At 43.0% G+C, this 213,010-nt stretch overlaps 1 protein-coding gene across 1 annotated transcript; it reads right to left on the reverse strand.

Moving 5' to 3' along the window:
- Positions 1-9,866: 9,866 nt before the first annotated feature.
- DNAH10 (dynein axonemal heavy chain 10) lies at positions 9,867-202,543 on the reverse strand. The gene is made up of 79 exons (XM_073676172.1): positions 202,269-202,543; positions 198,250-198,375; positions 197,467-197,615; positions 183,363-183,471; positions 183,046-183,161; positions 180,873-181,101; positions 180,609-180,766; positions 178,587-178,817; positions 178,304-178,494; positions 177,974-178,172; positions 175,580-175,774; positions 175,001-175,171; positions 159,114-159,290; positions 158,364-158,540; positions 153,338-153,507; positions 151,289-151,440; positions 149,200-149,361; positions 148,650-148,857; positions 146,001-146,157; positions 142,646-143,122; positions 139,268-139,426; positions 138,780-138,896; positions 137,579-137,681; positions 125,309-125,487; positions 121,821-122,032; positions 120,644-120,800; positions 115,599-115,832; positions 115,390-115,512; positions 115,030-115,263; positions 111,021-111,244; positions 110,160-110,429; positions 109,893-110,076; positions 109,448-109,582; positions 108,581-108,733; positions 106,336-106,524; positions 103,525-103,671; positions 102,853-103,044; positions 102,570-102,688; positions 100,555-100,713; positions 97,547-97,682; positions 97,337-97,459; positions 97,093-97,227; positions 93,751-93,967; positions 93,545-93,664; positions 88,273-88,418; positions 87,966-88,118; positions 87,563-87,823; positions 86,953-87,125; positions 86,739-86,832; positions 86,242-86,409; positions 85,961-86,149; positions 85,710-85,881; positions 84,577-84,780; positions 83,749-83,829; positions 83,414-83,611; positions 72,293-72,454; positions 70,563-70,737; positions 52,810-52,991; positions 52,395-52,531; positions 49,034-49,251; positions 48,494-48,715; positions 45,990-46,137; positions 44,065-44,344; positions 43,644-43,873; positions 41,903-42,176; positions 39,506-39,610; positions 39,219-39,373; positions 36,076-36,230; positions 34,998-35,181; positions 34,540-34,740; positions 32,424-32,633; positions 30,578-30,673; positions 22,490-22,661; positions 22,015-22,146; positions 20,738-20,949; positions 20,282-20,449; positions 20,005-20,185; positions 14,277-14,422; positions 9,867-10,124 (listed from the first exon to the last, which is right to left on the reverse strand). The coding sequence occupies exons 1-79, from the start codon at positions 202,489-202,491 to the stop codon at positions 9,978-9,980; spliced, it is 13,929 nt and encodes a 4,642-aa protein (XP_073532273.1). The 5' UTR covers positions 202,492-202,543; the 3' UTR covers positions 9,867-9,977.
- Between the last annotated feature and the right edge of the window lie 10,467 nt (positions 202,544-213,010).

Consider the following 213,010-nt stretch of genomic DNA (forward strand, 5'->3'; position numbering starts at 1 on the left):
GCACCCTCAAACCATTCCAGCAAAATCTAAACACCAATATGGCACTCCATTACTTCTGAGCTTTGCACTGTGCCTCAAAAGTAGTTTGGGGGTATTGGCGTACTCAGGAGAAATTGCGTAACAAATTGTATAGTTCATTTTCTACTATTATCCCTTTTGAAAATTGAAAATTTGGGGCCAAAGCAACATTTTAGTGGAAAAAATGGCAATTTTCCTTTGACTCAGCCCAATGTTATAGAATTCTGTGAATTGCCTGAGGGTTAAAAATGCTCACTACACCCCTAGATGAATTCCTTAAGAGCTGCAGTTTCCAAAATGAGGTCACTTGTAGGGATTTCTACTGTTTTGGCATGTCAGGATCTCTTCAAATGCTGCATGGCATCCGCAATCTATTCCAGCAAAAATTGTGCTTCAGAATTCATTTGGTGTTCCTTCCCTTCTGAGCTCTGCCGTGCACTCAAACAGTAGTTTTCCCCCACATATGGGGTATCAGCGTACTCAAAGAAATTGCACAACAAATTGTATGGTCCATTTACTCTTGTTACCCTTCTCAAAATTAAAAATCTGGGGCTAAAGTAATGTTTTTGTGAGAAAAATATATTTGTTCATTTTAGCGGCTCAACTTTATAAAATTCTGTGAAGCACCTGGGAGTGCAAGGTGCTCACCACACATCTAGATACATTACGTGAGAGTATAGTTTCCAAAATGGAGTCAATTGTGAGCGGTTTCCACTGTTTAGGCACATCAGGGGCGCTGCAAATGCAACATGGCGCCCGCTATCTATTCCAGCCAATTTTGCGCTCCAAAATTCCAATGGTGCTCCTTCCCTTCCGAGCCCTGCTGTGTGCCAAAACAGTAGTTTTCCAGCACATATGGGATACCAGCGTACAACAAATTGTATGGTCCATTTTTTCCTGTTACCCTTGTGAAAATTAAAAATTTGGGGCTAAAGGAACATTTTTGTGGTAAAACTTAAAATGTTAATTTTTTCCGTCCACATTGCTTTAATTCATCTGAAGCACCTGAAGGGTTAATAAACTTCTTGAATGTGGTTTTGAGCACATTGAGGGGTGCAGATTTTAAAATGGCATCACTTTTGGGTATTTTCTATCACATAGGCCCCTCAAAGTCACTTCAAACGTGATGTGGTCCTTATAAAAAAATTATTTTGTAAATTTTCATAGACAAATCAGAAATTACTGATAAACTTTAACCCTTCTAACTTCCTAAGAAAAAAATATGTTTAAAAAATTGTGCTGATGTAAAGTACACATGTGGGAAATGCCATTTATTAACTATTTTGTGTGACATAACTATCTGGTTTAAGGGCATAAAAATTAAAAGTCTGAAAATGTTCACCAAAATTCAGATACTTTCACAAATAAATACAAAAAATATCGACCTAAATTTACCAATATCATGAAGTAGAATATGTCACATAAAAAAAAGTCTCCGAACCACTGTGATCCATTGAAGCGTTCCAGAGATATTACATCATAAAGTGAGAATGGCCAGAATTGAAAAAATTGGTCGTATGAGGAAGGTAAAAACAGGCTTTGAGGTGAAGGGGTTAAAGACCAATTATATTAATAAATAAAATTAGCTTTGTCTCTACTACTACATTTGCGGTTACAGGTTGTGTAGTGTTAAAGGGGTTGTGCAGGATAGAAATACTGTAAAATAAAAATAAAAAAGTTTCTGTTTATGACATGCTTTCTTCCCACGTGGCCAACAGAGTCCAGTGATTGGCTGCAGAGGTCTTGTGGGTAGACAGCACATAATCAACTGCATCAAAATAATCAGGGACTATCAGAATGAAGAGAGGGATTACAGGAGTGAGAAATATTTGCTTGTTTTTTCTATTTTTTTTTTAATTTTAAAAATTTTTTGCTTGCAAATAAAAAAAAAAATAGGTTTATATAGTGGAGTTACCTATACTCTTAAATGCAGGGAAGGACTTCACACTAGCCTCATTGGGCATAATAAAATGGCAATCGCTGACAGCTCCATTTTTTTGTTCTTTAGTTATACTCGCTAATGCTCCAAAAACTGGAATATAGTGATTTGGCAAAGTGCAGCTCAATTTTGGTGATGAAAAAATGGTCTTTCCTATAAAGATAACATATGAGATTAATTAATTTTAGTAGATTCTAACCACTGCAGAGAAGACACTATGAAATGGCATTTCCTGGATAATGTAAGATATTCATGGTGGATTGCTGACAGAGGGCAGTTTATTAACTACAGTTGAGCTGAGCCAGCTTCCAGCCCAGGCGCCCAGCTGTCGCTCCTGTGCACTGCGGGGAATTCACCTTCACTGTGTGCCGGAGATCACTGGGACCGGAAGTTACAATGACTCTCCAGCACCTGCGCACATCAAAATTGAAGACAGTGTCCACAGAAGGGCGGAACAGGGCAGAGGAGCGACGGCAGGCAGATTGCGGAGGAGCGGGATTTCCAGCCACGCACATGACGTCTGAAGAGAAGGGGAGGAGAAATCTTGTATAATGAAGACTGGAGGCAGTCTTATCTTCCAGCAGCCTACGCCCCATAACCTGGAAGATCGAAGCTATAAAAAATGATTTTTACTAAACAAGGCCACATCCAGGAGGCATACAGGTAGGACTAATTCCAGCTGTATACAACCTGAATGCCCATGTTAATAACTCAAAAAGCTCAAAAGGGGGACAGATTCCCTTTAAGTTTAGGGCTCATGCAGACGTCTGTGGATCTCGGTCCGATCACGGACCTGAAAGCACGTACTGGCCATGGGTCTTCCGAGCCAAGCATGACAGCTTCATGTCATTTCTATGATGCAGTCACGCTCTGATCAGGGGACCCATGGCCAGTCCATGCATTGCAGTCTGTGACCTGACTGAGATCCATGAACGTCTGAATGAGCCCATAGTAGAAGACAACGAAGTACAATTTTCAAGAATACTGCCAAGCAGTGTGCCATTACAAAGTGTAATGTGATATATCACTTGAGTGGCATACTTTTCCCCAATGACCCAATTCATCAAGAGCTCTGGTTGCACCAAAATTTTGTGACTTATCAAAGTGTTTTATGCCAGTTTTTGGGTGAAAACACTTTGATGAATTGGGGGCCAATGTGTCTAACATGGAGGCAGCATGTGATCCTTTTGGAACAAATTATTAATGTGTCGAAAATAAAATTGGTGTAACTAAAACCAGAATTCTGGAGCAACATTGATAGATATTCTGGGCAATTTGTGCTGAAAACTTCATATTGTACTTTTTTTTTTGGAGGACTGAAGTTGGGGAAGATTAAGATGTCTGGGTGTCTTCCTCATTGGTAAAGTCTGATATCCCATAAGAGCTGTAGTAATTATGGATGACAAACTATACAGTACAGTGGCGTACCGCCAATGGCGGCAGACCACATGACTGCTATTGGGCCCGTGAGCCGGGGGGGCCCCATAGCAGTCCAGGGGTGGACATACCGCCACCGGTGCAGCAGCGCCGGGTCCCCACCATGCAGCTGCACCAAGGGGCCCGCAAGGTGCAGCTGCTCCCTGCACGCGGCAGTCAGGGAACGATCCCTGCAGCTCCGCTGCTGTCAGGAGGAGAATAGCAGAGGAGCTGGAGGGTTCGTCCTCTGCTTCCTCCCTGACCCAGGCACGCGCAGCTTGATGACGTCATCATGCAGGGCGCGCCTGGGTCAGGAAGAAAGCTGCCGGCAACCAGGAGGATGCAGCTGCAGGGGAGCGAGCTGAGGTAAGTTGTTGTTTTTTTTTTTTGTTTTTTTTTTACTGAAATGCTGGGGAGGTGGGGGGAGAGCAATGGTGGGACTGGGGAGAGGAATGATGGGGCTGGGAAGAGCAATAATGAGGCTGATGGGACTGGAGAGAGAAATATTGGGGCTGGGGAGAGGGCTGATGGGGCTGGGGAGAGGAATAATGGGGTTGATGGGGCTGGGGAGAGCAATAATGGGGTTGATAGGGCTGGGGAGAGCAATAATGGGGCTGATAGGGCTGGGGAGAGGGCTGATGGGGCTGGGGAGAGGAATAATGGGGTTGATGGGGCTGGGGAGAGCAGTAATGGGGCTGATAGGGCTGGGGAGAGGAGTGATGGGGCTTAGGATAGGAATAATGGGACTAATGGGGCTGGGAAGAGCAATAATGGGGCTGGGGAGAGGAATAATGGGGTTGATGGGGCTAGGGAGAGGAATAATGGGATGGTGGGGCTAGGGAGAGCAATGATGGGGCTGGGGAGAGGAATGATGGGGCTGGGGAGAGCAATGATGGGGATGGTGGGGCTGGGGAGCGCAATTATGGGATGGTGGGGCTGGGGTGAGCAATAATGGGGCTGATGGGGCTGGGGAGAGGAATAATGGACTTGATGGGGCTGGGGAGAGGAATGATGGGATGATGGGGCTGGGGAGAGCAATAATGGGGCTGATGGGGCTGGGAAGAGCAATAATGGGGCTGATAGGGCTGGGGAGAGCTATGATGGGGATGGTGGGGAAGGGGAGAGCAATGACGTGTTGCTGGGAGAGAGCAATGATGGGGGTGCTGGGAGCGAGCAATGATGGGGGTGCTGGGACAAAGCAATGGTGGGGGGCTGGGAGAGAGCAATTATGTGGGGCTGGGAGAGAGCAATGATGGAGGTGCTGGGACAGAGTAATGATGGGGGTGCTGAGAGGAAATGATGGGGGTGCTGGGAGAGAGCAATGATGGGGGTGCTGGGAGAGAGCAATGATGGGAGTGCTGGGAGAGAGCAATGATGGAGGTGCTGGGACAGAGCAATGATGGGGGTGCTGGGGTAGAGCAATGATGGGGGCTGGGAGAGAGCAATGATGGGGGTGGTGGGACAGAGCAATGATGCGGGTGCTGAGAGAGAGCAATGATGGGGGTGTTGGGAGAGAGCAATGATGGGGATGCTGGGAGAGAGTAATGATGGGGGTGCTGAGAGAGCAATGACGGGGGTGCTGGGAGAGAGCAATGATGAGGGTGCTGGGAGAGAGCAATGATGGGAGTGCTGGGAGAGAGCAATTATGGGGGTTTCACTTTGCTTGTACTGTGAAGCCTTGTATGTTTTCCGTGTGCACATAGCCTTACAGTTAATTGGGGACAGTCACAGAGGCTGAATAATTTATATTATTGGCCGGTGCAGATTATAGTTAATGGGGGGCACAGTGCTGCTTACCACTTTATATTTTGATTACTAAGTGGCTAATAGTACACTGCTCAAAAAAATAAAGGGAACACTCAAATAACACATCCTAGATCTGAATGAATGAAATATTCTCATTGAATACTTTGTTCTGTACAAAGTTGAATGTGCTGACAACAAAATCACACAAAAATCATCAATGGAATTCAAATTTATTAACCAATGGAGGCCTGGATTTGGAGTCACCCCCAAAATTAAAGTGTAAAAACACACTACAGGCTGATCCAACTTTGATGTAATGTCCTTAAAACAAATCAAAATGAGGCTCAGTATTGTGTGTGGCCTCCACGTGCCTGTATGACCTCCCTACAACACCTGGGCATGGTCCTGATGAGGTTGCGGATGGTCTCCTGTGGGATCTCCTCCCAGACCTGGACTAAAGCATCCGCCAACTCCTGGACAGTCTGTGGTGCAACGTGACGTTGGTGGATGGAGCGAGACATGATGTCCCAGATGTGCTCAATTGGATTCTGGTCTGGGGAACGGGCGGGCCAGTCCATAGCTTCAATGCCTTCATCTTGCAGGAACTGCTGACACACTCCAGCCACATGAGGTCTGGCATTGTCCTGCATTAGAAGGAACCCAGGGCCAACCGCACACACCAGCATATGGTCTCACAAGGGGTCTGAGGATCTCATATCGGTACCTAATGACAGTCAGGCTACCTCTGGTGAGCATCATGGTGGGCTGTGCGGCCCTCCAAAGAAATGCCACCCGATACCATTACTGACCCACTGCCAAACCGGTCATGCTAAAGGATGTTGCAGGCAGTAGATCACTCTCCATGGTGTCTCCAGACTCTGTCTTGTCTGTCATGTGCTCAGTGTGAACCTGCTTTCATCTGTGAAGAGCACAGGGCGCCAGTGGCGACTTTGACAATCCTGGTGTTCTGTGGAAAATGCAAAGCGTCCTGCATGGTGTTGGGCTGTGAGCACAACCCCCATCTGTGGACATCAAGCCCTCATACCACCCTCATGGAGTCGGTTTCTAACCGTTTGTGCACACACATGCACATTTGTGGCCTGCTGGAGGTCATTTGGCAGGGCTCTGGCAGTGCTCCTCCTGTTCCTCCTTGCACAAAGGAGGAGGTAACGGTCCTGCTGCTGGTTTGTTGCTCTCCTATGGCTCCCTCCACATCTCCTGGTATCTGCTCCATGCTCTGGACACTGTGCTGACAGACACAGCTACCCTTCTTGCCACAGCTCGCATTGATGTGCCACCCTAGATGAACTGCGCTACCTGAGCAACTTCTGTGGGTTGTACTGTAGATACCACCTCATTCTACTGTACCTCTAGGGGTGAGAGCAATGGCAAAATGAAAAAGTGACCAAAACAACAGCCAAAAAGGATGAGAACAGAGAAATGGTCTGTGGTCACCACCTGCAGAACCACTCCTTTATAGGGGGTATCTTGCTAATTGCCTATCATTTCTACCAGTTGTCTGTTCCATTTGCACAACAGCAGGAGAAATTGATTCACAATCAGTGTTGCTTCATAACTGGACAGGTAGATTTCACAGAAGTGTTATTGACTTGGAGTTACATTGTGTTGTTTAAGTGTTCCCTTTATTTTTTAGAGCAGTGTATATTAATGGGGGGGGTTACATATCTGTATTCGAGGACGCAGAGCGGGGGAGACACATGTATGCATACAATATGTGACCTTGTTATTTTCTAGGCTGGAGATCATCGTGACAAGACGAGTCGTGGCTGGGAGATGTCGACATGAAGGTCTGACCAGATGGAGAAGAAGCAGCAGAAACCGACTCTGATCAGATGAGACATCAGCGGTAAGTGCCTGGATGTAAATATTATTCTGTATCAGCACTGTGTGACTTGGAGTGATAATGGTATCTGTAAAATCCCTTAGGCCACATTCTCACATTTGTGTGAAATGGCCGTGTGCTGCCAGATCTTTTTATCGGATGGTCCACGGACTCGTACAGTTTTATAGATCCATTCACACATCCATGAAAATCACGTATCTGAGAATGAGATCTAAGAGGGTCAGAGAATGTCCTGTTCTGATCCGATTTTGAGGATTAGAATAGGACATGCTCAATGCGTCAGTAAAACAGGGCAGCACACCGACACTGCACACAGATGCAGGAATGTAGCCTTATTATGTATAGCACAGTCCCTTAGCACATAGTGTACTCACTTATTATGTATAGTGACGCGCCCCCTGGGCCATATTCTTTAGGGGGAATATCCGGAGCCGGATCAGATGGGAGTTGTAGTCTTCCGAGTGGCTGTGACCCGGTCCGTGCCCAGGGTGTCAAACTCAGTTGTATGTGGCAGTCCTACAGATGTTATTAAGTTCTTTATTGTCGACTACGCCACCCGTTGTATTGCGGTCACTATGGCCGCCGCTGCAGCAGGGTCCGCTGAGGCTGATGGTGTTGGTGCAGCTTTTGGTGGTATAACCCCCAACGGGTGGGGTATAGCCTCAGGGGGTCAGGTGCAGAGGATGGGGGTTGTGGTGGTGCAGCATAGGTGTTAAATGAAGACAGAGTCGGGTTGTGCAGTTTAGGGTATTTACTCACTGCTGATGTTCCGGTCACTCCAGCTTCAAGTGACCTCCCGAGCCGTGCTGCATCCACCAGGTCCTGGATCCAGCCAACCCCCAAGCGAGTCCGGAGCGTGACCCTGAGCTCTCCTTCTGTCCTTTCTCTGGCCGTCCCCACTAGTGATCCACCCAGGTCCAGCTCCCTCGGGCCTTCTGTTGGGAGACCCTTGGCCTTGGGTTCCCTGACCCTCCACGTGGTATGCCTTCGGGGTGGATGTGGTGGGTGGCCGTGGCAGACGCTGCCCACGGCCTCCGGTCTCTGGCTAGGGTGTGCTTTTGCCCCCACCAGCTTGGGTTCCGGTACCCTGATGCCGACTCTTCACCCGGTGATTGAATTTGGGTTCTCAGAGTCCTCTCTTCTGTTTCCCCCTCTGGGTCTTTCTGGCTTTCTCCTCTCTCTCTCTCTGGGGCTGCTCTGCTCCTCTTCCTCTGACTTCTCTCAGACTGACTGACTCCTCACAGACTGACCCTGTTCTTTGATGGTGCCCACCTTATATACACCCTCTATGTGTGAGCTCAGGTGACCAGCACCCAATGAGCTCCTATCTTTACCCAGGCTGCTCCCCCTATCTGCCCCTACACTACTTGGGATGTACCACCCCCCTCCCACTCCAGCCAGGAACAGACTCGGTCGTACCTGCACATTTCTAAGTGGGAGTACCGTCGGTCTGCTCCTCGGAAATGGGATGTGTGTAGTGCGTGCAGCCTACCGAGCTCAGGTCCACACTCCATCCTTACCCGGGAGTGGAATATCACACCTCTGGGTTGAGGTGCAATACCCCTGTAGCAGCCGAATCCTCAGGGTGCTACATATAGCGCCATCCTTAGTTATATAGTTTCCTCTTTTATTATGTATAACACCCTCCCTTATTATGTACCATCCTCTCTAGCGGCTCACAGTTGGGGGATCATACTGTGTTGGGGTCAGCATACTTTACCCTGGGAGTTGAGGTGGGGTACAGTAGGGTCATTATACTGTGCATGTGGAGGAATTCACCATGGGGGTTTCATACTGTGTTTGGGGGGCCCTTTTATTGGCATCACACTTTATGGGGCAATGAAAGAGAGATCTAGGACGTGAGCAGGAGGAAAATTACTATGTAAAGGATGGAAAGTTGTGAGATCTGATCTTTGGTGACCCCGACAATTATTTATTTATTTTTATTTTTTTTGGGGGGGGGGGGGGGGGGGGGGGGGCAATTAGAGCTTCTGCTATGGGGCCCCATGATTCCTATGTGCGCCCCTGATACAGTACATCGCACTATTGCGGATTTTACTGTGATCCTTTGAATTATGAATGGGATAATACTAGTCAAGATGTTCTTATTCTCATAAATATTCTTTTACAAGTGGAATGCATACTAATTCATACCTCAGGATATCCTTTCTTAGACTCAGGTTACATTCACATGACCATGTTTCATGATGCATGTGCGAGCCGTGATTTCCGGAAACCGGCTTCAAGTCTCTTGACCTGAACTCAACAACCAAATTTGCCTATAGGGCTGTTGAGTTCGGGTGAGGAAACTCCAGAAAAAGCTCCAGAAGTCATGGACATGTGAATGCAACCTGAAAGTGGTTATCTGGGACTTTTGTTGTTTTTCCCTATGGGGCTCAGAGCTTACTTGCAGGTAGTTGCTAACTACCTGCCTGTTCAGCCATACAACAATCTCTTCCAGCTCACAGCGATCATAGACCACTCCTGCCGCCGAGTCTTCCAGTAATGTCACTTTGACAGAACAGGTCTTTTTCTTCCACTTTGCTCTGTCGACAGGGCATCACTGTCGACGTTATGCTAATTGATAGCCAACTCCCTGCTGACTAACTGCGGGGATCCGGTTGTCAGTCTACATGAGATCGGCAGTGACACCCTGTCAACAGAGCAAAGTGGAAGAGAAAGAGCTGCTCAGTCAACGTGAGATCAAAAGGATGTCAGGGAATCACTGCCTGAGTTGGGAGAGATGTCACAGGGCAGAACAGGTAGGTTGTTAGCACCTAACTGCCAGTAAGTTCTTAGCCCCATTGCAAAAAAAAACACAAAAAAACCCAAAGTCCTGGATAACCCCTTTAATGGGAACATCTACTACAGTAAAAAATACACTTACAGTCTACCATTTATTATAAAGAGTTTAGATTTGCATGTACTTAAATGTATATACATTTAAAAGGAAAAAATATATTATCTTTTTAATGTTTTTTTCCAAAATATAATCTAATCAGAGTTAAGTGTAAGGCAGACGCCTTGCAGCACCCAGTGCGAGATGTGTTTGGTAGTGAAGAGGTCTCCCTCGAACACCAGACCAACTCCCATAGCATTCCTCCTCATTGACGTAGTGTAAACCGGGGTCTTGAATGTATTCTGAAAAACATAAAACAATCATGATGGGTACAAGTAGCAATATGGTACACTGTAGAATAAATCATTTCTAGCAATACAATAGTGTCTGAAAATCTTTAGTTAAAAAAATACACCAGAGCCAGAGCAAGCACATATGTTCACATTTCCTTATATACTTTTTTTCATATTGCCACCATAGGGCCAGTGGTAAGAAGTCCTGAATCTATCCAACCTGGCATTTCTAGGAATATTTAGCCAGGGCAGAACACTTTATTTACTAGCCACTCATAAGGCCATACATTGATGCTTGGCACTTGCAAAAATAAATATTCATTCATTTTAATCCCATACTGTAGTGCTGACGTACAGGTGGCCCAATGAGAAGGTATAAATGTCCACATTGCAATGGGAGTATATGAGGAATAAATCACGGCACTCCTGGTTGGTGCTCAAGTAGGGTCCAAAGCCAAGTAAATATATGAAAAAACTTGGCACTCAAAATTAATAGAAAAATAATAGAAATTTCGGTATCAAAACGACCTTCCTCAGTGTACCGACTTCCTTCTCTACTTGTGTAGTCGGTACACTGAGGAAGATCATTTTGAGACCGAAACGTCTATTATTTTTGTACTTGTTATATGGATTGCTATTAAAATCAAGAAATATTCTCATTTTGAGTGCCAAGTTTTTTCATATATCATATTGAAATGGAAGACTGGCAACAAAAAATCTGCCTGAAATCCCATAATAGAGAGCATCTGAGAATGCAAAAACCTCCCTTGGTATAGACTAATTTTGTTTTTTAAGTCTCTATACACATTTGATAAAAGTTAGCTGGTGGTTGAAGAAATGTTCTTTCCAGAATAACTGTTTCACCAATGCAGCCATGCAGATTTTTCTGGATTTTAGCCGTTATTGTTGTTCAACGTATATCAGATGCAAATATCAAACTGCGACTTCATTACAGACGATGATTGGCAGCGATGACGGTTAGATTCCACCAGTGGAACATTCCCTATGATTGACATTGTCCATTTTTCCCAACTTTAGTCTGATGAGTATCAGACTGACAACTAGAACAAACTCTGGATTAGCATCCCAACAGTAAAGGCTCATTCAGACATTCGTGAAACTCGGGCTGAGACCAAACTGCAATCCACAGACTGACTGCGGGTCTGCTAACCCAAACTCAGCAGTCTCATATACCCATGTGAAGCCGCTGAGTTTTGGTCAGGAGACCTATGGCTAGTCCATGGACTCCGATTTCGGCTCGAGCCTTACGCTTCATTCCGATGTCCGATTTTTTCACGTTTCAGCAAATTGGATGAATTATTTTGATCAGATTCCGATCAGAGTTTGATCGGAGTGTGGTTGGAGTGTCATCCGATTTTCTTGTACGTGGAGAAAAAAAACAATTTCTCCACCTTCTCTATTCTGACAGTCCATGAAAATCGTACCGCACTCGTATGTAATTCTAGTGCAGTCAGATTTTTTTTCATGGACTCATTGACTTGCAATGCCAATTTTGATCCGCCCTTCAGATCAAAATGGAACATGTCTCTGATATTTTCCGCAGGCCACTTGGTCAGAGGAAAAAGTCAGACATGTGAATGGCCCCATAGGCTATCATAGGTAGGAGTGTTATCCGTGAGAAACACAGACAGCACTCATATGCAAAAATCAGATGTCTAAATGAGGCCTAAACCCTCATTTTGTTTCTTTAAAGGCCTTCTCCTGCACCACTCACTTCCACATCAAGAGGAAAGGTATTAATCTTGCATTGGCAGATGCATACACCATGGGCAAGTATCGTTCACTGGTCCTGTAGTACTCAAAAGAAATATATCTAACCATTTTTTATCTTCCCAAACTATCAGTCATAACTAAATCCTGTAAAACCAGGAGCTTATTGTTCATGTTTATATCTATATGAACGTTTGACTTTTTATGTCCTTGAATTTGTGGGCAACGGTGTATTCTTATTTATTGCTTCTGATTATGTGTTGGGCCATTATATCGTGGCAGCAAAGGTATAATTCTACATTTTAACCTCTATATTCAAAACACGAAGACTGATAGTATAAACTGAGCTACAGTATGACTATGTACTTTGTGCAAACATGGACGTGGCTCCCCTTTTTTTACGGTTGTTAATTTCTGTTTATATACAGTTATATGAAAAAGTTTGGGCACCCCTATTAATCTTAAGCTTAATGTTTTATAAAAATTGGTGTTTTTGCAACAGCTATTTCAGTTTGATATATGTAATAACTGTTGGACACCGTAATGTTTCTGCCTTGAAATGAGGTTTATTGTACTAACAGAAAATGTGCAATCTGCATTCAAACAAAATTTGACCGATGCATAAGTATGGGCACCTCATCAGAAAAGTGACATTAATATTTAGTAGATCCTCCTTTTGCAAAAATAACAGCCTCTAGTCGCTTCCTGTAGCTTTTAATGATTTCCTGGATCCTGGATGAAGGCATTTTTGACCATTCCTCTTTACAAAACAATTCCAGTTCGGTTAAGTTTGATGGTCGCCGAGCATGGACAGCCCTCTTCAAATGATCCCACAGATGTTCAATGATATTCAGGTCTGGGGACTAGGATGGCCATTCCAGAACATTGTAATTGTTCCTCTGCATGAATGCCTGAGTAGATTTGGAGCGGTGTTTTGGATCATTGTCTTGCTGAAAGATCCATCCCTTGCGTAACTTCAACTTTGTCACTGATTCTTGAACATTATTGTCAAGAATCTGCTAATACTGAGTGGAATCCATGCGTCCCTCAACTTTAACAAGATTCCCGGTGCCGGCATTGGCCACACAGCCCCAAAGCATGATGGAACCTCCACCAAATTTTACTGCGGGTAGCAAGTGTTTTTCTTGGAACGCTGTGTTTTTTTGCCGCCATGCATAACGCCTTTTTGTATGACCAAACAACTCAATCTTGGTTTCATCAGTCCACAGGACCTTCTTCCAAAAAGAAATTGGCTTCTCCAAATGTGCTTTTGCATACCTCAGCCGACTGTTTGTGGCGTGCTTGCAGAAACGGCTTCTTTCGCATCACTCTCCCATACAGCTTCTCCTTGTGCAAAGTGCGTTGTATAGTTGACCGATGCACAGTGACACCATCTGCAGCAAGTTGATGCTGCAGCTCTCTGGAGGTGGTCTGAGGATTGTCCTCGACTGATCTCACCATTCTTCTTCTCTGCCTTTCTGATGTCTTTCTTGGCCTGCCACTTCTGGCCTTAACAAGAACTGTCCCTGTGTTCTTCCATTTCCTTACTATGTTCCTCACAGTGGAAACTGACAGGTTAAATCTCTGAGACAGCTTTTTGTATCCTTCCCCTGAACAACTATGTTGAATAATCTTTGTTTTCAGATCATTTGACAGTTGTTTTGAGGAGCCCATGATGCCACTCTTCAGAGGAGATTCAAACAGGAGAACAATTTGCAAGTGGCCACTTTAAGTAGCTTTTCTCATGATTGCATACACCTGGCTATGAAGTTCAAAGCTCAATGAGGTTACAAAACCAAAAAAAGGGCTTTAGTAAGTCAGTAAAAAGTAGGTAGGAGTATTTAAAACAAGAAAATGATAAGGGTGCCCATACTTATGCCCCTGTCAAATTTTGTTTGAATGCAGATTGCACATTTTCTGTTAGTACAATAAACCTCATTTCAAGGCAGAAACATTACTGTGTCCAACAGTTATTATATATATCAAACTGAAATAGCTGTTGCAAAAACACCAATTTTTATAAAACACTAAGCTTAAGATTAATAGGGGTGCCCAAACTTTTTCATATAACTGTAGCTTTCCATGGGAAATGTCTGAACAGTGGGGACCCAGGTCCTGCTCTACTCTTATTTTTTTTACGTCTGCTGAAGTGAACTACAAGAGCTGGGTACCGTCCAGATTGGGGTACACCTTGTCATGGTGGGATGGTTTTTACATTGTTTTGATCCAAAAAATGGTAACTAAGCACCCCTATGTTATTTCCATGTACTATTACTATTCATTTACTTATTACAGGGTATTTGCTCAATTTGATTTTATCTTTGGTTCTGCTTGTTAAATGGCCACAGTGTGAATGCAGACCTACGCATTGCACTTATACCAACATATTCTTTGGCTCAATAAAAAACTATTTTGATTATGGCTATGTACCTGTAACTTAAGACGATGAGCTTCTATAGGGATAACCTTCAGTACAGGCAACTCCACAACAAGGACTTTGGGTTTACTTTTCATTAAACAGGATTTCTCAATGTCCCAGTCAGCTCCTTCCAGGTATAATCCAGAAATAAAGCATCCTGCCGAAAGTACAAAAACACAAGACTGTCATGTAAAATATCTGATTACACATATACAGAAATCTTATCCTACTTATTCTTAGAATAACCCGCAGGCTGGATTTTAGAACGCAGCTATAACATATGCAAGCAAAACAGTAAGCAACAGGTCTCATGGTGAGTAGTGAGTAGTGTGGCTTCATCGACACATGATCAGGTAATTGCAAAAATAACAATTGTTCAAATAGTCCTAATTCTTCCAAGAGCCATAACTTTTTTATTTTTCTGTCCACGTTGACATGTGAGGACTTGTTTTTTGCAGTTGTAGTTTTGAATGACGACATTCACTTTAAGGGTTCTCTCACACTTGGGTAAAAAAAAATTAGTCCCATTCTCATCCAGGAGAGGGGGATGATTTTTTCTCACTTGTCATCTGTATGCAATCTGTTTTTTTTTTACTCAAGAGCTATTAATCTTTTACAGGACCACTTACAGTTTCCTATGCTATAGAATTGTAATGTATCTGTAAAAATCGGATGACACGCTGATGGTCCATAAGGCATGTGATTTTTTTTTCGCGCTGTACCGATATCTGACTGAAATCGCAGATCTGCACTGCCTCATTGAATAACATTGGTCCCAGTGCAATCCGATTTTTTATCAGATTGCACATTTCCGATTTATACGCTAGTGTGAATGAGCCCTAACTTTCAATCTACTGGAAAACAATATAGAAATTCCAAGTGCGGTGAAATTGTGGAAATAAAAATGCAATTCAGCCATGGGTTTGATTTAATAAATTCATTCAGTGGTAAAAAATTACTGTGAACTATGATTCTCCAGGTGAGTACATTTATGGTGATACCAAACCTTTATAAAAAAAATTCATTTCAGTGGAAAATAAAAATTCAGAAATTTGTTAAAAAAAAAAGGTTTGGTTCATTACCATTTTATGAGAACAATATAATTTTTATTTTCCCAACGATTGAGCGGTGTGTGGGCTTGTTTTTTGCATTACGAGTTGACTGCTTTATTGATACCATTTTGAATAAATCTAGATGTGGGAACAGAGCGCACAATGGGGTGATACCCACTCTCCCTCCATAGGGTAAGTGCTGGTTACGCTCACTTGGTGGAGTTGTGACAGGTTCTCCTATTTAGGTATGAAAAAAAACAGCTGCTGCTGCCCCGTGGCTGGTGGATAAATCCTCCAGGAAATATTGGATCTGGTTAGATAAAATACGTAAGGTGGGCTGTGCTGCAGGAGTAAATTGATTCTTCAACAATGGTGATAATAAGGTTTTTATTCACAGCGCGTTACAATCCCGTACTGGCGTCTTTATCAGTTAAAATAAATATCATTTGTTTTTTTCCCACTTATTAAAAACGCCAGTACGGCGTTGAAACGCGTTGTGAATAAAAAAAACGTATCATCACCATTGTTGAAGAATCAATTTACTCCTGCAGCACAGCCTGCCTAACGTGTTTCACCCAACTGGATCCATTGATACCATTTTGGGGTATATATGACGTTTTGATCTGTTTTTATTGCACTTTTTGGTGAGGAGTGATGACCGAAAAACTGCAATTGTGGTGTTTGATTTTTTTTCTTCTTACATCATTTACCAATCGGATTAATTTAATATTTTGGTAGATTGGGCCTTTATGAACACAGAGATACCAGATATATCTATTTTTTTAATTTCTTTATTAATCGGGGAAAAGGGGGGTGATTTGACATTTTTATATTTTTGTAACATTTTTAAAAACTTTTTCTACTTTTTTTTTTTATGTCTCTTTAGGGAATTTGAATCTGCAATCATATGATCACTTATACTATATACTGCAATATTGCAGTATATAATGAAAATCCCAGTTTAGCATATAGCTTAGCTTTAAAGGTGGACCAAGATGGCAGTAACGGAGCCCCCAGCTATGAAGGTAACCCATCAGCACCCCTAGATTGCGTCATACATACATTTATGTGGTATTGCATTAAAGGGTTAATAATACAAGAGGGGATAACTATGAATTCAAATACACTGTGTTCCAAATTATTATGCAAATAATATTTTCTCAGATTTTCCCAAATTACCTATATGAATTGCAGTCATAGTAATTTTCCAGTCAAATAGCTATTAGAGTACAATTGAAAGGTTTTTGTACAAACTGCCTATGATAACAGTATATTTTTTAAAAAAATAAAAACACTCAAACTGCACTCAAAATGCATGTTCCAAATTATTATGCACTGCAGAGTTTTCAACCTTTTCATTTTAATAAAGAACAAAAAAATGGTCATTTTTGAAATTATAAGCATTAGCAGGTTATTACAAACTGAAATCAAACAGTTTTCAACTCAAAACTTTATTCTAGGTGATGTTACATTTGCACATAGGACCCCTTGTTCGAAAGGAGCTTCTGAACTCTCTCGTCCATTGAATTTGTCAGGTTTTGGATGGTTTCTGCTTTAATTCTTTTGCATGAGGACAGAATACCCTCCCAGAGCTGTTGCTTAGATGTGAACTGCCTCCCGCCATCATAGACACTCCTTTTAATGATGCTCCAGAGGTTCTCAATGGGGTTGAGGTCAGGGGAGCATGGGTGCCACACCATAAGTTTGTCCGCTTTTATGCCCATAGCAGCCAGAGATGCAGATGTGTTATGTGCAGCATGAGACGGGGCATTATCATGCATGAAATGATCTCGATGGTCCAGATGGATGGAGTGGAGGATGGCTGGTTGATGGACACCCCATGCAAACACGGCTACGGCGCTAACAAGGAGGAGGTGGAGTAATGTTTTGGGCTGGAATCATGGGGAGAGAGATTGTCGGCCCTTTTAGGATCCCTGAAGGGGTAAAGATGAACTCCATAATGTATGTTGAGTTTCTCAAACAGCACTTCCTGCCATGGTTCAAGAAGAAGAACCGTGCATTCCGCAGCAAGATCATTTTCATGCATGATAATGCCCCGTCTCATGCTGCACATAACACATCTGCATCTCTGGCTGCTATGGGCATAAAAGGGGACAAACTTATGGTTTGGCACCCATGCTCCCCTGACCTCAACCCCATTGAGAACCTATGGAGCATCATCAAAAGGAGTGTCTATGATGGCGGGAGGCAGTTCACATCTAAGCAACAGCTCTGGGAGGGTATTCTGTCCTCATGCAAAACAATTGAAGCAGAAACCATCCAAAACCTGACAAATTCAATGGACGAGAGAGTTCAGAAGCTCCTTTCGAACAAGCGGTCCTATGTGCAAATGTAACATCACCTAGAATAAAGTTTTGAGTTGAAAACTGTTTGATTTCAGTTTGTAATAACCTGCTAATGCTTATAATTTCAAAAATGACCATTTTTTTGTTCTTTATTAAAATGAAAAGGTTGAAAACTCTGCTGTGCATAATAATTTGGAGTGCAGTTTGAGTTTTTTTTTTTTTTTTTTTTAAATATACTGTTATCATAGGCAGTTTGTACAAAAACCTTTCAATTGTACTCTAATAGTTATTTGACTGGAAAATTACAATGACTGCAATTCATATAGGTAATTTGGGAAAATCTGAGAAAATATTATTTGCACAATAATTTGGAACACAGTGTAATGACAACAATTGTGAATTTTCCAGTCGGTAACTTGTGCCACATCTGAAGGTGTCATCAGTAAATTATGCAACACTTTAACTATAAAACCAAAAAGACTTTTAGAAGAAAATAACAAATACTTATGTAAATACAGTACAGACCAAAAGTTTGGACACACCTTTTCATTTATAGATTTTTCTGTATTTTCATGACTTTGAAAATTGTACATTCACACTGAAGGCATCAAAACTATGAATTAACACATGTGGAATTATATACTTAACAAAAAAGTGTGAAACAGCTGAAAATATGTCTTATATTCTAGGTTCTTCAAAGTAGCCACCTTTTGCTTTGATGACTGCTTTGCACACTCTTGGCATTCTCTTGATGAGCTTCAAGAGGTAGTCACAGGAAATGGTCTTCCAACAATCTTGAAGGAGTTCCCAGAGATGTTTAGCACTTGTTGGCCCTTTTGCCTTCACTCTGCGGTCCAGCTCACCCCAAACCATCTCAATTGGGTTCAGGTCTGGTGACTGTGGCGGCCAGGTCATCTGGCGTAGCACCCCATCACTCTCCTTCTTGGTCAAATAGCCCTTACACAGCCTGGAGGTGTGTTTGGGATCATTGTCCTGTTGAAAAATAAATGATGGTCCAACTAAACGCAAACCGGATGGAATAGCATGCCGCTGCAAGATGCTGTGGTAGCCATGCTAGTTCAGTATGCCTTCAATTTTGAATAAATCCCCAACAGTGTCACCAGCAAAGCACCCCCACACCATCACACCTCCTCCTCCATGCTTCACGGTAGGAACCAGGCATGTAGAGTCCATCCATTCACCTTTTCTGCGTCACACAAAGACACGGTGGTTGGAACCAAAGATCTCAAATTTGGACTCATCAGACCAAAGCACAGATTTCCACTGGTCTGATGTCCATTCCTTGTGTTCTTTAGCCCAAACAAGTCTCTTCTGCTTGTTGCCTGTCCTTAGCAGTGGTTTCCTAGCACCTATTTTACCATGAAGGCCTGCTGCACAAAGTCTCCTCTTAACAGTTGTTGTAGAGATGTGTCTGCTGCTAGAACTCTGTGGCATTGACCTGGTCTCTAATCTGAGCTGCTGTTAACCTGCGATTTCTGAGGCTGGTGACTCAGATAAACTTATCCTCAGAAGCAGAGATGACTCTTGTTCTTCCTTTCCTCGGGCGGTCCTCATGTGAGCAATTTTCTTTGTAGCGCTTCATGGTTTTTGCAACTGCACTTGGGGACACTTTCAAAGTTTTCCCAATTTTTCGAACTGACTGATCTTCATTTCTTAAAGTAATGATGGCCACTCGTTTTTCTTTACTTAGCTGCTTTTTTCTTGCCATAATACAAATTCTAACAGTCTATTCAGTAGGACTATCAGCTGTGTATCCACCTGACTTCTGCACAACACAACTGATGGTCCCAACCCCATTTATAAGGCAAGAAATCCCACTTATTAAACCTGACAGGGCACACCTGTGAAGTGAAAACCATTTCCGGTGACAACCTCTTGAAGCTCATCAAGAGAATGCCAAGAGTGTGCAAAGCAGTCATCAAAGCAAAAGGTGGCTACTTTGAAGAACCTAAAATATAAGACATATTTTCAGTTGTTTCACACTTTTTTGTTAAGTATATAATTCCACATGTGTTAATTCATAGTTTTGATGCCTTCAGTGTGAATGTATAATTTTCAAAGTCATGAAAATACAGAAAAATCTTTAAATGAGAAGGTGTGTCCAAACTTTTGGTCTGTACTGTATATAAAATTCTTCTTTCAAAGGTTGATTAGGTCGATCAATACTTGGATCAGGAGCCATGGACTGGATCATGCATTATGAATGTACCTTGACCCTTTCCCATTTCTTAGTTGGACTTGGTGGACATGTGTCTTCTTTCAATCGTATTAACTATGTAACTTCAGATTGAGTCAGATTTAAAAACAATCTTGAATATGTATAAAATGCTCCTGGAAATGGTCTCTTTGGTAATCCTTACCTTGTCCAGGTCTCTCAGTGACTTCTTCAGCTGTACGGTACTTTGTAACCTGAGTGTACAATGTAGAGCGGTCAAGTGGCCATCCATTCTTTCTGCAAGTGGCTTGAACAAGAGCAGTCAGGTAGGACTCTGGGATATGCAACCCGGACAGCCACATGACATTTGGCTCACCCTCGTTCACCTGCAAGAATATAGGTAATATCAGTTATTGTGCTATCTGTATGTACCAAGCAGACACTAAGCATATATCTAGATAGTAAGGAACGCTATATCATACCCATGACGTGTACTGATTATAACGTGTCCTGAAATGAATCATCCAGTTTCCCAAAGATTTTAGGGTATCAGGTGCCAGTTTTCTCCATATGCTTGGAATCTGCCCATTAAATAGTGCTCGGGCCACCTCATCTAATTCATTGCTCATTCCAACTTCACCAGCCAATGCCTTTTGGAATTAAAGAATAAAGGTAATGTACTGGAGATCAACTTCTCATGACGCACAAGTTATGTTCCTTTTTGTTATACACAGAAAGAAATTATGGATGAAATATTTGTTTGGGATCCCCAACATTCATGATCCATTATTCCTACTTGTAGTAATAATTACCGTATTAAGAGTTTATCTGAGACTGGGAATGAAGTGTTAAAGTTTGATATAAAAGTTTTGGCAATATAAAAGGGTAAAAAGACTGATGGGTTGGGAAAGATGGCACCATGTTATCATTGTACTCACCCTCTGAAGTTCAGCTAGAGACCTGGACATGCGTACGATCAGCTTGTTAAACCTTTCCAGCTCCTGCAGTAACACCACTGTTGTTGGTGATATTTCTAGCCCAAAATTTTTCCTAATTTGATCCAGATCAAATACTTGCGGAAGCTTGTTCTCAATATCCTTTGCCACCTGCCCAATGTACTCATCCCGGCTTATACCTTTGCCCGATTCACCTGTAGAAATAGTAAAACTAAGTTTTACATCTGGCAAAGATAAGGTTGGTGAGATGAGCTCCACCCGTGAAGTTTTGTACATATTGGGCTAATGTCATACAAACTGTGGGAATGTTAAAGCACCACTCCCAGCGTTATATTGGGTTTTTTTTACTGTTGGTATGGTGCCAGTAATCTAAGTTCTCTCCCCTAATCTCATACTTACCAGCTGCCCCCTTCATCTGTTATCAGCGCCGCTCCAGTCGGTCTTCTGCAGGTTGTGATCTGCCAGATCGCTCCAGAATTTGCTGGGTGATCCGGAAGTCACAACACAATGTAAGTCTATGAGAGCCAGAACAAGTCTCTCATAGACTTCCATTGACATCTTGTGACTGTTACCTCTGACTTGCAATCCGTCAGAAGTTTCAGTCACAAGATGGCGGATTGGGACCAAAGTGGCGCCGAGAACAGCTGAAAATGTCGGATGGTAAATATAATACTAGGGTCAGGGAACTTACATCAGTGGCACCACTCCAGCGTTGAAATAAAAAAAAACCGCTGGAGTAGTGCTTTAAAGAGGACCTGCCACTGAGTTAATCAGTGGTATCGTGAAATACATTCTTTTTTATTTTTAAACAGTCTTTATTCAGACTCTAATTGTGACTAAAAATGTAAGTCCATGGCTGGATTTACCCTTAAATTTCTGTATTGAAAATGACATTCCAATATGCCTAAACAATACCCAATATACAGTATTAAAGGAGTTGTCCAGTCACAGCATAATGAAGCCCTATTCAGAGGATAGGTCATCAACATGAGTTAAGTGGGGATCTCACATGTTATTTCCTTTGGCAGGTGCCAGATGTAACCACTATGTATACAGTGGCAAATCACAGCTCCATTCAGCATGTAGCGGCCGCTGCCAGGTACTGCAGAATGGCACTTATAAATATGAATAGGATCACTACAGATCTGATATTGATGATATACTGTACACAAAGGATAGGTCATCAATATGCTGTAACCAGACATCCTCTTTAAACTGCAGAAAACACAATTATAACTTGGTGACGCCAATTCTCGTACCTGTCTGTGGCTGCAGTTCCAGGAGGTGAGACCACATATCCCTAGCAGCCTGTGTGTAGTATCCAATTTCAGCATTTGGATGCAGACCAAACACTTCAGGGGTATTTGCAAGGGGAAGCGATTCTATTTCCTCTGTTAACCAAAATGAATACATGAAACAGATTCAAATTTAAAAAAAAAGAATGGTTTGATAACAAAATATTTTCAAATTTTTCAATTTCTAAGTAAGTAATGTCACTCAGTATTCTTTTTTTTTTAATAGTTTGAATGTGTGGCACAGGATATTTTGACAGCAACTCACCTGCTGATTGTTTCCACTGAAAAGAGCAAGCAAGAAATTGGATTCATAAGAAACAAAGTCTACAATAAAGTCATGAGCCCCTAACAGGCTGATATCATATAATAAGAGATTAAGGTCAGTCTCTTGCCCAGATATTTACGACAAATACTTTATTAATCCTAGCCCTGATCTTACCGACAAAGTCATCTTTTTTGTCTCCATTTGGAATTTTGTAATCAACGTCGTCATTTTTGTAGAAATGGAACAGTTGGAAAGTGTCAAATATAAAGTCGCCTAAATATTCATCCATGTAGGTGGTGAGAATCCGACGGTCAAAGCTGTCAATGGCCCTTCCTCCATACATGACCTACAGAGATACACAGTAACTAATGATATAATAATGTGAATAGTTTACAATACAAAAGCTGAACCAGGTAAGTGGTCTCACTACAATTACATGTGGTAAATGGGATGGACATCCCCTGCCCCTTTAATTAAAAAAAAATGTCATAATTAAGAACAAGGCACTAGTTTGCCACCAGATCTCCTAGACCAGTTATGGCGAACCTATGGCTCGCGTGCCAGAGGTGGCACTCAGAGCCTTCTCTGCTGGTACACGAGCAGTCGCCCCAGCACTGACCTTTTGTGGGAGTCAGCCGTTCTCTGAGCCGGCTGTCAATCTGACAACCGACACAGACACGAGTACAATTTAAGCTCTGAACAAAGGCACTTCCGGGTCAGGGAGACATCAGCAACGTGATCAGGTCATGTAATCACACTGCTGATTTCACTCGCCGGCGCCACAGAGACGGAAACATTGTTGGTGGTAAGTGCTCCAATGGAGCTGTAGACACCGAAGATTTGTTGTCATTGGAGGACAGTATTGGGAGCACTAATGAGAACACAGAATGGGAAGCTAAGGGGTTGAGAAATTTGAGTATACAGTTTGAGGAGCGAGGAACGGTTGGGTGCAGACACAATATGTGGAGCTGGGTTGGGAGGCATGTATGGGAAACAAGTATGAGAGGGGGGAAGGATGCGTACACAGTATGGGGAACAAGGGGGAGGGAGAAAATTGAGGACACAGTATGGAGAGGGAGGGGATGGGTGTAGACACAGTATGGAGAGCAAGAAATTTGAGGACACAGTATGTGAAATGAAGTAGGGGATTGGTGCAGAAACAGTATGGGGAGTGAAAGGGGGTGGGTGCTGACACAGTATGAGGAGTGAAAGGGGGTGGGTGCTGACGCAATATGAAGAGCGAGGGAGGGGATGGGTGCTGACACAGTACGAGGAGCGAAGGGGAATGTATGAAGACAAAGTACAAGGGGTGGAATGTATGTGGACACAGTATGAGGAGGAGGAATGTATGCGGACACAGTAAGGGGAGGAGGGTGTGGATACAGTATGGGAAGCGGGTGATGTATGACGAAACAGGAAGGGGGAAATGTGTGAGGAGACTATTGAGGGGAATAGTGTGAGGAGACAGTACATAAGAGGGACAGTGTGTGGGTTATATTTTATGCAGGGAATATAGTGAGGGGCAATTATTTATTCAAGGACTCATCATAGGGCACATTTTTTTTTATTAAGGAGCATTATAATCACTCTGCTATTTTTAAGGGCATCATGTTAGGATGTGCTGCAGAAAACCAGAGAAGAGGGAAGTCTACAGAGATGAGCTGTGGTTGAGAAAAGTCATCATGAAGTATGGACAAGATGAAGAAAAGAAAGAGAATGACTTTACTAAGAGACAACGTCATCTAAAAGGTACCTGGATGTAAATGCTTATGTGTGATACTGACTAATTCTCATCAGTACTGTGGTTCCGGTATGGTTCAAAGTCTGATAATGACAGATAATAACAACTCCCAGCATCTTCTTACCATTGTTAATGACATACTGGGAGTTGTAGATTAATGTGATACAAATGTATATGGGGCTTACCGGACATTACATTTGATGTACCATGTACTGTTGGTGGTCCTGGTGATGTATTTCTGGACTGATGAGGGTTGTGATGCTGAGTTTCTGTACTAATGGGGGGGGTCTAATGATGTATTTCTGTACTGTTAGTGGTTCTGTTGATGTATTTCTGTACTCCTGGTGGTTCTGGTGATGTATTTCTCTGCTAGTGGTTCTGGTGATGCATTTCTGTTCTGCTGGTGGTTCTGGTGATGTATTTCTGTTCTGCTGGTGGTTCTGGTGATTTTTTTCTATTCTGCTGGCGGTTCTGCTGATGTATTTCTGGTCTTCTGGTGGTTCTGGTGATTTATTTCTGTTCTGCTGTTAGTTCTTGTGATGTATTTTTGTTCTGCTGGCAGTTCTGGTGATGTATATCTGTTCTGCTAGTGATTCTGGTGGTGTATTTCTGTTCTGCTGGAGGTTCTGGTGATGTATTTCTGTTCTGCTGGTGGTTCTGGTGATGTACTTCTGTTCTGCTGCTGGTTCTGGTGATGTATTTATATTCTGCTGGTGGCTCTGGTGATGTATTTTTTTTCTACTGGTGGTTCTGGTGATGCATTTCTGTACTGATATGGGTTCAACTGATGATGTATTTCTATACTGCTGGTGGTTCTGGTGATGTTTCTGTACTGTCAGAGGTTCTAGTTGATAATTTAGTATGGCTGCTAAAGTTATAAATGTCCAAATAGCCTTTGGCAAAAAGAAGGTTCCCCACTCCTGGTCTTCCACAAGCTGCTTTAGTGGTCTTTATCAGGACAGGAAGTAATGACATCCATTCTTTGGTCACCTGACCATTAAGACCTCAGATGACTGGAAAAAAACATCATCAAATGTACTTCTGCTGATGCCCTGTGAGGCTATGTGCCCACGATGCAGAAATGAAGCAGAAAATTTCAGCAGCGTTTCTGCATGGTCTTTGCAGTCAAAAACGCTTGCGGATTTTACACGCGGTTTTGACGCGTTTTTGACGCGTTTTTACATGCAGATTTGACTTGCGTTTTTCAAGTTCATTGGGACCTCAAATCCGCATGCAGAAACGCACAAATAATGGACATGCTGTGGATTTTTCTGCAAGGAAAATCCGATGCGGAAAAATCCGCAGCATGGGCACAGAACATGCAGATTTTTATTGGGGATCATGGGGCATGGATTACCAAGCGTTTTTAAAAGCGTTTCTGCTGCGGAAATTCTGCATCAAAAAACGCATAGTGGGCACACAGCCTAAGAGGCCTCAGTAGCCAAAGAATGAGATATTATTGCTCCCTGTCTAGCTGGAGAACACCAGAGTGACTTGTGCTGGAGCCAAGGAGTTAATATACAGTGCCTTCGGAAGAGTACCCATAACACAGTGCCTTCCTCAGAGCACCTATAAAACAGTGTTTTCTGAAGAGTACCCATAACACAGTGCCTTCCTGAGGAGCATCCTTAACACAGAGCTTTCGGAAGAGTACCTTTCATAGAAGCATTCCCAATGCAAACTTTTACCTTTCAAGAAAAAGTTGTTTGCATCATTAAAAGTTCTGTTATTTTGTTTTTATTTTAAGACAAAAAAAAAATGTTAATGTATGAGTTGTTTTTTTTCTAAACTTAAACCTCAGTATTCAGGTTAAATTGCCATGTTGGCACATTGAGATAAATAAGTGGATTTTGGGTTGCAGTTTGGGCACTCGGTCTCTAAAAGGTTTGCCATCACTGTCCTAGACTATTCGGTTGTGTTACTACACACAGGGCACCAATTAGCTCCAACAATGGAGTAGTAGTATTACAACTTCAAATTAAGTACCTTTAAAGGGAATTTGTCACCAGCTTTTTTCTACCCCATTTGACAGCAGCATAGTGTGGGGGCAGAGACCCTGATTCCAGTGATTTGTCACTTACTGGGCTGTCAATCAGTGGTGGGAGCAGGGTTATACATAGCTAATGAATATGGAGGACTACATGGCAGCGAGTTTAGTAGTCCTCTAGTGATAATCTCATGCTGATAAAACAGTGATGTTATCAAAACTAGAGCACGCAGCCCAGTAAGTGACACATCGCTGGAATCAGAATCTCTGTCTCTACATTATGCTGCTCTCAGATTAGGTGGCAAAAATCTCATGGCAAATTATTTTTAAAGTGACTACTATTAGTGATGAGTGAGCGTGTTCTGTTAACTCTTTCGCCGAGTATTTGCGGCGTGCTCGATATAATACATGTGAAGAATGCCTGTTTGTTAGGCATTCCTCACATGTATTAAAGCTGTCAAACAGTCGCAAATCATGCACACACAGTGACTCAAACATAAAATTCGAGCACGCCGAAGATACTCGGAAAACACCCGAGCATGCTCGTAAATCTCGAGTAACGAGCATGCTCGCTCATCAATAACTACTATGATAAGAGCCACATTTGCACTACCCTCTTAACACCCCATAATGGACACAGTGGATGAAATAAGTATTGAACACATCACCAGGGTCAGATAATTAGTTTGATGAAAACATCTTATAGCCTTCCACTGCTGGCAGTGGCTGTGACGATCTGACATACAGTTGGTCTCTACTGAAATTGTAATGGCTCTCCCTGATACATTTTCAGTAGAGAAAAACAAGTTTAGGGTGTTCAGGGACAACTGTAGGCTATTTTTTACCCTGTGACCTCGGTCTTCAGGGGATGAGTTCCAGCGGGTGGGCATAATCATGTCTCTATTGCAAGGAAGCCCTCAGAGCTGGGCATGTTCTTTGTCCCCACAAGCCCCAGAATGGTCTTCTGCTTTTTGGACGCCTTAGGTTTGATCCATGACGAACTCGACAGGATATTTAGATTTTTTTCGCCTGATTTGGATTCTCACCAGGAACATGTCCATGTAGTATTACAAAGGTTGAGTGAGAACTTTTTGTTTGCTAAAATTGACAAATGTATTTTTACTGTTCAGGAGATTTCATTCCTGGGGTTCATGTTATCAGCTGATGGGTTTAAGATGGATCCTAGAAATGTGCAAGTCATAACAGATTGGGTTCTAGTGACCTGAAAGTGTTGCAAAGTTTTTTAGGATTCACCAACTATCATAGGATATTTATTAGGGATTTTTCTCTGATTGCTAAATTTCTTACTGACCTCACACGTAAGGGGGTGGATCTCAAGGTTTGGCCACCAGATGCCATTAGGACTTTTGAAAAATTGAAAGAATGTTTTATGTCTGCTCCTGTTCTAATCCAACCCAATCTCCAAGAATCATTCATTGTGGAGGTCAAGGTAGGGACCATTTTATCTCAGGGTTCCAAAATATTGACCAAATTGAGGCCATGTATTTTTTTTCTCAAGAAAATTTTTGTCTGCTGAAAGAAATTATGATGTTGGGAATCTTGAGTTACTCGCTGTTAAATTAGCCTTTGAGGAATGGAGACATTTTTTTTGACGGGACAGCTCATCAAGTCACTGTGATCACTGACCATAAGAATTTAGCGTATATTGAATCAGCTAAACTGCTAACTCCTAAACAGGCCAGGTGGTCCTTATTTTTCTCTACATTCAATTTCTCAATTTCTCTATCATGTTCAGGCTGGGGTTCAAGAACATGAAGGTTGACGCATTATCACGCAGTCTTAGTTCACTAGCTCCTCCAGAACCTCCATTCTCCATTCTCCCTAAGGGCATTGTGGTTTCTGTGGTATCTTTGGAGGTGGAAGCTAAAATCCATAAAGTCCAGTCATTGACTCCTTCCGCCATTCCAGGGTCCAAATTATTTGTACTTGTGTACCTAAGATAGCATCTATTGCAGGAGTTTAATGATTCCATATTGAGTGGTCATCCTGCGGTCACAGCTATGAAGAAAGCCATTGCTAGACTCTTTTGGTGGCCGTCTATGAATAATCATATTAAAGATTTTGCATTCGCTTGTGAAGTTTGTGCACGCGCTAAAGTCTGTCATAACCAGCCTACCAGTGAATTGGCTCCAGAAAGACCGTAGACTCATCTGTACATGTATTTCGTCACAGATTTTCCTCTGTCTGGTGGGAAAACTGTTATTTGGGTGTTGGTTGACTGACTCAGTAAATGGGTTCATTTTGTTCCTTTATCAGTATTACCAAATGCTGAGACACTCTCCGGGTTGTATATTTGCCATGTTGTAAGATTGCATGGAATTCCTCTTAACATTGTGTTTGATAGGGGAGTGAACTTTGTCTCCAAATTCTGAAGAGCTTTTTGTAAGAAACTGGGGATTGACATGTCATTTTCCTCTGCCTACCTCCCTGAAACCAACGATCAGACAGAAAGGACAAATTTGGAACAAATGTTAAGGTGTTTTTTTGCGACTCAGCAGGAGGACTGGTCTTCATTCTTACCTCTTGCTGAATTCACCTTTAACAGTCGGGTCAATCAGTCCATTTTTTCCGTTGTTTTTTGTAATTATGGTTTTCATACCTATTTTGGTGAATTTTTTAAGATTTTTTTAAGTTCTCAATATCCTGGTGTGGAGGTTGCCATACGAAAACTTGGGGATGTGTGAAGGGAGGTTCAAAAGTATATGGGGGCCACTCAAATTCACCAAAAAAGAGACACTGATAGAAAACGTTCGGTGGTCGTGTTTAAAATAGGTGATAAGGTTTGGTTGTCATCCAAAAATATTAAACTTCAAGTACCTAGGTGAAAGTTGGGTCTGAAGTACATTGGTCCCTATGAAATTCTGGAAGTGATCAATCCAGTGGCTTTTAGGTTGCAGCTTCCTCCATTCCCTCACATCCCTAATGTCTTCCATAAATCCCTGTTAAAGGAGTTTGTCCCTTTGATTTTGTCTCCCTCAACAAAAAAATTGTGGATTCTCGGAAGGTCCGTAATTCCCTTCAGTACCTCTGTCGGCGCATGTTAAAAGCCGCTGTCAGCGGTATGTAAGAGATTAACAGCCGTGGGTGGAGATCAAATCAGCAGTCATGTGTAGGGAAAGATGCAGGTTTGGCTTGTGAGCCCACATCAAAGGCAGGGACACGACATATGATGTAAGTTTACGTCATATGCCGTGAAGGGGTTAATTATTTAAATGCCGCCGTCAATCTCTGATGGTTACCATGGTGGGCCTTCTTCACTGCCATCTTAGTACTCCTTTGAAACTCAGCCATGGGCTGAGCTTCAAAGGAGAACAAGATTCGTACTATATATTGCAATACGTTTGTACAGCAGGATAAAGTATAAGCAATCAGATGATCACAGGTTCAAGTCCCATCAGGGAGCTAAAAATAAGAGTAAGAAATTGAAAAAAAAAAAAAAAAAATTTTAAAAGATGTAAAAATAATTCATACAAATTAAAATCATTCCCATTTTCCCCCATTAAAAATACAAGAATGTAAAAAATAAAAATCCAAACATATCTGGTATCACTGTGTCTGTAAAAGTCTGGTCTTACAAAGTGTAAAATTAAGTAACCCATGCACAAAACACTGTAAAGAGAAAAAATATCAAAGCACCAGAAATTAGTTTTTTCAGTTACCACACTTCCCTAAAAAAATGCATAAAGAAGCGATCAAAACATTGTATCTACTCCAAAGTAGTATCAATAAAACAATCAACTCACCATCACAAAAAAAACAAAATGAAAAAAATTATACATTTCAGGTCTCGAAAAATGACAATAGAAACCCAATTTTTTTCTTACAAGCTTTTTTTTTCAGTATTTAAATAAAAAAAGAAAACAATTCTATGGAAGCTTGGTATCATTGTAAGCATACTGACCTATAGAATCATGTTTACAGGTCATTTTTTATCCTGTGATTAAAACCCCAAAAACTGGCAGAATTGCATTTTTTTCACCATTTCGTCCGGCTTGAATTTTTTTCCTATTTTTAAGTGCAATGTATGGTAAAATGAACAGTGTGATTCAAAACTGTAAATCGTTCCGCAAAAAACAAGACTTCATATGGCTATATCGACAGAAAAATTATATAGCCAAGCCTCTTGGAGGGAGGGAAGGAAATACATTAAAGCATAAAAATGAAAAATTGCCCTGGCATTAAGGGTTAAGAAACCGTAAAATATATCTGTCACTTAAACTACTAAATTCACAGGTATATAGGTGTATTAAGCTGTATGCATTACCGAGTGGATAATCACTTTTACACTACACTTATCTGATGCTTATTTCAATATGTCTCCAGAATATCTGCCGTTTAAACCTTTTCTATACCAACACAATTATCGATTTGGAGGATGCTGCTGACAACAGAGCGAGGAATACAGCCAGCATGTCTAATTCCAGGGGATTTCCAGGAAGATGTATGAATATGTCTTCAGACAGTGAAGAGATCAATGAGAGTAAGAAAATAGCTGCAGTGCAGACAAACCGACCTCTCCAATAAGATACTTCAGGCTGCTCCAGGGTATCCTGGGATCATGCTGTGTGAACGCTTTAGTCAGGTACGTGTTCAGTATTTCCATGCACACCTGAAAAAAAACAACACAGGGTGCGCTGTTATAATCTACCACTAAGCAAGAAGTCAAAACTTCACATTCACAGAACTACAAGATTTTGAAGACGTACAGGATAACGCTGGCCTCAAAAATGTAGAAGCCAGAAAAATACTTTATGAATTTTTTTTTTTTTCAAATTAGCGCGATCCATTGATGACTGATAAATGTTCATATAAATATTGTGATAGTGGAGTCTACAAACACTCAAGGAATGGGTCACTTTGAGGCTGGGGTCACACGACCATATTTTCTCTCATCCGAGAAATTCAGTCCGTTCATGTTAATCACACTGATCAGAGCGTGATCCAATTTTTTTAGAATGTGGAGAAGTTGGAAAAAACTGTCTCCATTCTGTCAGTCTGTGAAAATCGGACCGCATTCGAATGTCATCCGACTGTGGTCTGATTTTTTTTTACAGACCTATTGACTGGAATGGCCAAGTGCAATCCAAATATCAGATCAAACTCGGATATGCAGCGATTTTTTTTGTCCTCAGACAGACTGAGCCCCATAGAACAATATGGGTCTGAGTGCGATCCGATGTTTTGTCAGATCGCACTTGGACCGAAAATACGGTCGTCGGCGTGAGTCCTCATAGAGTCCGTTGCTAGAAACCATGTCAAGAAGATACACTCCTCAACATTCGAATTGCAAAAAATCATGGAATTATGGAAATCATGGGATTGTAGACATGTGAATGATATAAAAAAGCTGAAAAAAATGGAAAAAGAAAATTCAAAACATCTCAATTTATTCAGCAACGAGTATCAGCATCATGATCAGAAATACCCACACTTACATAAATTGGCTGTCATCAATGAGGTTATTAATGGTTGTATGAGGAATGTTCTGCCACAGTCAATGCACTTCAGCATGCAAATCATCAAGATCCGCTGCTGACAGCTCCTTTTGTGTTATTGGATTTTTATTTATCTAATTGATATCACTGGACACCTGGCAGCATGGCTGCTGGGATAATTAAATGAACAAGTAGTCAGCCAGTCTACAGGGAGACCAAATGCTTTCTGTGTGTTTTCTCCTTTGCAAAGAGTTGATAAATATGCAGGGAAGATAATTGTCACTACGGTAGACTGTACATCTCCAGTCCATACCAGGGACATCACATGGAAATACAATATTTTCATGCCATATCTCTAATAATCTGCTGTTACCACAATTCACAGATATATTTTTGATCAGGGGACATGATCACATCTATGGTTCCAAGCTCCAGGATTTTTGGCCTTGGGAAACCACAGAAATGTAATATCAATCCGAATTATAGATATATCATTGTCATGTTTGGTGTTTCATGTTAAACTTATAACACTCCCATTGAACCATATTGAACAGATTCGGCAAACTGTTACAATAAGAGATGAGTGAAAGGGTCTGTCTAGTTTGCTATACAATGGGCTGATAGATTTTACATTTAATCTTTGTTTCTAGAAACTGAAGAGAATATTTGGAGGATTGATATGTACTCTATAGTTTTTGTGCTGGTAAATTCACTCATCTCTAATCCGATTATCACATCTTCTATAACCATGAGTTACTGGTATTAGCTGTAAAACAGGATGGAATTAGTTAATGAATAAGGTGTAATTGTCATAAAATGCAATTCTGGAAGTCTTAGTTGTTACCAGTCACTTTAAGTTCTTCTCTTACAGCTTCTAAGTGCTGCAAGTTGGACATGACGACTGTAGAATTCGTAAGATCATACCTGGAAATCAGATTCATTGAAGTCATAAGGAACATTCCAGCCAATCTTTCCAAATTTCCTCCTCTCCTGCACCACAGCATGGAAGAACGCCAGCACATAGACCAGGGATTTAAAGGCTGGATGCTGGCAGGCGTCAAGAGCTTCATGAGAGATCTTAAAGTACGTAGCCCTCATATTTAGCTTCAGCCCATTAGGAGGTTCCGTAACAACCTGTAAGGAAATGGACAGAATATTTTAATGTAAGGTCCTTTGTTAAGTTAAAATAATTATAATTAAAGAGCAGTTATTTTTTTTTTATTTTACTCACTTATATAGCACCATTAATTCCACAGCACTTTACAGACATTATGGGCACTGTCCCCATTGAGTCTCACAATCTACATTCCCTATCAGTATGTCTTTGGAGTGTGGGAGGAAACCGGAGAACCAGAGGGAAACCCACACAAACACGGGGAGAACATACAAACTCCTTGCAGATGTTGTCTTTGATCGGATTTGAACCCAGGACCCCAGCGAGGCAAGGCTGCAGTGCTAACCACTGAGCCACCAGTTATTATTTTTGTTTCTTTTAACTGACTAAATGTCACTATTTTATTATATTGGAACTTGTTCTCCCCTTTATTTATTTTTTTTAGTTCTATATTTTATGGTTGATTTTATAAATATTTAGCTGAGTAAAGTAGCTATAGTGCACTTGCTATACTTAGCGAGAAAACTAATAGCACAACATTGGTTGGATACTGAGAGCCAAACAAGGAATATATTAACAAAATAAATATGGAAAAAGTGGTATATGAGAAAAGAGGGGCCATCAATAAATATGAACAAATTTGGGCTCCGTGGATTGACGAGTCGGGGCTAGAGTCTAGGGAATTAATGAGACAAAGACTGGGTTTGATTTAATAAGGAGGATTCCTAGGTATTGCACCTATATATATTCCAGGTATAATAGAAATGCACATATTGGAATGACACCCAAAGAGAGATGCTCCTTCTTTATGCTTTATCAGTAAGTTGACAACTGCTTGCACTGTTCTTTATTGTTTGTTCTTTCTTTCCTTCCCTGTCCTCTTACCTCTTCCCTTTCCGCCCCTCTCCCTCCTATGTAGTGTTTGTTATTCAATACAGTTTTGATTATGTATTACGTTTATTTAAAAAACTCCTTGTTGGAAATTTTCAATAAAAATACTTTATTAAGATTATATACGGTAACTATTTGATGTATTTTAGAAAATAGATTTCTCCTCTGCATAAAACTTAGAGCCCATTTAGAGAGGTTGACAGCGGCAGTTAAACAGTCATCGGCAATAGTGTTTAACTGCCTTTTTAGACTGCACTTCCATGCACACAATATAATATAATCATTTGCGTGCTTAAAACATCATGTAATTGGCAATGCATCACTTGTTCTCATAGAACGATGTGATGCCGAGAACAATGAATTTTAAGGCTGCTTTAAAATCATCTCACCCGACGAATGAGTGTATTGCTTGTTCGTTGAGTAATTGGTGGCCTGTTTAGTCAGGCCAATAATGGGGATACGAGACTGTGTTTAGAAGAGGGGCTGATAATCTGGATATGAGATTGATTTTAGAAGTAGAGGCCGATAAATGGGATGGAAGATCGTGTTTAGATGTGAGTGCATATAATCATGATGTGAGATTGAGATTATTAGTAAGAGTTGATAATCAGAATACGAGATTTCATTTAGAAGTAAGGGCTGATGATTGGGATATAAACATTCTTAGGAACGCTTGTATCCCTTAGTTCTAAACACAATTTAATTGTCTATTATTTATTTATTATGCTTACATATATAGCGCAATCATATTCCACAGCACTTTACAGACATTATCGTCACTCTCCCCATTGGGGCTCACAATGTAAATTCTCTATCAGCATGCTTTGGAGTGTGGGAGGAAACCGGAGAACCCGGAGGAAACCCACACAAACACGGGGAGAGCATACAAACTCCTTGCAGATGTTGTCCTTGGTGGGATTTGAACCCAGAACCCCAGAGCTGCAAAGCAACAGTGCTAACCACTGAGCCACCATGCTGCTGATTTTATTAATCAAATTATTCATTTTTTTTACTTTCTATATCAATAATTCAAACCTTGAGGGATTTCTGAAGTATTCCAATGGGAAAGTCTTTGGTGGGATCTGTGGTGAGCCATAGGCGAAAGTCTGGGTGTGGTTTCCTTATCATCTCCAGTGCTTTCTCCAAATCTTTTAGCCACTTTACCAACAAGTGACAGTTTTGTAACATAAGCCATTGGCCACGAGACACTGCCGTTTCCAAGAGCTGAAGTGCCACCTACCATGACAAAAGCAACACATATAGATAATAACACAAACTAAAATGTATGAACCATCTGCCCCAGTGTCTCATGCAATCAACACTGAAACAAGAATCTCCGCACTTGTATCTGAAGAAACTAAGTACTGTACAACCACTGATGTTCATGTACAAGGTCATCAGAAGTGTACTAAACAGATACAAGACAAAATCTACAGGTCATAGCAAAAATGAACATAGTACAAAGCCATCAGACAGCTAAACAAGAAACTTACCTTTTCCTGCGCCTGACCCATGGCAAGGAACTTAAGGCGATTTCCTCCAAATCCCGACCTCTCTGCCAATTTTGTGAGGTCACTGGCGGGATCAGACCCAGGACTTAGGATAAAAACTATAGGTGATGTAGGAACACTCTGTTCAAATATAGCTTCAAAGCTTATGACTGGAGGCTGCACATATCTAAGGGGTGTAACAGTTTGTATTATTAAATAATAAATATATTTACTTTATTAAGAATAGATGAAAGCAGCATTCTGGAACAGCACATCAGCCGATAGGCGCTAATCTGCTGTACACGGCGGTGAGCACTAAGCAGTGAGATAGTGCTGTGCCGCTCCCCTCATACACGGTTTATTTTGGGCTGCTGGTGAAGCCGGTAACAGCCGATTAGTGGGGCTGCCGGGTATCAGACCCCCATGAATCTGATACTGATTAGCTATCTTTATGATAGGTCATCAGTATCGTAGTAGTGGACAAACCCTTTAATGAGGATCTCTGTTGAGTTCTACAAAGCAGCTCTGACTGCACATTACATAGATGTATCTAAGCACAGAATGTAAGAAATAAACATTTATAATTGTCAAATAATAATTCAAATAATCAAATAACCGATAATAATTGATGTTGATTCCTCGGAGGCTACTGAGAGGACAGGTAATGAAGTAGATGTGATGCCGAGATGCTCTCCGGCAGCGACATAGTTATAACAGGCAATCTATAACCGGTAATCTGTCTGTACCGCGGCTGCTCCCAGTGGTGCTTTATCCTGGCCGTCTGGTCAGACTGGCTCCAGGTCTCTGTTCCTGCAAATATGCTATAACACAGGCAGCACAATTTCAGGATTTCATATCAAAAACACATAATTATTATAGTATTATTATTATTAATATTACAACCGCATGACAGCCTGGGCATGCTGGGAGTTGTTGTTTCATGACAGCTGAAAAGTTACAAATAGGAGATCTTTGAATCATGAATATAGTAAATGAGTAAAGGGAATACCTAACAAAAAAATATTTAATGTATTCTAACTTATTTTGGGGAAAATCGCTTTTAGCCAGTTAATGTACTTACTTCTCTCCCATGGTCACAGTCACATACTCAGTCACAGCTCTATAGACACGGTCTACTCGGAAGCATCGAAGAAGAAGCAGTTTTTGAAAGGTGGATAGTTTGTCTTTGTAGCTTAAAGGGTAGGGGTATTGTTCCGGAGTATCCAGGTCATACCACTGAATAAGAAAAAGTGATCACTGAGTAACACTGAGCATGATGACATTGTATTTGGATATCTAAATAAATATCTTAAATGATTATATTGATCGTCTTGTTCAAGCTTATTAGAGCTCTGATTGCTTTCAGTGAATAGACATGGATACTTTCAAAACTGAAAATAATCCCTCGCCACGTCCTGTGCACACAATTCCTGTATCTGTTATGATGTATAGGAGCTCTCAGATATGTACAGAGGCATTTGTGCTGCTCTATTTAGGCCTGCAGAGGCCATAAACTATAAATGGGAAGAAGCCCAGAACTGTAATAGTCACTATATAGAAAGATCTTCTATAACCGTGGACCCTCCTTAATAAGAAGCATAGAGACTATCACACAGTTCTGTACTTCCTTTATACAATGTAGGCTATATAACCTTTTTAAAGGGATTTTCTCAAAATAATGGCATGTCACTAGGATATAGCAATCATGCCCAATGATAGGTGTGAAGCAATGTTAGAGAAGCCCTGCTGATCATTGGTAGCATATCCCATTAATGTTTACCCTAAGACAACCCCTTGAAAAAATTGTTATTGCTTGGTCTTAGGCTATGTGCACACGAAATGTTTTTACTGCGCTTCTGCGGCAGTTTTTCCGCCGAGGAAACGCTGCGAAAACGCTTGTTAATAGGTCTGCCAGCTATAGCAATGGTAATCCTTATGTGCTATGCACATGATGCGGAAATTTCCGCTCAGGATTACCATTGCGGTAAAAACGCAGCATGACCATTGTGCGGGTGTTTCCTCCGCAAATTTGCACCCATTGACTTGAATTGAACCGCAGCAAATCTGCAGGTATAATATTTATACCTGCGGATTTGCTGCGTTTCAATTAAAGCCAATAGCCGCGAATTCGTGGCGGAAACGCGGTGCGGGTGGTACCCAGGTCGGGAGAGGAGGACTACTACTCCTCTCATCTGACCGCCGCTCCCGCTGATAACAGCGAGAGTGGCGCGCCTGGTGGTAGCAGTAGTCTGCTCTGCCAAGCTGGCGTGCCTGCGGTAAAAAAAAGAAAAAAAAAGTAAAAATTAAAGAAAAAAACACTATACTCACTTGTCCTGCGCCCCCCGGTGTCCTCCTGGTCCTCGGTCCCCGGGGATGCTCTCAGCCCGGCGGTACACTGCGGGGAGCGCGCTCACTCCCAGCAGTGTACTGCACTACAGGGAACTGCGGTCACTTGAGCGATCAGCTGATCGCTCACGTGACCTCACCGTTCTGAAGAATGTTCCCATGGTGGTGAGCTCACTGGGGCTGATCAGCTGATCTTCAGCTGATGAACCCCAGTGACCTCCTGCAGCAGGATGTATGCTGACAGGAGTGATTTTACACCCTTGTCAGTGTACATTGTTGTCTTCTACAGCAGTGACATCAGTGATGGCTGATGTCACAGCTGTAGAAGTGACCTGGATTGCCAAGGGACAATCGTGACGGAATCGTGGACTGCGTTGTTGACGATGGACAGGTGACGGATATGGTTGTTTGTTTTTTTACTTTATTTTCAGAAGATCAAAGGCTTCGGGGACTGACAGTGCAATAAAAAAAAAATTTAAACCGTGTGTTTTCTATTTCATTAAAATACTTTATTCTGCCCATGTCTTTTATCGAAAAGGCGGCGATAACATTACTACACAGTTAGTAATGGGGGCGTCTTATAGACGCCCTCAATTACTAACCTGGGCTTCACATCAGCCGCCAATACAATGCTGACGTGAACCACAACCTCATTACCCCACTCGCCACCACTACAGGGCAGTGGGAACAGCGGAGGCTAAGCGTCAGATTTGGGTCATCTTATGGATGCGCCATTTCTGGGACTGCTGAGGGGTGATATTAATAGCCGCGGAGGGGGCTAGTATTCATGGCCCCTTCCCTGGCTATTAATATTAGCCCGCAGCTGTCTGTTTAGCCTTTTCTGGTTAGATTTTATAGGGGGACCCCCACATCAATATTTTTCTTGGGTCTCCCTGTAATCTAGCCAGTAAAGACTAAACAAACATTGTTGGCTAATGGCCCCTTCCTCAGCTAATAATATCAGCCCCCAGCGGTCGGCTTTCCCTCTGCTGGTTATAAAAATGACGTGGGAGCCCACGCCATTTTTTTTTTTTTTAAATTTAGGCTCTGTGCCCACAATCCGAACGTAGCAGCGCTTTGGACGCATATTTTTTGCTGCGTCCAAAATTGTTGCATTCTATTGAACGCAGGTAAATCCACATGTGTTCACTGAACCATGCATATTTACAGCATTCAATACTTTCTAGTGGTCAAATTTATGTTGCGGAGACTAGCGACTCCGCAAGAGGATTTAACATGCTGCGCACATAGCCTTAAAGGAAAAGGCAAAAGATGTATTATTACTTATAATCCTCCATATAATACCCACCATAGATTGCAATCTTTCTTAGATTATGTATTACTCATGAATCTCCTTGGCACTTGAATGCTACACATACATTGTATCATAATATGAGGTATGATATAAGTAACCGTTAATGGGGACATGTCAGTCGATTCATGCTGCCCAAACCACAGGCAGCATAAATCGGAGCCTGGCTGGATGGTTGTAGCCAGGTATGTTTTTTTCTGAAACGCTCCAGTGCTTCAGAGAAAACACAGTTAATAATCCCACCCTAGGGACAGACCTGGTTAGTCCAGCACTGACTCCTCACACTGCTCTAGTTAATTGGCATGGTTCTCCCATGTGTGTATACTAAGAGAGACCTATCAATCAAATAGATCGGTGCAGAGACAAGCAGCCAGGGGCTGTGCCAGACTAATCTCATCTCTCCCAATAGTCTTCAGCTAGATCTTTTCAGAAAAAAATATGCCTAGTGCAATCGTGCAACCAGGCTCTGATACAAGCTGCCATGGTTTGGGCAGCATGAATCAACTAACAGGTTCCCTATTCTACAGTTTATGTGGTATAACATAGACCCTGGATTTGCCACTTACAGCTTTCCATTCGGACTCATGTCTCTCTACGTCATCAGGAAGCGACCCAAACAATGATGGGAATTGTTCAGACAAGCGCATGATGTCCTGCCATCCTTGGTCAGGGAGCCAAGAGCATGGCTTCTTCCTCTTGCTTTTCTCCAGGGAGATATTTCCTAGAAGAGAAGGAAAGGTCAGAACCAGGATAATGTAAATCAAACCCTGAATTTTAATCACAAGAAGAAATATAACTTCTATAACTATAACTGAGGTGCACCGAAAAGTGAACAATTCTGTAGTTTTATTACCTTTTAAGAAAAAGTCCAGTTCTTCCTGTGGCACCCTGGCATCGGCTTGTTCAATTTTAATGGTCATATTGAAAGAAAACAGCAACTTATGTCTTTCAAATAAGCCTGAAAGAAAAAGTTCCTATTAGTTTCCCTAAGTATGAACCCACCGAGTTGTGCCTGATAGTGATTTATTGGGAATCTGCTCAATAGCCCTTCATTATACCAAGTAACAGGATATATCAATGGAATCCATGTTGCCCTCTACGTAGAAACTGTGTCCAGTATTTACCCCCTTCTTGAACAGGCCATGTTTCTTTGTTTTTTCCCTACCCTTCATCCGAGTGTCATAACTTTTTTTTATTTTTTAGTAAATATAACCATATGAGAGATTGTCTTTATGGGGGATGAGTTGATGTTTTGAATGACAACATTCGTTTCACCATACAATGTTCTGAAAAAGGGGAAAAAAAATTGTAAGTGGGGTGAAATGTTGAAAAAAAAAACCATGCATTTCTGCCATTGATTTTCATTTATTATTTATTTTTATGGTGTCCATTGTGCTGTAAAAATGGCCTAACGACATGATTCTTAATGTTCGTACGATTACGGTGATACCAAAGTTGTGTCATTTTTTTTTTATACTTTAGAGGCTAAAAATAATTTAGAACTTTGTAACAAAAAATGTTTAGTTGGTTGCACCATTTTCTGAGAGCCGTATCTTTTCTGTTTTTAGTATAAGAGCTTGTTTTTTAGTATGGGAAGCTGAAGTTCTTACTGATACCATACTGGGAGGGGGCGTGTGTGGTGTTTTGATCGATAACTCTAATTTTTTATTTTACATTTTCATGAAATGGACATGGCTATACCAAGTCTGTTTACATTTTTTTATGTTTTTATTTATGAAAAGGGTGATTCAAACATTTATATTTTTTTTAACATTTTTTTCTCTATTTCTAAAAACTTTTATTCTTACTTTATTTTGTAGTCCCCCTAGGGATCCAGAACATGCAATCGTTTGATTGCTTGCTTTATATACTGCAATAGTTTTACGATCAGGGGGAGGATTTAGGGGAACCGGAAAGATTGCGCTTCACAATCACGCCATTTAAATGCCACTATTGGATATTGACAGCAGTTCTTAAATGGTTAAACAGCAGCAATTGTGATTGGAGCTATATCTGGTGCTATAACATAGCCGGCCCCCACTGTGGATGTTGCAGGCTTAGCTCCTGGGCGCGCTCCATACCCCTGCACCCGATGTGTGATGTACATGTATGCCACACATCGGGAAGATGTTACAGCAGGCACCCTTGCTGTATGGCATCTAATAGAATACATAGCGTAGGTACACCAATATTCCTATACTAAATGCAAGAGCTAAGGTACTTATGGTTTATATGGATTTCGACAGTTTCCACACATCGGTCCCAATTAATTCCAGCTGTATCATTTTAGAAATGCACAATCCTCAGATCAAATATATACTACTAAAAGCAAGTATAATTTAGGTCTGATATACAGTATACGAGGGTGAGTCAAAAATGTACCGCACCATGGCGGTAGAATTTATTTTGATCAACAATCAGAAGAGACAAATGCATCATTTTTTACATACCGTAATCTCCCGTCTTTTCAATTCACTTTGTCGATCTGACAACAAGCTTTCGCATTCACTCATTAAAAAATATATTAGGGTGAGCTGCAAACCACAAATGTACCACTGTCGTTAACCTCTTCATCAGACGTGAATCTTTGCACACGATTTGCCACATAATCCACTGTCACTCCTCTAACCAACAGAATCAGTTCTCGTTCCCACTCAATGTTATCATCAGTCATGGACGGGCATCCTGCGCCCTCTTAGCTGACACTTGTGTGACCTTCCTTGAACTTCTCTATCCATTCATACACAATTCTTCACAACAAAACACTTTCACCATACTGTGCACAAAATCTTCGATAAATATTGGCACCGGACACACTCTCAGACCACAAAAAACGAATTACCGTTGCTCTTCTTTCATGCCAATCACAAGTCTGGCAGCCATTGTTTCTTGCACCACAGTCAAAAATAAACTACCATAACATGTTCAAGCCTGCACAACAATGACTGGGAAGACAGCGACCTCGTACAGAAACAGCTGATAAGACAGTGCGGCCCACAGATGATTTAATATTACTGGAGTGTGGATAGTTTTTGACTCACCCTCATACATTAGATTTCTCAATAATAAACACATATTTGGTCCATATAGATTAGTAAACCTGATATTTTACCACGTTTCTTCTGTAAGTCATGTTATGTGTCTATATAATTACTCCAACAAGAAGGAAACATTCATGCTCTCACATCACAGGTCTATAAGCTGGACAAACAGATAAAGTGCAATTTCAATATATTTCTAAAGAGCTGACCTGTACATCCGTAGTTATAAACGTTGAATGTCAAGGTATCCATAATGTTTTTCAATCTTTTGGCCAAAATACCATCGGGAAGAGACTTCCGAAGAGATAAATCGAAGACAGCCAAGAATGAAGACAAAGAGTACTGATACATTGAGTTGACTAAGGCCATTTCAGAGAGGACAAAGAACAGTATGGCTCCACGCTTAGAAGCTGGTCTATACCCATCTCGTAATTTATCAATGTCCAGGGCAGTCCTCTCAGCTAATTTCAGTTTTTCAGACACCTAAAGGTATAAAATTGCCATTGGTAAATCTAAACTACAATCATCATTAACAATAGCACATAGTATAACTAAAATATATAGCAAGAAAGAACTATTAATAATACACATTCCATCAAAGGTAAAATGATCCGGTAATCATTGGCTTTTAGGGTCGTAAAAATAGTCCTTAGTTATTCACAGCAACCATTAGGGGTTTATATTTTATTTTTCAAGTGGTATCTGAATTCTAATTGTCCTCGTGTCCCGAGCAGCCAATGTACAGTTCTGTTGGGGATCACATTAGTTTTGCCTCTTCCTTTTCACTTGACGATCTAATGCTTTATGATACTTTTAGTAGAAAAATGCCAATTGTTAAAAGGAAGATACAGGTCGTAAAATATTTGTAGCAATGGGAACAATTTCAATGTAAAAAAGTGTTCATGATGTTGCAAATCATGTTCATGTGGGTTTCTGTGCATGATTTCCTGTTCTGCAATACAGGGACATAGGTAAGACTTCGACATTGCTGTGTGAGAAAGTGGCTAGCTGCTCATTTCAACAGTTAAGATGGCACCTTCGCTGTTTATGAATTGCCCACAAGGAGAATGGGTCTGACTTAGTCATTGAAATAAACAGCCAACGAGTCCCCTTCACACAGAGGTTTGGTCATGTGCCAACACCAGAAACACTTTACAGCACAAGGTTGAAAGTAGAACCATGACCGATGATGTATAGGGAGGCATCTTTAAAGCTCAGCTAAACTGAAATATGTTGTCGGGACATGTCAGATGTTTGGACTGATAAGGGTCAGATGTTGAGACCTCAACCAATTATTGAAAAGAAAGGACAGGAGTGCTCAGTTGAGTGCTGTTCACCTCTGACTGAGATCAGCTCTGCATAGAAAGTCTGAATCTGTACAACGGTAAACCTGTCACTTTGAGAAGAGCTTAAACAGTCCTGCTCCTTAATTTTAGTAACAGATGGAAGTCCAGATCCCCATCAACCAAAAGTTCTGACAATGTCACTGTGACCGGTACACTTTAAGTACTACATTAAAAGTCTTGGACAACCCCGTCTCAATCAGCATGTTTGCCCCCAGTAAAATAACAACACTTATAGTCACCTCCGGTTCCAGCAGTGTCGGCACTAACTCTCCTGGGGATCACGCGACATTGCTATGTCTCATGATCCCTGCGGTCAATCAGCACTGGCTTCACGTGTGAGCTGCGGCTATCCGGTAACTTCATCTTGATGTCTGATTCGTCTGAAGGCGGAGAGAGTGAAGCCAGTGCTGATTGATCACAGGGACTGTGTTACATTGTTATGTCACACGATCCTCAGGAGAGCCAGTAGCAACATCACTGGAATGGCATCAGCACCAGAGGTGAGTATAAGTATTATTATTTTACTGGGAGGAAACATAGGGATTGAGAAGGCATTTTCGGAGTGGTGGACAACCCCTTCAAGACTGGAATATTAGACAGTTACCTCTGTAGCTTTGGATTTTGTCTCTTCTAGCGTTTGAACTAGTTCCACATTATCCAACATGTTACCAGTGGAAGTGGCAAGTTCTCTAAGCAAAGAGTCCTCCAAATCTTTCAACAACTTTTTATTTTCACTGGTCTCTTGAATTAGATGTTCTCTTTGCTCTTCCAATTCTCTTCTTTCAAAGCCAACAATGACGCTGAGCAACTGATCTTCAAGACCCTTCAGAGTAACTGAGAAAAACATTGACAAGAGAAGCATGGACAGCATTAAATGTAATGAGGTACAGCTAAGCGTAATCCTGATGTAAATCGTGCACAATAAAGGACAACCACTGGTGGAATTCCGCTTTGATTTCTAAAATATCAATGAATATTGAATGAGAGAAAGTTGTGCATTTTATTTCATTAAGGCATGTACTCACCTGTATAATTCATGACCATGGCTTTACCAAACACTGACGGAGAATACTTAGGATTTGCCAGTTTCGTATTCAGGTACAGTTTGAAGTTGGGATCATAATCAACCTCTTTATCTCCTAGGATGATAAACTGACGACCTTGGGCACCTTTGATATTTTTCTCTAAAACATTGTCAATTACAGGGTCAATATATTCATCGACGTCTTGAAAGAGGAAGGGAAAGCCATACTTAATAGCCATTTCTAATTGTTTTAAGAAATCAGGGTCATTAAAAGAGGAAATCTGAAAAGAAAAAAATATCAATAATTAATTTTTTGTTGCAGTCACTATGCATCGTCGTACTCTGTAGTATAATCCATTAAGAAAGACAGGATGGATGAGAATATCAAATACAAACAAGCAGTCATCAAAGCAAAAGGTGGCTACTTTGAAGAACCTAGAATATAAGACATATTTTCAGTTGTTTCACACTTTTTTGTTAAGTATATAATTCCACATGTGTTAATTCGTAGTTTTGATTCCTTCAGTGTGAATGTACAATTTTCATAGTCAGGAAAATACAGAAAAATCTTTAAATGAGAAGGTGTGTCCAAACTTTTGGTCTGTACTGTATATGTTAAAATTGTAAAGTGCTGCGGAATATGTTGGCGCTTTAAAAATAAAAAAATATTATTATTATGTTCCTCGTTCTGCCACTGTTCTTTAATGTATAGAAGAAAATAAACTATTATACTCACCAGGAGTATACATAGAAGGCATGGCGCTCCAGAGAACAAGAAGAAGTATAATGCCCCCCCATAGTCATCCATATAGTATAATGCATCCCATAGTCTTACATATAATATACTGCACAGCTCCGTCATCCATGTAGTATAATGCACAGCCCATAATCCTCCATAAAGTATAATGCACAGCCCATAGACATCCACAAAGTATAATGCACCCCCACAGTCATTCATAGCAGTATAATGCACCCCCACAGTCATTCATAGTAGTATAATGCACCCCCGTCATATATAGTAGTATAATGCACCCCACTCATCCTATAAAGTATAATGTACCCCATAGTCATCCATAGTAGTATAATGCATCCCATAGTCATCCTATTAATTATAATGTACCCCATAGTCATCCATAGTAGTATAATGCACCACATAGTCATCCATAAAGTATAATGCATCCCTATAGTCATCCATAAAGTATAATGCACCCCAATGGTCACCAATAAAGTATAATGCACCCCATAGTCATCCATAAAGTATAATACACCCCCATAGTCATATATAGTAGTATAATGCACCCGTCATCCTATAAAGTATAATGCACCCCCATAGTCATCCATAGGAGTATAATGCACCGCATAGTCATCCTATTAATTATAATGCATCCCGACAGTCATCCATAGTAGTATAATGCACCCCCATTGTCATCCTATAAAGTATAATGCACACCCATAATCATTCGTAGTAGTATAATGGCAGAGTGAAGGGGAAACAGATGAGTCAGGAATTAAAGAGGGGGATGAGTCATGCAGGGATAAGAGACTTCCCGTTTCTTCACAGAACAGAGAAAAGAGAAGAATTAGCTGGGTAATTCCCCTCTTCAACTCTTGAGCCAGTTGCTCACCCTCCCCCCTGCTAGGGACTTTTACAGTGATTTATGACTCATACAGAGAAATTGACCTCCTGTTTCTACATAGAGCTTAGAAGGATTCAGCTAGTCAGTTTCTAATCACATGATGTCATAGACCTAATGGAAAACAGAATAATTCGCTGGGTGGAAAGGCAAAATGAGCAATTGTAAGTGCACAGTGCTATACAATATGATGACTGCATTAAGAGGATAAAAGTTTTGAGGGTGCTTCTTTAAGTGTAAACTATCTTACTGCCAGTTACCTGTCATGTCAAAATAAGGAAGCTAAGCTCACCTTAAGGTTATGCTGTTCTTCTTTTCTTTTGATCCAGTTCAGAGCTTGCTGTTGAGGATCGATGCAAAGTGGGAAGCGACTGGCCCTGGTGGTCAGGATACCATTTTGTATAGAGAGTTCATCTGGAGGTAATCCTTCTGAGCCCCATCTGCATAAAATTTACAGAATGAGCATAGTATTTATTACGTCTTGTCATCTACTTTGGTGATGCAAATTGAATCTGTGTTCTCATACTAAATCTGGCTTTATTACATTCCCTGGTCTGTAGAAGACAACTACACAATCAACTACTAGATCTGACTGAAACCATACAATAAAATCAAGCATCTCAATGGTTGGTGCTAGAAGAGCAGTAAATAATCCCTGCAAAATAGTGCAACATCAATGAGACCTATACAACAGCTAAACAATTACAGCAAATTAAGAAATTCAACACAAAAGTATCAAGTCAAGAATCATGCACATATAAAGTACAGACCAAAAGTTTGGACACACCTTCTCATTTAAAGATTTTTCTGTATTTTCATGACTTTGAAAATTGTACATTCACACTGAAGGCATCAAAACTATGAATTAACACATGTGGAATTATATACTTAACAAAAAAGTGTGAAACAACTGAAAATATGTCTTATATTCTAGGTTCTTCAAAGTAGCCACCTTTTGCTTTGATGACTGCTTTGCACACTCTTGGCATTCTCTTGATGAGCTTCAAGAGGTAGTCACCGGAAATGGTTTTCACTTCACAGGTGTGCCCTGTCAGGTTTAATAAGTGGGATTTCTTGCCTTATAAATGGGGTTGGGACCATCAGTTGTGTTGTGCAGAAGTCTGGTGGATACACAGCTGATAGTCCTACTGAATAGACTGTTAGAATTTGTATTATGGAAAGAAAAAAGCAGCTAAGTAAAGAAAAACGAGTGGCCATCATTACTTTAAGAAATGAAGGTCAGTCAGGCCGAAAAATTGGGCAAACTTTGAATGTGTCCCCAAGTGCAGTTGCAAAAACCATCAAGCGCTACAAAGAAAATGGCTCACATGAGGACCGCCCCAGGAAAGGAAGACCAAGAGTCACCTCTGCTTCTGAGGATAAGTTTATCCGAGTCACCAGCCTCAGAAATCGCAGGTTAACAGCAGCTCAGATTAGAGACCAGGTCAATGCCACACAGAGTTCTAGCAGCAAAAGCATCTCTACAACAACTGTTAAGAGGAGACTTTGTGCAGCAGGCCTTCATGGTAAAATAGCTGCTAGGAAATCACTGCTAAGGACAGGCAACAAGCAGAAGAGACTTGTTTGGGCTAAAGAACACAAGGAATGGACATTAGACCAGTGGAAATCTGTGCTTTGGTCTGATGAGTCCAAATTTGAGATCTTTGGTTCCAACCACCGTGTCTTTGTGAGATGCAGAAAAGGTGAATGGATGGACTCTACATGCCTGGTTCCTACCGTGAAGCATAGAGGAGGAGGTGTGATGGTGTGGGGGTGCTTTGCTGGTGACACTGTTGGGGATTTATTCTAAATTGAAGGCATACTGAACCAGCATGGCTACCACAGTATCTTACAGAGGCATGCTATTCCATCCGGTTTGCGTTTAGTCGGACCATCATTTATTTTTCAACAGGACAATGACCCCAAACACACCTCCAGGCTGTGTAAGGGCTATTTGACCAAAAGGGAGAGTGATGGGGTGCTACGCCAGATGACCTGGCCTCCACAGTCACCAGACCTGAACCCAATCGAGATGGTTTGTGGTGAGCTGGACCGCAGAGTGAAGGCAAAAGGGCCAACAAGTGCTAAGCATCTCTGGGAACTCCTTCAAGATTGTTGGAAGACCATTTCCGGTGACTACCTCTTGAAGCTCATCAAGAGAATGCCAAGAGTGTGCAAAGCAGTCATCAAAGCAAAAGGTGGCTACTTTGAAGAACCTAGACTATAAGACATATTTTCAGTTGTTTCACACTTTTTTGTTAAGTATATAATTCCACATGTGTTAATTCATAGTTTTGATGCCTTCAGTGTGAATGTACAATTTTCAAAGACATGAAAATACAGAAAAATCTTTAAATGGAAGGTGTGTCTAAACTTTTGGTCTGTGCTGTACCCAATCAGGGTTGCCAACCATCCAAAAATTCCAGAGCAGTCTGTAAAAATAGGGCAATTTTCTGTAAAAAAAATTTGTTAGGTATGTGTTCTTTTTTTCAGATTATTGTGATTGTAATGATAATTTTACAGTTTACAGTAGATGTGGTGAATGTCTTTATGTCTGCAATGTACCTGTAGACACATCACCTAAAATAATAATAATTCATTGTTTTTTTAACGTGTCGGCAAAAAATCTTGTCTGTTAATGATTTTTTTGACAAGTTGTGCAGAAAAAAAGTTAAAAATCAAGTTGGAAACCTTATGCATAGTTTACACAGACAGAAAGATTTTACCCTTCAATTCCCTCATTTATTTTTTTCAGCCTTCAATTGCAGACTGTATGTTGAAAGAGAGGTGGACTACCTGCTAATCTCCACATCATCGGTGAGCAGAGTCTCCACCCTAAATGGATGACTAAGAGGGATTTCACGGCCCACTATGTCCTGCTGCCATTCTGTGTATACCATCTCTTTCCGAAATTCCCAGTTGAAGGCACCTTCATAGCTGAGAAATGCTGAACAGAGCAGACAATCTCCAAGCAACTTCACTCTTCTCTCCTTCAACTCTTCCAAATCTTTAGTCCACCTTAAAAAAAAATATTGTACTAGTATTTTCATTTTATAATATGTATTATAGTTAAAATCTATTTTATTCCTTTATTTAAGCTGTTTTTTATATGTCGTGATCTCTGAAATATTCTGACTCAGTATAATTGATAAATTACACTGAGCTAGTATAAAAAAGTAGAATTAAAATAAATACGTACAAAGACACATGCAACTATACAGAATATCTGTACAACATCTTGGCAATAATATCTAAGACCCCAAATTATTGCCTAAGAAACAGAACAATGAATGATGAAGACCGTGTTTCGTTTATAAGACATCTCTATAAACTTACCTTATATTCTCTGATCCCAACCCAGAGATGAGTTTATCAGCTGCGATCAGTCTCCGCTCCATAATTTCTGCTTCTTCTTGAAGTTTCTGCTTCTCTGTTATGGCAGCTTCATACCGTTCACCGAGGGTTTTCAATTCGCTTTGTATGGCTGCTAATTCAGCCTGGATCCTTTCCAGCTCACGTTTACTCATGTGATAGTTGCGTTCCAGTTTTGCTACCTGCATTACAAAAGTAATTTCTTCACAATAATTTTCTGATTATAGAAAATACTGAGCGGACTTAATGAAAACCATCCTTCTTTCCTCTTCTACCTAAACTTAGGACAGTATCTAAAAGCCCCACCAACAATATATTGGTAGAATCCATATACAGTCATAGCCAAAGTGTTGGCACCATCGAAATTGTTCCAGAAAATGAAGTATTTCTCCCAGAAAATTAATGCAATTACATGTTTTGTTAGACACATGTTTATTTCCTTTGTGTGCATTGGAACAACACAAAAAAGAACTAAGAAATAAAATCAAATTGGACATAATTTCACACAAAACACCAAAAATAAGCCGGACAAAATTGTTGGCACCCTCAACTTAATATTTGGTTGCACAGCATTTGGAATAAATAACTGCAGTCAATCGCTTCCTATAACCATCAACAAGCTTCTTACACCTCTCAACTGGAATTTTGGACCACTCTTCTTTTGCAAATTGCTCCAAGTCTTCTCACAATAGCAATTTTAAGATCTTTCCACGGGTGTTCAATGTGATTTAGACCCAGACTCATTGGTGGCCACTTCAGAACTCTCCAGTGCTTTGTTCCATCCATTTATGAGTGATTTTTGAAGTATGTTTGGGGTCATCGTCCTGCTGGAAGACCCATGACCTAGGACGCAAACCAAGCTTTCTGATACTGGGCACTAAATTGCGACCCAAAATCCTTTGGGGATCTTCACATTTTATGATGCCTTGTACACAGTCAAGGCACCCAGTATCAGAGGCAGCAAAACGACCTCAAAACATCTTTAAAACCTCCACCATAATTGACTGTAGGTACTGTGTTCTTTTCTTTGTAGACCTCATTCCGTTTTTGGTAAACAGAATTATGTGCTTTACCAAAAAGCTCTAATTTGGTCTCATCTTTTCACAAGACTCTTTCTCAGAATGATTTTGGCTTACTCATGTACATTTTGTCAAATGTCTCTGTGTCAGCAGTGAGGCCCTCCTGGGTCTCCTGCAATAGCGTTTCATTTCATTCAAAGGTCGACGGATAGTTTGTGCTGACACTGATGCACCTTGAATTTCTTTGGAACTTGATTGAGGCTGCTTATTCACCATCCAAACTATCCTGCGTTGCAACCTTTCAGCAATTTTTCTCTACTGTCCACATCCGCAGAGATTAGCTACAGTGCCATGGGTTACAACTTCTTAATTATGTTGTGTACCATGGACAAAGACAAAGGAACATCAAGATCTCTGGAGATGGACTTGTAATCTTGAGATTATTGATATTTTTCAACAATTTTGGTTCTCAAATCCTCAGACAGTTCTCTTCTCCTCTTTCTGTTCTCCATGCTTAGTGTGGCACACACAGACACAAAATGCAAAGATTGAGTCAACTTCTCCCCTTTTTATCTGGTTTCAGGTGTGATTTTCATATTGCCCACACCTGTTACTTGCCACAGGTGAGTCTGAACGAGCATTATATCCTTGAAACCAAGTTGTTTACCCACATTTGTGGACAGATGCTGAGAATTTTGTTAGGCCCATTTTTGGGGTTTAGTGTGAATTTATGTCCAATTTGCCTTTTTTTAGACAGTTTTTTTGTGTTGTTCCAATACACACACAGGAAATAAACATATGTATAACAGAATATGTGTAATTGCAATAATTTTCTGGGAGAAATACTTTCTAGAACAATTTCAACGGTGCCAACACTTTCGGCCATGACTGTATTTTACTGGAATTTCAGAAAAAGGCAAACTGAAAAACCTGTTGGTCATTTTTAGTTTTGAAAAATCTTGCGATAAAGTCCTTACAAAAGTCCCCACAAACTGAATCTTGCAAGACCGTAGAAATATTTGTTTATTTAATAGCCAGTACTGCGCATCATTGGTTAGCACTGTATCCTTGTAATATCTTAGAGCTATATAATAGATAAAAATTAAAGGGAATTTGTCACCAAGTTTTTGATACCCCATCTGAGAGCAGCATGATGTAGGGGCAGAGATCCTGATTCTAGTGATGTATCACTTACTGAGCTGCATTCTGCAAATTTTGTTAAATTTACTGTTTTAGCTACTAATTCTCTGAATGTTGAGCTCTGTATAGCTCCACCGACAACACTGATTGGCAGCTTTCTGTGTACACTGTGTATAGGCAGAAAGCTGTCAAACATGGGTGGGGTTATATACAGCTCATACATATAAAGGACTACCTGGCAGCAGGTTTACTAGTTCTCTAGTGATAATTTCATGTTAGTAAAACAGTTATTTTATCAAAATTACAGCAAACAGCCTAGTAAATGACACATCGCTGGAAACAGGATTTCTCTACATTATTCTGCATAGGTCTACAACCAAAAAATTTTTTCAGGTGACAAGGTTTTTTGAATGGATTTAGGGTATTTTGAGGGTGCTGAATTCAAAAATCCCATTATTTTTGCTGAATTGGTTACATTTTTTTATATAATTCATCCATGAGAATAATGCATACCCCAATGTGACTTGTGTGATAACAAATGCCTTTGGTCTTTTGGTCTGTCTTTTGACTCTTTAACAGTGTCTTAGGTAATGAAATATCCCATGTAATTATTTCGAATTTATTTTTGTAGGCTTACAGTGTTATAAAAGCGACTTTTTGAATGCAGAATTCTACTGTAATTAGTTAACTATTAAATACCTCAAAAACTAGAACCAATCTGGCAAAACCAAAGTTGTATTTTTAATCAGCAACATAAACTTAATATAAAACCATTCAGATATCGTTGCCACCAAAATCACTGGGTTATTCTCAAGTTAAAAAAAATAGGACATGAATGGTTGATAGTAAAAAATTAAGCAAGTTTGCAATTTACTTGTTACTTCCCTCTGTCTCCATTCTCTTCCGATCCCTACTTTTTTCTTTTTTTGTTTACAGCTCATTGGCATGGGGACTGCTGCGGTCCAGGTGTGAACACCAAACATGGACAGTGCTTACAAGCTCTTTTCTACTGAGCTTGTAAGCACTGGCCTGAGACTAGCCTGAAAGATGCTGCTGGCTATGACTCTAGTTGGGAGGCTGGGAAGAGGTGCATTCATAAACAGATAATATGAGACAAATCTTTTAAGAGGCTTTTCTTAAAAAATTTACAAAAACATATTTTGTACCTTTTCTCGTTTCGGTTTAATCTCCTTGGCCACATCACAATAACCCATCACAGCATCCACAAACTTCAGCATTCCCAGGCCCGCTTTACTAATGGCTTCCATCTCTTCAAATGTGGCATTTAGATTTCTTAAGAATCCTATAAAAAGCACACAACATGACAGTGAGCATCTTCAGCAATGTAAAAGTTAGTTAAAATCTGTGATTGTATCCTGAGGAAGAAGTTGGATTACTCCGAAACGCAGAGAAAATTATAAACGCTCAATAAAATACACACTTTATTAATCTCCATCTGTCGAGTCCATTTGTGGTATTCTACCAGCAGCACAGAAAAAAATGCCTGATATACACAAAACTTAGTTAATGTAATATATAAAGGACATTACAATTCCAACACACAATATATAAGCACATTACCTCTGACTGTCCTCACTTGATTCTGAGTGATTGCATCAAAATCGATATCCATGAGTGTTTTCAGGAAGTTTGGCTCTGACATCATTCCTTTTGCACTTTTCCAGCTGATTTCCCTGTAGCCCCTCATCACCAAGATGCATTCACAGACGACCTGCACTGCCCTTGGAGGTTTGGCAAAAGTCCTTAAATGTAAAAATAGTAAAAATAATAATAATAATAATAATAATAATAATAATAATAATAAAAAAAAAGGAACATGAATTTCATTTTTATACAAAGTGTTTGATATTACAGTAGACCACTGCAAACTACTCAGTCTCAAACAAACTATGGAGCTAATATATGATCCAATGTACAGAGCATGACAAGTAATAGCGCAAATGTACAGACTGGACAGCACACTACACAGATAATAATCTCATAAATATGATAGATATAGAATGGGGACGGTTGTTACCATACAAATAAGACCACACATTAATTCATGGTCACTTTTACATTTAGACTCATTTAGACTATCATTAGACTATCATATATTTCATACGTTCTCATTTTAGTAATCTCGCATTTTCTTCTACTTTTCTATGAATTCATCATTTAAAGAAGCACTCACATCAAAGATTTTATCCTCTTAATACACTGCTCAAAAAAATAAAGGGAACACTTAAACAACAGAATATAACTCCAAGTGAATCAAACTTCTGTGAAATCAAACTGTCCAGGAAGCAGCACTGATTGACAATCAATTTCACATGCTGTTGTGCAAATGGAATAGACAATAGATGGAAATTATTGGCAATCATCAAGACACACTCAATAAAGGAGTGGTTCTGCAGGTGGGGACCACAGACCACATCTCAGTACCAATACTTTCTGGATGATGTTTTGGTCACTTTTGAATGTTGGTTGTGCTTTCACACTCGTGGTAGCATGAGACGGACTCTACAACCCACAAAAGTTGCTCAGGTAGTGCAGCTCATCCATGATGGCACATCAATGCAAGCTGTGGCAAGAAGGCTGGAGGTGCTACCAGGAGACAGGCCAGTACACCAGGAGACGTGGAGGGGGCCGTAGGAGGGCAACAACCCGGCAGCAGGACCGCTACCTCCGCCTTTGTGCAAGGAGGAACAGGAGGACCACTGCCAGAGCCCTGCAAAATGACCTCCAGCAGGCCACAAATGTGCATGTGTCTGCACAAACAGTTAGAAACCGACTCCATGAGGGTGGTATGAGGGCCTGACATCCACAGATGGGGGTTGTGCTCACAGCCCAACACCGTGCAGGTTGCTTGGCATTTGCCACAGAACACCAGGATTGGCAAAGTCGCCACTGGCGCCCTGTGCTCTTCACAGATGAAAGCAGGTTCACACTGAGCACATGTGACAGACGTGACAGAGTCTGGAGACGCCGTGGAGAGCGATCTGCTGCCTGCAACATCCTTTAGCATGACCAGTTTGGCAGTGGGTCAGTAATGGTGTGGGGTGGCATTTCTTTGGAGGGCCGCACAGCCCTCTATGTGCTCGCCAGAGGTAGCCTGACTGCCATTAGGTACCGAGATGAGATCCTCAGACCCCTTGTGAGACCATATGCTGGTGCAGTTGGCCCTGGGTTCCTCCTAATGCAGGACAATGCCAGACCTCATGTGGCTGGAGTGTGTTACCAGTTCCTGCAAGATGAAAGCATTGAAGCTATGGACTGGCCCGCCCTCCCCAGACCTGTATCCGATTGAGCACATCTGGGACATCATGTCTTGCTTCATCCACCACAGACTGTCCAGGAGTTGGCAGATGCTTTAGTCCAGGTCTGGGAGGAGATCCCACAGTAGACCATCTGCAACCTCATCAGGAGCATGCCCAGGCGTTGTAGGGAGGTCATACAGGCACGTGGAGGCCACACACAATACTGAGCCTCATTTTGACTTGTTTAAAGGACATTAAATCAAAGTTGGATCAGCCTGTAGTGTGTTTTTCCACTTTAATTTTGGGGGTGACTCCAATTCCAGGCCTCCATTGGTTAATAAATTTGATTTCCATTGATGATTTTTGTGTAATTTTGTTGTCAGCACATTCAACTTTGTACAGAACAAAGTATTCAATGAGAATATTTAATTCATTCAGACCTAGGATGTGTTATTTGAGTGTTCCCTTTATTTTTTTGAGCAGTGTATATTACAATCATCATATTATATAGCACTTTGTACTTTTGCTCATTTTACCTTTCTACCCAGCTAATTTTTCTCTTTTCTCTGCTCTATGTAGAAACAGGAAGTATCTCATCCCTGCAGAAATCATTCCTCTCTTCAACTCCTGAACAAGCTGCTCCATCCCTCCACCTGTCATTGACTTTTGCAGTGATTATGACTCACACAGTGAAAATTGACCTCCTGTTTCTACATAGAGCTTCGAAGAATTTAGCTAGTCAGTTTTTAAACATGTGATGTCATAGGCCTAATGGAAAACAAAAGAATTATGTAGGTAGAAGGACAAAAGGAGCAATCGTACATACACTGTGTTATATAATATGATCACTGCAAAATATTAAGAGGATAAAAATGTCAATGAGTGTGCTTCTTTAAACCAGAATAAACATTCTAAAAAAACTAATACACAATAGTCAAAAAGGCATAGTAGGAAGAATTATTGTAACTTCTCTAATTGCCACCGTGGCTTTCATTCTGATTTCTACACTGATGGGGGCATTCATGACTTACAGACATGGCTACCCCAATACCGACACTTCACAGTACAGTCACTCACATTAAAAACTCACAGCACCCCAAATCAGAAAGGTCCTCACATGTACTTACATCTTCCTTTGATGAGCAGAAAGTAAGAGAAAAGCCTTATTCCATGTCATGGATACTCAAGAGAATATCTATTAATACTTGCAATTGACAAAATAGTACGACTTTATAGGAGCACAAGATATGATTTTCTCTTTTCTTTCTCATTTATGATATGCACTTTTTCCTAACATTACAGGCTGTGCATGCTGCAGAAAAAAATGCTGTCTGTCTCCGTTTTATGGACCATTCCTCTAACTTTTTTATTTTGTCATAAAATACGATGTTTATGGTTCATAAACATCACATCTATGACTGTGAAGCAGTACATGACAGGAGGTCATTGGATGTTAGATGTTCTCGTAGCAGATTTCATTTATAGGGACACTAGGTTGAGCAATAAAACATCCATCCTTGCTCCATCAGGAGTCTTGTAGTGATTACTAGTTAGATACATTCATAAGTATAAAGACATCCAACACATGGCTTTTGGACAGGTCACATTTAACCACAGGACTCTTCAGTATGGCAAGCCTCTTGTCATGAAAGCCTACATGTGCCTGACATAGAAGCTGAAGGACTTGACAGGTTCATCATTTCCATTCTGAATAAACTCATTGCATACAGTGTCTTGAAAAAGTATTCATACCCCATGAACTTTTTCACATTACACCCACAAACCTAAATGTATTTTATTGGGATTTTATGTGATATACCAACACAAAGTAGCAAGTATTTGTGAAGTGTAAACCAAATGATACATGGTTTTGTAATTATTTTAAAAACATAAATCTGAATATCGTGATGTGCATTTGTATTCAGCCCCCCTGAAAATCCTGAGTGACCAATTGCCTCCAGAAGTCACATAATAAGAAAATTGAGTCCATCTGTGTGTAATTTATTCTCAGTACAACTACAGCTGTTCTATGAAGCCCTCAGAGGTTTGTTTGAGAACACTAGGGATCAAACAGCATCATGAAAACCAAGGAACATACCAGACAGGTCAGGGATAAAGTTGTGGAAGAGAGTAAAGCATGGTTAGATTATTAAAAAAAAATAGCCCAAGCTCCGAACACCTCACGGAGCACTGTTCAATCCATCGTTAAAAAATGGAAGGCGTATGGCACAACTGCAAACCTACAAGACATGGCCATCCACCGAAACTGACATCCTAAGCAAGTAGAGCACTGTGATGAAAGCCGGCCGGTGGGTGCAGCTCTCTGGCGCCCCCTTACCTCTCAGGTCAGTCAAGGTACTGCACCTAGAGAAAGTAGTGCCAGGTAGCTGCAACCAGCGCAGGGAACACGGTAGTGTGTTATCCCTTCAACGTCACTACACAGCACAACTCGCTAGCGCCCTCTTAGCCTCAGGTCAGTCAAGGAACTGCACCTAGGATAAGCGGTCGCCAGGGAGACTGTCCTGTAACCTACTGGGTATCGGGGCCCTCTGTAGTGAGGGCGGTATATATATCTTCCTTGGCCGCGCCAGGAATATATATATCTGAACCTCCGACCGTCACTACCAGCCTTCCCCAATCCCCAGTTGGTATGCTGCCACCAGTCCCTATTTTAGATATACGCCCAGTCCGTGAATGGGCCTATATCGGGTCAGGAACCAACCCTGGGTAGCGTTTTTGGCTTGAGCCGAGCTCACACGGACGTGCGTTCGTTATGCAGAATAAAAGGCAGGCCCACAATTACTTGAGGTAATTGATTATAATAATACACTAGATACACGATATACAACTAAATATACACAGGTATAAGGTCAGGCTAAACTATACAACAATGGAATACAACACACAGAATCACCACAGCATATCAGTTACCGGTTTCTTGATTTTCTTGTGACGCAGGGAGAGGATTCTGCGGTCGCAGGCACGGTTCTTTGTTACAGGCTGAGGCCTACCACCGCATGGTCAAACTGCTCCTCCCCTTGGTGGCCTCAGCTGGTGCTCAGATGTTCAGCACACCACTCTTGGGTCAAGACTGACTTGTCTCTTGTCTGTCCTGCTATCTTACCTGCCCCGTCCCGCCCACTGCTGGTGAGGTCAGCTGGCTCAGTCTCCACCCTCAGGTCTAACTTCGATCAGAAGCCCAAATTCTAAGGAACCCAATAACTTCTTCTGGGATGGTCTCAGGATACCCCCAGGGGTTCCCATGGATTCGGGCCGCCGTAACCGACCTTTTGATATCAATTATGATACCATACGGTCCTCAGGAATGGCTCAGCGCTATATCTTGGCTTCCAGAGCACGTACAAACGTCTACCGCGGAGGCTTGTGTGCGCAATGGCTCCGGGACGCCGTGATATTTTTTTATTGGCCCATCCCATGCAACATGCGTGTACTTTTCATGTTTCTATATCTTATGCCTCCATGCTTGTGACAGACAAAGAAACTAGTCCTATGGGACAAATGGTCAGGTACAGATAGACGAAGCACCCCCCCCTGCTGGCTGTGTTTCCTCTCGAAGTCTTTGAAGCTCCTAGCATTCAAGTGTTAAGTAGGCTTCTTATCTTACAGGAGCCTGGATGGGGGGGAAACTATCTAGTTGACGTTTTAACAGAAGGTCCCAAGGGTGGGGGCTGCTGAAGTGTGGCCATCCCTGGATATGATTTATCATTACCAAGATGGCGGCTACAGGTTCATCACACCTCCCCCTATACGAGGGCGCGAGGGGGTAGCACATTCCTGTGTTCCCCCGTGCGTCCTTCTGCACCCTCCCCTTGCCGGGATAACCCGTCAGCGTTACCGTGGTCACGGCCTCTTCTGTGGCGAATGGAGAAGTGGTACTGCTGGAGAGCGAGGCTCCAGCGTAGCAACCTGCCATTCGACCCAGAGACCGTGTGTAACCAGCTGAGGGGGTTGTGGTCCGTCTCCACGGTGAAATGGCTCCCGTACAAGTAGGGCTGCAGACGCTGCAGGGCCCATACAATTGCCAGGCATTCTTTTCCCACCGTGGAGTAAGCCACCTCCCGGGGCAGTAGCTTCCTGCTCAGGTACAAGACAGGATGTTCCTGGCCTGTCGTGTTGACCTGACTTAGCACAGCACCGAGGCCAAAGTCACTGGCGTCGGTCTGTACCACAAACGGCCGGTCGAAGTCGGCAGCTTGCAGTACAGGGGAGCTACTTAGGGCGGCCTTGAGTGCCCCGAAAGCTGTCTCGCAGGCGACTGTCCAGTCGACTGCGACGGGCAGCTTCTTCTTGGTGAGGTCCGTCAGGGGCTTGGCCAGGGTGCTATAGTGTGGGACGAACCTCCTATAGTACCCGGCGGTCCCCAAGAAGGACATCACCTGCTTTTTGGTCCTAGGAGTGGGCCAGGATGCGATGGCATCCACTTTCCCAGGTTCTGGCTTCAGAACCCCCCCGCCTACCCGGTGACCCAGGTAGAGGACCTCACTCATGCCCAGCTGGCACTTTTCCGGCTTGATGGTCAAGCCTGCCCGGTGGATCCGACCGAGCACCTGCCGCAGGTGCTCTAGGTGATCCTCCCAAGTGGGACTGAAGACTGCAATATCGTCCAAGTACGCAGCCGCGTACCCTTCAAGTCCCTCAAGCAGCGTATTGACCATCCGCTGAAAAGTGGCAGGGGCATTCTTCATGCCGAATGGCATCACTGTGGACTCGTACAGTTCAAAAGGGGTGATAAAGGCAGAGCGTTCCCTTGCCGCGGGGGTCAGAGGAATCTGCCAGTACCCCCGGCTCAGATCCATGATGGTCAGGTACTTAGCCCCGGCCATCCGATCGAGCAGGTCATCGATGCGTGGTATGGGGAACGCATCGGTGGCCGTTACAGCGTTGAGCCCCCGGTAGTCCACGCAGAACCGTGTAGTTCGGTCCTTCTTTGGTACGAGGACTACAGGCGAGGCCCACGCGCTGCTGGATGCCTGGATCACCCCCAGCTTCAGCATCTCGTCTATCTCTTGGCGCATGTTTCCCTGCACCTCGAAAGAGACCCGATATGCTGAACGCCGGATCGGCGGGTGATCGCCAGTGTCCACGTCGTGGACAGCCATCTCAGTCCTTCCGGGCAGGCTGCTGAACAGCCCCCGGAAGGGGTGCAGGGTGGTCCCCAGCTGGGACCGTTGGTCCTCCGTGAGCTGGTGGCCAACCCCCACATCCTCGATGGACCCACCCGCCTTGGCTTGGGTGAGCAGATCCAGGAGGGTTTCTACCTCTCCTTCCTCGGGAAGGTTGCACACTGGGTGGGCAGTCGCTTCCCGCTCATGATGAGCCTTCATCATGTTCACGTGGAAGGCCTTCCTCCTTCCACGGGCGTGATCCAGGGTGACCAGATAGGTGACGGCATTGAGTTTCTGGTGCACGAAGTAGGGACCTTCCCAGGCTGCCTGAAGCTTGTTCTGTGGTACGGGGACCAGTACCCACACCTTTTGACCCACCTGGTAGGTCCTCTCACAAGCATTCTGGTCGTACCACCGCTTCTGGTCGGCCTGGGCCTGGGCCATATTGTCCTGCACCAGCTTTGCCAAGGCCATCATCCTGTCCCGGTGGCGCACGACATACTCGATGACCGACACCTCGGGGGTGGCCAAATCCCCTTCCCATGCTTCCTTCACCAGAGCCAGGGGGCCCCGTACCCGTCGCCCGTACAGGAGCTCAAAGGGGGAGAACCCCGTTGAGGCCTGCGGAACCTCCCGGTAAGCAAATAGGAGGTGTGGGAGGTAACGCTCCCAGTCTCTCCCGTGGGAGTCGACCAACATCTTAAGCATCTGCTTTAAGGTGCCATTGAACCGCTCACACAGGCCATTAGTCTGTGGGTGATACGGGCTGGCCACCAGATGTTGCACCTGCATTTGCTTACAGAGGGACTCCATCAGCCGCGACATGAACTGGGTCCCTCGGTCGGTGAGCATTTCTTGGGGGAAACCCACTCTGGAGAAGATCTCCAGTAAGGCGGTAGCCACCTTGTCGGCCCGAATGGACGACAAAGCTACCGCTTCCGGGTACCGGGTGGCATAGTCCACTACCGTGAGTATGAAGCATTTCCCGGAGTGGCTGGGAGTGGACAGAGGTCCAATAAGATCCACAGCGACCCTCGAGAAAGGCTCTTCGATGATTGGCAGAGTTACCAGTGGGGCTTTGGGGCGCGGCCCCGCCTTCCCCACCCTCTGACAGGTGTCACACGAACGGCAGTAGGCACCCACCGCGGCTCCCATCCCAGGCCAGTAGAAATGCTGAGCTATCCTGGCCTTGGTTTTAGCGATCCCTAGGTGTCCGGCCATCGGAATCTCGTGTGCGATCCGCAACAATTCCGCCCTGAACGGATAGGGTACCACTAACTGTCGGTCCCTGGGCCACGCCTCCGGTGAACCCTGCTGGACCGTTACCCGGTACAGCCGTCCCTGGTCCCAGACCACCCGCTCGCAGTCTGACTCCATGGGAGGCTGTGCCGCCTGTTCCTTGAGAGCTTTCAGGCTGTCGTCTGCTTCCAACGCAGCCTGAAATTCCTGACTTGATGTGGCCAGAATCGACGAAACTGCCACATCCTCCGTCAGCCCCTCCGGGCATGTCACCTGGCCGCTGTCTGACCCGGCAGACACTTGGTCAGAAGTGGGGAAGCCGTCGGACCTCTGCAAGGCTCCTTGGGCTCCGGCGCTCCCACTCCTGGTGACAGCGGCTATGACCGCTGTGACCGTGGGTAGTGCCTGCTTCCCCTCTGTTTCTGACCAAGCCGCCCGATCAGGCAGGCTTCCTAGGCCTTTGGACATCTCGGATGTGGGGAACTCCTGCCCTGGGGTCTTACCTGGCGGCTCCTCTCTTGGGACACCCCCACCTCCCATGGCCTGTTCCTCCCCCTGCAGTGGGCCTATACTCAGCAGCCTGGATACCCCTGGGAGCCCTACACTGCCGGTAGCTGCCCCCCTCTCCATCCCTGAGCTTCCCTCTACAGAATCCTGCCCGCCCCCTCCCTCACCGGAGGACAAGAGGTCACGGCACGCCGGCTGAGCACCTCTGCGGGCATCCCCACACTCCCCACCTGCTTTCACTAACCCTGTTTGTGTTGTGTCTGTGCAGGTGTTACCCTCAGGTTTCACTCCCTCCTCCTCAGCAGGACGCACACTACATACAACATGGTTGGCATTAGCAGCAGACAAATCAATACACTCTTGGGGGGCCGAACTTGGGGGTTCAGAGGGTACATACTGCGATACTAGACGCCCCAAGTCGGTCCCTAATAAAACATTTGCGGGAATATTTGGCGTTACTCCCACCTCCCGCATCCCCCTTCCGGCACCCCAGTCCAAATACACCATGGCAACGGGAAGTGCCGGCTCCACGCCTCCAACCCCGGAGACGGAAAGAGTCTTTCCTGGTACCAAGTCCTGGGGGGACACCACCTCAGGCCGTACCAGTGTTCGTTCAGCGCCCGTGTCCCGCAGTCCCATGACCGCAGAACGGCCTATGGTGACGGGTTGGATGTTGTCCAGGGACCTACCACCACCCCCTCCCACACACAAAACATTGGGCGCTCTCTGGGACTGGGATGGGGTCTTTTGGCGCTGGGGACACTCAGCCCTAAAGTGTCCTGGTTTGTTGCATAGATGACAACGTTTTACGTCTGGTCCTTGCCTGGAGAGGGCAACAGGGGGATACACCCCTTGTGTTCTAGGGGCCGGGGAAACAGGGGCATGACTGGGCTTACCCCCTCTCCAGGTGCTGCTGGCAGACTTCTTCAGCTCAGGCGCCCTGTTATTGGCATACTCGTCTGCCAGGGCGGCTGTAGCAGAAGCCCCTGTTGGTTTTCGGTCACGGAGGAACTGTCGGAGGTCCTCTGGGCAGTTCCACAAGAACTGCTCCGTGACGAACAGTTCCTGGACCTCCTGGCGGGTAGTAAGCGCTAGACCCGAGGTCCAGTGCTCTGCGGCTCTCAACAGCGCCCGCATATGATCGGTCCAGGTGTCCTTGGGGCCACGCAGCAGGCTCCGGAACTTCTGGCGATACGACTCGGGAGTGAGGTTGTACTGCCGGATCAGGGCCCGCTTGATGCAGTCGTAGTTCTGTACCTCCCCGGCAGGTAAGTCCCCCAAGGCATCCAGGGACTTACCCCTCAAACGGGGGGTCAGGTATCTGGCCCACTGATCCCGGGCCAGATGGTGCTGAAGACAGGTCCGTTCAAATGCCACCAGAAAGGAGTCCAGGTCCCCATCCTTCTCCAGTAGAGGGAAGTCCTCAGCTCGGACTTTGGACGACTTGGTCTCCTGATGGGTTGGTTGCTCTAGCGGAAGCCCCCGCTGGGCCAGGTCCAGTTGGTGCTGGCGCTCCGCAGCTCGCTCTGCACGCTCCGCAGCCTCCCGGCGCTCTGCAGCTTCACGCTCCGCAGCCTCCCGGCGCTCTGCAGCTTCACGCTCCGCAGCCCGCTCCGCAGCCCGCTCCGCAGCCCGCTCTGCACGCTCCTCCTCCGCTGCCTTCTCTGATGCTGCCAGGAGGGTTTTGTAGACGGCATCGCCATGAGACTGGAGACTTGCCATAGCCGCTTGTAAAAGGGCTTGTGATCTGGACAGGCTGGGCTGGGTAGGTGGTGGGCAGCCCACTGCGGGACCGTATACTGGGGACTGGCTCCCTGAGGTGCCCGGGCTGGACTCCTCCTCGCCATGAGTAACAATGTCCTCCCCTCCTGCCACACGGACCGTAGCATTAGCCTCTTGCAGGGTCTTGCTCCTGGTGCCGTCTGCCATCTTGGTAACCGACACCGCTGCAACCCTGAGTTTGCACACACCTTGTTATACTTTTAGCCTGACCGTCTAACGTTGGGCTGACCTTAAGACTCCAGCAGTGGAAGTTACCACTGGCAGTCTTTAGTGCCTGGGAGTAGGGGTCCCACAACACTATTATTCTGCAATCCCACCGCTCTGCCACCAATGTGATGAAAGCCGGCCGGTGGGTGCAGCTCTCTGGCGCCCCCTTACCTCTCAGGTCAGTCAAGGTACTGCACCTAGAGAAAGTAGTGCCAGGTAGCTGCAACCAGCGCAGGGAACACGGTAGTGTGTTATCCCTTCAACGTCACTACACAGCACAACTCGCTAGCGCCCTCTTAGCCTCAGGTCAGTCAAGGAACTGCACCTAGGATAAGCGGTCGCCAGGGAGACTGTCCTGTAACCTACTGGGTATCGGGGCCCTCTGTAGTGAGGGCGGTATATATATCTTCCTTGGCCGCGCCAGGAATATATATATCTGAACCTCCGACCGTCACTACCAGCCTTCCCCAATCCCCAGTTGGTATGCTGCCACCAGTCCCTATTTTAGATATACGCCCAGTCCGTGAATGGGCCTATATCGGGTCAGGAACCAACCCTGGGTAGCGTTTTTGGCTTGAGCCGAGCTCACACGGACGTGCGTTCGTTATGCAGAATAAAAGGCAGGCCCACAATTACTTGAGGTAATTGATTATAATAATACACTAGATACACGATATACAACTAAATATACACAGGTATAAGGTCAGGCTAAACTATACAACAATGGAATACAACACACAGAATCACCACAGCATATCAGTTACCGGTTTCTTGATTTTCTTGTGACGCAGGGAGAGGATTCTGCGGTCGCAGGCACGGTTCTTTGTTACAGGCTGAGGCCTACCACCGCATGGTCAAACTGCTCCTCCCCTTGGTGGCCTCAGCTGGTGCTCAGATGTTCAGCACACCACTCTTGGGTCAAGACTGACTTGTCTCTTGTCTGTCCTGCTATCTTACCTGCCCCGTCCCGCCCACTGCTGGTGAGGTCAGCTGGCTCAGTCTCCACCCTCAGGTCTAACTTCGATCAGAAGCCCAAATTCTAAGGAACCCAATAACTTCTTCTGGGATGGTCTCAGGATACCCCCAGGGGTTCCCATGGATTCGGGCCGCCGTAACCGACCTTTTGATATCAATTATGATACCATACGGTCCTCAGGAATGGCTCAGCGCTATATCTTGGCTTCCAGAGCACGTACAAACGTCTACCGCGGAGGCTTGTGTGCGCAATGGCTCCGGGACGCCGTGATATTTTTTTATTGGCCCATCCCATGCAACATGCGTGTACTTTTCATGTTTCTATATCTTATGCCTCCATGCTTGTGACAGACAAAGAAACTAGTCCTATGGGACAAATGGTCAGGTACAGATAGACGAAGCACCCCCCCCTGCTGGCTGTGTTTCCTCTCGAAGTCTTTGAAGCTCCTAGCATTCAAGTGTTAAGTAGGCTTCTTATCTTACAGGAGCCTGGATGGGGGGGAAACTATCTAGTTGACGTTTTAACAGAAGGTCCCAAGGGTGGGGGCTGCTGAAGTGTGGCCATCCCTGGATATGATTTATCATTACCAAGATGGCGGCTACAGGTTCATCACAAGCACTAATTAGAGAAGCAGCCAAGAGGCCCATGGGCACTATGAAGGAGCTGCAGAAATCCACAGCTAAGGTGGGAGAATAAGTCCACAAGACAACTATTAGTCATATAGTCCACAAATCTGACCTTTATGGAAGGGTGGCAAGAAAAAAGCCCTTTTTGAAAGCAAGACATAAGAAGTTCCATTTGCAGTTTTCAAAAAGCAATATGGGGACACAGGTAGCATGTGGAAGAAGGTGCTCTGGTTAGATGAGACCAAAATAGAACTTTTGCTAAATGCAAAACTCTATGTGTCGGGGAAAACTAACATCACCCTGAAAACACCATCACCACCGTCAAACATGCCGGTGGCAGCATCATGCTGTGGGGATGCTTTTTTTCAGCAGGGACAGGGAAACTGGTCAGAGTTGATGGGAAGATGGATGGATCTAAATACAGGGCAATCCTGGAGGAAACCTGTTAGAGGTTACAAAAGACTTGAAACTGGGGCATAGGTTCTGAGTATGTTCACCTTCCAGCAGGACAACAACTGCCAGATCTACAACAGAATAGTTTACATCAAAGCATATTCATGTGTTTGAATGGCCCAGTCACAATCCAGTCCTAAATCCCATTGAGAATCTGTGGCAAGACTTGAAAATTGCTGTTCAGACACTCACCATCCAATTTCACTGAGCTAGAGCTATTTTTTTTATATAACTGAATTTTTATTACATTTTTCCAAAAATAAAATTACAGAATGACATCATAAAATTCAAAATATTAGCAAACAATATTGCATAGTTTGACCAAATAATCAGTAAAAATGAGTAAACTCAACACTGAAGAGTTCACATCTTACAATCACAATTAAACATGGACAATAACCGAAAAGGACAGGACAAACAGTGACAAGACAGTGACACAGAAGGAAGGAAGGGGGAGAAAAGTTGAAGACCAATTCTAGTTCAACACCTACTACATAACCTACTTTTCGTAACCATGTTCAGTCTCTTTGTACCCAGTATGTGTCCCAGGGGGCCCAGACCACCTCATAGCGCTTGGTTATGTTATTTAATAGGGCTGTGGGATATTCCATGCTTCGCACATCCTGTATACGTGTGTCTAACTCGGTATTTGATGGAGGTAGAGTCCTTCTCCACTTACACGCTATCAGACATCTAGCAGAAGTGGTCATGTGAAGTAAAAGTTGTCGGGTTTTACGGCTGATTTGAAACGGAGGGATATTAAGTAAATAAGATTTAGGATCAGGGTACCTGAAGACCAATGGATTTAAGATCTTTAACAGATTTCCAAAAGCCTAGAATACCCGTACAAGACCAGAATAAGTGAGGTAAATTGCCTCAGAGTTGCCATATCTTCAGCAGCAGTTGCGAATACTAGGATTAAGTTTATGGAATAGGGAAGGAGTGTGATACTAAAACATAAGTAGCTTATATTGATTTTCCTTACAGGTGAATACCCCATAAGATTTACAGCAGTAATTGCAGCAAAAGGTGGTCTTACAAAGTATTCAGGGGGGCTGAGTACAAATGGACTTCACAATATTCAGATTCATATTTTTCAAATAATTAGAAAACAATGTATCATTTACTTTACAGTTCACAAATACATCCTACTTTGTGTTGGTATATCACATAAAATCCCAATAAAATACATTTAAGTTTGTGGGTGTAACGTGAAAAAATGTGAAAAAGTTCATGGGGTGTGAATACTTTTTCAAGGCATTGTAGCTGTAAAAATATCTATATATACCGCACACATATACTTTCCAGAATAATAGGACATAAATACAAAACCTTACAAATATTACATATCGAATCTGCTATTAAATACATATTTTAAATTAAAAATGGGATTATTATAAAGAATATGTCTACTTTTACTTCTACATTTATTCTTTATAAAATATTGCTTTAAATACATTTAGTATATATGCACATGTTAAGTATTTGTTGCAGAAATTTCTGCTTCACGTGTCTCTTGGCAGGAAAAATGCTGCATAAATGAGTGTTTACGTCGCATGTTTGCGTGCAGTTTTTAAGCGTTTTTTTCCCTGTCATTAAAATAGGTGGAAAACCCTGCAAAAAAGCTGAAAGAATTAACATGCTACAGACATGAAACTGCTTGAAATCTGCAAGGAAAAAATAAGTAACATGTTCATGAGATTTCAGAAATCTCATACACTTTGCTGGGACAAATATGCAAAAACACGACGAAAAGACGATGTGTACACAAGCCATAACGGTGAATCTCAGATCTTCTGATTGACCACACTGGTCAGTTATAGGACAATAAGCTGTATCTGCATATAAAGGATATCGTTCGGATTTTAAAGAGGAACCGTTTGCTCTCCTGATAAGTCTTTTAGAAAATAATTTTAATTCCCATATTGTAACATGTATGAGGCAGTGACCGGGATCGTATACGAGGGACGTTATATATCCCCCAGAATGTGTACAGAGACCTATTAAACCTGTTGGAGTGCATTGCAGTCACAGACACAGCTGCGGCTGCAATGCAGGAATGAAGGTGAGCATTGGTCTGGTCAGACTACCTGGCTAAGGCAGATTAAGTAAAACCCGGCAGGGCCTTCATTTCTTGGAGGAGGCTACAGGAAGGCAGTGGGGCGGCCTCCTCCTTCCAACCCGGGTTTTCCAGTAGCTCTTGCCACAGGTCCTTTAAAAACCCTGCACTAAGGGTTAGTGTTGTTCTATGTTGGGACCTGCTAGGAGCATAGCAGGAAAGCTCAGTGGACCTGTGAGTAGCTGAACCCACGCCTGGGAAGGCTCTGCACCCGTCAGGCTCTGAGCGGCCGTTGCCCCTGGCAACCGTTGTTATGGACTTGTGTTAACTCGGCTGCGAACCGGAGGACTTTTCTGTTTACCCGTGAGTGCTGAATAAAAGCTGCTTATGTTGGACTTGCTTGGGTCACTGCCTCAGTTACTGCACGGTGTGAACACTGCCGCCTTACACATGTTTGGAGCATTTTTTCCTATAGCACTGAGTTATACTGTTCCTCTGTTATACCAGTTAGAAATGTATCATTAATTTGACATTTGGATGTCATTAATTGGGAAGGGGGGGTCCCTACACACTCTTAGGCCTCTTTCAGACGTCAGTGTGTCCGGTACGAGTGGTGACAGTTTTCACACGTACTAGAGACACTGACACAAGCAGACCCATTCAAATGAACCGTGTGTCCGTGGGCAAAACAAGCTGACATGTCCATTTTTTACCCGCAGCATAGACCGCAAAACGTCCCGCACATGTGCGCACTGATGACACACAGATGATATCCGTGTGACACATACCAGCGTCTGGGAATCAGCGTACAGTTAGCGCAGTTCCCAAGCACCGGGTGCTGAACCCTGCCCTCACCACTGTCCCCTGTTTGCACTGCGATCAGCGCTAGCAAGGGACAATGATGAGCGTAGTATTCTGCTCCCACTGTGTCCTGGTGTAAAAATAAGAATAAAATAAAAAAATCCTTATAATAACCTGTCCGAAGATGTCCCAAGCTGTAATCCATCTGACCGCTCATGCCGAGGAGCTGGGGAGAATGACTCGCTGCAGTGAGCGGGCATCGGAGCTCCGGGGCCCGCTTGCTGCAGCAAGTCATTCTCCCCGGCATGAGCGGTCAGATGGATTACAGCAGGGGACATCTTCGGACAGGTGAGCATAACAATTTTTTAATTTTCTTCTTATTTTTACACCAGGACACAGTGGGAGCAGAATACTACTCTCATCATTGTCCCTTGCTAGCGCTGATCACAGTGCCGACAGGGGACAATGATGAGGGCAGCATTCAGCACCCCGGCACTTGGGAATAGTGCTAACTGTATCACTGATTCCTAAGAGCCGGTAAGTGTGATCCTGATGCGGCACACGGTTGCCACACGTGTGCCACGAGTATCACACGGACACGGCTATCTCCGATACTGGTTTTTCCAGTACCGGAAATATCCGGACGTGTGAAACAGGCCTTAGGCCGGGGGTATACGACCATTGATTCTCCCATGAGAGAGAATAGGGACGATTATTCTAATGACACTTGGCTCAAACGCTGTCAGAGTGTGATCCAAGTATCATCTGAGTGTGATCCAATTCTCTTGCATAAGAGTCTCCCAGCACAGGAGAAGATGAAGAACTTAATTTCTCCACCTTCTCCATTCTGTGTTCATGGATGTTGGACTGCACTCAGATGAGATCCGAGTGCAGTCTGATGTTTCACACGCACCCATTGATTTGTGTGGATGCGTGTAATCTGATCATCGGATGCACCTGTAGCATGCGGTGATTGTTTTCTCATGCTGAATCAACATGAGAAAACAATTGCTGATCTGCACTGCCCCATAGTATAACACTGAGCCGAGTGCTATCCAATAAAAGATCACAAAGCCCTCGGTCGTGTTAAACACTAGTGTGAACAAGCCCTTATACTGTACAATCACTATTGACAGTGTCAAACTATGTAGGGACACACCCCTATGACAATGAGAATGGTAACACCCATTTGTCAAATTATTCATAAGTTTAAGGAAGAATAACAGAGGAACAGCACAAAGCAAATTTCTAAGAAGAAATGCTTAAAAATTGTCATTGCCTTCGGAATACAAATATTTCCTGTAACATATGTGTCAGAAGAATAGACAGGTCCTTTTTAAAAGGTCTGTTATAGTGATAAATGCTCTTTAAATCATTTTCTCTCCTATAAGTTTTACTAAGTAAAATCAGGTGCTGAAAAACGTTTCCTTTCTATACTGTTTTTATTTTCTGATCTTTACTTTAGATTTTATACCATTTTCTGTATATGATTGTAGGGACAGCCATTTTGCCTGCTGTTAAGTGCATTCAGTGATAAAATATATTTTATAGCACCTAGACAAACTATAAGAACCTGCAGTCTAAAACTGACTTTTATTGAAGAGTCTTCTAGACATTCTCTGTGATCTGTGCAGAGGTGGTGCTGCAGGGAGGGGGAGGAGGTGAGCTGAGACGGCGCCTATTCTGAAGTGTGTGCTCCTCTGTTATCTACATATAGGTGATATCTTTCAGGGCAATCCTGACTGTGATGATAATGATATGACCGCTGAATAGTGATCTCTACAGACTTAATTTGAAGAATAGGTCATATTACAATGGCACATGCCCTTTAAAACCTTTTTTTACCACAGTTAAAAAAAAAAATACAAATAAAAAACATAATTTGCAACTATGCACAATAGCATCCTTAGCACTGATGTTTTTAAATATCTGCAAATTTAGAACACAGCTATTTTTGGCTTCAAAGAGTTTTCAGCTCTTTATTACCGCGGTCCTAGAACCTTAGCTGCCTATTTTTTTCTATTGCTATTGTCACATGAAAACTGTTTTTTTTCAGGACAAGTTGTATTTTTTATGGTACCATTGTGGGGTATATATAATGTCTTTTTTTATTATTAGCAACAGCACATACATATATTTACAGTATCTAGCTATCTATCTATGAGTGAGAATTAAATATGTATAAGTCACAGTGTTCAAGTTAAAATTGTTCATTCATCTTCTATTTAGGTTTAAATATAAAAGACACTGCAGAAGATAAAATCTGGTAATGAGTGATATATGATCAGTGTGACCTACCTAATCTCAGTTACATCTGACTTGTCCAACTTCTGCAGTTCCAGCTTTGCAGCTTCCAGTATAGGCAAGGCTTCGGCCAGAGCGCTCTCAGCCTCCTGCTTTTCTACAGCAATAACTTTATTTTGCTCCTCTATTTCTGCAGCTTTCTCCTCCGCAAGCTTCCTTTTCTCCTCCGCTGTAATTAGAAATAAACATTCTGTTGTTTTTTTTTTTTGTTTTTGCGGTCTTTTCTCTTTTAAACATGACTTAGTGTCCACACCTTGGCATGCAATCATTGAGGTTATTAATAGTTGCCTGAAGAAGGTTCTGCCATGCTTAATTCACCGGGGCAATGGAATTCATCAAGATCAGCTGCTGGCAGCTTCCCAGATGTGCTCGATGGGAAACAAATCTGGAGATGCTGCATGCCATGGTAGAATGTGTAGGCCATGTAGGCTGCTAAAAGTACCATGAGCAACATGCAGCTAAGCATTGTCATGTTGAAAAACAGCTTGACAAATGGCCATACCACTGGTTCCATGATTGATCCATACTGTACTGGAAGTGAAATTGGATCTCACCTACCAAGACTAGGCATCAAACAGTGTCTACACAAACCATCAGAAGGCGTTTGCACAACACTGAGTCAGACGTCCAGCTATAGGTTTTTGAGTGACCTCAACCCACCACTCTCAAAGACTATCAAGGTGCAGAGCAAAATGGCAATTAAGGCTAGAATAGAAGAATATCTTCAGCGAAGAGTATTGCTTTTGTCTTAGATGCAATAATAGCAGGAGATTGGTCTAGAGACTACTTGAGCAATGGCATGAAGAGATCTTCACAATAGAACGTCTCAGCCGTCCAATTCACTGGATTATGTTGTAGGGTGACATAATTTACAAAAGCTAGATCCTTCTAGTCTTCATTACAGGTACACTAAAAGCTCTTCATTACATTGATTTGGTCATTGTACCAGTAGTACGGTCATTTCTCCAAAGTGTCCCATGAGATATTTTATAACAAGGCAACACCAAGCTGCATGTTAGTAGTGCTATTGTGAGCAGCCTGCATGGCCTAAAATGTGCAAACAAGGACTGCAGCATCTCCAGCCCTGACTCCTATTGAACACACCTGGGATGTCATTGTGTCATTAGTTGGAAGTTGCAAAGGGAGCTGCCAGCAGCGGATTTTGATGATTTGCGTGCATTCAGGGTGGCATTATATTTTTCAGACAACCATCAATAACCTCAATGATAGCAGCCAAGGCAGGTAAATGCATGCATTTCTGAAAGCGTTCTTACTTGATAATGAATAATTTAAGATGTTGGAAAAAGCATTTTTCCATTTTTTTTTATCATTTCCGCATCACTAACATGTCTATCAGTCCTGTGATTTCCATAATTCCACAACTTTTCCGTGTTGAAATTTCAGTGTTCACGAGTGTGTATATGGATCATCAACTGCAGTTGAATAGCTTGTCATGCCATCCAAAATCAACTGGGAAGCCATATATAACTAATACACAATGCGATGTAAAACCATGTGCGGCTTCACTGTTTTCCTATTGGATAGAACGTTGCAAGTGACCTTTCAAATGCACAGAAAAAAATCTCAGACTATATTTTGTGATGGTTGTAAGGTTCATATTCCTTAATCCTCCATGACATACATTTCTTGATTTTTGGAGAGACTCATTCATAGACACATGCCATTAATATAAATGAACACATTAATTACAGTGATTTGCTCACCTACTGCAGTGTTCACAGATATCTCATCCAGTAATGCTTCGCATGCAGCCGATTTCTCTGCTAATACCACCTTCTGCTCAGCCAGCTTTACATTCAGTTCTGCCAGTTGGACCGCAGCTTCCTTCAGCTTGTCTAGTCCTCCTTCCAATCGCTTACATTGTGCTGCAGTAGGACAAAACAAAATAAATATTTTCCACACATTTTTCTGTTCAGCTACCCCAACCAGTTTTGCAAAAGTGAGAATGGACAGCCATATTATTTGTCCCTTTGAATTTGCAGCTCATATGCACATGTAGCAAATGATAAAAACACCAGCCATCTATGTACTGAAAAACAGAGCAGGCTAGAAACATAAAGGCCCCGACTGATCAAAGTGCTTTCTGCGGATTTCTGACAAGACACTAATTTTTTGGGCAACTGAGAGTTGCACAAAAATGTTGTGACTTTTGCAGTTTTCACGCCAGTTCCAGACAGATCCGCCAAAGTAAGCAGAGCTGACACCGGATATGGATGCGACAATACAGCTCATCTAAAGGCCCCGTCACACTTAGCGACGCTGCAGCGATCCCGACAACGATGCGACCTGTCAGGGATAATTGCTGCGTCGCTATGTGGTCGCTGGTGAGCTGTCAAACAGGCAGGCTCACCAACGATCAGGGGAGCAGCGACATCGTGGAAAGAATCTTTCCACGATGTCCTGCTCCTGGTTACCAGCCTGCTGAAGCAGGAGCAGGCTGGTAACCATGATAAACAGCGGGTTACTAGGGGCACACGCGCACCTAGTAACCCGCTGTTTATCATGGTTACCGATCTGCTATGGTGAGCGGGAGGTTACCGCTCACCGTAGCAGAGTGGTAACCATGATAAACAGCGGGTTACTAAGTGCGCGTGCGCCCCTAGTAACCCGCTGTTTATCATGGTTACCAGCCTGATCGCTGCTCCCGCTGGTCACACACAGCGATGTGTGCTGACCAGAGGGAGGGCAATGACCAAAAAAAGGTCCAGGACATTCTGCAGCGATCAGCGACCTCACAGCAGGGGCCTGATCGCTGCAAAGTGTCACACATAGCGACATCGCTGGTGAGGTCGCTGTTGCGTCACCAAAACCTTGACTCAGCAGCGATCTCGCTAGCGATCTCGCTTAATTCATGACAAGGTGTGGTGTACCTTACTCCAAAATCTTATTAAGTCTCTGACTGGAACAAAATCCATAAAATTGAGCCACAGCATATACTGGTATTAGTGCAATGCATAGGTGTGCATTCACATTGTGGTCATTTAACAGACAAAGCTTAAGATAAAAACAAAATAAGCAAATACCCTGTAGTAAGAAAATAAATAGTAATAGTACATGAATATAACATTATTATTATTTATTATTAAAGTGCCATTTATTCCATGGCGCTTTACATGTGAAAAAGGGGTATACATACATGAATTATTACAAAGATCTTTAACAAAACGTGACGACGACTGGTACAGGAGGAGTGAGGACCCTGCCCGCGAGGGCTCACAGTCTACAAGGGATAGGTGAGGATACAGTAGGTGAGGGTAGACCCGGTCGTGCAGCAGTATGGTGGAGCAATGGTTACTGCAGGTTGTAGGCTTGTCGGAAGAGGGGAGTCTTCAGGTTCCTTTTGAAGGTTTCCACGGTAGGCGAGAGTCTGATATGTTGGGGTAGAGAATTCCAGAGTAGGGGGGATGCACGGGAGAAATCTTGTATGCGATTGTGGGAAGAGGAGATAAGAGGGGAGTAGAGAAGGAGATCTTGTGAGGATCGGAGGTTGCGTGCAGGTATGTACCGGGAGACTAGGTCAGAGATATAAGGAGGAGACAGGTTGTGGATGGCTGTGTATGCCAGGGTTAGGGTTTTGAACTGGATTCTCTGGGCAATGGGGAGCCAGTGAAGGGATTGACAGAGGGGAGAGGCCGGGGAATAGCGTGGGGACAGGTGGATTAGTCGGGCAGCAGAGTTTAGGATAGATTGGAGGGGTGCGAGAGTGTTGGAGGGAAGGCCACAGAGCAGGAGGTTGCAATAGTCGAGGCAGGAGATGATGAGGGCGTGCGTGCACTATTGTTTTTGCAGATTCGTGGTTGAGGAATGTGTGGATCCGGGAGATATTTTGAGTTGGAGTCGGCAGGAAGTAGAAAGGGCTTGGATATGTGGTTTGAAGGAGAGATCAGAGTCCAGAGTTACCCGAAGGCAGCGAGCTTGAGGGACTGGGGAGAGTGGACAGCCATTGACGTTGATAGATAGGTCAGGTGGGGGGGATGAATGAGATGGTGGAAAGACAATGAATTCTGTTTTATCCATGTTAAGTTTTAGAAATCTGTCAGAGAAGAAAGATGAGATAGCGGACAGACATTGTGGGATTTTGGTTAGTAGGGAGGAGATATCGGATCCAGAGAGGTAGATCTGTGTGGTGTCAGCATAGAGGTAGTACTGAAAGCCATGAGACTCTATGAGTTGTCCCAGGCCAAAGGTGTAGATGGAAAAGAGCAGGGGTCCTAGGACTGAACCTTGGGGGACACCGACAGATAGGGGGTGAGATGAGGAGGTGATGTGTGAGTGGGAGACACTGAATGTCCTGTCTGTTAAGTATGAGGAGATCCAAGATAGGGCCAAGTCTTTGATGCCATGAGATGAGAGAATCTGTAGTAAGAGGAAATGGTCCACTGTGTCGAAGGCAGATGACAGGTCTAGGAGGAGGAGGGCAGAGTAGTGTCGCTTGGATTTGGCCATTAGTAGGTTGTTGGTGACTTTAGTCAGGGCAGTCTCAGTAGAATGGTGTGGTCGGAAGCCAGATTGGAGGCAGTCAAAGAGAGAGCAGGAGGAGAGGTGGGAAGACAGTTCAGAATGGATGTGTTGTTCCAGTAGTTTTGAGGCGTAAGGGAGAAGTGATATGGGGCGATAGCTAGTCAGAGAGGATGGGTCAAGGGAGGGCTTTTTGAAGATGGGTGTGATCGAGACATGTTTGAAGCATGAGGGAAGACACCAGTTGTTAGTGACAGGTTGAAAAGGTGGGTAAGGGTTGGGATGAAGACTGTGGTAAGGTTGGGGATGAGATGGGACGGGATTGGGTCAAGTTCACAGGTGGTGAGGTGTGATTTGGAGAGTAAAGAGGAAAATTGGTCTTCCGTAGTGGTGGAGAAGCTGGTTTTGGAGGAGGAGGATTGAGTAGGTGTGAGGAGGGGCTGGGGGGACTTTAGGCAAAAGCTTTGTCTGATGGTGTCAATCTTCTGCTTGAAGAATGAGGCAAAGTCTTCGGCTGAGATGAGAGGAGAGGGGGGAGACGCTGGAGGACGTAGGAGAGAATTGAAGGTGTTGAATAATTGTTTACGGTTGTGAGACAGGGACGATATGAGAGGTGAGAAGTATGTTTGTTTTGCAGCAGTGAGTGTGGATTTGAAGGTAATGAGGGACTATTTGAATGCGATGAAGTGCTCGTTGGAGTGGGACCTTTTCCATCTACGCTCAGCAACCCTGGAGGAGATTAGCAGCTCTTTGGTTAGGCTGGTATGCCAGGGTTGCCTGTTCATTGTGCGAGCTTTGGTATGTGTGAGGGGGCAACCGAACTTAGAGCTGCAGCTGTTGTGGCATTATATAGAGCGGCAGCAACATCCGCGTCATGTAAGGAACTGATGTCTGCAAGAGGGAGGAGGGATTCAAAGAGTGAGTGTAGGTCAAGGTGTTTAAGATTTCTGCCAGGGTATGCAAGTTTGTGGAGTGGGGATTGTTGCCCTGGAGAGGAGAGGGTAGAGAATGTAAGTAGGTTGTGGTCATATAGCAGGAGAGGTGAATTAGACAGGTTAGATAGGGAACAGAAGCGGGTGAAGATGAGGTCCAGTGTGTGGCCATCTTTGTGAGTGGGGGCAGAAGATCATTGAGCAAAGCCGAAGGAGGAAGTGAGAGATAGAAGCCTAGAGGCAGCTGAGAAGAGAAGTGTCAATGGGGATGTTGAAGTCACCCATGATGATGGTGGGGATGTCAGCGGAAAGGAAGTGAAGTAGCCAGGTGGTGAAATGGTCTAAGAAGGTGGTGGCAGGTTCAGGGGGACGGTAGATGATGGCCAGTTGGAGGTTGGAGGGGGAGTAGATGCACACACAGTGAACTTCCAAAAGAGAGGAGAGTAACGGAGGGTGGCAGTGTAATTTGGGTGAAGGAGCAGTTGTCTGACAGGAGAAAGCCTACTCCTCCACCATGCTTGCCTTTGGGGCGGAGGGTCTGGGAAAGGTGGAATCCACTGTATAAAAGTGCAGCTGGATAGACTGTGTCAGAGGGGGTGAGCCAGGTTTCAGTGATGCCAAGGAAGGAAAGTTTGTCATTGGCGAAAAGATCATGGATGTAGGAAAGTTTGTTACAAACGGAGTGAGCATTCCATAGAGCTCCTGTTAGTGGGGCTGGGGAAGGGGGGCTGGGTGGATGTGTATGAGGTTAGAAGGGTTGTGAGAGTTTGTGATGGATCGTGGATAGGAAGTGGAAGTGACTGTGGGGATGTGGTGAGGAGGGCCAGGATTAGGGGAGATGTCGCCAGCAGCGAGGAGGAGAAGAGAAAGTGTTAGTAGGTGGGAGCAGGAGAGAGCATGAGGTGGCTGTCTGTGCTTAGAGACACAGGATTGAATGTTGAGGAATAGTTCTGAGGAGGAGGTGAGATGAATGGGGAGGATGGAGGAAGATATGAAGAGTTTGTTGCTGGGTGTAAGGATTAGGGGTGGTTGTAAAAAGTGAAGGATTATAGAAGAGAGAGTGAAAACAAAGACAAACATTGTTTACAGTGTCCAAGTATCCAGTTACCTTCAGTTCCCTTCAGGTTCAATTCAGGGATAATTCAAATCTCACACTTAAGGCAATGCACTGCAGACACGTCTATAGCAGACTCCTTGCTCACAGTATATGGGCTACAGAATGCATTCAGGTGTGAACCAGAGGGGAGTGGTCTGTGCTCATCTTGATCAGCTGATTAAGGTACTTAATTTTCACTGTTTTGATCAAAAAAGCGTTAAAGCCATCCCACTGCGACAAGGTGTAGCCTATCGGGATGGTCCCTAACTCTTGCTGTTCGCATCACTATGTGTCAGCAGACATAAAAACAGATAAGGGCAGAGCAGGACCAGGTCAGACACATGCCTGTGTAAAGCTATATAAACAAAATGACCAGCCAAAAAGGTCGAGCCACGCCCCTGTTTGTACTCAGTACAAAAAACTAAAACAAAACCCAAAAAATTGAGCCGGAGCATCTGTGGCCATTTAACAGACAAATCCTAAGATAAAAATAAATTAAGCAAATACCCTGTAGTAAGTAAATAAATAGTAATAGTACACGGAAATAAAACAGGGGACTTAGTTAACACTGTTTTGATCAAAAAAGCATAAAAGTCATCCTACCATGACAAGGTGGACCCAATCAGAATGGTCCCTAACTCTTGTAGTTTACCTCACTATTTGTCAGCAGACATAAAAATAGAAAAAGGCGGAGCAGGACCAGGTCCCTATGTTTTTTCCATATACTATTACTATTTATTTACTTACTACGGGGTATTTGCTTATTTGGTTTTTATCTTAGGTTTAGTCTCTGACTGTTGTAAGATTTGTGGTGCAGCACACAGAGGAGCACACCACTTGTCAGACGCTTTTGATTTATTAAGAGGCGAGCACTTCTTACTGAATCAGGAGCGTCTGACTCCAACATGTCCCTTCATCAAGACTGGCATGAAAATTACAGGTCTTGATGAATCGGGACCATTGGGTAAAAACAAGGAATCACAAGTGTCACCTTTATGATATGTCACTTTACAATTTGCAGACCCTGAAAGTAAAGAGAAAAAAGGCCAAATATGTGTCAGTAGACTAAGGTAATTAAAATCTCCTTCTCTTATAACAGGTCATAATGTTAAGGCCCTCTTCACATTGTGTTTTCCGCTTTCATCTAACACAGGGATGTCAAACTCAAACACACATAGGGTCAAAATTAAAATCTTGGACAAAGTCACAGGCTAACCAGTATACAGTGTAATGGGCCCTACAAAGTCCTCCATACAGAATAATGGGTCCCACATAGTGCTCCATACAGAATAATGGGCCCCACATAGACCTCCATACAGAATAATGGGCCTCACATAGTGCTCCATACAGAATAATGGGCCCCACATAGTCCTCCATACAGAATAATGGGTCCCACATAGTCCTCCATACTGAAAAATGGGCTTTACATAGTCCTCCATACAGAATAATGGGCCCCACATAGTCCTCCAAACAGTATAATGGCCCCATATATTCCTCCATAAAGAATAATGAGTCCCACATAGTCCTCCATAGAGAATAATGGCCTCACATAGTCCTCCATACTGAATAATGGGCCCCACATAGTCCTCCATACAGAATAATGGGTCCCACATAGTCCTCCATACAGAATAATGGGCCCGACATAGTCCTCCATACAGAATAATGGCCCCATATAGTCCTCCATACAGAATAATGGGCCCCACATAGTCCTCCATACAGAATAATGGCCCCATATAGTCCTCCATACAGAATAATGAGCCCCACATAGTCCTCCAAACAGAATAATGGGCCCCATATAGTCCTCCATACAGTATAATGCCACCATATAGTTCTCCATTCAGAATAATTATTATTATTATTATTATTTATTATTATAGCGCCATTTATTCCAAGGCGCTTTACATGTGAAAAAGGGGTATAATACAAGAAAAATTACAATAATTTTGAACACAATGTGACAGCGACTGGTACAGGAGGAGCGAGGACCCTGCCCGCGAGGGCTCACAATCTACAAGGGATGGGTGAGGATACAGTAGGTGAGGGTAGAGTTGGTCGTGCAGAGGGATGGTGGAGCGGTGGTTACTGCAGGTTGTAGGCTTGTCGGAAGAGGTGGGTCTTCAGGTTCCTTTTGAAGGTTTCCATGGTAGGCGAGAGTCTGATACGTTGGGGTAGAGAGTTCCAGAGTAGGGGGGAAGCACCGGAGAAATCTTGTATGCGATTGTGGGAGGAGGAGATAAGAGGGGAGTAGAGAAGGAGTTCTTGTGAGGATCGGAGGTTACGTGCGGGTATGTAACGGGAGACTAGGTCAGAGATATATGGAGGAGACAGGTTGTGAATGGCTTTGTATGTCATGGTTAGGGTTTTGAACTGGAGTCTCTGAGCAATGGGGAGCCAGTGAAGAGATTGACAGAGAGGAGAGGCCGGAGAATAGCGGGGGGACAGGTTGATTAGTTGAGCAGCAGAGTTTAGGATAGATTGGAGGGGTGTGAGAGTGTTAAAGGGGAGGCCACAGAGCAGGAGGTTGCAGTAGTCAAGGCAGGAGATGAGGGCGTGCACTAGTGTTTTTGCAGATTCATGGTTGAGGAATGTGCGGATCCTGGAGATATTTTTGAGTTGGAGTCGGCAGGAAGTGGAAAGGGCTTGGATATGTGGTTTGAAGGAGAGTTCAGAGTCCAGGGTTACCCCAAGGCAGCGAGCTTGAGGGACTGGGGAGAGTGGGCAGCCATTGATGTTGATAGATAGGTCAGTTGGGGGGATTGAATGAGATGGCGGAAAGATGATGAATTCTGTTTTGTCCATGTCAAGTTTTAGAAATCTGGTAGAGAAGAAGGATGAAATAGCAGACAGACATTGTGGGATTTTGGTTAGTAAGGAGGTGATATCGGGTCCAGAGAGGTAGATCTGTGTGTCATCAGCATAGAGGCGATAATGAAAGCCATGAGACTCTATGAGCTGTCCCAGGCTGAAGGTGTAGATGGAGAAGAGCAGCGGTCCTAGAACTGAACCTTGGGGGACACCGACAGATAGGGGGCGAGATGAGGAGGTGGTGTGTGAGTGGGAGACACTGAATGTCCGGTCTGTTAGGTATGAGGAGATCCAGGATCGAGCCAAGTCTGTGATGCAGATAGATGAGAGTCTATAGTAAGAGGGAATGGTCCACTGTGTCAAAGGCAGATGACAGGTCTAGGAGGAGGAGGACAGAGTAGTGTCGCTTAGATTTGGCGGTTAGTAGGTCGTTGGTGACTTTAGTCAGTGCAGTTTCAGTAGAATGGTGCGGTCGGAAACCAGATTGTAGGCGGTCAAAGAGGGAGCAGGAGGAGAGGTGAGAGGACAGTTCAGAATGGACATGTTGTTCCAGTAGTTTTGAGGCATAGGGGAGAAGTGATATGGGGCGATAGCTAGACACAGAGGATGGGTCAAGGGAGGGCTTTTTGAAGCCCCACATAGTCCTCCATACAGAATAATGGGATTCACATAGTCCTCCATACAGAATAATGGGCCCCACATAGTCCTCCATACAGTATAATGGCTCCATACAGAATAGTGAGCCCCACATAGTCCTCCATACAGAATAATGGGCCTCACATAGTCCTCCATATAGAATAATGGGCCCCACATAGTCCTCCATACAGTATAATGGCCCCATATAGTCCTCCATACAGAATAGTGAGCCCCACATAGTCCTCCATACAGAATAATGGGCCTCACATAGTCCTCCATATAGAATAATGGGCCCCACATAGTCCTCCATACAGTATAATGGCCCCATATAGTCCTTCATACAGAATAATGAGCCCCACATAGTCCTCCATACAGAATAATGGGCCCCACATAGTTCTCCAAACAGTATAATGGGCCCACATACGGGTGGTGGTTCTGGTGTTGCGGGCCAAATAAAACTACCCTGAGGGCCAGATTTGGTCCACGGGCCAGAGTTTGACATGTATGATTTAACATGCAGGCTCAGAAAAGCTCCCTTTGTATATGTTAAACGCTGGCTTATTAGAGATGCCAAAATGTAGCATCTATCACCCACAGGTTATAATAACATCTATTCATACGGTAATTCATTGACTTTTCATAATATACTGTTTCTGGTAAACGGATGCCATTTTAGACTATAGGGTTTTCCAGAAAAATTTTCAGCAAGCACTGTAGCAAGCCAAACCCTAACGGTGTGGTAAATTCGACTCTGCTTGCCGGTTTGAGGGGTCATTACATGACCCCGAGAATGCGATCTGCATACTTGCGGACATGTGCCAACTAGCTTCTCTCAAGGTTATTAATATTCATTGAGAGGAACAGGAAAGACGATAATCTGCATATAAGGACAAGTATATAAATCACAAAATTGGGGTCTTGTAATGACTGCTCGACCAAAGCCAAGTCCCAAAAGTGGGTATATTGCACACTATCAGCATTATACAGTGATTGGCAAAAATGTGTCCTTGCCTGGAAAACCACTCTAACATACAGTACAGACCAAAAGTTTGGACACACCTTCTCATTTAAAGATTTTTCTGTATTTTCATGACTATGAAAATTGTACATTCACACTGAAGGCATCAAAACTATGAATTAACACATGTGGAATTATATACTTAACAAAAAAGTGTGAAACAACTGAAAATATGTCTTATTTTCTAGGTTCTTCAAAGTAGCCACCTTTTGCTTTGATGACTGCTTTGCACACTCTTGGCATTCTCTTGATGAGCTTCAAGAGGTAGTCACCGGAAATGGTCTTCCAACAATCTTGAAGGAGTTCCCAGAGATGTTTAGCACTTGTTGGCCCTTTTGCCTTCACTCTGCGGTCCAGCTCACCCCAAACCATCTCGATTGGGTTCAGGTCTGGTGACTGTGGAGGCCAGGTCATCTGGCGTAGCACCCCATCACTCTCCTTTTTGGTCAAATAGCCCTTACACAGCCTGGAGGTGTGTTTGGGGTCATTGTCCTGTTGAAAAATAAATGATGGTCCAACTAGACGCAAACAGGATGGAATAGCATGCCGCTGCAAGATGCTGTGGTAGCCATGCTGGTTCAGTATGCCTTCAATTTTGAATAAATCCCCAACAGTGTCACCAGCAAAGCACCCCCACACCATCACACCTCCTCCTCCATGCTTCACGGTGGGAACCAGGCATGTAGAGTCCATCCGTTCACCTTTTCTGTGTCGCACAAAGACACGGTGGTTGGAACCCAAGACCTCAAATTTGGACTCATCAGACCAAAGCACAGATTTCCACTGGTCTAATGTCCATTCCTTGTGTTCTTTAGCCCAAACAAGTCTCTTCTGCTTGTTGCCTATCCTTAGCAGTGGTTTCCTAGCAGCTATTTTACCATGAAGGCCTGCTGCACAAAGTCTCCTCTTAACAGTTGTTGTAGAGATGTGTCTGCTGCTAGAACTCTGCGTGGCATTGACCTGGTCTCTAATCTGAGCTGCTGGTGACTCGGATAAACTTATCCTCAGAAGCAGAGGTGACTCTTGGTCTTCCTTTCCTGGGGCGGTCCTCATGTGAGCCAGTTTCTTTGTAGCGCTTGATGGTTTTTGCAACTGCACTTAGGGACACTTTCAAAGTTTGCCCAATTTTTCCGACTGACTGACCTTCATTTCTTAAAGTAATGATGGCCACTCGTTTTTCTTTACTTAGCTGCTTTTTTCTTGCCATAATACAAATTCTAACAGTCTATTCAGTAGGACTATCAGCTGTGTATCCACCAGACTTCTGCACAACACAACTGATGGTCCCAACCCCATTTATAAGGCAAGAAATCCCACTTATTAAACCTGACAGGGCACACCTGTGAAGTGAAAACCATTTCCGGTGACTACCTCTTGAAGCTCATCAAGAGAATGCCAAGAGTGTGCAAAGCAGTCAGCAAAGCAAAAGGTGGCTACTTTGAAGAACCTAGAATATAATACATATTTTCAGTTGTTTCACACTTTTTTGTTAAGTATATAATTCCACATGTGTTAATTCATAGTTTTGATGCCTTCAGTGTGAATGTACAATTTTCATAGTCATAAAAATACAGAAATTTCTTTAAATGAGAAGGTGTGTCCAAACTTTTGGTCTGCACTGAATATATAACCCATAGGCTGTGGTGGCATCCATTATACAGATGCCCTATAGTAGCATCTTTGACCCATACACTGTTCTGGTATGGCGATATATTCTTTTATCCATGTATGAGGATAGTGTACTCGACTTCGTTCCTATTTCATTTTTAGCAGTATACTTAGCTATTACAACCAAAGACAAAAAGGTAATAATGGATGTGTTTAGCATGTATGTCAAGCAATGTAGATATATTCACATAATCCCACATTCATATTTTACCCAGATTGAACTTGTTCTTTTCATCCAGTAAGTTTGAATAGGTGTTGATGAAGTCCAGATAATTCTTCGGGGTGACATAGTTACTTCTTCTTAGTTTCTGCTGGAATTTTTTACTAAATTGTCCAACTGAATCATGAACCATAACAACGTGACCAATGACAAGCTCCAAGTGCTGAGAAGGGATCATCTGGTTCTCTCCTACAGAATATAATAGGAACAGTTTATCTCTTAAAAGCTTTGTGGGATAAGTAAGAAATACAATATGGTCTGCAGAAAAAGTTGGAGCTTCAGCGATGATTAGAATTAGAAATGACTGAGAAATGGAAAACACTCACCTAAAAATGATTTAGCAACAGCATACAAAGCTTGAGGTGGCCAAGGCAAAAACCAGTCGATACCCGTGTTATTTACTAAGCCTAGACATGAAAGATGCAGGTTTTATTATTCATAGGCTGAAGTCTGCAATGTATATTTTTCTATATATAATATACAGTATAGTATGAAAGGAATATCTTCTTTGTCTTTGTTGATAAGTAAAAGACAAAAAAAGTCAGTCTATATTCCATTAAAGGGTTAGTACACTTTTTTAAACCTTTTTTGTCCATGTAATTTTATTAGATAGATCTACAAACAAAAATCTGGAAGTCCTGTTACCAGTGTCGGATTGGGATCCCAAGAACCCACCAGTAACTCCAGGGCCCCACTTTTCAGCTACATGCAAATATTCACAATATTCACATTCACAAATTTCTATAGTAATTAACTGGGTTGATTGTTAAATAAATAAGATGCTGCCTTTGTCTGTACATAGTGTATCATATTGTGTCAAGTACTGCTCATATAAGAGGGTGGTGGCCCACAGGGGCCCACCGGGGGATTCTCCTGTTCTCCCGTGGACCAGTCTGAACCTGCCTGCTACTATGGAAGAACTCAGAAGGAATTGGCCAATCCTCCTGTGGTGCCCCCACATGAGGCATTACATTGTGAATAGTCAAATCAGTGGGTGTCTCATGTAAATGCATCAACTAGTTGGTGCGGAAAAAGGGAGACCACTGTAGCTAATTGATGAAGGTCTCAAACTAGGGACACTCCTCTATTAACTTAGAATGGCCATAGATATGAGTGAATTCAACTGTACTATAAAAAAAAAAGTGTCTCTTTACCTGGGAAATTTCGGCATCTTGTCCTCAAAGTATCACCCACAGGAGACATTCCAAGAACTATATGGAGATTGTTTGCGCTTTTGTTAACAAAAAATTGCCAAATGCTCTCTTTGGCAGGTCCCATCCCATGTTTTCCAGCTTCATCTCTGATCTGGTTTAGAATGGATTCCTTCTCATCGTCTGGGAAAAGTGCTGGGACCATTCCTAAGAAATAATCAAATAATATATCATCAGTACCCTTCCCACATTGATGGGTAGCAATAATGGCTTCTCTAACATCATTGCTGATGATCACTGAACATCATGAAAATTGAATGTCATTTCCTGAATACCCTACACCAGCAAACTGACAAAACTTCTGCTTTTATAGGGGTGATGAACAGCTAATCAAAGACATTTCATCAGTAACACTTGGCTGCTATTTAATTTAATAAAGGGAATGTGTAATCGGGTTTTGCTATGCAATCTGAAAGCAGCATGAGGTAGGGACAGAGACAATGATTCCAGCTATGTATAACTTAGCTTACTGGGTGCAGCAGTTTTGATAGAATCATAGTTTTCTCTACTGTAGTTCAAGCAGAGCTCAGTTGTTATGTGTATAACCCCACCCACACCACAGCTTCCTATGTACATTGTACATAGTGTACATAGTGAGAGAAAGTGGCTAATCAGTTGTGGGTGGACTAGGAGGCACGTGGCCAGTTGTCCTGTAGTGATAATCTCCTACTGATTAGAAACTGGTTGTATTTAAACAGCAAAACACAGACCAGTAAGTGACACATCGCTGTAATCAGGGTCTTTGTTCCTATATTATGCTGCTCTCAGATTTCATAGCAACAAGCTGGTGACAGATTCCCTTCAATTCCTATGGAAGTAGTAAGTGTGCTTACATTTTCATGTAATACTTCTGCGTTTGGCCTAGTTTTTGCTAAATAAATAATGGCACAGTGTAATTTGTACTGTGTTGTTCAGCTGAGGTTGTATTTACCTCATTTTAAGGCCTTCTAAGGATCAGATGTTTTATTATGTCCTGATAGGTAAAATCATGGAATTCAAAGAGGGTGTACTTAGTTTTCCTCATGACTGCATATGTTGCCAAGTATACTTTTCCATAAATGTTGGCAACTGCTTACCAGACGTTAGCATGTTATTAATAAGTTCCAGAAACCCTTCTTCTGCCACGTGCGCATCTGTAAACAAGAAAATCATCTTCTTGTTCTCCAAGCCAAGCTTTATATAGAGATTCTTCAAGTCTTCCCTGAAGCTGTTCTCTCCGTATCCACGGCTTAGGACAATTTCAAAAACCTAATGGCAAGATAAGAATTCTTTATAATCTGATGCCGCTGAAAATAAACCATATATCTCTATAGAAATACTGTCAGACCTCAAATCCAGCAGCAAATGCTGCAAGCCTAGCAAGGGATTGCTTTCCTGACCCTCCGACACCAACCAGCAGAGCGTGACCACGATCCATTCTTATAATGCGGTGTATTCGGGTTAAATGCTCAAGCGCATCATCAAAAAGAACTAAATTCATTTTGGTCTTGCTTTCATTATATTCCTCCAGGATTTCCTAGTGGGGGGAAAAAGACAGAAACATAAAGTGTATAAGAGATGTGGGATCACATGCATCAAGTGTTTGACAAAAGCTGGAGCATCTTCTACCTGAAAAAGAGCTTTAGCTGCACCATAATCTTGGATGTCTTCATATACTCGCGGCTCCCCTTCATTCATTGCTGTTCGGTAGTCCCCAAAAAGAATGGGGTCTCGCATTGCATTATCTAGGTCAGCTTTGAAGTGTTCTTCAATCAGACTCCGAATATGACCTTGGACCTGGAAAATGAATGACAAACTTAAAGTAATAAATGGGTAAAATTTATAGGCATAAGTGATAGTAAAAACAAGCAACTTTGCAATTTACCCTTTATTAAAAATCTTCTTAAGAACAGAGGTCCCGCAAAAAGCAAGCCCTCATATGGTGGTGGGGATAGAAAGATGAAAAAGATGAAAAAGTTATGGCTTTTGGAATAAGAGGAGGAGAAAACGAAAGCGCAAAAAAAAGAAAATCACAAGGTCATGAAGGGTTAATAGGTCACATATTTTTGCAGAGGAGGAACAACTCCATATTGCACAATGTATTTGATAATAAAGGTGTTACTTACCACGGTCTTATCGTTTTCATTGATCAGTCTATCATGGAAAACTCTCAAGGCCTCATTCCTCCAGACTCTCACCATTTGTTCCATTGTCTGGAATCTTAAATGTAATAAAACACAAGAAAGTCAGAAAGAAATATCTTTTTTTATGTACATTTTTAAAGGAATCTTCTTCAACATTTTTCACAATAAGTAAATAGAATAAGGAAACAAAACCTACCTCTCTGGAGTTGTCAAAACCAATCCATTAAATACTCGGGAAAGATCTCGAAGGTTAAATATATAATGGAACTTTGAAGGAGTTGGAGGAAGGTCCCGAACAATCATTTTATAGAGCTCCAGGGTACAGAAAGTCAACTTATCACAAATGGTCTGGACGTCTTCATTAAATAGCTGTAAAAGTGATAGAGATCAACAAGTCAAACAACACAAGATGGAAAACACAACATGAAACGACACATGATGGAAACCAGTCATAAGTTTTTAGGCCCTACATGTCCACCAAGCTGCTATTTTGAATGCAATAGTAGTGTAAAGATGCCCCTGTATAATCTGCCTGATAATGTAAAGTAATGTAAAATCTCAACATACAAATAAATTACCAGTGAAGAGTCATGTGGGTGGAGCATAATGCTAAAGAGTCATGTAATCTGGTCCCTAAAACAAACCCAGTTCGCTATGTTATAAGATTCATTATGCAGCTCTGAGCATTCGTAGAATACTTTTACTGTTCAGTATAACAGCATGGTGGTGGTTTAGAGGCCTTAAAACTTGTAAAAGTTTCCCTTTAAATAAAGCCATGGTGAACTAGAAAGCATTATTGAAATTACCACTGTATGTCCATGTAGGATAGAAAAGTAAATAAGATGTAAGGACTCTTCTGAAGGGAAAAGCACATTAAATACAGTAAAAAGGGATATAAATCGTGTGTCCACTTCATTTCGGCCACCACCAGCCTTTCCCATTGCAGCTATAAATCCAAGATCTCTTAAGAACTTGCAATTTAGTTCCTTGCCACGGTCGTACATGCCACCCTTTTCCAGCAGCAACTTTAACAGAGCAATTGGCTGCTGGGTCCCATATTCATCCACCTAGATTCAAAATAGAAAGCAGAATTAGTCTGTAGGCAATCATTTTTAGCAATTTTGTTATTTTGACGTAAAGTATAACAGTTAAAAGAATATATTATTTTTCTTAATTTTTGGTACGAATGTGATTAAAAAAAACACAAACCTTTGGCATATTCATATCATCCATGAACACCAATAAGCGTTTGCCCATAGGTGGGCCATAGTTGTCTTTAGTACGTTTCTCTACATTGGCTTCTAGATTTCTTTGGATATCCATAGAAGTAGTACGTGATGAAAAGTTGATGCTCAGCAGCATCTGTCCAGGAAGAAATGCATAAGATTGTATGGAAATGATTGTTTTTAAAGCATGAATTGTATGTATACAGAATATGAAAAAAAGAACAAGGAATGAAAAGAGAAAAGAAGAAGCAGGGTAGGTGACTGGGGTAATTGGGCTACTATACTAGTACCGTATTATCACTATTCAAGTTCCTTAAGAGGTTCATTGTAGTAGCGGTCTTAGATGTACCAGATTCACCAACAAGTACTACTGGTCTTTTAATTTTCACCATTTGCTCCAACAACCATGTGGTACGTGTAGTGTCCACCGTAGGAACTAAAGACAACATAGAATGATTTTTATTAATAGTGTGCATTACAAGCACTTAAAGGATAATATGAAGATCATGACAAGTTGACCTGCAGACAAATGACATCTTGCTCAAAAGCAAGTTAGCATGAGACTGTCAAAATTATTTTGTCAGATTACCCGGGGCCAGGGGCTCCTTCCCTGTCCCTAATGTCTCCTAGCTATCCCTCCTCCCCAGATTATTTCTGATGGTGAAGATGCTTGGGCCACGTACCTTGCTGAACTCCTGAATCAGTCCTTATCTGTCCCCCTCCACCACCCAGAGAAGTGTGGAGGAATAATGTATGTACAGTTAGGTCCATATATATTTGGACAGAGACAACATTTTTCTAATTTTGGTTCTAGACATTACCACAATGAATTTTAAACAAAACAATTCAGATGCAGTTGAAGTTCAGACTTTCAGCTTTCATTTGAGGGTATCCACATTAAAATTGGATGAAGGGTTTAGGAGTTTCAGCTCCTTAACATGTGCCACCCTGTTTTTAAAGGGACCAAAAGTAATGGGACAGATTAAATAATTGTAAATAAAATGTTCATTTCTAGTACTTGGTTGAAAACCCTTTGTTGGCAATGACTGCCTGAAGTCTTGAACTCATGGACATCACCAGACGCTGTGTTTCCTCCTTTTTGATGCTCTGCCAGGCCTTCACTGCGGTGGTTTTCAGTTGCTGTTTGTTTGTGGGCCTTTCTGTCTGAAGTTTAGTCTTTAACAAGTGAAATGCTTGCTCAATTGGGTTGAGATCAAGTGACTGACTTGGCCATTCAAGAATATTTCACTTCTTTGCTTTAATAAACTCCTAGGTTGCTTTGGCTTTATGTTTTGGGTCATTGTCCATCTGTAGTATGAAACGACGACCAATCAGTTTGGCTGCATTTGGCTGGATCTGAGCACACAGTATGGCTCTGAATACATCAGAATTCATTCGGCTGCTTCTGTCCTGTGTCACATCATCAATAAACACTAGTGGCCCAGTGCCACTGGCAGGCATGCATGCCCAAGCCATCACACTGCCTCCGCCGTGTTTTACAGATGATGTGGTATGCTTTGGATCATGAGCTGTACCATGCCTTCACCATACTTTTCTCTTTCCATCATTCTGGTAGAGGTTGATCTTGGTTTCATCTGTCCAAAGAATGTTCTTCCAGAACTGTGCTGGCTTTTTTAGATGTTTTTTAGCAAAGTCCAGTCTAGCCTTTTTATTCTTAATGCTTATGAGTGGCTTGCACCGTGCAGTGAACCCTTTATACTTACTTTCATGTAGTCTTCTCTTTATGGTAGATTTGGATATTGATACGCCTACCTCCTGGAGAGTGTTGTTCACTTGGTTGGCTGTTGTGAAGGGGTTTCTCTTCACCATGGAGATTATTCTGCGATCATCCACCACTGTTGTCTTCCGTGGGCGCCCAGGTCTTTTTGCATTGATGAGTTCACCAGTGCGTTCTTTCTTTCTCAGGATGTACCAAACTGTAGATTTTGCCACTCCTAATATTGTAGCAATTTCTCGGATGGGTTTTTTCTGTTCTTGCAGCTTAAGGATGGCTTGTTTCACCTGCATGGAGAGCTCCTTTGACCGCATGTTTACTTCACACCAAAACCTTCCAAATGCAAGCACCACACCTCAAATCAACTCCAGGCCTTTTATCTGCTTAATTGAGAATGACATAATGAAGGGATTGCCCACACCTGTCCATGAAATAGCCTTGGAGTCAATTGTCCAATTCCTTTTGGTCCCTTTAAAAACAGGGTGGCACATGTTAAGGAGCTGAAACTCCTAAACCCTTCATCCAATTTTAATGTGGATACCCTCAAATGAAAGCTGAAAGTCTGAACTTCAACTGCATCTGAATTGTTTTGTTTAAAATTCATTGTGGTAATGTCTAGAACCAAAATTAGAAAAATATTGTCTCTGTCCAAATATATATGGACCTAACTGTATATACGCAAACTAGACCAACAAGGAAGGATTTACAGGGATAAATGAAAATACTAATCATACAAATATGCACTCACAGACAACAGAGAGGCACACCGGGGAGAAAAGGAAGGGAAACTAAATAGGAGACAATGAGGATTTGCACACAGCCGAAACACTTAGCAACAGTCACAGATCAACACTCCAAACGCCTCTACCAACAACCGACTCCTTCACTCCTCACCAAGCAGTACAAGACTTAACACTGGAGAGGGGAGTGGCCAATACTAAACAGCTGAGATCATCCAAGCTGGGAAGCTTCAGAGATTCCAAGCTGAACAGATTAACCCCTGCACTGCCAACAGAAAGCTGCACCGTTTAATATTAAGGAGAAGTGCTTCTGATCAGTGCAGGCATACGTGAAATCAGATGCTGCAGTCTTCTGGCTTCTCTCTGTCATGGTAAATCCGTGACAGAGACTGTATCTTAAAGTATTTTTCCACTGAGCAAAATCTGTCGAACCCATTAGATTTGGTGGGACTGGCCAACCATTTCAAGTAAATGGGGCCTACAGAATTTCTCCAAAAAGATGATGAGAAAGAAGACTCAGGCATTTCAACCTAAGGGTCAAGCAGTGATATAGTCCTCTCTCCCCATTAAAAACATGTGCACGTATCTGAACCAAGTGTGCATGTATTTTGGGGATTCAGCAGGAATAGCTGGCGGTCATCAGAGTATGGACACATTAAGAAACATTTTTTTAATTAAAAATGAACAGATCATGAAAAATTAAGCCACTTACTAACACACTGGCCCTGAATCATCAAGACTAGTATTTTGCACCCCTGTCTTGATGAATAGTGCGCTACAGTAAGATGCTCCAAATTCAATAAGAGGCAGGTGGTGCACCACCGCAAGTAATGACTCGAATACATTTTAGCTTTAATATAAGCAACTTTTGTGGTGTAAATTATGATAAATTTGCCAGCTGAGCTCTCCTACTTTTCAAAAATGGGCAAAGCTAGTCAAGACTGGCGTTAAAGCGCTAAAAGTTTGCGATATTTCAAATACTTTTCAACAGAATTTGGGTGAAAACTGATGAATCGGGTAAAACGGATTGGCCCAATGTAAATGATACAGCAGTAGTTGAAGAGTGCCCACAGAACAGGACATCTGTATTGTCACTAGCTACATTAACATGCATTACTGTATATTTATTTTTTAACCCCTTCACACATATGAATGTACATGTGTAAATATGAAAGTGGGTAAAAATATAAGCGGAAGTTCAGCAGAAAAGATGTCAGTAACTTGGATTTCCTCATTGATTGGATCACACTAAAGGAGTTGTCCCAACACATTAGGTTATTAACTATGGATATGTAAAAATTTGCTGGGTTAAAGGAGATAACACTTTAAAAACACCATTAAGAATTTTGACCATATATCTTAGAAAATTGAATGTCTGAATAATTCAAAACATACAGTGGGTACGGAAAGTATTCAGACCCCTTTAAATTTTTCACGATTTGTTTCATTGCAGCCATTTGGTAAATTCTAAAAAGTTCATTTTTTTCTCATTAAAGTACACTCTGCACCCCATCTTGACTGAAAAAAACAGAAATGTAGAAATTTTTGTAAATTTATTAAAAAAGAAAAACTGAAATATCACATGGTCATAAGTATTCAGACCCTTTGCTCAGACACTCATGTTTAAGTCACATGCTGTCCATTTCCTTGTGATCCTCCTTCAGATGGTTCTACTCCTTCATTGGAGTCCAGCTATGTTTAATTAAACTGATGGGTCTTGATGTGGAAAGGCACACACCTGTCTATATAAGACCTCACAGCTCACAGCGCATGTCAGACCAACTGAGAATCATGAGCTCAAAGGAACTGCCCAAGGAGCTCAGAGACAGAATTGTGGCAAGGCACAGATATGGCCAAAGTTAAAAAAGAATTTCTGCATTACTCAAGGTTCCTAAAAGCACAGTGGCCTCCATAATCCTTAAATGGAAGAAGTTTGGGACCACCAGAAGTCTTCCTAGACCTGGCCGTCCAGCCAAACTGAGCAATCGTGGGAGAAGAGCCTTGGTGAGAGAGGTAAAGAAGAAACCCAAGATCACTGTGGCTGAGCTCCAGAGATGCAGTAGGGAGATGGGAGAAAGTTCCACAAAGTCAACTATCACTGCAGCCCTCCACCAATCGGGCCTTATGGCAGAGTGGCCCGACGGAAGCCTCTCCTCAGTGCAAGACATATGAAAGCCTGCATAGAGTTTGCTCAAAAACACATGAAGGACCTCCAGACTATGACAAATAAGATTCTCTGGTCTGATGAGACGAAGATAGAACTTTTTGGTGATAATTCTAAGCGGTATGTGTGGAGAAAACCAGGCACTGCTCATCACCTGCCCAATACAATCCCAAAAGTGAAAAATGGTGGTGGCAGCATCATGCTATGGGGGTGTTTTTCAGCTGCAGGGACAGGACGACTGGTTGCAATTGAAGGAAACATGAATGCGGCCAAGTACAGAGATATCCTGGATGAAAACCTCTTCCAGAGTGCTCTGGACCTCAGACTTGGCCGAAGGTCCACCTTCCAACAAGACAATGACCCTAAGCACACAGCTAAAATAACAAAGGAGTGGCCTGAGAACAACTCTGTGACCATTCTTGACTGGCCAACCAGAGCCCTGACCTAAACCCAATTGAGCATCACTGGAGAGACCTGAAAATGGCGGTCCACCAACATTCACCATCCAACCTGACAGAACTGGAGAGGATCTGCAAGGAAGAATGGCAGAGGATCCCCAAATCCAAGTGTGAAAAACGTGTTGCATCATTTCCAAGAAGACTCATAGCTGTACTAGATCAAAAGGGTGCTTCTACTCAATACTGAGCAAAGGGTCTGAATACTTATGAACATGTGATATTTCAGTTGTTTGTTTTTTTAATAAAGTGGCAAAAAATGTCTACATTTCTGTTTTTTTTCAGTCAAGATGGGGTTCAGAGGGTATTTTAACGAGAAAAAAATGAACATTTTAGAATTTACCAAATGGCTGCAATGAAACAGAGAGTAAAAAATTTAAAGGGGTCTGAATACTTTCCGTACCCACTGTAAGCATAGGTTATATAAAAGCTTTGATATCAAGAACATTAGTACATCCTCAAACTTACCTAGAATATCAATAAATTTCTCCTCTGGTTTATGAATATATTTTGAGACCAAGTTGCTCCAAGGTATCCATTTCTTTTTCTCACCATCAAAATGAAAGTCATAAATAGTAGTTAGCTGACCTGAAAAAACCCACAAATGTAAGTAATTCTCTTTAATTAAATTCACCAGATTAGAAATGTAATCTTCTTTGTGGAATGGCACTTACCGGGAAGTTCTCCAGGTCCAGTTAGAATCTGCTCATCATAACTAGTTGACATTGAGGCTAAACGTTTCATGTACTCATCAAATTTATTTCTTCCATTTTCAAGCAATGTTGCTCCCAAAGAGCAGTATAAAGCCTCTATGAAGTAGCATTCCAGGATGTCTACATCTTCAACCTCTTTTTCAATTAAAGCATCAAGCATCATGGACAGTTGTGTCACCTATGGAGTTCATGAGAATAGTACATTGCATTTCTAATATTAAAAGGAAATCTTAAAATGTATATGTAGAATTGATCAATGGCTATGGGTCCCAGGGAATTGACTAAGGGTTCCCTTTGACGGTTTTACTGGCAGCAATCTATTATCCATAAATGGTTCAGATAAAGCTTCATACACAGCTGGTCTCCTTAATTAAAGGGAGTCTCTCACCTCCAAAATGCCTTTTAGACTAACTATTCAGTAATATAGGGGGCTTCAACCCAATAAAAGTAATACTAGCACCTGTTACTGGTACAATGCTTGTGAAAATAACTTTTAATCCACATGGAAATTAGGAGGATTATGTGCACTCATAACGTGGCAGTGAGCTAGGTGCACATTTAACCCTCTCAATTTGCATCTTAGGGAATGCCCTAGCTTGTGAAGAACAGTGCTTACTCCTAGAGCAAACATTGCCCTGTGTGTGCGCACTGATACTGGCACACATAGTAGTTAGGTGTGTTGTCCTACCTCGCTCTCTGCGGACTCCACTCACTAAGCTCCTGAAGTACCAAGCAACATCAGCAGAGAGGAACAAGGAAGGAGAACACGTTCAGCTACCGTGTGCGCGTGCAGCCAGCACAGCCAAGATCAGCGCGCATGCACACATACGCTGGGCAGTATTCACTCTAGGAGTGAGCATCGTCCCCAAGACGCAAACTGAGGGGGCGTAATGGTGCACCAAGCGCATGGCCACACCATGGGTGCACCGAAGGCCCCTCATTTGCATATAGATTAAACGTTATTTTCACAAGCACTGTACCAAAAACAGGTACAGTTATAGTATGATTTTTATAAGGGTGATGTCCTCCATATCACTGTATAGTTAGTCTAAAAGTTATTTTGGGGGTGACAGGCTTCTTTAAGAATAACCTGTCAACCTTTTTCCTAAAAGCTTTGTAAAGGGTGTTCCATTCAGCCAGTCAGACCCTGCTCTCTACTGGTGAGGGGCAACAAAACAGCTGTCGATGGATTTCATATTCCCATAGAGACAATAACACTTCATACATACAGTGGCATGTAAAAGTTTGGGCACCCCTGGTCAAAGTTAGTGTTATTGTGAACAGTTAAGCAAGTTGAAGATGAAATGATCTCTAAAAGGCCTGAAGTTAAAGATAACAGATTTCCTTTGTATTTTAGGCAAAAAATATATATTTTTTAATCTTTTACATTTTAAAAATGACGAAAAAGGAAAATGGACCAATGCAAAAGTTTGGGCATCCTGCATGGTTAGTACCTAGTAGCACCCCCTTTTGAAAGTATCACAGCTTGTAAAAGCTTTTTGTAGCAAGACAAGAGTTTTTCAATTCTTGTTTGAGGGATTTTTATCCATTCTTCCTTGGAAAATCCTTCCAGTTCTGTGAGATTTCTTGGTCATCTTGCATGCACTGCTATTTTGAGATCTAGCCACAGATTTTCATTGATGTTCAGAAAAGGGGATTGTGAGGGCCATTGTAAAACCTTCAGCTTGCACCTTTTGAGGTAGCCTATTGTGGATTTTGATGTTTGTTTAGGATCATTAACCATTTGTAGAAGCCATCCTCTTTTCAACTTCAGCTTTTTTACAGATGGTGTTATGTTTGCATCAAGAATTTTTTGAAATTTCATTGAATACATTGTTCCCTCTGCCCGTGAAATGTCCCCTGTACTATCGGCTGTACACAACCCCAAAGCATGACTGATCCACCCCCATGCTTAATAGTTGGCGAGATGTTATTTTCCTGAAATTTGGTGGCCTTTTTTCTCCACACATACCTTTGATCATTGTGGTCAAAGACTTCTATTTTAACCTTTTCGGTCGTCAGAACTTGTTTCCAAAATGTATCAGGCTTGTTTAGATGTTCTTTTGCATACTTCTGATGCTGAATTTTATGGTGAGGCTGCAGGAGAGGTTTTCTTCTGATGACTCTTCCATGAAGATCATATTTGTGCAGGTGTCTCTGAACAGTTGAACAATGAACCACAAAGCTAGAGTCTGCTAAATCTTTCTGTAGGTCTTTTGAGGTCAAGCGGGGGTTCTGATTTGCCTCTCTAGCAATCGTACGAGCAGCTCACTGAAACTTGGCTTGGTCTTCCAGACCTTATCTTGACCTTCACTATTCCTGTTAACTGCCATTTCTTAATTACATTTCAAACTGAGGAAAGGGCAACTTGAAAATGCTTTGCTATCTCTTATAGCCTTCTCCTGCTTTATGGGCTTCCACCATTTTCATTTTCAGAGTGCTAGGCAGCTGCTTAGAAGAACCCATGGTTGCTGTTTTTTTGGCATAAAGTTCGAGGAGGCTTGGTTTTTATAAAGCTGGGAAATTTTCATTACCTGCCATTTCCTAACGATGGTAGTGAACAAGCCATAACCCTAACAGGCTAATTAAGGTCAGAAACCTTGGTCAAAATTATCAAAGCACACATCCCATTTCCCTTATTGTAATTTTTTAAAATGAAAAAAAAGACAATATATATATTTATTTGCCTAAAATACAACTGAAATATGTCATCTTTAACCATATGCCTTTTAGAAATAATTTCATCTTCAGCTTGCTTAACTGTTCACAATAACAGTGATTTTGACCAGGGGTGCCCAAACTTTTACATGCCACTGTAGCTGGTGCAGTAAAAAAGAGCCAATACAGCCCAAACTGTCCCAAAAAAAAGCTGTACTAAGATTATCTCATACAGCCAAAAAAACTCTGCTCTGTACCAATGAGGGGCAAGTACCTGAAACAGCAGTCTGTACTGTAGATGGATGGAGTTCATATTCCATACATGCAATAAAGCTTCATACATAGCTGGTCTCTAAAAAAAGAGCCAATACAGCCCCATTTGTCCCCAAAAAAACTGCAGCAAGGTTATTTCATACAGTCAACAAAACTCTGCTCTGTACCAATGGGGGGCAAGTACCTGAAACAGCAGTCTGTAGATGGGTTGTCTTGGCTAATAGTCATGTTGCAAGGCTCATAAAACAATTGGACATTGACATACAAGTAAGCTACTCCCTTAGGTGGCACTAGCAAGCTAGTTTCCTTTATTCTGGCAAAGAGTTAATTTACCATTCTCACATAATGTAAAACCAAATCATTGATATTTACCATGTTTAGATCTGTTTGAGGAACAATAGTTTTTAACTTTTCTCCTTGTTTCCCGTCCAGAATTCCTTCAATAATCATTTCAATGCAAGGAGGCACGTATTTCTCAAATAAGCGGTTTAATTCAACTTGCTCTTGCTGAAACAAATTAGGCAATTTAGCCAAAATTTCAAATCATCAGAATTGATAAATTGAAAGTTAAGAAAGTTTCTATAAGTCAAACTTTTCTTTTTCTTTACGCCTTTACCTTGTTTTGCCTATTGCCGACCCACTTCTGCCAGTAAGGCCTGTATTTAAGGTTCTTAGGGTCTACAAAAACCATCCCACAACGGGACACAGTAGCCGGTGACGCGTATTGTAAATCTCCAACCTAAAGAAATAAGACACAGGTTTATACAGCAGCATAAGAGAGACTGCAGATGAAGCAAATCAATAATAAGATGAAAATAGCCCGGACCTCAAACAATAATGCACAGTGCGGCTGAAGTCTAATTCTCTCTCCATTTGCCAAGGTCAATAACTTGTTGTCATCCATCACTGAATTCATGTTTTCCACCCAGAGAGCATCAACATCCCCATCAAACAATATATACCTGTAGAAAATAAATATATTGCTTTATGGCCGAAATAATAAGCAACCTCGACATCAAATAATATATTTCCAGTATAATTACACATCAGAATATTAAGAAAAATGTTAGCCATAACATAGTATGCAAATTGCCTCTTCCGAGAGGAAGAGAACTTGAACTCTATTGCGCCACCTGTTGGAAGCAGCAATCCTACAAGTCACTTTCGACCTTTTAATGAGGCTTGCAATCTGACTTAGACACAGTGTTTCGGTGTATAGCCCCTAGTCAGTGCAAAGTATGAGAACTGATTTGACTAGGTGAGAGGCTCTGGACTGAGGTCTAAGGGTTTCTCCTTGTGGAGAGTGACATACTGACTTTGGCATGAAAAGGTAAGGAGGCTTATTCGCCATGCAATGCCACTCTGGGAAATTTAATATGCAAATTGCCTCTTCAGAGCCATAGCATAAGATATTAGTAAGATCAGATTAGAAAACAATAAGAGTGGAGGAAAGTTACAAAAAAATGAATGTAGGCGTTGAATTGCAAAGTATAAAGTACACATATCAGTTTCCTAATACTCATACATGTACTGTATGTTATAAGTTAGGCCATGTTCACATGTAGAGTAAATACAGCATTTTTTTCCGCTCCGTTTTTGCGGTGCAGAAAATCCACTGTGTTCAACAGCTCAAGCAAAATGGATGTGATCTCATGAAAACTCATACATAGCAGTTCAAAGACGATGATGAAATGTGAAATTTTTTTGGTGCATTTTTACTTCTCTATAGGTTTCTATGGGGAGTTTATAAAAATGCAAGTAAAAAACGCAGTTGTTCTTTTAAGTGCAGAATCAAAGCTTTTCAATACTGAAAGAAGCATTTAAAACACTGCTTCAAATCTGCATCAAAAACGCAAAGGGGAAAATACAGAGAAAAACACGTCAAAAATGCAATAATCAGAGAAGATTGTTATTACGTATTTTGGTGCGGACACTTGCAGAAAATATAAATAAGTAAAGAAAATAAAAAGCAGCAGAAAAAAGCGCAACATTTCTGCTATAAAAAAAATATGGTGGGCACATGACGGTAAAGATAAGTTTCGTGCTTTGTGGTAGAAAAAAAGGCTATATTATATAAATACCATGGCACAGAAATATTTGCAAGTGAAAAAAACGTAATTTAATGATGCAGCCAAAATTATCTGTACATGAAACAGGCCGACGTTTCGGTCAGGATGACCATTATCAGGGCCAAATGTGAGACAGATGAGGAATTCATGCAGCAATTCTTCATCTGTCTCATATTTGGCCCTGATAATGGTCATCCTGACCGAAACGTCGGCCTGTTTCATGTACAGATAATTTTGGCTGCATCATTAAATTACGTTTTTTTCACTTGCAAATATTTCTGTGCCATGGTATCTATATAATATAACATTTCCGCTATGTGAACATGGCCTCAAAGTTCTTTCTGAGAACATCAGTGTACAGGCAGTGCCCAGCACGGCTGGAAAATTATAGATTGACGATTACAAAGTAATTTAACTTCAGCAAAAATTGTAAAGCCCTGCTGAATGGCTGTAATTTGGCAAACCCCTTTATATTTGCTTCAGATATAAAATCATTCTTTAATCTTTTTAATCAGATACTATTTTATGGAACAATTTTAAGCTGTACTAACATACAGTATATAAGAACAATTACATTCAAAAAGAAACACGAGGATTACAGTCATTAAGATAGGAGCCATTGAATCTATCCTGCACACCCTAGACTAGCTCCAAGCCCTATTTCTCTCATCTCCCCAATCCTCATAAATCACAAACATAACCCACATCATCAAGTTTTGCATCCAGTGGTCTACTAGAGACTGTTTCTTCATAGATTATGTGAAATACGTGGTCACCATGCGGCAGACTATAAATTACATCTACTATGATTTAGGAGCTGCTACCATTGCCTAAGGCTAAGCCTGGTATCTAATAAGGCCTGTGTAGGAAGACCAGGTGTGTCTAGCCATCTTCCCCAAAAAGCTTTGAATTTAGCAATACAATTCCACGTACTCTCCATGTTCTAGCTAATAATTTCATTTTTTTGGAAACTCAATTCTCTAGCCGAGACGAGGACAAGTTGGATCCAACGTGATGCGAATATTTTCCAGGCTAGGTATAGCATTCTCAGTATATCCAATACCTGAATGGTCTTAAATTAACACACTCCAAAAACACATTCATCAAATACCTAGATAGGTTTCAAAGTATTTCTTTAAAGCTAGCTTGGCACTATTTTTCAGCTTTACACAATGTCCCAGTAAAGTTAGTAGAAAATTTCTCATAGAAGTGAATGAGGCTAATGGTTTGTCTTCCTCTAAAGGAGTCTAATGGCTTGAGTTCTAGTGTTACTCAACACTTTACATGAAGTCCCTTTCATATCACTAGTTAGTATATTGGCGACTTCCACATGATACAATTATACTTATTTATTTAGTAACAGATCAGGTTACTCTTACATCTTAAGGCTCATTCAGACATCTGAGCAAATCGATCCAAGATTGGACCACAATGCAAGGGCTGGCCACAGCTCTCTGGATCCAAGACTGACAGCCTCATAAAAATACCTGAAGCTGTCACGCTCGGGGCAGGAGAGCCGCGGAAAGTCTGAGCATTAGCGGTCTGTGCTTGGACTGATTGGCACGGATGTCTGAATGAGCCCTTAGTTAGGCGCCTCAAAGATTCTGTCATATTTGATCAAAACATAGTGTTGCATGCAGGAATATTCTCTGTCCAAAGACAACATACCCCTCAGTGGAAACCCCATATAAGTTATTGGGGTCCATTGAGAACTGGTGGTGCCCAACATGTGATCGGAACAAAACTTCATTCTTTACTCTCTTACCGTCTCTCTTTTTTATCGGTTGGCTTGTTGATTTCCCTGAAGATGTTTGAAAGGACGCCATCAGTCCAGTCCCTGGTTGTTGGGTCCAGGATACCGTACAATTCAATCACACTCATGGCCTTGGGATTCAGTGTATACAACTTAGTTGTGAGACCAAGTCTGGTAAAGATAATATTATTTTTTAGCATTAGCAATAATATTCAACACTCAACTGGATAATAATTACGGTAATTAATTTCTGCCACTAATATAGCGCCAATATACAGTGTGTGTGTGTGTGTATATATATATATATATATATATATATATATATATATATATATATATATATATATATATATATATATATATATATATATATATATATATATTTTTTTTTAAATGCAAGAAAAAAACTGCAAACCCAAAGGCAATTCATACAAATATGGGGAGAACAGATGTAGATGTATCTTTTGTTCAATTTGAACCCACTACCCTAGTTTTGTAAAGCAATAGTGCCAACAACCCATTTTACTTAATGAGAATAACTTATTACAGTAGTAAAAGTAGCAGTACAGTAAAAAAAAAAAACATTTAGGCAGCTACAAAGACGTATACCCAAAATGAAATAGATTAAAATAGGCAAAATACGGCAGATGCTACTGCAAAACATAAAAAAAAATGACAGAACAAATAAACATGTTACTAAAAATTGCTGAAACAGCACACAATCACTGAGCATAATCTGTTTTGGGCTTTAAAGGGGTGGTCCAAAAAACAAATTGATTTTATCCTAATTGCCTATCTATTTAATGCCATAATCTATTCTATTTTCTAATACACTTTAATTAAAAATTCCCTATCCTTCCCTAACTACCCTATCAAACATTTTTTTTTTTTTTTGACAACTTCCTTTTTGATGATGCTTCGTGTGAGAATACCAGTGGATGCTGGGATAATCAAAAGAAGCGTCATCAGGGTCAGAGGCTGTGGTCACTGCCGCAGCCCCTGCCCCCTCCCAGAAACAAAGCGTCATCAGTGACCTTCGTATCAGGGGCTGGGCTAGTCCCTGCTTTGTCACTGTGGGATGTGCACAATGAACGTTCGCTGTCTTGCCAGCTCAGATAACGATCTAGCTACAGAGAACACTGTCAGTGTACGTTATAAGAGAAAGACGAATACACAGCTTGCAAAGACCAGCACAGTCCCCACAAGTGACATCACTTGCGGGGGGCGGCGCTGGTCTCTGCAAGCCGGCTATTCGTCTTACAATGCACTCTGACAGTACGCTCTGTTGCCGGATCGTTACTACTGATCTGAGACAGCCAGAGAGTGAACTGTCATTGTGCACATCCCACAGTGACAGAGCAGGGACTAGCCCAGCCCCTAAAACAAAGGTCACCGAAGACGCTTCGTGACTGCAGCCTCTGTACCCTGATCAGGCTTTGTTTGAGTATCCCAGCATGCACTAGGATTCTCACATTCTCACATGAAACATCAAAAAGGAAGTTGTAAAAAAAACAAAAAACCTGTTAGTGTAGTTAAGGAAGTATAGATCATTTTTAATTAAAATCTATTGGAAAATAGTTAGATTATGGCATTAAATAGATAGGCATTTAGGACGAAAATTAATTTGTATTTCAGACCCCCCTTTTAACATAAAGGCTAGAGTTACACGGTGACAGGAAAATCTCTGTCACATTAGAACATCGCATGTAATGACTTCCTATGGTGTCGCATTGCACCCGACTGCAACTGCAACACACACTCACAAATGTTTCCAAATGTGTTGGATTCTCTGTTGCAAAACTCATGCGAGTTATTTGCTGTAGACTTCAGTGAAAGTCACATACAACTGCGACTCATGCGAGACTTACAAGTATCTGTGATTTGGCCATTTTTTACAGCAAAATCATAGACAAGTCGCACAGATGTTTTTGGTCTAGTCTGAGAATTGCTGTCGCATAACACATGTTGCTGTATAGCTCCAGCCTACATATTGCCTATAAGGAAAGGATGTACTGTAGGATACTTACTTAGTCTGTGCTAAACACAAAGTATTAATTACAACAGATTTCCCCCCTCCTGTGGGTCCAACCACCATGGTGGTGTGACGTGTCAGCATAGTCTCATACATCTGAACAACTTTGTCTACCTATAAAAAGAATAAATAAAAATGAATAAAAGCGATAGATGAATACAACACAACTCATAATTTCTCTTCTCTGTGTACCCTCTTTATACCAAGTCTTTAAATTTAGGGCCATTGATTTCAGTAGGAAAAGTCAGCGTTGCAAAATTTCTTTGTCATACACTTACCTGAACAGGCAGCAGGACATAGTTGTTGTCTATGAGAGCCTCTTCTACCGCATCATTAAAGTTAGGGTAGCGAACTCGAGGACAGTCAAGTCCCGGGAACAAGTCCGAAATTAAGCCAAGAAACAAGGGGACATCCTCAAACACAAACTTGGGTAGGTTCATGTCTCTCAGTGCCCTCATCAAAACAACATCCTAAAAGGAATGGCACATATTAAAGCCAAATATTTGCACTGAGAGGTGTAACATAGGCCAAAGCATTTACAAAGACTAGTGCACCCCATTGCTTTTCCAATCTTTTCCAAGTGGTAGCCTCACAGTAGAAATAAATTCATGATGTCTCCCTCCCTGGTCATCAAACTCGACCTTCTAAATGGTTTGAGGAGACATTAATTACCTACAGTATGTTCCTCTTTTTCAGATATAGTGAATAACATGATTTGTCCTCAAACGTGTAACCTCACATAGCGCCCTATTTTAATGAACTGCAGTCTAATGCATTAACAGGCCTGCAAAAACAGGAGACGCTTTTACCATTTCTCATTTCTGGTTCAAAAAGCGCAATCCTAAGTGGAAACCCCAACCCCTATTCAATGGATGTCCATATGTCCTAAAAGAATATGAACGGGGGTTATTTTTATGAAACAATCCCTTTAAAAATTCCAATTTACTTACTTCACTTAAGTCTGGTGAACCTCTCTTCAACTCTCCAGCCATTACCAACACAGATTTTAAGGCTCGTAAACCAAAATCATAATGATGCTGTTTGGACAGTTGTTCTTTGGCGAGTTTATATAACACGGTCATTTTTTTAGCCAAGTTCTAAAATGACATAAAATATTTTTTTGATTTTCAATAATTTTTATTGTGTTTATTTTTTAAACAAAGTGTACATGGGGTAGGAAAAGGGTAAGATAAGGTAAAGGGGGAAGGGACTCTTTATTACGGAGGTGAGTCTAGGTGAGGATAAGGGGAAAAAAGGGGAGGAATGAACGGGAGAACCAAGATTATGCAGCCTGATAAACCAAGAGATCGACAAATAAAAATATGATAATAACATCGAGATAATATTAATCAATCTTTCATGGTAATTAAACGGAAATATACTATAAACATTAATAGCGAGCCAAACTGAACCAAAATAACCATGATGATGGTATACCAAGGCAAACAAACAAGTTTACTAAATTACAGTGAGAACCTAGGGAAGAATTGGGACCAAACTTACCACTTTCTTTTTGTAATTTTTGTACATGTTATTTGCTATGGCCATTTATATTCAAAAAATATGTGGGATGAAATGGTTCTAATAATGTTTGGGAATTTAGGAGAGTATGTTTTTTTTTTTCCACAAAGGCAGCTATCGAGTTCTTAACTACTAGAAATATATAGATCAGTAATGGTCTCATAGTAGGATGAATTTGTTCTAGAGAAAGGAGAGCCATTTGAGGAGTTATGTGAACTTTACTATTAGTTAGATTGTGAACAAAAGTTGACACCAGATTCCAAAGAAGTTTAATTTTAAGAGAATTCCAATAAATATGGATCAGATCGCTATTGTAACCACAATTTCTCCAACATTTGGGAGACTGATTGGAAAAAGCCTTAGCCAATCTAACAGTGTATAGTACCATCTGATAAAAATTTTGTAGTAAGATTTGTGTTTATTTTTAAGTACATTTTCTTCAATGTTATAAGGGGTTGTCCGGCTTTAGCCTACAAGTCTACAGTCACTCTATGTGACTGCAGACTTCTGAATCCTCACATCATGCGCACTGCATATTGTGGGGATTCTCCTGTGCCAGTGGCAAGAATGGGGCAGTCATGTGGCCGCAAGTATGCGATTTGCATACTTTCAGCCACATTCCAACTAGAATGTGTCCTGCCTTGCTGAATATACTTGCATTGATGCATATAGTATACTTGAAGTCATGCACCTGACGCTCCCAGCACCAGCACTGGATAATCCTGACAGCGCGCAGTGCGCATGATGTGAGGATTCACAAGTCTGCAGTCACATAGACTCACTGCAGAATTGTAGAATAAGGCCCTTTAAACTAATCTGCATTAATAACAGGCTTTGAGCAGGTTTTCCTTTATAGTTTGTAGATATATTGGATATTGTTGCAACTTAGGACATACCTTATTAATAACAATAATACTAGTTCATAAATCATAAAATTACCGTATTTTTCGGACTATAAGACTCACCGGGCAATAAGACGCAACTAGATTTTAGAGGAGGAAAATAGAAAAAAAATTGAAGCAAAAAATGTGGTCATGATGCATTGTTAAGGGGGAAAGGGTCGGCTGCTGACACTGTTATAGGGGTAATGTCCCCCAATTCTGTTAATATCCCCCATCCTTGTATATATGGCCCCCTCCTTTCTGTTATACGTGGACCCCATCCCCATCCTGGTATGCATGGCATCCCTCATCCCTATCCTGGTATGCATGGCACCCCTCATCCCTATCCTGGTATGCATGGCACCCCAATCCCCCATCCTGGTATGCATGACATCCCTCATCCCCATCCTGGTATGCATGGCACCCCTCATCCCCATCCTAGTATGCATGGCACACTTTCATCCTGGTATGCATGGCACCCCAATCTCCCATCCTGGTATGCATGGCACCCCAATCTCCCATCCTGGTATGCATGGCACCCCAATCTCCCATCCTGGTATGCATGGCACCCCAATCTCCCATCCTGGTATGCAAGGCACCCCTCATCCACATACTGGTATGCATGGCACCCCTCATCTCCATCCTGATATGCATGCCACCCCCTGATCCCCATCTTGGTATGCATGGCATCCTTCAGCCCCATCCTGGTATGCATGGTACACCTTCATTCTGGTATGCATGGCACCCCCTGATCCCTCATCCTGGTATGCATGGCACCCCTCATCTTGGTATGCTTGGCACCCCTCATCCTGGTATGCATGGCACCCCTCATCCTGGTATGCATGGCACCCCTCATCCTGGTATGCATGACACCCCTCATCCTGGTATGCATGGCACCCCTCAATCCTGGTATGCATTGCGCCCCTCATCCCTCTTCCTGGTATGCATGTCCCCCCTCAATCCTGGTATGCATGGCACCCCTCATTCCTCATCCTGGTATGCATGGCACCCCTCATCCCTCTTCCTGGTATGCATGGTCCCCCTCATCCCTCTTCCTGGTATGCTTGGCACCCCCCCCCATCCTAGTATGCATGGCATCCCCATCCCCATTATGCTGGACACAAAAAAATAAACAATTATACTCACCTTTCTTCCCTCTGCTCCAGCGCAGCATCCTGCTCTGCTGCCAGCACTCATCTTACAGTGTAAGCTGTGCATGACGTCACTGCCATGCGTCCTCACACTGTGGGATGGTCTGCCGGAATAGTCACTGCTCCCCACGCTGGGACTACAAACCACTTTCTCCAAAATTTTGGAGGTAAAAAGTGCGTCTATAATATGGTAATTTATATAACTTACCTTTGCCAAAAGAAACCCTTCTGAAAATAGCATAATTTCACAGATTTGTTGGAGATCTGGTACAATTACAACCACAGGCCTGAAAAGAGCCTTCACTGATTCAGGTAATTCTGTTCGACCAGCATAACCAGGGTTCATAGTAATAAAAATCCCCATACGAGCATCCATAGTAATCTCCTGACCTTCAAACTGCAAATCAATGCATTGAAAGGGAAATCAAATGACAAGTTCTAGAATCCAGATCCAGGTATTAAAATTGAGAAAAATACAGTGTTGGAGTAATGGAATAAGAGATCATTACGGCATATCCCGTATCAAACCTGCCTACTAGAGGTTCTAGACATATGTTTATGGGTCAAAATCTAGAGCTTAAAGGAGTTGTCTGGTCTTCTGATAAAAGTCTGCAGTTAATGTATGTGACTGCAGACTTCTAAATCCTGACAGCATATGCTATGCTATGTTGTCAGGAATCACCAGTGACAGCAGGCGGTCATGTGACCGCAAGTATATGATTTGCATACATGTGATCACATGCCGACTAGACATGCTCAGCTTATATTAATTAACTTGCATTGAGAGAAGCCAGTCAAGTCTAGTCGGAATGTGAGAGGTATGGAAATCGTGACCGCCTGCTCTCACTAACAATTCTTGTGAATCCTGATAGCATGAGCGCACATAAAATGACTGCAGACTTTTATTAGAAGACCAGACAACCCCTTGAAGCAAATTCCTTTAAATGGAATAGAAAAACATAAGTAAACACAACATTTTCTAGAAAAGTTCTAGAGAAATAGTAATTGTGAACAAAAGTGAAAAGCAATAAAAAATAAACACTTAAAGTATATGCACACGGCAGATTTGGTGCAAGTTTTCTGTGTGAATTTGCTTGTAGAAAATCAACAGCCTAATACACTACTAGCTGAATTTATGAGAGGTTAAAAATGTCATCTACACACTGCGGAAATTTCCTGCATGGAAATTGACCCGCGGAGCGGATTTTAAAACTTGCACCATGTTAGCTCTTTGAGTGGATTTTATTGTGGACCTTACCCTTTGTGATATATTAGGTGAAATTCTGAGGGCTCATGCAGATGTCTGTGCAAATCGGTCCGATCTTGGACCACAATGCAAGGACTGGCCGTGGCTCTCCCGACCAGAGCGTCACAGCTCATGGCCAGTCTGTGCATTAGCAGTTTGTGCATGGACCGATTTGCACAGTTGTCTGCATGAGCCCTTAGGGTACGTGCACACGTTAAGTATTTTGTGCAGACATTTCTGTACCATTTCTGCATTTCTTGGCAGAATGCGTTTTTGATGAGTTTTTTACATGTGTTTTTGTTGCAGACTCTCCACCACTCATTAGTATGAATGAAACCTGTAGAAAAAAACACTGAAATAATTGATATACTGCAGAATTAAATCTGTCACAAATAAGCAACGTGTGCATGAGACTTCAGGATTCTCATTCACTTTGCTGGCGTCAGGAAATCCTTCAGGTTTCTGAGAAATCTGTGCAGAAAAAAATGTGACAAAAAAGCAAGAAATCTGCAACATGTGCACAGGCCCTTAGGGTTAATTCCCATGCTACACATTTTGTTGGAGGAATGTTCGCAACTTAAATCTGTTCAATTTATTTTAATGGGATTATTTTATATGAATGGGACAGTTGCAAACCATTAACAAAATCAGTTTGTAATGCATGCGGATTTTGATGTGAAAATGCAGCAGAAATGTTGCAGGAAATCAACATCAAATCCGCATGTGTGCAGGTTACATTAGGCTACGTCTGGAGACAATGGACAGTAAAATGCAGTGGATTTCCCCCCATTAAAATATTGATGTTTTGGTGCGCTTTTGATGCCATTTCTATGCATTTCTATTACATATTTGTTGCTCTTTCTCCTTGATCTCAATGAGGAAAAAATGCAACAAGAATGCTGAAAAAATGTAAATACAGTGCTTCAACAAATGCAGTCGAAATTGTTAGAAAAAATGAACACATCATGTGAATGAGATTTTAGAAATCTTATTCATTCTGTTGCAAACTGTAAAAAGCGGCAGTGTTTTTACTGGCATTAAAAAAATGGATGGAAAAAGAGCAGTAAAAACTACATGTATGAATAAGTCCTTAATGAGCAATGACTTAATTTTAAGGATATATGATAAAAAGAAAAGAGACGGTTTAATAAATCTCTCTGCTGTATATAAGACACATTCAGGCGATCCAGCTAGAGGTGCAACCCACCTGAAATTTCTTCAAGTGATGGATTAAAGCATTACGTATGGTCTGTATCTGAGAGGAAATAACTGAGAGTACCGAGGCGTCAATACGATTGAATTCATCAAAGCAGCCCCATGATCCACATTGTGCCAGGCCAGAGAAGATTTTACCAACAGCCTTAAAAAATTATCAAAAGTTACAGACAAAGTTCTGGACAACACATTGACGACAACAACAATGGCAGTGCAATGTATTTATTGTACATGAAAATAAATATTAATTAAAGGAATCTGTCAGCAAAATTTCACCCACAAACTATTTATATGAGCATGTAGATCTTTAAAAGACAAGTCCAGCATTACCTTTACATGGCCAGTCCTTGTCTCCATTCCTGAGAAATCAGCGTTTGAATTGATATGTAAATGAGGCTGAAGAGCTATTGTAGATCTGAAGCCTCTGTCACTCCAGCTCTGTTCCCTGTCAGGTGCCACCTCCTCCTTTGCCTCAAGTCACACAGTATAGAAGCAGGAGGAGGTGGTGCTGGGCGGGGAAAAGAGCTGGAGTGACAGATGCTTCAGCTCTACAACAGCTCTTCAATCTCATTTGCATATCAATTCAAGCGCTGATTTCTCAGGAATGGAGGCCATGTAAAGGTCTTGCTGGACTAGTCTTTGAAAGAGTTTCATGCACATAGAACTAGGGTGAAGTATTAAATCCTGCTGAAAGATATTCTATAAGCTATAAAATGTTATTCCCAAATTGCCATATTCTCTACAGTGTATTTAATAGTAATAAGATAACAGGATGACCTATGAAAGTCATGCTTGTATATGAATACACTATAAGAATGTGCTACATTAATAACACAAACACAACAATCTGTCGTGTTACCTTGTAGTCCATGCCTTCACCGCAGTTTGTGACCACACAGAGCAATCCAAGAGCTTTCGCCAGATCTTTAGTTGTCTCAGTTTTACCAGTTCCCGCTGGCCCTGCGGGTGCTCCACCCAAATACATGGAGAGTGCCTGAAAAAATAGAAACAAAAACTAGACTCTAAAGCTTGACTGACATAGACCATGAGCAGGAGCCCAATATAACCTTGGTCATAATTTGTACCTAGGTACATTCAATCAAGGTGCATGGTCCTTAGCAGTTATACAACAAAAGGAATAAGTGGGGAAAAAGACACCACAATGACAGTACAGATTTTATTTCATGTTCAGCATTTTTCATCTATCACAGACCCAGTAATATAATATCATAATATATCTGTCAATGTATGTGTTCTCTCATCATACCACCTAATAAGATAACACCAGATCCTCTCTGAGTTACCTGTGTGAGCGTGAGATATATCCGATCAGTCAGAGGGGTAATGACTAGCCTCCCATTTAGACCCATGTACTCATAACCATAGGCAAAGGTTCCCGTGCACTGTCGGACATTCAGTTCGTCTGGTTCTCTGTCCCAGTAGAAGCGTAATTGACTTTCCCATTCAAACTCACGGGCATCCATAATGCTAGAAGAAAGGACAAAATCTCCATTAGACAGTCACCATTCGCAACGTCAGCTGGCAAGAGCTTCTATTAACATTAAACCTACCTGTCTCTCACAAATATGTCCACAATGTCTCTAGCATGTACGTCAATGATGAGAACAGTATTATATTTTTTCCTGTCGTTTTTACTTAGAGGTTCTGTGATCCGGGTAACTAGTTCGTCAATCTGCTGGTGCATTTTTTTAGCATAGTTCTTCAGTGCTTGTTTCTCTCCCTTTTTAACCTTATGGAAGACATCCTCAACTTCCCAGGTCCACCACACCTGGTTACCAGCTAGGACAACCATCCCTTGATACAACAGCATCCAATCTATCCTGTAAAATTGACGTAGTCGAAAAACAAGAAGGAGGCAATTACTTAGTTTATTATTTAACCCATTTATGGCAGACCCACAGCATATGCCATCTGTCTAATAGACGCAGGTCCCATTCCTGAATCCTGCACCTATGTCAAGACTGTCAAGCACCACTGTAGATGCAGAGGGTGAAATAAAGAGTGGTTTATTGTTTTCTTTTATGTTAGACAAATTATAGGTGACTTACATTGCACAACTAGGAAAGAGTTATGCGATCTATGTTGGAACAAATGAATATTTTACTACTTCTTAGGATCACTTATGACTTTGTTCACTCTGACAACTCTGGTAATTTGGTATTTGCATTCAGCATGATTTGGAAAGTGTCAAGGTACAAGCACACGAGACATTACCGCTGCTAACAACCAACATTGGAAACATTGAAGCAAACGCACATTGAAGTGCTAAGTTCTTGATCTTATGCGGATACAACTTTGAACCCTACTTATGTGCTCAAATTAAGTAGAGTGTCATAATGTTCTTTTGAGTGAAGTTGACCATCGAAATATACGGTTCACATAATTATAACATGGCGATGTATGCACAGTACCTGCTTTTATCCTCACAGTATCTAAATATAGCCTCCTTAGTAATGAGTCTGTTGGTTCTCCTCATCTCCTGTAGTACAGCAGTCATCCAATCCTCCACGCGACCTTCAGCGGCTATAGCCTGGCGGAATGCCATCACCTCTCCCTCAGCTGAGATCATGCCTGTTGCCAACATTTCACCATTGTCTCCATCTTGGAATCTCAGTGATGCAATGTTATCATACATCTGCAACAAAGTAGGTGTTCAGGTATATATAATGTTTAGAGTAAATGTAGCAGAATCTTTCTTACATACAATGCATATAGAAAAAAAGAAATGCCACTCTCACCATTTCTTTAAAAAATTCAGTCCTTTCCTCAACAGCCGTTTCGCGCTCAAAGAGGTGCTTCTGTGTTTTTTTGGACGCGCAGAAGCGCCCCTTTGAGAGTGAAACGGCTGTCGTACATCTTCTCTTCCCATCACCCCCTGCCTGCCGCTAATTTGTCCCATATTATGGAATAAAGGACTGAATTTTTTAAAGAAATGGTGAGTGCTGCATTTCTCTTTTTTTATATGCATTGCAATTCAATTTCCACAAGAGCTGAGCACCTCCAATAATTTTACTGACCGTAATAGTTCACAAAAAGGTGATATATTTTTTCCTGTAAAAACGTTGGTGCTGAATTCGTCTCACTTACTTTTCTTACATACAGTGCCTTAAAAAAGTATTCATAACCTGTGAACGTTTACACATTTTTTCACTTTTCACCCACAAACCTAAGTATTTTATTGGGATTTTATGTAAGGCTATGTGCCCACGATGCAGAAATGCTCAGGATTTTTCCTGAGCGTTTCTGCATCTCCCTGGCAGAAAATACGCATGCGGATTGTACATGCGGATTGTACATGCGTTTTTCCTGCCAGGGACAAGCGGAAGTGAAGCGTTCTTCACTTGCATTTCCGCATGCGGGTTGACAAGCGCTTTCCAAGCAATTTTAGCATTACTTGGAAAGTGCTTGACAACTTGGTCACACTATATAAATCCATGCAAACGGCATGGATTTATATAGTGTGACCAAGTTAATAGTTGAAAAAAAGATTAAAAATGGTAAAAAAATAATAATAAAAAAAACATTATACTTACCTTCTGATGGCCCCCGGTCTTTTCTCTGTTGCGTCCAGTCTCTTGTATGGCTCGCGGTGGTCTGGAAGGACCTGCCATGATGTCATTTAGTCATGTGACAGGTCACGCGACCGCCGACATCAGCGGTCGCGTGACCCGTCACATGACTAAATGATGTCATGGAAGGTCCTTTTAGACCATCGCGAGCCGCCGGGAAGCCAGGACGCATCACTATGAAGACCGGGGGCCATCAGAAGGTAAGTATAATGTATTTTTTTTGTTTTAATTCTTTTTTTTTTACAGGTACCATGGTACCCGGGTCTGGAGGAGAGTCTCCTCTTCTCCAGACCCGGGTACCATCCGCACATTGAATAATTTAATATCCGCATGTGCACATGTAGTCATGCGGATATTAAACGATTCAATGCAAGTCAATGGCGGCGAAAACGCCACGATTACACAAAATAATTGGTAGTGCTGCGGATTTTTCCGCAATGATAATCCGCAACGGAAATTTCCGCAGGATGTGCACAGCACATGCGGATTATCATTGTGGAACATTGCAGACCTTCTACCAAGCGGTTTTTAAGCATTTCTGCAGCGGAATTGCCGTGCAGAAACGCTTAAAAAACGCGTAGTGGGCACACAGCCTAATATATATATATATATGTGACAAAGTAGCAAGCATTTGTGAAATCTAAAGGAAATGACACATGGTTTTCTAATTATTTTAAAAATATAAATCTGAAAATTGTGAGGTGCATTTATATTCAGCACTCAGTAAATGGATGCCTCTAAATAAAATCCTGAGGGACTAATTACCTCCTTAAGTCACATAATTTCTAAATTGAGTCCACTTGTGTGTAATTTATTCTCAGTATAACTACAGCTGTTTTTTGATGGCCTCAGAGGTTTGTTTGAGAACACTAGGGATCAAACAGCATCATGAAAACCAAGGAACACACCAGACAGGTCAGGGATAAAGTTGTGGAGAAAGTAAAGCAGAGTTAGGTTGTAAAAACTAGCCTAAGCTCTGAATATCTCATGAAGCGCTGTTCAATCCACTGTCACGGTGGCAACTAGCACATACCCTCAGCGCTTTTGATTTGGTTCCCTGGCCTATCTCTTGCCAACAGGGCCTATTTTAGGCAGCTCCACCCACCATTCCTTGCTCGAACATGGAATCTGCTCCATCAGTCAATGAGCATGCAAACTCCTGAATCTAGCTTCCTGTTTATGACCCTGTCTGTGATCTCCGCTCTTACAGTTTTTGATTCTGTGCTGCCTGCCCCGACCCCAGACCGTCTGACTTCACCTCTGTCGTGCCTCTGACCCCTCGGTCAGCAGCTGCAGTCCCGGGGACAGCCCTGGAGTGACACCTGGTGACTACCTGTGGCCAAGCGTAACCTCACCACCAGAGGCTGTAGTAAACACCAGGTAGTGGCTTAGTCATGCCCCTCCAGGGTAAGCCCGGCCCGTGGTGCAGTGGGTGCACACCCAACACTATTACATCCATCATCCAAAAATGGATAGAGTTTGGCATAACTGCAAACCTACTAAGACATGGCCGTCCACCTAGACTGACATTACAAGCATGGAGAGCACTAATTAGAAAAGAAGCCAATAATCCCATGGTCACTCTGGAGGAATTAAAGAGATCCACAGCTCAGGTGGGAGAATCTGTCCACAGGACAACCTTTAGTCGTATACTCCACAAATCTGGCCTTTATGGAAGAGTGGCAAGAAGAAAGCCATATTTGAAAGCAAGTTATAAGAAGTCCATTTGCAGTTTGCAAAAAGCCATGTAGGGGACACAGCAAGCATGTGGAAGAAGGTGCTCTGGTCTGATGAGACCAAAGTAGAACTTTTTGAACTAAATGCAAAACGCTATGTGTGGCGGAAAACTAACACTGCACATCACCCTGAAAACACCATCCCCAACGCCAAACATGGTGGTGGCAGCATCATGCTGTGGGGATGGTTTTCTTCAGCAGGGACAGAGAAGCTAATCAGAGTAGATGCAAAGATGGATGGAGATAAATATAGGGCAATCCTAGAGAAAACCTGTTAGAGGCTGCAAAAGAATTGAGACTGGGGTGCAGGTTCACCTTCCAGCAGGACAACGACTCTAAACATACTGCCAGAGCTACAATAGAATTCTATAGATCAAAGTATGTTCATGTTTTTACATTTCCCAGTCGAATATCAGACCTAAATCCCACTGAGAATCTGTGGCAAGACTTGAAAATTGCTGTTCACAGACGCTCTCCATCCAATCTCACTGAGCTAGAGCTAGTTTGCAAAGAAGAATGGGCAAACATTTTAGGCTCTAGATGTGCAAAGCTGGAAGAGAAATACCCCAAAAGATTTGCAGCTGTAATTTCAGCAAAAGTTGGTCCTACAAAGTATTGACTCAGGGGGGCTGAATACAAATGCACCTCGCAATTTTCAGAGTTATATTTCTAAAATATTTAGAAAACCATGTATAATTTCCTTTACACTTCACAAATACTTGCTACTTAGTGTTGGTATAATGCACAAAATCACAATAAAATGTAATTAAGTTTGTGGGTGTAACGTGAAAAAATGTGGAAACGTTCACTGGATATGAATACTTTTTCAAGGCACTGTATGTTACATAGGTCTGTTGCATGTTTATTTGAGCAGAGTTGCACAAATTGTCCTAGTAATCAATACACATTTACATAAATAGATAGTGAGCTATAACTGAAGAGTATATATTAATTGTAGGCTAATTCAACGGATTTTCAGTCTAATAGAGACCATGTCAATTAGCAATGTAATAAGAAACGCTTTATGTTTGCATGATAATATTATATTACAGTAATATAATAAATAATAAATTATAGTAATAGTAAATGATATTAGGACAGTAAAAAGAAGTCACCTTGATAATGTGCTCCTGAACACAAGTAGGATCACTGCTACCCAGGATACTGAGCAGCTCGTCATCTGATATGAAGAAGAATCGAGGAAAAGCATTTCTCTTAGAGTCCAAGTAATCATTTAGGCTCTTTTGACATTTCTCAAGACCCTCACTTAGGTTTTGTAAGTCAAACAATCTATTTGAGGCCTGACAGCAACGCTTTATTACCGGATCCTTCACGGTATCTGACATTATCTGAAAGATTAGATAAAGACATTGTAACAAAGGGAGGAAAACCTCTTAAATAAATAAAAGCATATTAATAATAATCATCAATAATACTAATAATTATAATCCAATGATTATTTTAATTAGCCTTACCCTTTTAAAAATTTTATCAATATTGTCAAATTTTTTCGCCTCATCTGGCAGCTGTGACCTGATATCACCTCCAATAAAAATACTCTCCAAATACATCCATTTTCGCTGAACTACCATCCATACCTGTAAATCAGACAAAACAATATTGCTTATCATTTTACAAAAAATGCACATGGATTTTTAATTAAAAATAATAATTCTGCGCTTACTGCAATTACTTCTCCAATGAGAGAAAGCGTCTTTTCCCACTGCTGTACTGTATTCAGGAAAGGACCAACAAAGCGACTTCCAGAAATACTCTGTAGGTTCATAGCATTGTCATCAAGTATTTGTAGGAAATCATCAACAGACCCCAAAATGCTACCACGGTCTTGAGTGCCCTTTATGTACCTCTGTACAGTAAATTTCATATTTTCCCAAGTATCTATAATTTCTTTAACGCCCTAAATAAAAAAAGGGAAAACTAAATGTGTAGTTAATTGCATATCAAATGGCTTAAAAGGAACCTGTCCCCATATAAATGCAGTCGAATCTGAAGGTATCACGTAATACAACAGCGTGAGCTGAGTTGACTGATACATAATTTTGTGAGAAAAGATTTAGTATAATCTGTGTTTTAATCATTTAATTCTCTGCTCAGTCTGGGATTTTTGGTCCTGTGGGCGGTCCTATAAGTGACTGACAGCTTTCTTTGAATAAGTGTACATAGAGAGAGCTGTCAGTCACTGATAGGACCACCCATAGGACCAAAAATGCCAGACCGAGCAGAGAATTAACCCCTTAACAACTTTTGACGTACTATGTCCGTCATAAGTCGTCTCTCTGGCTTTGATGCGGGCTTGTAAGCCAAACCTGCATCTTTCCCGGCATATAATGGCTGAAGTATTCACAGCCACGGGTGGAGCAGAGCCTGTTAAATGCTGCTGTCAATCGGTGACAGCAGCATTATCAGCGCGCCGGCAGGAGGGCGCTCCGTTCTATCCCCTGTTCGGCTGATGCGTTGCCATGACAGCCAGGAATCTGCTGAAGACCCCGTGTGTCTGTCATCACGGTACTCCTGTAAAACTAGCCTGTGGCTGGTGTTCACAGGAGACCGTGATTTCTGCTATACATAGCAGTGCTGTGACATTGCTGTATATAGCACAAACGATCAGATGATCGCAGGTTCAAGTTCCCTTAGGGCAGTGATTTTCAACCTTTTTTGAGCCGCGGCACACTTTTTATACTTAGAAAATCCTGGGGCACACCACCAACCAAAATAGCACAAAATGACACTAAAACAGTCATATTATACATATAGTTAATAACATAGATTCTAAATTTATTTTACTCACTCAGTGTGAAACCTGGGCCTGTTTTGATAAACACAAAAGGGATATCCTGGCAGGAATGGTGGAAAGACACACACGAAGCTCTTCCTCAACAGTTCTCAGTTTCTCCCTGTTTTTAGTTTTTATCGCAGTCAAGCTTGAGAAGCCCAGCTCACATAGATATGTGGTTGAAAATGGGAGCAATGTCAAAATAGCTTTGTTGGCCAGAATGGGGAACTCCTTGGCAACAGATAACCAAAAACTGTCCAAAGGAAGATCAGCAAACTTTAGCTTTAAACCGCGATCTTGCTTCAGTTCAACGAGTTCCTCTTGCTCCTTTAAAGTCATGTCCTTTCCAGCAACGGATAATGAGCAGTATGGGTCCCTAACCCAGTCAAGGCATTCTGTGAAGGCTGAAGAGAAATAGAACGATAACTTCTCCTCAAGAGTTTTCAAATGTCTGCCAATCGCTTCGCACATTGCAGCAGTATTGTCATCATGCAGTTTCTCGGTGAGTGGGAACATCTGAAGGTTGCCACCCTGCACATGTTGTTGCCAGAGCTGCACCTTTAAACGGAATCCGTTCATTTTATCAGTGCTTGTAAGCAGGTTTTCATTTCGACCTTGCATCCGTGTGTTTAGTTCATTCAGATATTGAAATATATCAGCCAGGTATGCCAGCTTTGCACACCACTCATCACTTGCAAGCAGCTTTGAATAATCGGACCTCTCGTTTGTAAGAAATATTTTAAGTTCCTCTTGCAACTCATACACACGGGCCAGCACTTTGCCGCGTGACAGCCACCTGACCTCCGTGTGGAGCAATAAGATTTTATGTTCCGCTCCCATTTCTGTACACAAAGACGCAAATAAGCGACATCTCAAAGGTCGCGTCTTCACAAAGTTCACTATGCGCACAACATCATCCAACACAGGAGCTAGATCTGCTGGTAAGGTCTTTGCAAAGAGGGCCTCACGGTGCAAGAAACAGTGGGTAGCAAGAACATCTGGGTTTCTTTCTTTAACCCTACTTACAAAGCCTTTGATGCGCCCGACCATGGCTGCGGCTCCATCAGTGCAGACACCTGTGCAGTTTTCCCATGTAAGTCCACTTTTATCAAGATATTCCGATGTGACTTGGAATATTGCCTCTTCTGTTGATTTTTCTGTCAGTGCCTTGCAAAATAGGAAGTTTTCTCTAATGGCTTCACCATCCACAAAACGCACATTGGCCAACAACTGACAATGTCCACTGATATCCGTCGACTCATCAAGTTGCAAGGCAAATTTCTTACTGATGCGCACCTTTTCCAAAACAACTGTTTCAATGTCCGCAGACAAGTCATCAATCCGTCTGGCAATTGTGTTATCAGAGAGAGGCACTTTAGCTATCTCTTTAGCTGCTTCAGGGCCAAGCATCTTATTTACAATAGCTTTACAAGCTGGTAGTATTAATGTTTCTGCCACAGTGTGGGACTTTTTTGATTTAGCTATGAGTTCAGCAACAAGGTAGCTAGCTTTGAGGGCTCTCTCATTTACCTTTGTGCTTTTTCTCAAAAAAGTTGCCCCTTTCTCATTGTTTGTACGTAAGCGTACAAAATACTCCATCGGTTTATTTTGAACGGAAGGGTGTTTCGTTTGGAGATGACGTTTAAGTTTGCTTGGCACCATAGCGCTATTGGAAAGCTTCTCACCACACACCAAGCACAGTGGTGTTGGTGCTGTCGCATCCCCAGTGGAAGTAAATCCAAATGAAAGATAGCTTTCACTGTATTGCCTTGAGCTCACCGTCTTGTCTTTTTTCTTTTGTCGAACTCTCATACTAGGGCCTTCATTTGGGTTAGAATTGTGTCCAGGGTCCTGTTCGGCATTTGCCTTTTCCATTCTCAAATACTTCTCCATCACTGCTGAGATAGTGTGCGCAGCCACACACTAAAATAGAAGAGTATTACATTATCTGCCACACTTAAAGGACCTCTGCTAGGCATATTTCATTCCTGAGGGCTTAAAAAGCAGCTCTCGTGGTGAGAAGAAGCTGATTTAAACCCCCCAAGAGTGAACTTCGCGAGAGCTGTATGTGTGTGATAATAACTTATATTACTACGGTCTGCATTTCCTGCTTGAATTGACACTAGTGACGTAGCACTCAGCTTTCTCTATAAGTAGAATAGAGCCGGCTGCCAAGTGCTACGCCGCTAGAGTCAATTCAAGCAGGACATGACTGCTGAAGAACGGTACTAATATCATTTATTATTCCATACATACAACTCTCACGGAGTTCATTCTTGGGGGGTTTAAATCAGCTTCTTACCACCACAAGAGCTACTTTTTTAGCCCTCAAGAGTGAAATATGCCTGGCAGAGGTCCATTCAATAAATTATTTATTTTAAAAAAGTGAAAGAAAAAAGGATAACCCCCTCATATATTCAATCCCATGTAACCTCATAAATACAGTCCCACGTATATGAGCACATGATTATCAGCATCATATACTGTGGTGATGTGCACTGTACAGCGCCACAGTATATGGTGCTGATTATTATGTGGTTCATATACTGCAATATAAAGGGGTACAATGAGAAGTACTATGGCCATGAGGCCAGAGTACAAGTGCCAGCTCATATACTCAGCATATGAGCTGGTACTTGTAGTACTCCAGCCTCATGACTATAGTATTTCTCATTTTACATTTCTCATTGTTATATGCAGTATACTGCTGGAGTACTAAAAGTACCGGCTCATATGCTGAGTATTCTGCCAACAGTTCATATACTCAGGCAAAAGCTCATATAGTCAGCATTATTGGCGGGCATTACCTTGGCGGCGGACAAATGCGAGAGTCTCTCCGCTCTCAGGATGACGCGCCGGCCTCGGTGACGTCATTAAGTCGCGCGAGGTTCAAAGCTTGCGCATGTGTTATTGTACACGTCTCCTACATTGTAAGAAGGCGTGACTGCGCATCGAGCGCATTGCCGGGAAACAAAACACAGGGGGCACCATAGTTTGGGGAACTTTCCCCACGGCACACCCGACCATGTGTCGCGGCACACTAGTGTGCCGCGGAACACTGGTTGAAAATCACTGCCTTAGGGGACTAACTAATACAATGAAAAGTAAAAAAAAATGTTTTAAAAAATCTGAAAAAAAAAATATATAAAAGTTCAAATCACTCTCCTTTTCCCCCATTAAAAATTAAGAAATAAAACAATACCCATATTTGGTATGGCTGCGTTCGTAAAAGCCTGATCTATCAAAATCTAAAATAAATTAATCTGATCCGTAAACAGTGTAACTAGAAAAAAAATCAGAAAGCCAGAATTATGGTTTTTCAGCCGCTGCAACATCAGAAAAAAAATGTAATAACAGGCAATCAAAATTCATATCTACCCCAAAATTATATCAATAAAAACATCGGCTAAGGAAGGGGCAAAAAATAAACCCCTTAAAATTGAAAAGGTCAGTTTTACAATAAAATCAACGCTGTAAATAATAAAAAAAAAACAATTGCAGAATTGCACTTTTTTGCTATTTCGCCACAATTTTAATTTTTTTTCCAGCTTTCTAGTACATCATATGATAAAATGAATGGTGTCATTCGAAAGTGCAACTCATCCCGCGAAAAAAAAAGCCCTCACACGGCTATATCAACAGAAAAATAAAAAAGTTATTGCTCTTGGAATATGGGGAGGAAAAAGCAAAAAAAACCAGACAATTGCCCGGTCCTTAAGGGGTAATTGAATAAAACACAGGTTGTACTAAATCTTTTCCTACAAAAGTATGTATGAATCTACTCTTCTCCCGCTCTATAACATGGTACATGCAGATTGGAGGGCATTTTCATGGTGACTAGTTCTCTTTACAACTGAATCTCTCACTCATTTCTCTGTTGTATGTCCATCAATTTATCATTTACTAATAAATGTTTTCCACCGTGTAAGTCTTACCTTTTCTATGCTAAGCTCTTTAACTGCTGACGCTACAATGTCACTGATGACATCAGCATACTTGTGTAATTCCATGGCAAACATGTTCTCCAGGGTGAAAGTGTCAGGATTCATTTCAAAACTTGTCCCTGTTTTGGTCATCAGATCCTTCCAATGTCTGAAAGAATGAAATGCAATAAGCTACATCATGAACTTATGCAGACAAGTAAGGGCTCATGCAGACGTCTGTGGATCTTGGTCTAATTACGGACCACAATGCACAGACTTGCCACGAATCTCCAGACCTGAGCGTGACAGCCTCACAGAAATATATGAAGCTGCCAAACTCTGGGATCGGACCAAGATCCACAGATGTATACATTCAGATGTCAGTATTTCTTGTATGAGTTTCATCTTTGGTTGTCACAGATAGAACAGAGTGCTCCGCACAAAATCATGGAGACGTCCAATCTTTATCTAAGTCTCGGATCAAACTTGCCAATTCTAGTCTATGGGTAAGACCACGTTCAGTATTTGTTCAGCATTTTACATCAGTATTCATAAGCCAAAATCAGCGGAAAAGTCTAATAGAAACGCGTCACCACTTCTGTATTTTTCACCCAATCCTGATTTTGGCTTGCACATACTGATGTGAAATACTGATCAAATACTGAACGTGGGAACGTGGCCTTAGTGAAAAAGAAAGACAACACTCAGATGCCATCTGTCTGCTTTTCATGGACTGTTTTCTTAAGAGAAACTTGGAAACCTCCCTCAGTTCATTTTTTCATTTGAGAAAAACTGATGAAACTCTGACCAAACTCTGATGGTAAAAACAGACACATTGATTAACCTCGGAAGAAATTCTGATCAAAAACATTGAGGAAATTCAGACGTTTTTTGCGTAAGAGAAAAATCAATGACTATTGAATGTAAAGCTTTAGCGTCAAACTAACCTGAAGCTAAATATTTAAAAAAAAGACGTTTATTTCTACCAATTTATATGCTTGCATCTAAAGAACAGCATTTTTTTGCAAGTCCCATCAATTAACTTGTATAGGACAAACATTTGACATGTATTGCAATTTGCCTTCCAGAAACGAAGCATATTCATGCTTCACTTTCTGAATTTGATATGATTTTATACCAGAATAACATCTCCATTAACAACCTACAATAGTCAAAAAAGAATCCATACCTATCTCTCAAAGCTTCATTCTTCAGATCGAGGAGTAAAGGAATTGAGTCTTTAAACTCTTTCATTTTAGACTCAAGGTAAAAAGCCACTGGCAGACTGCGAATTTCTTTGGAAAGTTTTCTAAAAGTTTTGAGAAATCCATCAATTCCATCTTGGAGAATCTGAACATTTAAATTTGCCCACAGAGTCTGAGACCATTCTTCTTTGGCAAGCTAAAGAAATAAATACTTACATTTGATATAACGCTACAGAAATGATACGTATTACACATATATATAACTTTACTAGATGGTGGCCCGATTCAAACACAACGGGTATTCTAGAATATGTATGTAGTTTATTCTGTCATCCTCATTGGCGTATTTTCGCTTACAACCCATTGGAAGACAGGAAGCGTAAATCGTGATAGAGTACAGTAAAGAAGTATCTGTTCACTGACTGGGGGTTAAATTCCGCGCCAATATCTCTGATTGGTCACGTCCGGCCGGCCGCGACCAATCAGCGAAGCGGGGTTTAAAGGGGTTGTCCACTGCTTTAAATTAACCCCCCAATGTATCCCCCCGGGGCCCCTAATGAATTTCGTAAATACCTCATGTTGCCAATACTGCCTGTGCGCGGAGCTATCGCTGACCGCGCACAGGCAGCACGTGGCCCCGGTTGTAGCCGGCTCTTGCTTCCGCTTACGTCACGACTATTCCTGTTTCTACTCATACTGTGTCCACATACATTCCCCCCTCGCTCCTCATGCTGTGTCCGCACCGATCCCCCCAATGTATGTGGACACAGTATGAGTAGCGAAGGAAGAATGTATGTGAACACAGTATGGAGAGCAACGGTGATGGGATGGATGCGGACACAGTATGAGGAGCGAGGGTGAGGGGATGGGTGTAGACACAGTATGGGGAGCAAGGGAGGGGATGGGTGCAGACACAGTATGATGAGTGGGGGGATTGGTGAGGACACAGCATGAGGAGCGAAGGGGAGAATGTATGCAGACATAGTATGAGTAGCGATGGAAAGAATGTATGCAGACACAGTATGGGGGTGATGGGATGGGTGCGAACTAACTCAGTATGGGGAGCAAGGGAGGGAATGGATGCAGACAGTATGGTGAGTGGGGGGATGGGGGAGGACACAGCATGAGCAGCGCGGGGGAAATGTATGCGGACACAGTATGAGTAGTGAAGGGGAAATGTATGCGGACACAGTATGAGTAGCGAGGGGGGAATGTATGCAGACACAATATGAGGAGCAAGGGAAAGAATGTATGTGGACACAGTATGAAGAGCGAGGGTGATGAGATGGGTGCGATCACAGTATGGGGAGTTAGGGGGATGTGTGAAGAAGCAGCATGGAGAGTGAGGGGGTAAATATATTAGGAGACAGTTTGGTTAATAGGGGGGATGTGAGAGGAGACAGTATGAGGAGGGAGGGAGAAAGATGTGAGGAGACAACTGAGGGGAATAGTGTGAGGAGACAGTATGGGGGGAGAAAAGTGTGAGTGGTCACAGAATAGAGACTGAGTAGTGTGGGAGGTAGCATGGAGGGGCAGTGTAAGGGCACAGCCAAGAGAGGGAGACATGCGTGGTCTCACTCAATGAAAATGAACTGAGCAAGGCAGGACTGGTCTAGTCAGAATGTGGCCAGAAGTATACAAATTGCATGCTTATGCTCACATGACCATTCACTGTTGCCACAAGCAAGGGAGAATCCTAAAAGTGTGCCGTGTATGTGCTGTGAGAATTCAGAAGCCTATAGTCACCTAGAGTGACTTCAGACTTTTATCTCAAAACTGGACAAGCCCTTTCATTATAAAATGAAGCACTGTAGCCAATCCTAACAGAGTGTAATATAATCACTGTCAGGATTCAGCTCTACTTGTTGGTTCCATCAGTAACCACACAGCAACTTCACTCATGCGATTTTCAATCTTAAGGTCATGTGACAACTAGCTTTTCTTCCTGCTTCTCTCAGGAAAACCTAGATACACCTCTGTCAGAGGTCATAATGTACATGGGAGTGGGAAGATATAGCCACTCCTTGGTGATTTACAGGCTTCTGGGGGAAATGCCTCCATAATATAGCATTTAATGGTTATCATGACTTCAGAATCATATAGAATATTACAGAAAACCTTGGTATGATTCTGTATGAAATCACAGGCATACGGAAGTTTGGGTCCCACATTTTAAAAAGGATATTGAGAAGTTTGAGTCAGTTCAAAGGTGGGCAGCTAGATTATTACAAGGGATGGAAGGCCTCTTATATGATGAGAGGTTGGAAAAGTTGGGCTTGTTTAGCTCAGAACAAAGACATCTTGGAGGAGATCTCATTAATTTGTATAAATACATGTGTAGCCAATACAAAGAACTGAAACATGAGTTATTCCTTCCAAACACCATACTAAGGACTGGGTGGCATTCATCATGGGTAGAGGAAAGGCGATTCTGGCAGCTAAATAGGAAAAGGTTCTTTACAGTTAAAGCAGTCAGACTGTGGAATGCCCGACCACAAGACGTACTGATGGCAGAAACTATAATAGCTTTGAAAAAAGTGCTAGATGATTTTCTCACAACAAATGGCATTGTGAGTTAATCTAGCGATAGAGAATGTATAACTGATGGAGAAAAGTTGATCTTGATAGACCTACCGGTAAGTTTTTTTTCAACCTATGTCACTATGTAAAAGGTTTAAAACAGGCCCCATGCACAACTATAGAAGTGCTAGTGCTATGTGCATCAGTATTTACATTTTACACGTTAATTGGTGGCATTACAATTACACAAAAAATAGGCCTTCTATACACAAATGTCCAGAAATTTACACTTCACAATACCATCACATCAGAAAGGTCCAAACATATTTTTACATCTTCCTTCATGAGTATAACTTAAGAAAAGGAAAAACAAAACAAACAAGATCTATGATAGATGAGAAATATCTATTAAAATCTATTAAAGCGATTTTCTCATGTTTCATCTTCAGGAGTACATTGCTTCTCAGCCTCATAGCTTCCTGTTTGCAAGGGGCAGTGTGCTCCTGAAGATTGACATTTCAGACCATGGTTGGCCTCTGGCCAGAACGGTTTGCTCTCCGATGCTACAAGCAAAGGCAGCTTTGCCTCTACACAATATCGGAAGAGCACAATAGCAGTAAAACTGGCCAGGTTGTGTGCTGAAGCAATCATGCCAGCTTTAAATCAGCGCTTACAAGCTATCTTAAAAAGTGCTTGTAAGCACTATACATATATGGCCACAGGTGCTAAACTGCAGCTGTGTCCAGTTATCTAGATAATAAGCAATTAAATGAAAAATCCCTCAGATCTGGAGAATAGAGAGGATTTTTATAAACAGGTAAATTGCAAAACTTGCTTGTTTTCTCTTGCACTTTGCAATGTTTCCATTGGTAATGCTGAGACGATCCCTTTATAAATACCTTTTAGATTTTACTGTATATAATAGCCCAGCAAGGGTTACCTATGTACAAACCTTTTGTGCACTGTAGATATCATAAATTTGACGCAAACCCTTCATCTCTTTTTGCACTTGTAAGAGTTCAGGATACATAGTTATAGGAAGATCAAAAAGTTTTTCAGCATTCGCCAACTCCTGTCTGTTCTTTTCGTACTTCACCAGATCTTTTTCATAGGCACCAAGAATCTGTAAACCTGTAAGCAACCAGTCAGATACATTTTCTATTAGATTTCAGATGTAATTAAAATAATAATAATTAAAAAAAACACTTTAAACATAGAACAATCACGTTACTCAAATGATGAGAAGTTGAGCGTAAAGAATATTTTTTTTTGTAATTGCCAGTTAGTTACAATCATTTGACCATTAAAACAATATATACAGTATAATTGTTATTTAGATATCCACTAAAGCACAAAATCGACATACAACTCACAGAAGTGATTTTTCAACTACTCCTATTTGAAAATGGTAATTTTAACTAATAAAATGGCACAAGCATCATTAGTGCTCATCAAAAATCCACTGCCATAAGAAGTTGTATTGTGTACAATATATGCAGCCGGCTAATCAGAGGCCAGCAGCTGCCAATGTCAGCTGCCAGTCTCTGTGCCAGCTACAGAAGAGGACACCACACGTCGTAGGATCAAAGGAAGGTGAGAATTTTTTTTTTATGCAAAAGCAGAACGGGGTACATACAGGTGCATCTCACAAAATTAGAATATCATAAAGTTAAATTATTTCAGTTCTTCAATATAAAAATTGAAACTCATATATTATATAGAGTTATTACAAACAGAGTGATCTATTTCAAGTGTTTATTTCTGTTAATGTTGATGATTATGGCTTACAGCCAATGAAAACACAAAAGTCATTATCTCAGTAAATTAGAATACTTTATAACAACAGATTGAAAAATGATTTTAAAATCCGAAATGTTGGCCTACTGAAATGTATGTTCAGTAAATGCACTCAATACTTGGTCGGGGCTCCTTTTCATCAATTACTGCATCAATGCGGCGTGGCATGGAGGTGATCAGTCTATGGCACTGCTGAGGTGAAGCCCAGGTTGCTTTGATAGCAGCCTTCAGCTCGTCTGCATTGTTGGGTCTGGTGTCTCTCATATTCCTCTTGACAATACCCCATAGATTCTCTATGGGATGAAGGTCAGGCGAGTTCGCTGGCCAGTCAAGCACAGTGATACTGTTGTTTGTAAACCAGGTATTGGTACTTTTGGCAGTGTGGACAGGTGCCAAGTCCTGCTGGAGAATGAAATTTCCAACTCCAAAAAGCTTATCGGCAGAGGGAAGCATGAAGTGCTCTAAAATTTCCTGGTAGACGGCTGCGCTGACTTTGGTCTTGATAAAACACAATGGACCTACACCAGCAGATGACATGGCTCCCCAAACCATCACTGATTGTGGAAACTTCACACTAGACCTCAAGCAGCTTGGATTGTGGCCTCTCCACTCTTCCTCCAGACTCTGGGACCTTGATTTCCAAATGGGAATTGGAACTCTGGGACCTTGTGGAGTGTGTCAATGACTGCCTTCTGGACATCTGTGAAGTCAGCAGTCTTCCCCATGATTGTGGAGCCTACTGAAACAGACCAAGGGACCTTTTTTAAATGCTTAGGAAGACTTTGCAGGTGTGTTTTGTTAATTACTGTAATTTACTGAGATAATGACTTTTGTGTTTTCATTAGCTGTAAGCCATAATCATCAACATTAACAGAAATAAACACTTGAAATAGATCACTCTGTTTGTAATGACTATATAATATGAGTTTTACTTTTTGTATTGAAGAACTGAAATAAATTAACTTTTTGATGATATTCTAATTTTGTGAGATGCACCTGTATATACAAGAAAGGGGCAAAGGATGGGGCACAAATATACCAGGATGGGGGACATATATACCAGGCAAGGGGACATGTACACCAGGAAGGGGGACATGTATATCAGAATGGGTGACATATATACCAGGATGGGGGACATATGTACCAGGAAGGGCCCAGGATGGATAATGTCAGGGAACAGCCCAGGGATCACGCAGATATCCCAATGCTGCCACCAGTTTGTCACGATCCAGCACTCCTCTACCTCCAACCGTCAGGACAATTGCGCAATTGACTGACGATTGATGGGCAAAGCCTCAGCTGCTACTAGGCAGGTTATTGTGCGCTTCCACGTGAACATATAGTATATACACTTCAGATGGCATATATATACAGTACAGACCAAAAGTTTGGACACACGTTATCATTTAAAGATTTTTCTGTTTTTTCATGACTATGAAAATTGTACATTCACACTGAAGGCATCAAAACTATGAATTAACACAAGTGGAATTATATACTTAACAAAAAAGTGTGAAACAACTGAAAATATGTCTTATATTCTAGGTTCTTCAAAGTAGCCACCTTTTGCTTTGATGACTGCTTTGCACACTCTTGCTTGGCATTCTCTTGATGAGCTTCAAGAGGTAGTTACTGGAAATGGTTTTCACTTCACAGGTGTGCCCTGTCAGGTTTAATAAGTGGGATTTCTTGCCTTATAAATAGGGTTGGGACCATCAGTCGTGTTGTGCAGAAGTTTGGTGGATACACAGCTGATAGTCCTACTGAATAGACTGTTAGATTTTGTATTATGGCAAGAAAAAAGCAGCTAAGTAAAGAAAAACGAGTGGCCATCATTACTTTAAGAAATGAAGGTCAGTCAGTGCGAAAAATTGGGCAAACTTTGAAAGAGGACCGCCCCAGGAAAGGAAGACCAAGAGTCACCTCTGCTTCTGAGGATAAGTTTAACCGAGTCACCAGCCTCAGAAATCGCAGGTTAACAGCAGCTCAGATTAGAGACCAGGTCAATGCCACATAGAGTTCTAGCAGCAGACACATCTCTTCAACTGTTAAGAGGAGACTTTGTGCAGCAGGCCTTCATGGTAAAATAGCTGCTAGGAAACCACTACTAAGGACAGGCAACAAGCAGAAGAGACTTGTTTGGGCTAAAGAACACAAGGAATGGACATTAGACCAGTGGAAATCTGTGCTTTGGTCTGATGAGTTCAAATTTGAGATCTTTGGTTCCAACTACCGTGTCTTTGTGCGACGCAGAAAAGGTGAACGGATGGACTCTACATGCCTGGTTCCCACCGTGAAGCATGGAGGAGGAGGTGTGATGGTGTGGGGGTGCTTTACTGGTGACACTGTTGGGGATTTATTCAAAATTGAAGGCATACTGAACTAGCATGGCTACCACAGCATCTCGCAGCGGCATGCTATTCCATCTGGTTTGCGTTTAGTTGGACCATCATTTATTTTTCAACAGGACAATGACCCCAAACACACCTCCAGGCTGTGTAAGGGCTATTTGAGCAAGAAGGAAAGTGATGGAGTGCTACGCCAGATGACCTGGCCTCCACAGTCTCCAGACCTGAACCCAATTGAGATAGTTTGGGGTGAGCTGGACCGCAGAGTGAAGGCAAAAGGGCCAACATCTCTGGGAACTCCTTCAAGATTGTTGGAAGACCATTTCCAGTGACTACCTCTTGAAGCTCATCAAGAGAATGCCAAAAGTGTGCAAAGCAGTTGTTACGCTCGCGCCTGGACTGACTGGCGTGAGCGTGATCCCACTGTACCATGAACCGAGGAGTGCCTGGAGGGGCGTAACTAAGTATCAACCCGATCCGACCAAGGTCGCACGACGGCTTAGTCGACTCCGTGAACCAAGGAGGAACCGAGCAGAGGGACCAGGTGCTACTCCAAGTCAGACCCCGATCACAGTTGTTGACCCACACCGGGGAATGCAGGAACAGGCAGGTTAGACTGGCATACAGGCAGGTGGGTATTGGCAGGCACGGCTGGTATGCAGACAGGTGGATACTGGTAAGCACGGCCGGTATGCAGACAGGTGGGTACTGGCAAGTACGGCTGGTATGCAGACAGGTGGGTACTGGCAAGTACGGCTGGTATGCAGACAGGTGGGCACTGGCAAGCACGGCTGGTATGCAGACAGGGAGGTACTAGCAAGTTGGAGCGCAGGCTGGATAGGGTCCAGTACAGACTGGGAGACAGGTACAGAGCCGCAGATGCAGTAGTCAAGCAGAGTAAAGCGAAACCGCTGGAGCGGAGGACAAGGCAGAGCAGAGAGGAACTGCTGGTGCGGTGAGCAAGCAGAGCGGAGCGAAAACCGCAGGTGCGGTGGGTAAGGCAGAGCGGAGCGGAACCGCCGGAGCGGTGGACAAGGCAGAGCAGAGAGGAACCGCCGGAGCGGTGGTCAAGGCAGAGCAGAGCGAAACCGCAGGTGCGTTGGACGAGGCAGAGCAGAGCGAAACCACAGGTGCGGTGGACAAGGCAGAGCAGAGCGGAACCGCCGGAGCGGTGGGCAAGACAGAGCAGAGAGAAGCCAGCGGAGAGGTGGGTAAGGCAGAGCAGAGGGAAGTCGCCGGAGCAGTGGGCAAGTCAGAGCAGAGAGAAACCGCTGGCGCGGTGAGCAAGCAGAGCCGAACAGGGCTGAAGGTGCAAGCAGAGAGGACAGGGCTCTGTTCACATGGAACAGACTGGAAAATACAGGAAGATGGCTAGAACACAGGAGGAAGATACGGAAGTAGGGAAAAGGGACAAGCAGAACCAGATACACACAAGGTACTTACTATGAAGTAGCGAGTGGACACAAAACTCACAAACAGAAGTACAGAGACAACGAGTTGGAGTTAGGTGCAGGTTAAGATACTGCAGGAAAAGGGAAGGTACGGACATAGAGACAAACAGGTAACAGGCTAGGATACAGTTCAGACAGGAACTGCTACTGCAATGAGATACAAGAACGAGCCTGGGTATACAGCCCCCAGAGTGGCGGAAACAGACTAGAAGACAGAAATAACAGGCCTGGGTATGCAGCCCCCAGGGTGGCAGAAACAGACAAGATACAAGACAAGACCTGGCAACTCAGAGGCAAGAAGCACACTGAAAGTTAGTGTTGCTCAGGCACCTCCTTCTGGGTGGAGGGGGTTTAAATATCCAGTGACTCACAGCAATAGGCTGGGGACGCATTAGGAGTGCGCCCACGGCAGCCATAAGAATTAGGAAGTAACCGGGCCGCCGCCCTAAGCAATCAGACAAGAGACATGCACACAGTATGAACTGGAGCAAGGCTTGCAGGCGGACTGACAGGTAAGATTGCGGTCTTGCATAGTGGGAGGTGGTGCACTATGCAAGCACGCCGCCAGGGATGTTACAGTACCCCCCCCCTCTACGCCCCCTCTTCTTCAAGCCTGCAAGGGTCTTCTGCAGAGAATTTGGAGGCCAATCCTTCTCTTCAAGAGGATTACCTCTTCTGTCCATTAGAGGAAACGAAACTGATCTCATCATTTTGGTGACTAGGATGCTTCCTCCTATCAAGCCATCCTCAGCAACAGATGAAGTGGGTGAAGTACCAGGAACAGCACACAGGAAAGTCTCTCTCCATTTGTTATCAGGTAGCACCCTGGTGGATTCAGGAGACAACTGGAGGTCCTCCGCCTGGTTGGAGGGGTGCAGAGACTCGGGGGTAATCACTGCTTCGATGTACACTTTGCCAAGCTTACTAGATGAAGTGGGTGAAGTACCAGGTACAGGGTGTAGGAAAGTCTCTCTCCCTTTGTTATCAGGTAGCACCCCGGAGGATTCAGGAGACAACTGGAGGTCCTCTGCCTGGTTGGAGGGGTGCAGAGACTCGGGGGTAAACGCCGCCTTGATGGACGTAGGACCAGATTTATTAGAGACTGAGGGTCCTTGCTTTAGGACCATCTTCAGACTGGTTTCAGTGATGACATGTCTGTAAGGCGGGACGGTACCTGAAGCTAGATCATTGGTACAATCATCAAGACTGTGTGGGGACATCGCCTCCGCTTCTCTTCCTTCGGAGACTTCAGCGCACAGCGCGTCAGCGACTAGCAGATCAGGTGAAGAAGAAGAAGAAACTGCTGACTGTCCTGAAGATGTGGGGACTGGACACCCCTTGTACCTTAGCAGTCCCCCAGGATACACCATGCAGGATCTCCAGACCTGAGCGGGCACTAGATCTCTCGGCTCTGGACGACTTGTGGGTAAGCCAGTCAGCACCTGGAGTGTGAACTTCTTCATGTGTAATGCTCCAATTTGGAGCTTAATTTGTACAGACATATTTTGACTGTTTCTGAGTAGGGCTCATCCTTCTGCTGACAATGCCCAAACCGGCTTCTGGAGTTGTCGGACGGGAATCAGACACCGATTTTTCAAGGCTTTAAGCCCGAAACTTCCGGTTAATCCGAGGCCTTCACTTGCCACGGAGACAGTCATGGTCATCTGTGGAGAGGAAACACTAACGCCAAGGGCGGCCTCTCCTACAGGCCTAATGTCTTGGGATTCTCCAACCTTCGCTGGACAAAGACCGTCAGCAGGTCCCAAACCACCGCAGCGGGACCGCAATCTGATTTTGTGACTGAGTTCTGGCTTCTGCTTTGCCTGACGAACATAGTCATCCTTCATGGATTCTGTGCGGAAAGCTGCCTCTACAGGCTGGAGAACAGGAGGTCTTTGGGAGGACAGAACCTGGCGTGACGGTTTACCTCTACGCCTTGCACGTCTGGACTGCCTCTTGAGGTTGGGAAGAGAAGTATTCTGTGGAGCATAGTCATCCTGTGTGGATTCTGGGAGCGCAGCAGTCTCTTCGGGCTGGAGGACTGGTAGGCTACCTACACACATTACCCATCGGGGCTGCTCCGGGATATTGGGAAGGGAAGCTTTAGCAGAGGCTTCCGGATTAGGGTCATCGAAGACCATTAGAAAGGCCACCAGGAAGGCCAGCAGGTCAAAGACGATAGGATCCCATGCTTCCCATAAGGGGGTGATCCATTTCAAGGCGTCACCCACTAGGTAGGACATCATAAATGCCACTTTAACCCGATCGGTGGGAAAATAGTGAGCATAGAACTTGAAATGCAGCATGCATTGCTCCACAAAGGCACGGCTTCGTTTTGGATCCCCATAGTACCGTGGTGGATCCGCAGGAACGAGAGCTGATAGATCCATTTGGGCTGGTGCGTAAATCGCCTGGGCCATAGCTTGAGAAATGTTTTTTTTTTTTCTTGGTGCATGTATTCGCCAGACAAGGATTCAAAATGTCTCTAAGAGCGAAAGGCCGTGGGGCTCAACGGGAACCATGGCCTGAGCAAACTGTTACGCTCGCGCCTGGACTGACTGGCGTGAGCGTGATTAGTGATCCCACTGTACCATGAACCGAGGAGTGCCTGGAGGGGCGTAACTAAGTATCAACCCGATCCGACCAAGGTCGCACGGCAGTTTAGTCGACTCCAGGAACCAAGGAGGAACCGAGCAGAGGGACCAGGTGCTACTCCAGGTCAAACCCCGGTCACAGTTGTTGACCCACACCGGGGAATGCAGGAACAGGCAGGTTAGACTGGCATACAGGCAGGTGGGTATTGGCAGGCACGGCTGGTATGCAGACAGGTGGATACTGGTAAGCATGGCCGGTATGCAGACAGGTGGGTACTGGCAAGTAAGGCTGGTATGCAGACAGGTGGGTACTGGCAAGTACGGCTGGTATGCAGACAGGTGGGCACTGGCAAGCACGGCTGGTATGCAGACAGGGAGGTACTAGCAGGTTGGAGCGCAGGCTGGATAGGGTCCAGTACAGACTGGGAGACAGGTACAGAGCCGCAGATGCAGTAGTCAAGCAGAGTAAAACGAAACCGCCGGAGCGGAGGACAAGGCAGAGCAGAGAGGAACTGCTGGTGTGGTGAGCAAGCAGAGTGGAGCGAAAACAGCAGGTGCGGTGGGCAAGGCAGAGCAGAGCGGAACCGCCGGAGCGGTGGTCAAGGCAGAGCAGAGCGAAACCGCAGGTGCGTTGGACGAGGCAGAGCAGAGCGAAACCACAGGTGCGGTGGACAAGGCAGAGCAGAGCGGAACCGCCGGAGCGGTGGGCAAGACAGAGCAGAGAGAAGCCAGCGGAGAGGTGGGTAAGGCAGAGCAGAGGGAAGTCGCCGGAGCAGTGGGCAAGTCAGAGCAGAGAGAAACCGCTGGCGCGGTGAGCAAGCAGAGCCGAACAGGGCTGAAGGTGCAAGCAGAGAGGACAGGGCTCTGTTCACATGGAACAGACTGGAAAATACAGGAAGATGGCTAGAACACAGGAGGAAGATACGGAAGTAGGGAAAAGGGACAAGCAGAACCAGATACACACAAGGTACTTACTATGAAGTAGCGAGTGGACACAAAACTCACAAACAGAAGTACAGAGACAACGAGTTGGAGTTAGGTGCAGGTTAAGATACTGCAGGAAAAGGGAAGGTACGGACATAGAGACAAACAGGTAACAGGCTAGGATACAGTTTAGACAGGAACTGCTACTGCAATGAGATACAAGAACGAGCCTGGGTATACAGCCCCCAGAGTGGCGGAAACAGACTAGAAGTCAGAGATAACAGGCCTGGGTATACAGCCCCCAGAGTGGCGGAAACAGACTAGAAGTCAGAGATAACAGGCCTGGGTATGCAGCCCCCAGGGTGGCAGAAACAGACAAGATAACAGGCCTGAGTATGCAGCCCCCAGGGTGGCAGAAACAGACAAGATACAAGACAAGACCTGGCAACTCAAAGGCAAGAAGCACACTGAAAGTTAGTGTTGCTCAGGCACCTCCTTCTGGGTGGAGGGGGTTTAAATATCCAGTGACTCACAGCAATAGGCTGGGGATGCATTAGGAGTGCGCCCACAGCAGCCATAAGAATCAGGAAGTAACCGGGCCGCCGCCATAAGCAATCAGACAAGAGACATGCACACAGCATGAACTGGAGCAAGGTTTGCAGGCTGGACTGACAGGTAAGATTGCGGTCTTGCATAGTGGGAGGTGGTGCACTATGCAAGCACGCCGCCAGGGATGTTACAGCAGTCATCAAAGCAAAAGGTGGCTACTTTGAAGAACCTAGAATATAAGACATATTTTCAGTCGTTTCACACTTTTTTGTTAACTATATAATTCCACATGTGTTAATTCATAGTTTTGATGCCTTCAGTGTGAATGTACAATTTCCATAGTCATGAAAAAACAGAAAAATCTTTAAATGAGAAGTTGTGTCCAAACTTTTGGTCTGTACTGTATATACTTCGGTACGGTCACCGTCAAGCTCCGCAACAACCCCAAAAAAACTAGCTACCACAACCAATCGTTTAAGCAGGCCAATTGGACACCTGTTTCCAGTACCGTACAACCTCATAAGGCTTCAGGTAAGCGGTTTATAGAGCTAGAGGAACAAAGCTATTACATTTTATATATTTAATCCGAAAAGTAGGCAGTGTTTATAAAACTATACAAAAGATATTACAAAAGGGGAGAAAACAATTCAGTATATACAATCACATAAAATAAAAAGGACAAACAAAACAAAATTACTAGACCTGATGTCATGGAAATGGCACAGATCTTAGAGACAGGAGAGCGCGCCGGTTGAAATATGGAACAATCCTACCACGAGCTGTATCTCTCAGAACTAAAGAATGATTATAATTCAGTATATGCTTTTATTAGATAAACGTCACTCCCACATATCTCCCCTTGGTGAGCTCAGATGAAGGCTAGTCAATGAGATGTGGCTAGGTTCCAAAAAATTATGGGATCCCCAATCTTCAGGATATCTGCCCACCTGGAGGTCCCAGGCGGGAGATATTAATGGCATATTTCCCATCATGATTTTAGTTGTCTATACACAGGAGACATGGCATATCCAACTTTGTCTATCTGGCCAATATTAATTCTGGGCTGATCGGCAGGCCACACAGTAAGTAAATGCTCGGCACTTTGTCACAGCGCCAAACATATGTCTAACATAACTAAGGACCTACACAGGTCACAAAAAGAACCAATATTCATAATTGGATTCCGGCTCCAAAAAGTCTGCTTGTAGTTCTTTTGAACATGGGAAGTTATCTCCGCAGGTGATAAATTTGTCGCCTCCCAGCCTCCTGTATACACTGAGTCTGGGCTTTGTGTCTGCTCTCCATCAGATAACCCACTTCAATTACCTGTTCACAGCAGGAGGTCATGAAGTAACCGGTCAGATGTTGAGTGCTAGCTCTTGTTCCATTTCCAAGTTATGATGAAGCCACGCTATAATCCTCAATCTGAGGGTGACAAGTCCCCTCACAAGAGACGGTTTTAATATTGGTCCCATTTTACCATTACATCTATGACAGGGTACATTTATACCCTGATGGGGGACATATATACCAAGCAGGGGCCCAGGATAGAGGACATACATACCAGGAAGGGGCCCAAGATGGGGTACATATAAGGATAGGGGACATATATACCAGGCAAGGGGACATATATACCAGAAAGGGGAACATGTATAACAGGATGGGGGACATGTATACCATTAAGGGGCCCAAGATAGAGGACATACATACCAGGAAGGGGCCCAAGATGGGGAACATATAAGGATGGGGGACATATATACCAGAAAGGGGGACATATATACCAGGGTGGGGGACATATATACCAGAAAGGGGGACATGTATAACAGGATGGGGGACATATATACCAGGAAGGGACCCAGGATGGGGGTCATGTATACCAGGATTGGGTACATACAGTATATACCAGGAAGGGGCACAGGATTGAGGACATATATACCTGGAAGGGGCCCAGGATGGACTAACAAATATACCTGGAAGAGGGCCAAGATGAGGGACATTATGTCACGCACAGTGTAAGAAAGACAAAGTGCTACACGAAGGGATGAGGGGAAGTGAGCCCAGACACTAAGGAAAGAGGGGGTGGAGACCTCCTAGGCTGATCTGATATCACCCTGTCTTCCCTACCGTCCCTATATTGGTTTCTCACCAATCGCCAATCAGGAACCTAAAACCCTGTATCTCCCTAGAGCTAGGCCTTGGCTAGGGAAGGGGGGATGAGTACTAGTCAGTCCCCACTAACAACTAAAGACAGCAAGGGAAGACAGACACAGGGGAAGTAACTTAGCTTGAGCCGACTTCAGAGAGATTACACACACGGCCTCTTAGATCAAAGAGGAAGTAAGCAGACTGCAACAGCTCCAAGCCTTCACAAGGGGTCATGTGAATATCACCGGAACCTCCCTATAGCAAACAGGAAGTATTTAAACACCCAGGCCTGGGTGTCAAATAGCCGGAGGGAGGTAGCCGCTAGGACCTAGAGTGAGACAGATCTAAGAAGGTGTCTGTAATGCCAAACAAAGAGATCTCCTGCAACTAATGGCAGGGCGACTGTCTGTCACATCTGACACACCCATGACACATTACTACATAATGAAGGGGGGCGAATACATATGTCTTTATAGGATTTAAAACTCTACATGGGCCCATACATCTGATCAACAAGCAGGAGGGGTGGCTCAGGTCCAAATTTTGAATCGGGGCCCATCGGACTCTAGTTACATCACTGTCGCTGGATATTCCAACTCAATACTTTGAAACCAGCAGAAATTAACTAGCAAAATAGAACTTTTTGCATTTGTGAAATGAATTATGGAGAAATTAATATGGCATATTGTTGCTTTACAGCTATCTAGAGCAACACCCATCTATATAAACTGGCCAGGTCTATTGGATGCACCATCCCTATGGAAGAAAGACATTCCCTTTGAAACGCATAGGATTAGCAGCTCCTTTGTTCCACGGACCTATCTGTAGGGGGTGAAATCACACCGTTCTGGGCTGATCGCTCAATCTTCATAGTGTCCTGTTGACTGAAACGCTACTGACTGTAGCGATGCACGAAAACTATGAACGATATCATCCAGTCGCGGAGATGCCTACAGGCAAGCCTCAACCTTGCTATTACTACTGTCGGTGATTTGTTCACGGCGGTCCCAACAGGTGCACACTTTCTATCTGTCCTCTTGTAACTACCAGCAGACTGCAGCTTTTATATCTATTGCGGACACTCTGCATATAATTAGACCGTAGGACCCACTCGTATTTCCAATGGAATCTTATTATGTATTTGTGGGTTCTATATTTTCAGTGTGGAACATAACATCATAGGAGACTGATGTGCGTAAACCAAATTCTATATGTGGAAGTTTGTTACAAATGCACTACAGTGCAGTTTGCTACATACTTTGTTCGACCCTTTTATATGAATATAGGTAAGATTAAGCAGATAACTGGCCGCTTACTACAGCAGATGTGTACATATTAAGGGGGCAACAACGGTATTACAGTTTGAGAGCACGGTTACATTGTTATATAACTGTTACCCAATGTTATAAGGTACCTTTATCGAGGTCATCTCCAACAACTCCAGGTCCTTCAGAACGGAACAATTCCGCAAACTGCACCACCTCTTTCTTATAATCTTCAATCTGATTTTTTGTAATCTAGTTAAAAAAAAACAGCTTAGAAGGTACATAGGGTATATGCAAAAGGTTATCAAGAAAGGGTTTGTTTTACGAATACTTACATGTGTGAAAAACCTCATTCGGTGTCCCCATAACATTTTCAGATGTTTGTGATTGACAACTATAAAACTGCCAACTCTCATAACAGTGTCAGTCAGTGCCCCCCACAACTCTATCCACAGTACCCACATATCAGTGCAAATCACAGTGTCCCACAATACAGGATGCCACAGTTATTTCATAACAAGACCAGCCACAATACCCCCTTATAGTGATAGCCATGGAGCCACCATACAATACTGGAAATAAAGTCCCCATATAGTGCCATCTACAGATCCCCATTAAAGTACAACATACATTATATTGCACAGATCCCCATACAGTGACAGTCAAACATAGCATAAAGTTAAAGGGGCATTCCCATCTCCAAGATCATATCCCAATATCTAGTAAGTGTAATAATAATAATATTAGCAAATACCTCCAATTAGAAATGTAGTATAGTTCTCCTGATAACATATGTTGCTTACCCCATGTGCAGCGCATTTCAGTAGCCTAGATATCCATGGTTACGACCACTCATATAGTGACAGTTAGTTATTTGCTAGTTAGTGGCCGTAACCATGGATACCTAAGCTACTGCAATGGCCTGCACATGAGGTAAGCGACATAGGTTATCAGGAGAACTATACTACATTTCTAATTGGAGGTATTTGATAATATTATTATTATTACACTTACTATAGGATCTTGGAGATGGGAATACCCCTTTAAAGACACAGTACAGGTGCCAGAGCCCTCTGTGCCAACCACATACTATTTAACCCCTCCATACCCCACACAGCTTGTTTCAAATAGGAGGCATGCAAATGTAAGTGGCCATAAGGCAAGTAATCAGCTTCACTGCACCCAGAGATCAAACTGATCATTCAACAGGGACAGGAAGACTGTGTCCCAAAATAGCAAGACAATGAGGAATCGGATACTAAATCCCTGTACATATAAATTATATGTTCCTTCACCGACATGCTTATGTGTATTATATAGAGGTGAAGATATGCTAAGTTATTCAGTTACCTGGGTAAATTTCCTTTTCACCTTTCCCAGGCTGCGATTCACCTGTTTAGATTCCACAAACAGATCTTCCCAGATTTGCGTTATTTTGTCCGACAAAATTTTCTCTTCTTCCTCAAACTAGAGAGAAAGTGAACATGATATTTTCATCAAGAAAACCTGCACATTTTTAGATTATTTAACAAATCCAATAATACCATACAACTTAGTCTAAACAGAAAAATCATAACGTATGATATATGCTGTAGTCACTTTTTTCCAACTCTTTACACTATGGAGCACTTTTTGTTACTGATTGGTGGACTTCTCTAGGTTTTCTAGATCATAGTAAGGATTTATGTATATTGCAATCACTCATTGTTTTAAAGTCTTCAATTTCACAATGATGGTTGAGCTAATTTATTAATTAAAAGACATTATTACACATGATAAATTCTAATCAGCAGAAGCCTAGGAAATGGAAGAGCCATCATATTCCTGCATCTACCCACCTGAATATCATACATGGTCAAGGTCCTATATCGCTCTTGGATATCTCGATATCGCATTTCAACAACTAGAGACATATCTCTAATGTCAGCAATTGTGGCCAGAACAAACTTGAGGTCTTCAAGAGTATCTGGTGTCACCATTAGATTTATGGACAGTCTCTACAATAAAAAAAAAAGGTATTCTTTATAAAATAGACCAGGCTTAGATTTTGCTGGGCAGTGGATTAATAGATTTGAGCCATTGTCTGCAGTCAGTGGGTGACTACCCCTGGATCATTATGCCTCTGTAGAGACAAGAGTAGTCATGTACGCATTTACTTAATTTTTTGTCCTAAATGAGAGCACAAACAATGTGGAAATTAAAATTATAGTACTTCATTGCTTACAAAAATTCAGACAAATCTGCTGTTTTTCCCCTGCTGCGGTGAGTCCTTCTATTCATGAGCTGCTGCTCGCCTGCCCATAGCTGATTGATGGCTGTCTCTGTATAGGGCTGTCAATCAGCAATGGGCAGGCGGAGGGAGTAAGGACTCAGCAGTGCATGTAAATAATGGGGTGGGCTCCACAGCTCATGGGCATTGCAGGAGAAAACAGGGATTTTATCAGAACTACGGCATGTAATCCAGTAAGTAATAAAGCTCTATAATCAGTCACTGCCACCAGTTTTATGCTGCCCTCCGATCTGCCAATATAGAATTGGTAATAAACCCCCTTTAGTTGGCCATACATATGAAATTATGAATGGCTTGTTCATGTTGTGGCTAATGCTTCGCATACACAAGCTTAGCTGAGAATGTCTGTATATTTTAATGGGAAATAGTGAATATGCTGCCGTCAAACCCTGCAGAGGCTTGTCTCCTGCAGTAACAAATAACAAAAGATCAGGCATGTTGAAATTAAACATGCCCAAGCCTTTTTTCCTCCGACATCTGTCATCAGGGAAAAGTCAGGAGGCCCTAATAAATAAGTAAGCATTGGCCAATCTGGTAGAAATCAGCTGGTTTGCCAGAAGTTTATCTTACGTGTATGGCTAGCATAAATCCAGAAGTGACCAGCAAGACTATTGAGACAAAAATAACTCAGTATGATAAAAAAAATGCATATTAATTTACCTGTTTATTGAGTTTTACATAAAGCCATATGTAACATAGTAACATAGTTCAACCCATAGCCTAACATATTGATCCAGAGGAAGGCAAAAAAAAAAACCCATGTGGCAAACACCAAGCTCCACATTGGGGAAAAAAATTCCTTCCCGACTCCAAAAATTCCTTCCTGACTCCAGAAAGACGCATCACAAATGTATCATAACTAGTGTTGAGCATTCCGATACTGAAATATCGGGTATCGGCCGATATTCGCGGTATTGGAATTCCGATACTTTTACAATATCGAATACCGGAATCGGAAGTTCCCATAATGCCTGCGCTCTGCAGTGTCTCTGAAGGATGACAAGCTGGATGGCAGCGCTCAGCTGCGATCCAGCCTGTCATCAGAATGCCATCCCAGCGTGAGAGAATTCTCCTGATTGTTTAAAAGCCGGCGGGCGGTAAAAAGCAGGCGGGCGGTAAAAAGCCGCCGGCTTTTAAACAATCACACAGCCCCATACTGCTTCCCCGCAGCCTCCCACCCCGATCCTCCGCTCCCCTCGCCACCTCCCATCCCGATCGTAAGTTAGGACCGGGCGATGAGCCGAGTCTCTCACGCTCACCGCATGCGCAGGAGAATTCTCCCACGCTGTCAGTGACGTGCATGAGGTGAGCTGAGTTCATTGTCGGCTCATCTGGATGCCGTCACAGCCAGACACTGAGGAGCGCAAGCATGCCTGCGCTTCTCAGTGTCTGCGGGATGACAGGCTGGATGGCAGCGTTCTGCTGCGGTCCAGCCTGTCATGTGAATGTAGCAGAGCTGAAGCTGTCGTGGGAACCATGGAAAGGTAAGGATGAGATTGGTTTATTATTTTACTTTTATTGCAGGAGATCGTTGGCTTCAGCTGGAATGGGCGTGATGGTAAGTATGGTTTAATTTAGAACAATAAAGAATTGTGTGTTTATTTCAATTAAAGGATTTTATTCTGGGTGTTTGTGTTTTTTTTAACTTTGACTATGGGGTTAGTAATGGGGGTGTCTTATAGACGCCTCTCCATTACTAACCTGGGCTTGATGTCAGCTGGCATTATAAGCTGACATCAACCCCAACCCCATTACCCCACTGCCACCGCTACAGGGCAGTGGGAAGAGCGAGGCTAAGTGCCAGAATTGGCGCATCCTATGGATGCGCCATTTCTGGGGCGGCTGGCAGCTGGTGTTTCTAGCCTGGGAGGGGGCCAATATTCATGGCACCCTTCCTGGGCTATTAATGTCAGCCTCCAGCTGTCTGCCTAGCCTTTGCTAGCTATTAAAATAGGGGGGACCCCACGTCATTTTTTGGGGGGGTCCCCCATTTTAATAGCTAGCAAAGGCTATGTATTCAGCTGGGGGCTGATATTAGTAGCCTGGGAAGCTCCGTGGGTATTACCCCCTTCCCAGGCTTCAAACATCTGCCCCAGCCGTCTGCTTAACCTCCGCTAGAGACTAAAATTAGGGGGAACCCCACGCCAATTTTTTTTTTAAATAAATCCTTTATTTTAACACTAAATGACAAGTACAGTAATCAACACTATCACTGTACTTCTTATATATGTGACTGACATGTTTCTATCTATCTAATCTATGTGTGATTCTCTATTCTTTCTATTCTAAATTGTCGGGTACCGCTGCTGAATTGCCGGCCGGCTTTTTTAAAGAGACGGTGCATGAAAACACTAATATTTTTTTTAATAAATCCTTTACACTAAATGACAAGTACAGTAAGCAACACTGTCACTGTACTTCATATATATGTGACTGACATGTTTCTATCTATCTAATCTATGTGTGAAGCTCTATTCTTTCTGTTATAAATTGTCGGGTACCGGTGTATGCCGCTGCTGAATTGCCGGCTTTTCATGTTTGACTGTGAGCACTGTTCCCATCGATTTGGGCAACCACCTCCCCAAATACATTCTACATTATTGTTAGTTGTTTTCCTTCATGTAGAATTAACCTACAAGGAAAGAAAGGGTTTATTTTCATTCCGATATTTGTGTCCCATTGACTTGCATTGGTTTCCGGTATTGGAATCGGCGATATCTGATACTTTTTGGGTATCGGCCCGATCCAATCCGATCCGATATTTCCTGATATCGGAAGGTATCGCTCAACACTAATCATAACAAGCAATATCTACTTTGGATCTATTCATGTCAGCCTTATAGGTAACTTGGTAAATGGCAATTAATCGTTATAGATACAATGGTAGATTATTACATAATAAAGCCTCATAGAATAAAATACATACGTCCAACTCATCCCTGAGACTGTAAAGCTGTTCACGAGCGGACTCATTGAGAAGGTGGCCAAGGGAGTTTATCCATGCTCTAGCATTCTCCTGCACGGTGTAGGCCAGTGGGCCCAGATACAGCCGAATGCACTGTTCATCTTTAATTAAGGGTTGTTGTGTGACCTCCAGCGCTAACCGACTATAGAACAGCAACTTCTCATCATAAGTGACACACGTTGGCTTCTTGGCAGCAAACCTCTCGAGTACAATGGCCTTATCCAGCTTCCATAAAGGCCGGTATTTCTTCCACCTGTTCAGGTACTTTGTGAGCGATGTGAGCAGCTTGTGCATGTTCTGGTTGATGATGACAGCCTGTTCTGTGATCTGAGGATTCTGGTAAATGTCGTTGTAGAAGCTGTATATAATGGGTTCATCATCATCAGATTTTTGAGGAGGACAGAGAATGCAGGTTCTGTGCATCCAGCGAACAAAACTCTAGGAGCAGAACAAATGGGGGGTAGGAAAGACATGAATTGCACTGAACTACCACAAGTTCTGAACAGAAAGGTAAACTACATGTAATTTGTACTAACAGTGATACTGAAGATCCTATAAGATGCAAGACAGAAAAGACCCCGTGTATGTTTCAACCCTAAAGCAGACAACAGCTGAAAATCAAATGAATATATTATTCCCCCTAATGTTTGAATATGTGTATTCAGATATGGAACAGTAGACAAATCAATTAAGTAAAAAATTATTAATTAAATTAATACATTTAGTTTTAAATGGGGCTCACTAATACATTAGAATCTGATATAGTATAAATTAAATGTTAGCCCCATTTCTTCTACATAACCCTAATTACACTGATTAGTGTGCGCTGGCTGACTAAGACGACCTTGGCCCGTGATAACCTTTCTGAGTTTTCCTTTCCTTGCCACCTCTCGTCTGTTCCTTTGCCTCTGGTTCTCTAATATTACCCTTTCTCATGAACACTTATTTGGCCAGCTATTGTCACAAGTAAAGAGGCCTTTAGGTTAAACATTATATAACAAGATTTAAAAAAATAAATATATTTTCATAGGTAAAGGGCAATAGAGAGTCTAAGGCATGGAAACAGGTTAGAGTACAAGTGGGTATTATCAGATAGCTTTCACTGGGTGTGTATACTTTGCAAGAGGGCCCCTGGACATGTCCTTGAGTGGATATATGTGTCGCTGAGGAAGGCAGCTTCAGTGATGTGAAACTGGGAAAGCAGGCTCCAGCACACATAGTGCTGAGAGGGTTAATAGGGCGTATCAGGGCTGTTTTTTTCGAGTAGTCATAAGAGATGGGGGGATTGGCTGCTCACATATCCCCACCCCAGAGCGTGTGTATAAAATGGAGACGAAGTGTCTCATTCAGTGTCTGTGGCTGGAGGTGTGGAGACCTCCAGAGTGTTTGAGGGTAAAAGACACTGACCGTGACCGTGAGGGGGTGAACCCGCCATATTGGATGGACTGTTTACTTTCTGTTTTGTTACACTGTGCCGGACAAGGTTTTCTTTTGTTTACTTCTGGAAGTGCGGTTTATGTAGCATAATAAACCTGCCTTGGACATTTTTAAAGAGACAGTGTCCCGTGCCTGCCTCTAATGCGGCTAAGTGAGTACTGAACCCTACAATTGGTGCTAGAAGCACGGGCACGAATCCCAAGGGGCAGTGTGACTGCTATAAGAAACAGTTTATGTCCTGGGTGAAGGCCGCCAGCCAGCAAGCGACGTCCGTCAAGATGGAGGAACTGATTAAGCAACTGGTGCAGGCTAACCTCGAGCAGCACCAACAGCAGCAGCAGTGGCAACAGCAGCAGCAAGCACAGCAGCAGCAGTGGCAACAGCAGCAGATGCAACAACTACAGCACAAGCAGCAGATGGAGCTCCTGGCCGTGGTGATCCGTGGCAGGGCAACCGCCCCACCCCCTACTCCAGGTGATGACTCACAGGTCAGGAAGACGGTAAGGAGAGCATTGCAAAAGATGACCTCGGTTGATGATGTCGAGGCGTTCCTGACGGTCTTTGAGAGAATGGCGGAACAGGAGAAATTGCCTCCAGAGCAGTGGGCGGAGGTGCTGGCGCCATATTTAACAGGGGAGCCGCAGAAGGCCTATTATGACCTGGCCTTGCAGGACGCAAAGGAGTACGCCCAGTTGAAAAATAAGATTTTGGCGCGCTTGGGAGTGACTCTGTCAAGGCGCAAAGGGTGCACCACTGGGCCTATTGCAATGACAAACCTCCCTGGTCCCAGATGTTCGACCTCCTACACCTGGTCCAAAAGTGGTTGCAACCTGAATCTTCCTCCCCTGCACAAATGGTTGAGAAAGTTGTCATGGACAGGTTCATACACTCCCTTCCGAGGTCGGTGCAATCCTGGGTTGCCCAGGGAGATCCCCGCACTGCTGATGACTTGGTGGGGTTGGTGGAAAGGTACCAGGCGGTTGAGAGTTCCTTGGGGAAACAAGGGGTCGCAGCGTCTCCATACTGGGGTTCCCAAAAGGGGGCGGACACCCAAAAGAGGGGAGGTATAGCCACACCTGGGGGGCGACCTAGAGCTCAGGAGGGGTCTGAGTTGCTGCCCAAGGTCCCGCCCCATAACGTAGTATGTTGGAGGTGTCATACCCCAGGTCACATAGCCGCCCGTTGCCCCATGACCAATGAGGCAATGGACTGCAGCGCAGGACGGCGCTGCTCGTACTTTGCATATCCTGCCTGCAGTGCTGTTCCTCAACCAGGCGTGGGCTCGCAGGCATGCTCTGTATTGGTAAATGGAGTGTAAGTGACTGCTCTATTAGACTCAGGGAGTTTGGTAACCCTAGTGAGGGCCACAGTTCCTCATCAACTGGTTCCGGGGAAAAAGTTCGGTATGGATTACAGAAACAGTCGAGCATGCTGTGCTGTTAAACTGGTTTAAATTTTACTTTTCACCTCAAAACACTATAGGCCCGATTCATCAAAGTGTTTATTACAGATTTCTGCATAAATACCTTTAATTGTCGCGAAATTTTTGAGCAACTAGAAATTGTACAAAATTTTTCAAGTTTTTGGGTTTTTACCCCAATCCCAAACAACTTCATAAAAATAGGCAGAGCTGGGGTTGGGATGGAATGGGTGAAGCCCACCCAGCAAATTCATCCAAATTTAAGACAACAAAATCATACAGAAATGTACTCCAGTCACTGACTGAAACACATGACAGTTGTAAAATGCACCCAATTCATTAGGAGGAGTGTGCTTCTTAATGAATTAAGCACATCTTACTCCAGTGGTGCCTTCATTAGGACTGGCATACAAAACCTCTTTTACTTTTCTACATTGTTTACCATTATATTGAAGTTACCTTTGTGGTTTCAAGACATCCCTTGTAGCACTGCACAATCAACTTGAAAATTTCATTGAAATTAGGATGAAGAATTATTTCTGGAGCAGACAGGATGGTTTCAACTTGAAAGAGAGGAACATTTCCAATGATAGCCGCATTAAAAGCCTGGAAATTCCTGTGAAAAAAAAATAATTTAATGGCCAGCGATATCAGATTTCCACAACTGACTACGGATCAGTTAGGTGCTTGGAATCTAAAGTGACCATGGAGGAACTTGAAAGGGCAATGTCTGATATGACTAAGGGCAAGGCTTCAGGTCCAGACGGCTTGCCTCTGGAGATCTTCGCTCAATATAGTAAGGAGATTCTTCCCTCCTTGTTGAAAGTATATAAAGCTTCTTTTGAAGCAGGTTTCCTGCCAAACTCATATTATGAGGCCTGAATAGTGCTAATATTGAAACCGGATAAAGATCCACTGCACTGTGGGTCCTACAGACCTACTGTATATCCTTATTAAATATGGATTACAACCTTCTTACAAAAATATTAGTTAATAGGTTAAATCTAGTTTAATATATCTTGAACAATCCAGCTTCATACCAGGTAGAAGTACTGTACCTCTGCTAATTTGAGTAGGGCTCAGATTGTTACACAAACTGGGGCTAATAGAGGAAAAGACTGGGCTCCAATATCACTGGATGCAGCCAAGGCCTTCGACTCTATTGAGTGGCCTTTTTTGATAGAACTGTTACATAAATTTGGCTTTGGAAAATAATTTATAAAATGGATTAAAATTCTCAATAATTTAATAGCCCAACATAGCCTTCCATATAATATAATGGGCCCCAGTTTGCCTTCCATATAATATAATGGCTTCACATAGCCTTCCATAAAATATAATGGCCCCACATTGCCTTCCATATAATATAATGGCCCCACATTGCCTTCCATATAATATAATAGCACCACATAGCCTTCCATATAATATGACGGGCCCCAAATTTCCTTCTATATAATATAATGGCCCTACATAGCCTTCCATATAATATAATGGCCCCACATTGGCTTCCATATAATATAATGGCCCCACATTACCTTCCATATAATATAATGACCCCACATAGCCTTTCATATCATATAATGGGCCCTAAATTTCCTTCCATATAATATAATGGGCCCCACATTGCCTTCCATAAAATATAATGGCCCCACATAACCTTCCAAATAATATAATGGCCCCACATAGCTTTCTACATAATATAATGGCCCCACAAAGCCATCCATATAATATAATGGCCCCACATGCCTTCCATATAATATAATGGCCCCACATAGCCTTCCATATAATCTAATGGTCCCACATAGCCTTCCATATAACGGTCTCACGTAGTTTTCCATATAATATAATGGCACCCACATAGCCTTCCATATAATTTAATGGCCTCACAAAGTCTTCCAAATGATATAATGGGCCCCACATACCCCTCCATATAATATAATGGGCCCCACATTGGCTTCCATATAATATAATGGCCCCACATTACCTTCCATATAATATAATGACCCCACATAGCCTTTCATATCATATAATGGGCCCTAAATTTCCTTCCATATAATATAATGGGCCCCACATTGCCTTCCATAAAATATAATGGCCCCACATAGCCTTCTATATAATATAATGGGCCCCACAATGTTCTCATTGATTAAAATAAAATAAACAAAATACTCACCTCTCCCTGTTCCTCCGCTGCTCCGGTTTCTTCAGCTTGTCTTCTGCAGCTCTGCATTGATTGGCACAGCGGGCGCATTGTAGTGATGTCATCATGCCTGCTGCGCTAAGACATCAGACGCAGAGGGAGAATGATGGAGGGGGAGTGTCAGCTGACGCTCCCTCCTTCATCATTGCTTTCAACTGTATCGGCATCCAAGATGCCAATACAGTTGAAAGTATGATGCCGGTCAGGGGGATTCTGGTGCCAGCACTGAGCCCTCCAAACTCAAGAGCCGCATAGCGGCTGCGTGGCCTGCTACTATTGGTGGTATGCCACTGCGTTGATGGAAAACATGCATGGTGCCATCCCTCACCTATTCTGTTTACTCACTACATCTTCGTCACCTTCACTTTGGCACTGTAGGTATGCTATCAAGGTCACTCCCTTCAGGGCTTCACCGCGGCCATGAGCATACGTGGAAAGAAGCAGTCAGGAACAATTGGTGATTCTGTGGCTGGCAGGTTGTAGTGGAGTAATGGCTGCCCTGTTCCACTTTGCTTTCTTGTTGCAGGAAGGAACAGTCTGATTATTAAACACTGTTTTACCTCCTCACTTAGGATAAACGGGGAGTTTGTGTCTTCCCTGTTTCCCAATTAGAGGGGAATAAAGAAAAATAAGAAAGTAAAATAATGTAGAGAAGCCCTGGAAGAGCAGGGAGGTCTGCCTCCTGCAGGATACTAAGCTACAATTTGATTAGCTCAGTGCCTGCTGAGGGGTATAACGAGTGGGAGAACCAAACACTTAAAGAGTAACCATCGTTTTAACTTTTATTTCAGAAATCAACAGTACGCATGAGATATTTTCATGTGTACTATTGATTTATGAAATAAAAATTAAAACAACAGTTACACTTTAACTTAGCGCTACCCAATGACACAGAAAGTATCACTTACTTTATGACCATCTTCGTCAGTATGGTGTACACTTTGTTTTCCCAGAACGCATAATATTGGGCCATTTGAGGATTTTTCCCCGTGTTTGTGTTTACCACTAGCCCTTCTATTTTTGTTAGACTAGACCCGATGGCGGCATACTTTCTGACCATTATTTCCACGTCTTTGGACCGTTCATTTTCAATATATTCAAAGAATTCCTTGACACCTACAGAAGTGAGGATAATAATATAGTTACACAAAGTAAGGGCGGTTCCTCCAAACCGGGGGTAAATAAAAATGAAATGCCGCTACCAATAATGCAATTTTATATTTCTTGTTTTAGCTGGTTATTTTTTCTTTCACATCTCACACAAGTACTGGGGCTACATAATGGCATTAAACAATAGAATTGAAGCAAGTCATAAGGTAACTCTGAAACGTTCACAAATATATCAGCAGGTAGCAATACTACTGTGTATTACTAAACTCCTGATAAGTATAATTTGTACAACATAAAGAGCATGTATGTGAGGCTTGTGCTTAGTGCATGAGATCATTCATCACGTACCTGATAGATCTGTTGACTTCCTATTGATAAACTTAAAAAGGTTTGCAGATTCGATAGCGGACAACTTATTATCAATGTCATTTGCATTCTTCTGAACTTTATGCACCAAAGACTCAAACTTTGAGACGGCCTGGGTGCAACGATTAATGAAGTCGCCAATACCTAATAATATAAAGTAACATGAGAGTAGTAATATTGTTTAAAAAAATATATATATGAAATTTTCTGTTAAAAAAAAAAGACAAAAGAAGACAACAGCAGTATTCCAGTCGAATAAACCCCACAATGGAATGGAACAAATATATCTACAGGGTGGGCCATTTATATGGATACACTTAAATTAAATGGGAATGGTTGATGATATTAACTTCCTGTTTGTGGCACATTAGTATATGGGAGGGGGAAAACTTTTCCAGATGGGTGGTGACCATGGTGGCCATTTTGAAGTCGCCTATTTTGGATCCAACTTTATTTTTTTCAATGGGAAGAGGGTCATGTGACACAACAAACTTATTGAGAATTTCATAAGAAAAACAATGGTGTGCTTGGTTTTAACGTAACTTTATTCTTTCATGAGTTTTTTACAAGTTTATGATCACTTATAAAATGTGTTCAAAGTGCTGCCCATTGTGTTGGATTGTCAATGCAACCCTTTTCTCCCACTCTTGACACACTGATAGCAACACCACAGAAGAAATGCTAGCACAGGCTTCCAGTATCCATTGATTCAGATGCTGCACATCTCGTATCTTGATGTTATGGTGTGGTATATGGGTACAAAGATAGTGGAGCCATTCTTCATCAATGGAAACCTCAATGCCACTGGATATCTGAAATTGCTTCATGATGATGTGTTGTCCTCTTTATGCACTGAAGATGGCACGTTCCCTGAGTTTTTCCAACAAGATGGTGCACCACCACATTATGGGTGTCAGGTCCGAGCATTCCTACATGAATAGTTCCTGGAAAGTGGATTTGTCGTCATGGGCCAGTTGAATGGCCACCAAGGTCTCCCGATCTGACCCCCTTAGACTTTTATCTTTGGGGTCATCTGAAGGCAATTGTCTATGCTGTGAAGATACGAGATGTGCAGCACCTGAAACAACGGATACTGGAAGCCTGTGCTAGCATTTCTTTTGCGGTGTTGCTATCAGTGTGTCAAGAGTGGGAAAAGAGGGTTGCATTGACAATCCAATACAATGGGCAGCACTTTGAACACATTTTATAAGTGGTCATAAACTTGTAAAAAACTCATGAAAGAATAAAGTTACGTTAAAACCAAGCACACCATTGTTTCTCTTATGAAATTCCCAATAAGTTTGATGTATCACATCACCCTCTTCCCATTGAAAAAAATAAAGTTGGACCCAAAATGGCCGACTCCAAAATGGCCACCATCGTCACCACCCATCTGGAAAAGTTTTCCCCGTCCCATATACTAATGTGCCACAAACAGGAATATATATAAACACATTTAAATGTCTGCCACTTTCTCTTGCAGTGCAAAAAAAAACTAAGCATAAACACAATAAAGAAGAAGCCGGATACACCCAGAAACACTTCTCTGGACCAAGACTTAAAAGAACAGATTTAAAGGTCTAAATACTGAAAGGTAATTTTAAGAATGTCAGAGGAAAGTTTGGTAAAACAAACAGGTAAGAACTTTCCAGTCACTGACCCAAGAGCTTAAACTAAAATCTGGACTTTTGACCCATTACGTAGACCTACTTTACACCCCTGATGAACAGCAGACTGATTATAGATCCCTGAAAATTTTGAAGTCCTGCATCACAAGAAGATTTTCTGCCCAAAATGAGTGCCAATTAATGATATAGCAAGTCAATCTGCGCTCATTTAGCTGCATTTACATGGTGCAATCATTGACACTGTATGTGACCAAATGATCGTTAGATATAAAAACATCCCGCTGTTAGATACAACACACAGAAAATATGTTCTGATCAGTCTTTCACTTGTAGACTTATTGATAATCAAAAAATGTCAAATACTCATTTTCTCCTAAGAAGAATTTGATATGTTTGCCCAAAGCTAAATCAAAGTGAACTACAGAAAAAGAGATTTGTGTTACCTAATGAGTTCCAATTCAATCTTCTGTATCCAGATCTAAATACTTTTAAAAGCTCCCGGATGTGATTATCAAGTAGTTGGGTTTCAGCTTCATTACGACCCTGTATTAGTTTTTCATAAGAAGCAAGAATTTGCTTCATGTCATCGATGTACCTGCAAAAAAACATGTACAATTATATGAAAAAGTTTGGGCACCCCTATTAATCTTAAGCTTAATGTTTTATAAAAATTGGTGTTTTTGCAACAGCTATTTCAGTTTGATATATGTAATAACTGTTGGACACAGTAATGTTTCTGCCTTGAAATTAGGTTTATTGTACTAACAGAAAATGTGCAATCTGCATTCAAACAAAATTTGACAGGTGCATAAGTATGGGCACCTCACCAGAAAAGTGACATTAATATTTAGTAGATCCTCCTTTTGCAAAAATAACAGCCTCTAGTCGCTTCCTGTAGCTTTTAATGATTTCCTGGATCCTGGATGAAGGTATTTTTGACCATTCCTCTTTACAAAACAATTCCAGTTCAGTAAAGTTTGATGGTCGCCCTCTTCAAATGATCCCACAGATGTTCAATGATATTCAGGTCTGGGGACTGGGATGGCCATTCCAAAACATTGTAATTGTTCCTCTGCATGAATTCCTGAGTAGATTTGGAGCGGTGTTTTGGACCATTGTCTTGCTGAAAGATCCATCCCCTGCGTAACTTCAACTTTGTCACTGATTCTTCAACATTATTGTCAAGAATCTGCTGATATTGAGTGGAAACTTTTTCATATAACTGTATTTAAATAAGAGTGGATTTGAAGCCATAGCTGGTCTATGAGAAACTTGCGCTACACTAAAATCAACTATAGAGAATCGATCAAATGGAAATGTAATTAAAAACTATCATAAGGTAATAAATAATTATAATAAGAAACCCATTTGTGGTAATTCGGTCAAACTATTTATCCCTTTACAACTTTTGAAAAGTTACAGAAAGAAAAAGAGGACATTTAAATCACCACTCCAGCTTTTTTTGTTTGTTTGTTTTTTCAGCACTGGCTGGTACTACTAATCTAAGGTTCCTGACCGTATTATTATACTTAACTGCCACCGTCCTTACCTTTTAATGAGCACTGCTCCAGTCCCGCGTCACCATCTTATCACCGCAACATCTGACTGACCGAAAGTCAGAATTAATGGGTACAAGTGCTCAATGTCAAGTCTATGAGAGCGAGAACGAGCAATCTGACAGGTCACAACCTACTGAAGACCAACCGCAGCAACGCAGATAGATGGCGAAGACGGCGGCGGGTAAATATCAGAATACGGTCAGGGACCTCAGATTATAAACTCCACTACAGAGCTGCAATAAAAAAATTAAAAAAATAAAAAAGCTGGAGTGGTGCTTTTTTTTAAAGCCACCATATGGTTCAAGAGATATGGGCCTTTTTATTTAGTGCCAGTTTTTATGGTCTTTACAAATGGGCCCTCATGGTACAGACCATAACAATTAGCACTAAACAAAAAGGTCCATATCTCTGGAACCATATGGTGGCTTTAAACAAAAATCGGAATACTCAAGGGATCAGCGGGAATAAAATAAGAATAAAAACTGGTATTTCTTACCTGGTGATAGGTCCTCTTTAAAGAAAACCTCTTAGGTACAATACTTACATTTCACAGTTTAAAGGGTTATTTCCATGTCTCTAGAATATGCCCTCACATTATGACTTCTAAGCTGCAGCATGATGCAAGGGATGTGAACATGGGGTCTGGGATATTAATGAGCTGCGGGCTCTCCCCATCTTTCCACCTCTGACTGACAGCCATCTCTCTCCCTATTATTCTGTAAAGTCTGTTATTCATCATTGTAAAAATGGGGAGAGACCATAGTTCATGCATAAGCCGGACTACAATTTCACCTATACATTGTTTCACAGAACTACAACATATCAGCGTGTCTGTCATTACTTCACGCTGCCCCAAGAGAGGCCAACATAAACTTACTGACGAGTTACAAATAGTATCTGTAAATGGACAGAACTGCCATAAAGTTAAACCACCTTAAGAATTTGTCTTCTTGCAAGGCTACATTTCTTGGCAATTCACCAACAGAAAAGCCCAACTGCTCCATATGTTTGGTTTCTGTAATAATTTCTTGAAGTTCTGGAGCAAAGTTCACAGCGTAGTGCACATTCTTGTAATTGGTATCAGCCTTAACTTGGTCCACATCCTGCAAAAATAAAACGTGTAAGTTGGTTACTATTATTAATAATAATAATAATAATAATAATAATAATACTTTTATTTCTACAGTGGGGAAAAAAAGTATTTACGGTAGTCAGCCACCAATTGTGCAAATTCTCCCACTTAAAAAGATGAGAGAGGCCTGTAATTGGCATCATTGGTAGACCTCAACTATGAGAGACAAAATGAGAAAACAAATCCTGAAAATCACATTGTCTGATTTGGAAAGAATTTTTTTTCAAATTTTGGTGGAAAATAAGTATTTGGTCAATTACAAAAGTTCATCTCAGTACTTTGTTATATATCCTTTGTTGGCAATGACAGAGGTCAAACGTTTTCTGTAAGTCTTCACAAGGTTGGCACACACTGTTGGTATGTTGGCCCATTCCTCCATGCAGATCTCCACTAGAGCAGTGATGTTTTGGGGCTGTCGCTGGGCAACACAGACTTTCAACTCCCTCCAAAGGTTTTCTATAGGGTTTAGATCTGGAGACTGGCTAGGCCACTCCAGGACCTTGAAATGCTTCTTACGAATCCACTCCTTCGTTGCCCTGGGGGTGTGCTTGGGGTCATTGTCATGCTGAAAGACCCAGCCACGTTTCATCTTCAATGCCCTTGCTGATGGAAGGAGGTTTGCACTCAAAATCTCACGATACATAGCCCCATTCATTCTTTCATGTACACGGATCAGTCGTCCTGGTCCCTTGGCAGAGAAACAGCCCCAAAGCATGATGTTGCCACCCCCATGCTTCACAGTAGGTATGGCATTCTTTCTCCTCCAAACACGACGAGTTGTGTTTCTACCAAACTGTTCTACTTTGGTTTCATCTGACCATATGACATTCTCCCAATACTCTTCTGAATCATCTAAATTCTCTCTAGCAAACTTCAGATGGGCCCAGACATATAATGGCTTAAGCAGGGGGACATGTCTGGCACTGCAGGATCTGAGTCTCTGGCGGCGTAGTGTGTTATTGATGGCACCCTGTGTAACGTTGGTCCCAGCTCTCTGCAAGTCATTCAAGAGGTCCCCCCGTATGGTTCTGGGATTTTGCTCACCGTTCTTGAGATCATTTTGACCCCACAGGGTGAGATCTTGTGTGGAGCCCCAGATCGAGGGAGACTATCAGTGGTCTTGAATGTCTTCCATTTTCTAATTATTGCTCGCACAGTTGATTCAGTTGATTTCTTCACACCAAGCTGCTTGCCTAGTGCAGATTCAGTCTTCCCAGCCTGGTGCAGGGCTGCAATTTTGTTTCTGGTGTCCTTCGACAGCTCTTTGGTCTTCACCATAGTGGAGTCTGGAGCGTGACTGTTTGAGGTTGCGGACAGGTGTCTTTTATACGGATAACAAGTTCAAACAGGTGCCAGTACTACAGGTAATGAGTGGAGGACAGAGGAGCCTCTTAAAGAAGAAGTTACAGGTCTGTGAGAGCCAGAAATCTTGCTTGTTTGTAATTGACCAAATACTTATTTTCCACCAAAATTTGAAAAAAAATTCTTTCCAAATCAGACAATGTGATTTTCAGGATTTGTTTTCTCATTTTGTCTCTCATAGTTTAGGTCTACCTATGATGTCAATTACAGGCCTCTCTCATCTTTTTAAGTGGGGGAACTTGCACAATTGGTGGCTGACTAAATACTTTTTTCCCCAATGTATAGCGCCAACATATTCTACAGCACTTTACATTTCAAAAGAAACATAATACAAAGAAAGAAATTATTGGTAACATGCATAGATACTATCAATAAAATATTGGGAAATGTAGCTTTCTTTGTTTCTTATTAGTACCACCCTCATGACTCCTAAGCCCAGAATGAGCAGGGATTGCAATTAATAAAATACTAGTTAAAAGGGTTTTCCCATGAACAAAGGTTAATTTTATTCACTAGATCGTGGAATAAAAATAAGATCCACAATTGGATGTGATTAAAAAAAATGATCCTGTGCTGAGATAATCTTATAAATGTGCCCCTGCTGTGTACTGTGTAATGGCTGTGTCTGACCGTACAGGAACATGATCTGATCATACCACATCTCCTGGGCAGGGGAGGATGCAAAAGAGTATACAGACATTACAGCATGGGATCACAGCTGATGGTTTTTGTGAGGCAAAACATTTCCCTGTCTGTTTTTAAGCAATGTTTTACCTCACAGAAAGAATCAGCTGTGATCCCCTGCTGTCCTGTCTGTATACTCTTTTGCTTCCTCCCCTGCCCAGGAGATGTGATATGATCAGACCATGTTCCGTACATGGTCAGACACAGCCATTACACAGTACACAGCAGGGGCACATTTACAAGATTATCTCAGCACAGGATCATTTTTTTTGCGGGACCAGTTGTACTTTTGAACGACACCATTGATTTTACCATATCATGTACTGGAAAACTGGAGAAAAATTCCAAGTGCGGTGAAATTGCAAAAAAAAAAATGCAATTTCACAATTGTTTTTTGGGTTTTTTATTTACCATGTTCACTAAATGCTAAAACTGACCTGCCATTATGATTCTCCAGGTCATTACGAGTTCGTAGATACCAAACATGTATAGGTTCTTTTTTATTTAAGTGGTGATAAAAACAAAGTTTGTAAAAAAATAAAATAAAATAGGGCCATTTTAAAAGACCCATAGAGTCTTCATTTTTTGGGATCTGGGGCTGGGTGAGAGCTTATCTTTTGAGTCCTGAGCTGACGTTTTCATTGATACAATTTTGGGATAGATACGATGTTTTGATCGCCCGTTATTGTATTTTATTGCAATGTTATGGTGAAAAAAAATCGTAATTCTGGCGTTTTGATTTTTTTCTCTTTAAGCCGTTTAGTGATCAGATTAATTATTTTTATATTTTGATAGATCGGACATTTCTGAATGTGGTGATACCAAATATGTGCTTTTTTTTCGTTTTTTTATTGTTTTATTTTGAATGGGGCAAAAGTCAGGTGATTTAAACTTTTATATTTTTTCTATATTTTTAAAAACATTTTTTTTTTACTTTTCACTTGATTCAATACTCTCCTTAGGAGACTTGAAGCTGCAATCATCCGAACGCCTATGCTATACATAGCAGGGCTTAAGCCCTGCTATGTGTCACTGAAATGATCATCTGTTATGAATGCCAGCCACTGGGCGGCGCTTGTAGCAGATCGGCAATGACAAGCACGGAGGCCTTCTGCAGATCCTCGGTTGTCATGCCAACCCATCGGCGCACCACAATGATGTGGCAGAGGGATGGGCGGAGTTTGTGATGCGCTTCTGGCGCGGGCACGTTAAATGCCGCTGTCAGATTGACAGCGGCATTTAACATGTTAACAGCCGCGTGTGGATCGCGATTCCTCCCGCAGCTGTTTGGGACACATGATAGCTGATCAGATCAGCTGTCATGTGCCTGAAAAGATGTGGGCTCATCACCGGAGCCCACATCAAACAGGAGGAGGCGACCTATGACGTACCTATACGTCATAAGTCGTAAACCATAATACATATGAAAATAAGCAACTTTGTTATATTCTAAACTGATCATTCATTCTCAAAATTCTCAATTCAAAGGTAAAATCTGTATTCAATGAAGACAGCTGTGAAGCCCCGGGGACTCCTGTGGGGAGAATGCTACTCAGAAAACACAGGGTGAGGGTAAAACAGTGTGGCGCTACTTTATTGAACCACCAAACAGTCAATAACATATAGAACAGTCCCAGCAAATACACAAGATGGTGCAAAATTACACACAGACTCACCCTTTCGCTGACTCACCGGGATTAGAGCAGCTGTGACTCCAGGGCTTCCAGGGCAAACTACCCCCACCAGTGGCACCCCGCTTTTGGCGGGCCATTCAGAGAGGAGGTAACGACAAGCTTAGGAAGCTGACAGTCCAATAAGGTAACCAGATGACCGGAGGGTCCCAACCTGGCTTCTCCAAGCAAATCCATGGGACCAGGTGACTGGAGTGTCCCAACCTGGCTACCCCAAACATTTACATGGGACAAGGTGACCAGAGGGTCCCAACCTGGCTTCCCCAAACATATTCATGATTTCCAGGTGACTGGAGGGTCCCAACCTGGCTTCTCCGAGTGTATCCATGGGGCAAGGTGACCGGAGGGTCCCAACTTGACTACCCCATACATTTACATGGGACCAGGTGACCGAATGTTCATAACCTGGCTTCCCCAAACATATCCATGAGTTCAAGGTGACCGGAGGATCCCAACCTGGCTTCTCCGAGCATATCCATGGATTCCAGTGATGGTCAATGAAGCAGATCTGTGTTCTTACAGCTGGGGCTGTGGTCCCCTAATCTGACATCGTGTAGAGTCAAATCTGTCTCCCTCTTCGTGGAGCTATGTGTCCTGGTTGCTGTTCTGAAGAGTCTCTCTTGGCTGTGATTTTGTAAAAAGACCCACTAATCATCCACAGGTCAGGGGGGGAAGTGATAGGGCTTATCTCTCATTGTTTGAGCATTTAATTAATTTGCATAGTTTGCCTTCCATTACTCTGCAGGTCAACAAGCCACAAGAACTTATACAATAGTAATCAACTTATTAGCAAACATAATTGTTCAATGACCTTGCACCCCTGTCTTGCAAAGTTAGCACACAATAAGTTGCAGTAAATATCAACTCAAGAGTCAACATTCAGGCTTATACAAATAATAGTCTGTTTCTTGACCAACCAAAGAAAAACACATAATTCAAAAGTCAACATAAAGATAATAGCGTATGTCTCCTGGCCTACTGAACTTACGTCTGGATAATTAAGATTAAATGCTGTGTCATCACAACAGCTTTCCCCATTACTGAGATAATATTTTAGTACTATTATGAATCTGTCGTACAGCTAACTTACCATTTCTGGAAGAGATATGCTGGTGTGGTTAATAAGACCAGGTACATGTGTGTTGACAAGTAAACTTCTTTTCAGTAGTGATGGCAGGGTCTGATCTGTACTCTCTTTCCAAGTCTCATACTTCTTGTCCTCATACTCCTTCATTCTTCTTGCCACTTCCAAATACTTTGCCTTTGCCTACGTAAAATAAAAAAATAAATCTAATTACAATAGTTTAACGTCTCAAAAGAATATATGTGTTATGGTTAATAGTAGCTTTCGTAGAGACATAAATGTCCTGATTACAACTCCCAGCATTGTACGGCAGACACCCACTCTAGAAGATTCTTCCACAGAGTACACAAAATACGCAATTTAAAAATGACCTATCAACAGTCAAAAGTGGCCAGTTTTTGCCTTATGTTTTTCCGCTGCTCCCCTAAGTTTTCAGTTTATTTACAAAAAAAACTTGTCATGCAGTTCCTGTGAAATGGCTTTTATTTAGTGTTAATTTTATGGCCTTTACAAGGGGGCGGTGTTCACTGACTATTAACCCAGAACAGCCAAAAGGCACAGCCCCAGAGAATCCAGTGAGCCATGCCCCCTTGGTAAAGACCATAAAAATTGGCATTAAATAAAAAGCACTCATTGCTCTGAAACTCTATGGTGACTTAAAAATAACAAAACAGAATACTTAGAGGAGCATCACGAATAAAATACGACCAAAAACTGGTCACCCTACCTGATGAAGAGTCCTCTTTAAAACCTTACCATTTTCCCATGTTCACTTGCTAACATTTCTTCCATTTCCAGAAATCGAACGATTGTCTGTTTGATTCGGAGGAAAAGTGACCTTGCCCAATATATTGCCCCGGCCACTGGAGGGTGATTCTTGTAGAGCGGAGGAGTTTCCAAATGTTTCATGAAGAGTTTGTTCACTATATCAACCTACAAGGCAAGATACAAAGAAAACCTCAGAATCTAGGGAGAAAAACTCTTCTACAAGAGCAATGCTTGAGTGTTTACAAATGCATTTCATGGGGAGATCAATGTTTTGTTTATTTTGAGCAAAAAATCTAAACAATATTGTAAATAGTAAGAAAATGTTTTTTTTTTTAAAAAAGGTTATTATGGCGCTCACAGATTATTTAAATACTAGATGGAGGCCCGATGATATCGCATCAGGAGGGCGGTAATGTCACGATGGGGGCAGCCTTTGCAGCGTTGAGAATCCCCCCCCCCCCATGTGCTCACCCACCTATCCACTCTCTCTTTCCCCCATGTGCTGACTTCTCCCGTCGGTGCTCTCTTCTTTGACCTGTCTACCCCATGTGCTATCCCCCTTGTCTGCTGTCTCCCTTCTTCCTGTGCTGTGTTCTCCCCTCATGTGTTGTCCCGTTTGAGCTGTATCCCCCCTGTGCTCTGTCTCTCTCCCCCCTGTGCGCTTTCTCTCTCCCCCATCTACTGTCTCCTCCTCTCATGTAAACTCTTCTTTGACCTGTGTACCCCATGTGCTCTTCCCCTTGTCTGCTCTCTATCTCCACCCCTGTGCTGTTTTCTTCCCTCATGTGTTCTCTCATTTGAGCTGTCTCCCCGCGCAGTAAATCAAACCGCCACCATCTTTGTGCAGGCAGATAGCGGCAGTCACATTAAAACTGCGCATGTGCTCCTCCTGTACAAAGATGGCAGCGGTCAGTGAATCATTCGGCTGTTCCAGGCGGCGTGTGCGGCGGGTTCGCGACGGTGTTCCACTGGTGGTACCGTGCAAGAGGCTGGTACCACCAGCGGTTTCCATATTGAGACACCCATCACTTGGGTGTCCTAATATGGTGGTTGTAATGCACACGCCCGGACTGACTGGCGTGTGCGTGAATATGTAGTGATTCCACTGGACCGTACCGGAGAGTGAATGCCTGGAGGGGCGTAACTAAGTATCCACCCGATCCGACGCATATGATGCCAGTGCACCAAGGAGGGACCGAGCAGAGGGACCAGGTGCTACTCCAGGTCAGACCCCGGACACGGCTGTTGACCCACACCGGGGAATACAGGAACAGGCAGGTTAGGCTGGCACAAAGACTGGTGGTTATAGGCAGACACGGCAGGTATGCAGACGGGTGGATGCTGGCAAGCACGACTGGTATGCAAACAGGGAGGTACTGGCAGGTACGGCCGGTATGCAGGCAGGTGGATGTTGGTAAGCTGCAGACGGGTGGATGCTGGCAAGCACGACTGGTATGCAAACAGGGAGGTACTGGCAGGTACGGCCGGTATGCAGGCAGGTGGATGTTGGTAAGCACGACTGGTATGCAGGCAGGAAGGTACTGGCAGGTACGACAGGTTGGAGCACAGAGTGGATAGGACCCAGTACAGACTGGGACTCAGGAACAGAACCGCAGATGCGGTGGACAAACACAGCAGAGTGAGGCCGCCCGGAGCGGCGAGCAAGAGCAGAGCAAGACGAGGCCGCCTGGAGCAGTGAGCAAAGGGTCAGAGCAGAGCGAGACTGCCGGAGCAGCGAGCAAAGGGTCAGAGCAGAGCGAGACTGCCGGAGCAGCGAGCAAAGGGTCAGAGCAGAGCGAGACTGCCGGAGCAGCGAGCAAAGGGTCAGAGCAGAGAGAGACTGCTGGAGCAGCGAGCAAAGGGTCAGAGCAGAGCGAGACTGCCGGAGCAGCGAGCAAAGGGTCAGAGCAGAACGAGACTGCCGGAGCAGCAAGCAAAGGGTCAGAGCAGAGCGAGACTGCCGGAGCAGCGAGCAAAGGGTCAGAGCAGAGCGAGACTGCCGGAGCAGCGAGCAAAGGGTCAGAGCAGAGCGAGACTGAGGGAGCAGCGAGCAAAGGGTCAGAGCAGAGCGAGACTGCCTGAGCAGCGAGCAAAGGGTCAGAGCAGAGCGAGACTGCCAGAGCAGCGAGCAAAGGGTCAGAGCAGAGCGAGACTGCCGGAGCAGCGAGCAAAGGGTAAGAGCAGAGCGAGACTGCCGGAGCAGTGAGCAAAGGGTCAGAGCAGAGCGACACCGCCTGGAGCGGTGAGCAAAGGCAGAGCAAGCAAGAACCGCCGGAGCGGTGAGCAAGGCAGAGCAGGCAAGAACTGCCAGAGCGGTGAGCAAGGCAGAGCAGGCAAGAACCGCCGGAGCGGCGAGCAAGGCAGAGCAGAGGGGACAGGGCTCTGTTCACACGGAACAGACAGGAAGGGAAAGGCAGAACCAGATACCCACAGGGTACTTGCAGTGAAGTAGCGAGTGGACCACAAACTCACAAACGGAAGTACAGTAACAACGAGCAGGAGTTAGGTACGAGTTCAGACTCTGCAGAAAAAGGGAAGATATGGGCGTAGAGAGAAACGGGAAACAGGCTGGAAGATGGTTAGGGCAGGAACAGACACTGGGAAAGGACACAGACAACAGATCTAGGTATGCGGCCCCTAGAGGGCGGAAGGAACAGGCTAAGAGCGTGTTCACACGGGCCTGGAATTACAACCTCCAGGAAAGGCAGCTGGCTAGAGTACACAGACAGGACACAGTTCAGACACGGGAACTGATACCGCAAGGCAGGAAACATAGACAGGACTTGGCACATCAGTGACAAGAAGCCAACTGACAGTACAAGATGCTCAGGCAAGGATTCCAGGGAGGAGCTGGGTTAAATACCAGGTGACACACAGCAATAGGCTGAGGAAGCATCAGGGGTGTGTCTGCAGTAGCTATAAGAAACAGGAAGTTCAGCGGGCGTCGCCCTAAGCAGACAGAGCAGAGCAAAGCAGACCATATGGAAAGAAGCCAAAGTGATAGTCTGGACTGGAAATCAAGTGCGCGCTCTTGCACAGTGGGAGATGGACTACTATGCAAGGATGCTGCCAGGTATGTTACAGTACCCCCCCCTTACGCCCCCTCTTCTTCAGGCCTGCCAGAATCTTCCGCAGGGTATTCGAGGGCCAATCCTTCACTTCTAGGAGATTACTTCTGCTGTCCACAGAAAAAACTGGTCTCATCTGGGTAGCTAGGATGCTACCTCCTATCCAGCCATCCTCAGCAACAGACGAAATGGGTGGAGTACCAGGAACAGCACACAAGGAAGTCTCTCTCCACATATTTTCAGGTGGCACCCCAGAGGGTACAGGAGACAACTGGAAGTCCTCCGCCGGGTTGGAGGGGGCAGAGACTCGGGGGTAACCTCTGCTTCGGGGTACATCTTGTCAAGCTCACAGGATGAAATGGGCGAGGTATCAGGTACAAGGTGTAGAAACGTCACTGTCCCTTTGTTATCTGGTGGTACCCCGGAGGATTCAGGAAACAACTGAAGGTCCTCCGCCGGGTCAAAGGAGTGCAGAGACTCGAGGGGAACCTCTGCTTCGGAGTACACTAGGTCGGACTCACTGGACGAAGCGGGCGAGGTATCAGGTACCGAGTATAGGAAAGTCTCTGACCATTCACTACCAGGTAGCACCCCGAAGGGTTCTGGAGACAACTGGAGGTCCTCCGCTTGGTCGGAGGGGTGTAGAGACTCGGGGGTAACCTCTGCTTCGGAGTACACTAGGTGGGACTCACTGGACGAAGCGGGCGAGGTATCGGGTACAGAGTATAAGAAAGTCTCTGTCCATTCGCTACCAGGTAGCACCCCGAAGGGTTCAGGAGACAACTGGAGGTCCTCCGCCTGGTCGGAGGGGTGTAGAGACTCGGGGGTAACCTCTGCTTTGGAGTACACTAGGTAGGACTCAGGCTGGGTGCCCACGTAGCGTTCTACAAGCGTTTATGCTGCGGAATTTCTGCAGCATAAACGCTTGGGAAACGCTTGGTAATCCGCCCCCCATGGTCCCCAATGACAAGCCATAATGTCAATGCCCATGCTGCGTTTATGCTGCGCTCAAAAATCCACAGCATGTCCATTAATTTTGCGGACACGCAGCGTAATCGCCGCCATTGACTTGCATTGGACCGCGTGACATCTGCATCACTGCATTTGCACATGCGGATATCACATGGCTCAATGACGTCACCGCAGGTCCTTCACACAACCGCGAGCAGTGCAAGACACCGGACGGAGCAGACAAAACACCGGGAAGAAATCAGAAGGTGAATATAAACTTTATTTTTTTTATTTTTCACCATTCTTATTCTTTTTTTTTAACTAACTTGGTCACACTACTATAAATCCATGCCGGTTGCATGGATTTATATAGTGTGAACAAGTTGTCAAGCACTTTTCCAAGTGATGCTAAAATCGCTTGGAAAAGCGCTTGATAACCCGCATGCAGAAATGCATGCAAAGACGCTTCACAAACGCTTCTACCTGGTGGGAAAACCGCATTTAAAATCCGCATGCGTTTTTCCTGCCAGGGAGAAGAGTAAAAAATATGCAGCATTTCTGCATCGTGGGCACTTAGCCTCACTGGACGAAGCGGGCGAGGTATCAGGTGCAGAGTATAGGAAAGTCTCTGTCCATTCGCTACCAGGTAGCACCACGAAGGGTTCAGGAGACAACTGGAGGTCCTCTGCCTGGTCGGAGGGGTGTAGAGACTCGGGGGTAACCTCTGCTTCGGAGTACACTAGGTCGGACTCACTGGACGAAGCGAGCGAGGTATCAGGTATCGGGTGTAGGAAAGTCTCTCTCCATTTGTCATCATGTGGTATCCCGGAGGATTCAGGAGGCAACAGTGGGTCCTCCGCCAGGTTGTAGAGGTGCACGGACTCGGAGGTAATCACTGCTTCGGAGTACCCTTGGATAGGCTCACCGATTAAAGTGGGTGAAGTATCAGATACCGGGTGCAGGAAGTCCTCCTGTGTGGATTCTGGGTGGGCAGCAGTCTCTTCGGACAGGAGAACTGGTGCGCTACCCACGCACATTACCCGTCAGGGCTGCTCCGGGATACTGGGAAGTGAAGCTTCAGCAGGGACTTCAAGGTTGGGGTCAGGAGGTCTTTGGGAGGACAGACCCTGGCGTGACGGCTTGCCTCTACGCCTAGCACGTCTGGACTGCCTCTTGAGGTTGGGAGAAGTATTCCGGAGAGCGTAGTCATCCTGTGTGGATTCTGGGTGGGCAGTAGTCTCTTCGGGCAGGAGGACTAGTGCGCTACCCACACACATTACCCAACGGGGCTGCTCCGGGATATTGGGAAGTGAAGCTTCAGCAGGGGCTTCCGGGTTAGGGTCATCGAAGACCATTAGAAAGGCCACCAGGAAGGCCTGCAGGTCCAGGAAGATAGGATCCTGTGCGTCCCATAGGGGGGGTGATCCATTTTAAGGCATCACCTGCTAGGTAAGACATCATGAATCCCACCTTAACCCGATCGGTGGGAAAATAAAGAGGGTAGAACTTGAAGTGTAGCAAGCATTGCTCCACAAATGCACGACTCAGTCTTGGATCCCCATAGTACCGTGGCGGATCCGCAGGAACGAGTGCAGATAGATCCATCTGGACGGGTGCGTAATTCGCCTGGAACTCAGCTGGTAGCAAAAAAAAATAAATTTCTTCTAGATGCACGTATTCGCTGAAAAACGTCTCAGAGAGCGAAGGCCGTGGGGCTCAACGGGAACCATTGCCTGAGCATGCTGTAATGCACACGCCCGAACTGACTGGCGTGTGCGTGTATATGTAGTGATTCCACTGGACCGTACCGGAGAGTGAATGCCTGGAGGGGCGTAACTAAGTATCCACCCGATCCAACCAAGGTCGCAAAACGGCATACGACGCCAGTGCACCAAGGAGGGACCGAGCAGAGGGACCAGGTGCTACTCCAGGTCAGACCCCGGACACGGCTGTTGACCCACACCGGGGAATACAGGAAAAGGCAGGTTAGGCTGGCACACAGACTGGTGGGTACAGGCAGACATGGCAGGTATGCAGACGGGTGGATGCTGGCAAGCACGACTGGTATGCAAACAGGGAGGTACTGGCAGGTACGGCCGGTATGCAGGCAGGTGGATGTTGGTAAGCACGACTAGTATGCAGGCAGGGAGGTACTGGCAGGTACGACAGGTTGGAGCACAGAGTGGATAGGACCCAGTACAGACTGGGACTCAGGAACAGAACCGCAGATGCGGTGGACAAACACAGCAGAGTGAGACCGCCCGGAGCGACGAGCAAGAGAAGAGCAAGACGAGACCGCCCGGAGCGGTGAGCGAGAGTAGAGCAGGATGAGGCCGCCTGGAGCAGCGAGCAAAGGGTCAGAGCAGAGCGAGACTGCCGGAGCAGCGAGCAAAGGGTCAGAGCAGAGCGAGACTGCCGGAGCAGCAAGCAAAGGGTTGGAGCAGAGCGATACTGCCGGAGCAGCGAGCAAAGGATCAGAGCAGAGCGAGACTGCCGGAGCAGCGAGCAAAGGGTCAGAGCAGAGCGAGACTGCCGGAGCAGCGAGCAAAGGGTCAGAGCAGAGCGAGACTGCCTGAGCAGCGAGCAAAGGGTCAGAGCAGAGCGAGACTGCCTGAGCAGTGAGCAAAGGGTCAGAGCAGAGCGAGACTGCCGGAGCAGTGAGCAAAGGGTCAGAGCAGAGCGAGACCGCCTGGAGCGGTGAGCAAAGGGTCAGAGCAGAGCGAGACCATCAGGAGCGGTGAGCAAAGGCAGAGCAGAGCGAGACCATCAGGAGCGGTGAGCAAAGGCAGAGCAGGCAAGAACCGCCGTAGCGGTGAGCAAGGCAGAGCAGGCAAGAACCGCCGGAGCGGCGAGCAAGGCAGAGCAGAGGGGACAGGGCTCTGTTCACACAGAACAGACAGGAAGGGAAAGGCAGAACCAGATACCCACAGGGTACTTGCAGTGAAGTAGCGAGTGGACCACAAACTCACAAACGGAAGTACAGTGACAACGAGTAGGAGTTAGGTACGAGTTCAGACTCTGCAGAAAAAGGGAAGATATGGGCGTAGAGAGAAACGGGAAACAGGCTGGAAGATGGTTAGGGCAGGAACAGACACTGGGAAAGGACACAGACAACAGATCTAGGTATGCGGCCCCTAGAGGGCGGAAGGAACAGGCTAAGAGCGTGTTCACAAGGGCCTGGAATTACAGCCTCCAGGAAAGGCAGCTGGCTAGAGTACACAGACAGGACACAGTTCAGACACAGGAACTGATACCGCAAGGCAGGAAACATAGACAGGACCTGGCACATCAGTGACAAGAAGCCAACTGACAGTACAAGATACTCAGGCAAGGATTCCAGGGAGGAGCTGGGTTAAATACCAGGTGACACACAGCAATAGGCTGAGGAAGCATCAAGGGTGTGTCTGCAGTAGCTATAAGAAACAGGAAGTTCAGCGGGCGTCGCCCTAAGCAGACAGAGCAGAGCAAAGCAGACCATATGGAAAGAAGCCAAAGTGATAGTCTGGACTGGAAATCAAGTGCGCGCTCTTGCACAGTGGGAGATGGACCACTATGCAAGGACGCCGCCAGGTATGTTACAGTGGTCGACGAACTTCCGCCGCTTGGAATTTTGGGATCTGGACACATCTGGACGGAACAGGATTTGAAGAAATTACAAGGTAAGTATATTATATAGAAGTCATCACACAACTGGGAACAGCAGAGAACACCTTTAGAAGCTGCTTCCATGTAGCCCATCAGGTCCCCATAAACCCTGGCAACATATAGTATAAAGCTGTAAGTTCTTGCTGTGACTTTATATATCGATAACTGATATATAACCATATTATGCAGCTATGTATTTAGTTGGAGCTGCGAGATCTTGCGATAACTGGCCATATCTGGCTTTACACTGTATGGCACGCTTTGTGGGAAGCTGCGCTGGTTTTGAGGGAAGCAGCTTAAAGGGGTTTTCTGGTCTAAAATGAAAAATCTGCAGATACTCTGTGTGACTGCAGACTTGTGAATGCTCCCAGCGCAAGAACTGTGATCTGTGAGGATTCGCCGTTGGCTGCACTGAGAGCGGCGGTCAGGTATACGATATGCTTTCTCCCGGGCTGAACCCATCTAGTGGGCGCGACCTCGCTTAATACACTGGTAGTATTGAAATATTAATAAGGTTAATAGCCGATGAACTCCGGTCACCTCACTGACATCACCGCTCGGCACTGAAGCTGCGTTCTCACATGCAGCTCAGTGTCTCCGGATGCCAGGCTGAACAGTCGCATCATGCCACCATTCAGCAAGGCATCAAGATCTAGCTGAGTTGGGCTAATCGCGGGACATATAGATTATCGGCAGACAGGTGAGGAATATGGTGGTTTATTATTTTTAATTTTTCATTAATAAATGGGTAAAAGAGGGTGGGAAGTGTTTATTTCAAATAAAGGACTCTGTGTGTTTATTTCAATTAAAGGACTTTACTCTATCTGTGTCTTTATTATATTTCACTATGGGGTTAGTAATGGGGGTGTCTTATAGACGCCTCTCCATTACTAACCCCTGGGTTTGATGTCAGTAGCCATAAAACAGCTGACATCAAGCCCACAAGCCCACAACTATTACCCCATTTGCCACAGCACTAGGGCAAGTGGGAACAGCAAAGGCTAAGTGCCAGAATTGGTGCATTTGATGGATGCGCCTTTTCTGGGGGAGGCTGAGGGCTGATGTTCTTAGTCTGGGAGGGGGCCCCTTTCTAGGCTATCAATATCAGCCCGCAGCTGTCTGCCTAGCCTTTCCTGGTTATTAACCACTTTCTGACATGGGATGTATCCATACGTCTCTGTGGCCTGGTACTTATTGACCAGGGACATATGGATACGTCCAGGCGATTTTGCTGATTCTGACAGCTGACACTCGGCACCCAGTGCCAGGAGCGGTGACCGCACCGCTCCTGGCACTTTAACACCCTAAATGCTGTGATCGTTGTGATCATAGCATTTTGCGAGCGAGCAGAGGGACAGAAGCCCCTCTGCTCTTGGATCGGAGACACCGCGACGTCATTGCAGGGTCCCGATCGTTGCCATGGTGACCACATGACGACATCCAGGTCACCAGGCACTAGTAAGTTAGTTAGATCATGCGCAGTGCATGATCTTATTTACTTGTGTCAGTGCAGAACTGACATTTATGAAGTATAGCAGTGATCTTGCACTGCTATACCTTATAACTGTGATCAGACTGCTAAAAGTGAAGGACTCATAGTGGGACTAAGTAAAAAAGTAAAAAAAAAGTAAAAAAAAAATAAAAATATTTAAAAAAATACAAAAAAATAAAAAAATAAATATTATTATGAAAAAAGAAACAAATACACAATAAAAGTACACATATTTGGTATCGCTGCGCCCAGAACGACTCAACCTATAAAACTGGCCCACTAGTTAACCTTTTTAGTGAATACAGTAAAAAAAAAAAACAAGGAAAAAAAAAAGCGATCAAAAAGATGAATGTAAATAAAGAATGGTACCGCTGAAAACGTCATCTTGTCCTGCAAAAAACAAGCCGCCATATAGCTACATCAGCCGAAAAATAAAAAAGTTATAGCTCTCAGAATAAAGCGATGCAAAAAGTTGTTTTTTCTATAAAATAGTTTTTATTGTGTAAAAGCGCCAAAACAGAAAAAAAAATATAAATGTGGTATCACTGTAATGCCTTGTCAATTTCTTACCACAAGCAGAACGGAATAAAAAAAAAAAACAATTCCTGAATTGTTGGTTTTTGTTTATTCTACCTCCCAAAAATTGGAAAAGAAAGCGATCAAAAAATGTAATGTGCCCGAAAATGGTACCAATAAAAATGTCAACCTGTCCCATAAAAAGTAAAATCTCACATGACTCTGTTGGCAGAAATATGGAAAAATTATAGCTCTCACAATATGGCAATGCAAAAAAACAGCTTTTGGAAAAAAAAAACATCTTTTAGTGTGTGACAGCAGACAAACATAAAAACCCAATATAAATCTGGTATCGCTGTAATCGCACTGATCCGAAGAATAAAGGCGTTTAATCACTTATACCGTACAAGGAACAGCGTAAAAAAAATACATAATAATAATTCTTCACCAGCTGTTGATTTTTTTATTCTGCCTCCCAAAGATCGCAGTAAGGCTCGGCTCACATTTATCCTGCGCTGAGCGCTTAAATCGGGGTTTCTGTGTAAATCTCTGAAATACGTGATTTAGACAGAACCCCCAGCAGAAGATTCCCTTTAACGAGGCAGATGGAGGCACTGTGGACGCAGCCTGGCATATGATCCGGCAGTGTCCGTCTTTTTAGACGTGCATAAAAGCAGCATCGGCCACAGTTTTGTGCACCTCTGAAAAAAAGGACACCGCTGAACAGAGGCCAGGCAGAGTCTAGAGTAACTCTGCTGTCTCATTATAGTGAATGAATTCCTCTGGGTTTCATCTGAATTACATCACTCGGAGATTTAAATGGAAACCCCGATATCAGTGCTCACCGTAGAGCACACGATAAATGGGAACATTTTACATAACATTTTGGATCACAATAAAAGCTTCGAGGCAATCCAAAAAAAAGCAAGTCCCCACTCAGGTTCGTCATCTATTAACGAAATATAGGGGGCTTCCACGTTACTGTTAACACAAAGGCTCTGGAAAAGTGAAATAGCCCTTTCCCCCCAAAAGAAATTCAGCAAATTCTGTGCTCCCAAATCAAAATTCCCCCATCCCTTCTGAGCCCCACAGTGTGCCTAAACCACAGTTAGCGCCCACGTGTTTGGCATTTCTGTAGCGATGAGAGCCCGCCTAATTTACAGGTGCATGTCTCCAGAAGCATGAGCTAGGCATAACGTACTGGTCACTACAACGTACTGGTCACTACAACGGCAGTTTGCAAATTTCACTCAGCAAAATCTGCCGCTGTTTGTTTCTGGAAAACACCCATGTAGTTAAAAATCCTCACCACACCTGTAGATAAGTTCCCTGAAGGGTCTAGTTTCCAAAATGGTGTCACTTGTGGGGGGTCTCCACTGTTTAGGCACATCAGGAGCTCTCCAAACGCAACATGGCGATAATTATTCCAGCAAATTTTGCATTCAAAAAGTCAAATGGCGCTCCTTCCCTTCCGAGGCCCGCTGTGTACCCAAACAGTAGTTTTCTTCCACATATTGTGTACCGGTGTATTCAGGAGAAATTGCACAACAAATTGTATGGTGCAATTTCTCCTGTTATCTTTATCAAAATGCAAAATTTGGAGCTAAAAAACATTTTTGTGGGAAATATGTGAAATTTTTATTTTCATGGCTCAATGTTATAAACTTCTGTGAAGCACCTGGGGGTTCACCCATGTAGTTAAAAATCCTCACCACACCTGTAGATAAGTTCCCTGAGGAGTCTAATTTCCAAAATGGTGTCATTTGTGGGGGGTCTCCACTGTGTTGGCACATCAACGGCTCTCCAAATGCAACATGGTGCCTGCTATTTATTCCAGCAAATTTTACATTCAAAAATTCAAATGGCACTCCTTCCCTTCCGAGACATGCCGTGAGCCTAAACAGTGGTTTTCACCCACATCTGTGGTATCTGCATGCTGAGAAGAAATTGCACAACAAATTTGGGGGTCCATTTTTCCTTGTACCCTTGCAAAAATAAAATAAAAACTTGGGTCTAAAGTAAAATTAATGATAAAAAGTTAGTTAATTAATTTTATCCTTCCACATTCCAAAAATTCCTGTGAAGCACCAGCAGGGTTAATAAACTTTTTGAATGTTGTTTTGAGCACCTTGAGGGGTGCAGTTTTTAGAATGATGTCACTTTTGGGTATTTTCTGTCATATAAACCCCTCAAAGTCACTTCAAATGTGATGTGGTCCCTAAAAAAAATGGTTTTGTAAATTTTGTTGGAAAATGAGAAAATCGCTGGTCAACTTTTAACCCTTATAACTTCCTAACAAAATTTTTTTTTTTCAAAAAATTGTGCTGATGTAAAGTAGACATGTGGGAAATGTTATTCATGAACTATTTTGTGTGACATATCTCTCTAATTTAAGGGAATAAGAATTCAAAGTTTGAGAATTGCAAAATTTTCACAATTTTCACAAAATTTCCGTTTTTAAACAAATAAACGCAATACATATCGAGTAAATTTTACCCCTATCATGAAGTACAATATGTCACGAAAAAACAGTCTCAGAATTAGTGGGATCCGTTGAAGCATTCCAGAGTTATTACCACATAAAGTGTCAGTGGTCAGAATTGTAAAAATTGGTCTGGTCATTAAGGTGCAAACAGCCTTCGGGGTAAAGGGGTTAAAATTAGGGGGACTGTCAGGAATCACCACAGGAACGACATCGGGGAGATCACGCAATATCTCGCCGTTGCCGTCACGCTGTCAGTGTTTTGTCCGGAGTCGCGAGCACGCGATCCAGACTACTCACTCCTTGGGCATCGGTGAGGACGCAGAGAGCGTATGGCGTCACACCTCCGGATTCCAGCTCCAGGAATATGGGTGTACGCCCCGTACGGTTGCTGCCGTCTGCACAATAGCGTGATTATTAATATTATTCTCTGTCACCACCATCCAGATGTGAAATATAATGCAGGCCTGGGTGGACACCTGCGATTTGGTAGCGTATATGGCTTCGGGGAAGGGAACGATTACAGGACAAAAGAAACAGAACTATTAAATTTTATATTTAATCCAAAAGGGAGGCAGTGTTTAGGAAAAATATATACAAGGATGGTACAAAGGAGACATTAAAATACATAAGCAGTTACATAAAATAAACAGGATAAAAGAAGACAACTTACTCTATAAAGATCGCTGCGGCGATTCAATATAGGTGGAGGAAAGACTCTCCGTTTAAACTCTTATCGAACAGGGTCCTCCGCTATGATAAACATACACTCCCGGGCAAAGAACCGGGCTGCACTCTCAACAAACTATTTTATGCTGAAGGGAAAGACTCCCCTGTGATGACATCACAGGGGCTGGGCTCCACCCTTCAGGCTTGTATTAAAAACCTGTCTTTTGGGATAATTTATAGCGCGTTGATCCCAGAAGCCCAAAAGTGATATCATATTTTCTATTATGATTTTACCTTCATTTAGAGACCACACATCGCATAGTTGCAGACTGATATTCTGGTGTTTTTGCGTTACAAGCTCCCTGATTCTGCTTACAGCCATGAAAAACTATGGATACATTCCTGGGCTGATTCTGCCACTAAAAATAGAGGTCCCATTATTGCCAGACATATGGAACTCACAATATTTCATATTTCATATCGGAGTCAGCGTATCTATAGATTTCTTCTTTGAAGCTCGGGAAGCAAGCTCCAACAGTTACATGTGAATTATTGCAATCATGCCACCAATTACCCCCTGCGTCTTTCAGGGACAAGATGCTCGCATTCTAATTAGCTTGGTGGCACCTCTTGGCTGCCATTTGTTTGTGTAAGCTCTTACTCATGGCTGTGTTAATTGGGGCTTTGTGCTAGGCAAAAGGGGAATGAGGGAGAAATGGTCAATATCTATGACAGACCTTTTCTATATTTCTCAATATTTCCCGGACAGGGACCCCAAGCCATTTTTTTTTTGGGGGGGGGGTCCACCCTTATTAATAACAAGTAAAGGCTAAGTAAACAGCTGTGAGCTGTTATCAATAGCCTGCGAAGCTCCATGTTTATTACCCTTTTCCCATACTATAAACATAAGTCCCCAGCTGTCCGCTTTCCCTCAGCAGGTTAAGAATAATATGGGGGACCCCACGCCATTTTTTTCTTTTATTGTATCTATATCTATTCTATTCTGACAGTTCACGCTGTGATTTCACTGTACTCAGCTGATGAAATGTCGGTTTTCCTATGAAATGAGTATGTAAAAATTGCACGGCACAGGCATGGTCCGTGTGCCGTGTGATTTTTTTCTCACACCCACTGGCGAGTCTCGTCCGATACACACGGCCACTTATAGTATCCTGCGATTTTATTCTCAGTCTGATCCGAGCACAGAAAAAAAATCACTTGACTAACATTAGTCAGAGTGCAATCCAATTTTTTATCGGAATGCACTCGTCCGTTTTAAACACAGATGAGTATGAGCCCTAAAAATGGGTTCAGCACACTGAAAAAAAAAATTAAAGACTAATTTTCATGTACAAGAAAAAAAAACTTGATGTGTGAAACTGGCTTAAGGGGTCATTCTAACTCAGAGTTGCCAAGCAATGTCAGAGGTCTCGCAGATTCTCGATTGAGCGGAACAAATCATCCCAGCCATTTCAGTGATCCACATCCTGGGAGTGGACAACTGAGCAGTAAACTTCCCAAGTTGCAAAGGATTACTCACGGGAGAGTGGTCTCTTCATCTGACTGTCTTCAATCTTTGTCTATAGTGGGGCACTCCAGATGTCCACCTGATGGCATCCAGATACAATCACAAGGTACCCCAGTTCATGTCCAAAGATCGTGATTCTCTAGCAGTCACATCCGAGGTCTAGGTTCCCAATCTCCTCAAGAAGATCAAGTCAAAAGGCATCGCTGTCATCCTTGTGGCCCCGGACTGGACAGGAAGATCATGGTACGCAGAAGTGATCAATCTTCTCGCAGACGTTTCATGGAGACTTCCAGATCGGTTGTTCAATTTAATGGCATCGCTGTTGAAGCTGCAGTTCTAAGATCCTCAGGTTTTTCTCATCAGGTTGTACAGACCATGATCAAGGTCTGGAAGTCATATGCGCCTTGTAACTACTATTAACTTGAAAAGTCTTCTTCCACTAGTGCAAATCCTATGATCTCTCGCCTTTGTTTTTTTTCCCTACCTTCCCTTCCTGAAATCAGGCTTTGTATCTGGCTTAGCCCTCAGTTCTCTCATGGGCCAGGTTTTGGTCCTGTTCGCTTTGTTTCAGAAGGACTTGGCTTCAAAACCTCAAATCAAGAATTTTCTTCAGGGTGCAGAGGGACCCAGCAAGACTGACACCAAACCAGCAAAGGCACAGCCACAAATGAACTTGGCACAACCTGACCAGCTAGGTGATCCCTTGAGGGCCAGGAATACTCTTCACGCAGTAAATGGAAGGGGGACTTTGGCATAGCCCTTCCCAGGCCCACTGTCACCGGAGAGCTGGCATCTGGTGATGTAGTTTGTGGCTAGTCAAGAACCAGATGAGTACCTCTGCAAGATCCCCAGGAAGTGAAACCAGAAGAGAAATTGAGAAAACCCCTGAAAGATAGCAGCACTAATGCTAGCACTACTCACCATCAAGCACATAGGAACTGCAATAAACAGCAAAGGACTGAGCAGGGAGCACAATTAAATAGCCCGCCTAATATTCAGGTGTTGAATACCTCCCAATCATCCCCAGATAGCCACTCCCTTCTATTTTGAACAGCAGAATGGACAACATCCTACCATTGCATAGTGCCAGACACAGCAGCATCCTGAGTGGCCTGGCAACCAGAGAAATCAGTGAGAGACACGGTGTCCCATGTCCTCACACATACTACAACACCAGAACGCAATGTTCCATAAGATTGAGACAGTCTCCGTACACTCGTAGTAGATCCGCCTCCAGGGTCAGGACAATGGCAACACCTGCGACCAGAGTAGCCTAGCACCGAACCTGCTCCATTCCCAGGTGGGGGCACAGAGACACGATTCTTAACAGTCCTCCCTTTGAATCAATCCACAGCATTTTCCAATTCTAGCTTTCCTGGAACGTGGCATTCCTGATGGCTATCACTTGTATAAGCCAAGTATCTAAACTGGCAGCTCTGTCTTGCCGCTCTCCTTTTTTCGTCTTTCAGCTAGACAAGGTGGTGCACTTGAAAGATGATCTACTGCAACAATAACCCTTCTTACCTCTTTACAATACTGTTCCAGAATAGCATTAAACTTCATCATCAACTGTCTGTTGATGGCTTCTCGAGAGCGAATGTGCTTAAACTTCAATAGCATGTCAAATGCAGCCTCAGCCGAACGAAGAGTTTTAAATGATTCATCAATGAAATTTATGGCTTCTCCTTCAATGGCCTGTTAATATGGGACAAGGTAGAAGCATGTCAGCAAGAAAGATTCACACTGAAAGGATTTTAAAGACTCTAGGAGAACAAAAGGATTGAATAGCAGCTACCAGCTTAATGTATCACAGGGAACAAAAGAATTGTTATTTAAGCTAAAGGTTTTACTTTTTACTTGAATTCCCCACCACTCCAGAGGTCTCTGTCAGGATCAGCAGTGATGAAGACCAATCCATCCATCACAGAAACCTGCAGCCAATAAGACACCAACCAAGTGGGGGATTCAAGTTTAAGTAAGGTATTTCTCTATATTAAAATAATCACTTTGTTTTCCAAAATTTTGAAGAATCCTGAAAACCCCATTAAATTACTGCTTTTGCCAAAATTCTATATTACTATGAAATGTCCACTTATTTCATACCTGAACTTCATTTTTAAAGTCATCTATGACAAGTTTCCATTCTTGGGAATATATTATATCGAAAGGATCAAAAGACAGGGTCTCCATTGGTTTGATAAGACCATCAACTCTATGCAATACATCATCAATACGCTTGGGATCCCCAGTGACAGCTTTTAATTCTGGACCAAAAATGTTGTAAAACTCTTCAAGGACCTGGATATTACAATAAGACAAATTATACATTTTTTAAAGTAATAAGATGTTAAGTTAACACCCCAGCGGCAGTCAGCACCCCATAAAAAATAAAATATTAAATTTTAATGTTTCTTTTTTAGTTTTTTTTTTTGTTTAGTTAATATTTAAAAATTGTTTCACACATCAGCAGCTTTTCTTCTGTAATTGCCAGTGCCAGCTTAAATTAAATTTGTCACCTATAGTTCTTTTTTAAAATACTTAAAGCTGGATAGTGATACATCGTTTTTTCTAATCTATTTACTATTTTTGATTGTAGATTTTGTTTTTACATGATAATAGAGGCAGCCATATTGTCTGATTTTTTTTTAACAACATTAAGAAATTTGTTTTACTGCAGATGGACCATAGACAGCAATAGACTCATTGACTTATAAAGGAGAACTTTCTAGACATGCTCTGATCTGAGCAAAAGTCACTGTGCAGGGAGGGAGAGGAGGTGAGCCATGACATCATCTAGTGTGAATGGTGGATTTTTTGCCATCTGTTCAATAGCATGTAAAAGTTTGGGCATCCCTTGTCAAAATTACCATTATTTTGAACAGTTAAGCAAGTTAGTACCTAGTAGCCCCCCTTTTGAAAGTATCAAAGCTTGTAAACACCTTTTGTAGCCAGCCAAGAGTCTTTCAATTCTTGTTAGAGTAATTTTCATCCATTCTTCCTTGGAAAATTCTACCAGTTCTGTGATATTCCTGGGTCATCTTACATGCACTGCTATTTTGAGGTCTAGCCACAGATTTTTAATGATGTTCAGATCAGGGGACTGTTAGGGTCATTGTAAAACCTTCAGCTTGCGCCTTTTGAGGCAGTCTATTGTGGATTTTGACATGTGTTTAGGATCAAAATCCATTTGTAGAAGCCATTTACTTTTCAACTTCAGCTTTTTTACAAATGGTGTTATGTTTGCATCAAGAATTTGTTGAAATTTCATTGAATCCATTCTTTCCTCTACCCATGACACGTTCGCTGTGCCATTGGCTGCAACACAACCCCAAAGCATGATTGATCCACCTCCATGCTTAATAGTTGGTGAGATGTTCTTTTCCTGAAATTCTGTGCCCTATTTTTTCCACACATACTTTTGATCATTGTGGGCAAAAAATTATATTTTAACCTCAGTGGTCCACAGTACTTGTTTCCAAAATGCATCAAACTTGTTTAGATGATCTTTTGCATACTTCTGACGCTGAATTTTATGGTGAGAACACAGGAGAGGTTTTCTTCTGATGAATCTTCCAACGCAATATTTGGCAGGTGTCTCTAAACAGTAGAACAATGTACCAAAGCTCCAGAGTCTGCTAAATCTTTCTGAAGGTCTTTTGCAGTTAAGCGGGGGTTCTGATTTGCTTGTCTAGCAATCCTACGAGCAGCGCTCACTGAAATTTTGCTTGGTCTTCCAGACCTTATCTTGACCTCCACTTCTCCTGTTAACTGCCATTTCTTAATTACATTTCAAACTGAAAAAAGGGCAACTTGAAACCGCTTTGATATCTTCTTATGGCGTTCTCCTGCTGTGGGCCTCCACCATTTTCATTTTCAGAGTGCTAGGCAGCTGCTTAGAAGAACCCTTGGCTGTTGTTTTTTGGCACAAGGTTACAGGCTGGATTTTTATAAAGCTGGAAAATTTGCATCACCTGGCCTTTCCTAACAATGATAGTGAACAAGCCATAACTCTAACAGGCAAATTAAGGTCTGAAACCTTGGTCAAAGTTATCTGAGCACACAAATCTTCAAGGGTGCCCAACCTTTTGCATCGGCCCATTTCCCTTTTTGTAATTTTTAAAATGTAAATGAAAATATTTATTTTTTTAATTTTGCCTAAAATACAAAGGAAATGTAACTTTAGGTATTTTAGAGATCATTTCATCTTCAACTTGCTTAACTGTTCCCAATAACAGTAATTTTGACCAGGGGTGCCCAAACTAAAAAAAATCCAATCCATTTTGAATTTCTTTTTACTCCTGACATACCTACTTATTTTTGGCCATTTTCCTTCATTTTGTCATGAGAAGATAACATTTTAATAAAATATTAAGCGGAATATGTTTTATCATATGCTATGAGATATATTTTTAAGGTATATTTTTTATTTTGGGTGTCTTTTGTAAAAGCTAATTATCAAAAAAGTAATTTATCAATTGAGAAATTAACAATTAGTACCTGCAAAATATCAAACAGGTCTTGGCATATAGTGGTCAAATAGTCAGTTTTCTTGAAGAGACGTTTTCTATCAAATTCCCAGCGCTGGTCTCTCCCTGAAGCTTCAATCTTAGCACGGATTTCAAAGTAGCAACTTTTCCATAATTCCAGGGTTCGCTTTGCCTCCAGGGTTTTGTTTTTTGCTGCTTCTCTGTTCTCTCTACAAAACAATGTTGGATTAAACTTGTAAATCTGATCTAGGTTACAACCTAACATTTTAAAATAGTTAAGAAAAAAACATTATATTCCTCATTAACATACCAAACCTTAACATGTTGATTTCCCACCTACCGAAACAAACTGCGAACATTCAGGACTCGACAGACTCTTTCTGCAATTTCCCAGGCGATTCTTTCCATTAATGGGACCATTCTCTCATCTTTATTGTAATGACGGGAAATAATCCACACCATCCTCAAAGCATTCATCATTGGAGGAATTGTATCCAGCACTATATTAAAACCCGTGCCATGTGTTAAATTCTACAAGAGAAAATGCCAAGCAATTAGGATATTATGGTCTTTGTAGACGACATTATACTGTCTGGTCGAGATGCTTCATTTAGAATACTGACCTTTAAATGACGTTCAAGAGTGGTGAGGAATCGAACGTTATCAGCAGCTTCTACATGGTATTTTGCCAGCTCAGTTACTGTAAGATCTAGATTTTGGACTAAACCAGGATCAGCAATGGACAAAACACTTAAGACCTTCTTCACCGTGGGAAGTTTCAGCTGTTCACTAAGAGCACTTAAAGTACCATTACGTTCTCGCCAGAAATCTATTTCGGCCAGTGGAGCCTTTCCCTGAAAACAGAAGACCTTTAGAAGACCTTTGAAACATTAAAAAGACTTTCCTCTTATCTTTCTCTTAAAGGTGGTGTTTCTCTATGCCCCTTGCTCCTCCACTACAATAGAAGATTACTAAAGGTTAAAGGGGTTATCCAGGACTATTTAATTTTTTTCTCATGGGGCTTAAAAATGACGGGCAGGTGACTGCTAACTACCTGCTTGTTCTACCTGGCGCTGTCTCAGACCGGTCACGGACCGCTCCTGCCAGCGATTCTGGTGTTTCATTTGACCTCACGTCAACAGTGCAGCTCTTATGGGCTGCTCTGTCGTCGGGGTGTGACTGAAAACCTCATGACGATTAACAGACGGCTTCCCGCAGTTAGGCAGCAGGGAGTTGGCTTATAAATCAGCATGACATTAGCAGTAACACCCCATCAACAGCAAAGTGGAAGAAAGCAGCTGCTCTGTCAACGTGACTTAATTGGAAGTTGCAGAATCTTAGACAGAAACGGTCTGTGACTGCTTTGATCGGGCAGAGATCAGCACCGGGCAGAACAGGCAAGTAATTAGCAATTACCTCTCTGTAACTTCTTAGGCGCATAATATAAATCAAATAGACCTGGAAAACCCCTTTAAATACACCAAAATGCTGAACCTGGCTTGTTTTTAAAAAGGGGATGTTCTTATGAAATACCCACCTTTTCCAAGTATATACAATGTATATATCACATAATAGATATACCATACATAAAGAAACTGATCTATAATCCTAGTTTCAGTAACATAAAGTGCTTAACCAGTTCAGGATCAGGCCATTTTACCATGTTCATGAACAGGAACATTTCCTATAGTACATGTGCTTTTAACAGCTCTAAAAAATATTCTCTATTGGATTGTCAAATCATTTATATGACTAATTTTTTCATGGGGAATTTTAATATTCGGCTCTCTTCCTCCGCAGCGGCACAATCTCCTGCAAGCTATTTACTCTGCACTGACATTTTAGAACATCAGTGCAGAGGAAAGTGTGGACCGCCCAGATGTTTAAAATCTGTGGGGCATCCAGAAGTAGGAAAAGAGTACCTATCAACAATCTGTGGCTATCCTTTTTATTTAATAAAACAGTGAACAGCCCCAGATAGATGATGTTTAGAAAAATCACCAATTAACAAAAGTGCTCATAAGGCTCCCTAATGTTCCTCAAAAGTTCCAAGTTGTTGCATGCCAACATGCAACGCAGGATCCCACAACCCTCCGAGACCGATATCACAGACAAAGACCGAGATATCGCAAGATTTCACTCATAAGACTGACCGAGCGCTGCCATGTACTTTACTAAGTTGTAACCGAATGTTAACATCATTACAGCGGTTACAGTTCACTAACACGGCAGAGCTGGGTTAGCAAACAGAGCAGAATCTTGCTCTTTCACTATGAGAGTGGCTGTAGATGGTTGTGGGATCCTGCTCTGCATGCTGGGAACCCACAAACCAGAACTTTTGGATGACATTCGAGACCCTTGTGAGCCCTTTTGTAAATAGATGATATTACGAAAAATCACCACTCAGGGGCTTCCTACTCTTTTATTTAATATAAAGGGCAGCCCCAGATTGGTAATAGGTACTCTTTAAGTGCAACTTCTGATTTGTCATAGTTCTTGTCAAGTGCAATTTAATCCCGATGAAACATTATAATCAATTATAATTACACCACTCACATAATATGACTTTTACTATGATAAAATAGCTTTGACAAATTATTTATGTGAGTGAGTGATAGAGAGAAAGAATACCATGTATTAAATACCTGCGGTTTCTTTTGCAGCAGGTCCTCCAGAGCTGCGGACACTTGCGTTTGCCAATTCATCACACATTGCTCAAGTTTCTCCACAGCAGTTTTATCTGCTGCCACTATGGCAGGTTCAATGTCAAGGTTCACATCTGGCATTTCTAATTTAATTTCTCCTAATATTGAGATAAAAAGAAGACAAGGAAAAAATATTTTAGCATAAGAATATGCCAGCAATGGAAACTTCTTTTAGTATAAAGATTACTGGAAAAAAACACTTACCTTCAAGTTGTTGCATTGTTTGCTGAATATGGTTCAGGAATTTCTGCATATTCATGAGGAATTCATCTCGAATTAGCTGTACACTTCTTAGTTTCACATTGGGTTCTTCCATCTTTAAGGAATCTTTGTCACGTATGGTTTCAGGGGCTCCTGATTGCTGATCTTGATCCTCTTGCAGCAAGATATCTTTGCTTTTGTGTTCATTGTAAGACAACAAAGGCATAAAAATCTAAAACAGAAGCAAATCAACATTTATATCCATATAGAGGGGAGGAAGCATCCATGTTATCAGGGAGGGCAGCTTACAAATGCTGTAGATAGGGAGGAAAGCACATACAAAGCAGTTTACAGGGAAGAGTGAGAGGTCACATAGTAAAGCACCCATGGCTGGCAAACTCTGCAAGGGTGGGCGAATCATACTCTCATCAGCATCAGTGTCTGTCAGCACAAGTAAGAGGAGATACCTTATAAGCTGTAGAAGGAGAAATCAGCACAGCAAAAAAGTTGATCAAATTTATGAGTGAGTGAAGGGGGGGGGGGATCTTGGATTGCAGAGATCACATGTCCACCAAGTATTACTGGAGGGACATTCACATGAGAAAACCTAAATCTAGCAAAGCGGGCTGAAAATGGAAAAAGGAATGAAGATTGTAGTCTGAAACTTAATGCTCATTTATAACTTAAAGCAATCACCAGTATATGTTAAAATCATGTTTTATATATTAAAAGGTGTCCACAGCCTTTAACCCATTAATAATGAGGCCAGAAAGTGTATGTATTTACAATGAATATTAATATGTTGTAGTAAAAGGTCACTGGTGGACATAATTATTTTTCTTTATTTTTTTTTATTATTTATTTTTTCATTTTTTTCACTGTAAGTGGGAGAGAAATAAGCTCTTTACAGTGACAAGTTACTGTTGATGTTTCTGGTAAAAGAAAAAACAAAAGTGTGACAAAGTGCTTCAGCCTTCTCCGTGTCCCTGGCACTATATGGCACATGGTCATTATCAGGTAAAATAAATATTGGTTTGTTCATGTGATCTGCAATAAATCTTTTCATGTATACTAATGAAAAGCCCAAAGTCCAATGAGTTCCAGTGTGGATTGTGCACTTGAAAAAAAGCTTACTTGTTTAAGGCTGGATTAAGATGAGCATCTGAAAAATCATCCGATTTTTATCCAGAAAACTCGGACGATTTTCACCTGTACTGTTATCTGTGTGGCCATATTTTACTCAGTGTGCCATCCGTATTTTCATATTTTACTCAGTGTGCCATCCATATTTCCATATTTTAAATCAGTGTGCCATCCATATTTCCATATTTTAAATCAGTGTGCCATCCGTATTTCCATATTTTACTCAGTGTGCCATCCGTATTTCTATATTTTACATACGTGTGCCATATTTTATATCCGTGTGACATCCATATTTCCAAATCAACAGTTTAAAATGTACATGATCAAATACAGCTTTTTAGGTTAATAATATCAATGAATCCATAAAAATCAGATACTACACTGATGATTTGAATGGGATCCATTTTTTTTTTTGCGCACGCATAGACTTGAGAGGGCAAGTCTCATCCGAAATACGTTTGAGAATAATGCATGCTGCAATTTTTTTCATACAGCTTTTGAAGCCTGAAGTGGTTAAATGAAGTGAAAAAAAAAAAAAAAAATGGAACATATGCACAGCATGTTGTTTTGACATTGCTGTGCATATGTTCATTCTTTTAGTTATTTTCTTAGGGCTTTTTCATGCGGTTTCCAGGCAGTTTCCTCCTGAAAAAGACGTCACGTGCACATACCCTAAAGTGTTTTTCTGAGTGGTTCATTATAGTGGCTAAACAAGCCCCTTCTGTGTCTCGGCTTAGCCAGTCGCTGATATCTGGAGATCATGACAGCCTTTGTTAATACAAGAATATTAATAAGTTGCATATACAGTATTTATATGTTAGACACATCTAAAGATATTTTTTGAAGCAGACAGCTCCTATAATGTACAAACATGAGCGAATGATGGAAAGGACGTACATTTTAGTCACTGTCAATATAACAATACTCCGCTGTTTTATGACGATAAAAAACACAAAATGACCCTGCATCATTGACAAAGACTTTATTACATTGTCCACATTTCCATTTGATCTAGCAGACTGTTATTTAATACCTGTGAGAAAACTTGCTTTAGCATCAGAAGGCAATTTCCATCAAGATATCCGTACTCCAGGTACATCGGCATGATGTCATTGGCTTCCTGCATATCATTGGGCTCGGAAATTGTTTCTGCACATAAAGGTAATTTATTAGCACATTGATGGAACCAGATGATCTACCCAGAAACATCCAAAAATCAACCCATTGTGGGGAGCACTTGCACAAATTCACGGCACGTTCACACAAAAAGAATTGAGCAGTCTGGATGTATGCTATAAATCTGTATATAAACCGATATACTTAGCGTAGCAACACATAGCAGTAAAATACCTTGGGTATTACGCAGAAAATACAAGGCGTTTGATTCTGCAAATTCTTCCGGGATGCAATTGAAAGCGACATGGAGAATAGTGCGATTCACCGTCTGTTTGATCGTTTTCTGGAATGAAAGAGAGCGCATGATGTTTGTGTCAGGACAGTCATGTATTGTTTTTCTATAAGGGTCCTGCTCCTTTAAGGCTGTGTGCCCACTATGCGTTTTTTAAGCGTTTCAGAAGCGGCAATTCCACTGCAGAAACGCTTATAAAACGCTTGGTAGAAGGTCTGCCATGTTCCCCAATAATAATCCGCATGTGCTGTGCACATGCTGCGGAAATTTCGGCTGAAAATTATCATTGCGGAAAAATACGCTGCATTACCAATTATTTTACGGAAGCACGGCGTTTTCGTCACCACTGACTTACATTGGAACGCTTAATATCCGCATGACTACATGTGCACATGCGGATTCCATGTGTTTCAATGTACGGATGGTACCCGGGTGTGGAGGAGAGCAGACTCTCTCCTCCAGACCCGGGTACCATAGTACCTGTAAAAAAAAGAATAAAATAAAAAATAAATATTATACTTATCTTCTGATGGCCCCCAGAGTCCTTCTCTCGGCTTGCCGGCAGCTCGGGGTGGACTCAAGGACCTGCCATGACGTCATTTAGTCATGTGACGGGTCACGCGACCGCTGACGTCGGCAGGTCCTTTAGTCTACCGCTAGCTGCCGGCAAGCTGAGACAAGGACACCGGGGGCCATCGGAAGGTAAGTATAATATTTATTTTATATTTTTTCACCATTCTTTCGGTCACAGTATATAAATCCATGCCATTTACATGGATTTATATAGTGTGACCAAGTTGTCAAGCACTTTCCAAGTGATGCTAAAATCGCTTGGAAAGCGCTTGACAACCTGCATGGGGAAATGCATGTGAAGAACACTTCACTTTCGCTTGTCCCTGGCAGGAAAAACGCATGTACAATCCGCATGGACAATCCGCATGCGTTTTTTCTGCCAGGGAGATGCAGAAACGCTCAGGAAAAAATCCGGCGCATTTCCGCATCGTGGGCACATAGTCTAAGGGGCATCTTCTGTCTACACCAAAAAGTAATGTACTTTACATGTCAGGGCCGGTAAACGACATTACTTTTGGTGTAGACAGGAGATGCCATTTAAGGCAGCAGGACCATTGTAGAGAAACAATACATGGGCCTTGCTCCTAAGAAGTAAAATTGTCAAGCAGTATAAGATATACAAGTATACAAAACAATGAATGAATGGCTGCAGTGATCAAAAGGGCAGGGAGAGGTAAAGAAGTAATGCCAGAGCTGCAATGCCTTCAACCGGTAAGTAATGCTTAGGCCACGTTCACACATTCAGTATTTGGTCAGTATTTTACATCAGTATTTGTAAGCCAAAACCAGGAGTGGGTGATAAATACAGAAGTGGTGATGTGTTTCTATTATACTTTTACTCTGATTTTCCTCTCCTGACTTTGGCTCATAAATACTGATGTGAAATACTGACCAAATACTGATCGTGTGAACATGGCCTTACAGCTGCAATCAATATTATTCACCCCCATAGCAAACTAGGCTTATTAACAAAATGCACAAACTTTCTGCTGTTAATCAACAATTTAAGTAGCACAACGCAACTACTATTATTATCTAAAAATCCCCTGCTATATAAGAGAACTCTTAAATTATAACTACTCAGTCTGTTGTTCTATGATGCTAGCTATTGCACGATACAAATTGAAGGCGTCCGTTTTCATAAAAAAGTGGGGAGCAAGTAGCTAATGCTGTAAAATAACAAATAATTACATTTGTAATGAAAACTATTCACCCCCCCCGTGCAAATTAGTCTTTTTATCAAAATTTACACACCTTTCGATGTTTGCAATCAACCAATCAAAGCAAAAAAAATTAAATAGTTCAAGAGAGCCGCTGGCCAGTCTGTGCACTGCGGTTCGATCTCACTCCGATTTATACGACCGCCTGACTTTGCCTCAAGGCTGCAGCAGTCATTAAAAGTGGCATTTTGCGTTGTATTTTGAGGAACCACTTGTTATATTAGTTGTGTTGAGCTATTTAAATTATTTTTGTTTGATTGGTTTATTGCAAACATCAGGTGTGTACATTTTGATGAAAAGCCTAATTTGCGCTGGGGGTTGAATAGTTTTCATTGCAACTTTAATTATTTGTTATTTTACAGGATTATCGGCTTTTCCAACAATTTTTTATGTAAACAGACGCTTTTAATTTATATTGTGCGATAGCTAGTATCATGGAGAAAGAGACACGATGCAAGCAGTGATGTCAGTAAGGTGACCGGGGTTCATCAGCTATGAACTCCGGAGACTTTACTCACATCAACGCTAGACACTGCAGGAGCAAAACCAAGCTCCTATCTCAGTGTGTTCCGGCTGGCTTCCTGAGCTGTCGCATCATGCCACCACTCAACAAACCATCTGGATGTAGTAGAGCTTGAGTTCTTCGTGGGACAGTGTGATGAAAGCCGGCCGGTGGGTGCAGCTCTCTGGCGCCCCCTTACCTCTCAGGTCAGTCAAGGTACTGCACCTAGAGAAAGTAGTGCCAGGTAGCTGCAACCAGCGCAGGGAACACGGTAGTGTGTTATCCCTTCAACGTCACTAAACCGTAACGTCACTACACAGCACAACTCGCTAGCGCCCTCTTAGCCTCAGGTCAGTCAAGGAACTGCACCTAGGATAAGCGGTCGCCAGGGAGACTGTCCTGTAACCTACTGGGTATCGGGGCCCTCTGTAGTGAGGGCGGTATATATATCTTCCTTGGCCGCGCCAGGAATATATATATCTGAACCTCCGACCGTCACTACCAGCCTTCCCCAATCCCCAGTTGGTATGCTGCCACCAGTCCCTATTTTAGATATACGCCCAGTCCGTGAATGGGCCTATATCGGGTCAGGAACCAACCCTGGGTAGCGTTTTGGCTTGAGCCGAGCTCACACGGACGTGCGTTCGTTATGCAGAATAAAAGGCAGGCCCACAATTACTTGAGGTAATTGATTATAATAATACACTAGATACACGATATACAACTAAATATACACAGGTATAAGGTCAGGCTAAACTATACAACAATGGAATACAACACACAGAATCACCACAGCATATCAGTTACCGGTTTCTTGATTTTCTTGTGACGCAGGGAGAGGATTCTGCGGTCGCAGGCACGGTTCTTTGTTACAGGCTGAGGCCTACCACCGCATGGTCAAACTGCTCCTCCCCTTGGTGGCCTCAGCTGGTGCTCAGATGTTCAGCACACCACTCTTGGGTCAAGACTGACTTGTCTCTTGTCTGTCCTGCTATCTTACCTGCCCTGTCCCGCCCACTGCTGGTGAGGTCAGCTGACTCAGTCTCCACCCTCAGGTCTAACTTCGATCAGAAGCCCAAATTCTATGGAACCCAATAACTTCTTCTGGGATGGTCTCATGATACCCCCAGGGGTTCCCATGGATTCGGGCCGCCGTAACCGACCTTTTGATATCAATTATGATACCATACGGTCCTCAGGAATGGCTCCGCGCTATATCTTGGCTTCCAGAGCACGTACAAACGTCTACCGCGGAGGCTTGTGTGCGCAATGGCTCCGGGACGCCGTGATATTTTTTTATTGGCCCATCCCACGCAACATGCGTGTACTATTCATGTTTCTATATCTTATGCCTCCATGCTTGTGACAGACAAAGAAACTAGTCCTATGGGACAAATGGTCAGGTACAGATAGACGAAGCACCCCCCCCTGCTGGCTGTGTTTCCTCTCGAAGTCTTTGAAGCTCCTAGCATTCAAGTGTTAAGTAGGCTTCTTATCTTACAGGAGCCTGGATGGGGGGAAACTATCTAGTTGACGTTTTAACAGAAGGTCCCAAGGGTGGGGGCTGCTGAAGTGTGGCCATCCCTGGATATGATTTATCATTACCAAGATGGCGGCTACAGGTTCATCACACCTCCCCCTATACGAGGGCGCGAGGGGGTAGCACATTCCTGTGTTCCCCCGTGCGTCCTTCTGCACCCTCCCCTTGCCGGGATAACCCGTCAGCGTTACCGTGGTCACGGCCTCTTCTGTGGCGAATGGAGAAGTGGTACTGCTGGAGAGCGAGGCTCCAGCGTAGCAACCTGCCATTCGACCCAGAGACCGTGTGTAACCAGCTGAGGGGGTTGTGGTCCGTCTCCACGGTGAAATGGCTCCCGTACAAGTAGGGCTGCAGACGCTGCAGGGCCCATACAATTGCCAGGCATTCTTTTTCCACCGTGGAGTAAGCCACCTCCCGGGGCAGTAGCTTCCTGCTCAGGTACAAGACAGGATGTTCCTGGCCTGTCGTGTTGACCTGACTTAGCACAGCACCGAGGCCAAAGTCACTGGCGTCGGTCTGTACCACAAACGGCCGGTCGAAGTCGGCAGCTTGCAGTACAGGGGAGCTACTTAGGGCGGCCTTGAGTGCCCCGAAAGCTGTCTCGCAGGCGACTGTCCAGTCGACTGCGACGGGCAGCTTCTTCTTGGTGAGGTCCGTCAGGGGCTTGGCCAGGGTGCTATAGTGTGGGACGAACCTCCTATAGTACCCGGCGGTCCCCAAGAAGGACATCACCTGCTTTTTGGTCCTAGGAGTGGGCCAGGATGCGATGGCATCCACTTTCCCCGGTTCTGGCTTCAGAACCCCCCCGCCTACCCGGTGACCCAGGTAGAGGACCTCACTCATGCCCAGCTGGCACTTTTCCGGCTTGGTGGTCAAGCCTGCCCGGTGGATCCGACCGAGCACCTGCCGCAGGTGCTCTAGGTGATCCTCCCAAGTGGGACTGAAGACTGCAATATCGTCCAAGTACGCAGCCGCGTACCCTTCAAGTCCCTCAAGCAGCGTATTGACCATCCGCTGAAAAGTGGCAGGGGCATTCTTCATGCCGAATGGCATCACTGTGGACTCGTACAGTCCAAAAGGGGTGATAAAGGCAGAGCGTTCCCTTGCCGCGGGGTCAGAGGAATCTGCCAGTACCCCCGGCTCAGATCCATGATGGTCAGGTACTTAGCCCCGGCCATCCGATCGAGCAGGTCATCGATGCGTGGTATGGGGAACGCATCGGTGACCGTTACAGCGTTGAGCCCCCGGTAGTCCACGCAGAACCGTGTAGTTCGGTCCTTCTTTGGTACGAGGACTACAGGCGAGGCCCACGCGCTGCTGGATGCCTGGATCACCCCCAGCTTCAGCATCTCGTCTATCTCTTGGCGCATGTTTCCCTGCACCTCGAAAGAGACCCGATATGCTGAACGCCGGATCGGCGGGTGATCGCCAGTGTCCACGTCGTGGACAGCCATCTCAGTCCTTCCGGGCAGGCTGCTGAACAGCCCCCGGAAGGGGTGCAGGGTGGTCCCCAGCTGGGACCGTTGGTCCTCCGTGAGCTGGTGGCCAACCCCCACATCCTCGATGGACCCACCCGCCTTGGCTTGGGTGAGCAGATCCAGGAGGGTTTCTACCTCTCCTTCCTCGGGAAGATTGCACACTGGGTGGGCAGTCGCTTCCCGCTCATGATGAGCCTTCATCATGTTCACGTGGAAGGCCTTCCTCCTTCCACGGGCGTGATCCAGGGTGACCAGATAGGTGACGGCATTGAGTTTCTGGTGCACGAAGTAGGGACCTTCCCAGGCTGCCTGAAGCTTGTTCTGTGGTACGGGGACCAGTACCCACACCTTTTGACCCACCTGGTAGGTCCTCTCACAAGCATTCTGGTCGTACCACCGCTTCTGGTCGGCCTGGGCCTGGGCCATATTGTCCTGCACCAGCTTTGCCAAGGCCATCATCCTGTCCCGGTGGCGCACGACATACTCGATGACCGACACCTCGGGGGTGGCCAAATCCCCTTCCCATGCTTCCTTCACCAGAGCCAGGGAGCCCCGTACCCGTCGCCCGTACAGGAGCTCAAAGGGGGAGAACCCCGTTGAGGCCTGCGGAACCTCCCGGTAAGCAAATAGGAGGTGTGGGAGGTAACGCTCCCAGTCTCTCCCGTGGGAGTCGACCAACATCTTAAGCATCTGCTTTAAGGTGCCATTGAACCGCTCACACAGGCCATTAGTCTGTGGGTGATACGGGCTGGCCACCAGATGTTGCACCTGCATTTGCTTACAGAGGGACTCCATCAGCCGCGACATGAACTGGGTCCCTCGGTCGGTGAGCATTTCTTGGGGGAAACCCACTCTGGAGAAGATCTCCAGTAAGGCGGTAGCCACCTTGTCGGCCCGAATGGACGACAAAGCTACCGCTTCCGGGTACCGGGTGGCATAGTCCACTACCGTGAGTATGAAGCATTTCCCGGAGTGGCTGGGAGTGGACAGAGGTCCAATAAGATCCACAGCGACCCTCGAGAAAGGCTCTTCGATGATTGGCAGAGTTACCAGTGGGGCTTTGGGGCGCGGCCCCGCCTTCCCCACCCTCTGACAGGTGTCACACGAACGGCAGTAGGCACCCACCGCGGCTCCCATCCCAGGCCAGTAGAAATGCTGAGCTATCCTGGCCTTGGTTTTAGCGATCCCTAGGTGTCCGGCCATCGGAATCTCGTGTGCGATCCGCAACAATTCCGCCCTGAACGGATAGGGTACCACTAACTGTCGGTCCCTGGGCCACGCCTCCGGTGAACCCTGCTGGACCGTTACCCGGTACAGCCGTCCCTGGTCCCAGACCACACGCTCGCAGTCTGACTCCATGGGAGGCTGTGCCGCCTGTTCCTTGAGAGCTTTCAGGCTGTCGTCTGCTTCCAACGCAGCCTGAAATTCCTGACTTGATGTGGCCAGAATCGACGAAACTGCCACATCCTCCGTCAGCCCCTCCGGGCATGTCACCTGGCCGCTGTCTGACCCGGCAGACACTTGGTCAGAAGTGGGGAAGCCGTCGGACCTCTGCAAGGCTCCTTGGGCTCCGGCGCTCCCACTCCTGGTGACAGCGGCTATGACCGCTGTGACCGTGGGTAGTGCCTGCTTCCCCTCTGTTTCTGACCAAGCCGCCCGATCAGGCAGGCTTCCTAGGCCTTTGGACATCTCGGATGTGGGGAACTCCTGCCCTGGGGTCTTACCTGGCGGCTCCTCTCTTGGGACACCCCCACCTCCCATGGCCTGTTCCTCCCCCTGCAGTGGGCCTATACTCAGCAGCCTGGATACCCCGGGGAGCCCTACACTGCCGGTAGCTGCCCCCCTCTCCATCCCTGAGCTTCCCTCTACAGAATCCTGCCCGCCCCCTCCCTCACCGGAGGACAAGAGGTCACGGCACGCCGGCTGAGCACCTCTGCGGGCATCCCCACACTCCCCACCTGCTTTCACTAACCCTGTTTGTGTTGTGTCTGTGCAGGTGTTACCCTCAGGTTTCACTCCCTCCTCCTCAGCAGGACACACACTACATACAACATGGTTGGCATTAGCAGCAGACAAATCAATACACTCTTGGGGGGCCGAACTTGGGGGTTCAGAGGGTACATACTGCGATACTAGACGCCCCAAGTCGGTCCCTAATAAAACATTTGCGGGAATATTTGGCGTTACTCCCACCTCCCGCATCCCCCTTCCGGCACCCCAGTCCAAATACACCATGGCAACGGGAAGTGCCGGCTCCACGCCTCCAACCCCGGAGATGGAAAGAGTCTTTCCTGGTACCAAGTCCTGGGGGGACACCACCTCAGGCCGTACCAGTGTTCGTTCAGCGCCCGTGTCCCGCAGTCCCATGACCGCAGAACGGCCTATGGTGACGGGTTGGATGTTGTCCAGGGACCTACCACCACCCCCTCCCACACACAAAACATTGGGCGCTCTCTGGGACTGGGATGGGGTCTTTTGGCGCTGGGGACACTCAGCCCTAAAGTGTCCTGGTTTGTTGCATAGATGACAACGTCTTACGTCTGGTCCTTGCCTGGAGAGGGCAACAGGGGGATACACCCCTTGTGTTCTAGGGGCCGGGGAAACAGGGGCATGACTGGGCTTACCCCCTCTCCAGGTGCTGCTGGCAGACTTCTTCAGCTCAGGCGCCCTGTTATTGGCATACTCGTCTGCCAGGGCGGCTGTAGCAGAAGCCCCTGTTGGTTTTCGGTCACGGAGGAACTGTCGGAGGTCCTCTGGGCAGTTCCACAAGAACTGCTCCGTGACGAACAGTTCCTGGACCTCCTGGCGGGTAGTAAGCGCTAGACCCGAGGTCCAGTGCTCTGCGGCTCTCAACAGCGCCCGCATATGATCGGTCCAGGTGTCCTTGGGGCCACGCAGCAGGCTCCGGAACTTCTGGCGGTACGACTCGGGAGTGAGGTTGTACTGCCGGATCAGGGCCCGCTTGATGCAGTCGTAGTTCTGTACCTCCCCGGCAGGTAAGTCCCCCAAGGCATCCAGGGACTTACCCCTCAAACGGGGGGTCAGGTATCTGGCCCACTGATCCCGGGCCAGATGGTGCTGAAGACAGGTCCGTTCAAATGCCACCAGAAAGGAGTCCAGGTCCCCATCCTTCTCCAGTAGAGGGAAGTCCTCAGCTCGGACTTTGGACGACTTGGTCTCCTGATGGGTTGGTTGCTCTAGCGGAAGCCCCCGCTGGGCCAGGTCCAGTTGGTGCTGGCGCTCCGCAGCTCGCTCTGCACGCTCCGCAGCCTCCCGGCGCTCTGCAGCTTCACGCTCCGCAGCCCGCTCCGCAGCCCGCTCCGCAGCCCGCTCTGCACGCTCCTCCTCCGCTGCCTTCTCTGATGCTGCCAGGAGGGTTTTGTAGACGGCATCGCCATGAGACTGGAGACTTGCCATAGCCGCTTGTAAAGGGGCTTGTGATCTGGACAGGCTGGGCTGGGTAGGTGGTGGGCAGCCCACTGCGGGACCGTATACTGGGGACTGGCTCCCTGAGGTGCCCGGGCTGGACTCCTCCTCGCCATGAGTAACAATGTCCTCCCCTCCTGCCACACGGACCGTAGCATTAGCCTCTTGCAGGGTCTTGCTCCTGGTGCCGTCTGCCATCTTGGTAACCGACACCGCTGCAACCCTGAGTTTGCACACACCTTGTTATACTTTTAGCCTGACCGTCTAACGTTGGGCTGACCTTAAGACTCCAGCAGTGGAAGTTACCACTGGCAGTCTTTAGTGCCTGGGAGTAGGGGTCCCACAACACTATTATTCTGCAATCCCACCGCTCTGCCACCAATGTGATGAAAGCCGGCCGGTGGGTGCAGCTCTCTGGCGCCCCCTTACCTCTCAGGTCAGTCAAGGTACTGCACCTAGAGAAAGTAGTGCCAGGTAGCTGCAACCAGCGCAGGGAACACGGTAGTGTGTTATCCCTTCAACGTCACTAAACCGTAACGTCACTACACAGCACAACTCGCTAGCGCCCTCTTAGCCTCAGGTCAGTCAAGGAACTGCACCTAGGATAAGCGGTCGCCAGGGAGACTGTCCTGTAACCTACTGGGTATCGGGGCCCTCTGTAGTGAGGGCGGTATATATATCTTCCTTGGCCGCGCCAGGAATATATATATCTGAACCTCCGACCGTCACTACCAGCCTTCCCCAATCCCCAGTTGGTATGCTGCCACCAGTCCCTATTTTAGATATACGCCCAGTCCGTGAATGGGCCTATATCGGGTCAGGAACCAACCCTGGGTAGCGTTTTGGCTTGAGCCGAGCTCACACGGACGTGCGTTCGTTATGCAGAATAAAAGGCAGGCCCACAATTACTTGAGGTAATTGATTATAATAATACACTAGATACACGATATACAACTAAATATACACAGGTATAAGGTCAGGCTAAACTATACAACAATGGAATACAACACACAGAATCACCACAGCATATCAGTTACCGGTTTCTTGATTTTCTTGTGACGCAGGGAGAGGATTCTGCGGTCGCAGGCACGGTTCTTTGTTACAGGCTGAGGCCTACCACCGCATGGTCAAACTGCTCCTCCCCTTGGTGGCCTCAGCTGGTGCTCAGATGTTCAGCACACCACTCTTGGGTCAAGACTGACTTGTCTCTTGTCTGTCCTGCTATCTTACCTGCCCTGTCCCGCCCACTGCTGGTGAGGTCAGCTGACTCAGTCTCCACCCTCAGGTCTAACTTCGATCAGAAGCCCAAATTCTATGGAACCCAATAACTTCTTCTGGGATGGTCTCATGATACCCCCAGGGGTTCCCATGGATTCGGGCCGCCGTAACCGACCTTTTGATATCAATTATGATACCATACGGTCCTCAGGAATGGCTCCGCGCTATATCTTGGCTTCCAGAGCACGTACAAACGTCTACCGCGGAGGCTTGTGTGCGCAATGGCTCCGGGACGCCGTGATATTTTTTTATTGGCCCATCCCACGCAACATGCGTGTACTATTCATGTTTCTATATCTTATGCCTCCATGCTTGTGACAGACAAAGAAACTAGTCCTATGGGACAAATGGTCAGGTACAGATAGACGAAGCACCCCCCCCTGCTGGCTGTGTTTCCTCTCGAAGTCTTTGAAGCTCCTAGCATTCAAGTGTTAAGTAGGCTTCTTATCTTACAGGAGCCTGGATGGGGGGAAACTATCTAGTTGACGTTTTAACAGAAGGTCCCAAGGGTGGGGGCTGCTGAAGTGTGGCCATCCCTGGATATGATTTATCATTACCAAGATGGCGGCTACAGGTTCATCACAGACAGTATTACATAGGGATTATCTGCAGACAAGTGAGGAATATGGTGTTTTATTATTTTTTATTTTACAGTAATAAATAACTAAAAGAGGGTGGGGAGTGTTTATTTAAAAAACAAGACTGTATATTTATTTAATTAAAAAACTTTACTCTGTCTGTGTCTTTATTACATTTAGTAATGGGGGTGTCTTATAGATGCCTCTCCAATACTAACCTCTGGGCTTGATGTCAGCTGACATTACAAAGCTGACATCAACCCCAATACTATTACCCCACTTGCCACTGCACCAGGGCAAGTGAGTACAGCAGAGTCAGAATTGGTGCATCTGATGGATGCGCCATTTCTGTGGTGAGTGAGGGCTGATTTTCTTAGTCTGGGAGGGGGACAATATCCATGGCCCCTTCCTGGGCTATTAATATCAGCCCGGAGCTGTCTGCCTAGTCTTTTCTGGTTATTAATTATAGGGGGGACCCCACAGCACTTTTTTGTGGAGTCACCCCTTGTTAATAACCAGTGAAGGCTAAGAAGACAGCTGTGAGCTGATATTAATAGCCTGGGAAACTCCATGTTCATTACCCCCTTCCCAGACCATAAACATCAGCCCCCAGCTGTCGGCTTTCCCTCAGCTGGTTAAGAAAAATTAGGGGCTCTTACACCATTTTTTTATTTTAGTTATCTACTTTTTAACTAAATACATGTACATTAAACTACATACGCACTGCACTAATTATATATGTCACTGACATCTTTCTATCTGTTCTATGTATATATCTATTCTATCTATTATATTTTGACGGGTCACGCTGTGAATTTATTGTACTTAGCTGATGAAATGTCGGGTTTCCTATGAGATGGGTGCATAAAAATTGGATGGCACACGCATAGTCCATGTACCATGCGATATCTATTGACTTGCATTGGCGAGTCTCGTAAGATAAACACGGCAAATCGCAGCAAGCTGCGATTTATTTCTCAGTCCGATCTGAGCTGAGAAAAAAATTGCAGATGAACAAAGATTCATTTACTAACATTAGTCAGAGAGCAATCTGATTTTTTATCAGATTGCACTCGTCCATTTTAAAAGCAGATGAGGATTAGCCAAAATCAGGAGTGGAATAATCTGAGGAAAAGTATTATAGAAATACGTCACCACTTCTGCATTTTTCACACACATCAGATTTTGTCTGACAAATACTGATGTAAAATACTGAACGTGTGAACGTGGCCTTATAATGGCCTATTCAGATGTTAGCAATATTTTAGTGGTAAAAATATAATTTTACATTCTTGTCATGCTACTTTGCATTAATTCCTGAAAAGCTGTTTTAAATATGTTTTTAAAATAGTGTCATTTTGAGGGTTTTCCAATATATAGGTCCCCTAAAGTCACTTCAAAACTGAATAGGTCCCTAAAAGAATAAGTTTTGAAAATTTCCTTGAAAAAATAAAAAATTACTGCTACATTTTTAAAACTTCAAACGTCCTAGGAAAATAAAAGAACATTTTACAAATGGCGCTGATGTAAAGAAGACATAAAAGAAATGTTCTATATTAACCTTTTGTGTGGTATTGCAAATTTTTTTTGAAATTTTTGTCAAATTTCCGATATCTTTATAAATAAATGCGACCTAAATTTACCATTAACATACACTGTGTTCCAAATTATTATGCAAATAATATTTTCTCAGATTTTCCCAAAATACCTATATGAATTGCAGTCATTGTAATTTTCCAGTCAAATAACTATTAGAGTACAATTGAAAGGTTTTTGTACAAACTGCCTATGATAACAGTATATTTTAAAAAAAATAAAACACTCAAACTGCACTCAAAATGCATGTTCCAAATTATTATGCACAGCAGAGTTTTCAACCTTTTCATTTTAATAAAGAACAAAAAAATGGTCATTTTTGAAATTCTAAGCATTAGCAGGTTATTACAAACTGAAATCAAACAGTTTTCAACTCAAAACTTTATTCTAGGTAATGTTACATTTGCACATAGGACCCCTTGTTCGAAAGGAGCTTCTGAACTCTCTCGTCCATTGAATTTGTCAGGTTTTGGATGGTTTCTGCTTTAATTGTTTTGCATGAGGACAGAATACCCTCCCAGAGCTGTTGCTTAGATGTGAACTGCCTCCCGCCATCATAGACACTCCTTTTGCTGATGCTCCAGAGGTTCTCAATGGGGTTGAGGTCAGGGGAGCATGGGTGCCACACCATAAGTTTGTCCCCTTTTATGCCCATAGCAGCCAGAGATGCAGATGTGTTATGTGCAGCATGAGACGGGGCATTATCATGCATGAAATTATCTCAATGGTCCAGATGGATGGAGTGGAGGATGGCTGGTTGATGGACACCCCATGCAAACACGGCTACGGCGCTAACAAGGAGGAGGTGGAGTAATGTTTTGGGCTGGAATCATGGGGAGAGAGATTGTCAGCCCTTTTAGGATCCCTGAAGGGGTAAAGATGAACTCCATAATGTATGTTGAGTTTCTCAAACAGCACTTCCTTCCATGGTTCAAGAAGAAGAACCGTGCATTCCGCAGCAAGATCATTTTCATGCATGATAATGCCCCGTCTCATGCTGCACATAACACATCTGTATCTCTGGCTGCTGTGGGCATAAAAGAGGACAAACTTATGGTGTGTCCCCCATGTTCCCCTGACCTCAACCCCATTGAGAACCTCTGGAGCATCATCAAAAGGAGTGTCTATGATGGCGGGAGGCAGTTCACATCTAAGCAACAGCTCTGGGAGGGTATTCTGTCCTCATGCAAAACAATTGAAGCAGAAACCATCCAAAACCTGACAAATTCAATGGACGAGAGAGTTCAGAAGCTCCTTTCGAACAAGGGGTCCTATGTGCAAATATTACATCACCTAGAATAAAGTTTTGAGCTGAAAACTGTTTGATTTCAGTTTGTAATAACCTGCTAATGCTTATAATTTCAAAAATGACCATTTTTTTGTTCTTTATTAAAATGAAAAGGTTGAAAACTCTGCTGTGCATAATAATTTGGAACATGCATTCTGAGTGCAGTTTGAGTTTTTTATTTTTTTAAAAAATATACTGTTATCATAGGCAGTTTGTACAAAAACCTTTCAATTGTACTCTAATAGCTATTTGACTTGAAAGTTACAATGACTGCAATTCATATAGGTAATTTGGGAAAATCAGAGAAAATATTATTTACACTGTGTTCCAAATTATTATGCAAAGTACAATGTGTCATGAAAAAAACAATAACAAATCACTGGGATATGTTGAAACATTCCAGAGTTATTGCCACATAAAGTGACACACAAAAACAAACATATTAACGTATATAATGTCATTCCCTAGTGTAAAAATACGATTAAACCAAAATAATTGTATTGGTACATAACAGACACAAATCTGCAGATCTGATAGATGGAGGCTGATAACACAGTCCGTTCTTACAGTCAGTTTGATGGGGGTGACATTTTCACTTTCTTCAGCTTCTTCTTGGCCTGATTCTGGACCACTTTCAGTCCCCAAGGGAATATAAGCCTCTGCGTGTACCTCTGGGTCCATGTGCAGACTGGTACTGTCCGACGCCTCTTCTTTCTCTACAGGCAAAGCACAATTTTCCATCATTAGTTTATCTGTTGGGAGGGTAAATACAGGAGCGGACACAGACAGAAGAGGGCCCCTGTGCCAGGACAATATGTGGGCCCTACATTGGAGGTAGAAATGGGCCCCCTTACCTCTTGGGCCCCTATGCAGCTGCACAGGTTCCACCAATGGTATTTCCATTTGTGGCTAAATATAATCCTAAAGTAAAAAATCGCCCATCTGCACGACCCCATTGAATAACATTGGTCCGAGTGCTGCCCTATATTTCATGGACCAAAATTACTGTTGTGTGAATGGGCCTTAACCCTAGCTTCAAGAAGTCCCAGATGCATCTACTTTTCTTACAGATAATAGACAACAATCCCCTATTTTTACAGACTATCCATGAATTTTCTGGAATTATATTATATACAGGGACGGACATACCATTGGTGCAACCTGTGCAGCTGCGCAGGGGCCCAAAAAGTGAGGGGGCCACTTCTACCCCCAAAGCAGGTGGAGTTGTGCGTTATGATGAGACATTGAACAGCACAGGGCCCATATATTGCTCTTGCAGGGCCCCCTTCTGTCCGTGCCCACTCCTGACTATATGTAGGATGATAGAACACATGTAGTAATTTTTCTTACTGCCACCAGATGGATCCAGTGAGTTTGTGTCAGCAGAACTTGTGGTCAGTTCTGTTCTATCGGTGAGTGGAGGGTTAATATCGTCTTCATGTGGACCTATGTTCTGTGCTATTAGCTCTTCTGGTTCTAGGAGAAAGATAGAACGCTTAACATTAAATGATGTATAGGTTCAGGGGTCTGTTATCATCGGGTGGTATTCTTTCATTATCCAATTGTCCAATCAAATGCTCAATAAGCCTGCGTTCACACATTACAGCTGCATTGCGTTTTTTTTTATTTTTGTAAATCACAGCAAAATGATGCTGACATAATTGTGAAAAAAAAACTGCAGCATGGATGCAGTGTGCGAACACAGTCTTAGGCTATGATCACACATCATGGTATTTTTTGCATTCATTTTCTGCAGCAAAACCTGATCTCTTGCCAGGAGGTTGCTCAGGATTTTTGTTGCAGTTTTCATGCTTTTTTGTAGGTGTGTTATTTCTGCGTTTCTTTCACTGTCCTTTTGTCTCTGTTATGCATGTACATAAAGCTCAGTGGAAAAAAAAAATCTCCTTCTCGTTAATGCTGAAAAAAAGTTACCTGCGTTTTTCCAGCGTTTTTTCACCACCCATTACTTCTTATGGGTGAGAAAACGCTGAAAGAAGTGACATGCTCTATTTTCCAAAAAAAACATGATGTGTGAACAGAGAATTCTGGATTCTCATAGACTTTGCTGGTACTGCAAAACGCTGCTGAAAATTTGCATAAAAAACTGCAGCAAAAAAGGCTGAAAAACCATGATGTGTGAACATAGACTTAGGGTATGGTCAGATGTTGAATACTTGCAGCAGAAAAATCTTCTGCAAATACTGGAGTGTTGGCAGAATAATGATAAGTAAAATACGCACGTTTTGGCATGAGTTTTTGATGCGTTTTTCTTTTTTTACTCATTAATGGAAATAGGTGAAAAATACTGCAAAAACGCTAAAAGAATTAGCATGCTGAAGATCTGACACTGATTCAAGGAAAAAATAAGCAACATGTACATGATATTTCAGAAATCTCATTCACTCTGCTGGTACATTAAAACGGCAAAAATTTGAGTGGGGAAAACACGGCAAAAAATGCAATGTGTGGACATACCTTACCTTCCATCAATCGTATAGGTTTTTTTTAGATGTTTTATAATTATCTGCCTGGCTGCCAATTTTTTAAAAAAACAAAACAAAGTGCCTTTAGTCTGCATTGTATGACAGCTAGCGTCATGGTGCAAGAGTCATTAAACTGCACAAAAAATATTTAGATTTGAGAGTTCTCAGTGGTTGATACCTTTTAATGGCTAACTGAAAAGATGGTAACAAATTGCAAAGCTTTCAAGACTACTCGGGTCTCTTCATCAGGCATAGAATAGCACAAAATCTGAAGAGTCACATATTTATACATAACAGGACATAGAAATAATGTAATAGATGAGACAGGTGACGTAAAGCAGAGCTATTACTATAGGAGAGAGATAAACTGTTCTGGCTGTAAATATTGGAGCAGTTCATAGATAAGGAGTGTAAAAGTTTTATTATCCTGTGACTGAGGTCTGGTCCAGGGTTGTGAAGACCCCACTCCACAGTTCAGAGGAGCACATTCCTTAGCTGATGTAGAACTAAGCTGATAGTGATAGTGGAGGCTCACTAGCACTTTTAATAGGGGACTGGCTGGCAGTGATAGTGGAGGCTCCCTGGTACTTTTAATAGGGTACTGGCTGGTAGTGATAGTGGAGACTCCCTGGTACTTTTAATAGGGCACTGGCTGGCAGTGATAGTAGAGGTTCCATAGCATTTTTATAGGGCACTGGATGGTAGTGATAGTGGAGGCTCCCTGGCACTTTTAATAGGGTACTGGCTGGTAGTGATAGTGGAGGCTCCCTGGCACTTTTAATAGGGTACTGGCTGATAGTGATAGTGGAGGCTCCCTGGCACTTTTAATAGGGTACTGGCTGGTAGTGATAGTGGAGGCTCCCTGGCACTTTTAATAGGGTACTGGCTGGTAGTGATAGTGGAGGCTCCCTGGCACTTTTAATAGGGTACTGGCTGATAGTGATAGTGGAGGCTCCCTGGCACTTTTAATAGGGCACTGGCTGGTAGTGATAGTGGAGGCTCCCTGGCACTTTTAATAGGGTACTGGCTGGTAGTGATAGTGGAGGCTCCCTGGCACTTTTAATAGGGCACTGGCTAGTAGTGATAGTGGAGGCTCTCTGGTACTTTTAATAGGCCACTGGCTGGCAGTGAGAGTAGAGGTTCCCTGGCACTTTTATAGGGCACTGGCTGGCAGTGATAGTGGAGGCTCTCTGGTACTTTAAATAGGGCACTGGCTGGTAGTGATAGTGGAGGCTCCCTGGTACTTTAAATAGGGCACTGGCTGGCAGTGAGAGTAGAGGTTCCCTGGCACTTTTATAGGGCATTGGCTGGCAGTGATAGTGGAGGCTCCCTGGTACTTTTAATAGGGCACCAGCTGGTAGTGATAGTGGAGGCTCCCTGGTACTTTTAATAGGGCACTGGTTGGTAGTGATAGTGGAGGTTCCCTGGCACTTTTATAGGGCACTGGCTGGTAGTGATAGTGGAGGCTCCCTGGCACTTTTAATAGGGCACTGGTTGGTAGTGATAGTGGAGGCTCCCTGGTACTTTTAATAGGGCACTGGCTGGTAGTGATAGTAGAGGCTCCCTGGTACTTTTAATAGGGCACTGGCTGGTAGTGATAGTGGAGGCTCCTTGGCACTTTTAATAGGGCACCGTTTGATAGTGATAGTGGAGGCTCCCTAACTGGCACCTCTAATAGGGTACTGGCTGGTAGTGATAGTGGAGACTCCCTGGCACTTTTAATAGGGCACCGGCTGATAGTGATAGTGGAGGCTCCTTGGCACTTTTAATAGGGTACCGTTGGATAGTGATAGTGGAGGCTCCCTAACTGGCACCTCTAATAGGGCACTGGCTGGTAGTGATAGTGGAGGCTCCCTGGCACTTTTAATAGGGCACCAGTTGGTAGTGATAGTGGAGGCTCCTTGGCACTTTTATAGGGCACCGTTTGGCAGTGATAGTGGAGGCTCTCTGGCTGGCACCTCTAATAGGGCACTAGCTGGCAGTGATAGTGGAGGCTCCCTGGTACTTTTAATAGGGAACCGGCTGGCAGTGATAGTGGAGGCTCCCTGGTACTTTTAATAGGGCACCAGCTGGTAGTGATAGTGGAGGCTCCCTGGTACTTTTAATAGTGCACTGGCTGGTAGTGATAGTAGAGGCTCCCTGGCACTTTTAATAGGGCACCAGCTGGTAGTGATAGTGGAGGCTCCTTGGCACTTTTATAGGGCACCGTTTGGCAGTGATAGTGGAGGCTCCCTGGCTGGCACCTCTAATAGGGCACCAGCTGCCAGTGTTAGTAGAGGCTCTATGGAACCGTTATTGGGGCACTGACTGGCAGTGTTAGCGGAGACTCTCTGGCTGAATATGATCGTCAGCTTTATGTACATAGGATTTTCTGAGGCCCACAAGTTTCTGTGCAACTAACACTGCCAACCATGGTTTAACCTCAGATGGTTGCACCAAGTGCAGAACGCTGGAGCTGACAGATTGGCGGAGCGAACACACGATACCAAATCTCTCCTCCGTCATGTATGCCTAATACCAGCATGTGGTGTAGGAACGCGTCCAGTGTAGTTTCCTATTGATTAGATACTTTCAGCAGGCTGGATGCTCAGCTCTGGGGTGTAGCATGTGGGTATTGTATGTCCTGCATTATACATATCATAGCAGTGTAATATAACACACACTGCAGCATAGGATAATACTGTATTATAATATACCACCTAATACTACACGTGATAGTGTAATATAATACACAGTATAGTTTATTATAACATGATAGTGCGTTAGAATACACATAATAAGATGTATATATATAATGCATATAATAAGATGTCATATAATACACATTATAGCATAATACACATAATAGCAGCACAGCACATCAGCACACAGGTACAAGCCTCTCACCCACTGCTATCTCCACCTCCAGCTCTTCTTGCCGGGAGCTCTTGAAGAACAGCAGCGCTGAGGCGCCCTCCTCCTCCTCCGTGCTCTCGTTCAGAAACCGCAGCAGCTTCACTTCATCTTCTCCATCGTTCCGGTTGAGCAGCTCCTCGAAGCAATTCGGATCCGTCAAGCCAAATCCGCAGATCACACGGTCCCGGATCCATTCCAGGCGCGGATCGTCCATGACCGTGTTCTGCGCTGGACGCTGCCTGTCAGTTTGTGGTGGGTAACTATGGCAACGCGACGCTGCCGGCCGTAGTAACAGAAACTACGGAGGGGGTGTGAGTACAAAACTAGAACTGAAGCATTCTGGGCTTCCCCTGCTGGAAGTGATGCGGTACTGCACACCTCTATGGACTTAGGCTAGGGCGACATGTGTGGCGAGACAGTGAAATTGCGCTTTTGCATAGTGACATTACATCTAATGTTTTCCTATGTTGTCATATCGCGACCTGCTAGCTATCACAACAAGATACTAAGTTACAAGGCTTTTTTTAAGGCCCTTGAGTCTCTAGACCCCAAGGTACATGCACACATTCAGAGTTTTTACCTCAGGCAGGGCTCGGAAGGGAAGGAGCACCATTTGACTTTTAGAGCGAAAATTGCCTGAAATCTAGAGCGGACGCCATGTCTTGTTTTCAGAGCCCCTGATGTGACTACTGGAAACCCCCCACAAGTGACCCCATTTTGAAAACTACACCACTCAAGGAACTTATCTAGATGTGTGGTGAGCACTTTGAACCCCCCCGGGTGCGTCACAGAATTTTATAATGTTGAGCCGCGAAAATGAAAAAATGCATTTTTCACGTAAAACTGTTGGTTTTGTCCCACATTTTTAATTTTCACAAGGGTAACAGGAGAAAATAGACCATACAATTTGTTGTGCAATTTCCCCTGAGCATGCCGGATACCCCATATGTGGGGAAAACTACTGTTTGGGCGCAGGGCAGTGCTCGGAAGGGAAGGAGCGACATTTAATTTTTAGAGCACAAAATTGTCTGGAATACATAACGGACACCATGTCACATTTAACAAGCCCCCAATGTGCCTAAACAGCAGAAACCCCAAAAAGTGACCCCATTTTAGAAACTACACCTCTTGTGGAATTCATTTAGGGGTGTGGTGAGGATTTTTAACCTTCAGGCGATTCACAGAATTGCATAACATTAGGCGCAGTAAATGGAAAATTAAAAAATTTTTCCGCTAAAATGTTGCTTTGGCCTCAAGTTTTCAATTTTCAAAAGGAATAGGAGAAAATGAATGGTACAGTTTGTTACACAATTTCTCCGGATTTCACCAATACCCCATATGCGGTCGAAAACTATTTTTGAGGCACAGTGCAAAGCTCAGAAGGGAAGGAGCGCCATATTGGATTACAGATTTTGCTGGAATGGTTTGAGGGTGCGATGTCACATTGGCAGAGCGCCTGAGGTGCCAGAACAGCAGAAAACTGCCATAAGTGACCCCATTTTACAAACAACACCCCCAAAAGAATTCATCTAGGGGTGCAGTGAGCATGTTGACACCACACATGCCTCACAGAATTTTATACCCTTGGGGGGTGAAGAAAGAATAGTTTTTACAACTAAAATGTTGTTTCAGCCCCAAATTTTTTATTTTTCTAAGGGCAAATAGGAAAAAATGGACCTCACAGTTTGTTGTTCACTTTCTCCTCAGTGTGCCAATACCCTACATGTAATCAAGAACTACTTTTCAGGCACAGTGGAAAGTTCAGAAGGGAAGGAGCGCCATATTATAGTGCAGATTTTACTGTTATGGTTTGCGGGAGCCATGACCCACTGGAAGAGCCCCTGAGGTGCCAAAACAGCAGAACCCCCCATAAGTGACCCCATTTTACAATCTACACCTCTCCATGAATTCATCTAGGGATGCAGTAATCATATTGACACCACGAGTATCACATAATTTTATACTATTGGGCAATGAAGAAAAAATAATTACATTTTACCACAAAAATTTTGTTTTAGCCCCAGATTTTACATTTTCATACAAGGAAATGGGTAAAAATGGCACCAAAATTTGTCCCACAATTTCTGCTGAAAGTGGAAATACCCCATATGTGGCTGCACAGTACAGCTTATCCACACAGCGAGACTCAGAGCACTATTTGCCGCCTGGAGCACAGATTTTCCTAGAATAAGTCTCCTAAATAATAGAAGAGCAGAATCCCCCCCTCAAGTGACCCCATTTTGGAAATTACACCCCTCTGGGAATTTATCTACAGGTATGGTGATGATTGTGACTTCACTGGTGTTTTCCAGAAACAAGCAGCAGTGGATATTGAGGGGTGAAAATAGCAAATATGCTATTGCAGTGCCCAGTATATTGTAGTGCCGATACATTGTGCCCAGCTTGTGCTTCTGGATACATGGACCCCTTAAATTAGGCGTGCGTTCATTGCTACAGAAATACCAAACATGTAGATGCTAAATATGGTTTAGGTACACTTGGGCTCAGAAGGGAGGTGGGCATTTGGATTTGGGAGCGCAGAATTTGCTGGATTTCTTTTGGAGGGTGAGGAGCCATAGCGCTTTTCCAGAGCCTTTGTACTACCAGCAAAGTGGAAGCCCCTATATTTCCGTTAACAGATGACGGACCTGAGTGGGGACTTGCTTTTTTTTGCGGATTGGAGTTGTAGCTTTTATTGGGAACATTTTACATAACATTTTGGATCACATTTATCCCGCGCTTTACACTGAGCACTTACATCGGGATTTCCATCTAAATCTCCGAATGACGTGATACAGATGAAACTTTTGAGGAATCCATTCACAATAATGAGGCTGCAGAGTTACTCTGGATTCCATCTGGCCTCTGTTCAGCAATGTCCTTTTCAGAAGTGCGCAAAACTGTCGCCCACGGCACTTTTATGCACGCTTAAAAAGACGGACACTGTGGGATCACAGGTCAGACGGCGTCCACGGTGCCTCGATCTGCCTCATTATAGGGAATCTTCCGCCGGTGGTTCCGTCTGAATCACATATTTCAGAGATTACACGGAAACTCCGGTGTAAGCGCTCAGCGTAGTCCGCAGGATAAATGTGAGCCGAGCCTTACTGCGATTTTTGGGAGGCAGAATGAACAAATCAATACTAGGTAAAAAATTGTTTTTATTTTTTACGCTGTTCCTCGTGCGGTGTAAGTGATTAGATGACTTTATTATTTGGGTCGGTGCGATTATAGCGATACCAGATTTATATCAAGCTTTTATGTTTGACTGCTGCCACAAACGAAAAAACAAATTTGCCATATTTTGAGAGCTATAATTTTCCTATATTTCTGATGACAGAGTCATATTAGGGCTTGTCTTTTGCGGAACGAGTTGGCGTTTTTCTTAGTACCATTTTCGGTCACAACATTTTTTGATCGCTTTCTATTCCGGTTTTTGGGAGGCAGAATGAGCAAAAACCAAAAATTCAGGAATTGTTTTTTGGGGGTTTATTTATGCCATTCCGCATGTGGTAAAATTGATAAGGCAGCTTTATTCTTCGCATCAGTACGATTACTGTAATAATACATCTATATATTTTTTTGTGTTTTGCCGCTTTTACACACAAACTCTTTTATAGAAAAAAATTATTATTTTTGCATTGCTGTACTCTGAGAGCTTTAGCTTTTTTATTTTTCCACTGATGGAGCTGTATAGCGGCTTGTTTTTTTATGGAACAAGATGGTGTTTTCAGAGATACCATTTTTATTAACATTCATCTTTTTGATCGACTTTTATTCCACTATTTGTTCGGCTGTATGATGAAAAAGCATCGTTTTTTATTTATTTTTTATATGGTGTTCACTGAAGGGGGTCAACTTGTGTGACAGTTTTATAGGTTGAGTTTTTTCGGACGCAGCAATAAGAAATATGTGTACTTTGTTTTTTTCTTTACATACAAATATGTATTTATGGGTATAATTTTTTTTTATTATTATTACTTTGTGAATTAAAAAACATATTTTTGCAATTTTTTTAACTTTCCTACCTAGTCCCTCTATGGGACTAACATTTATCACTCTGATCGCTGGTATAGTGCATTGAAATACTTTATACCCATCAGTGCTGCACTGAGACAAGCCTCTTAGACCATGCTGTAAGCATGGTCTAACAAGCTTTCTGTAGCTGGGTAGCCCGGGGGTCATCATGACAACCTCGGGTTGCCATGGCAACAATCGGGCCCTCACAATGATGTAACGGGGGTGCCGATCGGATGGGAGAGGTACCCCCCTCCCTCTCCCAGCCTCCTAAATATTTTGATTGACATCGATTGTGGCATTTAGGGGGTTAAACTGTCCTGCAAGCCTAGCTCCCGGAGGCGATGGCGCGGGCAGAGCTTCTGTCTCAGCACGATTGCCAGGAAATACCCATACGTCCTAAGTCGAGAACCTCTTCCCAACCAGGATGTATGGGTAAGTCCAAGGTCATGAAGGGATTAAGCTAACAGAATCAGGTCAGTGTACTCCAGTGAGCGAGGTATGCCAGTCTTAACACTAGGACTACTGGACTCGTGACCCCGCCTAGAACTACTGAAAGGAGTCATTTTGACTCCTTGCTTGTTTTCGTTTATTTTTAGAGTTTCATTTGTGGTTATTTATTAATAATTATATTTTTTGTAATGTATTATTATTGTGAGATCCAACAGTAATGCTTTTGATTGTTTTTTTTCTGCTTTTCTTATTTTTCTACAGAAAATAACAATAATTATAATAGACGTTTTTCAAACATTTTTTTTTATTCAAGTGCACACATATAAACAACAACTGAAGAACAAAAAGCAGAGAAAATGTAGGTGGAGGAGCATAAAAATGAAAATATGGCGCAGAATTCACCTTCTAAACATTTGGTGTTTCGCATTTTAGGCATTGCCTTTGATTTATGGCAGTACATTGCCCACACAAAGACTTACCACAAGTCTTACAATTTCCGACAGATCTATTTTTCTTGCACTTTTCTTTGATCTGGCAAAATTTTGTTTGAACCATCACTTCTGAGCATGTAGAAACTTGGGACGTGGAACCCTTTTCCCTATCTGTGACATAAGGACCACTCAACTCTCTCACAAGCGTTTGCAAAAATGCCTTGCGTGACATTTTTTGGTGGGTAATCTCCTTGAATATTATCCATGCATTTATACCCGCAAAGTCTAAGGCATTTTCAAATGCATGAACAGGCCATCTCCTTGTGCATGTTCGTGTGGTATATTTTCGTGCCATCTGATCCACTACATCTACTCCATATTTTGTTTCATTGTAAAACTTTACCGTTTCTGGAGTTTTTTTAGCGGAATCAGACGCAACAACAACATCTGGATGGACGGAACTCAAAATGACAACATTTTTGTTGGGCTTTCCTTGATATACTGTAAGTGTAAAATTGTCTTCATTTCTAAACACTTTAGTGTTGTACAATTCCTCTTTCATGGATTTTATTTCTTTAGGCACTTCTCGCCTTATCTTGTTCAGTGTTCCCACGATGGTTGTTCCTTTGCTTTTTAGCTGTTTAGCTAATTTTACTGAAGTAAAATAATTATCGGTTGCAACATTGCGACCTTTTTTCAAAAACGGGTCCAATAACTTCATTACCACATGGTCAGCTAAACGGTCCTCAGCACGGCGTGTGTCATCTTTGCCTAGATATGGGAAGCCATTTGCCAGATATTTGCTCCTCTTATCAACAGCTAGCCAATATTTGTGGCCATATTTATCTGGTTTGGAAGGCATGTACTGCGTGAATGGACACCTAGTTTTGCTTGGGAAAAGTTGCTCATCCACCATTATGTATGGGCCAGGTTTGTAACACGCAATACAATTTTCAATAAACCTGTCCCACACAATAGAAAATAGAGCAAACTTGTCCGTTTGCAGTCTCTCCGATCGAGTAGATTTCTCATCAAATCTGAGAAACCTCATAATTTCAACAAAGCGGTCCCTAGACATTGTCGCTTTGCAAAACGGTATTCCCCAGTCATTACACCAAATACTGCTAATCGAGTGACGGTTCGTGCCAGATATTCCACGAGCATAGAATATCGCAATGAATGCATCTAGCTCCTCATCAGATAGAGTTTGTTCAGCATTACACAGTAATACAAGCAGGTAAAACACAAGGAAAATGTGAAAAGTTGACATGTAAATTGAACTACATCTATATGAACATCAGGGTAAATAAGACAGAGTGAAAAAATTATGCACAAAACTTTATAGCAACATTTAGTGACAAAAGGACCTCAAAATATAGTAGGGAGTCAAAATGACTCCCTTCAGTAATTCTTGGTAAATTTTGAAAAAAACGCGCAAATTTTTCACCAAAATTATTTATTCTCACAAAATCTTTTTTCACATCATATTTGAGGAAAAGTCACCGAGTTTCAAGCCGGAATTCTGAAAAATGTAGTCACAGAAGAGAAATAAAAAACGAAAGGAGTCAAAATGACTTCATCAGTAGTTCTAGTGTTAATGAATCGCAACCATAGACTTGTATGGGTAAGTTTGATCAATGACTCATAAAAAAAAAATGACATCTCAGTGATTTTTTTTCAGGGTGTATTAGGGCGAGCCAGTGTTGAGTATTTATAATTCATAGGTTGGCAATCTTCACGGGTAGGTAGGGGGTCAGCATTAGGGCACAATTTATATTGGTACTTATTGGGGCGGATATAGTAGACTGTAAGCCAACAATGGCAGGGCCCTCTCCTTTCTATACCGGTCTGTCATTGTTAGTTTGTTCACCATACTTTATATTGGTATTTTGTATGTAACCCCCTCTCATGTATAGCACCATGGAATCAATGGTGCTATAAAAAGAAATAATATACTATATTTATCAGGGCTGTGGAGTCGGTAAGCCAAACCTCCGACTCCTCAATTTCCATGACACAGACTCCACGACTCCCTCATACATGGCTCATGTTTAAGTGATAAATTTACTGTAGCACTGATTCATCTCAGCTAAAAGTCTAGACCCTTAGATCAGAAATAGGACATTTCATAACTTTCCCAAATTCTTATGAAAAATATTCCCCACATCCTGCATTGAACTACTGTACCCAATTTATTATAAATTTTAGGAGTCGGTCCATTTTATACCGACTCCACAGCCCTGAAGGTACATTGTTTTATCAACCAAACAAATACTGTAATCACCTATGTTAGATAGGTACAGTAACCCTGCAACCTCTTACACAGTTTACACATTTTTGCCACAACCTTGCATCCTGAACCTTTTTTTTTTTTTTATCACGGCCTGTGTCATATATTGATAGACTCTCCATAGTGACTCACCCCATCTATGACCCTTTGCTTATTCTTTTATCCTTTATTCCTTCCATGTCTAGACCAATTAACTAGTGGTTCTTTTTAATGCAGATCTAATAAATCATGTTTTTATAAGAGTTAGTTGTTTTCATGTAAGCCTTATCATTATTAGTCATACTTCTATAGTATATATTATTTACTTTTTCAGTGGTTCTCATAATGAAGGGGGATTTAATGCACCAAACTTTTGAGATAAAGGAATAGGTACAAAAATAGAAACGATCAGATCAGTTCACCCTTTTGTGGATCGATGCCCGGAACAGCAGCAGTGGCACAGCAAAAATATATGGGAGAAAAGAAGGGTAATTCCAGCATCCGAATAAAAGCCAAAAAGTTTTTTTAAACATCCAATAAAATCTGGAAAATGGTCGCAATCCACCAATGGTATCTAGCATTGCAAACGCGTTTCAGACCTTGCGTCGTTATTCATTGCAACGCTAGATACCATTCATTGCAATGAATAAAGCCGCAAGGTCTGAAACGCGTTTGCAACGCTAGATACCATTGGTGGATTGTGACTATTTTCCAAATTTTATTGGATGTTTAAATATACGAATAGGTAGTATTAACTTAGACTAGATGGGTGTAGGCTCTCACTTTACTCGAAGTTTTTCCATGCACATTGGTGCTCCCGGCCACAGGTTGTCCAGGTATCTACACAGCACAGTTGAATTGATTTCATGTTCAGTGCAAATACTTACCCAAATATCTTTGCCTAAATGACACATTGTAAATAGGAAATTACAGTTTTTATTCATCTTTTTTATTAAAAAAAAAAAATAATAATCACAAAAAAAATCTGAAATACTGTACAATTGTTAGAAATGTTCATATCAAACATACAATCTTACAAATATATAAAATCTTTATTACATTTTCTTACACAACATTCAAATTAAATTTTTAGCTTAATTTAACAAGATCATTTTTAACAGTTTACATTGTAAATTAGAAGAGAAGTGAGAAGAATATTAGTTTTCCATAAAACTTGCATAACCAGAGCTATTCACAAAGTATACCAATCATACATACGGTCATCTGGAGAGGTAGAAAATCTGTGAAGAATGATATCTCAGAAGATACCGGCTTACATTCTTAAGAACATTTACCAAGAATTTATTACATTAGCACTATAGATTTAGAATTGGTTTAAATAATTGGGGTAGATTTCTAATTCTAGTGCCCAGACAGGCAACGGTGCGTCAAATTTCTTTAACACCATGCACTTCTTATTAAATTATGGTAGATAGTATTTGACCAAGAGCTATATATACTGTATGTCTAGCTTTAGAGCTAGATTCATGAAGGCTGGTGTGCTGTATGCCAGTCTTGATGACCTGTGCGCTCCCTAAGATGCGCCTAATTCATTTAGAGACGTGAACATCTTAATGAATTTGCTGCATCCTTCAACTGCTGTGCGCCACCGCCAAAAATGTTACTGTAGTCAGGTGCTGGAGTAAACTTCTGACATAATTTACGACACAAGATGTTTCATGACAAAATTTCTGATGAAAAATACATTGTTGTCAGGCCTTTAGTTTGACACTAGCAAGACAACTATTGAGCAGACCCAATATCCATAATACTATACAAGTAAAAGTAGCATTTTTTTAGCATATAAAATGCTATCTCTCCACCGATATGCCTGCAGTTAGCTACATCTATACATTTTGAACCTTTACATTATAGCGCCCAGATACTTTCCCTCCTTACCCAGCTACAACCATCTTGTTCCTCTGTATGTTCTTCATTGACCCAGTCTTAAATATGACAACAGTAATATAGTAGTCAAACATTAACTAGCTGGTTAAAAACTCCCTTTACTTGCACCATCTATAATTGTTATGTGCTTAGACTCCAGTGTATCCGTTGGGATGCAGCTTCACACTGCTTCCCCCCTGCCTGCTGCTTGTAAGGGCTGACAGCGAAAAACCTATCACAAGCAGGAGACAGAGCATACAAGCAGAAGCAGCAGCACTTAAGATATAATGGAACTCTGCAGTGTGAGGGGAGAGAAGTTCTATGATAATGCTGCTACTCGATTAGACTCAGAACGAATCATATGTAGTGAAGAGACTTACTCCTCTGCAAAGCCAGTGGCTTTATGTGAAATGTAGGGAAACCACATCAGAAAGGAGGAATGAATCAACAAAGCAGACATCCCAGAATTGCCACATCAAGTAAAATGGTATACATAAGGCATAAACAAAAGCTGCTATGTTATTCTTTAATGATGTGTTATGCTGTTCTATTTAGGTAAAAAAAAAATGCTGCTGGAAAGCTGTTTTAAGCTATGTTCACACTTGCGTTAGTTGCTTTTAAAATCCAAATAGTAATATTATGCACTGTTTTATACAGTAAGAAAAAATAAACCTGGCAGACATACAGTTAGGTCCATATATATTTGGACAGAGACAACATTTTTCTAATTTTGGTTCTAGACATTACCACAATGAATTTTAAACAAAACAATTCAGATGCAGTTGAAGTTCAGACTTTCAGCTTTCATTTGAGGGTATCCACATTAAAATTGGATGAAGGGTTTAGGAGTTTCAGCTCCTTAACATGTGCCACCCTGTTTTTAAAGGGACCAAAAGTAAATTGGACAATTGTCTCCAAGGCTGTTTTCATGGACAGGTGTGGGCAATCCCTTCGTTATGTCATTCTCAATTAAGCAGATAAAAGGCCTGGAGTTGATTTGAAGTGTGGTGCTTGCATTTGGAAGGTTTTGCTGTGAAGTAAACATGCGGTCAAAGGAACCCATCTGAGAAATTGCTACAATATTAGGAGTGGCAAAATCTACAGTTTGGTACATCCTGAGAAAGAAAGCACTGGTGAACTCATCAATGCAAAAAGACCTGGGCGCCCACGGAAGACAACAGTGGTGGATGATCGCAGAATAATCTCCATGGTGAAGAGAAACCCCTTCACCACAGCCAACCAAGTGAACAACACTCTCAAGGAGGTAGGCGTATCAATATCCAAATCTACCATAAAGAGAAGACTGCATGAAAGTAAATACAGAGGGTTCACTGCACGGTGCAAGCCACTCATAAGCATCAAGAATAAAAAGGCTAGACTGGACTTTGCTAAAATAACATCTAAAAAAGCCAGCACAGTTCTGGAAGAGCATTCTTTGGACAGATGAAACCAAGATCAACCTCTACCAGAATGATGGAAAGAGAAAAGTATGGCGAAGGCGTGGTACAGCTCATGATCCAAAGCATACCACATCATCTGTAAAACACGGCTGAGGCAGTGTGATGGCTTGGGCATGCATGGCTGCCAGTGGCACTGGGTCACTAGTGTTTATTGATGATGTGATACAGGACAGAAGCAGCCGAATGAATTCTGATGTATTCAGAGCCATACTGTGT

This window comes from Phyllobates terribilis, unplaced genomic scaffold (assembly GCF_046119375.1).
Source record: "Phyllobates terribilis strain yellow unplaced genomic scaffold, ASM4611937v1 Scaffold_1__5_contigs__length_1240528914, whole genome shotgun sequence".
Lineage (NCBI taxonomy): Eukaryota > Metazoa > Chordata > Amphibia > Anura > Dendrobatidae > Phyllobates > Phyllobates terribilis.

What these genes read in the sequence shown, in the direction of transcription:
- DNAH10 (XM_073676172.1), bottom strand. Translation starts at nt 202,491, where the DNA reads ATGGACGATCCGCGCCTGGAATGGATCCGGGACCGTGTGATCTGCGGA. An exon ending in TCATTGGAGAAGTAATTGCA is followed by an intron (nt 115,513 to 115,598) that starts GTAAGCGCAGAA and finishes TCTGATTTACAG; the next exon opens with GTATGGATGGTAGTTCAGCG. An exon ending in ACTTGAATAGTGATAATACG is followed by an intron (nt 88,119 to 88,272) that starts GTACTAGTATAG and finishes CTTCCTGGACAG; the next exon opens with ATGCTGCTGAGCATCAACTT.